This window comes from Lissotriton helveticus, chromosome 4_1, assembly GCF_964261635.1.
Source record: "Lissotriton helveticus chromosome 4_1, aLisHel1.1, whole genome shotgun sequence".
NCBI lineage: Eukaryota > Metazoa > Chordata > Amphibia > Caudata > Salamandridae > Lissotriton > Lissotriton helveticus.
In genome coordinates, this window is record NC_136063.1 from 1,818,978,835 (window position 1) to 1,819,267,192 (window position 288,358).

The 288,358-nt window shown below is 45.7% G+C and overlaps 2 protein-coding genes across 2 annotated transcripts in view; one reads left to right on the forward strand and one right to left on the reverse strand.

Moving 5' to 3' along the window:
• Positions 1–15,203: 15,203 nt before the first annotated feature.
• Positions 15,204–210,289, forward strand: SASH3 (SAM and SH3 domain containing 3). Its single transcript, XM_078688444.1, has 8 exons — positions 15,204–15,612; positions 74,110–74,205; positions 135,548–135,697; positions 155,132–155,279; positions 162,729–162,886; positions 167,260–167,466; positions 187,921–188,071; positions 208,131–210,289. The coding sequence occupies exons 1-8, from the start codon at positions 15,556–15,558 to the stop codon at positions 208,319–208,321; spliced, it is 1,158 nt and encodes a 385-aa protein (XP_078544570.1). The 5' UTR covers positions 15,204–15,555; the 3' UTR covers positions 208,322–210,289.
• Positions 210,290–277,178: 66,889 nt separating this feature from the next.
• The window catches only part of ZDHHC9 (zDHHC palmitoyltransferase 9), a 301,663-nt gene continuing 290,483 nt past the window's right edge, over positions 277,179–288,358 (reverse strand). The window contains exon 10 of the mRNA XM_078688445.1: positions 277,179–279,541. Within this exon, the coding sequence (XP_078544571.1) occupies positions 279,407–279,541 (135 nt within the window). The 3' untranslated portion in view covers positions 277,179–279,406. The remainder of the gene's footprint in view (positions 279,542–288,358) is intronic.

The following is a 288,358-nucleotide window of genomic DNA, read 5'->3' on the forward strand; positions in this document are numbered from 1 at the left end:
TATGAAGTCAAAAATTCCTTCCACTTTCTTTGTCCTGAATGCCCTGCTATTGGAGTCTTGTGGTACCCAGTCAATGCCTGCTGTTTGTGATCCTCTGCTGGAGCATACAAAGCATTGCCTGTGTTTCCTTTGCATCTGAGAACGCATCTTCTTTTAGCCATGATTCATCTCCTGATAGCTTTCTGTGATCTTAGTGAGGAAAGTATTGAGACTTTGGTCTGATGATCTGGAGATAGCCAAAATACTAGGAGGAGTTTCTACTGTGATATGATCTCCCACAGTTCGAGTTAAAGCATCTGCCTTGCTATGGCGGTTTCCTAGTTGATGTGTGATCTGGTAATGAGATAATGCCACCAATTGGAGAATGCTATTCTACATTTGTTTTTTTAGGTAGAGCCTGGGCAGTGCGTGCGCTGCTCTACGCGGTGTGCTGTAGTCAGTATATAGGCTTTCGACACGCCCAACACTTTCTGTTGTTTGGTTTGCCTGCCTTTCAAAATTCCTTTACTTTGGTTGATGAGTAGTGTTCATCTGTCCCACCTTTGGGTGCTTGGTTCCCTCCCAGCGGACACCAACAATTGATTCTTTTGGTTGGCAAGCTCTGCCTATCGGTTGCCTCCTTGCTCACACACCCTCCCCGCCGTCATTGCTGCCATCAGTTAATCTCCCCAGTGCCGTCCCCACTCCACCACCTCCCATCGCAACTGCTTTAGCCTCTTTTTAGTGCACAATGTAAAACGAGACAAGATGATATGCTTCATGGAGGTTTCATTTGGAGAAGATTGTGACTGTCTTAATCTCGTCCAACAAGACAGAAAGATAACGGGGAGGGCAGCGAATTCTGATTATGACTTCACTCAACTTGTGATAATCAATACAACGATGATATTCATGTGAGATCATTGGTATGAAGAAGATAGGGGCTCCTGCAGGGAGCTGGAGTGCTCCATATATCACTTTTCTAAGTTCTCTTGTACATTTTGTCCGAGTTCCTCACCTCGCTTATTGTCAATAGATAGAATCAGCCATGGGGAATGGTGACTATACAAACTATATCTTTAGCAGATTCGTACTGCTTCTTAGGAAGCAGCGTATTGGCTCCTTTCTTGCAAAACACATCAGTGAAGTCTCTGTATGATGCAAGAATATCTAATAGTTCACTGGTCTTCTCCTATCTGGGGACGATCTGAATCCTCTCTGCTTAGTTTCAAGAAAAAGCTATAACCGTAGTTATTTTCTCTAAGAAGCAATGACTTTATGACCTTATGATCCCACATTAGAAGAGATAACTGTGCCAGGAAAGAAATGAGCATTAATAAAGAGTTTAATGTTATCTGAATTGAGGCTTTAGAAGGAGCAGCTCATCCAATATTAAAATAAGTTCACATGACAGTAGAGTAGAGATTTGGCCACCTTTAGTGGAGCTCTGTGTCATCTGTGTAGTTATGGAGAGAGCTTGCATGCTAGCATCATAAACTCTTGCAATTATTTGTCCATTTTCAATAATGTATTTGATAGCATGGAATCTTCAATTATTCCAAAGGGCAGGAAAGAAAGCAAAATGTCTTGAAAAACTGCAATTTGCCCAATTGGAAGGATGAGAGCTATTTTAGAACCAGGACATGGATATCAATACTCGGGGACGTATCTGGAAATCATCAGTCTGTCATAATCCACCTGACATTCCTGCCACTCGCTCGCCTTCTGCTGGTCACAAGCTCCATGTGCTGCCCTCACTGGAAAGCAGTGCCATCCTTCGTCACACTCTGATGGAACTCGGTGGCCCAGGGTGCAAAGCTGCTAACTCACCTCAGCTGCTGAGGGGGAGGCGTGTCCATCGCGCTTTAAAGCGCAGCCTCGACCCCCGTGGCGTGGGACGCTTTGTAATACTGTGCGCGGTTGGGAAAGGCCCTGTGCATGCGTGCGCGCAGCTTATAGGGAACAATGGCTATGACAATCTTAATGAAATTCATAATCTTAGGCCACCAAACATATGAAGTCAAAAATTCCTGCCTCTTTCTTTGTACTGAATGCCCTGCTATTGGAGTCTTGTGGCACCCAGTCAATGCCTGCTGTTTGTGATCCTCTGCTGGAGCATACAAAGCATTGCCTGTGTTTCCTTTGCATCTGAGAACGCATCTTCTTTTAGCCATGATTCATCTCCTGATAGCTTTCTGTGATCTTAGTGAGGAAAGTATTGAGCCTTTGGTCTGATGATCTGGAGATAGCCAAAATACTAGATGGGGGTTTCTACTGTGATATGATCTCCCACAGCTCTAGTTAAAGCATCTGCCTTGCTATGGCGGTTTCCTAGTTGATATGTGATCTGGTAATGAGATAATGCCACCAATTGGAGAATGCTATTCTACATTTGTTTTTTTAGGTCGAGCCTGGGAAGTGCGTGCGCTGCTCTACGAGGTGTGCTGTAGTCAGTATATAGGCTTTCGACACGCCCAGCGCTTTTGGTTGTTTGGTTTGCCTGCCTTTCAAAATTCCTTTACTTTGGTTGATGAGTAGTGTTCATCTGTCCCACCTTTGGGTGCTTGGTTCCCTCCCAGCGGACACCAACAACTGATTCTTTTGGTTGGCAAGCTCTGCCCATCGGTTGCCTCCTTGCTCGCACCCCCTCCCCACCGTCATTGCTGCCATCAGTTAATCTCCCCAGTGCCGTCCCCACTCCACCACCTCCCATCGCAACTGCTTTAGCCTCTTTTTAGTGCACAATGTAAAACGAGACAGGATTATATGCTTCATGGAGGTTTCATTTGGAGAAGATTGTGACTGTCTTAATCTCGTCCAACAAGACAGAAAGGTAACGGGGAGGGCAGCGAATTCTGATTATGACTTCATTCAACTTGTGATAATCAATACAACGATGATATTCATGTGAGTTCATTGGTATGAAGAAGATAGGGGCTCCTGCAGGGAGCTGGAGTGCTTCATATATCACTTTTCTAAGTTCTCTTGTACATTTTGTCCGAGTTCCTCACCTCGCTTATTGTCAATAGATAGAATCAGCCATGGGGAATGGTGACTATACAAACTATATCTTTAGCAGATTCGTACTGCTTCTTAGGAAGCAGCGTATTGGCTCCTTTCTTGCAAAACACATCAGTGAAGTCTCTGTATGCTGCAAGAGTATCTAATAGTTCACTGGTCTTCTCCTATCTGGGGACGATCTGAATCCTCTCTGCTTAGTTTCAAGAAAAAGCTATAACCGTAGTTATTTTCTCTAAGAAGCAATGACTTTATGACCTTATGATCCCACATTAGAAGAGATAACTGTGCCAGGAAAGAAATGAGCATTAATAAAGAGTTTAATGTTATCTGAATTGAGGCTGTAGAAGGAGCAGCTCATCCATTAATAAAACAAGTTCACATGACAGTAGAGTAGAGATTTGGCCACCAATAGTGGAGCTCTGTGTCATCTGTGTAGTTATGGAGAGAGCTTGCATGCCAGCATCATAAACTCTTGCAATTACTTGTCCATTTTCAATAATGTATTTGGTAGCATGGAATCTTCAATTATTCCAAAGGGCAGGAAAGAAAGCAAAATGTCTTGAAAAACTGCAATTTGCCCAATTGGAATGATGAGAGCTATTTTAGAACCAGGACATGGATATCAATACTCGGGGACGTATCTGGAAATCATCAGTCTGTCATAATCCACCTGACATTCCTGCCACTCGCTCGCCTTCTGCTGGTCACAAGCTCCATGTGCTGCCCTCACTGGAAAGCAGTGCCATCATTCGTCACACTCTGATGGAACTCGGTGGCCTAGGGTGCAACGCTGCTAACTCACCTCAGCTGCTGAGGGGGAGGCGTGTCCATCGCGCTTTAAAGCGCAGCCTTGACCCCCGTGGCACGGGACGCGCCTGGAAATCATCAGTCTACCATAATCCACCTGACATTCCTGCCACTCGCTCGCCTTCTGCTGGTCACAAGTTCCTTGTGCTGCCCTTGTACTCTGCTCACCGGAAAGCAGTTCCATCCTTCGTCACACTCTGGTGGGACTCGGTGTCCCAGGGTACAACGCTGCTAACTCACGTCAGCTGCTGAGGGGGAGGCATGTCCATTGCACTTTAAAGGGCAACCTTAACCCCCGCAGCGCAGGATGCGCGCGGGCCGCGCCCAGGCGAAACCCGGGCCAAGGGTGGGCCCATCCTTGCCCGTCATCAGCAGGAAGAGGCAGGGCAGGGCCACGCCTCTAACATCCAACATCTGAGCTGCGAGGTAACCTCACCAGCAACTGGATAAGGTACTGTGCTATGAACTTGGATTGGAGTGCACTGGGGACCCTGTGTCCCCACATTAGCAGGACTTTAACATCAGAAACTTTATGCGGGCCTCTGAACTTAGAAATCAACATCCCAATCTTAATATTCAAGCTCAAGCCCCAGGGGGACAGACACCTCAGAGGCTATCGTAAGCATTGTGCCACACAGACGGTTCAAGGGCTCAAAGATGGGCAAAAGGAAAACTATAGAGAAAGTGGGGGCAGGATGTGGCACTAATGGGGGAGCGGGGAAGGGGAAGAATGCAAAAAAGGCTCACAAGCTTGCTGCCCTGAACTACGTGATGGATAGGATTGATACCCTTATTCAGGAATGCGAAGATATCTTAGAGGCAGATCCTTTACTTAATACCCAACTGCCCCCCAAAAGCACCAGTCCCTCCCGTCCAACTGCCATCCCCACAATGCTTCGGAAATCCTCCCAAAAGCGAGCATTAACACACAGCATAGATGTTCCATTGGTATCTGGTGTAGCACAGGCGAAATACTCTTCCTCCTAAGACTCCCCCTCTCAACGCACTAACTCTCTCATTAGTGTTTGTGAGTGTCAACATGGCCCCTCCATCACTTGCTCGAATAGGTTTGCACTCTTTGCAGACGCACCCGAAGCCCCTGGGGTTGAGATGTTGGAGTCCCTGCCCACAACCCTGACTGAGATTAGTGAAGAGGTAATCCTATCGCCTCAGCTAGTTAACTCCCTAAAGTCAGAGCTGGGATCTATGAGAAAGATGATTGAAGAGCTTATCACCACAGTTAAACATCTAACCCTAAAGGTTATAGCCCAGAAGCAAAAGCAGCCCGCATACCTCCCGTGTGACCAACGTCCACAGGCCAATCGAGCCTGTTTATCCCCCTATAAAGGAGGAGGCCCAAAGGAAAACGGGCCCTCTCCAACTCCCTTAGTAACATCTAAGCAGGTTCCGATATCTCCAAAATCCAAACGGGCTGATAATTTTGAAGATAACCATCAGAACCAAGCCCCTTTTCAGGCCCCCAAAAACTGCAGTACATCAGCTAGTTTGACATCAGCTACATGTCCTAACACTAAATATCAGAGGAGTTTTCCAGTAATTTCTCCCCTCTTGCAGGCGCAAAAGGTCTAGATGGTCAATGTTCCCAAGTTAGACAACATAGGCGGCTCTGAAAACTAAGACTCCTTAATTAATAAATCCATACATTGGATTTGTCATGTTAGGGGCTGTCGCTCAGTCATAAGAGAGGACGTTATCAGGGCTCGGAGATGCACGTCCTCTGCCCAACCTTTGGGCTGCATCGAGCTTACCCTGATTAAGGCTGAGTTGGCTGAAAGCCTCCTCTCATTGGAGTACTGCACTTGCCCCCCAGGCTCCTCAGCTATACAGTTCAGACGATTCCATAACACATCAGTAGCTAGGCCATACAACAAGCATCCATCACGGGTTTTAGATGGGGAGACTCCACTAGATAATGATTGACTGCAAAGCGAACCACAGCCACATTACAAATTACATGTCACCCCCTCAAAAACCAAACACAGACCCCATAATAATGCAACACCTAGCATTGGACCAGAGCCACTTACAACTAGCGTAGAACTTATTGTCCAAAATCACCAGCATACGAACATCACAAGGGCCCATGCTGCTAATCCCCCAACCCCCGCTGCTCTCCCTGTTCAACCACTAGCTTCTGTCACTCCACGCCGAAGCAATCCTAGCAAAGAACCAACTCATGACCCAGTTTTCCATCACAGTTAAAGATCATTTCTTGAAATATTGCTGGGCTTAGCAAGAAATTGTCACTCACACACTGGAATGATTTGATAGAGGGCTTTGACATTTGTTTATTCCAAGAAACTTGGAGTTTGGTTCCTGTATACAAATCGGGTTATAGCGGTTTCCATTCACCAGCCATCACTTTAGGGAAAGGGCGTCCATCAGGAGGACTGATAGTATGGGTCAATATTGCCTTGGGTTGTAGGATCATTGTACAACAAAGTGGGAGTCCTGACATTATGAGGCTCACTATCAAGGGCCCAAAGGGGGGTGAAATGCTTGACTTATTTAATGTTTATATAAGGGGTCTCCAGTGGGCAAACTTTCCCCAACTTCTGCTCTACTAGAGCAAGGCTTATCTTGCTGTTCGCCACACTCCAGAGTTGTGGTTGCAGGAGATTTTAACTGTACCTTCAAGCCTCTAACCACAAACGACATGCTTGGGGTCAAGGAGGACGACAGAAGATGGTCTGTCCCTCCATTAAGCCTACCCCCCATCAAAAGATGGTCACAGATAGCCATTCAGCTCAATGAACTCTCTCTGGAATTTGGTTTAAGGGCAGCAAATGGTAGAACCACATCAGATGCCCAGGGGAAAATACCTTTAACAGACCTAGTTCCCCCTCTCGCATTGACTATATACTTTTAGGTGGAAGGCTATTGGGAAATGGTATAGATATGGTGGTGGGCAATACAACGAATAGCAACAACAACCCGCTGTGCGTGACTATGAAGATTCAATGGGTCCCCCCTGCCCTCCTTTGAGTACCCACCCGCTACTAATAACTAAAGGGGTGGGCCCCTCAAATTGCAGAAGGTTCCTTAAATGGCCCAAGGTAGTGGCACAGGACTTAAAAATAGACGGAATTAAACAAGTACTGAGTAAGAATATTGTAGAGTTACTGGAGGCAATGGCAACCGTAGACGGGCTCGCAAATGTCCCTGTCATCCACTCGAGCACAATCGAACAAATTGGCGCGTTCTTTCAAGTACCCAATAAGCATAATAGACTTGGTGGGCAACCAAAGGGCAAGCAGACATGGTACTGTAAGGACTGCAGACTTCAGAGAATGGCATTGGCTGCCACAATTAGAAGTAAGAACTGCCAAGAGATCAAAATCGCAAGGAAAGATTATAGAGTGGCCTTGCTTCACCCAAAATTGAAATGGGATGAGACCCGCTGGCAGAATTTAAAGGACTCTAGTACAGCCAGGGATACCAACCTTTTCTGGAATCTGACGGATAGGTAAGGGGGATTCAGATCATATCCCCAACCATATCTCATCCCAGGATTGATATGATCATTTTTGGAAACTTTACCGGGGGCCCGATGATACTTGTTTGGAATGGCCATGTGTCTATTCCCATACTTCATTTGATGGCACCAATAGTGAACCCTTCTCACTGGCCGAAGTCGAATCAGCCATAAGCAATATAATACCCTCTAAAGCCCTGGGACCAGATGGACTCCCTGGAGACCTGTTACTCGCAGACCCCGAAACTGGGCATATTACATTTCACTTTTAATTAATTCAATTTCTAATGGTTCCTCAATACCAGAATCTTGGAAGGGGCAGAGGTGGTCCCTATTTGGATCACTGAAAGAATATCGACGGACAGAATATCGACCATCAAAAATATCGTTGAGAAAATATCGACAGTCAAAATATCGAGTTTCTATCTACAAACAGGTAAGTACAAAAATATCGAGTTAAAAATATCGTTTACAAAAATATAGTTGTAAAAAATATCGTATTTACTAAAAACAGTGTTAAATTAAATTAATATTAATAATTAATTACTAAAATATACTTAAAATTACTTCAATTAACTTATAATAATTAAATAATTAATGAAAGTTAAATAAATATTTTTTTATTTCATATTTATTAAACATATATATATAGTAATAAAATATAATAAAATAATACCCAAAAACTGAAAACTGACCCTGAACCCTAAAAATACCCCTTTACCCAAAAACTGAAAACTGACCCTGAACCCTAAAAATACCCCTTTACCCAAAAACTGAAAACTGACCCTGAACCCTAAAAATACCCCTTTGCCCAAAAACTGAAAACTGACCCTGAACCCTAAAAATACCCCTTTACCCAAAAACCCAAAACTGACCCTGAACCCTAAAAATACCCCTTTACCCAAAAACCCAAAACTGACCCTGAACCCTAAAAATACCCCTTTACCCAAAAACCCAAAACTGACCCTGAACCCTAAAAATACCCCTTTACCCAAAAACCCAAAACTGACCCTGAACCCTAAAAATACCCCTTTACCCAAAAACCCAACACTGACCCTGAACCCTAAAAATAAAAACGATATTACTTCACTTACCTTAAAAACAATATTACTTCACTTACCTTAAAAACGATATTTTGGCTGTCGATATTCTGTCCTGTCGATATTTTCTCCAAACGATATTTTGGAGTCGATATTATGTCCAAACGATATTTTGGAGTCGATATTATGTCTGTGTACCCCCTATTTACAAGAAGGGAGCTAGAGCGGACCCTGCCAATCAGTCTGATTGATGCAATCCAGAAGGTGGTTGGCAGGGTCCTGTTGTAGAGGATCCAATCTTGGGCTGAGGATGAAGATATCCTCTCCCAATATCAGGTGGGATTTAGGGCCAACACAGGAACGGTGGGTCAGGTTTTCAGGCTTCTCCTGATATATTGGAAAGTAGTTGTGATTGGCAGAGGCAGTCTTTATCTTGCCTTTATAGACCTAAGGACTGCTTCTGACCTGGTCTCAGGGAAAAAGTTGTGGCAAATACTGGGAGATCTTGGCCTCCCTCCCCTAATTCTCAACTTATTGATCCGGCTCCTTGAGGGCAACTATGCACAGGTCAGATGGGGGTCCCAAGGCCGGCTGATGGAAAGGATTCCAGTAAACAGGGGAGTACTTCAGAGCTGTGTGTTGGCGCCCACCCTGTTCTTACTATATGTGAATGGGGTGGTTAGTGTTTTGCGGGAAGATCCAGCTGACGCCCGGCCCTGGCGGGTGACAAGGTACCTACTCTCCTATTTGCTGATGACACACTGTTTATCTCTAAGACCCCAGCTGGGTTACAGAAACTTTTGAATAGATTTCAATCCTTTTGTAACTCTAGAGGGCTGGGCATAAACACTACAAAGACTAAGTTTATGACATTTAACCCCCACAAAGCATTTAGAAACAACCTTACCCTAGATGGGACGCATCTCGAGAGAGTCAGCACATTCGATTATCTCAGTATCCACCTATCGGAAAAAATGCTATGGAGACCCCATCTTGATAAAATGTTATAGATCCACAAACGTGCTGTCGGGACACTAAGCAAAGAGCATCGCTCTTCACAAAGCAGACCAGTTGCCCTGGCCCTTACGGTTTATGGTGCAAAGGTGGTTAGCTTGGCACTCTATGGAGCTGAGTTATGGGGATTTGATAACACTGATGAGATCTGCAGGTCAGAACACAAGTTCTTGAGGGATTTGGTTATGCTACCCCGGAATGTCCCTTTAGCTCCCCTGTTGAATGACATGGGCAGAGGCTCATTCAGCGACATTGCTAAGCGATGCCCGTTGCTTTTTTGGGCTTGTCTCAGGTGGACCAATGAACTCTCGAACTATGCCACAGCACTCACAGAAGTAATGAGTTTAGATGACAACCACAGGGCAGGTGGATAGCTAATGTCAAGAAACTAATGACAACTCTTAGACTCAAGGACTCGTGGGAGAACCAAAACCTCCTGAGTAAGGCTGAGTTAAAACGTATCTATTGGGCCTGGATTGACACTAGGGATCTAAGTAATCCGAATATTGGAAGTCTAATAGAGGAATTCTTCCAGTATAAACAACATAGAAACATTGAACCATATTTGGATACAATCCAGAATCCAAGAGATAGGGCGCTCGATAGCTAATTTAGATTTGGGTCGCTTCCCGTCCTCGAACTGACCGCTAAATGGCGGCCCCCAAAGCAGACAACAGAAGATTGTCCTTGCTGTAAGGCATCGAAGGAGAGTATCGCACACCTGATGTTTGCCTGTCCAGCATACGCAAGGGCAAGGTCCAAATGGTTAACTCCGATCTGCAAGCAACTGGGCACTCTGGATCACCGTATTGCTCTACCTATTTTAAGATCTGACGCGAGAAGCCTCTTTGCTTGCGGAGTGGCTAAGTTCTTGAGCTGCGGCTGGATAGTCAGACATAAAGCACTGCACAGCGCGATCTAATTTCACACTATAAGACGTAGGAAGAACACACTAGAGCATAAGATGAATGAACCAATATGTTTACATTGCCACCCACACAAGGTACATTGGGTTTTTATTTTTTTTAACAAAATCATATTATCTGAAATCTTGTTTTTATCATAATTAAATATTTATAACACAATAAAATTATGTGTTGCCAGGTTTTGATGCTCGGAAATTATGTACCTATCACGTCTTTTTATGATACATTTTTTTACTTGTATATAGCCCACTTTTATAATGGATTGTCTAACTCTTTTATGATACTTGCTATCGTATTGAAGCAATTTTGACTTGACAATACTCGTCTCCAGTGTGCAGACAAGGGATGCATAGTGCTGGAGACAGCTTTCATAAAACCAGGATACAGTCATTGCCACCATTTGTCACAAGCATGACATCAACATCTCCCTGAAGTGCAGCCATCTCCATGCCGCATTTTGGTCTAAACCCTGATTGGTAAGAACCCAGAAGGCTGAAAGTTGGAATGTCTGATAATAGTTGGGATGCCACTGGTTTTACAAGGAACTTTCCAAGTAAAGGAAGTGTGAAGATTGGTTGGAAGTTTAGAGTCGGTCATATCAGTCTACAGTGTGTTAATTTGATTATTAATGTTTTATTGAAGAGGTTTCTAGAGCACCACCTTCTCAATGGCTACTTCAGAGCCAACTCTGATCTTCGTTCAAACCAACAGGAGTGATCGAAGTGGTGAAGATCAGAAACAAAACTCACTCTGCCAACTGTGAGTCAGATGTTCGGAGATCACCATCACTAAGTGTCATGCCGCAATTCCATCTGTTAATAATGGTGTAAAGTTCAGGTCTTCATTCTCTATTAAGGGCTTAGTAGCTCTGTTATCTCCAGGTCTGCACCAAGAGCGCCCTAGAGAGGGAATTTACTAAATAAATAAATCAAAAGGAAATCATCCAGCTTTTAAAATAACCTAGCACAATATTATGATTGACCTACAGAGGCAATCACCTTACAGAAATAAAAAGTGACTGCAACAAGACATTTGAGAAACATGAACTCCGTCAGCTCTTAAATTCGTTCTTCAATCAGTTATTAACATACTGATGTATGTTTACCTCAGAGTCACAGAACACGTGACCAGGCTTTTGTGAATACTCCTGAAGGGACTTGGGGGCACAAGCATCATTGCGTTTTGCGGTCGTAAAGGGGCTTGTGTCTGTTTTCCTTTTTTTACCCAGCTCCTCACCTGCTTCCTCTCCATCGAGGTCCCAGCGTGCCCTGCTTTAGCGGCCGGGGATTCTCTGTCTTTCTTGACGGCGTGGAGCGTCCTTTCGGGATTCCTGCGTCCTGGTTTTTTTTTGGGACTGTCTCTCGCTCCTTTATGCATCCATCCCCTTGCCTGGTAAAGTCAGAGGTCGGGTGCATCTGGACATCGTTTCTTTCAAAACGGATCTGTTTTCTTTTGGTGCACCTTACACTTCGCTTGCGCTGCCATGGATGCTCCTGATGCCACTCCTACTCTGGGTGCTCTTCGCCTCCTGATTAATGAGGCAGTTGCTAGTGCTTTCTGCGCTCAGGAAGCGTCTGGCCCTCCTGATAAGGTGCCTCGTAAGTCTCTTGCTCAGTCTGACCCTTCTGCTGAGGAGGTAGGAACAGAGGAGGATGATTGTGTGCGTGGTCGCTTTATGCAGGGTGTGGAGCTCTCTGACTTGTTTGTCCATTTGCGTGAGAATTTGGGTTTCGCTCCTCCAGTGCCTGATGTCCTGGAGGATGACTTCTTCACTCAATATTGCCAGCCAGATCCTGAGTCCTTGCCCTTGCATGGGGCTGTGCGCCAGGTGCTTGCTCATGAGTGGAAAGATGTGGATAAACCCGTCTTCCCTCGCTTTTTGGGTAAGCAATATCCTTTGGAGGGGTTTGCTGCTGAGTTCCCTCAGTCTGTTAAGGTGGAATATTTGATGGCTGGTCTTTCCATGCAGGCTCTGGTTCTATCTGATGATGCCCTTCCTTCTGATGCTTTGGATAAACGGGTGGAAGGGGCGGTGAAGCGTTCCTACGCTGCTTCCAACTTTGCGGTCAAGGCTACGACCTACTCAAACCATGTGGTCCAGTCCCTGCTGAAGGATTTCCAGGCCCTGGCGCTTCTTTTGCAGGACGGGCAGGATGCCTCCTCTCTCTTGGCCCTCATGGAGCTCCAGGTGCGCTATTTGTTGGACATTTCTTTTGACAATTTGTGTGCCACTACGGCTACTTCGGGGGCTTCGTTTGGTGCTAGGCATCTTATCTGGATGCGTTATTCGAAGGCTAGGTCCTCTAAGACGCCAATCCTGCTTAAATTGCCCTGTGTGGGTTCCCGGGTGTTCGGGCCCCAAGCTGGAGGATATGGTCAAGCAGTTGGCAGAAAACCGCAAACTTGTGGCTCCTGTTCACCCTCTTTCTCGGGGGTGGGTGTTTGGCTACCACCGTGCCTTTGGTTCTTCTTATTCTTCACAGGGTGCTCCACAGCCCTTTCATGGCAGGGGTCGTGGCCGGGAGGCATCTGGTGGTGCCAAGTGCCCCCGCCCCTTCTCCTGCGCAATGACTGTCTGCCTTTTCCGGTTGGGGGTCGCCTTCGCTTTTTTCTGCGTCAGTGGTTGACTCTTCCGTATGCCTGGGCAGTGCAGACTGTGTCGGAGGGTTATCGGATCGAGTTCTCCTCTCCTCCCCCACCAGTCTTTCGGGAGACTCCCCTGCCCCATCACCCAGGGAGGCTGGCAGCCTAGCTGGAGAGTGTGCACCTTCTATTGCAGAAGGCGGCTATTGTGGAGGTTCCTCCTCTGGAGTGTTTAAAGAACATGCAATGTTTATCATCATGCTGTCGAAATGTTATAAACCGTGAATAGGTAAACAACTAGAGTTGCATTACAATACTGCGAATTAAGGAAGGGTGTTCATCATGTAAACAATCGAAAGTGAAGGGCGAAAAAGAGACTGGTGCTTTTGTTTAGATAGATTTTTTTAAACAGCATGTAAAAGTTTAACACTAAATAGTTGGCTTATAACAATGTTTTACGTGCATTAGGTGAAATACTGATTGGGAGGAAAACTATATACACTGTCCTGAGGAAGGAGGCTAAAACCACTACGAGCTTCCGAAACGCGTCGACGCATTGTACAATGGTTTAATTTGGAGTTGTCAACTAAGAATTGGGTATAAGGAAAATATTTCTCCCCCAGGTTGTCAAAAGAACTTCCAAATTAACATACATCAAAGACTAAGTACATGGTCTTGTTCCACACTTCTCCCTTTTCATGTTAGGTGATTTTAAATGTATTGTGTTAGGTTTTATTTGATACTGTAAATGGATTCATGTATTTTTATTGAAAATAAAGGTGTATATATTTTTATAAATTAGGTTTTTTCTTTTGTTGAGCATTTCCCAAAACAAACAGTTGATACGTTCTCTATTGAGAGTGAGTATTTGACTGTATGAGGTGACTGCCTGAATTCGAGATCATTTGATCTCCCAAATGGGAAAAAAACCTGTTTAACTTAACAGTGTGCTGAGGGCTCTCCACATTTATTTAGACAGGACCTGTGGTTTTCGGAAGGTTGATTCTTTATTTGTCACCTACAGCCTCTCTGGGAAGGGTCTCGTTGGCTTATGGGTGCTGTTGTGTCGGCTTACGAGTCAGCTCACTGTCCTCTCCCTTCTTCGATCCAGGGTAGGTCCATCCGGGAGTGTGTCCTCCTCCTGGGTCTTGTTTAAGGGTGCCTCCTTGTGTGAAATCTGTAATGCTGCCACGTGGGCTTCTTCACATACTTTTGTTTCTCATTATCATCTTCAGTTGGGGATGGCAGCCTCGACTGCTTTTGGCGTTCATGTTTTGTCTGCTGTACATGGGTTATGATTTGTACTGCTTTCTTTTGATTAAATTGACCTGTCTGTCGCATTTCTGGTCTTTTTTTGCTTACAATCACTGTGTGCTTGGGTATGGGCTCACTGTTAAGGAATGGGATGGGAAGACAGGACGAGGAGGTAATGACTGGTTACTCACCGGTAATATTCATTACTCCGAGTCCTGGTCTTCCCGTCCCCCTCCTGTGCCCTTCCCTCCCTCCCTGTGATTTTGTTTATGGTGATTGTTTTTTTGTTTTCTGGGTTTCTTTGGTATTCTCAGGATGTAATGTTGAGCACTCCCCCCTTTATGATAACCGGATTGGTGGCTCCATATTGGGGGAAGTGCTTAAAGCTCTGCTAGGTTTCAGGTTTCTGGGGAGCAGACTAGCTGCTCACTGTTAAGGAATGAAACGGGAAGACCTGACTCAGAGTAATGAATATTACCGGTGAGTAACCGGGCATTATTAATGATGCTATGCCAGCATCTCGTTGGGCCTGGGAGGCCTGAAAGTGCTAATAGTTCTGTAGATGGCTTGGCTGCACTCTTAGTTTACAACCCCCTTCCATTATATTTAGGGCTTGTTCCTAACAAGTCTTCACACCACTCCAAAATTAATACTCAATAGAAGTGCCTTTGTATCATCATGTCTCGCTACGCCTCTAACCCCGCCCACTAGCTACACCCCTAGCTCAGTTTAATGAATACCTGCATTTATATTTTCCGATTTAAAGCACTGGACAGCTCCCAATCAATAACACAAATTCAGGGATTGCACACATCTCTGAGCCACAGAGTACCACTTGCCGATGAGCTTTAAGGGGCGAGGTACGGTTTCGTGACCTCTTGTTACAGGCGACACCCAACAGCAAATTTTAGGAAATTGAGAAATGTTCTACCCACTCAGAGCCCAAGAAACAAACACCCCCAGATACAGGAAGTGATTGACACCATAAGGTCACGCACCGGTTCCTCGTAAACCGAGTGACACGTGTCGCGTCCCCCTCAGGAAACGGAATTTGCTAACTTACGACGAGACTTCCCCTTTTCTGTCACAATCGTGTTAGCATCTGTGCACTTAAGCGTATCAAGGATTATTTTACTGATTTGAGTGGCATTTCGTTTGCTAAACTCAATTTGCTGTCTGTGCCCCGCTTGCTTCCTTTCTCTGAGGATGTAGACTTCTAGGTGTCCCTGAAGCGGTAACTTCCTTCCTGAGTCGCAGGTCCCCTCATCTTCTCTCACTGCGGAACACACCAGCAAGCGCTGTGAGGCAGGTCACGTGACCGGCTTCCTGTAACGCGCTTAAAGATCCTGAGCAGGCCGGCGCCTTGCAATGATACCTAGCCGGAGCGTGCAAGCGTAAACATCCTTTCTTCTATTTCTTCCTGTGAAAAAGTGACATGTTACGAAGGAAACCATCCAATGCCTCGGACAAAGAAGGCACGCAGAAAAAGAAGGTAAGGAACTTGAAAAAGGCACATTTGAATTCCTATGGTCTATGTGCACGTTGGACCCTGGGGAACAGAATTGTGGATGGGCACACGCGTGTCAAGACCAGGGGATGCGAAAGAAGCGAATGGACGAGTTTTTTACCCACATATATTGAAAGATTTAAAGTTCTGAAGTTACTAAATTACACCGTGTGTCTATTGCCGGCTGTTCTATTCTTCTCAACACAATGAAATTGGTCGTAAATATAGAAAAGAGCAAGCTCCGATCGACACGTGCTCTCGTTAATATCTCTTAATGTGTAACCAAAATCTCTCTCTTTCACGAATCATCCTTTTAGTGTTGCTCATTCATTTGCCTCACCAAATGAACAAATTCTGCCGTGGCGTCTTTGGTGAAAAAGAAAAGAATGCTTTCGGAACAATTTGGAAGACAGCATAGATATGTGATGCAGAGATATGCATTTTGTAGGTTGATTGTAAAAAACACAAAAACACGCTGTACTTTCAAATTCGTTTGCAAAGCTTGCACTACAGCAGAGTGAGTGTGTGTGTGTGTGTGTGGGAGGGGGGGGGGGAGCCTCACATTTGTACACCTGTCCCCAAAGTAATGTTTTGTTGTGGTTTAAATGTACCGTGCAGTTTTCCATCATATAAGTTGCCGTTTGGTAGCTCTGTAAAGTGTGAATAACAGACGTTTTAGGGACCCAATTTAATGTTAGCTATTTTGTCAACTTTAGAGGGATACATGTTAGCGCTGTCATTAGGAGTGCTTTAGGAGTAGCTATGTTATACCCTCATTTATCCAGCGGACGTGTATCATTTTACGGTTCTCTACTGTTTTTTTAGCCTGGGTGCCCTTTAGGGCTCTGTGATTCTCATTGAGCGGAGTCAGGGCGGCCTGGTGTCACTGTGTGGTTGGTTACAGAAGGCCTGTATGTCCAGTGTATTGCTTGGCAATGGCTCTTTTTTTGGATACGGGGCATATTAAGATGTTTGATCCTTTCAGAATTCAGGGGCATATCGTCAGAGTGGGGTGCTTGGTGTTGAACACCACCAAATAATTTTTGAGTCGGTCCATGGCTAACAAAGAGAGTCGTACAAAAGGGGGTGGTAAGAGAGTCGGATATGATCTAGGGTTGCTACATTTCCAATAGAAAAACAAGCATTGGCATAGCCAATAGGTCTCACATATGCCAGTGCAATAGGATCTTTGGCGAATGTGTTTTAGCAATGATGTACACTGGTGTGGCTACTGTTCAGCATGGCTAAAGGTTAGTGGTGTGGAGTGGAGTGGGAAGGAGAAGAGTAGAGTAGAGTGCCATAGAATGAAGTAGGGGAGTAGAGTGTCGTAGAGGAAGTAGGGGAGTAGAGTGTCAAAGAGTGGAGTATAGTGTCGTAGAATGGAATTGTTGGAGTAGGGTCACATAGTGAAGTAGGGGGAGTAGAGTTCAGTGGATCAGTGTTTGAGAGTGTTGTAAAGTGGAGTGGCTTACAAAGTCGCAGAGTGGGGTGGAATCGGGTGAAGTGGTTTGGATTGAGGTAGAATGGGGTGGATTGGGGTAGAGTGGGTGGATTGGAGTGGGGTCGGGTGGGGTGGAGTGGATTTCATTGAGGTTGGGTGGAATGGGTTGAGTGGAGTGGTTTGGGGTGGGTGGATTGAATTGGAGTGGGGTGGGTGGATTAAATTGCTCTGGGGTGCATTGGATTGGGGTGGGGTGAATTGGAGTGGGGTAAATTGGATTGGAGTCGGGTGGATTGTTTTGGGGTGAGGTGAATTGGAATGAATTAAAGTGGGAGTTTGAATGAGGTACACTGGGGCAGGGCAGAATGGAGTGGGGTGGGGTGGATTGGAGTTGTGTGGACTGGACTGGAGTGAGGTGGAGGTTTTGAACTGGAGTGGGGTGGATTGGAGTGGGGTGTCGAGTATTGTGGTGAATTGGATTGGATTGGAGTGGGATGGATTAGACTGGAGTGGGTTGGAGTGGAGTGATTTGGATTGGAGTGGGTTAGATTGGATTGGAGTGGGCTGGATTGGATTGGAGTGGGGTGGATTGGGGTGGGGTGGATTGGATTGGGCTGGATTGGAATCAGTTGTATTGAAATTCAGTGGATTGGACTGGAGTGGGATGGATTGTATTGGGGTGTCCTGCATGATTGTGTGTTAAAGCACTTTTTCATAAATTACACAAAAGAAAGAAACAATGTTACTTTGTAATATTTAGAACAAGAGAATTGTCCTTTTTTCAGTAGAGCGCCCACAAGCAAAAACAAAACAAGTGTTTGCAAAGTGAGAAAAGACAACTTGGCAAAATGAAAGAAGTTTATCTATAGAAAATAAAACTTTGTTATTTTGTTTATCCTGCTGGACACATTTTTGCCAGTCACACTGATCTAAAATATTTTGTGGACCAACCTTGAAAATGCTGATTCATCTCAGTGGCTTGCCAATAACGCTGGCTTGCAGCTAAAGGAAAGTTCACTTTTCCTGAACTCTGGGTTAATTACATGGGTTCACGCTTCAGAGTCAGATGCCTGATTTTTGCAGGGCACAAGAAGTGAAAAGGAACAAAATAGTACCTCATTCACATTGGAAGCAGCGAACGGGCACTGATTAAGTTGAATCAATCAGTGTTTGGTCCCTGCTCCACAGAAAGGAACGGTTATGATGCTTGGTCTGCAGTGACCAATTACCGGGCTGTGAAGAAGAATGCAATGCAAGCCAACAAATGGTAAGCAGCAGCTTGCAGGCTCCACGCCCTTTTTGCATACAATAGTGTCTCACAAGTGAGACAGATGCGCTAACTCATGCTCTCGCTGGCTCAACGCTAATAAAAGCCACCTGTGCATGTTTAAACATTATGCAAAGGTACGGACATGGCTCTTAAGTAGAACTTTATATGAAATAATCTGTATTAATTTTTAACATTTTCTGTCTTTGTTTCCTCTAATTATAAGCCGGGGTCTTTAGGGCAGCCCAGTGGTTAATGTGGAAAAAAATAAGTGCTGGGGCTCTAGTCAGGAGGTAGCGTGCACAAGCCCATTTCTCTTGTTAACGCAGCCTACAATTCAACCAACTACTGAACATGAAATTGGGGAGAGGATGTGGTCTAAATGCCAGAGCTGCCGACTTTGGAGTTTGGGAACCAGGTTTGTGTCTCAGCATGGGCTCAACATCCTGTGATTCTGGTGCTTATGAAAAGCGCCGGTGTTGATGATTAAGTGCCAGTGCACAGCACCTAAAACCACCGGCTCAAGTTAAGCACTGGGGCAGCTTTGTAACACATTTTGAAGTGTTTCTTTCTTATATTTACTGTTTGAAATATGTACTGATTAGGGGCAAAAAATACCAGCTTTTGGTGGTTTTCTTAATTTTTTTTACCAGCAGGGGCATTAAAGTACCAGTCATGTCAATACAAAACCAGACCAAATGGCAACCCTAGTCTGATCATGACTGTCATGTCACTGACTGGAGGGTGAGACTGTTTACCTTAAAGCACATGCTCATTGTGCAGGCTGGTTCCAGAACGTGGATGTGATTTAAAATTTTGTGTCAGCACAGAAGGCCCCTAACTCGTGCACACTGCATACTGTGTTGGATGACCACAATAACCTGACATGTATGGTGGGCGTACGCCAGAGGTGCTCATAACACTGTCGGAAGCCGGCTCTTCATATGGTATACCACAAGGAGGTATACCATGCAACGAGTTAAGGTATTCCCTTAGTAGCATACAGGGGCTTGCTCTAGCAATCCAAAGGTGCTCTTTTAGGGGGTAGTTTGGTCGAGCAGCCTTAGGCCTACCAGAGAGGAGTGTTAGACAGCTGCAAATACACACAATAGTCAGTAAATTATGCACACAACTCACTAAGGAGATCCACACCAATTTATAAAAATACCACAAATCTCTAGGTACTAGGATCATCAACATCCGGTAAGTACTTTTTAAAATAGCAGGTTTTAGAAACAAGTTTTTTGATACTTTAAATCGGAATTGAAGCACTTTGGGGCAGTGTTCACCTAGGGAAAAAACAGACGCTGCATACAGTCACTAAACAATGACTTATAGAAGCAGCCTTCTGGACTTAAGGTGTGCATAGGGCAGCATCAGGAGGTCACCCCGGGCAGCACTGGAGAGGCCAGATACAGAGGTGCAATTCAGCGTTGGGTGCCCAATGTTTTCCTATGGGTGCATTCAGGCACTTCACCAAATGGTCACCTCAGGCGGCACTAGGGTGGGTGGGTGTAGAGGTGTTTTTCAGCATTGGGGGCTCAATATTATCCCATTGGGATCACTCTGGTCGAAAAGAGGCTGCAGGTTTGATCTGAGAAACCAGCCAGGCTGAACCAGCAAGTGGGTTCAGCTCTCACAATACTAGGCGATGTGGGAACACCGTTGGTCCTCTTCTCCACAGGCCAGGGCGATGGGTGCAGAGGTATCTTTAGGTGTAGGATTTTTGTCACTGGGAGCAGTCGCAGTACAGGGGGTCCGCAAACAGGGGCGGCAGGCGGTGTTGGGAAGTCCAAGGTGGGCTTTGTCTCTGGAGGGCTGGGGGACCATGCTGACACTATTGGCCGACTTCCACGCGGGCTTGGTGGGACAGGTGCAGTGGTCCCTGCCGGTGTCAGGTTTTCATGGTCTTGGAGTTCTTTCGGGTCGCCTTGCATGCCCACAGGATTTAGTGGAGCAGTTCCGCTGCTCCACAGGAGTTCCTGAGTCTTGGCAGACGTGCTGGCATTCCACCCAGGCTTTTGGAGGCACATCAGCTTGCAGGATAATCCGACTTTGGCACAATTGTTGGGAACAGCAGACAGCACGGCAGTGTTGGCGTCAAGTCTTTCTTTTCTATTGTTCTTTCCTTTCATAGCTCTTCAGTCCTTCTTCTTCTTTTGGTCAGCAGGATTTGATTTCCTGGTTCCAGGGCCCCTATAAATAATGAATTTAGGAGTATTAGGGGAGTATAGGGTAGTAGCCAAGGGGCTACTTACCCCTAGGGTCACTAAGCCCCTACATGACCACTTCTGGAGGAAGTGGACATAACACTGTCCCAGAGATCCTAAATCTGCTACCACAATGATGGTCACTTCTGAAAAGTCGCATCCATTTAAGGTAGCCCAGTTCAGGGGTAGTGCTCACTTAAGAGTGGACATGCCTGTCTTGCCTTGGTACTTTTCCCACCTGTTCTGGTGCCAAGGACGCTGGACAAGTGGGTCATTTTTCTCTCCTGTGAGAGAAACCAGATTTGCATACCAAAGGCAGTGGGCCTCTTCGGAATGCTCACAGGCCATCCTGCGGGTCAGGGTGCAAGGCTTCCCTGCTTGAGCAGGCTTGGTTTATGGCTGCAGGAGAGCAGAGGCCCTCACCCTTGGGGGCCAGGCACTCGTCTCTGGTGGCAGGCTGATGAAAGCTAGTCATTCAGCAAGAGAGGCTGGGAGGTTTTCAGGGGCACCTCTAAGGTGCCTTCTGTGTGCATGTATTACTAAATCCGATACTGGCATGAGTGTGGGTTTATTAATATGAGATGTTTGATACCAAACATTCCTCTAGTCAGTGAAGCCATCATGTAGCTGGGGAACTCATTTTCACCAGTGCTCAGCGCATGTTTTCTTGTACTGGCAGTAATGGAACTGACCCGCACATGGGCATAGTTGCTCATGCAGACATGTCCTCACATGTAATATAAGGCACCCTGCCAGTGGTCTGTAAGGCCTGCTGTAGGCGTGACTTGCAAATATTACATGCAGTGTTAGGGAACATGGCACACAGGGATGTGTAGCATGTCGTATTTTCCCTTTTGTCTGCATCAAGACATGCAGCCTGCAGTGGCAGTTTGCAATAGCTTGAGGAGGGTTTCTTTTGGGTGGCACACTTCGTGCTGAAGCCCTTAGGAACCTACTTTAGTGCCTCAGGCCCTAGATAAGTGTGGAACCATTTACTAGGGATTTACAGATGGTTATCATGGTATTGCCAATTGTGAAAAACAAGGACACAGTTTTGGGAAAGAGATCTGGCACTGGGGACGTGGTTAGCAGGCACCTAGTGCACTTCCATGGGCTGGGACGAAAATTAATCCTTTAGAAAGTTTAAGTCGGTTGTTGGACATTCTTCTTGCTAAGACTCAATATTCTGACTTACTGAAGCACCACACTGCCCAGCTTTCCTCAGGATCTCCCTCGGTACGCCAGTGTCATCCATGCACCTTGGAACAGAGATCCCTAGTTCCAGCGTGGTGCCAGGCTGATGATAAATTCAGTGCAGCTCGAAATGTAAATGCTACTAGAGGGCCTGCAGCACTAATTGTGCCACCCACACAAGTAGCCTTAAAAAGAGAACTCAGGCCTGCCATTGCAGTGCCAGCGCGCAGTTTGTTAAACTGCCATGTTGTTCTGACGAGTGCACCCACTTGCCAGACCTCACCCTTCCCTTTCTATGCACATCAGAAACCCCTACGGTAGGTCCAGGGTACCCCCTGGTCAGGGTGCAGTACATGGGAAAGGTAGGACATTTACTAAGGTGTGTACCATGTCCTGACAGTGAAATAATCTCCATTTCGTTTTTCACTGTTGAAAGGCCATCTTACTCATAGGATAGAATGGGGAGGCTGTGTAATATGTTTTCCAGCCTATCTTACCAAATGCTTAAGCTGGAGAGGTGAAGTTTAGTGTGCCTGAACTCCCAATGTAATAACACATCTTTATATGAAGTTGTTTTTTGCATTGTGTGTTTAGAAGCCACTCTTTTAGAAGTGGCTGGATCTTTGTGCTCTAACATTTCTGTGTGTCTTTGCCTGGTTGTGGATTGACTCTCTGGATTTGAAAGCGATAGGATCTGGGGAATGTCTTGACCCAGGGGAGGAGGTGAGACAGCAACATGCTGACCTGCATCTGGAGTGTAGGGGGAGGAGTCGCACCTAGAGGTGAGAGGCCTGGGTTGCTGCTATAAAACAATTGTCCCATCTCCTGCTGAGTGATTGAGAATCCAGAACCCCACTAATCAAGGGATCACTCTCATGGAGGCACCCAGAACTGGGTTGAACAGGGGTCAATGCCCCCCTGAACACAAAGACTTCAAAGCCATTGAAGGGTAGAACTAGGAGAGCTGAAGCCCCTGAACTTTGGAGTATGGTTTGATCAAGATTGAACAAGACTGGAGCTACTTCGTGGTCAAGAGAAACCTTTGCCAAGGTAGAAACATCTGAAAAGACTGAAGGAAAGGACTGATCCTTTCTGTGTGTTCTGGGGCTGGCCTGTAGTTTGCTATTTTAACCAAGGAAAGGCTAAAGGGACTTTACGGTGTGATGTGTCCCCCTGCTTTAAAGGAATTTGCTGTGCTGTGTCCTGAAGTAACTTATCCTCAAGGGCCAGAGGTGAGCTGGCTCCCTTTTGCAGAAACTCAGGAACACAAAAGTTTCCAGGAGAGTCTCAGCGGCACTGTGTGCTTGTGCTTATTGCAGCCTGAGACCCTCGTAATCAGTGTCCTGTGATCGTGGGCACCTGGAGTCCAAGCAAGGATCAGCGACACTGTGTGTGTGTGCTTTGTGCAGCGTGAGACCTTCAGGAGGATTTCCTTGTTAATGTGCACCCTGAGTTAAAGTGAATCTCATGCTGTGTACATGTTCTTCGTGCAGCCTGAGACCTTTGTGTGGAGTGCCCGGTAATCGTGCACCTGAAGCTCAAGGTAGTCTCAGCGACACTGTGTGTGTGTGTGCCCTGTGGCAACCTGAGATCTTCGTAGCAGTAGTGGCTCGGCAGTCCCAGAGGAGCAAAGCCGCCGGCCTGAGCCCGCCGTTGCCAATTCACAAAGATTGCATCGGAGGCCCAAGTCGCTGGACGAGGAAAGGAGAGTCAGTTCGCGCCCCCCAGGTAACGTGTGTTGATTCCTGGGGCGGGGTGCAGGCGAGGAGGGAAACGCTGTCGGTCTCTCTCTCATTCCGGCAGTGGGAGCCTCCTCTTTGGCTCGTATCGCGGCCTGTATTGCCAAGGGAGTGGCAGTACCGGAGTGTGGAGCTGAACTTTCTGTTACACCATACCCGTGTTCGGGGCAGCTGTTGACAGAGGCTGACTGTGAGTCAGAAGGAGTGGCGGAGAGACCACCTAGGGCACCATGATCGGTGCCGGAGTGTATTACGCATTACTTTATTTTTGCATAACGGAGTACCTGATTGTCGTACTACACATTGCATCATTTCTGCATAACGGAGTACCTGATTAGTGTATTATGCATTGCATTATTCCTGCATAATGACCCCCCCAAGAAGCATAGGGGGTCAGGGTGGTCTGGGTGTTTCTACACTCCCCACTTTTCTTTTTTTAAAATGTTTTTTCTGCGGCTTGCCTTCACTCTGAGTCACAAGATAGCTGCAAACACTTCCTGGTTTGTAGTGTTGGCAGCCAATCAGATCTCTGCTCAAAATCTGAAGGGGTCGGGCATTCACCGCGTCCCTAGATGTACAGCTGGAAATTAGTTCAAATTACTCAGAAACTACTGAATGGATTTACTTCATTTAACAAAAAGGACTTTTTCTGGACCAAGAATTATCTTTCAGCCAATAGATAGATAGATCGATTTATAGAAAGATAGATAGATAGATAGATAGATAGATAGATAGATAGATAGATAGATAGATAGATAGATAGATTTAAGTTGCCTAATAGGCTTGGGAGGCGCCCAGTTGGATCCACACTCTGACTGCAGTCAATAGAGAAAATATCATACTCCCCACTGCTTGAGTTACACACTTGTCGTATTTAGTTACAAACTACAACATTAAAACCAAACATTTTTCACCCACCAAAGAATAGCAGATTATATACAATAAGTACACAATTGGTTGAATGGTGCAAATTAAGCAGACACAATTCTAACTAACCTGCAAAATTAAGCAAACTGCGCAACAACAGAAACAATTATATAGGCTTGGCATCTTAGAACTGAAACCAATCTCCACACTTCAAATTCATCAAACTTTCACATGGGCGAAACTACCCCATCCATGGGAGGGGATCCCAGAACAAACATCCCAAAAGTGGCACTAGTCTTCATGACACCAACCACAACAACCAGATTGAGGGGTCTCACCCCAGCAGTAAGAGCAAGTGTAGAAGTACCTGTGTGCTCTACCGCGACACACTATCTGACTCCCCGCCTCTGTGAGCAAGGGTGACACAGGATTAAAAATGTGCAAACATGCTCAAGTGTTGCTCAGGACTTATTCCCTTCATTGCAAGGGATAAACTAATTCTCTCCAGCTAATAAAAAAAACTTGACATCCCTCCGAACACCCCTTTGTTTGAAATTGGGGATGGAAGGATGGGTATTTGCTGGTGATGGCGTGAGTTTTCCTAGATGCACCACTTCTAGATGGAACAAAATTCAGTCACTTAGTTTAAAAATGTACCTACTACGACGATCGCGCCTAGACCTGACATTATCATGTCCGGTGCATTTCTCCCCGAGCCGGCAGTGGAAGAGGCACCCAACCAGGAGGGAGCCAGACACCCAGGACGGATATCCATGTACATGCTGCTCCTGGTGCGGCCAAAGCATTGGGGCAGCTGGGGGAGGAGGATCACGAGTACCCCAGCCTACACTCCTTTCCCCAAAGACGAGATTCACTCACCTACTGGTCCCAATAACTCCAAACTAATGCCCCTCCCCTGGCAATTATCCCCTACCACCACCTAAAGCCCCCACTCCCTGACTTTCCTAGCTCACCCCTGTCTTATTTATTTGGCTACATAGTTACCTGTTGGGAAATTCCAGACTCACCCCCCTGACATTACTGACTAAACTCTGCCCCTGTCAGGATCCTCTGTAGTGCTTCATGTGTATGGATGTGGGTGCTGAAGGACTGTCACATATAATTCCTTCCTCTGGGGTGCAAGGTTGTCCATTGCTCTCTGACTAGGCTGTTCTGCCTGTGCTCATATTAAGCGTCCCTGATGACATTTATGCATTGTTATCCGCGTGAAATGCTACGCCTAAACTTGTGTTGCAAATCATATTGACTGCTTTGCAATAGCTGTGATTTACTCAGTCAGATTTATGGGCTTTTAAATTTAGCATGCCTTTAGCTCTTGTTTGTTTTAATAGCCAGTAGCTCTTGTTGACTAAAGCTCATAAACACGTGTGACCTTGGGCTTTCAAAAACGGTGGTTTAAAAACGTACTTTATGCAACGGGTGGGTTCAAAGGTCACGTTATTTTCCTTTGTTTAATGTAATTTATGGTTAACGAGTGCATTATGCCTCGTCTGCAGGTACCAATGTCAGTGAAATGCCACTGATGCGAGACCCTCTTCGGACGGTCATCAATGCCTCGTGGGAGACAAAGAAGGACACACACACACACACACACACACACACACACACACACACGCACACACACATACATACACACACACACACACGCACACACGCATACACAGACTCTGTGCCTTCATAATTGAATATCACTTATTGATCTGTTTGAAAGAGCACTGATTCAAGTATTTATTGCACGTACACTTCAACACAAGGGAAGCATGTTGTTTTGAAAGAACACCAGGCAGACACTGCCAAAGGGCAAAACTAATAATCCCAGAAAAAAACACGATGTGGGGTAAGAGTTCAGTAGTAAACTCGCTCGCCCTTTGTAATGTGAAATAGGACGGAAACAGGAACATTTGCAGAAAGACAGCACAGCAGGCTGTTATTAGGCGGTGCTTCTTCGGCAGATTGTTTCATATACTGTGTGCAAAACACATTATAGCGTGTTGTCTTTTCTTTCTCTATCTAAGGGACAGTCAGAGCCAAGATAGAAGTGGCCCCTGTTTCCTCGATCTTCCTCTGTTTGCTAGGTTTTCTTTTGAGTTGTCTGGTTGTTTCTATGTTTGACCTGGTAGGCAGTCTAACATGCCTTGAGGCACTGCAGAGGGCAAGAGTAGGGTTAGCGAATCGGTCTTCTATTGGGAGTCAATGCAAATGAGCAAAGATTGGGGGCATAAGGTCACCCTCTTTTGGATGTCAAGTACAGAATCAATATGAGAAGGGCAGGGTGGAAGGCAGGTAGGCCTGCCAGAACTGAAGTATGTTTGGCGGAGGAAGCCTTTGAATTTATGAAGGGGATGTATTTGGTAAAGTGCAGTCTTATCAATCCGGTCCCTCTTTCGAAGCTGTGATAACAGAATGAATCCCAGGGCAAGAATCATGTATATGTGATAAGGGTCCGGTGGATCCCAAGTCAAGTCAGTTGACTGTGCAGGAGTGAACTGACCACGAAGAAATAATTCCGTTTTATCTGGGTTTAATTTGCCGAAGCAGCTGCTCGTCCATTCTCTTTCATTTTGTGTGATGGGAGGGTTGAGATGTACCTACCTTTAAATGGAACTGTGTGTCATCTGCTTATCTACGGTTAGAGATCTTGCCACCAAGCACCACAGACTCTTGCAATTCTATGTCCTTTATCAATTATGTAAGAGATAGCATGAAATCCGTGGCTATTCCAAAGGGCAAGAAAGAAAACGACCTGAGTGATCCAGGCTTGGCGAACTGCAATCTGCCCTGTAGGAAGGATGTGAACTGTTTTAAAATCTGCCCAAGTATGCCTATCCTCTTTTCCAGGACTGATGGAAGGGCTGCACAGGGATGGGGACAGCTTTAATCAAGGCAGGTATGCTGGGCACATACAGGGACAGTAACATCTCACAAACATTTCCTAAAGTATCAACAAAGGTTAGGAATGCTACAAGGTTTGGAGCACAATATTGTGCTCAAGAGTAATGCTATTTCTAAAGTACATAAATTAAGGATGGTACCGGTGATGGCATGGGAGAAGGTCTTGAAAGAACTGGACAAGCTAGTGAAGCCGGATGTGATCGATTCGATAAAGAGTTCGGATTGGATTTCTCCAGTAGGGTGGCATACCGTGGCAATGGTAAAATCCGCCTCTGTGTGAATTTGAAACACCTAAACAATAACATCATCATTGATCGCTTTCCCCTGCCTAAAATCACAGAGATGGTGTTGTGAAGGGGGCTCATTGGTTCTCAGCTAAAGACCTCTCGGCTGCGCATCATCAGATTGCTCTCATGCAGATGTCCAGGAAGGTCACAGCATTTCTTACACCCTTTCAGTGTTTTCAATTGAAACGAATGCCGTTTGGCAGTGGCTGTTTTCCAGCGCCTAAAGCACAAGGTGCTTGGGAAAGAGAGGCGAGTGATGCTCTTTCACTGCGATATTTTAGAGTTTGCAGATAACAGAACAAAGCATGATGAGAGATTGTAGAAAGTGTTAAGAACACTTGAGAGTAAGGAACTGTCTGTTGAATTAAACGAGTGCAAGTTTGCAGAGAGGAGTGTGACTTACTTGGGGCATGTGATTAGTGAGGAGGGAGTCAAACCAAAGCCCTCGTTGATCAATGCTATTACTGGGGTCCCAGCCCCTATGAGCAAGGATTAGATGAGGTTGTTCTTTGGGATGGCTGTGTATTGTGCAAAATTCATCCATAAATCTGCGGACAAAGTGTATAACATTAGGCAATTACTCAAAAAACATGTGCAATTTTTGTGGGACTCGCAATGTTATGCAGAGTTTTGTAGAATCAAGTATGGCATAGAAAGAGTACCTACTTTGAGTAGTTTTGGCCCTGGTCTGGATTGTTTCCTAACAATGGACATGAGTAACAAAGGGTAAGGGGCAGCTTTAGCACAGAGGGATGCCAAGGGTAACAAGAGCATTATCCTGTTTGCATCCAGCTCATTTTTACCAGCTGAAGAGAAATATTCCATTACTGAGAAGGAGGCGCTAACATGTACATGGGCCCTGGAACATTTTTGCAGGCCTGGGCGTAGTTCACAGAGTTTCGCTATGCGGAACTCCGCGAAGTGGCAAAAAACTCTGCGGAGTTCCACAAGTGGTAAAGTGCAGTGCGAACTGCTGGTCACACTGATCTTCCTACCGCTCAGGTAGCGGCAGCTCGTGCTCGCCAACTTACTGTTCGTGAGCGGGGAAAAATCTCTGCTGCACTACCCAGAGCTGAGTTTTCTGCCCTCCGCGAGCGGCCTACAGTTTGTGCATTTGTATGGGGTAGACCAGTTGACATTCAGTGCAACTACATACCCTTATTTAAATTACTCAATACGACGAGGAGTGTTACTGCTTCTGTCAGGATTGCGAAGTTGTCAATGAGGATGAAGAATTACATTTATCTCATAGTTTAAGTTCCTGGTAAGGACAATTAGGTGGCAAATAGTCTATCCAGGATGCCTTGCTCTGTAGAGAAGTGTGAAGACGATCCATGGAACGACATTACGATTGCATTGGTACATAACTCTGGCATACCAGCAATTAAAAAGGAAGATTGGGAGAAGGGGGATAATATATTGCAGATTATTATGCAGTATATGATTGAGGGTTGGTCCAAAAAGGAGCAATCAACTGAAGGGTGTAGACCTTTTTGGAAAGTTAGATCGGAGCTGTCTGCAGACAAAGAGCTGGACCTTCGAGGAAGTAAGATTATTCCTCAGTGTGTATTGCATCAAGTTTTTTAAAGTCTTCGTCATGAGGGATATTTTGGTATTGTGAGAACCAAAGAGATTGTCAAGGATTTATTTTGGTGGGCGGGAGTGGATAGGTTTGTCAGAACCTGTGGAATTTGTTCTTCTGCTAACAAATCCTTGTGTACTATAAAACCACCCATGAGTGAATGTCTTTTTCTGAAACAACTTGGAAGTGAGTGGCAGTAGACGTGTTAGGTCCATTTAGGGATTTGCAGGTGTATGTGATCATGTTGATGGATCTCTTCTCTACATGGCCTGTAGTGGAAATAGTGAAAAGAGTTGGTACAGCCACAGTTTTAAAGTTTTTGTATGGTACATTTTGGTTGGAAGGGATTCCCACTGTATTGTTGACCGATAATGGTGCAAATCATCTCGAATGTGGCAAAAACATATTTTGAGAGAGTAAGTGTGAGACACAAGGCAACATCCTTTTATAATCCCGGTAGGAATGGCACAGTTTAAAGATTTAACCAGGTGATCATAGGGGTTATTTAGAGTGCTGCGGGGAAGTAATGTGATTGGCGGATTGCTGTGCAGAGAGCTATATGGGCATATAGGGTGACGATGAATGATTCTACAGGTTTGTCCATGTTTGTGGTTATGAGAGGAAGGATACCCTGATGTAAGTTAACTCTGGCATGGTTGGGTGACAATGTAGTGGAGCAATGGTCATCAAACAAGTTAAAAAAAAAGATTGGAAGAGACACACATGAGGAGCAAGCCTTACTATTATACTTCACATGCAGTTAAACCAGTTCATGTACAAGATGGTGACTGGGTACATGGGAGGACACCTAATAAGGTGTCAAAGGGGGAAAGCCATTTCTTTGTTCCAGAACAGGTGGTGGAAACTTTGCATAATGCGGTCAGACTTAAGAGAGGTAAAGTGTGGCACCTCAAGCATGTGACATTAGGTTAGAAGAATCAATGGAAGGACTGTGATGGTGAGGTTGGGAGTGGATATGAGGATTCCCTTTGATTGGCAAACATGCTTGAGTTTGCAGAAGAACCATTAACGGCACTGGTTTGTGTGATGGAGGTGGCCCCATGCACGTCCAGTGCAGATTTGATGGGGTAAACTATGGGTGGTGATGTAGGATCTAAAGAGGGTGAGCATGAATCATAAACTGTTGAATCAGAGTGTGATGGTGTCACGAAACCTACAGCTGTTGTGTCAGAGCGTGAGAAAAGTAAGAGGGAAATACCTGAATGGCTGAAGGAGTATGTTGTGGATTAAAATACTTAAGTATTCCACATGTGTTAATGTAGTAGTCATAGTTTATTGTTTTCTTTTCGCTCTCATATTTGTCTGTCTCTCTTCAGCTCCTTTCTAGGTGTTCTATTTCTTGAAGTATTGTAATGATGTTTTATTTTGTTTTGTTAAAAGGGGGATCTGTTATGGTTGTATAGTTATGGCATGTTATGACATAGACAAGTGACATAGTCATGTTCCACTGTTGAGCATTCTGTGGTGACAGCTGGTGTGGCAGAGGAGTTTTTCGGACCTGTTTCCTGTATGCCCTGAGCTTATCTATTAAAGAAGCGTATTACACAATACTGCTGCCTGCTTCATATTTGTGTGTGCATTGGTAAAGTAATACACAACACCTACCCTGCTGTCTGAAAAGGATTATTGCATCTGCACCCTTCATCCCAGGCTACCTGAGTGACTCCAAGAGCTAGTTAGCTGTCCATCTGTTCTGAGGTACAGTGACCCAACAAGCTCCAGAGGTCTCCCTGCAACTGCTCTGCCGACCTGCTAAACTGGACCTGCCTGTACTTGCAATTGGACCTTCCTGAGCCCTACTGGCCTCTACTGGAGTGAGTTTCCGATCCCCTAGAGGTTCCTCCCAGGTCCTGGACCTTTGGTGTGGCATCCGTTGACCAATTTCTTGAAGAAAAAGAGAAATACTGAAGGTTTGGGCTCTTTCGAGACCACAAACGGGCATGTTCACGCCATGATCTTGCTAACCTCTAATGCAAACCACAGTGAACCTGATTCTTCACGCTACAGCGACCATCAGCGACATCCACCAATGCAAGATCTGGACTTCATGCTACAGGATCAACAGCCAGTTGTAGCAGCCAATGCGAAGCTCCTGCAACAACCGCCCGTGATGCTCAACAGTACCTTCATGCTACAGCGATGACCGTCCGCAGCGCCCGGCCTGTTCTTCACAGGACAGCAACGACTATCCATTACGCTCTCTTTGCTTCTTGCGGCCTCCTACATCACAAACAGAACTTTTTGCGTTGGACTTTAGAAGGTAACTTTTTCAGCAGGATTAACCTGGTATCTGTATCCGGTCCATGCTTCATCATGGTTAGGCCTAATCCCGTGACTTTTACTTAGCCTCGCATGATCGGATAACCACGAGTTGCTTTTAGGCAGTATCTTTACCTTGTGTCATTGAAATTGCATATCTCCAGTTCTACTGATTGGATTTTCATTGTGTTGGTGTCAAATACGTGGTTACATTTTACTCTATTTTCCTAAATTGGTTTGGGATTTTTCTTTTGTTCACTTTATTGCTCTTTGTGTGCTGCATACATATGTTAATCATTGCCACTAAGTTAAGCCTGACTGCTTTTGTGCCAAGCTACCAGAGGGTTAAGCACTGGTTGATTTAGTGTCTTTGTGGTTCACCCTGACAAAGATTGTGATTGTGGCTTGAGAAGGGCTCACACTTCCTCTCCCCACCCCAACCAACAACCCAATTTCTCACACCAACTGAAATAAAGAGATTGGAAGACTGTTGTTAATACAACTCAGGTGATTGACTTTCTTACACTTTTATACCCTGTAAGTTTTTCCTGGGTTATTAGTTTTGTGGTTGGCTGCTAATTATGTTCGGGGAGGGATGTTATATTTAGATATGGTACTAGGTTGAGGGGGTCCTAAGAGCAAATAAACCGGCAGTTGTGCAAACACTACACAGCATGGCGAGTGGAATGGATAACCACAAGCTTTCTGTAACCAAGCGAAGACTTTATCAGGGCCACATGTGTGCTTCATTACATCAGTGGCCATGCTTCTAAAATCCCCGTTAATGGGTTTCACTGTGAGCTCTCTACATCATGGTCCAATCCATCATCTAATTGTTCTCACATGATTCTAAGGACCAAAGTGCCATAAGTGTCCAAAATACACCATGTTAAGTGGTATCAGGAAACACTAGCACAATAATTAAATACATCATTCTACTGGAAGTTCATCCACGAGATTGACTCCGATTGCTGCTAAGCGCGAATATATTTTATTAAAGGTGTATTTTGTATAAAGGTAAAATCAAAGGATCAAACTTAGGATGCAGTTTTACTGAATAGTTAAAGTGATGTACCAGGAAATGCTGTAAAAAGAAAAAAGCTGCACCCGCACAAAGATACAAATCTCCTTTTTGGCTGGTTCCTTGTTGAACTAAATACAGTACCACAGACAGAGGTCTGAGGTGTTGGTTTGTGACACTATCAGTTGCAGAGTGCGACTTGTCACGTTCCACCCCTCACTCACCACTTCCTGCACCTGCTCTGCAGAACACTTCCTGTACATAAAGGTCCATTTTGAGCTAGAATGGAAATATCTCAGCAGCCAAGTGTGTTAGACAAAAACTTTTAAAGATTAAAATATATATATTCGTGTTGCTTGTTGCAACTAGATTTCCTGCTCAACCTCAAGTTAAATCGATAAAAACTACAATTGCCATGAAACCACAAGATTTCAAAGTTCCATGATGAATAAAAGGTCCTTACTTATATACCTGTCGACACAGTATTACGTCTGCATTAAGGGACAGATGTATTATTGTATTGTGTTGCCCTTGCGGCACGCATGGTGTTGAAAAGGCACCGCAAAACGTAAGTAAGATTTACCAAGCACCGCAAAGCCACCGTGCGTGGTCGGCCTGCGTTGCTTTGTAAATCAGGAGAAATGCAAGGCAGCGCGAGTTGCTGCCTTGAGTTACTCTGTCCAGGGAAGGCGTTCCATTGGTGCAGCTTGGGTGTTCCTACGCAACCACCCAATGATTTTGGTGCATTCTCAGATTTACGAGACTGGCAAACCTGGGAATGCGTCAAAATGCTACATCTTACCAGGGGAGGCGGAACGAGGAGCAATATCTTTATTTCTTCTCATATTTTTCCTATTTCTACATGTACTGCCTTCTGCAGCACACCTTTAAAGAGGAAAAAGCCTCGAAGGATTGTTTTTGTGCAGGAAGGTGTTCCTTCCGGAATAAAAACAATCCTGACTGTGTTGGCGCTGGGCAGCAGATTGTGCACCTGCTGGCAGAGAGCAGGAAGGCACCATATATTAGTAAATATGGTGCATTCCTGTGCTCTCCATTTAGTGCAGCCCAGCAAGGTGTGTTTCTGCGTTGTGTTGCGTGAAATATTGATTAATGTGGCCTTTAGTGTTTTGTGTAAAGAGAAATAACTTGCAGTAATTGTATTTGTAACGAAACTCCAAATTGAACATTAACAAGAAAACGTATGTTTGGTCTTTTCAAGCAAATATTACGACAATGGAGGATACCTTAGTAAGATTCGGTGGGCAGTGACACCCATACAAAAAAGTGCAGAATTGCAACAGACAGAACTGATTCTCAAAAACAAAGAATACATATACATCAGACATTTATGACCTCGCATGGTGTAGATTTATTCATTTTTGTAATTAACTTTTTTCTCAAGTCCCTGCTGGGAGCCTACAACAGTATGTTTTAAGTAGTACTGGAAAACGTTTCTGGATTTGCAATTGCGATATGCAATAGTTAATATTGCGCAATGGGACTTGGGCGAATGCCATCGCATTTGTTCAACATCATTTATTTTCACTTGAAGAGAAGCTTGATACTACTCACAAATGTGTACCTTTGAAGGTACACACACATGTTCAGGGCATTCCGGCTCTGCACCGCCCATTTCTTGAGGATTGATTTAAGAATGGTAAAGATGTGGCAGTTCAGAATGAAAGAAGCGATTATGGAAAGAAGGAGAGACAGTGAGAAAAATTAAGGAACGAATAGAGGAAGGCAGTCGCAAGGGAAAGGAGGGAAGAAGAGCTAGGAAGGTAGGTGAGGGGGTTGGGTGAAGAGGGCGTTCAGAAGTAAGGGAGGAAAAGAGACAATAATGCCCTGGCAGGGAAGAGCATTACATTTCTCTTTGCTAAAAAAAAACCTCTGGCAGAGATGGAAACAGAGACTTGACTTCTGTTGCAGCCAAAGCCTCAAGTGATTATACCAGCTGGAATTACTGCAGTGCTTAATTTGAGCCAGTGGTTTCCTATGCTCGGCACCTGCACTTAATTGTGAACACCGACACTTATGACATTCTGCCACATGGTGGAGCTATTTGTCCAAGTTAGAATCTAGCACAACAACAGTTGTTTATAAATTCAATATACATTAAAATGCCTAATACCTGCCATTCTTATGGCTTTGAAGATCTTAAATAGTCGGGATTGTCACACTTGTAAGAGTGTGATGGTTAGTAGTTGTGTTGGTACTAGCAGTGCTGGAATGGGCAATGGGTGGTGCAAGCTGCAGTGGCCTCCTGATGCGGGCCCTGGCACTTGTTGTTTTTTTTTAGGAGGAGCACTCTGTTTACATGACTCCTTCTTTCCTCTCACAGTGCAGGGCAGAGACATCAGACGCACCACAGGAGGTAGAGTCAGCATTGTGGAGGGAAGGCACAGCCCTATTCTGGTCCCAGGTGCAACTCCTCCCACCCATCTATATGTAGATCTCTCTATTCAGCCCTGTGCTGACTCACCCTGTCTCCTGGAATCCCCCAGCCCCTGTCACTCAAACTCCAGACAAGGAATACACAACCTAGCAGAGGCAGGCTTGGGTGGTTAGACAAGAAAATATCTACTTTCTAAAAGTGGTATTTTCAAACACAGAATGTTAAAAACAACTTTACTGAAAAATGTATTTTATCATTCTGAGTGTAGGCATTCTAAAGTCGAATTTCTACCTAGTTCCCTGAGTAAGTTAGGATTATAAAATGTAATAATCAAACTGCCCATTCTGGCCTAGAAGGAACAGGTAGCCTTGCAATAGTGAAATACGAAAATGTCTGTAATTCACTATTAGGACATGCCACACACTTCAGGGCTTGTCCTACCTTATACTTACAATGCACCCTGCCCTTGGGCCTACCATAGGGGTGTCTGATATGAAGAAAATGGAAGGTTTAGGGACTGGCAAGTTTGTGCACTTGCCCAGTCAGCAGGGCAGTACCAGATTGCACACAGGCTGTGCAATGGCAGACCTGAGACACATTTTACAAGGATGCTTCTGTGGGTGGCACAACCAGTGCTGCAAGCCCACCAGCAGCATTTGGATTACCAGCCCTGGGCACTCCTGGTGCACTGTACTAGGGTCTGACAGGTAAACAAACCAGCCAATCATGGAGTCACTAATCCATACATCAATTTACAATAGGGAGAGCATATGCACTTTAGCACTGATCAGCAGTGAAAAAAGTGCCCAGAGTCATAAAACCAACAAAAACAGGTCAGAGAAAGTACAGGAGGAAGGAACAAAGTTCAGGGATGACCCTGCAAAAAGGGCCAAGTCCAACAGGTATGTTAGCACATGAGTGATGCTCATCAGTGTACTGCTGTGAGACGAGAGTGTCGTGATGGGATTGAAGTTGTGGTGGTAATAGTGTCATATGGGAAGTAGAAGTGTGATACTGTGATGTGTTAGATCAGTGATGGAGCAGTAGTATGGGGCTGAGAGGATGTTGTTGTTGCAGTGCTGTGCTAAAACTAGCGTAGGTATGATAATAATATGATGAGGGTGGTAGTTTGCTGCTCTGGAGTTAGAGCATTACCGGAGATGGAAGAGTGTGGTTGAGGGTTATACTGCTGGGGTGCAGGAATCAGTGTTGATTGGCACCATGGTAATCAGTTAGAGATGTACTAGTAAGAAGTACAACAATTGTGAGTTGGTAGAGCAGTGATTAGCTGTGGAAGTACTGAGCTGGTAGTAGCTGTTGGGGTACCGTGCATTTCAAAGTGATGCTGGGGAACTGCAGTGAAGAACTGCGAAGCAGTTGTATGGTGGAGTGGGTGGTAGTGATCTGATGGGTTTTGTAGTGTGATGGTAGGAGGTTGAGGCAGAGCTCTGAGATCCTAGTGGAGTTGTCTGAAGGTAGTGTAGTAGTGTAAGGCAATCGGGTAAATTGGGTGGAATGAAGAAAAATAGTAATGTGATCAAGAGGCCATAGTATGGTTGTTTAGCATGATAGTACTGCAGTGTGGAAGCATCAGTGTGATGGTGTGCTGTGGCAGTGTTCTGATAGACATGGCTGAAGAATTCTGGGGGATGCTAGTGAAGCGGGGTGACAGTAGAGGTAATGCAATACTGGGATCAGAGTGCAGTGCTGAGATTGTTGTCATTGGTGGAGAATGGCAGGGTGTTGTTCTAAGGGTGACAGTGTATAAGCCTGGATGCATGTCATAATATTGAGTGCAAAATATCGTCCGGCCTTAATGTCATATCCATAATATATCCATCTCCAAATATATTGTAGGTAAATATATATAGATATATAAAGATAATTACAGATTTATGATTCATAACTCCTTCATGATATTGTGGTGGTCAATCTTAAGGACATGGAATTTTGGTATTGATGTTATTTAAAACTCTGATTTGTAGTAGAACAGCTATTAGGGTTGAGTGGTAATGGGGTGGAAATGTGATGTTGTGAGTGGTATTGCGGTGGTGGTGGACATATAGATGTCTGTTCATAGTCTTGTGTTGAGGTTGGAAGACTAATGCTGTTAGTTGGTTATTCGGTGTTGGGCAATGGTGATGCTATGGAGATGGGATAGTGTGCTGTGTGGGGATGGATCAGTACTGGGGATACTACTGCAGAGTGAGGGTGGTAGTGCAGTCTAATATACATTGCAACATTGCTCAGCATGATACATTTCAGCTGCGGCTATCTGGTGTGAACTGAATGTCATAAAATTGAATCCAAGCAAGGCCAATTCAGTCTTTCCTACTTTCAATGTTGATGCATAGAACACCATTTAGCTTTATTTTTTAGACTTTTCTCCGAGGCATATTGTACAAATATATTTGAGAATCCTTGTAAGACATTTCCCATTATTGGTATGTTTACAGCATAATCTGAGAAAAGCAGTATTGATAATCCAACAAACCCATTATTTTGACCACAGCCTGATTTTCAACTAAGATTCAACATATGGGCTTTTTAAATAAAATAATCTGTAGAGAGGCTAATTAGAACCTAGACCTATCCTCTGCCAAATTCAAGGGTTTCAGATTGTTCACCATAGTTCCCCACCCTCACCTGTGTGCTGTAATCACTGTAAAAGAGCATTAGGGCATTCAAAAGCCTTAATGTATGTACAACCATGTAAAGTACACAAACACATATTTTGGTTTTATTTATAGTCTTGAAAGCAGTTTGAATATCTGTAAATGGTCATTAGATCTTTTCTCACTCTCCACCTACTACTCATGATTAAAGTTTGTGTGAGAAATTCATGGATCACACAGAATTTGGGCATGTTAAACAAAATTACACGTAATTATGTGAAATGTAAATCCATCATTTAGTGCTGCTTTATAACTCAAAATGCATCTTCACATCAATTTTTGACACGAAGATACATTTTGCCCTAAAACAGAGCAAAAAGCTCTAGTACCACAACTAACAACTTGATCACTGTCTGGTTGTTGTAGTGGTTCCTGTGCTCCAATGCTATAATTATGCCGCAAACATTTAATTTTCACACAGGCCTACTCCTCAGTCCGAGCAGCTCTTTCTACATCTCTCTGCCACCTCTCACTCAGTTATCCTTTATTCTCCCTTTATCCCTTTCCTTAGCTGCCCTCTCCTTGCTAGTACACTACAAGTACTTCACAACTTGTAGGTGATTAAAGCATAGATGCTGCGGCATTATCACCATCATTTACACCACCAGCATTACCATCATCATTACCATTACATCTCTATCACTGCCAATAACACCACTATTACCACCAACATTACCACTGCCACTACCACCAGTATTACCACTGCCACTATCCCACCATTATCTCCATTACCATCACCACCATTTCCTCATATTGACCATCACCAATAGATCACCATTACCACTAATATTACACCACCATCACCACTGCACCATTACCACACCATCATTATAATCTTAACTGACATTACTACCACTATCACCACTATTAACATCAACACTGCCTCCACTGCCATCATTACCATCGCAAACAGCCATTACCACCACCACCATTATCACCAACATTACTTCTACTCCCACCATTATCACCATCATCTCCACCTTTACCGCTACCACTGTCACCCCCAACACAGCATTATTACCATATATATTACCATCACTATCATTGCCACGACCACCATAACTACAAGTGCCATTAACCACCACCACAGCACCATTTCCATCTCCTTTTCAACATTTCACTACCTCTACAAACACCATTAACATCACAGCCCTGACCATTATTATCTCCACTCGGTCACCTATACCCCCATCATTATTAGCAAAATCACTACTACCACCACCTCCACTACAAACACCACCATTACAACACCATTATCAGCATCATTACGACCAGGGCAATCATTAATACCATCATTATCAATAACACAGTTGTTACCACCACATTACCTCCATCACCATTAACATTACCATTGTTACCATTACCACCATTACACCACCATTACCACTACCTACGTATGTGGCTTACAACTGAAAATGCACGTCAGGTATTTTGGTTTTGCCAATGCTTGTTAGATCTGTTGATATTAGAGCTGAGACATGATGTGAGGTGGACATACAATGTGAACACCCTTTCTGAGTGATGATGACAACTGCCCCTCAAATCGGAGCTATGCTGTGACTGGTGGCAGTGGCATCTTGAATATTGTGCAGGGGCATAGGCCCCTTTGTATCACTGCTGGAAGATTGCCTACTGGTTCTCTTTGATTAAAGGTCCATCTAGATACAATAACTGACGTCCCTTGACTTCATCATTACCCGGGTGTGTTGTGATTTTGGTAGGGAGTAAAGTATGATGTTTTTGTTCGGTGATATGTGGGCTAGCAAGATATGGTACTTGTTGAATAGTATGCTGTGGTGTGTTATCACATGATCTATTATACGCTGGTGTGATTTGGTGTTGGTTGATGTGATGTGGCGTGGTACAGTGTGATGTGGTATGATGTAATGTGAAGTAGTAGGACATGATGTGGTACTGAATGGTGTGATGTGATTTTGGATGGTGAGATATTGAGAAGTAAGGTATGTCATGTATTATACATAGCACAAAGGTCATGTATTATACATAGCACAAAGGTCATGTATTATACATAGCACAAAGGCCACCATTCCCAACCACTGCTTCAAAGAGATAATACAGATGTCAATTTCCTAGAAAGGCACAGTGACCTTTAATTGACAAAACATATCCAGACTATAAAACTGAAGTAATGTATCATCCCAGGAGTATCATTTTATATTTTCAGGGTTTTGCACAGTATGATGTGGTGCATTGACGGATGGGGTGATGTGGTGTGCTATGTAAATTTGTGGTGTCTTATTGTGTGGTACAGATTATATTGTGTAAAGATACTTTACTAAGATTCCCAAAAATATGGGAGACTGTGTGTGTGTGTTCCTCTCTGAGAGGATATAAGTCATTCTGTATTTACATTATGAAGTGTGAGAAATTGGGTTACTGGTTGAGGAGGGTGAACCCCTTCTCAAGCAGCAACCATAATTCTTCTCAGAGTGAACTCGCAAGCCAACTCTAAATTAACCCGTGCTTAGCCCTCAGGTAGCCTTGGCACAGAGCAGTCAGGCTAAACTCAAAGGCAATGCGTAAAGTATTTGTGCAAGACTTTAATTGGTAAAACAGTGAAAAAAACACACAAAAAGAACAAAAATTGGAGCTTAGTTTAATAAATAAAACAAGACCAAAATGACAAAAATTCAATTAGCAGAACCGGATACATTGAATTTTAATGTTTTTAGAGAAAATAGCGACAAGAGGCATAAACTGCCAACTGTGGATATCTGGTTGTGCTGGACAGAGACACACGTCCAGGTCAAATGCGATGAAGTGCAGGCCAGCTACAGCGACTCAATTAGGACCACTGAACAAGGTACCTTCATTCTTGATTTGCAGAGCATCCCATGGACCTGCGTCAAAGATGCATTGGTTCCGAGTTGCGGCGAGGCTGAAATGTAAGGGCCTGTGCTGCCATTGAGGATCCTGTCGATGGGGCTTGCGATGCTAAGGCGTTGAGGATGCAGCACGCATTGTTGTGAAGGCTGCTGTCGACCAGGGATGCGAGGATCTTCATCGAGGATGCATTGCTCAGTTGTGGTTCCAAAGGTGTTGTGGCGGCAACGCGAGTCTATACGACGGGTCCATTCTACACAGCAGCAATGTGTCAGTTCTGCTCAGGGTTGCATCGTGCATTAAAGGAGATGCACCTTTTGCATCATTTCTGAAACCCAAAGCGTGTGAAAGTGCAGACATGGCCTCACAACAGCTTTGCGACAGCATCTCCTGCTTCTTCACAGACAAAATCGATGCCATCTACAATAAAATAGAGGCATATAGTTCTGGCATAAGTAGCCAGGATAACCCTACTCTGGTACAGACTGCATCTACTAACATCTATTCTTTCAATGATTTCCCTGAGATATCGTTAGCAGAGGTTGAGAGACTGTTTACGGACATCAAAAGTGGAAGTCCCGCGGACCTGCTTCCAGCCAGACTTATGGGCCCTCTAGGGAGTACACTAGGCCCTGATGTTCAGAAACTGGTGAACCTCTCACTTACATCTGGAGTTGTCCCACAGTGCTGGAAAAAAGCCCTAGTTAGACCCATCAGGAAGAATTCATCTGTTCCTTGGACCAACATGTCTAACCTGAGGCCTATCTCCCTCCTACCATTCTTAGGGAAAATTATTGAAAAACATACCAATAAGTACCTATCCACCTACTTGGAACAGTCGGGTAGCCTCGACCGATCTCAGTCAGGCTTTAGGCCAAAATTCAGTACAGAAACGGCCTTGCTGTCGGTAACGGACGATCTGCGGCTGTACCAGGACAGGGGCTATTCTGTTGTCCTGGTGCTGCTAGATTTATCGGCAGCGTTCGATACGATTTCCCACACCATTCTGATCGAACGACTGTCCAGGAGTGGAATCGGCGGCAGGGCACTGGATTGGATCAGGAGCTTCCTCTCCAACCGCACCCAATCTGTCAGCATGGGTGAGTTTAGGTCGGAAGAGGTTAACATCACCAAGGGAGTACCACAGGGCTCTTGCTTGAGCCCGACTTTATTTAACACCTATGTGGCTCCCCTGGCAGATGTTACCAGAGCTTTTGGGTTCTATCCAGTGTCCTACGCTGACGACACGCAGCTGCTCTTCCCTTTTAAACACCTTTCCCCGGAAATAATACAATCTTTTTCCGATGGGATGAAGGCAGTTGCTAGGTGGATGTCCTCCAACCTCCTTCAATGTAACGTTGGAAAGACGGAGGTGATGCTCTTCGGGGAAGCTAGGATTCAATGGTCCCCCGACTGGTGGCCTTCAGACTTGGGCCCAGTTCCTGAGCCCAAAACAGTAATCAAGAATTTGGGAGTCACATTGGAGCCGGAGCTGACCATGAAGCATAATGTTAACATCACTGTGGGATCCTGTTTCCATGCGATTGGTCTGCTCCGTAGGATTTTTCCTTTTCTACCGGACTCCCATAGGAAAACCTTAGTTCAAGCTCTGGTCATAAGCAGACTTGATTATTGTAACGGTCTTCTGGCAGGTGCAAATGAGGAGGTTCTAGACCGCCTACAGGTGGTACAAAATACCGCAGCTAGGCTGGTGTTAAATGTACCTCCTAGATCCCCCTCCAAACCACTACTTCAAAAACTACATTGGCTACCAATACGCCAACGTGTGAAGTTCAAGACCTGCTGCGTTATCCATAAGGGACTTAATCAATTGGGACCAGAGTATCTAGCCAGCAAGTTTGTTCCTTATGCCCCTACTCGATCCCTCAGATCCAGTGACCAGCTGTTACTGAATGTTCCTAGAATAACTAAATCCAGACTAGGTGGTAGGGCCTTGTCTGTAGTAGGTCCTAATCTTTGGAACTCCCTCCCACTTTCACTAAGACAGTGTCATAACCACCTCCAATTCAGAAAATGTCTGAAAACCTTTCTGTTTGGCTCAGTTTAGTTGTTTATTCTCTGGACTCGGAACCTCACAATACTCTCTTTTTAATTGAAATGCTCCTTTGTCAGTTGTGTTACTGGTTGCCAACAGCGCGGAGATACTCCTTCGGGAGTCTATTCACAGCGCTATAAAAACTCGCAAATAAATAAAATAAAACTCGCAAATAAATGTGTTGCTTCCGCTTGGTCCACAGGGGCTAATGAAGCATCATAAGCCTGCTTCCAAGGGTCCTGGACTGCGGTAGTACCACTTAGCAGGGTAGACTCACAGTTGTCAGAGTCCACGTGCAGTATTAAGGTTGCTAGAAGCCTGTTATGTCTCTGAGGTTTCGGATCAGGAGGCCAGCCAACCCGCCCTTGGAGTCGCTCTGGTTTGAAGAGATACATGTCCAGTCCTTGTGGCCCAGGCAAGAGGGCAGCAGGTCAACACTAAAAAGCTGGAGTCCAGCAGAGTGCAGTCCAATAGAGTGGCAGTGCTTCAGCAGCACAGCAGTGCTTTTTCCTTGCAAAGTATTCACAGGTCCAGAGGTATAATTAGGTGCTGGTGTCTGAGGTCTAATATTTATACCCAGTTGTGCCTTTGAAGTGGGGGAGAAGCTTCTAAAGGTTTTTCCCTTGAAGTCCCCAGGCATCCTGCCTTCCCTGCCCTGGATTCAGACCTACAACAAGCTGTATGCTGTCCAGTGTGTGGAGGGAGGACACATCCTATTCAGGTTTAAGTGGGGCTGTGCCCAGCTCCTCCCTCCCATCCTGACTCTGCTGAAGGAAAGCTGGACTCTGCCTTCCCTCCAACTGATCTCCAAGGGCTTGTCGGTTTGCCTTTTGTTGCTTGAGATTCAGGGATATGAAAGTCTTTAGGCCTCCTCATGTGCCTGACTCACTGGAAGTGGCCCAGATACCTGTAACATGGATTACGATGCATCTCCTGCCTGTGTGTAACAGAACTGGCGCATCGACCTAGTTGCAGTAGTAAAAATCGGCTTATCGCATGGGAACCAACGCTTTGCCCCCAGAAATCGATTCATCAGACAGCATATTGCCACCACTGCAGCTTGGTGAGATCAACGCATCCCCTCAACTGTGTGACAGAATCCAGTGCATCGCTCGACAGCTCTCCACTCTGGCTCCCATTTTCGGAACTGACGAATCACCTTCACTGTGTGTAGAAGTGACGGATCTCGCTGTTTACAACCAGGAAAGGTTCTGTTGTAATGTCCTTTCTCTTATGATTTCATAGTAGTTGTACTTGTGTGCTGTCCCATCTTACTGCTTTCCCCCTTCTTCCTTTCTCTATGGATTCTCCCTGCTCACACACTCTGCTCCGACCACGTGTGCTGGCCAAAATTATATGTGCCAGTTAGCTGTGACAGTTTCTAGGCTGCCTTCGGTACACCCGTGGTGTGGAGGCTGATGTGATAAAGGCTAAGTTGAACTCACCTTGTCCGGAGTCTTACTTCAACATTTGGCGACGAGGGTGGGAAGAGATGTGTGAGTTCCTGAAGAATTGGTCCATATGTAATTTCAAGACAGCATTATATTGCCCCAGGGCAATTGGGCTAGTTGGAAGAGTCAATCCAATGCAGTCGTCCCTTGCATCTGACAACCCTGCATACAGGGCTCTTCAATGCATGCTATGGTCCTATCATACGACACCTAATTTAGTTACCAATGTCTCTCCATTCCTGCCATCAAAAGGGATATTGCCAGGAACAAAGATGTCACCTAACTGGTTGGGTGGAGGTGAGCCCAAGTGGGAGAGAAGGGATGAGATGAATCGGCTTAGGGCACTTCACCAAGATGGTTACAAAAGGAGATATGATACCAGGCTAGGTACCAAAGAGGGCAGATGGAAGGTGGGAGACGCCGTTCTTGTCAAATTACCGGTACCATGTCAGGGAGTAAGGAACACGTTTTCCAAGCCTATGAGTGGTCCAAGAGAGTAAGAATGTGGTTACTCTGGATGATGGAAGAACATGAGGCATGGATAGGTTGTCTGTGTGCCATCACTCCCTGGTTAAGGATAAACACGTGGAGTTTCCAGAGGGTGGCTCTAGGAAAAATTATGATTGTAGACCACACAGAGCACCAGGGTGACACAGAGATTATATCCTGCATTCATCAGCATGTTTCTGTTGTGTAAGAGTACCCCTTGTTAAAATTCTAGTATATTCCCTCATAGCCTGCACATCCATTTGTTCTACTAATCGTTGTACTCAAGTGAATAACAGGTTCATGTTATCGCACTTTGAGACTGCCAAATTGTATTGCATGTACCACAGTAATGACTTTGTGATTGTGGCTATTCCAGTATCTCTATATCATCATCTTATTTTGTTAGGAGGGAGATTTGTTGTAATGTCCTTTCTCTTATGATTTACATAATACGTGTGCGATGTCCCATCCTACGGCTTTCCCCCTTTGTCCTTTCTCTATGGACTCTCCCTGCTCACCTGTTCTGCCCCGGCCGCACGTGCTGGCCAACATTCTATGTGCTGGTTAGCGGTGACAGTTTCTAGGCTGCCTTCGGAGCGACCGTGGTGTGGAGGCTGATGTTGAAATAAAGGCTCAGTTGAACGTACTTGGTCCGGTGTCTTACTTTAACAGGTACCCAGTTCACCGGGTCCTGCATGGGTCTGGTAGCCAGCCTGCTGTTCCATGAGGTCAGCCCGAACTTTTTTTGCTCCGGTCGACAGCGATCTAAAGTAACTTTTTAAGCGCTAATTGCTTCTAAGCGCTTTAATGCATTTATTCCTTTAAAATTCAATATCTCAAATTCTATACATTGGATTTTGGTAGTTTTAGTCTTATTTTGTTCAGAATACAATAACCTAGTGTTCCAAATCTGTTTGGAGTCTTTTTGTGGTGTTTAAATTGTACTATTGTGTATGTTGCACAAATACATTACACATTGCCTCTTTAGATAAACCTGACTGCTTAATGCCAAGCTACCAGAGGGTGAGAACTGGTTATCTTTTAGTGGGTATCTAGCATTACCCTTTATTTATTTATTTTGAAAGTTTTATATAGCGTGAACAAGATCTTTGCAGATAACAGAGCGCTTTACAAAGGCAAGGGGTAAGTGAGTGGTAGGGTGGGTACACGAGGGAGCATAGTAGGAAGGTAGGTCATCAATGCAAGTAGTACAAATAAGAGGGAGCATGAACAATCAGGTAGTTCAATAATACAAGTAAAACACATGTGGATAGGAATCAAACAAGTAGTACAGATCGACGCAGAGTCTTAAAAGATCAAAAGTAGTAGTTCAAGTGTATTTAGCCATGAGGATAGCTTTAACTTCTTTCTTAAAAAGAAGAGTGGAGGAGATGAGTCTGGTTTCAGGAGGGAGTGAGTTCCAGATCCTGGGCGCCATTCCTGAGAAGGAGCGTTTGTAAGTTTTTTCCTTCCGGAATCTTCGAGACTTCAGCAGAAGATTATTTGTACTTCTGGTGGTTCTGGACCCGCCGGAAATTGTCAACTTCTGAGTGAGGTAGCCGGGTGATTTCAGGTGTATAGCCTTGTGCGTCATGCAGGCAATTTTCAGCTGTATTCTGGCTTCAAAAGGCAGCCAGTTCAAGGATTTAAAGTCAGGGGAGATATGCGAGTGTTTTTCAGATCCAGTGATGAGTCTTGCTGCCGCGTTTAGTGAAGCTCTTAGGGGTGCAGTTGTAGTTAGGGGGAGAACGCAGAGGGCCACGCTGCCGTAGTCTATGCGAGGGATGACTAGTGCTTGTACTGCAGTTTGGAAGTCTTTGGCTGGGAGGAAGGGTTTAAGTTTCCTCAAGGTATTTATTTGGAAGTTCGCCCCCTTAGTTGCCTTGCTGATATGCTGCTGCATGTTGAGATTGGCGTTGTGATGTATTCCTATAGGTTCTGTATCGATCCCCCTATTCCTGACCCTGGTTTGGTTAATAATTAACTAGCAGCCATCCCACGGTGCAAAAACCGTTATCTGATTAAGCCACACCACGGCACAGAAACGTGTTATCTGATTAGGTCATAACGCATGCCATCTAATTAGGCAAGCACTATTCCTCCAGCCCCTGATAAGGCATACGGAGTTCTCAAAACAAATCAAACCTATGACAACCTGGGAAAATCCCGACAGCCATTGTTTTGATTTTACCGAGAACTTCAGTAAAAGAATGTGCTAACGACCAGTTCGTATGACATCCTTATTGACGTATATATGTCCATCCTTACGTCAATCTCGGCACCTTACAGGTATAAATATTACCGACATTGCCTTAAGCAAACACACGCGGTGGTGACGAGATCGGAGCAGCGAGACTTGCCGAAGAGCCCAGCACAGAGCGAAGCCCACTGGCGCTGCCCCGCCTTCCTGACGCGCTGAGAACGAGACGCTGCCTTTCTCCTGCCGAGAAATCCAGCTCCGGCGCTTCCAAGCAGCCCTTGCAGGCAGCTGGAATATCAAGACCAAAGACGAGAGATACCAGCCCTCAACCATTCTAGATCTCAGGTACAGAACTGAATAACCCCTTGCAGAGAATTCTTGAGTCAGTCACTTGGCAAAACAAACTTAACTTAAACTGCTACTTATCTACTCCCGCCCACGTATTAGGCTTAGGTCAGGTACACCGGGGTAGGCGTGGTTAGAAGCACCAGTTGAGGACGATTAGTCAAATGTATATATGTATGTATCTATTTTATCCATTTTAAATATCTTATGGCTTAGAAACCATATCAATGCTTTTACAGTATTATTTTATAATTCTGCTTTTACTGTATGCACTTTACTTAACCATAAGTATTGCAATAATATCGATTCATTTCTCTTGTAAGAGAAAAGAGACTGATCAATAAATAACATCTTTTATTGAACACGCCCGTCTCTTCCTTTTCTCTACAATCTGGTGAAACTAAGAATGCACTGAACTGACTGAGTAAAATAAGTTGTCTTTTGTTTTCACACGACTCTAGAGATACACTCTTGATTAGGGGAGAGCAAAGTTGTCATGTTCTATGGTTGTCAGAAACTAAATCCCTTCTTGACTATCCAGGGAGGTTAAACTCCTCTTTGCCTATTCGAGAAAGTTTCTAGTGAACTCTGAGCTAGCTGGCAAACCCAAAACTTTAAGTCTAATATCGTCAGTAGAAGACCTAGTTAACCTCGGCCCTAGGTCTATACTATTGAAGGTATTATTCCAATGCGCAGAGCCTATTGGGATAATACGAACTACACTACATGGCGCCCAACGTTTGGATAGGCGATAAAACTAACGCAAGACATTAGAGTAACTCAGTCGTGCTTTTTCACACAGAACCCTTTTTTTCCCATAATACTCCAAAGACGTCTGGAGTGGGTGAAAGGTCATATCCGCCAAACCTCGCAGGCGGAGACTCCTATGTATGGTTCTTGGTTTAGTCAACGTTGAAAGATACACTGTTCCAAAATATTGTGCATCTAATCTTTGTTTCCATAAGAAACCTGATCTGCAAACAAACGGAATAACCTTCCTGGCGGTAAAATGGTAGACAGTGAAGAAGAAAGAGAGACAGCTAGAATAACAGCTGAACTCATAGCAGCTGATACTACTCTGCAGGAAAATGGCCCGGATATAATACTCATCCCGGTCAACATAAGAAAATCTATAACTTTAAAACTTATAGAAAATGGACTGACACCGAGAGGTGGCACAGTCATATTCGTAATTGAGGCACACGAATATCGGCAGACAGAGGTATTCTATTCATGGATAAACTTTCCAGCAGCAAACGCTGTAACAAAGGACTTCCACTATTACAAAACAGAGGAACCTCCTAATGAGTACACTCCTTTCGAGGAGGTGGAAGTACCACTCAAATTCCAAGAGCACCTGCTCTTGTTTAATGGCGCCCTAAAACATAATAATCACATCACCAGGCTCGGTCCACTAGGTAGACCAGGAGCAACGTGGCCGGTCCTAGCCGGATACACACCACATCCAGACATTGAAGAAATGCCTGCACCAGAACTTTTAATACAGCTAAAACAACTAATCAAAATACATAGACAATTAGTCCAATATGTAATGCGGACTTCAACAGTCCAACCAGCAATTAAAATTGCACAGCTGACCCCTCATCAGGGGAACACAAATAAAATTACACCACAGAACATACAGTCCTGCCTAGGTAAAGTACCAGCTAAACGGGAACAAATTCCATTCTGGTTAGCACAAAAAATCACTCAAATAGAGGCGGTATTTCCAGACACCACTCCTCTTGAGAAACACAGGATTCTGACTATCTGTCTTCCAATGGGAATCGCACCACACGTGGAGGACTGTGACACTTGGGGTACAGTCTTTGCTTCCATTTACACAAAAACACATGGTGTACCATCCATGTCTGGTAATACCAGATGTGCTAAAACAAATTCAAGATGAATACGGTCCAGAACCCGCTTTAACTCTTGGTATGAAATTACTGAAAGACTTCAAGCAGGTCTCGGCAATATTACTAGCCAACATAAAGGGAGAAGCAGCGAATGTGGCGATCCGCCAGAGGTTAAAAGAGACAAATATAGCAGACCAACCAGCTGAAATTGCCAGAATCATAGAAAAATCCTATGAGGAACTAGGTAGAGATAGTTTGGGTGGAATACCGGTAAAACCCCAACTAATTGAAAGTCCAAAAAAAGTATTTATTAAAAATAATTTAAACACTCAAAAAAAGAGCTGGGATGGAAACAAACAATCCAATCCTAAAGAAAAAAGATTCCAGTCCAGAGGAAGGTCTCCTCGGCGGAGAGAAAGATCTCCGAACCAAGGACGCAGGTCTCCCCAAAGTGAGCCCTCTGGCAAAAAAGACAACCTTAGAAATAGGGATAATATAAAGAAACCTGATAGATATCAAGATAATGATACACGTCCCTCTCAATCTTTTCAGACTTCCTCGCAGAAATCGGAAAGAAGAGGACGATCAGAACACAGGGAAGAGCATGTCAAGTCCATAGACAAGGAACCTGCTCATCCAAATAAAAAGTTACAATTTCCAAAAAAGAAGGTAGCCAGTATTAAAGTAATCAAAGATGCAGAGAATACTGAGGACACAGCTGAACAACGGAGAATGGGCTCAGACAATGCTAGACAGCGCAGCAGAAGTGAGCATAGCTCGCAAAGTCCTTATGAATCATCTGGAGACAGTGGACACGAATGAATATATTCAAGTGGAAACTGCAGACACCAGAGTTAGCAAACCTCACAAAATATATGAAATAACATTACGTATAGAGGGGGATAAGACTAGAAAAATAAGGGGTTTATTTTGGGATAATCTCTCCAAGGGCTGTGACATCCTTCTAGCTGAGAAAGACTGGCCACCCGAGTTTGTCAGGGAGTGCCCTCATGGCGAAGAAATAATTATGCCTGCCTTCTCAAATCATATTCCAATTCATAAAAAATATACACTTGCTAGAAAGTGGGCAGTGGCTCAAGCTCCTGCTTTATATAAAAATCATGTAGGATGGGATGAGGACTCTCCTCCTCACAAAATCCAGTTAAAATCACAACCTACTGAACAGAGGCAGTATCCAATTAAGCAAGAAGCTAAAAAACAGGTAAAAGAGATCCTAGATCAACTTGAATACCAGGGGGTGATTGAAACTTGCACCTCACAAATGAACAATCCTTTGTTTCCTGTCTCCAAACCAGACAATTCATATTGTCTTGTTTTGGACTACAGACACCTTAACTCATGTTGCAAAACTTTTGCAGTGCAAAACTCGCATAGTGCTGCACTAATGAATAACATAGTGCGCAAAAAATACAAAACAACATTAGACATCTCTAATGGATTCTTTTGTCAAAATATAGCACCAGAGAGCAGATATTTGACCGCGTTCTCAATAAATGGCGCTCAAAAAAACTTCTGTCGGTTACCCCAGGGGTTCAAGAACAGCCCAGGATTATTCTCAGCGAGAGTAACAGAGTTACTACAAACCTATGATGACGAGGCATTATATTATGTCGACGACATTTACCTAACAGATGATGACTTGGATACTCACTTGAAAAGAGTGAACACCATAATACTTGGGTTCGCAGCAGAGGGTTACAAATTCAACTTTAAAAAGTCTAGAATTGCCCATCTAAGAGTCCTGTTTTTAGGATATGAATTATCAAGTGAAGGCAAAAGCCTGGCTGACAATTTCCTAGAGAAATGTGCTGTACTCCAAGCACCTAGAACACTAAAAAACCTACAATCAATTCTAGGCTTCCTAAACTTCGGAAGAACGTACATTGCAAATTACGCAGAAAGGGTCAAACCCCTTTATGATCTAATTAAACCAGATTTTAAAAGAATCAATTGGACTCAAAAACATACAGAAATTCTGAGATCCTTACAAACAGACATGTTAATTAATACAAAATTAGAAACACGTGATAGCACACGCAATCTTGGGATTCGAGTCATCCCAGGAAGATGCGGATTCACATACCTGACCTCTAATGAGGGAGAAAAGGTACCAATTGCATACAAATCACACTTGTACACAGAAGCTGAAAAGAAGTTCAGTATTAAAGAAAACATTGTTCATGCAGTTCAAACGGCTATAGCAAGAGAAAAAGACAAAGCTGACGGTAGACGTATCACAGTCAGAACAGCAGAATCAGCCTTTGAGGCATTAACAACCCCATGTAATTTACCAACAACAGCGTTGAATCCAGAATGGATACAATGGGTGAATTCTATTACAACGGACAAAGTAAAATACTACTTTGATCCAGAATTAAAGGAATTAAAATATCTAGAATATGGAATGACATACCCTATGCCAATCGACATTCTGCCCTTACGCCTGTGTAATCTATACAGACGGCCATGCTCAACCACCAGGGTGGGGAGAACAAGCGTACAACCCCACATGTGAAATTACAAAAGAAGTGTGGCACGGAGGGAAACTGAGACCTCTGCTAATAAAAACACACTCAGTAGAAACTAATTCAGAAGAACAAACTGAAATAATAGCATTGAAAATGGCGCTAGATAATGCAGATCGCGAATTCCCGACACTTATAGTGTCCGATTCATATTACTGCGTCAAATCATATAACAACGATTTGCAGAAATGGATTCAAAACGGTTACAAAGATGACACAGGTGCAACAATAAAGCAAAAAGTGCTTTGGAAACAAATAGTTCTTTTGCAGAAAGAACTACCAAAGACTCACGTGATACACTCACTGAGTCATCAGCGTGATGGCGTTGACGTTGCAGGGAATTCATTGGCTGAGAAAGCCACAACGGTAGCAACTGAATCGGCTTCCGTAGTTAGAAAAAAGCGTGCAGTAAAATACATTGACGGTGAAACAGTGCTGGCAGTGAAAACGTCATCAAAAGACGACTGCTCAGCGCTACCGATCAACTATCCACTCAATTATACATACATAATCGATGCAAACTCCGTCCCTTTTGCTCGAATCCCTGGAGTGGGGGATAGAGTAATTCCAAACACGGACAGGAGAGGCTTGTTAATAGCAGACGCACATATGGGTGAGGGTCTCAGACACCTCAAACTAAAAGATTCCCTGGAAGAATTACAATCAGTGTACTGGTGGCCAGGCATGAGCCTGCATCATCACATCTTTGTAAAGAACTGCCCAGACTGCAATAGAGATCGCAGTAGCGAGAGAAACGGTATATTACCATGGCGTTTCACTCCAGAATGGATCAACAATAAAAAAGAATGCGTCCAATTAACATATAAAGACTAGTTTCCACTTGTAATGTAGACCCCAGCACTCGGCTGACGTCTGGACTGTTATAAAAAGATTTGCGAGTCTATAATGGCATATACGCTAGAAGCATGCTACGTTTGGCTAATGATTTTTCCTCTTGCCCTAAAGCGTGTGGAAAAACATGGCCAAATGAGCATAGCATAGCGGGACTCTTCTCACTTCCTACCTGAGGGATACGGGATGGTGTAAAGAAAAAACCAAAGGCATAGAGCAATCTATAACAGCGAAGGTATTAGGTTCGGGAGCTGGGTGGGTCAAACATCTAATAAGTGTCCAACGTAGTCTAAACAACCTGCCAAGAAATTCTCTGAGGGCATTCAGTCCGTACAAATTATTGTTTGGGACTAGAATGATGATCTTAGATCTTGACAGTCAGACTTCAGTGGTTAAAGAAAAAAGCTTTGACATCAAAGATCGTTTGGCTATTTTACAGGACTTAAACGAAACAAGGAAAGACCTGAGCAACATAAAGTTGAAACAACAGCCAACAACCACTGAAGAAAAACCACCTGTCCCAGCAAGACCTGTCTGGATTCCAAAAGTCGGGGATCTAGTCAGAGAAAAGATCGCGGTAAAGAAGGAATTTGGGCCTTCTTACAGTAAAGCAGTTCCTGTCTTGTCTATCAACGGGACAAGATCAGTAGTACTACCGCCTCTTGCTGGTAAAAAGGAGAACAGAGTTGTATCCATCGACCTGGTAAAACCACAATCATGTGGCCGATAACAAACAGTAGGCCAAGTGGACTCCCGATAAGTAGTAGAACACCAAGGTTTGCTACAAATACAGAGGTACAAACTAAGAGGCTAATCACATTCGAAATGCCTACAGAACATCAAGAAAGACTATGCAACAAAGCAATTGAACTTAAACCTCTAAAAACCCAAATAAAAACATTTAGTCGAGACACACCAACCTACAATGAAGTAACATATGACTATGCTGATGAAACAAAGGAAACTTCTAGAACAAAAAATAATCCAGAAGCAATTGGAACAATAGACAGAACAGCATCCGGCTACTTCATCAACTTCAATGATTCATCTGAAGATCTGAGTGAATCAAAGAAACAGACATCAACAAAAACTTTTAAAGATAAAGCTAAGGAACTTTTTCAACATCTGAAAGAAACCTATCTAATTTCTCCATGGATTGAATTTTGGGTGGCCTTAGGTGCATTTATCCTCATACTTTGGCTCATCATGGTACTATGTTTGGGACATTTCATTGAGGGAAAATATGCTAAAATGGACACAGCAAGCCAGAAAATCAACTTGGTCCTCAAACCACACACATCTTCACACGTCGAGAAAAGAGAACTTTCTTCAGTCAACTTCACAGCCAATCCTATACCCGGTGGGGTAGCATGGGACAATACTGATTATGAAATCTATGGTCCGGTTGAAATCCTGAAGTATCCACATCAAATTAAGATCTCATTGAGTGACTTTGTAAAACCAAGCTCATTTGCTGATGATTGGGACTTTGAAAGTATTAATGATATGATGTCTGACCTAGTGATGTCTGCTAAATTTACAAAACATGATTATTTGCAAGGTTCGTCTAATTATGATAAGATGTTCTGCTATAATCACTTTGGTAACCATTATCTGCATAAATCTGCACAACCTAGAAATGTTTTAAATTATAATCAATGGGAACACTGTGCAACCCCTCCAAAAGGTAGCTCAAGAACTTTTTATGACAAATATTCATATTTTTCAGGGTTCAACACAAGTAATGCAGAAACATTTTATTTCAAATTGTCAAACAGGACAGGTACGAAGACCATGCTTACAAACACTAAATTGATATATTCAGACTCATTTTTTGAACAAATGAATACATTTGGTTTTGATTACTGGGACAAAAATGTTGAAGTAAAAAGTGTTTGGGGTACAAAAGAATGGCAAGTACAAGGTATGGAATCATTGTTTAGAGCCTGCATGATCCCAGAACAAATTATATTTTTGAATGACACTATTCAACAAACTACCTGTCTTGGGCTAGCCAAAATCAAAGATTTAAACAAACCGTCTATTCCAAAGCCAACAATGAACAGTAATAGCTCTATAGATGAGGAGATAGACGTAAACCATGTATTAAGCCAAAACAGAACACATCCTGATTGGAAACAATGGTTGATCTGGCCCACAGATACTAATAACTGTCAAAACAGATTCCTGAACAAAATACAGGGGTTCACATTGACCAGGCCAGACCCTAGATATTCCCAAAGACAACACCCAGGGATAATTACCACGTACAGTGTGGGCAAGCTCTGCCTTCAATGGCTACAAACATCCACACTGGCAGAAATTAAGCAACACCTAACTTTACTTACTGATGGTGCTGACTTGCGTGATTTCATTATGGGACCGCGCAAACAGCGTCAAAAACGCTTCATAGCAGCCTCTATATATGCAGCTTATAACGAAGCCTGGAAAATAACTCAAATTGAGACAGCAGAGAGAATACGGGAAATTGACCGTATTAATTTGGAAAAATCTTTTTCTGTAGTGGACAATGGGTTAATGACTCTGTCCTCCAGAATTTTTTCATTGGACAGCATTGTGTCTTCAGCAATCGACATAATATCGCAAGACTTACTGTTGTTACAACACGGTCAGTCCCAATTGCGTTCTATTATACAGCTTGGCTGGACGTTACAAAGTCTGCGTTCAGGCTATGTGCCTTGGCGTTTAATCAACACAACGTCACTATTCAATATCTTTAACCTTACTGATAAACAAATCAGTATGGCACAGAAGGGTGCTGATTATACAATCCTGAGCATTGAGGAACTCGAGAGATTACCATTGACAATGTCAGAACGACCTGTCATTGAATGGATAATACATGGGATAATTAATATTCCAATATCTACTTTCAGGTTTCAATACTGCCAAAAATATATACAGGCTGGCATGTACGAAAAATTGGGAAAAGGGTACATTAAGTCAACATGGAACTTGCCCTATTCACATGCATGTGTCAGTAATAAAGGCCAGAAAGTGTTTCTTAGTGGCAATAATTGTGCGATGTCACTAAGCGGTACACTTCTGTGTAATGGTATTAGTTTACATGGAGCCTGTGAAGGGTCTTCAAATAACCTTTCATGTCACCAGCTAGGCACACCTGCAACGCAAATAGAACCATTCTTTAGGAGACTATCGAACGGGAGTTACATTCTAATAGTAGACCGCAGATGTTGTAGTTTGCTGCCCGGAATACCTTATGTCATAACTACGACTGCGAAGGTCATGTGCTGTGAACGGGTATTGTTCCCCAGCACCACGCCAGACAGGGAGGCAAGGTTATGGCCCAAATTGAAAATTACTTCTATTCGAATTGATACTTTAAGCAGAATGAAGACAGTGCTCCTTCAGACGCCGACCAGGCTCACGTCATCAAAAGAGACGTATGATCTCCAAGTTGCAAGGACAACGGCAGAGATTCATTCATTGTTATCAACTAATTCCCCCATACATTTCGCAGAAATCCTGAACGAAATCTTAAATATTTCTGATACCAGTGGAGTCTCAAATTTATTTAAGACAGTGTTTTCGGGGGCTTTAACACCATTCAAAGCCATTCTGGGTATTTTTCCAGACTTCGTCCATTCCATCTTTGGCGGACTTCCTCTCCTTTTGGGACTAGTGGCAGGAATCCTATTTTTGATCCTGTTATTTGGTTATGGCAAACCGTGTCACAGACAAAACACCTGCGACAAGGGAAGAAACAATCCTAGCCATTGGATACCGGGAACGGATATCTAAAATACTGGGACTATCCCGGCTTAGAGACCTAAACATGACTTGGTTTCTTTCATTTCGACCAATGTGGCAACGATGTGTTTTACCTGTATTAAGGTGCATGCTGTGCGGAGAAGAATGGGGTTGGACACCTGTCTGACACTACAATCGGATATGCCAATGGACGCAGAAACCTTGTTGGGTCCGGTAACGGCTCATGCATTGTGCTGTCCCCAGCGGCTACCAATCCTGATGACGGCATTCGTGGAGACTTCACCACTACGATTGAGGGGTAGTGAAGTTCAAGATGAAAGCAACATCGATCAGGTACGACCTTCTGTCAGCAATGCTAATCAAAACATCAATGAAGGCAATCATGCTCATGAATGCATGATGACATCCTTTTCCGAGTTAGTGGAACTTTCACAGGAAGCTGTTGACAGCTTTTTCGACAGTCTAAATGATATGATGTTCTCACCAGAGCAGAAATAATTACTTTTGAGCAAGCTAGCACACGGCGTTCCCAACACCCTGAATTTGGCCTTCAACTTTGATAATAAAGTATCATGAACAAATTTTCTCCAGTTTATGGACAGCGGAACACAATTTTTTCAGCGGCCCCAAAATATTTTTGCAATTTTTCGGGACACTTATCTTCTGCTTAAGGTTGAAACTATTCTTAGAGAACTAAATTTCTATTTTTAGGAACTTTAGAGACATTAGCTGCCCTCTGGCATGTTCATAAATATTTTATCCTGTGATGAAATGGTCTCGCGCGTTTTCTTCTGTATTAAGAGCCATTTCATGTGTAATTCTCATATTTGATTAATAATAATGTGTGGATATGCGTGATTAATTTAGCATTATTCTACTGCTTGAGTACATATAGTACATATGATTATTTTTTTCTCGTATATTACATAATTTCAAAATGCATCTGAATGTATTTTGGGGTGGTACGGTATACACATACACTACTGTATATTTACTATGCCTAGATTTGTAAATATGGACATAGTCTGCGTGGAGTGGGTGTGATGTATTCCTATAGGTTCTGTATCGATCCCCCTATTCCTGACCCTGGTTTGGTTAATAATTAACTAGCAGCCATCCCACGGTGCAAAAACCGTTATCTGATTAAGCCACACCACTGCACAGAAACGTGTTATCTGATTAGGTCATAACGCATGCCATCTAATTAGGCAAGCACTATTCCTCCAGCCCCTGATAAGGCATACGGAGTTCTCAAAACAAATCAAACCTATGACAACCTGGGAAAATCCCGACAGCCATTGTTTTGATTTTACCGAGAACTTCAGTAAAAGAATGTGCTAACGACCAGTTCGTATGACATCCTTATTGACGTATATATGTCCATCCTTACGTCAATCTCGGCACCTTACAGGTATAAATATTACCGACATTGCCTTAAGCAAACACACACGGTGGTGACGAGATCGGAGCAGCGAGACTTGCCGAAGAGCCCAGCCCAGAGCGAAGCCCACTGGCGCTGCCCCGCCTTCCTGACGCGCTGAGAACGAGACGCTGCCTTTCTCCTGCCGAGAAATCCAGCTCCGGCGCTTCCAAGCAGCCCTTGCAGGCAGCTGGAATATCAAGACCAAAGACGAGAGATACCAGCCCTCAACCATTCTAGATCTCAGGTACAGAACTGAATAACCCCTTGCAGAGAATTCTTGAGTCAGTCACTTGGCAAAACAAACTTAACTTAAACTGCTACTTATCTACTCCCGCCCACGTATTAGGCTTAGGTCAGGTACACCGGGGTAGGCGTGGTTAGAAGCACCAGTTGAGGACGATTAGTCAAATGTATATATGTATGTATCTATTTTATCCATTTTAAATATCTTATGGCTTAGAAACCATATCAATGCTTTTACAGTATTATTTTATAATTCTGCTTTTACTGTATGCACTTTACTTAACCATAAGTATTGCAATAATATCGATTCATTTCTCTTGTACGAGAAAAGAGACTGATCAATAAATAACATCTTTTATTGAACACGCCCGTCTCTTCCTTTTCTCTACAATCTGGTGAAACTAAGAATGCACTGAACTGACTGAGTAAAATAAGTTGTGTTTTGTTTTCACACGACTCTAGAGATACACTCTTGATTAGGGGAGAGCAAAGTTGTCATGTTCTATGGTTGTCAGAAACTAAATCCCTTCTTGTCTATCCAGGGAGGTTAAACTCCTCTTTGCCTATTCAAGAAAGTTTCTAGTGAACTCTGAGCTAGCTGGCAAACCCAAAACTTTAAGTCTAATATCGTCAGTAGAAGACCTAGTTAACCTCGGCCCTCGGTCTATACTATTGAAGGTATTATTCCAATGCGCAGAGCCTATTGGGATAATAGGAACTACACTACAGCGTCAAGTGTTATGCCTAAAGATTTTGCTGAATCCACAATGGTCGGTTGGACATTGAGTGCAGTTAGGTGCTTAAGCCAGGTTTGTGTGGTAGAGATTTTCGCGGGAGGTGAGATCAGAAGGAACTCAGTTTTCATAGCATTGAGTTTGAGGTGGTTATCGGCCAGCCAGGATTGGGTGCTTCTGATCGTTGAGTTCAGACGCATAATGTCTTTGGGGGATTGTAGTTTGAGATATAGTTGAGTGTCATCGGCGTACATGTGAAAGTGTACATTGGATGCTTGTAGCAGGGTGGTGAGAGGTTCCATAACTAGGTTGAACAAAGTAGGGGATAGGCATGATCCTTGGGGGACACCTAACGATACAGGTACTGGAGAGGACATCAAGTTGTTGCTCTTGAATTTTTGAGACCGGTTGTGTAGAAAGGAAGTGAACCACTGAAGAACAGTCCCAGAGAGAGCCATTCTTGTGTTTAAGACTGACTAGGCTTGTGTCTTCTGCATGGACAGGGTGCATACCTTTGCCAACTAGAAACCTAATTCCTAACATACAGTCCCTGGGTACATGTAGTTCCACTTTGTTGGGGTCTAATAAGTAAATTAAATATGTCAATTGGTGATAAGCTATTATCACCATGTTTAGAGGAGGCATCACAAGCACTTTAGCACTGCTTAGCAGTGGCAAAGTGCACATAGTTCCACGGCCAGCAGAATCAAGGTTGGTAAAAAGGGAGGAAAAAGGCAAAAGGTTGGGGAGAAGACCACCCTAAGGCTGACAGGTGTAACAGGAAGGCATGGAATAATTGTATGATGGTGTTTTCTCGATCCTCAAGACCAGGACCAGGCATAGTGCTTCAGAGCCACCCCCAGTGCAGATGTCATCAGCTTAACCTGAGAATAGCTGAAAGAGAACTACTCTCAGAACCTGATCTAGGAAAGAGATCATGCCCAAGGTCATAGGATCACCTGCCTGGTTCCACAGAGGCAAAAATCAAGAACACTAACCATCAGGTGAGATGAAATTATAGGAGCCTAGTGGAAAATGGCTGCTTGGAGTACAGGCTCTCTTGTCCTTTCTCTGTCAGCTTATACTCCCACTTCTTGCATTCCAGCATTTGGCGATGTGAGGTTTTGTATTTGTGATGTGCGGGTGTGGATTGGTTTACATGTGATTTCTTCCTAGGCCTCAACCTCATCTCATCCGGTTGTGTAGACTCTCTTAGACATCCATAGAACCACACACCTCTTGTCCATCTGCCCAAGAGGAACACTAGTGTAAAGCCTCTTGCATCTGAGAGTTTTGTGATACTGACAATTTTGAGATACAGACCACAGGAACGTCTGAACCTTGTAAAAGGCTACAGTTTGATCTAACCATTGACTTGAGAACACTTCTCTACCAAAACCAAATATGCCTTTGACAACCATAATGGAATTTGTTTCATTGATTCCTTTTGAGTGCTTGCTTGGTAGGATCTGGGGTGCTTGCAAAGAACATACTCTATTGCATTTACCTAGCTGCTGAGTTGTCAAGCCACAACTTTTCCAGTGAGCTGGCAGAGACACTGTTGTTGTATTTGCCCTTTGAATATATGTTGTTTTTTTAAATCTGATATCTGTCTCATGTGTAACCTACAGACATTTGAGGCATTCCCTTGTTCTGCTGCTGCAATTTAAAGACACAGTAGTGCCTAGAGGCCTTGTATCCTCAATTAGGTTCATATCTCACCAACAAAAGGTGCTAGGACCTTCTGTATTTCTTTTTTGATCATCCATTTACTCTGCTGTATATATATATATATATATATATATATATATATATATATATATATATATATATATATATATGTGTGTGTATATATATATATATATATACATATATATATATATATATATATTTGGTCCAATGTATTGCTATTGACTCGTAATTTGGATTAAATAAACCCTGATGCTTGGACTTTCATCTGTCTAGGCGGTTCCGCACACCCCTCTCCGTTCCTTGAGTGCCAGGCCACAGTGACCTTGTAAACTTAAAAGTCCACCCTCCCCACTTCCACAATAAATGGAGCAGTGGGTCTCTGATGCTGGCAGCACAGGTCTGCCTCTGCAGTGCCATGCATCGATTCTAGGAATTCGTTCTCTCTTTGACCTTCACATGGGAAGCTATTAATAGGCCCACAATCCAGCTGCTGCACGGAGAATCTGACAAAAAGGCACTGACAGGGTTACCTGAGCCCTTGAAGAAAAAAAACACAGTGGATCAAGACTAGATGTCAAAGCAGAAAGCCATTGTGTGAGGAGAGAATTTTCCAATTACAGCCGATGTGTGCGTTGTGACTGACTCCATCCATGGGAGAAAGAACCAGGGATAAAAATACAAAAAGATGTAGGAACGCTCGGCCTTTGATGTCCGTGTTGTGCTCTCTCGCTGGCTCTAACGGCAGTACTTCACGACCGCCGAGGCGCAGGTTTTATTAGACACAAAATGGATGTTCTAGCGTCGCGCTCCCTGCCTGCCGCGCTGATAAAGCGTTTCACGAGCGCTGCCGTAACGGCGCCGCGCGGGCCCCGGGCCAGCCTCGTGCAGCTGTCACCCGCGCAATTAAACACATCCACACGCGCGCGTGATATCCGAACTAATGGAGATATAACTGTGTCCTCGATGCATGACTCAGTCTCCGCGGCAATAAACGGAACAAAAATAGGAGGCATCTAAAACAAACGAATGAAGGTAGTAAAAGCCCACATGGCTATTAAACAGTCAGCAGGTAGCCACGCGACGCTCTTCCTGCTTACCATCTCCATGCAGTGGTTGGTTTCAGTGCAGCATGTTAGGAAGATGGTGGTGTGGGGTGTTGTGATGCATGCTTCAGGTAAGTCAGATTAGTGGCAGCAGGTGTTTGGACTGAAGCACTCTGATGCTTGTTTCCCCATACTTTAAGATCCTTCGGGGAAAAAATCGACTATTTCACCTAAAGAAACGAATGGGCTGACTAATATTGGATTATTGTCGTCATTGAGGGTTAGCCTAATGCAGGTCACAGTAGGGGTGTAGCTGCCATTGGTGTAGAAGATGCAGTGGCAGGGTTGGATTGAAACTAAATATTGGCCCGGGGACCCTAAAAAAGGGGCCCATTTTGTGGATTGCGTTTTTTTGCAAAACACTGCTTCAGTGTTTTAAGTATTATCAAAGAGGGGGAGGGTGTCTCTAAAAGAGGCTTGTTTTCTTAACTTCGCTGAGATAAATAAAAAAAAATCAATTGTTGCCAGGACTTTTTGTGCACGGATCCGTTCACAGTTGTGAACCACACCTGAATATAAGTGAGACCACTTCTGGCCAGGCCCCCTGCTCAATCTACATACATCCATGGGCCGGCCCAGCGGTAGGTACTAGAGGCCTATCTGCCTCAGGAGAGGCCACTCAGGCCCCCACTGGGCCTCTGACGATGCCGGAACAGCAGAGACACGGCCCAAATCAGCCAGCACTCTGGCTAAAAAAGCAACCCACAGCTGCAACTTGGATACCAGCTCATCGCCCATTGCCCGAGTCCCCACCTTACCAATCCATCCCTGGGCAGGGCCAAGAGCCACAAGGGGCTAATTGACCCTGACAATGGCGTATTTCACTACCCGAACAGCAGTCAAAGGAGGCATTTTTTAGGCCGAGCCTGGACAGCACATGCACTGCGAGCCATGCTGTATTGGAATATGGAATAGAAGCCCCACCCATATTTATCATTAGTTTGTGTCACCGTCCTTCTTAAAGGCTGGCTTCTCATTCGTTACTAGGCTTGTTAGCCCCTCCTTGGTACCGCCTTGTTTTCATTTGTAACCTCCCACGAGGAGTGGCCCTTTTACTTCGGTTCTTACATGGTGAAGCTTTTTTAGTCTGTAAGCACTATTTTCTTTAATTAGTTTCTCCTACTGCAGGCACAAAATGCTTTCCTGCAATAGTCAGTGGACCATGCGCTCTTTCACTTTATAAGCAGCCCAGGACAATGGTGGCCTCTACTCTGCATAGGTCTCGCATTTACAAGAGTTTGAGCTATTGGCATTGTACATGACAATGCCTTTTATTTTTGTGTCAATTATTAAAACATATAAAGAAAAGGTATGGTCATTTACAATACCAATAGCTTAAACTCTTGAAATGCGAGACCTATTGCATTGCAAATGCTTGTTCCCTAATGCATCGTGGTCCATGGCTACTGGACCACAGGTGTGCCCGGGTTTGCCCTCAGTGGCGACACAGCAGTCTGGAGAAGTGAGCTCTCACTGTGTGATTGAGCAGTCAGCATTCGAAGTAGTAGTACCATGATGGTGCAAGAACCGGCGTATCTTCTAGTTGAACCTCACACCACCCTTGCTCCCGGCCATTAAAACAGAGATGCAGCAGGGTTAATAAACCTGACATGACAACAGAGGTGAGGAAGATTAATGGCGCCTAATAAAAGGAAGATAGCCCCATCTGGCCATCACCTTCTGTTTTCAGCCTCAGGGCAGATGAGTGCTTTTCTGGAGACAGACAGGTCAATTGCATCTTTTTGTGGGGAGGGGGTAGCTGTGTATGATGCCCTCCTGCAGGATTTGCCCACTTGTCCTGTGATTTACTCCTTAGCGGGTCCTCCGCTTCCCGCGCGTTGACAAAACAATTTGCTGTAGCTTTTGACTTGTAGTAATAGAGATTTCGCTGGTCAGAGACAAATAGGCTCTGGAGTGAAGGGCGGGTGAAGAAGAGGGCAGCCAAAGACGAGGAGAGGGTCAGTGTCACAGCAGCACAGTGTGCTTCTTTTATTCGTGATGCACAAAACCTTGCTGTTGAGCAGTTTTCCTTCATGCAAGCTTCAGATTGATCCCCAAGTTCTGTATTTATTTGGTTATTAACTGGTGTGATAGCTTAGTGGAGAAGTGTGGCTCAATGGTTAGAGTGGCAGACCCTGATGCAGAGGTCTAGCCCTTGTTGGTTCAATTCCCTGCCTCGGCGGGTCTTGGGCTCAAAAATTCCACGGACCTGATAATTCTCGCCTTGGTGCCTATTGCAATCATGGAGTCCCACTCTGCAACTCTGGGCAATAGCTTGCTTGATCTCCACAACGGCCCCCACAATGCTAAGGATGCCTGGCCTCCACCTTGGGGGTGCCCAGGAGTGGACACCTCACAGGGAAAGCCAGGATGGGTTCCACAGTGGTATTCGTACAAGCGCCTTGAGACCCTTGCGGGTGAGTAGTGCGCTATACAAGTATACATTTTTACCCGGAGAATGTATCTGCTACAAATATTTGTGTTCAATCCGGAAGTCATAGATTAGAATCCTGTCAAACGCAGGCAGCTTTCTATGCATCAAAGTTTGGTGTAATGAAAGCCAATGAGTTAGGATTAAAGTAACAGTTTCTATTGATTGTGCTTCAGAGCTGCGTTCCTGTGACACTAGCCATACAGATACAGTGGTCTTGCTATTATGCTCAAATGCTGTACTAACAGTGCAGTTGCCTCCAAATTTCCTCCTGTTTCTATGTGTTCTTCATTCTGAAAGAAAGAGGAATATGCCACCCAGGATGGTTTTTGTGCAGGAAGGTGGCACCTGGAAGAAAGAACACTGAGGAGGGGAGGCAGGGAGTAGAGGACCGAGCACCAATGCGCGGGAGGGATAGCGCTATCCTTGTGTAGAGGTCGGACCAAATATTTTCCTCAGAGCCGACCAAACTCAGTGATAGCATTGATCTTCATTGGCAGTTATATGGGTTTCCTTACCAAAAACTCAAGGTGGTAGCATCTTAAGAAGCAGTGATACCAACAGACACCACCTAACAGTTACTGAAACTATCAAACACTAAACACCTACTTACCTTTTAAATGTCCAGGAAACCACATGGGTTGAAATGCATTCCAGAGACACAAAACATCCTTAAATGACCACATTGTGCACTCTGTGAGCACTTACAACAAGTACACATTGTGAGTACTCAGAGCAGGTATTTCCTCACATCAAAGTAGAAATTAGAATACAACATAATATTGTATTTGCAATGTACGCCTCAAGTAGCTGGCTTTAGTATGAGATGAAGTCATTGAAAAGGTGCAAGCTAACAAAACGTATATAACTTGTTAGAATGGATTAAGATGTGTTATGTAGTACGTTGTCCGCCTGTCATTTGGTGTTTTTAAATCAAGTAAAGGGTTGTGCAGACTGGAGGGCACTCCTGTGGAGAATCTGATTTCTACATGCACAGCCCAACCTGTGTTTGTATGTTCATACACCAAGTTTGATGGCTCTGTCTGATCCTGAGAATATTTGTTCGTCAATTGCGTATTTATTTCCTTCCACATTTGTTCATGGTGTGCAATTTCATGCTCGGTATCCAAGTGTATCCACTGCTTGCCATCTTCTGGGTTACATTGACTTGATATGGTCTTCTGACATGACTCCAGGCCATGTGAGTATCCAGAGTTAAGGGACACATGTTTTTGCATCTGCATATTCAGGGCACAAGCTGCTTTCTGTCTCAACATTTATAACAAGAGCCTCAGCTGTACATGCTAGCCTTGTAGTCATTGTCACACACACACACAGTCTTGGTGGACAACAAACTCATCTTTGAAGGCTCTCATACTCCTCTATTTCTAGACAGACATTGAAGGACAATGGTGCTTATTTTTGGACTGAAAGTAGTCAGGGGAATTTCAGTGTGACATGGGTCAGTTGTGTTGGTAAATTGAAGCATGATCCACCATGTGCCTATCATTGCGAAAACCTCAGCTTGTGAAATTCTAGAAATTACAGAAACACGATGAATAAACCAAAATTATGCTATGTACATTCAAATATTGTTATTACATCACTGAACTCAAATATAGTCTCTCCAACAATTACAATCTCAGATCCACCTTTGGCCCTCTTGTGTGTGTTCAATTTTAATCTATCTGTCTGCAACAGGGGTAACTAATATTTAGTTACCACAGACCCTGAAGGGTAGTCGGGAGGCACCTTGACTACTGGGCTGTGGGATGGCTGCCTTTCCTACACGTGATGATGTATGTTAATTCATAGATAAACAAAGGAATAGAAACCCATTTCTGAGAAACAAAATCGTGGAAAACTAATTTGGTGGGGGGAAACAAATCAACATACATAAAGTTTGGTTGAAAAAAAACAATAGTTTTAAAATAGTTTAAAAAAGACTATTTTTCATGAAAAACAAGGACGAAACGTTTTTATCTTAAAGGAAAATGAATTATGGACCCTATGGGATATTCTATCCTGATTTTGGAACATAGTATTAAAGTTATAGCTGAAGAAGAAAAGAGAGACAATGAGGTAACAGTAGAGCGAAGCAGAGAAGGGCAATAATCACTGGGATGAATTAAAGTATTGATGGTGGCCCCCACAAAAACGTAGAAAAAAGGAGGAGCATTGGGAAGAGGGTGGCGAATAAAACAATGATTAAAATTGATGGAAATAGGAAGGTTGGGTTGATCGCCCCCAAAAAAATAGAGGGAGAGAGGAACTAGATGGAAAAGAACCATAGGAATGAAAAAGAAAACAGAGGATTAAAGGAACATGGGCTCATAGGTAACTACTTAGCACAGCAATTTATTTTAAATAGTGAAATGTTACTCAATGACAGGATGTGGGAAGGGAAGATGGTGAATGCAAAATTGATTTATACAGCCCTTGAAGAAAAAACACGGTGAATAAAAACCATTTTCAAGATAACTGGCATTGACACCTCCAAAAAGTGATATGTAAAAATAATACAATTAAAATAAAATATATAAGTTGGTTTCCACCCAGTGATAAATGCTGTTCATCTTAAAAGTGTCAATTATAGAGTTTAGTTAAAAGCTTTCTCAGCATTGGTAATCTATGAAATCACGTACAACCCATATTTCCTAGAGATCCGGGGCGGCTGGGAGCAGCACTGAAGCACATTCAGAGATGAAATCCACCAAGAAAAGGACTGAAGTAATCATACAGAGATGTAGTCTTCACGGAACATGAAGGAGGCAACATAGTGCCCCCCATGTAGGATATCAGATAATGTCACTCCGAGCTTTGATGATCAGGAAGTAGTCTTGGCATACTAAAGTAGGGGAACTGGAACATACAGGTGGAAGAAAGAAACACATTGCTAAACTGGCATAAGGTACCCAGCACAGGTCTGTACAGGAGTCTGTCAGGCATTCGGGACAGACTGCAACATCTTCTTCCTGATAGGGAGACATTTGTCTACCCCATAGTCAATCACACCAGATAAATCCGATGCTGCTATATGACAGCTCCTCTTAGCTCCAGTAGCGGAGAAGCCAGCAGTTGTCATATTTATCAACACTTTGTTATAGGGAAATCAAGAAGTAGCTAGCAGCTGGGGTCCAAGTAACCACTCAAGGACAAATCAAAAGTGCACCACTTTCTCCCAGAGATTGCTTACAAAGAGGAATTCTGTCCCTATGTGAAGTGGCCTTCCGATGAAGAAGGAAGAGATATGATGATTTAAGGTGGTAGAAGGCCATCCTGGACTCTATAGAGCACATGCAGGGCAAATGCTGGAAAGAAGATAATAGTGATGTTTGAAACAAAAATGGAGTAAATGGAAACTAGATTGCAATACGTTGAAAAGAAGTGGATAGGATAGAAAGAAAAATAATGAGATTGGAGAAAGCTATAAAACGACTGGGAGGAGAAATAAAAAGTGTGCAACATTTTAGAGGTACACAGTGCCTTCCACGGTATGCCTTGAAAAACAAGTAGAGTGCTACGAGAATACCAGGTGCTCACACAACCTAAGGATCCTTGGCTGGCCAATGATGAACGATATCTTGAACTACGGATATTAAGAGGGAGGTAAGGATACTTTCAAAGAACTCCATATCTGGAGGTAACGGACTGGGGAACCTGCAGTAAGAAGTATTAAAGGACACAGGCATTAAAAACAAGGCATTTTACCAGGGCTATTGAATTCCGTTCCTCCTGGACCTTAACCCAGAGTCAATAGGAGGGAGAAAACAGAAGATGGAATTGAAGAATTCTCCAATCTATGGGGTCCCAAGCCAGGAGCCTCAATCTGTCCCATTTGCTAATGTTACTTGAGGATTAGTTCAGACAGATGGAGCAGCCAGTTTCTTGGAGAGATTGAAAACCAGCAAGGCAGGAGTGGCTGTTAAGGTGTCCTAGTGGGGGGAAAAAGGTACACAGTTATTTTGAGGCAGCTACTAAACTGCTCCACCCTGAACTAGTCATTGATTACTAACTGATAATAGACAAAGTGGCCCTCATGTTCGGTTTTCATTGGTTCAGATAACGGGCTATTTTTTCATGATATGAAGCACACGCTTACCATCTCCAGTTGAGAGCTATGCAGGTATTATTGCTTCTTATTGATTCTTTGATGCCAACATGGGTGACTTGAGGGTTCAAGTATGCAACTGTTTATTAAGTTTTCGGGTATGTGTAACATGTTAATACGTTGTTTAGATTGCATTTAAAAACGGCAATAATATAATTTAGAAAGAAACCTGTCATAAACCTTGGTAACAAACTTTATGTGAGATACAAACCTGGAATTTCATCCTATAGGAAAATCCCTACCATAGGTAGATATGTCATGATCTAAACTGGGTGTGCAGCGCCACTGCTTCAGAGCATGAGGGCATTTGCCTCATTTACACATTAGGAATTGCACTGCAGTCAGGAGAGTTAAAAAGAAGGATTGATGGGGTGGTTAAATGATCCAGAGACGTTTTAAGGCATAGCTAATTTGTGCAATTGCCCAGGACCTCACCTTCCAAGGGCTGCCCTGGGAAACTGAACTTTCTCTGTCTATGACCTCTGGCTATTCTACTCCTCTCTAGATCCATTTCCCTCTCTGCCTACTGTTACCTCCATCTCTGTTTTTCAAAACCAGTGTCATATTAAGGATTTTCGGGTTTCCAGGCAAGACATTTTTCAACTGGTTTTGTAAGACTTTGTTCAAAAGTAGCATATCATTTAGTTTCGTTCAGCATCATTTGGGCTTGAAAAGGTTACTAAAATTCGGATTTGTTCCATACAGGGGCCTCAAAATTTGTTTTGCCCGGTGTGCCCAAAATCCTTAAAATAACACTGAAATGATCATTGGTTTTCAGTATCTAACAAACAAACAAAGCATTTTCCCATGACCAATAATAATGAAGATGTTGTCTTTTTGAATTATCTTTTATATTAAGAAGCATTTGGCTCTGCTCGTCAAATAGTTTACACAGTTTGAAAGTTAAAACTAGGACACAGTGTGACGACCAAACTTGCAATGTTAACTAGGCCGTAAAACAATTCCAAAGAGGCCACTAAAAGCCTACTCCTTTCATTGTGCATGGTTCTTAGAGTGTGGGCTTATGGAGTTAACTATATGGAAAGAACTTTGCTGACCTGGTAGAGGTTTGGTGGTGGTCACCATCAAATTATACCTGTGCTTAAAAGCATGGAGAAAAGCAGAGAGACACAGTCACATTTGGACATGCTTATAATCAAGCATGAGGTTGCTTCCTTCATTGTCTTTGGTTGGTAGAGTGTGTTTTTTCATAGTAGCCATGGGAAGTGTTTTATTGCCGTGGCTGAGGTTTAGCATAGTCTTTTAATCATGTTGTGGCAAATTTGGAGCTGTGCTGAAGTACAGATTGAAGAATGTATGTTTACGAGATATAGAATCATGCTTGAGTATGCTTGCCAACTTTCCTTGTATTGTAAATGTTTATCCTGATATAGTTGTTTGGTAGGTAGGTTGTAGAAATGTAGGTCTGCAGGTAATGGGAAGAACGAAGGGCTATGTGTCCTCAAGATGTGGTTTAAGAATGGCAGTTGCAATACTCGAACAACTTTTTGCAGTTTGCATGCATCTTTTTATGACTACCAAATTACTTTGGGAACCAGCTTATGTACTAATAGGTCAGTTTGTAAAAATTATGATTTGGAGAAAGGGAGAGGGAAGCAGGGACATCTTAAGGATTTTGTGGGCCCTGGGTCAAACATAATTTGCGGCCCCCTGAGCAGAACAACTCTGAATTTATTAACCATTTTCAACCCATTCACTGCCTCAGGAACTATGGTCTAATCACTGACAACCCTTTTTGTTGGGACCCCAGTCCTTCAAGGAGTTCCCTAATGTTGAGGGGAAAAACAATTACATGTTTTTTTTTTTTTTTAACTCTGACCCCACCGTATAGTGAGGCAGTTAAGAGGCAGAGATGTGTTAGAGGGAACAGTTTAACCTTATAGTCCCTTATGTTTGCACCTCTTAACGTGTTTATATTTGATGTTTGTTTCTTCAGCTTAAAATAGAATCGAACAAACGTGATAAAAACACCAGCCCTGAAACTGCATAATTCTGACCCCTGAAAATGTTTTCCTTCATTGCTTCATTAGCACATGGACCGGGTCAATCGCTGTTATGAGCGGTGACCGGTAACTTTACTTGGGTAAAAGTGAAACCTGTGGTCGGATGTTTGTGAATGAATACTACAGTAAAATAGCCATATTCCTTCTCAAGCAGGCTTTGGGCAGAGAGAAGAAGCCCTCTGTCATCATATTCCTGCTCTAGTCAAGTCATTGCTTCAAGAGCAGTATTACTTCCTGGAAAAGCTTAGCAATAGGTTGCCAAAGCACGATGAGACAGTGAAAACAGTACAGCAAACCTGTCTTCAAATGAGTTTCAAATGTCTTCTCGAATGATCATATGAGAATTAACTATCCATTTTCATTTTATTCCCTCTCTATTGTTATTTTGTGTATCATATTAAATCACCCATTAGTTGCTTAGCTACTTTAATGAACCACTATAAAATATGTAATTTCTACTAAAATCTTTTATTTGAACAGCTGGTCCCTTTGCGTAAAGGTAAAAGAGAATCCTTGCAATTTGGTGTTTTTATTTTTATATTTCCTCAGGTACCTACTCTCAGGCTGTCACCAAAGGGTGTTCTAACAGCATATTGTGTATTGCTAAGCCTAAATCTTCCTTTTCTAATGCATATGTCACCCTTAGGGTAGGCACTACACAGTGCAGAGGGCAAGGTGAAGTGTATTTAAAAGTTGTACATGTACTTTTAAGTTTTACATGTTCTGTTAATAAAAAACGCCAATTAGTTTTTCACTACTGTGAGGCCTACTTCTCCTGTAGGATAATTTTGTGTTACCTTGATGCATTCAATGAGTAATAACTTTCAATTAGGAGCAGGTGGACAGGTCATGTTTGGTGTATAAACAATTGTAATTAAAAGCCCTCTTTAAAGTTAAAGACACATTTTTATTCACAATTCTGAAAATGCCACTATTGGAAAGTTGGCATTTACTTTTCCTACCCATTAGATGATGCCTGCAGGCTGTTACTGGGTCACATGACTAGGTAAAGCTGGCAGTTGGTCTTTGTATATTACTCACAGACAGTGAGACAAAGGGAAGATAGGAGTTGGCAGGATGGGTCACTCTGAGTTGGTGAGGGGGAAAAGCAGCCACCTAAGGCACTTGTACATCACAAAGGCTCTGCCTGAGCACTCTCACAAAGGGTTTGACACTTGTCTTTTGTGACTCCAGACAAGCTGGGGTCGGTGCTGGAAGGAAGGGGGATGTCTGACACCTCATCGGGCTGAAAACCTCTAGGAGCTTCCTCTACATCAAACATGGGCAGCAGGGATACATTTTGGACCATAGACCCAACTTTTCACTACACTTCTGGACATGTGGACTCTGCCAGGAAGAAAGACTGCTGTGCTGCTGAAAAGACTGCCACTCTGCTGGACTGCTGGCCGGAAAGGACTCCTGCCTTGCTGTGCTGCCCTGCTGCCCTCTTGCTTGGGTAAAATGGATTAGACCTGCATCTCGAAACCACGGACACCAGAGTGAGTCCAAGGACTAGTTGGCTAGCCTCCTGATCAGAAGCCTCAGGAAGAGAGCAGGCTCCCAACAGCCTTGAACCCAGCACATGTACTCTGTCAACTCCCAAGTGGTGCCAGCCCAGCCCTGGACCCTTGGTAGTGGGCCTGAATGTGCTCTGCCACCCCATCTGTGTATTCAGCAGAACTGCAAAAGGGTCTAATTCTTACACCAACAATTATCATTATGTTTTGCTGTAGTGTAGCTTCTTTGGGCCTGAGTCACATAAAAAGTAGTACATCTGCACTTACACCTAACTGTGAGAGTAGATTTAATACTTTGAGGGATTCACAAACATTCCCAGGAACATGCATGGAAAGCTGCACTGGGGGCAGATTAACATACATATTCCTGGGAGTTCCATGTGAAATTCCAAGCAATATCCTAATCCCGCTGTGCAGGGGAAACATCCACATGGAGATTATATCCCCTGTGCAAATGCACAATATGTTCCCCCAGAGTCCTCCTTCCCATATACCCTACCAAATCTAGGGTGATCCCACCCCTGGAAATGGATGGATGCCGGCACTTGGAAAGAGTAATGATGCACCCCTTTATCAGTTGGGAGGGGTGAAAGAGAGGAGTTTGCCAATGCTAACAAAAGTCTGGGTGTTCACAAACCTCCAAAGCTAGTCACAACTTGGAACAACCACTTTCCATCCCTTGGGTGAGATTTACAAGTGCAGAAAACCCCTTACTGTGGCGGAGATCTCTGCAAAGCAAATGGGCTTACCCAGCCCAGAATCCCTTTGGGAATTTCAAGCAGGAGTAAGTAAGGTATATTCAGTTGTAAATATATTTTTAAGATCACATTTATCACTGTGAATAGGCCCCTCTGTGTGGGGAAAATGTAAGACAAATTCTATATTTGGTAAATCATTCTGAGTTTTTTGTCGTGTTGTGTTGTGTTATGTAATGTTATGTTCTTAAAGCCCAGCATTCACCAATTACCCGTCTTCCTGGAACTTTGTGTGGATATCAATCAGTTGGGCTTGTGATTCATTTTCATGGGTTCTCCACCCAGGCATTTTGTAGCCAATCTACACTGGTGTTTGTTTGGTTTGGACAGTGTGGGTTCTTCATATGGAGGTATTCCATAAAAGGCAATGTGCCTTGCACCTTTCCAATCTAACCCTTGCGAATGTCAAATATGTAGTGGATTGCCTGTGCATGGTGGGTCACGGTGGGTTGTCAGGACTTTAAGCTCACTGCCTAAACCACTGTAGCAATGGTAAAGTTGTAGCATAGGAGCAAGACCCATTGCTCTTGTGCCCATCCAAATGGCATAGGTGTGTGGCAGTCTTTCTAGGGCAATGTGTGTGGATCTTCATCAGACATCGCCAGCCATATTAGGATGGGTTTTTTGAAATGCAAGGCATACGGAATCTGCAGTCTTAAACTGATCCTCCTGTGACAGTCCCTGGGTCAGCAATACATTGCCACTTCTTTTAGCATGTACATGCAACTGCATTATTTACACTATCTGTTCGAGTAAAGGTTCACTTGGATAACAGAGTAGGCCCTTGGAGCAGTGGAAGCCACTAGGTTCTATTTGGAAGCAAGATTAAGTGAAACACAACAGTGAGGAACGACTTCCTGGAACAGTGAATGCTAATGCACATGGTTGACCTCAACTAACTGTGCTACTTTGTTGCAGTAGCCGTTCTTGTGTGTCTTAAATAAATACTGATTTTGATAAATACAACCTCTGAAACCTCCCCGGGCCTCCCCCCTGCTATGTTTGCCTCCATGTCCTACCATTACCATTGCTGAAATTTCTCTATCACCATTTTTGTGGAACGCCTTGCACCTGGAGTAATTATATATTTCTTCAATATTTTATATATTTCCTGATATTTGTTTTTGATGACCGCTACCTGCTGTAAATTTTCAGCTAATTAAATATTTGACACTGCATGACTTCTTTTTTATTGTTGCCGTAATTTACCATCGCTAGATACTCTATTGAGTTCATCAGTGATCTTCTCTCTTTACTCCTCTCTCTCTCTCTTTATGTAGTTTACTTGCTCATACTTGTTATTACTGCTTCTGTAAAATGCTCTGACGCAATTAGGCCTTGTACGTGCTGTAAACAACCGCAAATAAATAAACAGGGTTGACATTCAATGAGATGTCCTCCTGTATGTCCTTACTAACCTAGCAATTTCACTTTGATTGCTTATCCAATATACGTCAATTGGATAGTGACCATGTTGTTAGCTGTTATTGTGATTTGCCACGAAGTAGACCCCTTTAGCCCCATAAATGGGTGCCAGAGCTGTCAAAAGCAGAAAGTGACATGTGGGTGTGGTGCTGTGGGGGGAAGGATCACCACTGAGGCACTGTACTTGCTGTCAGTCTGCTCTTAGTGGTGCTTCTAGGAAAGCGATTGCCCTTCACCCAAAATCTGTAGTGAAGGTTTATCATCCAGGTCAGATGGGCCGCCAACTGATATTGATCTTTTGTTTAGATGTCAAGTGTTCTAAAGGAAAAACTACGTGTTCATGCTCAGTCTGTCAGTCAGCACCTTCTGAGCAAGGTATTCTACTACAATGTAAGGGCCTGATTCACAAAGCGTCTCCGCACTCATCGTGGAGGCCTGGCAGTCGTGGGGGAGTCTTCCCCGCACTCGGGGAAGAATCTCCACAATGAGAATTCTGATAGAGATTCTGCCCAAGTGTAAAGACTACCCCGTGACTGTGGGGCCTCCGCCGTGAGTGCGGAGGCCCTTTGTGAATCAGGCCCAAAGTCTTTCTATACAGATCCTCAAATGCATGCTGTTCCTTAAGGTTAGAATAGGAAATCAGTAATTCGTCAATAACACACAGAACTCCTGTGAGACCTGTACTTATGGTGCCAGGATCATGAAGTAAGGTAATGTACTAATTGTGTTTTTCAATTTCTTTCTTTGCTTTCCTTCAGCTGTCTCTGCAACGGTCAAGTAGTTTTAAGGATTTTGCTAAATCAAAGCCCAACTCCCCAGTGGTGACAGATAAAGAGTTCAACTTAGAAACTGAAGTAAGTATTTACTCTTAAATAAAGTTTGATATTAATTATATTGATAGCACTATGCTTATCTCTACAGTGAGTGAACCTTATGTCAAGATCACAGACAGAGCTGCATAAGGTGGCGCAGTAGGCATGGGCACCTATTATAGAACCTGAGTGATGTTACCTGTTGAAACCTTAGCAAAAACGTCTCTCCCTTTCATTCTCTTTTAGTCTGATCTAGTGGTTGACATTCCCATCACACCTATTTTATTATTTGTGACATCTTTGGAAAGAAAACAACTTTTGGAAAGTGCTTTTACCCAGCAATGGTTGCTTCAGAGCTCTTTGGGGTGGGTTCATATAAAAATATCCGGGTCGACTGAGAATGTTATACGCAACCAAGTATCGGGAACAAGGAGCTCAAGGACCAGCTAGTTCATCTGGTAAGAGAAGGGGGTCTTACATGGAACACCCACAATCCATTATATGGGGGATGCCTGTTTACACATTCTCACAATAACCCTATTCAGACGGGACCATGGCATAAATTAGTAGAATTTTCTCGGAGCAACAGCAGGACCTATTTTATCGTGTATCATTATTTCCACTCAAAAAAATCCATCCAAACACCTTGAAACTTCAGTTAGTGGGACTGCTGCTTAATAAGCATCAAATTAAATCAAAATATAATGCTTCATCTTATCTGCTACCAAAGAGCATCCTCACATGAGAAACTAGGATATGACATAAGAGTTTTCTGGCAGTGCTAAGCTCTCCGAAACTCTTGGTAGAACAGTAAGGCCTTCAGTATGACATTTTTGGAGATCTTGGTTGGTATGCAAAATTTCTCCTTGAATCGAGATTCCTAGCTGTGAGGGACCAAAGGACTCTGTGGAACCGCAAGGCCTTTACCAGGAGAATTTCGGAGATCCTGATTGGATGGAACCTTTCTCCTCGAAAGGGGATTCTGCAATATATAGGAATACTGCACACTTATGATTTTCTGCAGACTCACTTCACCAGGTAAAATCACTGAATTACATGCATAAATTGGCGCACAAACATTGAATACTATAGTAAATGCCTATCTCTCAAGGTAAAAGTTGTAAAAGTATGGCAATTCCCATCCTGTAGATACTGAAGCACATGATATCAATAATTATTTTTTTTGTTTAAATATTTTTTTTGACATTTTTTCGATTGCAAGATAACAACAATGGTTATCAGTAAGATATGTGAACATGTTCAACTAGATGGCAGCAGCGTATCCAATCAGCAGTAAAGGAGAGTCAAACAATATTATGCACCAGAGCATTGTTGTGGGCCCCATCTTCACCTCCCAACTATTCACCCAGTCATCTACAATCATTGACAATCAGAGAGCGAGAGTCCATAGTGTGCAAGCCATGGCTTTCATATTTTCCAAAACTTTTAAGGGCAGCCCTGTGCTTTATATGTTGTCTTCTCTCCAAGCATATACATGTCCATGCTCTTTCTCCATTCAACAAGAGACGGACCTGCCGCTGCCTCCCATGCTCTAGCTATGTCTCATTTCACGACCACCAGCTCTAGCGATATTAATAATTCTTGTCATGAAAATTACAGAAGTATTAAGTAAAAGTAAATTTTTTTTATTGTTTTTTGAATAATTAAAACCGTTACAAAAATACATTCTAATAAAACATTTTGGTAAATTGACTTTTCGGTCGATACTTTATGTGTCAATACATGCATGAGTAAATTAAAAAGTACGGAGTGTACAAACTTCATTTTGCTCAGAGCCTCTGGGGACTATACGTTGGTTGCAGTATTGAGCGTCCCTTGCTTGGATGCTACTAGGAGCAGGAACTTAACAAGCTTCCCATTTAGTTGTGGGTCCCTTGAGTTGAAGCATGTAAGTATTAAGTATTGCTTGTCTCCGGGTACGTATCCCTCCTTCATTAAAGTGAATTTTTAGCATGCCAGTCCTTTCCTCATTTAGCTTAATGCAAGAGCATATTATATGTTCAATGTCCTCATTTCCAACTCCGCATAGCCGGCATGAGTTCCTGTAGTTCTTTCTCAGCCATGGTGGAAGATGGGGTATGGTGGTCAGGATTCCTAACCTATGTTTTAGAAAGGCTTCTTTAGACTTCCTTGAGTACCCCAGTTCAAAGTATGCCTGTGACCCAAATGATGTGTAGCTGCACAGAGTCATCCATGCATGGCTCCTGTGTGCAAAACCGGCTTTATCTTCTGTGAGAGAAAGTTTCTTGATAACTTTATTTGGAATGTGCTTAAAGTGCAAGTGCGTTGTTGGGATTTTCCATAGGCTGGCTAGTCCCGTTATTGCAAAGTGATTCCTCGAAGTAGGCTTTAGCTGGCGAGGTAGATGTGCTGCACAGTTCCTGCCAGAGCTGGTGGTTCAATGTATTCCTGGCGGAGTTCTTTTTTTTTCTTTTCTTTTTTTTTATCCTCATTTGCCTCTTCAAGAGAAAAAGAAAACCCATTCCATTTGCACCAGTGTAAATGGAGAAAATCATGCCCTTTTGTATATTTGTGCTGGAAGCAGGGGGAGAGGAGAGAGGAGACACCAGCTTCGAAGTTGTATCCGCCCTGATTAAAAGAACCTTAGTCTTACAGCCTCGACTCCCCTGCTATCACTCCTCTGCACTCCTCCCTCATGAGCCGAAGCACAGATTGGGAAAAACAGGAAAGGAGACCCAACGTACCAGCCGTACTAGGCAGATAGGGCATAATCATTGGATATCAACGTTCATTTGTTGCTCACACCACTTGAAAACCGGGGACCAAAAATTATGCTTTTTAGAAACCTTCATACACAGACTGGCCACATGTTCAACAGAAGACAGCCAATCAGAAAATCTGGGAGGGGGAGACCGATATTCACTGCTTACAAATTTCTCTACGTGCTAGTAGCATTGATTAAAAAAACAGCCTTGACTTGTCTTCTGTGTACCCTGCAAGTGAGTCTTCACAGCCAAAAATGATCCACAGAACGCTTACCTTAATGTCAGACCCCAACATAGAGGACAGCACCTTACTCACGTCAGACGAGAAGGGTTGGATCTCAGGGCAATCTACAAACATATGCACATCATCTTCTTTCAAACTACTGCACTTTGGGCAAGCCACGTCGCCTCCTCTCCCGAACTTTGACAGCCTCTGTGGTGACCAGTACGCTCTGTAAATGGAGAAAAAGTGATTTCTCGTTAGGTGCGCAGGTTTTACAATTTTAAAAAGCGTAGACATTGATACTTGCTACTTATTTTCCAGCGAAGACTCCGGCAAGCATCTTCCCCATAATTCCGTAGGTAATGTGAAATCTCTGTCTTCCAACTCAACCACAGCCAGTAAATCATCGCCAACTCTTTTTTATTAGGTGACTCATCCAGAAGTCTGTCCTCTAATTCATTTGTATCTCCTATCCTCAAAAGTGAGTCATGGAACCCGCTCTGCATTTGTAAGAATTTAGATCTGAATATTTGTTGACGGATAGAAGATTGCATGTCTCCCAGCTAATTAGTTGGGTATCAATTGTAATGTGGTTCCGTTCGTTAGACCTGCCTCTCTCAAAGGTTTAGCCAAAGCGTCTTTAGCCCATTCCGGTGAGCCTGGTGAGTCCCAGATAGGGGCCATAGAACTATAATATGTTATTTTAAGCACTTTTCTGACCCTATACCAGGTTTCAGCTAGGCCCCTCAAGATCTTCAGCCTTACTTTCTTGAAATATTTGGGGTCTGCGTACTTGAACATAAAGCCTTGGCTGCCTCCTAACTCCTGTCCTGTCATGACTCCCAACAGTCTCCCAATTTCAGATAGGGTAGGTGTATTTAATAGCATTTTCCCGTTCTTAAATAGAAAAGCCCAAGAATAGAAAATCAGGTCCGGCAAAGCTAAGCCATCTTTCACCACCCTCCTTAATTTCTTCCAGGCTATTCTTGGGCCTTGGCTTGACCAAATAAAGCTGGTAATCTGGCCTTGAATTGTTTAAGCAGTTCACTTTCAAAGGGAAGTGGGATGGTGTTGAACAAGAATGTTAGCTTGGGGAGGATCATCATTTTTATTAAATTGGCTCGACCTAGCAGAGTGAGTTGGAGATGTTCCCAAATTTTTAAAAGCCCACTAATCTCTTTTTTTGCCATTTCCAAATTTATTTTTTTAAGTTTGGAAATATCCTGTGGGATCATAACCCCCAAATATCTCATTACTTTTTTTTAAAAAACTCCCCCTGGCACTTAGATCTAAGACATAATTTCGGTCTTGCTTTTATTTATATCATATCCCGATACTTTTCCAAAATCAGCTGTTAATATCATGGTCCGACTTAAGGTGTCTTGGAGATTAGTTGTATAAATAAGAATGTTGTCAGCGTATAAACCCAATTTCCTACTCCATCCCTGAAATTGGAACGGTATAATCTCTGGGTCCTCCATTATTTTACTGACCAGGGGTCCTATGTATAGATTAAATAAAAGTGGTGATAAAGGGCACTCCTGCCTAGTGCCTCTACCAATAAAGACCGGTGCCGTCAAGGAGCCATTAATCAATAATCTGGCTTTTGGTGCACTATATATTGCTTCCAGTACTCTACAGAAATTCCGACAGTCCTGGCTGAGTTCTTAATTTCATGCCAGCACTTGATGTACGAGCCCCACCTTGCCAGGAGTAGCTTCGTTAGACCAAGCTCGAGCCAAATCTTTGCTGATGAGGTATAAGGTGGGAGGTTTAGCATTACTCTGTATGCTTTTGACAAGGTGGTTTCCAGCAATGAAGCATCCCTGCCTCTCAATACCTCGCTACCGTATGTAACTGATGATGGAATTTTTGCTTGCGCAACACAGAGAAGTGGGCGAAATGTCGGTCCTGTCAATTTTGTTTTGAGTTGCCTTAGCGTTGTCGCAATTGCCATTCCTTTCCTCTTGATGGCAAGCTCTGCAATGGCCCCCCTTGTCGATCATGACACCTAGGTACTTATACACATTGCAGTTGGTAATTGTAGTTTTTCCAAGTGACCAACAATGGGACATTTTTTTTCCATTTATTGTCAAAGTTTTAGTTTAGTCGATTTTAACTTCTAGATAGTTCTCATCAGCGTACCCATGCAGTGTGTTGAGTAGCCGTTGTAGACCCACTTGAGTGTGGCTAGTTAGAATGACATTGTCCACATAAGACATGCTGGAAATGTTTTTTCCTCCTATTCGAGGGGCGTGGGCATTACAAGCAGTGAGGGCTGTGAGGGCTGTTGTCAACTCTGCTGTGTAAAGGTTAAAGAGAAAGGGTGTGAGAACGCACCCCTGCTTGAGGCCTTTAGTTGTTTGTATACGCCTCGACAGGTGGGAGCCATTGCAGAGCTTGACCTGTATCCACGTGTAGGAATGTAATTCTATTAGAAGATTCATGAAAGGTGGAGGAACCCCCCAGTGAGCCAGCTTTTTCCAGAGGTTAGCTCGGTTAACATTGTCGAATGCCGCCTTAAAATCCACAAAGCAAAAATGGAGAGTTTGTTTGGTTAAAATTGCTTTTATCAATAAGTAGTGACATTGCTAAAAGGTTGGTTGTTGTTCCAGTCTCTGTACAGAACCCTGTTTGGCTAGGGGGAATTATATTTTGCTCTGTTGCCCATTCCTGTAGCTCACTAAGTAGGTTCCCAGCAAAGTATGTTGCCTCTACATCAAGTAGTGCAATTAAACAGTAGTTTTTTGGTAGGGTTTTGTCCCCCGCTTTATAAATTGGTGATATGATGGAACCCTTCCATGATGCGGCCAAACACCCAGTTTGCCTAGCTGAGCTAAAGATTTCTTCCAGTATTCTGGGTCTTGCTTAAAAAGAGCAGTCAGAATCCCATTTGGCCTGGGTGCACCATCCTTCCTCCCTTTGCATATTTGTTCCCTGATCATGGCGGCATCGATCTCAATTTCCTCGACCTCATCAGTCATCGTAGTTTGAAATTGAGACACAGGCTGTTCATCCTTGCTGAAGTTTAATCCAAAAACCTGTTGGTTGAAATGACGTTCTAAATAGGATGTCCAGTTGTTTTCTGTTATATGTGTTGTGAGACCACCATGTGCGGGTTGTAGGAAATTATTTATCATTTACCAAAAACGTGCACTGTTATTTCCTTTAGAATCATGATGAAGTTTAGCCCAGAGTTCGTTTTCTTGTGATTTTCTTATATCCCGTTTAAGTTTCCTAAGTTCGGCCTTGTTCTTACGGAGCCGTTGTTACAAGTCCTTGTCCCCCAGGCGTAACCTTAATGTCCTTAGTGATTTGTTTATAGCTTTTCAAGGTCGCCCTTTGCGTGCTCGTGGCCTTCCCAGCTAGTGTTGGATCGTTGGGCAGGAAGTGTCGAACTACCAATGAGTAGGAATTTGAAAATGTGGCTGTGAAGTTTTCCCATATGTATATGTGGTTTCCCGTAGTTTGGTTAGGCTCATTTAATTGTTGTTTTGCTGCCTGGAGCACGTCCCTGGAATTTGCTGTAGATGACTTGATTCTTATTAGGTGTATTGTATGGAATGCATGCATTCTGACTTGATTTACAGTAGCAGTATTCCCACGTTAGCTAGAATGGAGGCCTAAGTCAGCTCACAATGGCATTTGAGCTTGTAGCAATTTCAGGTAGACAAAGCATTTACTGAGCTGCATTTGGGCCTGATTATACATGCAGCAGTGGAATAGAAGCGACAAACATTGCACCATTTATAATTGCAATCCCTGGGAAAGTAAGTGTTTGCACGGGGATCTCAACTCATCAGGCTAGTTGTAACTAGGCTCTTTAAGTATGGATGCAACTTTGTAATTTGGACAACACAACACTAAGGTTCCCGATTACAAGTTTGGCGTGCTGAAGCGGTACTGCCCCACCGCATCCCTGCCAAACCCGTTTGAGAACACCCCGTGTATTGTGACTTTTTAGTCACTGGCAGGCGGTTCCTTTGGTGTTCCCACAGCGGTGCCTATAAAATATGCACCGCAATGGGAATATCAAAGGAAGTTCCAGCCCGGTATGGAGTGTGAAGTCCATGCCAGGCTGGAACTGGGGGTGCATGCACATAGGGAGGTACATGTTGTGCCCCACTGTGTGTATCCACATGGAGTGAGTCCCAAGGGGGCCCTGTAGGGCCCCCTTTGTAATCCTCACAACCACTGTTTTCATGGAGGAAAGACCTCCATTAAATCAGTGGTGGTGAGGAAAGTTGTAATATGCTTGGTGGTACCTCAATTGTCCTGCCAAGCATGTTACTGCTTCAAGACCACCGCTTCAAGACCACCGCCACTGCCAGGGAACAGCTGTTCCATGGCATACTCGGCGGTCTCAGAAGACTGATGCCGCCGCCCCACCACTGCCAGACTCGTAATTAGACCACAATTAACTAAGATTAAAAGATACAAGGATTGTTTTATTGTAGTGCTGCAAAAGCAAAATCCTTCAAATAAACTAACCATGAGTCTATGAATACATGATGAGCAGGATGCAGGCAAAGTAGCCCATACCTTAATAATATCTTAGTGACAACAAGGAACCATTGAGAGGCCATAAATAGCAGAGACAAAAATGTTATGTGACTTAGTCAGTCAATATATCTTTAGTTGGCAAAAAGTTATAAAAGTACATATCAATAAATAAAAACAATAATTAAAAAGTATAAAAACAGGACACATACTATTATTGCACATTTCACTTAAAATGAATTACAAAAATGGTATGTCACATAATCAGATTTAAGTAACACATGTGCATTCTAAGCAAAACTGAAAGCCTGTCCTTCTCATCCAAGCACATAAAAAGTATATATTGTAGATATTTACAAATTCATTTAAAATTCATATTTATTTTTATTGCAAAGGCGCTTTGTATAAAATGCATTATTGATTAGCTAGTAGCTTGTGACTCTAACCGGGGTAAGAATATCAAGCCTGCTTTTTGGCTTCAAATATCTTCGGACCTCTAGATTGAACGCAAAAATCGGACACGTAATGTTCTATGTAAGGTACAAAAAAGCATAAAGTGCACAGTGGTCTATGTGGCTATAATATCACAATGAAAGTGGCCTGATCCCAAATTGGTGACCAGGGCTCCAACACGCTACAACGAATGTTAAAGGGTACTCATATTCAGCAATTTATTGAATATTAAATCATATGAGATAAATCAATGTTCTTAAACATGAAACAATACATTTATGATTTTGTATAATCACTTCAAACAGCACAATTATATAATACAAAAAAATCATCAATTTGTAAGAGTACTACATTTTCTATTTAGAACCCAATGCATTTCGTGACTTGTAGTCCCTTCATCAGGGGTTTCTGTAGGGAAAAAGAAGAAGAAGAAAGGAAGCATATTCAAAAGATGCACTTCATCATTGATAAGCATGGTAATCAAAAAGATCACATAGATGTATAGTTCATACATAAGCCATTGCAGCGTGACTTCAATCTCTATTACACACACCTATTACACTGTCGTAAAATTTTGACACATTTTGTATTTAAGATACTTTCTTGTTGAGTACTATATAAAATCATGTTTAGAATGCCACTTATGTCACCTATTTTAACAAGAAAACATCGCAAGTGACTGAATCACTAACCTTGTTGAAAACGTAGAAGACAAGCATGGACAACCTCAAGTGACCAATCTTTATGGGCGTGGACTCCTAAGGAACAAAATACTATTCTAAGATGAAGTTCTACTATAGCCTATCTCAAACACACGACACCTTAGATCTACATGCAAATGCTCACCTCTATTGCTCACCTCTGGGACCAGTCCATGGCTGGACTGGTCCCAGGGCAGTGTGTCCCACCCAGAACCTCAAGGGCAGATGCCTTGTCAGGCAGACCTGAGCTCTGTGTTGCGGGTACTGAGTCGTGGCCCCATTGAGACGACAGTATGTGGTGGCAGGCTTGGGCCAAGATCGAAGGGGACAACTCGGCTCCCTGGGAGCAGCTGGCGTGCTGTGGGGGGCCCTGGGCCTGGTGCTGGGGGAACCATCCAGTGTCCTTCAGGATCTGGCGTTACCCGAACAGTGTGAATAATCTGGGTCTACATGAGCTGCAGGTGTTCTGGACTCGAACCCTGTTTCATAGATATCGACATGGATTCCAAAAACTGCGATGGCCTGGGGTCCTGGGTGGATGATGCCATTCAGGAATCCAATCCTTGGCATGTATAACACAACTGACCTGGGCTTTGTGCTGGTGCGCCTGCCCAGGACTTTGTGAGTGGGGTGCTACCAGGGGCCCAGGCTTTGAGCTGGAGGGGCCGCCTTGGGCACGGACGCTGTGGAGACACGCTCTGGCGAGATTCGGAGCCTTTTTGAGGAGGCCCCCCCAATCCCCCAGATATGGCAGCATACTGCGGTGGACTCGGGCCTCAGGATGGAGGAGCCCCCTTGGGACTCAATTGAACAGTGCTGTGCCCTTGTTGGGGTCACGCACAGGTATGTTCAGTCGGCACTGTGAAGCAGGCCCCGCCCCAGGCCGCTGGGCCTACCCTGGCACGTCATACTATAAGACAGTATACTGTGTGGGGGACTCTGGTTCTATGCTTGTGTGGCGGGGCGACACATGTCACGCTCCCTACATTAGCTGTCTGGGAGGGAGTGGTAAATTCAGACTGGGTTAGTAGACTGGAGGCCCCTGGATATGACTAATAAAGCTACATAATACGCTCCGTGTCCCATGGTCTGAAGCGGTGAATGGGCACAGTTGTTTCTCCTCGCCTCTCTGGAGCAATAAGTCTCCCCTTTGTCGGCATAATAAGAATCTGCCCTCCTTCAATTCTCCCACCCCACCTGACAACTAAAATGGGCAGAACCAAGCCGCATAAGTCTCAGGTACAGGTAGGGAGTGCACCTTACTCAGTGAGTTAACCATCCAAGCCTGCCACTGTGATGGAGCAGCGCCCAGAAACCTCGTATGCTCATGCGGACCACTTTGATGCAATCATGGCAACCATATTGGACATCAAAACCACTCTGGGCCCCAAAATAGATTCACTTTGTATAGAGGTTGGTCTTCTTTGGGAAGATCAAAAATGCCTAAAAGAGCAAGTTGAGAACTCGGAATCAACCTTGGCATCCCTGAAACCGAAGGTACAGAGGACAGAGGAACAACTTGAGACACTGCAAAAGGAATTGGCAAATCTACGAGATTGAGTAAAGGATCAGAAAGGTAGATTGCGGAGAAATAACATCTGCATAGTGGGCCTCCCAGAACCGGCAGAAGGCCATAGCATGGAACTGTGCCTAGAGAAAAAGTTTGCTGACACAATCCTGCAAAGCAAACAGTCCAAGTTTTTTTCAGTGGAAAGGGCTCACAGAGTGACCAGGGATCCTCCTCGCCTGGGGGCCCCACCGCATCCTGTGGCGGCCCGACTCTTTATTTAAAGCGACAGGGATCACATCCTTCAGGCCACAAGAGCACGTGGACCCTGGATGATCGAAAAGTCCGCTATCCACATTTACCCAGATTACACCCTGGCGGTACAGCAACGCAGATCCTTCTTCCTTGCAATAAAGCAGAGCCTACGTGAACACAATGTAAAGTACGCATTGCAATTCCCGGCCCTCCTGAGGATTCAATACGGTGACAAGACCAACTTTTTTACTACACCAGAGGCCGCATGGGAATGGATGGAACAAAATGGCTTGGCGAACACTAAAGATTCGACCTCCATACTCCAAAATCAATGGCAGACACAGAAACGCAGAGTGTAGCGTCTCAGCCATTGCCCGCAGGGACCCACCAAAGTGCAGGCAGAGAAAAAAGGGCACAAGTAGGGAAGGGTGCTGAACAGTACACCGCACTCCAATCTGTCACATCTTCTGGGTCCGAACCTGATAACCCAGCGGAGGATACACCCTCCTTAACAGACTCTCAAAGGGCAGTCGTGAACGTGGGTAGCTCGGAAATCACGCCCCAGATGGCAGATGACTTCATGTAACAGGACTTGAACAGGTTTGCTATGGCAGTCTTAGGTTGCGTGAGCTTCCTAGGTGGGTATCTTGACCCCTCCTTTCCCCCCCGCTTGAGCGCATTCTTATAGGCCATGTCGGAATTCAGTTTGGGAACTTATACAGGCGGGCATCAAGAGAATGTCTAGTAGTCTTTGCCCTCCCCAATCATCCCTCACATTGTGTGACTGTAATAGACTTGGTGGTGCTCGTTGCTTTCTATTATACTGCATTTTAGGATATTGTTTTTTTTTTTAAAGTTATATTTCTGTAGGTTTACAAAGTATTGTACTGCAGCTTAGTGCGGATGGCTGACTGCCAGTTGGCACAAAGGCCTGGGTGCAGGAGTTGGGGAATGTTAATATTCATAATGTTTAGCCATTGTTCAAACTTGAAGGATTTCATTATAAACGGAGTCTATCACTCTTATGTTCAGCAGTACATATGCACCTACATCGGATTGGTGGATGCACCATTACAGAGGAGGGGCATTTATCCTCACATCATAATTTTTTAAGACAAATGGCTACACGACCAGATAATATTACACTCATAACTTGGAATGCATGTGGGCTTGCGGGCTGCGCCAAACACCATTGGGTGTATCAATACTTAAGGAGGAGAGGGGTTACTATTGAGCTTTTACAGGAAAAACATCTGACTACACAGACAATTACATCCATGTGCAAGAGATGAAAAGGCACAGTGGTGGGAACCACATACTCGGGCTATGCCAGAGGCACCTTGATATGGGTGGCACCGGGGACACCAATCAGAGTAAATATCTGCCAAACAATATAAGTAAAGAAGGCTCACTCTGGGTCCATAAAATACATTAAGCAAAATTGAGCTCACTAGATTAAGAGACCAAAACACAGATTCAGCCGTGCAGCAGTCATATAGTATAACATCTTTTATTTGTTATTTTATTTATTTTTTATATTTAAACTTTGGATAAATATTTACATCTCATATCTTTAGGAGATTACAATTAATAAAAGAGAACACATAATACACACTAGAATTTCATAAGGTCTCTAAAACAGCCCCTGATACCCCACACTATAAACATTCAAAATTCACTCATTCAATCTACACATACGTAAATCCACACACTTCATTTTCATCCACCATCCTCTATATGGTTCCAGAGTAACAAATGGACTTGATCCTGTTGAGTCTTCTCAGCAGAGCACTGAAGACCCCAGTTGGTTGAGACAGGACAAGGAATAACAACGCCAACGCGTGTTTCGGTGACCGGCCAGATCTACTGCTGCACCTTCATCGGGGCATTCATACGAGGACAATGGGGAGGGGCAGGTCAATGATATACAATGCCCAATCTGTGATGGACAAAAACACAACACATTACAACATGGACTACATAGGAACAAGATACATTTATGAATCATATTAGTGCGAGATTTCATTACACAATCAGATATTCGTTTCTTTTTCTCACATCTAAGCTTTAAATGACATTTTCGTCCATTTCAGACATAAGATATATAGAAGAGTTACTTATTCTTTACATAGATATAACAATTCCTATATGTCCATTTGTTCCTATATAGAGTGAGCTCAAAGTTTGCAAAGAATGATAAAAGTCAATAGATTTGTAAAAAAACAGCCCGTAGAACCCAATCATTACCACACAACTCATATCCACGGCAATATTTATAGTTTCTTTTTCCAAGGCCCATTTCAGCTATCTTCCACATAAACTAGAGGGGTAGGAGGGCCACCAGAGAGTCACCGCTATGTTTAAGTGGTCTCATCCTCAAAGATCTGTCCTACATTGCTCATTCGTGCTCATCAAGCGTTTCACATCATGTTTTACCTTATTTGATAAAGCAGCCAGATGAACCTTCTCAGTAATGGATGATTTCCTTCTGCGATCAATCACCACATCCAAGGAAAGAAGGGGGAAAGTACTAAGACTGTAGTTTCTTCAGCTTATCTCAATCCATGCAGGCAAAGGGCCTATACGTAACCAAGGATTTACAACAGTTTAGTCTCATTCAACCAAGAGGATAAAAACACAGCTTAAGCCAATTTAGTTAGGCTATTTCAAATTAGGCTCAGAACTACCTTGGATATCCAGATAGGAAAAGATGAACAACAGAGTAAGCTTGCATGCGAGATGGCTCCGGACGGGCGAGGGTCCTGATTATAAAAATGCGTTTCTCCAGTAATCTGTAGAGACGAGTAAAGTGCACATATTTATAAACAAAGTTCCTAACGCCCCTAGGTGCTAAAATAAAGCATCCACGAGCGGTAACCCTTATTCCTCTTCATAGCTTATAGCAACTTTGTCGTTTTAAGAAAAAGTATGATTCAAACCCTCTAGTTATAGTCAATCACGAACAGGTCCCAAACCCAGATATAACACACTACTATTCGAAAAAAGGTCGTAACTGGAAGCGCTACCTGTGCGCAGCGTATGTACACAGCGTCACAAACATCATGGTACGGTGTAACATAATAACGCACTTACCAAGAGTGTTTAAAAATACATGTTTCATCTCTCGGTGTCTCAGTTAATTTCTCCGGGACGCCTTCATTATATGACCCGGAAGATAGGGTCAGGGGTCCACAAGTTTCCCGATTCTTCCTAAGAAAACGAAAAGGAACATGAATATGGGCTAAGGCTTAAAGTTTTTCTTCGCCCAAGATAGTATTGAAGAGCGTCTTCGCCAGGCCTCCTTTGCCCGCGAAGAGAAGTTTTTAAAACAAACTACGAGCCCTACACGCGAGCCCAGAGAGTCGAGCTGACTGACTCGGGAGGGAGAGGGAGGGGCCAGGGGATGCTCATGTAACTAACACGGTTTAATCTCGTGGGCGTTTGGGCTTTTACAGAAGAATAGCGGAAACTCAAACAAAATTTAAACAAGGGAGTCAGAAAATAAAATAAACACAAGGAAAAATAATTCCTTAAAGACAACATAAACCTTCAGAGAAACAGTGATAGCATAGACCCCTGCTGGACATCTTAGAGTTCGCGTCTTCAGAATTCCTCAGTTTTAGGCTTACCTTGGAGTATGAACGAATCTCTACGAATACAACTGATGCGGGTTCACGCCTCAGCACCGTTTCTCGCACAGAGATACGCGGGTAGTGAACAGCCGATTTTAAAGGAGGGTTGGCCACACCTTCTCGGGCGGTGCACCTATCCGTAAAAGGTCACATGGGCTGTAGCCATGCAGATCAGCAATAAGCTCTGGGCCAGATCAGTAAAATGTAAGGAGTCCGCTTTATATTTCTCTAGCGTGGCATACTTTAGTCGCAATCGACCTAAACCGCTCGTAGGTAAAGAGCAGGAATCAAAAGGTCAGCGGAAATTCATACTACAGGGGACACTACAGGTGATACAGTCCATTCGCACTGATCCGAATGGATGATACACAACTTAAGAAGAGATACTTAATGGCCGCCCAATAGCGCTGATATCACTATATGCCCCAAACTCAGGCCGAGCCCACTTTCTAAAAACACTCACTCCGATGTTATTACAAAACCTCACATCGCCCACATACTGGGACGGAGACTTTAATTGCACCCCCAACATAGCAATAGATCGCTCACGCCCACCATTGCAAGGTTCCCAATCCATCACTCTTTCACAACATCTACGGGCCTGGTCCACTAGAATGCACGTATATGATGCATGGCGCAAATTAAACCCAACGCTTAACGAATATTCTCATTACTCTGGACTTCATGACCTGCACACTAGAATAGATTTGATATATTGCTCATCAGAAGCCATACCATTGACATAACACGCCGAATATCTTCCTGCACGCTTTTCGACCACAACCCCCCTCAAAATAGAGATATCGTGTGGTCCAATCAGATCCAGTGTCCCAACTTGGCGTCTACCCCGGAAGCTCTCAAAGATACACCACTCCGACAATCACTAACGCAATCCATCACAACATATTTCCTAGATAATGAAGGCACGACCTCTAACGTTGGTGTGGAATGGGATTTATTCAAGGTGGTCCTACAAGGACACATGATAAAATCAGTATATGGGGCACGTATTACACTCACTTAGGAACTAGAGGGACCGGATGCAGAAATCCGAACCCACAAATGGCAGCTACTTAAGAACAGACAAGCAGCACCTAAATTAGCCCGAGCTCATGTATCTTACAAAGAGACGTTAGGTTATTCGGATTGAATTATAAAAGATACCTGGCAAGGAAACGTGCGGAGGGTGACAAGGCCGGCAGGACACTGGCTTGGTTACTGAAAACGGACACGACCCACACACCAGTCACTACCATACACACTCCAGGGGATCACCTGGTTAATACACAAGCTGAGATTGATGCAGCTTTCCAACAATACTATGCATCCCTCTATAAAGCCCCCCAGTGGACAGGGAGAAAAAAATACAGGAAATTTTAGAACAAATAGAGCTACACCAAATCCCCCCTAATTATTATGTGACAATGGAAGCCGCCATCACAGCTACCAAAATAATGGAGGCTATACAGCAGCTGGTGAGAGAGAACAGCCCGGGTGCAGATGGCTGGCCCCTAGAATTTTACACTACTTTGAGCACGCAAAAAATCCCGCATCGCCACTGTGTATACCTAGACGCTTACGACCGGGGTGCACTACTGTCCTCGATGCAGGAAGCAACACTGGTGGTACTCCTGAAACCCAGAAGGGATTCACAACAAATGGGATCCTACCACCCACTGTCACTACTAAATACAGATTGCAAGATATTGGGCAGGGTTCTAGCCAATAGACTGATGGAGGTAACACAATTACTAGTACACATGGATCAAAACGGATTCTTACCAGACAGAAACACTGGCCTCAACTTGCGGCCCCTTTTCTGATTACTAGACTGGGCACGCACATCGGGGGAGTCGGAGTGGATAGCCTCCTTAGATACTCAGAAGGCATTTGACACACTGGGTTGAGAATACCTGGACATGTGGCTTGCAGGATATTGCATCGGCCACAAATTCTTGAAATGCATTTGACTGTAATATAGTGCACCGCAGGCCGGGGTAAAAACTGGCCGCTTTATCTCAGACCAGTTCCACATCGGATGCGGCACCAGACAGGGCTGTCCCCTCTCGCCTATTATCTTCGCCTTGACAATGGAGCCTGTAGCATGCGCACTGTGGAGTCAAGTAATGGATTGGGGTATTGAAGAACATAACCAATGGCATATAATTTCATTGTATGTAAACGACGCACTGATATATATTCCAGAACATCCTGCAGTGCTGGAGGGTCTGATGAAAATGCTAGATCACTTTGGGCGTGCCTCTGGCCTCAAAGTGAATTGGGGAAAGTCCCTCCTGTTCCCAGTGGCCCCTCTATCCTTGCAGGCAGCTCTCTCACAAGCACCTCTTACCAGGACATCTGACTCTTTTAAATACTTAGGGGTGCAAATATATCATCCCAAAGCGGACATCATAGAAGGCAACCTGGGGAGGGCAATCTCTATGGCCCGCTCCTCCATGGCATTCAGGACGGACCTACCTCTTTCCAAAATGGAGCACATAGCCCTATACAAAATGCTGTTGCTCCCTCGCCAATTATACTATTTTGCGACACTACCATTCCCAATACTGAGTAAATTGTTCCAGGAACTGAAATCAATACTAACCTCCTTGATCTGGGGAAAGTCCAGAGCTCGTGTGTCCCTCATGAAACTCTATGCCCTATTTCAGAATGGGGATAAGGGGCACCTGATTATGAGAAATACTATGCTGCCACACAACCACAATGGCTGATACGATGGCTAGCAAACCATAAGATTACGGAACTGGGCAATGGTCTCCACATTGCTACCAGACGACATTATTAGAGTGGCTGGTTGGTACGAACACGGCAATCCTGAAAAACCCCAACAATGTCTTAATGTCCATGGCACGTAGCTGTTGGAACCATTACGTATGTTCTGTGCGCTCAACCCAGCCCTGTGCTCCAGACCTACCCATAGGGGTCATTCCCAATTCACAAACAGGTGTCCACTGGCCAGAAATGACGGAGTGGTGTACTGCAGGACTCACGTCTTGGAGACATCTATTTGTTGAGTCTGCACTCTGCAAATTTGCAACACTGGTAGACGGATATGGAATATCCCCCCCCCCCCCCGGTTTATTCCTACTATATGCATCACTGACTCAATAACTATCCCAGACATGGGGCACTAGGCAAACCGAACCAAAAACCTCTGACATACTCCAAGCGCTCTTGACACTTGGAACAGGCAGGAAAGCAATTACTATGCTATAATATAGCTCGCTTAAGCCAGATTTCGCCAATTTTTATGGCTCCCATGAGGGAATATTGGGCTGCCGCACTTGGAACTGCTTTAACAGATAAACAATGGGCACAAGCACTGTCATACCCAAAAATAATATCAACCAACACCCGGATTAAATTCACACAATTTAACTTTGTACACCATACCTATTTAACCCCACACAGACTAGCTAGGATGTATGAGGGCTCCCCTGACATTAATCCCCGCTGTCGTGGCAACAACGCCACGTTCCTACACATGCTGTTGGACTGCCCGCACATAAGTGCATATTGGTCGGCGGTGGAAACCATTCTATCAGAAGCCACCGAGACATCGGTGCCAGCACTGGAGCTGCACTTCCTACTGGGAGATACCAAACGCACCACTGGGAGGAAAAATATCAATACGTTCTTGGACTTGACGCTTGGACTGCAAATCAAGCCTACTCCATGCATACGCACATGTCTTGTAGACCTAAAAAAGGCGCTGACTGTAGAATATACACAGTCACAGGACATCACGCGTGTGAGTGCCACGGGCTCTGGTCCCGCAGATTGGCAGAAGTACTTAATGTTCGCAGAATTGAAACAACATCATCATGCTCACAATGATAATCTCACACAGCACTGCTCCCCACGATAATGCCCTGCTTCGGATCTCTCCGTCAACCGGTCTCCACTGGGCACATGTGTCTTGTTGTCCCATCACCCTCGGCCTCACATATCCTCCCTCCTACCCACCCATAGAAACAACAGAGCGAAAAATGTTATACCCCCCAGCACAGATAGGTTGTAGCGTAGTTTCACCTTTCGCATCAATACTTAGATATCTGTTAGACAAATCTATTACACAATACATTTCCGCGATCCAGGTAGGTACGAGTAACTTACATAAAGAGTCCGCAAAACAAATTTTAAGGGCATGGAGTGTTAATATGTTAAGTAGTTTTCTTATGTCTGTTTTTCTTGTTTTCTGATTAGCATTGCTTCCTGTATGCAGCAATGTAACAGCAGACCCCTGGCACTTTCTCAACATTTGCGTATATACAATATATGTATAACTTTATAACTTCGTACTTCAAGGCATACTCAAAGTCGTATATAATCTCATCTGCTCTGCTGTTTCAGTATGTTAAATCAAAATTTAATAAACATTATTGGAAAAATAGAACACTATATATTTTTCCCGCCAAAATATATTCATCATTTAGCGAATAATTTTGACATCCAAAAGGAACACTAAACATTTTGTTAGGTTATTGTAATTTAGCATTAGCTACTGATGTAGGTGCTCATACCAAACGCCTTAGTGTGTTTATAAACAAAAAGATGATATCATCTGAAAGAAGCCAAATAGTATGAAATATTACACATATAACTCGGAGCAATCATCTCAGTGCTTTCAATGCTTGATACGGAAGATCCATCGGCTGGACACATAGAATGTTTTTGTTTCTGTAGCATATTGGATCTTAGCTAAGAATACTAGCTAAGTGGCCTGGAGCAGTATCTTCTGCGGGTAGAAGATACCTCTGATTATCGCTGTGATTTTATACCCAGAACTACTAAATCTGCACATACCAGACTCAGATATCACAAATCCCAAAAGAAAACTGTTTTCAAATTACAGAATCGTTCAATGATTTCCCCAAAGGATAAAGGCATAATTAACTTTTATATAAAATACTGTATTCAAAAGGTTTTGCGACCACCAGTTTTTTTGAAGTCTGGTAAGTTTCGATCCATATTAGTGAGCCATGGTGAAGGTCACAGGGATGTTGTGTTACTGAGTTTGTTCTAGATGTAAATATGTAAGATCCTTTTTATGACACTCTTAGGCAGTGGCAGTAGATGATGAATTGCCTGTCTACTGTATGCTCCTTATTCAGTAAACCAAACTCTAGTCTTAGTTGTGTAACTGGACTAGACTTGAGCAATGAAAAATTGTGCAAGAGCTTTATCATTAATATTTCTAGGCCTTATTTTTTTCTATTTTCAAACATAATAGCTCCATAGGTCACTACGGGGATGAATTTTGTTGATAAAACAATGACTTAATCCTTGTTAAGTCTTCTTCTGAGTGGTTGTACATTGCTTTGCCAGTTGTAATTTTGTAAACATTTGTAATTTTGTTATGGTGACCAGCCAGTGATAATACTTGTAGGTCTGATTGACGTGCAGGGGAAAGTTATGTCAGATGCCTTAGGTCTGGTTGTTTTTTTTAATGAAAAGATACGATAAAGGCAGCAGGCCTCGCTCATTAATTGTGGCCAACGTTTTTTTTAAAGCACATAGACCTCTAACATTGGATCATTATCACAATATGTTACAGACTGTGGGAAAGTATTCTGTTATTTGTGATCTCACAGATTAACATAGCAGACAAACGTTATGGCATTGGTCACCCACTCTGATAAACCATGAAAATAGAAGATTTTCACTGTGATGATTCCTGTTAGGCCCTGTTGGGAGGGATTGTATATAGTTTTACCAATTGTAAATCTGTACATATTTGTATCTATAACTGTATAATTTTTTTTTAAATATCTTTATTGGTTTTTTCTCGAATGTCCTTCTTTCACTTTTCCTTACACTTTGCATGACAATACATAATGTACGAAAATAACATAACGGTCTGCGTAATACAACTCCAATAGATCACTATATAGGTCAGCAATATACGGTACTGGAGTGTAATCCGGGTATGCCATTGTGTACATAAAGAACAATAACTAACAATTAACTATATCACGATATGATTGCCTGCCCACATTTCCGGACCATTGTCGCCCACTCACTAAAAAATAAACACTAATCTTATATGACAATAAGATACATTCTAAACATTGCGTTGGGACACAATACACACACCAACTATATATATAATTGAGGTCGGAATATTATTGCTTCAATACTCTAGCAGAGGGGTTTTCCAGAGGAAAAAGAAAAGGGGGACCTGGAAATATACCAATAAGACATGTATGAATTATTAAACATTCATCAACAAACCACTAAAAATAAAGCTGCCATTGATGAATAAACATGATGATCTTTGCTGGACTGTGTGATGTTCAGTCGATCTCTACATTTACTGTAAAGGAGGGGGTTTACAAGAAAACTAAGGGGCAGCTGTGCGCCTGTTAACAGTCCAGTAGGGCTCTTCTATTGCAGGTTGCACCTGCGTAGCAGGTTCCAGCATTTAATGATTCTCATCTCCTGATACCGTGTCCCCCGTGACTCAAGGTCACTACTGCGTCACCCGGATGGGTGTCGCCTTCATCCCCATCACCCACATTGTTGAGGGCCGCAAGCATAGCGTACCAGTGCTGCACAGTGGGAAACTTATGAAGTCCCTCAGTTTCCTCCCTGTGCAGCGCTGTACTTTCCGCCTGAGCCCAGTTTGCAAGTGATCTCTTCCAGCTAATCAATTCAAGGGGGGTCTGCATGTTTCCACCTCTTCGTGATTAAACGTTTCGTAACTATCAATCCTAACTCCCTAAACCATGACGAGACTCTGTTCTTCTTGGTCCTCACATAAACCCCCAATATGCAAACCACCCATGTTTCCGACAAGGATACATCAGTGCAGAGCACTAGGGACTCGGTGATTCTGCACCAGTAGCTTTGGCATGCAAAACAGAACCATAGCATGTGCAGAAGGTCCTCATCGAGATGCTTACAGCGCGGGCACTCGGAGGTAGTAATTTTGAAATACCTATTAATTATATTGGGAGATAGATACGCTATGTGTAATATGTAGGTTTGTATTCATTTAAATTTGGAGCTTCTTGGTATTTGAGTGGAGCTGACCAAAATATTGTCCCATTCTTTGTCAGCCCAGGGTTGGCCACGATCCGCCACTGGTTTCAGTGTGTGTTCAAGCACGGCCGTCACCTGCCAGTGTACCATATGCGACCCCGCCCCCTTAATATGTAGATACTGTATCAATAAATGTATAAGGGGTTCAGTCACTAGATTTCCCCAATGAGCCGATAGAGCTCTTGTGAGAGAGGTGTGTAATAAAGACTGCCCTACTGGTAAGCCAGTGTCATCCGCCAGATCCTCGAATGGTGATAACATACCGTCTCTATAGAGATCGCCCAGAGTTTCCACGCCCACCGCGCGCCAGTGTGTAAGGGCCTTCTCAGAAGTGCCAGCCCTCCCTCTTGGTGTCCCCAAAAGTGGTAACGCCGGGGCATATGGAATGGCTGAGGAGGTGAGATACAAGCTTCTCCTATAACTTCTGTACGTTAACCCTAAATGTAGCTAGGCCAGGCGCGGTGTTTTGGCCTTGGGATGAAACAGGTGACAGGCTTGGGTATGAGTCCACGCCTGCTGCAAGGTGACTGTGTCCTCTAGCTTGTTGCTACCTAGCCTTTTCGTTACCCATTGCAGCTGGGCAGCCATAATGCAGTTCCATGTTGGGAACAGCTACCCCCCCCTGGCTGGTAGGTGCATACACCTTCCACAATGCAATACAGGGCCTGCCTTTATTTCATATGAGGTCTCAGAACATACTCTCCAGGTCGCGGAAGATTTTGGTTGGGACATAGACCGGGAGGTTTGAGAAATAATATAGCAGCTTGGAAGGACTATCATCTTTAGAAGGGTGATACGGCTCATAACATTCAGTGGGAGCGTTTTCCAAAAGTGCACCTGGGCCCGCACCGCCGATATTGCCCTCATTAAATTTCCTTCTAGCAAATCTTCCGGCGTCCGATAAAATAATAATCCTAGATAGCGGAAGGTGTTGGAGTACCACGGGAGTCGTGAGCTGTTGATGAGCACATCAGTTTCCTCCAAGTGCGCATCAAAGGGGTACACTCCGGACTTGGCCCAGTTAACACGGAGACCCAAAACCACCTCAAAGGTCTTCAACACGTCCGCTATGGACGTGGGGATATCAGCGATATCACGAACATAAACAATAAATCATCGGCATATAGGGACAAAGTATGAGTTCCGTCACCTAGCGGCATGCCCCATTCCTCGCCACTACCAGGGAGCAGCATCGCCAATGGTTCCATGGTCACAGAGAAAAGTAGCGGGAATTGCGGGCAACCCTGGTGTGTCCCTGTCTCACTCTGATAGAGTCTGATATGAGCCTACCAATGCGGACCCAGACAGTAGGGCGTTGATATAGCAACTGGACCATACTCAGGTAGTGATCTCCAAGTTCATATTTATTAAGCACTGCCGCCAGATAGGGCCAGTCCAAAGAATCGAAGGCTTTTACCAGCTCTAGTACCAGGCAACCAGAGCGATGCCACCTATGTAGCGTGTATTGTTGTACCTGAAAAAAACGGCAGAGATTCATGGAGGTATTCCTGGCGGGAACAAAGCCATTTTGGTCAGGATGCACCAACGTTTTAACAAGTGGTGATAGCCTCCTTGCAAGCAGTGATGCAAAGATTTTGTAATCATTATTGAGAAGCGCCAGCAGACGATAGGACCCTGGTGATTTCAGGTTTTTGTCAGGCTTCAGGAGAGACACCAACAGAGCCTCATTTTGCGTATCAGTGAGTGTGGACATATCTAGAGCAGTCTTAAACACCTTCAGCAGCTGCAGTCCTAATATGTATGCATAGACTTTATAGAATTCGGTCAGCATACCGTCCGTCCGGCCCTGGTGATTTCCCATTAGATAACGAGAATATGGCCTCATGTATTTCCTCCCCAGAGAGTGGAGCATTTAAGTCTCCCGTCTGTACGCGCGTGGGCTGTGGTAAGTCTATCTGCTCCAGGTAAAGCTGTAATTTCAGTGGTGTGGCCGGTGCCAGAGAGTTGTATTGACCCTGATAATGAGTCACGAATACAGTATGAATCTCGCGCTGCGTGTATGCTATGTTACCTGATGCCATCTGCATGGACGTGATAGGGTACGATGACTCTTCCTGATGGATGAGCCATGTTAACAGCTTTCCAGCGTTGTCCCCCATGTGGTGCGTCCGTGCTGAGTGTGCAGCATAGTTAAGGCATCGCAGTCTCTCCAGTAATCACGCATGCTCGCCTCTACAGTGATTTAGCTGCCTCTGGGATCCCTCTATCGCTTCTTTCTCCCGAGCTGTCAATTGCTTCTCCAAGGCGGTAAGGTGCTCTAATGCTCGCATGTGTATCCATGTAATGGCCCCTAACTACCACCTTTGGAGCATCCCATTCTACCAGTTGTGATGATGCAATGCCCGCATTGTTGTCAAATTACTGAGCCACGCTGGCAGCCAGGGAGTCCTGAAATGGTGCATCCAGGAGGGCGTCTGGCTGAAGACGCAACATGGGTATTGGCGGCGTCACGTCCTCCCAACCCAACTCTATTATATGCGGATTAGCATTAGAGTGCATCCGTCCCATGTAGGAGGACCCTAAAACGCCCGATATAAGGTCATTGGATACCATAAAGCTGTCTAAGCGTACATGGAGCCCGTGCGCCCCCGAATAGTAAGAATTCTATAACTGTATACACGATGGTTGCCAGTTTTTTACACACTTCAATAAGGCTGATTTAGTTATAGTGTTAAGGCAATGGTAAAGGCTAGAGGCCTTATTGGTTCACTGGAAAACTTTAATGTCGGATTCCTTAGGAGTGATCTGTTTATAATGAAAGGTTATGACAAAACAAGTATGCCTGTTTTACGTATTGTGAAAAGCATGTGTTAAAGGCAATATGCTTTTAGGGAGTAGATTGGTATTACACTGTGCTAAATCCTATAGACAGGTAATTTGATACACTGAATATCTTAGATTACCATTGTAGGAGAGGGTTGTTGATGACCCACCCAAACAAACTACAAGGATAGAAGATATTCACAATGGTAATTCTTATTAGCCTTTATTAGAAGGGAAGGAAAAGTTATGCCAGATGCCATTGGTCTGGGTCTATTTATTATTTAGAAAATCTGACAAAGGCAGTAGGTCTGACGTATTTATTATGAAAAGCATTTTTTAAAAGCCAATACCCTTCTAAGCAAAGGATTGTTATCGCACTGTGTTACAGAAAGTAAACATGTATTTGGTTACATGTAATTTCACGGATTACCATATAATCCAAGAATTTTGGAGTTGATCACCCACTCTGACAAATCCTGAGCAGAAGACTTTCATTGTGATGATTATTGTTAGGCCGTGTTGCGAGGGCTTGTATATGGTTTTGCCATCTTTAATTCTGTAAATTTGTGTAATTTTATACTCGTATGCATGATGGTTGCCAGTTTATGCCAGTTTATGCACACCCCGGTAGGCCTTAGTAAAGGTTATACCCCTCATCCGTTCACTGGGAAAAGTTATATCAGATTCCTTAGGAGTGATCTGTTTATAATGAAAAGTTATGGCCAAGCAGGTAGGGCTAACTTACTTTTTGTAAAAGGCGATAGGCTTTTAAAGGTGGATTGTTATTACACTGTGCTAAAGCCTGTAGACAAGTAGTCTGCAGGGGTGTGGGAAAAATACATAAATTACTTTTGCGTGACTACACAGAATTTCAGAAAAAGCATGCAAAGTTCAAATCCATCATTTAACAGCATATTTTGGCACAGAATGTCTTTTTACATACATTTTTTATGCCAAGCACATTTTGTGCTTAAAAAACGGCATGAAAAATACACATGCGATGAACAACACCCGTCTGCATTCTTGTTGTTCACGTTGCTCCCACTCAATAATTTTTCCACCAAAGGCAGTATGAATACGCAATGTGGCACAATGTGATTTTGGGAATTTTGCATAACAAGAATAATGCTAAATACCCAAAATTACGCTTGTGTTATTTAAATTCTGCGCAGCCTAGTTAGACGGAATCTCGCAGATTTATAGTAGCAGGAAGGGTTTTGGTGACTCACCCAAACAAACCAATGGAAAGAAATGTTGCACTATGGTAACCTTTATTGTGCTCTATTAGGAGGTATTGTATATTAATTTTGCAACTTGAATTTTGTACATATCTGGACTTTTCACACTGTATATCTGATGGATACCTTGTGGGAATATTTATGATCAACACAGTAGGTCTGAGTTGGTTATGATGACAAGCCATTGATAAAGTTTATAGGTCTGATTGTTTATGATGAAAATTTACGATGAAGGCAGTAGGCCTGCCATATTGATTGTGTAACGCATTAAAGTCAGTAGGCATTTAAGTTGAATGATTTAAGATTCTCGTTAGATTCTCTATAGAACGCTTGACAGGCTTAGCTGTCTGCTAGAAACTTACAATATAAAAATAATTGAAAAATACATACATACATACATATGTGTAGATAGATAGAAGGAAAGATAGATAGATAGATAGATAGATAGATAGATAGATAGATAGATAGATAGATAGATAGATAGATAGATAGATAGATAGATAGATAGATAGATAGATAGATAGATAGATAGATAGATAGATAGATAGATAGATAGATAGATAGATAGATATTCACTGAAGAAACCAAAGGGTAAAGTCATGTAATTGTTAGGTATGGTAAGAATATCTTACTTTACGTTAAAAAAAAAACCTTTAAAAATTCACTCAAAGAAACAAAGGTTAAAGGAATGTTAAAGTTAGGTGAACATTTCAGTGACAAATTAATGTTTTAAACTAAAAAAACTTCTGAAACTCACTAGTTATAGTTATCTCAAGTAACTATAACTTGTGCCCTAAAGTAACCATAACTCGCACTCCCACCATGCACAGTGTTGTCATTAATTATGTCATTTCAGATGATGCAGTGATGTTATCAGTGATGTCATAGAACATGTCATGAGTGATGTATTGTGGGAAGTAATTAGCAGTGCATTGCCAGGGCGTGAGTTATAGTTACTTTAGGGTAAACATTATAATTACTTGAGATAACTATAACTTGTGAAATTCTGTGTTTTTTTTAGAGGAAAATATTATGTTGTCAATGAAATTTTCACGTATAAGTTTACTTTAACCTTTGTTTTTTTCTAAGATTTAAAAAAAATGTAAAATAAAATAAAATAATATTTTATTGCCATACATAAAGCCAACGCTAGCAGTGTGCAAACTTTGGCCGTGCACTGCATGGGGTTGGCTGCTGTCCAAACCTTGTGCCCAACCTCGCTGGTGCCCAACTCTCCCCTCTGCACCTGAGCCATGGGGCTGCGCTGAAGGGGGGTGTTGAGCATAGGGCCTGGGTGTAATTTTGAGTATGGCAGACATGCTAACTTTGTCAAAGGATCAGAACTCCAAAATATTAAAAGGTGGTCTATTGGATTTATGAAGAAACCAGAATCTAAATATAAATAAAGCACATGTATTGATTGACTGTTGCTGTAGACCTATTGTGGACAAAGCAGGACTTACAATGGGCTTTGGTCCAGCCCATTGCGTCCTATTGGTTGGCTTTCTTGTCAGTCTCATTTGCTCGCTTCATATTATATTGCTTTGCTTCCTCCTTTTGTGTTTGTCTCTCTCCCTTCTTTACCATTCTTTTGAGTAGATGTGTATCCTCCCACTGGTTATATTCAGTGATCTGCCATCTACGTCCATGTCTTTCATGGCCTCTCCCTCTTGTACTACTTCCCCACTCAAGTCCCCACTTATGCTTCTGTGTTCTTCCCGTGTCAACCGGCAGCTACTCTGTTCCTTCTGCTGCCACTCCCCATTGTCTATCTTGTTTTTTTATTTTTGCACCTCGCTACCCAGTTCCTCCAAATGCAGTCACCCCAGCGTGCTTATGTCACCCCTCCTCCTTGCGCACTACCCTGTTGCTCTGTCATCCCCAACTCTTTTTTTTTTGTTTTACCTTATTCATTTAGATTTTTTAGGTTGTACCGACAGCTGCATTTTGTGGCCAGGTTGTAAATTGGTTGCCACATCATGAAGTATGCACACATACGCACCCTAACACCTTTTTTGCTGGGTGATGAGCATCATCTGCAAAAAGCATGTTTTACTTTATGTCAATAATAAATTGCAACGTTAAAATGCATTGGCAAAAAAATAGGTATTCACTGGAAAATCAAAAGGTGAGGTCGATTGGCTTTGCCAATGATCTGGTTGATTTAAACAGCTGCAGTGCGTGACATTTAGGAAAGAACAAACTGCTCGCGTCCTCTGCATCTGTATGAACTTTCTTTGGCTAGAAATGTTTATAGAACACAGTTAAAGATCTGTGTGCTGGCATTTGAAACATTTAAATATTTAGAGGCAGAAAATCTGCAGCCTCTGGTGACGTTTTAAGGACCACTGGACTTTTGGATATCTTCATCGTTTGTAATTTTTAGGCATCTAAACACAATAAATCCACAACAGACAGCAGAGATTTCTTCCCTGCTGTTCAACATTTGTTAGCCCAAAATATTCCTTTTCTGAGAAGGCTATTTTAAGCTGGCTCTTCTTATTATATCTTGCTCTTTTTACCTAAAGCTCGTACTTTAAAGTGTTGTGCAGTGCCAAGCTGACAGCTTCACATTCTTTGCTTAAGGACTATTTATTCGATGAGTGATAAGAAAACTTCTGGATCACCTAAAGGTGGTTTGAGTGATTGACTGAAGCTAATCTATGACATCGACAAAATAAAAACTCACTTTCAATACTGAGTGCCCTTGAGCTGGTGCGCCTTAGTAAATCTGGGTGAAGCACCTTAGATGCAGGTATCTCAAAAATTCAAAGGAAAACAAACATTAGCAAAGCCATTGAGTCTGGCCTTGCAAACATGGCTCCTATAAACTTGCAATATGCAGTATTCAAAACTAGCCAATCAAAAAAATGAATGTCATTTTATTATGACATTACATATACTTCCTATAAGGCAGGTGCGTTTAGAATATGCATAGAAACCTTTTCGGTTTTAATGCACGCCACAGGAAAAGATGATTCCTATTGGAGCAAAAAACTGTATTGTATTGGTGTTTCGTTACTGTAACATGAAGGCATAGTTTAAACGCCTAAGGATAACTAAAACAATAAACAAGCATTTGCAGTGCAATAGGTCCTGCATTACTGAAAGTTTGAGCTATTGCATTGCACATGCTTGTTTTTTACTGTTGTTTTAAGCCATCGACATTACCCATTGCCCCCACCCTTCCCCGAGCGCAGCCAATGACAAAAGCAGACAGTGTAATTAAAAACCGATAGGCACACAGCTGGCAACATGAGCAGGGAACATGAGCATGAAACTAAAAAAACTGGAATTAAAGAGAATAAATACAGAACAGGAGGCCAGCAGTATCCAGCAAAGAACACTGATAGACCTAATGGTTATGAGACTGGCTCAGGAATAAGGGAGTGTTTCTTTCACAGAAAGCATTGTGAATGTACCGAACTATCCTCCGGAGAAATGGAGGAGTCAAAATTAGTAAACGAAAACAAAACAGCTGAGGAATTAACAGTGCTAAGTCTGGAAACCTATGAGTGATACAACAATATGGTGGTAAAAGAAAGAGGGTGGCACATTACCAATCTTCAACTTCTTTATATGCATCTTCAGAGGATTCGAGTACCTGGTGATAATGGAGGTTAGGAGCAGGGGGGTTGGACACTTACCATCACATGCCAGATTTCTATCCCACGCTACGGCAGCGACAGCCCCATCGATGCCCACAGATCTCACACGCCGTGGTGACACACAATAAAACAAGTAGTCCCTAAACGTAACAGATGAACACTTAAAGCGTTATAAAACTGTAGTTGGTCGGTGCTCCTTCTAATAAAATGGAAGTGATGTATTGGGTGCACCAACCAATAAGGAGCCAGGCAATAAGAGTAACGCAGGAGTTAACCAGTGGCAAGCAGCAGGCGGGATTACACTCGCTATACTGCTTACAGCAGGTCTTGCAGACAGCGCTTGTGCAATGCCACGGCTCGACCTAAAGGGGTTAAGAAATGCAAAGAAAAAGCATTAGCAAAGTAAAGTATTATCTCCACCAGCCCTAACACTGGAAAACAGTTTATTTTAAGTGCATGGTCACATGAGATCAAGAAATGGGCCTAACTCGTAGTGGAGGAGAGCCAATCGCTGAAGTGTGCTAACCAATTGCTACATGCTGCATGCTGTGTTGGGAAGCAAAAGGTGAATGATAGATGAACAGATCGATGGAATGTGCTAAGTCTTTCTATTCAAGTACATTTGTATGTTTTTTTAATTTCTGAATTGTTCTGACTTCATGAGGTTCACTAGACAACAAAGGCTGTCTCTAGGGCAGACCTAAAGATGCACCATTACAGCACTGGCTGCATCAGCTTAGCATACCTTGTCCTGCCACAGAAGCACACTGTATATTAGGAGGATGTGCACAATTGTCAGAAAAAAGGCCATAAATCAAAGTGCTTACAGCAGGGGGCTTCAGCGGACTGACCCTTTGCCCCATGCTTTATTAGGGGTGGAGTTAACTTTATTTTTACAGATTTTTTTTTAGTATAAAGCACAGCACAGAGTTCAATAGTGGTACATAGCAGATACATCCCGATAATGACAGTTCAATACATTCTCCACTGCATAAAATGTCAACGCAAACGCGGCATAACATATCATCTGACATTAAACATAAACAGTTTGTAATCAAAGGCAGTCCCACCGAATTCTCCAGAATACCATTAATTGTCAAATAAACGCATAACCGTCTGTAGTAAAGTATCCCATATGTGCAGAAATATGATTAAGAATGTGCTGTCCCACTCAGCTCTCATCTCGATTCTTTACTTACACTACTACTAAAGCACATCCTAGCTAGGGTTGGGAACTACAATTATCAAGCAACTTTCAGAAAAAACAAGGAATGTGAGACCTCCAACATACCAGAGAGACACAATGTGTGGGCACTGATAACATACCTCCACTTTGGGGGAGAATATCCGGAGCCCACAAAAAAGGTGGATATTCCACTGTCAAAAGTGAGGTATTGGTTGTTCCCCTATGACGGCTCTATTTGACAGCCTTTACCTGGAAGATTTACTGTCTTGCTGTGACCCTGCTGTGTAACATCTTCTCACATGCTAGAGGGCAGCACACCTTGAGCCAGCAATACCAGCATCATGGTTGTTCACAGGTAAAGCATATATTGAGTGCAGCCCTTGTTTCTTTCCCCGTTGGATGGGTGCTGCCTTCCTGCACTCTTCCACCCTCCTCCCTTCAGCTCCCAACACCTCAAGGGTCCTATTAGACAAATTTGAGACACTAAAGAAAAAACAGATCAGCACTGATCTCCATGCCCGGATGCTAACAGAATACTTGAAGTCTGATGTAATTCCTCTTGGAGTTCAGATACGCAATATCCCAGCAATATACACACAAGACCCCAAGTTCCGAACTGGCTTTAGTTAGCTCGCAACTACCTGTTCCAGACATTGGATGGTCCTAGGCATTGACACAGCCATAGAGCACACCCGTAAGAAACTTGAAGAAATCGCTGAGATAGAAAAACGTATTCCTGCCGATTCCACCACCACTGATGCCAAAAATTTACTTGAAAAAATCAACAGTACCATTGCTACATTCAACTCATTCCAGCAAAACAAAATACAAAAAGATATCAAAAATACAAGAGGGCGACTACAAACCCTTACTTACGTGAGACTTTTTGCAACACCCCCTACCAATCCCGTAGAAATAAGAATATGGGCAAATACAGGAATAATCAGATCATCACCTTTTCAGACTCCTCAAACACTTCCATTGAAGACTAAGACCCTGGTGAGGGCCCCAGTACAGAACGTAACCAGAATAGACCTCACCCACAACCACTCCTACCTACCGTTTTTTTAGGTGTGAACCGCAGACACGGCAGAGAGGGAACCAGACCAAATTACCAATACCAATACGCAGGCGAACGCCAGACTCACTGCAAATTTTACCAATGGGGGCCCCAGCAATAAATACACAAATAAGTGAAGTGAACCCTTCTAATACTACTCCTGACCTGGCCAGCCTGTCCAATACCACCTCCATTCCAATATTCAATCTATCAACGCACATTCTCTCCTCAGATGAAATCTCACTTCTCAGCAAGGGTTTGTATTTCGTCCCTGCTGATCATAGCAATTTTTTCAAACTCCAGGAAGACCTATTACGTTTCTTCCGACGCATCTTGCTCAAGCATTTCTTCTCTGACAAACCACCAAGAGACAATTCTAGAGAGGGGGCGTGGCTTGGCAGCCGATGGAAGGAGACGCGTGAGCGCCGAGCTCCGCAGCAGCCTCCCCATTAATCCTGGTATTTCTTGTCCTGTACACCCTTGAGCCCTGATTTCGCCCGCGCCTCCTCCCGCACACCTGGGGGCCCGAACGGAGAAGGTGGGAGCGGATCCCCGGCTGCGCGGTACCAGCGCCGCGCCAGGAATCTGGTGAGCGGCGCCAGCCATCTTGCGGCCTGGGTGGTGGGCCGCATCCCCGGCCTCGAGTAGCTGGAGGGCCGAGCAGCGGTGCTGCCTGGCCGGCCGCCGGCTGCTGTGGGGGCCGGTGCCCTGAACTTTCGCGCTCGCCGCGGCGGCGGAGCCCGAACCACCTTGCCAAGGTGTGCCCACAGAGGCGCGGCGGGGACGCCTGCAGCGGGACGGACCAGTGGAGACCCTCGGCCCTGGGGGACCGGCGGCGCGCCAGACCAGGAACGCGAGATTGGGGTAGGGCTTGCCCCTGCGCGGCCTGCCGGAATTGCGACTGACTGGCGCTGACCCCTGGCCACTAGTTATTGGGAGACCCCGCCGTGTGCCAGCTGCGGAGTGCAGGCTTGAGGTGAGGCCTAGCCCTGCGCCACTTACCGGCGTGAGAACGGACCGGCGCTGGCCCTGGCTGCGTGTCGGCGGGGGGCCTGGTTGGGCGCCATCTGCGGATCCTGGGATCGAGGTCAGGCCAGACCCTGTGCAGCCTGCCAAGGGGTGGACGGACCGGCGCTGACCCCGGGCCGCTTGCCACCGTGGGACCCCGCAAACGCAGGAAGGCCTGGGAACTGGACACTGGGGACGCCCAAGGGGCCCTGATTCCTCACGTGCCTGGTACTTTGAGGGGCCGCCCCTGACGCCATTCTGAACTGTTACCGCTGGGCATCGCGTCTGCACTTGGGGGAGCGACGCACTCCGGGGGGCTCATTGTGATTGGTGGACAGTAAAGCGAAGAGCGAGGCCCAGGTGCCGCTGGGGAGCTGTTGGTTTTGTGGGCCAGCGGAACCGGAGGAAGGGCGGCACGGAGAGGGACCCCGGGGCTCCTGACCTGAGGAGCTGGACTTGGTAGAGGACGCCGACCCTGTTGCTGCGGAGGAGAGACCTGGCCGCCTCCATGGGGAAACGCCCGAAACCACCCCCGGATGCGGCTGGGGGGCGACAGATGACCGGGGCCCCACCCTGGATGACGACCCGGCGACGGGTCTGCCGCAGAGCCAGCTTGAGCAGATCCTGAAGGCCATCGCTGACACCAGGGAGGCCCTGCACCACGACATCGGGCAGGTGTCCACGAACCTGGGCCTATTGCGTGCAGACCACAGCAAGTTGGCAGATCGGGTCAAGCAGACCGAGTGCCGGATAGATGCGCTGGAACCCACATCAAAGGCGGCGGACACTCTCCTGGGAGAGCTACAGCACAGGGTACAACTGCTGGAGCAGAGGGCGGAGGATGCCGAAGGGCGCAACCGCCGCAACAACATTCGCGTGGTGGGCCTCCCGGAGAAGATTGAGGGGACTGACATGTTGGGCTATCTGGAGACCTGGCTGCGCGATGTGGTTGTTCCGGAAGGGCTATCACCGTTCTATACCCTGGAGCGGGCTCACCGAGTGCCGGCTCGTCCCCCACCCGAGGGCCGGCCTCCCCGCCCGGTGGTGGCGCGGCTGTTGCACTACAGAGATCGAGACCTCATCCTGCAAAAGGCGCGAGCACTGGGGCCCTACAAGGTGGACAACGCCCAGGTCTCCATTTATCCGGACTACTCCTTGGAAGTCCAGAGACAGCGGTCGACTTTCCTGGCGGTCAAGAAGGCACTTCGGGAGGAGGGTGTCCGCTACTCTCTCCTGTTTCCAGCCCGCCTGCGGATCATGCTGGATGGCAAGTCTTCCTTCTACGACACTCCCGACGACGTCTGGAACTGGCTGGAGTTATACAAGACCGGCGCGGATGCACTTCATGTGCCCGAGGAACGACGGAAGGCACCGCCGAGACCTAGACGGAGGAGGAGACACAGGAAACGGCCGCCGAACGCTCAGACACCTTCGGTCTCACAGACCGCGCTGGAGTGCAGGGACGCCCTCCGGGCGGTCTCTACCATCTCTCAGGCAAAGGGCTCCGCATCAGCAGTGGAGTCGGGCTCCCGAGAGGGCACTGACGAGGGGGCTTCGGAAGACTCGGCGGCTGGAGGCCCCGCTCCACCACATGTCACACCTGGGACTGCTGATGGTTTGTTGGACGAATAAGGCAGATGCTCCCCTGCAGTGGTATTGTATGACCTGATGTGCGCCTGATCTGGGTTTGGGTAGGAGGCAGCATTGACTGATTGGGCCTGGAACTAGTGTTTGGTGGCTAGCCGCTGGGGTGGTGGCTGCCTTGATTGAGGAGGCGACGAGGGGCACTTGGGGCACGTTGGGGAGGTCTGACTGGGAGGAGTGTGCTGTTCGCGGTCTATCGGAAGAGGCGACAGGCCACCCCCTCTCTTCCCACACCTATTGTGGGACTCTGGTAGTTGCCAGAGACTGTTCCTTTTGGGATTAATCATTTGGATGGGTTTCTGCTGTTGGGGGCCTATTCTGGGGAGGGGTGGGGCGAGGGATTGTTGGGGAATGTTGGGGTTTTGGTCTAGGGGTGCAGCCAGTGTGTGCGCGATACTTGCTTTTTTTGGGACTGTGATTGCTACCAGGAATGGGGACCCTCCTTGACCTGAAGTGTGTGACCTGGAATGTGCGGGGTCTGAATTCCATGCTGAAGCGCCACAGGGTTCATGCTCACCTTGTCCGCAGGGGGGTTCAGGTCGCCTTCCTACAGGAAACTCACATTGATCAAACAGAGGGGCGGGCTCTGCAGCGCAGGTGGCGGGGGCATATGTTTTACACAACCTACTCGGCCTTTGCTAGGGGGGCTCTGATATGGGTGCGAGCAGGGATTCCCTTCCAGCCATTAGTGACGATAGTTGACCCCGAGGGGAGGTTTGTGGCAGTACAGGGCCGTTTGGACGGGAGGGACGTGACGCTCTGCAGCGTGTACGCCCCGAACGTGGACCAACCTGCCTTCTTTGCGCGACTGTCTGGGAAGCTGGCGACTGTCCTGGCTGGCACGGTCCTGCTTGGGGGGGATTTTAACTCTGTACTGGACGTAGACTGGGACCGTTCTCACCCACCACTGGCGCAAGCGGCAGCTCACAAGCTAGCGAAGAGTAGGAGGGAGTGGCAGAGTAGCTGGGGCCTGGTCGATGCGTGGCGGACCCAACACCCCATGGACAGGGACTTTTCCTTTTACTCATCCCCGCACGATCTGCATGTTCGCCTGGACAGCATTCTGTGTTCATTAGACATCCAGAGCCTGGTCCGCCACAGTGAGTACCTGACCAGGACGGTATCTGATCATAACCCCTGCCTGGTGACGGTGCAGTGGATGAGGCGACGCCAAGCTATCCCGACGTGGCGGTTGAATCCACTGACGCTGGAGGACCCACCGTTTAAAGCCGGGGTGCGCAGCGGGGTGGAGGAGTACTTTGGTGCTAATGAGGGCACGGCCTCCAGCAGGGCACTGGAGTGGGACGCCTTTAAGGCGGTAATCCGGGGTGTCTGCATCTCGGCTACTGCGGGAGTCCGTAAGACCCTCCTGCAGGATGTAGAGCGCAGCGAGGACCGATTGCGCACTGAGGAAAGACGCAGCCACACGGACCCTGCGGCTCACGGAGCGGTCTCGGCAGCGCGGGAGATGGTGGCGACGGCCATGGAAAAGCTGCGCTGCTTTGATTATAAGGAGTTTCTGGTCCGGGCTCACGCCGAGCGTGATAAAGTGGGCTCGCTACTGGCGTGGTTGGCCAACCCTGGGACCCGTGGATCCCCGATAGTGGCGTTCACCACTCCAGACGGGCGCATGGTTTATACGCAGTCGGACATCAACGACCAGTTCCTTCAGTATTATGAGCGCCTTTATCGGAGCAGGATGCCGGATCCTCCCGAGGAACTGGAGGAGTTCCTGGAGGCGGCGCAGTTGCCCAGGCTCGACCCGGACCATGCGAAACAGTTGGGCAGAGATATCTCCAAAGGAGAGATCAGGGTGGCCATCAAACATATGGCCCGCCGCAAGACGCCGGGTACGGATGGGCTCCCGATCGAATTCTATGCGGCCTATGCGGATGTGCTGGTCCCGAGATTGAGGGCGGTTTACCAAGAGGCCTGGGAATCGGGGTGCTTGCTGGCATCTGCACGCGAGGCTTTGGTGATACCCTTATTAAAGCGAGAGGGAGACGCGAGCTGCCGCTCGGCGTATCGCCCGCTCTCCATGCTCACCACGGACTACAAGATCCTGAGCAGGGTCCTTGCGACGAGGCTACTGACCCACATGCGCTCCTTGGTACATAGTGACCAGGCGGGCTTTATTCCTCAGCGCACCACTGCCACCTGTGTGCGCCGGTTGCTCAGGGTCATGGGGGGGGAGGCCGCCGCTCGTCCGGGTGCTGCGGTCCTCTCTATTGACATCGAGAAGGCGTTTGATAGCGTCGAGTGGCCATACCTGCTTCGCGTGTTAGAGGCCTTTGGCCTGGGCGACCGCTTCGTGAAATGGACCGCCTTGCTTTATGCCGCGGCCACGGCCCGCGTCAAGACTGGAACCACCATCTCGGCTCCTTACGCGGTGGGCCGGGGGACCCGACAGGGGTGCTCTCTCTCTCCCCTGTTGTTTGCACTGGCTATTGAGCCACTGGCCGCACATGCCCGGCTGGGCCAAGCGTACGCGGGACTGCCACTGAGAGACGACACCCACTACATCTCTCTCTACGCGGATGACTGTTTGTTGTTTCTGGCGGACGTGAATGATTCCCTGCGGGGAGCCGAGCGGCTCCTGGCAAAGTTTGGCCAGCTCTCGGGACTGAGAGTCAATTGGGGGAAGTCTTGCCTCTTCCCGCTGACCCCGGGGGCTGATGATTCCCAGCCGGGGGGCGCCTTGCGGTGGGAGCACCATTGCCTCCCCTATCTGGGCACCCTCATATACCACTCACCAGCGACCCTCTTAGACGGCAACATCAACAGGGCAATTCGGAGTCTGCAGGGTTGCATGGGTTTCTGGCGGACACTACCGCTGTCGGTCGCGGGACGAGTCGCATTATTGAAAATGGTGGCGCTTCCCCGGTTGTTGTACCTATTTCGCACCCTGCCGATCTGGATTCCTGCGTCAGTCTTCAGCAGACTCCGCTCCCTCACATCCGGGTTCATCTGGGGATCGGGTAGGCGACGGGTGGCGCTGGCCACGCTGATGCGCCCCAGAGCGGACGGGGGTCTCACGGCACCGGATTTTGAGTGGTACTACCTGGCGGCGCAGCTGCAGTGGCTCACCCAGGCGGTGGCCTTGGAGTTCCGAGGCCCGGAGGGAGTGGCGGGCAAAATGTTCCCGAGACACATCCTTTCCTTTATAATCATGGGCCAGAAATTGGACCTCGCTCAGCTCATTTTGGAGGAACGAACGATTCGCAGCTGCTGGCTTCGGTGCCACAGGCGCTCGGGTGTCGTTCGCCCCTACGCCCCTGAAATTCCGCTCGGGATGTGCACGGCCTTTCCACACGGTGGCGACTGGTCAGCACTGGCGACCTGGGAGGAGCTTGGCCTGCAGATGGTCGGCGATCTTTATAAGGATGGCTCGCTGCTCCCGTTTCAGGAGCTGCAGGACTCTTACGGTCTGCCGAGAGGTGGATATCTGCTACACGCTTCGTTGGTGGCTGGTATTCGCCTTTACTGGAGGAGTGGGCTCACCGAACCGCCGACCTCGGAGTGCTGTCAGTACGTGGTAATGGCCGCTGGCACTCACAAGGCCGTCACATGCCTTTACCGACGATTGTCGACTGCCACCCTGCGACCCCTGGATGCGCTGCGAGCCAAATGGGAGGGGGACATTGGGCGGTCTATTCCTGAAACGACCTGGCCACAGCTGCTGCACCGAGCGTGGAAGGGCACCAGGTTCCAATTGATCCAGTTTTTTACCCTGCACCGCGCATACCTAACACCGACGAAAATCTCGCAATACTTCGAAGGTGCGTCCTCACTCTGTCCTAGATGTGGGACAGCGGACGCGGACTTCGCCCACATGTTTTGGACCTGCCACAAGCTGGCCGGTTACTGGGAGGCGGTGATGTCCTGCCTGAATGCTGTCACGGACCGGCAGATCGATATTGACATGGGCACCTGCCTATTATTGTGGTTCCCTCACACCCCCCGTAATCGGGTTACCAGTAAATTTTGCGACCTGGGTTTGGTGTTGGCCAAACGTGAAATCTCCATGCACTGGAAATCAACCCAAGGCCCCAGCTACTTGCGTTGGAAGACCACTCTGGAGCGCTGGGCGAAAGCAGAGAGTACCTTGCGGCTGCGGCAGGCTAGGAGCCTAGATAATGACAAAGCGCTGGAGGCGGCTAGGGCGTGGGAGGCCTTAGTGGTGGCGCTCCAGCAGCCAGAGGATGATCAGAGCGAAGATGAGGGAGGGACACCAGGTTGAGGGTGCTGAATACGGGGATACCTAGCGCGCACCAGGGCACACACACCACTTACACCTATCGATGGCGGACCAGGAGGTCCTAACATCCCGTTGAAAGACGTGACTTACCTTTGCTGAGGGCCGGTCCGGGACAAGAAAGTGATACCTTGTTAATGTCTGGGAGGGAGGATTGTGACACACTGGCTGAGGGGGTGGGGTACAGGGTGGGATTGGTCTGTTGGGGGATGTTATCAATAAAAGGTGTCCTGTTGGAACTGTACTGATATACTGCATTATCGGCTGCTGCCTAGATTGCTATTTTCCTGTACTATACTTTCTAACCTGGAATGCCAATAAAAAATGTTTTTACAAAAAAAAAAAAGAGACAATTCTAGAGAGCACCAGTTCAACCCCACGTCCACCTTCCTCCCTCCGGCAGCCACCATGCCTCCAGAGATACTCACCTTTGAGCAACTGGTACTCCATGACATCAGGAATGTACAACAACATTCTGAATTTGCACCATACAATCTCCCTTTGACCAAAAAACGTGCCCTTAATAATCTGCATGACAACCAAAACATAATTATAAAACCAGCAGACAAGGGCAGGGGCATAGTTATCATGGGCACTGACAAATATGACGCCGAAATCATGAGACAACTTGCCAACAAAACACACTACCGGACCCTTCCAATTGATCCCTTTCCCAACATTCGTAGACAAAAACAAGAATTTTCCAATCAGGCTTTACTCTCAGACATTATATCCAAAAAGTAACACACTTTTCTCAACAATCCTCACCCCCGGACCGCAGTCATCTATGTCCTTCCTAAAATCCATAAGAATACCACCGATCTTCCTGGCCTCCCAATAGTCTCTGTTTGTGGCTCCATCTTGGAACCCCTTGGCAAATACATTGATGTCATCCTTAAGGAATTTGTTCCCCTCACAGACACCTTTAGCCGCAACAGCACCAACCTAATCAACATCATTGAGGACAGACCATTCAATATGCAAACCGACCTCATGGTCGGCTATGACATTGTTCTGCATTCTGTCCATCAATTGTTCTTTTTGCATTTGTCACCCCAAGTGGGATGGGTATGCTCAGATGTGAGTCCCGTGCTCTCCATGCCACTGGAATCAAGCTAACCGGTCCTAGGATGCTTGTTTCCAGTCCAGGGGGGACCTGGTCCGGCAGTTTAGGCTGGACTATTCCCATTGGGTGCAGGGTCAAGACTGATTTGCATATGGGTGGGTCCAAACTGGGATGGCATGGTGAGCAAAAAAACAATGGATTTAGTCCCAGTGGGGTGAATGTATGACATTGTTCTGCATTCTGTCCATCAATGGTTCTTTTTGTATTAGAAAAATATCCATTCAAATAGTTCCCAATACATCATTTGGTAAAAATTAATGATCCGGTATAATTTCACTGCAAATGAATGATTTATAGCAAAGCCAACACATGTTTCACCCTCCTGTTTGGCATGCACGCTTGGGGCTTTTTCAAGGCTGAAAACTGGAGAAGTTACTATTTACTGTTAACATGTTTTTTGTAGTTGGTTTGTAATATCTGTAAAGGTGACACGCTATACACATTTGGATTGCACCCTTATGCGAACACTGCACATGTGATTAATCCAGTCAAGTGGTGTACCTTACATTTGATCCTATGTCTAAAATGTGCAGTTGGTGAGAGGTGAAACAAAAAGAATAAAGAAAGAGATTAAGATAAAATATTGGTCTATGATAGTCATATGAGTTGATTAATTACTGCTTGATTTAGCGAAAAGTAATAACATGCACTGGCATGAGAGTGGTGTTATCTTGAAAATGCCAATAACAATAACCACTGCTGCTCTCCCATTATGATGAAATTGTAGATTCTTATTAAGGTTTGATTTATTCATTTAATTATATGGCTCTGGAAACGACATTAAGGACAATAGGGTTTAAATTAATAGTAATACAAGTATCAAGTGATACTTGGCTCCTAAGGTTACCTTTGAAACATATTATTTCGAACTGGTTTGGTAACGACAAGTTTATGGCGATTTATTTGCTCTGCGCAAGCTGGGAAATAACAAAGGACTACCAGTAAAAAGAAGTTTACAGGACCTAACCGATAATCGTAGATTTACTTGTTAGTTTAAGTTTAATTTTTAACACAAGTCACAGCAAAATATTCCTTAGGCCCTTAATGTATCTGCATGTCGATTCTGTCTGGTGTAGGTAACCTAAAAGTTATGGTAACTAATTAAAACAGGCATTCTACTGCTGATAGCGCGCTGCTGCTGGCGCCTTGCAATTTTTAACCTTCCCTGTTTTAATATTTTGTTTGCTTTAATTTGTTTGTTTCCCTTGTTTTTAGCGGACCGGGCTGGGCTGTTTCTCCCCCCTCCACTCACCGCATATAAATAGAGTTTACACCACCGCTTTGGTGGGTCCTGGGTCCCTTGGGAGGTTCGGGGTCCGCATTCGAGCGCCATCTTGCTTTGGGCTCTGGCAAGACCGGCAGGCGCCATCTTGGAGCGTTCTTACGCTCGTCTTCTTCCGGGGAGCGCCTACTCAAGGCGGACCCTTAGATGCCTGCGTTCTCAAACAGGCATTCTACTGCTGATAGCGTGCTGCTGCTGGCGCCTTGCAATTTTTAACCTTCCCTGTTTTAATATTTTGTTTGCTTTAATTTGTTTGTTTCCCTTGTTTTTAGCGGACCGGGCTGGGCTGTTTCTCCCCCCTCCACTCACCGCATATAAATAGAGTTTACACCACCGCTTTGGTGGGTCCTGGGTCCCTTGGGAGGTTCGGGGTCCGCATTCGAGCGCCATCTTGCTTTGGGCTCTGGCAAGACCGGCGGGCGCCATCTTGGAGTGTTCTTACGCTCATCTTCTTCCGGGGAGCGCCTACTTAAGGCGGACCCTTAGATGCCTGCGTTCTCAAACAGGCATTCTACTGCTGATAGCGCGCTGCTGCTGGCGCCTTGCAATTTTTAACCTTCCCTGTTTTAATATTTTGTTTGCTTTAATTTGTTTGTTTCCCTTGTTTTTAGCGGACCGGGCTGGGCTGTTTCTCCCCCCTCCACTCACCGCATATAAATAGAGTTTACACCACCGCTTTGGTGGGTCCTGGGTCCCTTGGGAGGTTCGGGGTCCACATTCGAGCGCCATCTTGCTTTGGGCTCTGGCAAGACCGGCGGGCGCCATCTTGGAGCGTTCTTACGCTCGTCTTCTTCCGGGGGGCGCCTACTTAAAGTCGTCCCCTCCCGCGCAGCGGGACGCGCAGTTGGGATGCCTTCGCTGTGCCGGAGTCGTGCCAGAGTCCTGCCCGTCTGCGCTCGTCCGCGCAAGGGAGACGCAGGACGCGGCGGGACTCTATCGTGCCGCAAGTATGATCCATCAGTATTCCAGTCAGGCTCTTCATGTGATCAGACGATGTTTGCCCTCTTGTTCGCACTCGGCTCAACATCCTCTGTGCGGCCCTCATACTTGTCCATGTGGATGGTGGGAACTATCGGCACCGACGATGGCCCCTAGCCAGGCACTACCGCATTGTAGGAAGGAACCTCCACCCCCTAGTGCCGTTAAACTGTGGCATCTCAATATCAGATCTCTGTCGAAACACCATCGAGATATTTATGAACTTATCTCCTCAGAAAGCCCTGATGTTTTCTTCATGACGGAGACCTGGTTAGGTGATGAGGATACGGCCATTATCAATCTGGCCCTCCCTCCGGGCTACGCAATCCATACATTAAATCGCAAGGGGAGAGGCGGAGGCATAGCCGTGGCTTTTAAAACTTGCTTCACTTGCACCTGGAAGCCTATGAACTTGGCTGGCGCTGAGTGTGCCCATTTTTCCATCGGCTTCAGTCAGCATCAAACATTGCCAGGTCTTTTAATCTACCGCCCTCCAGGGAGTGACGGTGCTTTCAGGAAAGCTCTTCCTGAGCTGGTAAGCTCTCTCTCTCTGTTCTCCTCCAATATTACCATCATCGGCGATCTTAATATACACTTCGATGCCATGGAGATACCATCGGTTAGAGGTCTGCTGGACGATCTTGAAGCAGTACAGCTACTCCAACTGGTCCGTCATCCGACCCATGAGGGAGGTCATATCATCGATCCGGTTTTTACAAACCTTCAACTGGTCGAGGTCTCACCCCCTAGACCCATGGGATGGAGTGATCATTACCTCATTGAGCTTTCTGTCACGATGGTGACACAATCTACTGGGAAGCCTGGTAAAACATCTTTCAGGCGGCCCTGGAAAAAGCTCAAATTAGAGGATTTCCATCGTCTCCTGATCACTACACCTCTGGCCCACACAGATGACGTTGCAACCGGCTATACCATCTTTTGCGCTTGGATTGTTAAAGTCCTTGACGTATTAATCCCAGCCGGCTGGAGTAGGAATCGTCATTCTCAGCCTAATCCCTGGTACACGGAGGCACTCAGGTGTATTAAAGCTACCTGCCGACAAGCCGAAAGAGCATGGAGGAAGAATTATGATAAAGACCTGAAAATATGCTATCTGGCCAAGGTAAAGTTATACCATAGAGCTGTCTGCCGGGCCCGTGCTCATTACTATGCACGGGAGTTCCAGGCGAGTTCTAACCCGTCCAAATTGGTTTTTAAAGTCTTGAAGGAGCTCACAGTGAACAGACTTCCTATTACGGAGATTTGTTCCCTTGCCCACTGTGAGTCGTTAGCCAGCTTCTTTGTGGAAAAAGTAAATGCCATCTACCGCTCTTTTCCTAAAGTTGACCCTGACAGTACGACCTTGACATTGCGTACTTCTCAGTGTTTGGCCTCTCTCTCTATACCATCGGAGCAGGAGTTTAATCTCCTAGCGGCCAAGGTCAAGTCTGGCTCTCCGGATGACCCTTTGAGACCTGCCCAGTTTATGGACTCGGCGTCCTTTTTCCTTCCTCCTATCCGCCATCTGGTGGAGCAATCCCTTACCATCGGTTCAGTTCCACCTAGCTGGAAGGCTGCCTGTGTTATGCCCATCATAAAAAAGCCTAGATTGAATCCGTTGAAGCCGGAGAGTTATCGACCCATCTCCCTTCTTCCTTGGGTGGCAAAGATCACAGAGGCCCATGTAAATAACATCTTAACAAACCATCTGGCATCTGCACATCTATTAGATCCGACACAGAATGGTTTTAGACCTGGACATAGTACAGAGACGGCACTTTTATTCATGGTTGAACACCTCCGCTCTGTACTAGATGCAGGTCAAACGGCGGCATTGGTCCTTTTTGCTCCTTGGTGGAGAAGTGTGGCTCACTGGTTAGAGGAGGCAGACCTGGAAGCAGAAGTCAGCCCGGGACCAGGGTTCAATTCCCGGCTCGGCGGGGTCTTGAGTCCTAAAATGTCCATGACAATTGTCGCTCCGGTGCCTACTCGATTCACGGGTTCACACTCTGCGACTCTGGGCAATAGCTTGCTTAATCTCCACAACGGCCCCTCGCGGCGGGATGCCTGGCTTTCACCTTGCGGATACCCTGCCGGGGTTATCTCACAGGGGAATACCAGGACGGGTTCCCTAAGCAAGCGCTTAGAAACCGCTCGGTGATTTGCGCTATATAAATTCCTGTACATTTACATTTACATTTACATTTTACTTAGTGCCGCCTTTGACACTGTATCTCACACCATTCTTATTCGAAGGCTTAGTGAGGCAGGTATCTCAGGCAGGGTGTTGGATTGGTTCCAATCGTTCCTTTCGGAACGATCCTTTCAGGTTGTGGTGCCACCGTTCAGATCCAAGCCCCACGCTACCACTCAAGGAGTCCCGCAAGGCTCGGCGTTGAGCCCCACACTCTTTAACCTTTATGTTCAACCTTTGGCGGAGGTTGCGAAGAGTTGGGGTCTCACTATGGTATCATACGCCGATGATACCCAGTTGGCGGTAGCTCTTAATGGGGACTCTGACCAACTGGCATCGAACTTTGCGGATGGTCTGAGGGCTGTTGCTAGTTGGCTTACGGCCAACTGTTTACAACTCAACGCCCTCAAAACTGAGGTGATGGTGCTGGGGAAACATCCTGATCTGTGGGGTGCCAGCTGGTGGCCTAAGGAGCTGGGACCCCCCCCAATACCTGTCCCCGAACTCAAAAATCTTGGCGTCTGGTTGGATTCCAAACTAACCTTCTCGTTCCACACTAAGAAGGTGGCATCCATGTGCTTCGGCATTTTACGAGGTTTGAGGCCTATCCTCAAATTTTTTGATGCCCCCACCCGCCAGATGGTGATCCAAGCTAGCGTACTATCGAGGCTCGACTATGCGAGCTCACTGTTCTTGGGCGCCAACCAGGCGGAAGTCCTGCGACTTCAACGGGTGCAGAATGCGGCAGCTAGGGCCCTAGTGGGCCTGCCGCGTTTCTGCTCAGCCCGTAGTACAATTTTCAACTTGCACTGGCTGCCAGTAACCAGACGGATAGAATTCAAGGCCCTCTGCTTCGCATTCACAATTCTTAAATTTGACACCCCCATCATACTTCAGCACCTTCTGTCCTTGTACACTCCTCTGCGCAGCCTTCGTTCTGCCGGCCAAAATTTGGCACTTGTCCCCCGTTTCCAAAAATGTAGATTGGGTGGCAGATCGTTTACGGTCTTAGCCTCCAAATTATGGAACGCACTCCCTGCCCACATTCGCTCTCTGGATGACCTTTTTGCTTTTAGAAAAGCTGTTAAAACTCATCTCTTTCCTTTGTCCTATTAATCACTCCCTACTTTTTCTGTGCTATTAGTTATGTTACCTGTTCTAGATATAGCGCCGGGACGCCCCTTGGCTGGGGCAGCTGTGCGCTTAAAAAATCCAAATAACATAACATAACATAAAAAGCTTCTTAGTAGAGATGCAGGAACAGATAGCATGGGTCTGCCAATTAATGGAGTCTAATAGGAGCTTACCCCATTTATGTCAGTCTGCTAATAGCTCCGGTGCAGTCTCTGCGGCCCATGAGTGTGTGCTACTAGCATTATCCTTGGACGCCATTTTTAAATCTAGAGGCGTGTCTAAAATCGTTGTGTATATGCCTAGTCCTTTGCTAGTGTTTATGTCAGCACACGGCCTCAGGACTAACTGTGGGTGTCATTGTGATATGTAATGTTATGTTATTATTGTATCTCTCGAAACAAAGGAAACGTTTTAGTACTGTCTGCAAAATAATGTATAGTATATTATAGAGTAATCTTATTAATAGAGGTAAAGTTGTTTGTGACTTGTTTAAAATTCAGTTAACATTTGTGGGCATATGTATCAAGCTAAATTGCGTTCGCAAACGCTGAATTGCGCGGTCACAATTTAGCTTTGTGCTATGTAGGTAAGTTCAAACCTACTCGCAAAAAAAGGAATCACAAAAATTCAGATTCCTTATTTTGCGCAAGCATTTAGAGAATCACAATTTGCAATTCTCTAAATGCAATGCTAGAAGGCATCGCGAATTGCAATATTGCCTTAATGAATCGCAAATTACCACCAACTTCAAATTGGTGGTAATTTGTGATTTCCTTTAAAAAAGCACTTGTTTTGCTTTTTTGAAGTGCCATGTGGCACAGATACATGCCCTTAGGGCATGTATGTGTGCCACATGTGCACACATGCACATTTTAGGGGTTTAACAGGGTGTCATTTTGGAACTCTTGCACGCAATTCCCATTCATTCCAATGGGCCTCTTTGTAAGTCACAATTAATGAATGCGAGGGAATCGCCCAAAAAAATCACATTTTTAAATACATATTGCTGTGCGATTCTCAAATAGCAATTCTCTAAAAATCTCTATTTGAAAATCGCAAATGTATCCTTTGACTAATATTTTGCACTGGTATTATCATAAGTGGTCTTTTTTTCAGCCATATCATTTTCAACTAGGGATTCTTAGTTCAGAATATAAATTATTCTTTGTAAGTTCCAGGGTTCACCATTTGAATATGATGCAATAATAACTATAGACTCCATCTTATAATCCTGTTTTTTGATTGTGTATGTATATTTATATTCACTGGAAAAACCATAGGTTTCACACCAGTTATAGTTAGGTGGAAATTTTACTCGCATAAAACCATTGAAATTCCCACGTTATAGTTAGTTGGACTCACTATAACTTGCGCGTGCAATGCACTGCTGATGACGTCACATATTACATCACTCATGACATGGTCAGTGACATCACTCATGACATCACTGATGACATCTCAAATGACATCACTGATGACAACATCCTTGTGACAAAGTGGCAGACCTCCTATCAGCATAAAATAACCTTTGACACACACATTCAAAAATAGAAACTAACATTTTCTTAAAAAAGGAGAAACCAATACCAATTACAATAACTTATTAGGTAATTCCAACATCTACATACACATCCACTCATTCACCAACAGTTCTATATAGTCACTCATGCATGTACTTACTCATCATATGTACTCATACACCTATACATCCTGTTACACACTAATACTCATCCATATAGTTACTCACACACAAATTCACACATGCAAATAAACTATCAAAAAAACATTTATTTGATTATACTGCTATATACACACCACTACACATACTTCTACAGAAACGGAAACATATTTACTCTCTTAAACAATCAATTATAAAAACACATACTCACTAACCCACCCATACACACAATCATCCACCCATAAAGTCTTGCACACATGCTGTCTTCAAAATACATACAAATAGTGAGTCACTCATTCATGCATCTGTGCTCTAAGTAATATCCCCCACCGAACCATACAGACACTGATACTGATACTCAAAAACCAACTAATAACCCATATACACACTCATGTAGCTACTCACCAACCCATGCAGCCACTTATACACAAAGTGAGACACAGATACAGATATTTAAATATTTAAACATTACTCGCTAATATATGTATTCACTAAGATACATTTAATAAGTCAGTTAACCAATCAATTTTACACAAAAAAAACATCCATTTAGACATTTATTTACCCATTTATTCTTCCATCAACCTTTAGATATACATATATAAAAAATATTTATTTTTCAGAAAGATACACATTCACTGGATGATGTCATCAGTGATGTCATTTGAGATGTCATCAGTGATGTCATGAGTGATGTCACTGACCATGTCATGAGTGATGTAATATGTGACGTCATCAGCAGTGCATTGCACGCGCAAGTTATAGTGAGTCCAACTAACTATAACGTGGGAATTTCAATGGTTTTATGCGAGTAAAATTTCCACCTAACTATAACTGGTGTGAAACCTATGGTTTTTTCAGTGAATTTAATAGGTTTTTTAAATGCTAATTCCTAACTATAACTGGTGTGAAACCTATGGTTTTTTCAGTGAAAAATATATATATATATATATATATATATATATATATATATATATATATATATATATATATATATATATATAATTTCTATGGCAAAATGAAGCCCCTCATTTTGTTCATTTTCAAATTAAATGTATTAAGTGTTACCACTTTATTCCAATCAAGATGACTTCAGGTGTGCCATACTTTTGTCATAAGTAAGACTGTTAGCGTTCTAGTTGTTCTTTAGAACATTCTGGGACATTCTGTCATTGGGCTATAGTTGGGCTACATCTGGCTGATATTTGGGCTACATTTGGGCTCTTTTGTCTCTGGTGGCCATCTTGGGAGACTGCGTATCAGAATTTTTTTAATGAAATATAAGATGATTTGAGAAGTCACTCAAAATGTGCCCTACATTTTCTTTCTTCAGTACTAATCATAATTTCTATGGCAAAATGAACCCCCTCATTTTGTTCCTTTGCAAATTAAATGTTTTAAGTGTTAATACTTTATTCCAATCAAGATGACTTCAGGTGTGCCATACTTTTGTCATAAGTAAGACTGTTAGCGCTCTAGTTGTTCTTTAGAACACTCTGGGACATTCTGTCATTGGGCTATAGTTGGGCTACATCTGGCTGATATTTTGGCTACATTTGTTTTTTTTTGTCTCTGGTGGCCATCTTTGGGCTACATTGGGCTACATTGGGCTACATTGGGCTACATTTGGGCTCTAACATATATATAGCCCAATGTAGTCCAATATATATTTTTTCAAAGTTAATTTTCGTAAAAACCACTGGAGCATATATCTTGAGACATAGCAAAGGCACATCGGGGTACCAGTCCCTACAATTTTGCCAAGTTTGGTGGAAATCCATTCAGCCGTTCGGGCTAAAAGTGAGTCCAACCGCCCTATGGAAATTAACATGGGAAAACACGTTTTGGGACCCCCCTTTTATCTCGGCCCCCGCTTGACAGATCCGCACAAAACTTTCAGGGAAGGAGCTGAGCGCAGCAAGGCAAAGGTAAGGAACATTACAGGCAGATCCCTCATTCGGCGCCAAAGTTATTCCCAATAGAATGTTGCGGATTTCCTATGGAAAACGATCCTAACTATAACTACCTACTGGCGACCGCCAGTAGGTAATATATATATATATATATATATATATGTATATATATATATATATATATATTCATATATATATAGATATATATATATATATATATATATATATATATATATATATATATTCACTGAAAAAACCATAGGTTATAGACCATATATAGTTAGGAATTAGCATTTACAAAACCTTGAAAATTCACTGAAAAAACCATAGGTTATAGACCATATATAGTTAGGAATTAGCATTTAAAAAACCTTATTTTACTCACACAAAACCATTGAAATTCCATATATAGTTAGTTGCACTAACTATATATCGCGCACCCGCAATCCACTGCTGATGATGTCACATATTACATCATTCATGACATGGTCAGTGACATCACTGATGACAACATCCAGTGATTATGTGTTTCTGTAAAGTTTAAATATGTTTTACATATTGAAGAATGAGTGGATGTATAAGTGTCTGAATGAAGGTTTTAGTAGGTGCGTGATTGACTGTATGAGTGAGTGATTAAATGCGTCTTACTAAATGCACGGGTTAGTGACTAAACTGTCTGAAAGTGTGCATCAGTATGTCTGTTGTTGTCCAAGCTGCTGCATGTGTTGATCAGTAGCTATATAAGTAGCTATATGGGTTATTGATTGGTTGCACAAGTATTTGTATGGGAGACTGAGTGTGTGTATGGCTGGCTGGGAGGTGTGTGACTCTGTGCAGATCAATGTGTACTTGTATCAGTGATTCTATAAGAGAGTAAGTATGTGTTAGTATATGTTTGAAAATGTAAGGTACTCTATGTTTAACTGTGTAGATTAGAAAATGGAAGTGTGATTGATTCTTTACAGGACTGACTAGGTGTGTGAGTAACTCCATGTATGAGTGGCAGAGTGTGAGTGTCTGTATAGGTGTATGAGTGCATATGATAGTGTTGTAAAGATGAGTGATTGTATGTATGAATGATTGTATGGGTGAATGAGTGAATGTGTGTGTAGACGTAGGAATCAGTGAGTGCGTATGTAGTAACTAGTATTGGTGTGTCAATGGTTTCAAAAATTATACTCTGCATTTAACACTGGGTGTAACAGAGGTTATATTAAAGTGTGAGGAGATGCATTGTATTGTCACATGAATGATATCATCAGTGATGTGGTCATTGATGTCAAATGAGATGTCATCAGTGATGTCATCAGTGATGTCATTTGAGATGTCATCAGTGATGTCACTGACCATGTCATGAATGATGTAATATGTGACATCATCAGCAGTGGATTGCGGGTGCGCGATATATAGTTAGTGCAACTAACTATATATGGAATTTCAATGGTTTTGTGTGAGTAAAATAAGGTTTTTTAAATGCTAATTCCTAACTATATATGGTCTATAACCTATGGTTTTTTCAGTGAATTTTCAAGGTTTTGTAAATGCTAATTCCTAACTATATATGGTCTATCACCTATGGTTTTTTCAGTGAATTTCAATGGTTTTTTAATAGCAAATATCATAAGCTGTCGAATGTCAAGTACGTGGTAAGTGAAAATTTTTCGTGTTTATGCACACTGATCTGCTTTGAATGGTGCCCCCCCCCCCTCATTTCTATTAGGAGTACTCTCTCTTTGCACATAGTGAAGGGTAGTTAACGCAGGCCTTTGCCCCCGTTGTAATACGTCGTGCCTGCTTCTCTCTCCATTTGATTGATTGTTATCCAAGTATTTACTGTTTTAGAATTGGTTCTCTTTGGTTCATTCTCTATTTACAAACAAACACAGAGTCGCAATACTCTGTTTAGTCTTTGCAGATAACGAAAAATCGTGTAAAAAAAAAGAAAAGGAATCGAGCAAAATCAGCAGGCCACTAATGGGATCTCTTTTTGACCTCGCTAAAATAGAAACATTAGGAACAACCCCTCATGACAAATACAAAACTAGTGAAATGAACTGAACTCCACACAATGATGGCTGCAAAACAGCTCGGCTCCGCCACCCACCCCGCCCAAAATAACGATAAAAAGCGGCTGCCATGATTGGTTGCGGAATGGCCACGACGGAGCTACGAAATGGTGCTGCTCTCATGCTAACCCCAGCTTCAGTCTGAAACATCCAGAAACACTGTAGACTACCAATTCGATCAGTTCTGGTAGCGCCCCAATGTAACCCGGTAGAGAAGAGCTAGCCCTCCCCTCTTTGACTAATGGTTCTTGTTGCCTGTCCCTTCTGTTGTCATTTAACAGAACTATTTAGCCTGCTGAAAGGGGTTGTGTTCCGACCGCTGGTTGGTGGACACATTTTGACTATATTCTGGACCTGCGTTGTCGCGTAATGCGTCATATGACGCGCCGCGTTAGCGCATCCGGAAGTCATCCGGGGCGCGCAGCGCGTAACGTAAGCATAACAAGTCATGTGACTTGTTAATAAAACTTTTCATTGGTTCATTTTACTTTTCTTATTCTAATGATGAAAGGCTTGGTCATATGACCTAAAAATTACGCTTTTTATTACTTCCGAACATTATTTTTTCTTAAATATATGTTATAATGTTCCAGGCTAATGTACTTTCCCGGAAAATTTACAACTGTCCTGCAAGTAAAATATATTCTTTTTTCGAGAAAAAGAGCGTTTCTTCGTCCCATGACGGAGCCGTTGAGCAAAAGAGGGTCGACCTGCTGTCTTAGTCGCCGATACGCCTGAATATGAGATTCTTATCGATCACTTTATGTTGCAGGAATAGAAAACACAACAGCCCTTGACCATTTATCTTTACTACGTTCCTTCGTATTATACCTTTTACCCTTCATGTAATTGGTCTGCTTTATTTCACTTGCCTTTTAATGATTCTAAAACAGTGACTATTATTAAAAACTTTACCAATGTATATACTACTACCATGTTTTCTTTTAAAAACCTTTATTGTGAAAATTTCATTATACAAATACGAGCCTATAACCACGTGGGCCTGCCACAGAGCAAACTGTAATCGTATATGATGAATAGACATTTACACTGTAGAAGAACGTAACGGGCGGGCCATTAGGTTGCAAGAACTAAGGTGTCTAACAGTTACGGAATCGGTGGACGTACATTTTATAATTAAAATACGACAGGGCCAGTTACAATAAAATTATCTAGATATACATTTGCGGGCAAGTACCATGGGTGACGTTAATTCGAACTTTCAACAGTACAGTAATCAATAACACATCAGAACTTAATATCAATAGGGATGTCGAAATATTCAATCAATTCTCGTCCCCGCCCGCCATGTGCTTCAAAACTGCATACGTATCTCGTGATTTCAAGGTTCTGCAACCAGTACACAACAAGGAGTTACGAGTCCCATTTATTCCGGCGCCATTTTGGGCGAGGACGGGCAGGTCCAGGATATAGTCAAAATGTCTCTACCAACCATCGACTATGATGACGTTCATATGCTGTATTTATTAGAGTAACACTCATCTGTCCACATGAAATTAATTTGCCACAATCTAAACATGTCATTTTAATCTTTCCAAAGTTCTTCTAAATATTTGGGACCGTTTCCCTTGCCTCTGAAGCTCTCAGTGCCACTTCTTTGATGAATGTACTAGCAGGTCAGGGGTTCTCCTCCAAATCTCTCTTTTATGCAGCACTATAATTAATTGGTGCCACCTCTCCATATGACGATGCATGGTATAGTTACCACAACTATATTTTTTTTCGGTTCCTCTGGAGAGTTCATCGTGGCAGATGAAGCGTGTAACGTACCGGGCATTTACCTTTTTTTGCATGTACAGGAAAGGAAAAAAAATCGAGCGTCCGAGTTCTAAGGTGTCCCAGGGCCATTTTAGTGGACCAGGCCCAAATCCAAAGAACAGCCATCTCACAGGCTAATGGGGCGACCCACGCCGAGTTTCAGCATTGTAGGATGACCACACCAGTACAGCAACTTGCTAGACATCACCTCGGTGCCATCCGGATCTCGGCGCCCCACTGCAGATGAAGTGCCTCTCAACTATGAAACCACCACGGTGACATCCGGATCTTGGCGCGTTGTGCTGCCTTCGGCCTATTCGCACATCGGTCCGCTACTGACGCCATCTCACAGGCTAATGGGGCGACCCACGCCGAGTTTCAGCATTGTAGGATGACCACACCAGTACAGCAACTTGCTGGACATCACCTCGGTGCCATCCGAATCTTGGCATCTCAACGCCTAGTGGTATCTTCCATACAGAAAATCTTGTTACGCTGCCTTTGGCCCCATTCGCACATCAGTCCGCAACTTAGACATCACCTCGGTGCCATCCGGATCTTGGCATCTCAGCGCCTTGTGGTGTCAGTCAGAAAATATTGTTGCGCTGCCTTTGGCCCCATTCGCACATCGGTCCGCTACTGACGCCATCTCACAGGCCAACGGGGCGCCCCACGCCGACTTTCAACATTGTAGGATGGCCACAGAAGTGCGACAACTTACTAGACACCACCTCGGTGCCATCCGGATCTTGGCGCGTTGTGCTGCCTTCGGCCTATTCGCACATCGGTCCGCTACTGACACCATCTCACAGGCCAACAGGGCGCCCCACGCCGACTTTTACCATTGTACGATGGCCACACCAGTGGCACAACTTGCTAGACATCACCTCGGTGCCATCCGAATCTTGGCATCTCAACGCCTAGTGGTATCTTCCATACAGAAAATATTGTTACGCTGCCTTTGGCCCCATTCGCACATCGGTCCGCAACTTAGACATCACCTCGGTGCCATCCGGATCTTGGCATCTCAGCGCCTTGTGGTGTATTCTCTTCAGAAAATATTGTTGTGCTGCCTTTGGCCCCATTCGCACATCGGTCCGCAACTTAGACATCACCTCGGTGCCATCCGGATCTTGGCATCTCAGCGCCTTGTGGTGTCTTCTACTCCGAAAATATTGTAGAAAATATTGTTGCGCTGCCTTTCGCCCCATTCGCACATCAGTCCGCTACTGACACCATCTCACAGGCCAACAGGGCGCCCCACGCCGACTTTTACCATTGTACGATGGCCACACCAGTGCCACAACTTGCTAGACACCACCTCGGTGCCATCCGGATCTTGGCATCTCAGCGCCTTGTGGTGTCTTCAAATCAGAAAATATTTTTGCGCTGCCTTTGGCCCCATTCGCACATCGGTCCGCTACTGACGCCATCTCACAGGCCAACGGGGCGCCCCACGCCGACTTTCAACATTATAGGATGGCCACAGAAGTGCGACAACTTACTAGACACCACCTCGGTGCCATCCGGATCTTGGCGCGTTGTGCTGCCTTCGGCCTATTCGCACATCGGTCCGCTACTGACGCAAACTCACAGGCCAACGGGGGCCCCACGCCGACTATCAGCATTGTAGGATAGCCACACCAGTACAGCAACTTGCTAGACATCACCTCGGTGCCATCCGGATCTCGGCGCCCCACTGCAGATGAAGTGCCTCTCAACTATGAAACCACCACGGTGACATCCGGATCTTGGCGCGTTGTGCTGCCTTCGGCATATTCGCACATCGGTCCGCTACTGACGCCATCTCACAGGCCAACGGGGCGCCCCACGCCGACTTTCAGCATTGTAGGATGGCCACACCAGTGCGGCAACTTACTAGACACCACCTCGGTGCCATCCGGATCTTGGCGCGTTGTGCTGCCTTCGGCCTATTCGCACATCGGTCCGCTACTGACGCAAACTCACAGGCCAACGGGGCGCCCCACGCCGACTTTCAGCATTGTAGGATGGCCACACCAGTGCTGCAACTTGCTGGACACCACCTCGGTGCCATCCGGATCTTGGCGCGTTGTGTTGCCTTCGGCCTATTCGCACATCGGTCCGCTACTGACGCCGCCTCACGTGCCAACGTATTTTCTCCGCATTTTATACCCTATGCCGCATAACAGGTCATGTGACTTGTTTATAAAACTTTTCATTGGTTCATTTTACTTTTGGTTTCCTAATGATGGAAGGCTTGATCATATGACCTAAAAACAACACTTTTCATTGGATGAAAACTTTTTTTTTTCCCCAAACGATGAAAGCCCCACCTTGTTTCTGGATGTTTCAGACTGAAGCTGGCGTCAGCATGAGAGCACCACCATCTCGTAGCTCCGTCGTGGTCATTCCGCGAGCAATCATGGCAGCCGCTCCCCACCAGAAGCCTGCAGGAGTCGGGGCCCCCAAAACTTTTGATGAATTCTCAATGCGGAGGGGACGCTTTCGAGAATGGGGTCCAAGACCTAGCAGACAAGCGTCCGATTTCCAAGGTGTCCCAGGGCCATTTCAGTGGACCAGGCCCAAAAAGGAAAGAGCCTGCCGCCATTTTGAGAGTCCTGTGACAGCCGCCTATCGCTGCACCGCAAGAGTGGGCGCAACTCAGCTGAATTGCGGCTTTTGACACAGTGGACCAAAAACGGACGGAATGGCAACTGAAACGGTAAAGGGGCGCCCCACTACAACAGATGACACTCCACCTGGAGAGGCCCGTTCACACCGCCTCCCCCGGGGCGCCCCACGCCGTTATTCGGAGCAGCATTGTAGGATACCAAAACCAGTGCGGCAACTTACTGGACATCACCTTGGTGCCATCGTTCTGCTGCCTTGGAACTATTCGCACAACAGTTTGCTACTGATGACCCACCCCCCGCGACGCCCCACGCCGTTATTTGCTGGGTGGCAACTTACTAGACATCACTTTCGTGTCATCTAGATTTCGGCGCGTTCTGCTGCCTTGGAACTATTCGCACAACAGTTTGCTACTGATGACCCACCCCCCGCGACGCCCCACGCCGGAAATCTGGACGTTGTGCTGCGTTGGGACTATTCGCACAGCCGACCGCTACTTCGTTGTTTTTCCCTAAAAATGTTTATATGTTATTACTATTTTTGTTTTCTTGTATATATTTATAAATTATTAAAGTTTTATAATCTTACTACTTTGTCGGAGTGCTATATATTTTTAATGTGACACATAATTGTAAAAACTTTGATGTACAAAGAGTCATCCCTGGAATCTACCGCTTCACGCTCGGTCCCCTCCCCAATCACAATACAGGATGGTTTTCAGATAATAGCAACGCTTCTGCTGTGACGGATCTCATCGAGTGTGGGCCTTGATCTACTATAACTCCTTTGAAGAGGGGTGATTCTTTACAGCTGTGGCCATAAACTACATCTGCAGGGCTAGCTGATAGCCTAGGACCGGCCTGGACAATCGGACACAGAGGAAAAGGAGTGTCAGAGGGTGCGGTAGTGAATAGGGCGAAAGGGAGGTGTCGGGCGGGCACAGGGTGTGATTCTCAGGGAAGAGCAGCGCAGATGGGGGGAGGTTTATTACCCATGCATAAGACAGAGAGCGGGGGTGACCACTGCCTGGGTGAGATGCTTGCGAGGGTGGGGAGCCATGCTAAGGATCGACAGCGTGCACAGAGTGGGTCTGGTCAAGGCATCTAAAATGGCTGCCGTGCACGACAAAAGTGTGGCATTTGAAAAAAGACAAGATGGCGCAGACAATGTTTTTCAACACTTCCTGATTTCCTTCGAATCGAACGTTAACAGACGTTGGGGCATATTACCAAAGTTAAGCGATATTTATCCCTAACGATGCATTGCAAAGATTTTTTTACCGTCAGAAATTATCGCACATAAACCTTGCTATTATCAAGGTTTATCGCAAATACGATAAAAACCGACCGCAATGCATTAATATCGCTGAAAACTCAGCGATATTCATACATTACCGAGCTAATGCTCTTAGCCATGTTATCCACCTCCCATTGGATAACATGGCTAAGAACTGCTCAGGGCAGCTGTTACTTTTTGGAGATATTCGCGCTTATCTCGAATATTTCCAAAAGTTGATAATAGGAGATAGCGATGTTAGCGACTGTTTCCAGTCGCTAACATCTTGGCATGCCCACTTTGCATGTCATTAGTGATAAATATCACTCACATGCAAAGTGGGGCCCAAGATGGTCGCTATCTCCTACTAGCCGTCGCTAACTGGTGTTAGCAACAGCTAGGTAATACAGATATAATTTTATCTCCGCGAAGCGGAGCGCTGTTACAGATATATATCTTGTTTTTGAACGTTAATTTCTCAAAATGCACTGAAGCACATATATTGAGACCTAGCAAAGGCACATCGGGCTACCAGTCCCTAATATTTTACCAAGTTTCGTGCAAATCCATTCAGCCGTTCGATTATTATTATTATTATTTTTTTTTGCCCCGCGGGGCCCTTTTAAAACCTCCACATCAAACCTAGGGGGTCAGCGAGGATCTACTATGCCCCCTTATGGTCATTTGCCCCTTCGCTTTGGCCTCCTCTTGTCTCTCGATCCTACCGAGAGACAAGATGGCGGCCGCTACGTACTGTTTGGAATGTTTACAGACACCGGAGAGCCAATCAGCTTCGCTTCGCAAAGCTCCATAACGCGAAAAGTACGCGAAGCGGTGCGCTGTTACAGATATATATCTTTTTTTGAACGTTAATTTCTCAAAATCCACTGAAGCACATATATTGAGACCTAGCAAAGGCACATCGGGCTACCAGTCCCTACAATTTTGCCAAGTTTCGTGCAAATCCATTCAGCCGTTCGATTATTATTATTATTTTTTTTTATTGCCCCGCGGGGCCCTTTTAAAACCTCCACATCAAACCTAGGGGGTCAGCGAGGATCTACTATTCCCCCTTATGGTCATTTGCCCCTTCGCTTTGGCCTCCTCTTGTCTCTCGATCCTACCGAGAGACAAGATGGCGGCCGCTACGGACTGTTTGGAATGTTGACAGACGCCGGAGAACCAATCAGCTTCGCTTCACAAAGCTCCGTTGCGCGAAAAGTACGCGTAGCGGAGCGCTGCCCGGTCCGCTGTTACAGATATATATCTTTTTTTGAACGTTAATTTCTCAAAATCCACTGAAGCACATATATTGAGACCTACAAAAGGCACATCGGGCTACCAGTCCCTACAATTTTGCCAAGTTTCGTGCAAATCCATTCAGCCGTTCGGGCTAAAAGTGAGGCCAACCGCCCTATGGAAAACTCAATGTTAAAAACACGTTTTGGGACCCCCCTTTTTTCTCGACCCCCCCTGGACGAACCCCCCCCCCCCCAATTTTCAGGGGCTGCTCAGAAACAAAATGTGCCATTTTCCTGAAAATTTCAGCCAATTCCGTCCACAAACGCCAAAGTTATTAGACATAGAATTTTCAAAAAACCCATAGAGAAAAAATCCTAACTATATATACCTACTGGCGACCGCCAGTAGGTAATATATATATATCAGCGACTTATAGAGTTATTTGGAGTTTACTAAAAAATCTCTCGAATGCTACTTAAGTCATCTGAGACGAGACACCATGAATGGGAGTTTTTTAAGCATATCAGTATCAAATAAGATTCCCTAGTTCAATGTATATATGGTCCCATATTAGTTTCTAGGTCCCCACGTGACCATGGGACAATCTAAACTATGGGTACCATCTTTTAATGTTGTGTTCTCATAATATTTATATCATGGGAAACTTATAGAGTTATTTAAAGTTTAGCTGGGTGGTCTCCAGAATATCTCAAAGTAAAACTATTTTAAGGCTTATGATTTGGGTTCAGTTTTAGTCCTGCTTTGGTACTTGCATAACACCCTGTTATCCTATTGCATGTCCATGAACCAAATTAAAACATTATCATAGTTGAAGCAAAATGGGATAAAAAAAGCTGATACAAACATACTTGCAGAATCTTGAGTTCCTCATGTTTATGTTATACACATTGTTACAATATTAGATCCCGTACATATTTTAAGTACTGCAATAAAGATTGTTTCAGATGGGTTGAAAGTCTGTCCATTTGTCCTTTTGTTTAACCCAGATCAATGAGTTTTGATTGAGATGATGAATCAAAGTAACCCCGTCTGTAATTTAGCATCTTTGTTCAGTCCCAGTCTTAATGTATAAAATGTAAGTATTAGTGCCCTTTCCCGTCTACGCAGAATCAGTTCTTGATTGCCTCCTCAAGGGTTTTGTTTTAATTTTTTCAATTCCATGGAACGTGAAAGTATGTTGATGCTTATCCTCTTAATGTTCAACCAACGGTAATGTTTAATCCAACTTTTTGTATGTTCCTGTAATGTTCCTGAATCCTGTTTTTAAGTGGCCTGATGGTACTCCCAATATAGGTTTTATTGCAGAGACATGTAATGTATATGACAAATGTTCTGTCGCAGTTGATCCGACTTTAATTTGGTATCTTTGTCCACTAATTATTGATTCTGTTGTTTAGTTTTTTCCAGATTTCAAATAGAACAATTTTTATACATGTAAAACCCTTTGGGCTTGTCTAGAAATTCAGGGGCATATTATCAAGGAACGGTGTTAAAGTTATCGCCGCTTTAGCAGCAGGAAACTGCCGCTAAAACGGTGATAACGGGCTTGATAACATGCCATAGAGAATTCTGATAGAAGCCCGTGTTAATACCAGAACATGGGCTTGTATTGGAATTCTCAAAGCTAAAGCAGCGATAACTTTAACGCCGTTCCTTGATAATATTCCCCATACCTCCTTTATTTCTCTCATCTGAGAAAAGTGATTGACAAAGTTCTTGTTGCAGGTCGGGTGCTATAAGGCTATTAGAACATTCCACCCACTAAGTGTAGAATGTTCTCCATTAAAATTGGAGAAACATGAATACTAACATTGGAATGTTGGAGCTCAGGGCTTAAACCAGCCATCATAAGCCCAGAGCTACTCCATTGTCTTCAATGGAGCTCCAAATATTCCATTGTACTAATTCAGACATGTGTACTGTTAGGTCCTACTGAAATAGTAGCAACACTACTTTATTATAATAGCCGTAGCTGACAGTAGTCTGCCTATAAGTGCGCCAAATCTCCAAACCCCCCGCCCCCCCAAAACAAGACAAGTAGAGGGACCGCCTGAAAAAATCTTACTGCGCACATTGCCTGATATCAACTTGTAGCACATAGAAAGCCATAAAAAGGGATCTTCCTACTGTACGGGAAAGTTATACTGCCAGTAATTGTATACTAATGCTTATTCAGATGAGAACCTTGCAAGCACTATGTCAAGTGGAATGTCACCTTGAGGCTAAACTCTGGCTGCAAGCATTTCGACTTAGCCTGTACACAGTCAAGCACCCAATATATTCCCATATGTACAATAACTGGATTTACTGCACATAGTGGATTTACTAGCTGGAATAAGAGTTAGATTGCAGATTTGGATCACCACAGAAGTAATTATATATGGTAATACTTAACACACTACTAAAGACAGGGGGAACTACAGAGCTCATACATTCCTCACAATAGGACCTGTAGAGTGCACACATTTTGTCTTCTGTTATGGGAGATACCCCCCTGGAGCATAATGCAAATGAAATTTTGAATATCCAGTCTCAGGAAGGACTTAACAGCTGTTTGGACAAGAAAGAGGAACATGCAGTCAGTGTTTTCCTTTTCAACATACAGTTTCTTTTTCCCAATCCATTATCATTGCTCACTTGTCATTAGCTGTGGTAGAAAATATAGCTATCATGTTAGATTAATTAAGTGTGTATCTATAGCCACCCTTAAGTGAGTAAGGTCTTTCTTAATTAGTGATGTCATGAAGACAGTGTTTTATGATGAGTGATTAAAGGCCTGAAGGCCCTGTTGAAAATACCAATTAAAACGTGTTTGTACTGGAGGCAGTTCCGGCAAGTGGGTTTGTGAACATTGGACTACATTAGGCATGAGCGAAATTCAGATCTGCCGGCGCAGTACACAGAGTTTTGGCCACTCCACGTTACGCTTGTATGCGGAGTTCTGGACAAACGCCAACAACTGCTGTATGGCAGATCTTTTCTTGCACGCGTCTCACCAACAGTTAGTTGGCAAGCGAGAATTGGCATCCCCTAGTGCCATTTTCTGGTGCTAGGAAGGCACCTAGCGAGATTTATTCAGATTTGTGCAGTCAGTTGCAAGCATTCGTGACCGTTCACAGTGAGAAAGTTGCTCCTCAAGTATAAAATTTACTGGAGTGGCAGCAAAGAACCAGTTCCCTCTGATGCACCACGTGGTGCAGTTCGTGCTGATTTTGCAGCACGCAACTAGATCCTGGTGCTAAAAATCAGCGCAAGCAGTGCGACGTGCCGACTTCTGCCCACTTTGTAATCTCGCAGAGTTTTTTGTAACTCAGCGGAACTCTGCGGAGTGAAACTCCTTGAGTTCCGCCTACCCCTAGCCTACATGCGACAAGATGAAAAAACAAGGAAAATCCTCTAGTTAAAGAAATACTAGCTAGAAGTTGCAGTTTTAGGTGGACAAGTTGTGAAAAATGTCAGGGATATGCACTGAATATGTTTTAACATTGTTTGGTGTGATTTCTTCCCATGCATACAGTTCTATGGATGGGGTCACACTGTAGGGTGGATTGGAAAAACCGTCCACATACATCACTCATGCCATGGAGGGGGCACAGCTTTGTTTTACAAAAAGCACTTAAAGCCCATTTCTGTAAATGGTAAATGTGTAGACATTCTCCTGTTGTCTTATTTGCATCCAGCTGTGCCTAGAATCAATTGAGGAAATTCCTTTTGTCATTGTGCGCGCTCCTATTTTGGAGTACAATGAAGCATGAATGCAACAATATGCTGAATGTATGCCACAAATTAAGAGGAAGACACTTAGTAAGTGTTTTGGAGACCTTTGGTAGCATCAAGGAGGGCCTGATCAATGTTCCATCGTCCCCATAAGATCTTCTGTGTCTTTCCAAAAAGTGTCTTGGGATGCATTGACCGTAAAATATCAATGGACCCCAGGCTGACCCTTGGCTTGCAGCACACACAAGCGGCGTCAAGCCTGAGGTCACCCTTCTACAATTGTGTGGTGCAGGTTTTCCACTGTTGCGCGAACAATGTCCATGTGCCCCTGCCTTGGAGACTGTAATGTTGTGTACATGCGACTGTGAACTAACGGGAACTAGTGAGGCGTACCAACGTCATGCACATGTTTTTGTAATCAGGCCTCTGGTGCATGTAGCATTATGGCAGTTTGCATGATTCCTAAGTATTCTGCTTATTCGCATTTTGTTTCTTCATAGATCCCTGAGGATGAAGTTGGCTGTCCGGCACTTGATGATTCTGGAAAGGGCAGTGGAGGCAAACTTGGTAAAAAATGGAGGGCAGTCATTTCTCGCACGATGAACAGAAAGATGGGGAAGATGGTAGCAAAGGCCCTGACTGATGAAATGGTAAGGAACACTTCTCAAGCAGTCTTTCCTCATTTGAACTCTTGTATACTCTTTTCATTCTGACTGGAATCACTAAATTGAAATACACCTCTCAATATTATTAAACAACTGTTTAATAACTTTTTGAAAGTTTCACCCAGGGTATTTTTGCATTTGTCACTCGGGGTGACAAATGCAAAAAGAACAATTGATGCACAGAATGCAGAACATTCACCCCAGTACAGAGATCTGGGCCTAAATCCATCGTTTGTTTGCTCACCATGCCATTCCAGGTTGGACAAAGCCATATGCAAAATCAGTCTTGACCCTGCGCCCAATGGGAACAGTGCAGCCCGAACTGCCAGGCGAGGTCTTCCCTGGACTGGAAACAAGCATCCTAGGACCGGTTTCGGGCTTTCAGCCCTCATCAGCCAGGATAGCTGGACTCCAGTGGCATGGAGAGCACAGGACCTATGTCTGGGCATACCCGTCCTACTCGGGGTGACAAATGCAAAAAGAACAATTGATGGACAGAATGCAGAACAATGTCATACATTCACCCCAGTACAGAGATCTGGGCCAAAATCAATTCGTGTTGTAAAAAGTGACGTTCCTGTGGCAGTAGGGGCTTCTAAATATGCCCCAATATTTCTCCAGAGATTGCCTTCATTTCTTTGTTCGTTTGTATTCAAAGATTTCTGTTGATCTTTGTTTCTCTTCTTGAGCCGTCTGAGAATGATGTAATCACTCCCTAGCAGTTTAAAAAGTTGAAAAGGCATTTCCTGTGCAGTAAGCCAGTCTTTCACTGTCTCTTGGTGTCTCTTCTGTTATTTAAAATCATTTTTCATTCACTGTTTAATCTGAACAGTTAGCGCTCTATTTATCAAGGGGTTGCATCGCTTTTGCACCATGCAAAGTGGTGCATGTGCGACGCAACCCCAAAAAGCGATTTATCAAGCCTTGCAAGGCCACTTTGAATGGTTCTGAATAGCTTGATAAATCCAGAGTAACGCAACGCAGCACAAATCACTGTGTTGCATTACTCTGTACCAGGGAGGCATTCCATGGGATTGTGTGGGTGTTCCCACACAACACCCATTGGTTTCAACACATTCCCAGATTTACCATTACTGGTAGACCTGGAAATGCATCAAAATGCTACGCCTTTCCAGGTGAGGCGTAACAAGGAGATTTCTCCTCATTACTTCCTCTTTCTATGTGTGCCACATTCTGCAGCTCACATAGATAGAGGAAAATGCCTCGGGGATTGTTTTAGACAGGAAAGGGCCCCTTTCTGCACAAAAAACAATCCAGCATGCAACGCAGGCACCCTTGCACCATAGTGCAAGTGTGTCTGCGTTGGTGTGGCGTTGCTGCTCTCAACAAAAACATATCTCATTGTGCAGGAGTCAGGATCGTCCCCCCCATGGGCATGCGGACAGCCTGAAAGGGAACATATCATTCATATACACTATACTAACTCCATTCTTCTGACAACATCCTGTTTCCCTTGCCCAGGTTGAAAACAAGGTAACACCACTGGAAACTGTGCAATGTACAACATGAAGCATCATAGCTTCTGAGCCTCCTAAGGCATTAAAAAAGTTTGTGATTAATACAATGCAATGGAAAACTTCAAGCAGATAGAAAACAATATTCATCTGTGATTAATGGTGAATGCATTCATGGTTACATGCATGGATATTATTTCTCTTCAGGAATGTACATGAACATAACACAAACCCATATTAAGTATGCTTTTACAGCCCCGTCATTATTCAGAGGAAAAACTTCAGTTTACAACAATTCAATATAATACAGTTTCACCATCTCTTTATTAATTTCATCATGATCACTTCCCTCATCATCCTGAGAAGTAGCAAGCATACATTTTTTGACAATGATCTACCTTTCGAAAGAGCACTGGATGATGCATCAAACCAGTCTATTTGTTACATAAATGACCACCACAGTTAGCATAATGCCAGTGAGGAATTCAAATATGTTTATGAGTCATGGACCGAAACGTCCCCCCCCACCACTCTTCTTAATACTGTCTATTTGCTTTTGTAAGGTAAAGGAAGTGTTAGGAAGGTGTGTGCAGCATTCAGTCCCTACCATTGTGCAGCCTCCCCACACCCCCGTGACTGCTAGAAAGCCATTCTATTTTAAATTAGCATTTAGGGAACATGAGTATTTAACAGATAAGTTTCTATTCCTATAGAGAATGCAGTGGAATCTTCTATTTCTTCTAAAATCTCTGCATTTCTTCTTATTTCGTAAAGCTAGAGTCAAGCCATACATGAGAATTCATGCCGAATAAAACCTAGATATAGTTGAAATGGTGCAACTACCCCTGTTTCTTTCAAAAGGATGATCATCAAAATGTTTTATGCTGTGAATGAAATATACATGACCTTCCTAGAGGTGATGTTTGGAGAGCAATAGTCCATGGGGAAGACAGTAGTGAAAGAGAGGTGATACAAAAGGAAGATACTGAAGACGTTTGCTAACCCGTGCGTGCAAATAAATCCTTGCTTAGTCATTGCGAGATAAGTCACGTTTGGCATGTTGCGATTAAATGGATTTGTGTTTCACAATTCTTTATTGGAAATCAGAACAAAACAGTAGGAAGGAAAAGGGACAGGGAACATAAAGTACAATTTGCAAAACAATAATACAACACGATAGAATACAGTGCAAAATGAGAGAGAATATCGGCTAACAGGCAAGCAGAATACGTACAAAACAGGCACTCTCAATGGGCAAGGAGGGGCAGGCTCAAGGAGGGTTCGCAGGTCCACATTTGCATGCAAATGGATTGTTAAACTTTTCGGGGCTTGCGAAAGAAGAGATCTATCCCAAGATGGAAAAGCTGCAGAAAACTGTCATTACAACTGCTTGGCTCCCAATCAAAGGGCAGCTGAGAAGCAGTTTTGTTCCACAAGAGTTCTAGCATGGTTCCTCTAGGAATAACTCCCACCACAAGGATGTACTCCACCATCAGTAGTTGCTAAGGGTAACAATAAAGACAGATGGACAGACCCACAGAGGGATCCAGTATCCAGAAGGGGGAGGCTGTTTACTGTGGAAGGAGGCAGTAACAATGAGAGGATGTCAGCACACCATCATGTGGTGGGGCAGCAGGCAGGAGAGGTGAGCACAAAACCCACCAACAGGTGAGGAGGCTGAAGCAGAGGTAGTGTCAGCCAGTGATTTGGAAATAGTCCCAGCACCATTATCTATAGGAGGGCCAACTCACTTGCAGTTGGAAGACTAGATCTCGGTCCACAGGCCTCAGCACTTAACCTTTTCATGATTAGCAGGATTTGGTAAGCTTCTCGCCAACGAGGCCCTAAATCTGTCTTCCTTTCGTATACACAAACAAACACCAGGGCTCAAGGGAATGTCAGGCCTTAGTCAAACACTCAGCTATGGTATCTTGGACCTGAGTCAGTTGAGTAGTACAGTCGTAGACTATAAGGCATCAGGCCATTTTAACTGTGTCTCCGAACAAAGCTTAACTGTCTTAATCTTCAGGGTCCCATTTTTCCTTCCAACTTTATGAGCTGACTTGGGTGATAGACACAATGGAAGTGCTGATTTATTCCTAGCACCTGACAAACTACCTGTACCACTGCAGACATGTGTGCCCTTGGTCACTGTTATCCTACTTGGTATTCTGAACCTAGGGATTAAGCCTCTGCGTAATCATTTAGCAAAAGTGAAGGCATCTGTGCGGGCACAGGGGTATGCATCTGCCCATCTGAGAATATGCATGCTGTATCAAGTACATAAGAGTAATTTGCACATTTAGGTGATTGTATAAATCAACCTGGATGTGGACAAAGTGGTCCCAAGGAGGAGGATGAGCAGTGGGGCTAGCCTTAACCCAATTTCGAGCATTGAATTACAGTCAGGAAGCACAGGATTGGCAATAACTTTGCACTATGGAAGACAAGAAGGGATCAAGAGTTGCAGCGGCCTAAATCATGCAGTCCCCACCAACATGGGTTGCTCTATGATACAATCGGAAAGGTTGAGGAGTAAACAGTGAGTGCGAACATATGCCCAGTGTTGCCCCTGAACACCCTCTCAAGGTTCTTTTACATCGCTGCTTGATCCATGATTGCTTTTTATTTTATTTTTATCTTGCAATTATGACAAATCCATTAGTGTTGGAAAAGGAAATAGATCAGTTTTCACAACATACATGGCAACATCAGCAGTATTAGACTAGGCTGCATTCTTACCAGCTGAATTGGCTACGGCATTGCCACTTCGAACATCATAATGAGAGTGTTTGTGGGCTGCACAATTTACAACAGCCACATTCTCTGGTAATTGCAAAACATTTCAAAGATTTTGAACACACTGCCCATTTTTATGGGAGTCTCTGCAGATGTAAGGAGTCCCCTTTGTATGCTCACAGGCAAGTCGCTCCCCACGCTGCTGCCTTTGCCTAATCTTGTATTTTTCCCCTGTGCCTGTACTTGCTTTCTTGCCCAGACTTGTTTTTATTCCTCTGTGCCTGTACTTGCTTTCTTGCCCAGACTTGTTTTTATTCCTCTGTGCCTGCACTTGCTTTCTTGCCCAGACTTGTTTTTATTCCTTTGTGCCTGTACTTGTCTTCTTGCTAAAACTTGTTTTTCATTCCTGTTCTCCAGTGGCTCTCGCCTGTTTTTCCCGCCGCTGCGTCCCTGCGGCCCCGCACCCCTGCAATCCCATTCGCCGCTCCGGTCCTGCCTCCCAGCTGCTCCTCCATCCCACATCCCCCCATATGGAGGCTGCGCAGCGGGTTCGGCGCGCCTAATGCAAGCCCGTCTGCACCCCTCCGCGTCTGGACCGCGCCCAGCGCCTGGACCCAGCGAACGCCACGATGCCCAACACCGCTACGATGACAGAACCCTCCACACACTCAACACCAGATGATCACACGCCTGCTTCCTGGCTGCCCCGAAGCGCACCCACGGAGCTTTCACCTACCGGAACTGCCGCTTCATAAGTATCCGCCCCACCATGCTGCCGACCAGGAAAGAACCCAACCACCTAAGATGCATCCTCAAGCACCGAGACTGCCCTCATCGCTGCCACTGATGACATCAAGTACCTGCTGGACAACGGAGAAACGGCAGCCCTCATCCTCCTGGACCTGTCAGCCACCTTCGACACGGTCTGCCACCACACACTACGAACACGCCTCCACAATGCTGGGATCCAAGAGAAGGCCCTGGACTGGACCACCTTCTTCCTCTCCGGCAGAACACAGAGTGTACGCCTTCCCCCCTCCGCTCCGAAGCCACCGAGATCATCAGCAGTGTACCTCAGGGCTCATCCCTTAGCCCAACTCTGTTTAACATCTACATGGCACCGCTCGCCCACGTCACCCGTCAGCACAACCTCAACATCATCTCCTATGCCAATGACACTTAGCTGATTCTCTTCCTCATCAAGGACCCCCACACCGCCAAAACCAACCTTCACAAAGGAATGAAGGCCGTCGCTGAATGGATGAGGAACAGCCGACTGAAGCTGAACTCGGACAAGACAGAGGTCCTCATCCTCGGATCCACCTCTTCGGCCTGGGACGACTCCTGGTGCCGACCGTACTGGGAACCACCCCAACACCCACCGACCACGCACGCAACCTAGGGGTCATCCTCAACTCCACCCTCTCCATTACTAAACAGGTCAACGCAGTCTCCTGCTTTAACACCCTCCGCATGCTCCGCAGGATCTACAAGTGGATCCCCACTGAAACTAGAAGAACGGTCACCCAGGGCCTCGTCAGCAGTAGGTTGGACTACGGAAACGCCCTCTACGCAGGAGCCTCGGCCAAACTCCTGAGACGGCTCCAACGCATCCAGAACGTCTCTGCACGCCTGACCCTCAACATCCCTCGCCGCAGCCACATCACACCCCACCTTGTTGTGTGGCGTTTAGAGCTCCGAGTGAATTTTCCTGATTCATGCCCTTATATAGGTACAATTCACAATGCCCTTATATAGGCAAATAAATCAATCCCTTATTTAGGCATAGTCCATGCTACCCAAATACAGGCATGTCTTCTTCCACCCGTACCAAACGTCACAGCGATTTCTTGGAAAATTGGCTTAGGAGTTAGGGACCTTACCCTTGCTTGAATATTGATTTCTCCAAGAACTCATGTACTTTGCAAAGAACAACTATTCCCTAGGGGTTCTTTCCTGATGTTCATATGCCCGACTTTACGCCAAACTATGGCATTCCTAAACACCATCGAGGTATAAATATACCTTCACTTGCGCTAGTAAGATACGGTGGTTCGGAGCAGTTCGAATGTCTACTTGCCCGATGTAGCTCGCTACAGCAAGTGCCGAAGGAAGCCGACTCTCCAGCTAACACACTGATCAAGAGGCTGCCCTTCTCCTGCTGAGAATCCAGCTCCAGTGTTTCCAAGCTCCCCTTGCTAAATCGAGTCCCGCGACAGAGATACCAGACCTCCTTTATTCTAACTAAGGTATGGAGCTGAATAGAACTTAGAGAAACCTTTGGTAGATTCTTGGCAAAAATAACTAAACCTATGCTACACAATACTTACTTCTTCCTGCCTACTTGACTTAGGTTAGGTACATTGGGGCAGGCGTATTTTAGAAGCAAGAGTTGAGTATTTTAGCCTGTATATTTATGTATGTATTTTTATATGGCTTAGAAACCATACAATGCTTTTACAGTATTATTTTATAATACTATTCTCGCTGTACGCATTATACTTTGCAGTCTGCATAACGATTGTAGCAGTTCACTTCTCTTGTATGAGAAAGAAGACTGTTCAATAAACCTTTTTATTGAAAACGCCTATCTCTCTATTTCCCTACAACTCTGTTTAAACGAAGCATGCACGATTGACTAAGTGAAATACTTATCTATTGTTTCTACGACACTGAGAGATATATTTCTTATTCTTGGGGAACAAAGTTGTCATGTTTATCTGGTTGTCAGAAACTAATCCCTTCTTGTGAATTCAAGAAAGTTTCTAGTGACCTCTGAGCTAGCTGGCACTCACTATGAAGTTTAGTATATTCGATAGAGACCTAGTCGACCTCAGTCCTACATCAAATCTATAGGATATATTATTCCAATGCGCAGAGCCTATTGGGAATATAGGAACTACACTACAACCTGAGAGACCTGCACTGGCTCCCGGTCAACAAGAGGACAACCTTCAAGCACCTCACCCACGCACACAAGGAACTCCACAACACCAGACCAACATACCTCAACAGACGACTCAGCTTCTACACCCCCACCCGCCAGCTCCGCTCCGCCGACCTCGCCCTCACCACAGTCCCCCACACCCTCCCCATCCACCTACGGCAGACCCAAGACCTGCTGACCGTCCGAAAACTCCTCCAGACCTGGCTTTTTGAGCAGTAGCAGCATTCCCCACCCCATCGCCTTGAGACCCTCATGGGTGAGTAGTGCGCTTTACAAATGATATGATTGATTGATTGATTGAAAGGAGCACAAAGTCGTGCATCACTCCGAACATGCACTTTGTGTCTCTATATGCAATAACAATATTTTCTTTTGCTAGAATGCAAGCCCTTGGTAGTCACATTGAACTTCAGAAACTGGGACCATTTTACTATGAGCAAGTTACAACTCTCCATCAGATTGTTTAACAGTGAAAACAGCATAACCAGGACCTTCTTTATTTCGGAGACAGGAACCATCCACAAGATAAGCTAATTCACATTCATTTAGAGGCACATTATTTAGATCAATATGTGGCTTAGTCACCTGCACTGTATTCAAAATACGCTCATGATTCTCCACCTTTACTGCTAGGCATCAAATTAGGAGGGTTCACAGAGGGACAGAGAACCAAAGTAATATGAGAGGCAGATAACAGTACTATTTCATATTGAGACATCCTTGCTGTGTACAGATGTTGAGTTCTTGTAGTGAGAAGTGCAGCCAGAGAGTTGGACAAAGTAATAATTAGTGGGAACTTAGCACAATATTTACTGAGGTTTTAATAAGAAATGAGACGGACGCAACACACTGTAAATATGGTGTGAGCCCAGCTGCTACTCGGTCCAGCACTGAGGAATAATAGACTGTGTGGGTCGTTTGCTGTCTCCATGGCTTTGTTCCCAAACCCCAAGTGCAAATCAGTTTGGGTCATTACAATGCAAATTAGAAGGTTTCTCTTAATCAGGTAGTCCTAAAGCGGCTGCTGAAGTCAACACCTGCTTTATCTTTACACATGCATTTTTGGCTTCACTAAACCACTACATGTGTTCAGGGGTGTCTTTCCTGACAAATTCTTCTAAAGGCTTTGCCGTTTCACCATAGCCCGAAATCTATTATCAACAGTACCCTGCCATTCCTAATAAGGCTTCAACTCTTTCGGCAGATGCTTACAGGCAAAATCACATGTCTAAGATTTGTCACTTGCAGAAGACAAAACTGCAATTTTTATTTCAAGTCTTATGCCCTTTGTTGGTCAATTCGGTGAGGAGATAAACCGAGTCTTCCTTGAATTGATTTGGAGTAACAGATGTCAGCAGTAAATCATCAACATATTGAATCAGAGTAGACCCCCAAGGGAAAATAAATGTGTCCAAATCCTTTTAGAGCTTGGTAATAGACTTAGGAGACTGCAAATCCTTGTGGTAATCAGGTGCATTGACAGCGACACCTTCACAATGTGAGCTAGAAGAGATAGTGACTCTCCTCATGTAGGTAAATGGAAAAAATGCAAAACAAAGATCAACAATGATGAACCATTCAAACTGGCATGGATGCAGTAAAGAATGGCATTAGGGTTGGGTATCACAGAGAAGCTTAAGAAAATCACATTATTGATAGCCTTAAGCTGTTGTACGAACTTGAACATTTTGGCCTTTTCTGATATTCCTACTGAGAAAATCAGGATGTTACATCTACTGAAAAAAGGTACTGGACTTCCCTTGCTTAATCAAATCAACTATTACAAGATGGATAAATTCCTTCACTTCATATTTTAGTGGTATTCTGGGTAACTTCTATTGTCCGTCGATTTTCACCTTTTTGGGCTCCATCGTGGAAATTAACTCTACAATGTGGACGGTACCTGTGAAAGCAATTCAGTTAAATCAGGAGACATGATAACAGGGCCTGATGCCTCAGTAATTTAAACTTTCACATAATAGGGTTAGTACCTAACTCTCTTTTCTCTGAGGTATATTCAAGAACATTCCAACAGTTGGTTCACATCCACCCAGTTGGATCTATACACTTCAAACACTCTCTGCAATACTTTACGAAACTAACTTTCCTTGATTACTAGATAATGATTTACTTATGTTCATTAAGTCAGAGGGTTTCCAGGGTACGTCAACCTCAACTCTACCACTGGCTTCTAGAAAGTCCCTCAGAGAGAGAAGAGCTTAGTGGGAGGATCCTCATCATCAGCATCACTTGAGTGAGAAGACAATCACCCTGCGGTCTGTCTCAATCTTTTGAGAGTGATTTCAGGAATTTGCTCTTGCTGGTGCCTATTCCCTGTTGCAGAATGCATGTGTGCTTTAGCCCAATCCACAGTAGTAGAACAGTCTTCAAAATGGTCATTAGCCCCATCAGCTGTTATAGGAAATATGCCCAACAAATCTTCCTCCCTTGAATAACCGTTCTCTTTCTTCTCTTGCGGTTCAGTAAGCTGGGGGAGATAAATAAGGCGAAAGTCTAGCAATTGGAGCATAAGTCCTAACCAAGTCCTTAAGGTGGCTAATTTGCTATTCCTGCTTCTTATGAGTAGCTTTCATACACCGGATGTTGGCTGCATACGTTCACTTATGCACTACTTCATACCTTTGTTTGAAGAGCGCCCACTGCTCAGTGACTATTTCATTCTTGAGGTATGTATGTATGTATGTATGTATAGGCGTACTTATAAAGCGCAAATCACTGTCACCCGCCGGGCATCCTGGCGCTATAACTGTTTCTGATACAAAGCAAGATCTTACCGACTGCTGCTCTACTGCGTTATGCTAGGGAAAAGGTACGTTTTTAACTCCTTTTTAAAGATGGAAAGAGCTTCCTGGCTCCTGAGGCTCAGTGGTAAGGAGTTCCACAATCGTGCCGCAGCCGTCCTAAAGGAACGGCCGCCCATCCGAGTCCTCCGAAACTTAGGTACCACCACCAGAAAAGCCGATGACGACCGAAGAGTTCTTATAGGGGTATACCAGGAGAATAGATCTTGTAATGGGACCGGGCCTTGGTGGTGCAGAGCCTTAAAGACGATACACAGAGCCTTAAAGGTCACCCGTTGAGAGATTGGGAGCCAGTGAAGGTCCCTGAGTGCCTTGGTGGAGGAGTCCGAGCGGCGCCGTGAAAGCGCCAACTTAGCGGCACAGTTCTGAATCCGCTGGAGTTTCCCCAGCACGGTGGTTGGAGCCCCCAGAAGCAGTGCGTTGCAATAGTCCAAACGACTAAGGACTATGCTCCGCACTACCTCTGGTCTTACCGATGCTGGGAGTAGCGGTAGAATCTTTCTCAGGGATCCAAGTAGGCCCATGCACGTGGCCACAGTCTTGTTGACTGAGGTGTCCAGTTGTAAGTCGGAGCTGAACATCACCCCTAGATTCCGAACTGAAACAGCCGGCAGATTTGAGCCCATAAAATCGGGAGGCCAAAAACCCTGAGGAAGGGCCCTGGGAATCCGATCCGAGGAGCAGTGTAAAACCTCTGTTTTTGAGCTGTTGAATTGGAGGGAATTTTTCCCTAGCCAGTCTGCCGTGGCCCTCATGCATTGGTGGAACACCTCCTGTGACACCCCACCCTTACCCTCAAACGAGAAGATAAGCTGAGTGTCGTCAGCATAATTGGTGACCGTAATGCCAAAGGACCTGATCAGTGTGATTAGGGGCCGGAGGTACAGATTGAAAAGGATGGGGCTGATGGCCGAGCCCTGGGGGACTCCCTGTCCTACCCTCTTGATGTTAGATTGGTAGGGCGGTAGTGCAACTACCTGATGTCTTTGCTCTAAATAAGACACCAACCATTCCAGGGCCGGCCCCGACACCCCCCCCTCCGACAATCTCCTGATCAAGGTCACATGGTTGACCGTATCGAACGCGGCCGACATGTCAAGCAGCACAAGAAAGGCTGCCTGACCCATGTCGGCCCGCGTCCGAAGATCATCGAGAACGGACACCAAAGCTGACTCTGTCCCGTGTGCCTGTCGAAACCCAAACTGAGCCACATCCAAATGATCGTTCTTCTCCAGAAAGTTGGATAGATGTTTAGTGGCCAGTTTCTCTAGGATCTTGATGGGAAATGGCAGGAGGGAGATGGGCCTGAAATTCGCTGGACATGTGGGATCCAGATTTTCCTTTTTGAGCAGTGGAGAGACCACCGCCAGTTTCCAGCAATCTGGTACCCGTGCCGAGGTGAGGGACTGGCAACATGTGAGAAACAGAGGTGGAAACAGCTCATCACGATAGAGTTTCCAAAATCTAGGTGGTAAAGGATCTAGCGGTGAGCCAGAGGATACCCCATCGGCCAAAGAACAGAAATCCTCAAAAGATGGTAACGGGAACGTACGTAGCTCCACCAATTTAGTGCGCTCCCCATCCTTTTCAGGCAGGATGAAATCATCTGCAGTACTCCCAGTTGGAGAAGGGAGGTTGTTTAGGATGTTGGTGATTTTCTCCTCGAAGGCTAGTGCTAGCTGATCGCACAAGGCCTGTGAGGCCGGAATGGCATTCTCAGTGCATCCAGGGTGGGCCAGGTCCTTCACGATCTTAAATAAGGCCTGAGATTTATTGGCCGCCGCCACCAAAGCGCTTTCTAGAAAACTGGCTTTAGCCTGTTTGATCTTGATCTTATAAAGTGCCAGTGCTTGCCTAAAAAGAACCCTGTGCGGTTCCAGGTACTGTTTCCTCCAGGTTCGCTCAGCCCGTTTACATTGTAGCTTGAGCTGCCGGAGATCTTCCGAGTACCATGGCATGGCAAGATTGGGCCTATCTTTGATTTTTCTTTTCGGGGCCACGGAGTCCAGAGCTGTGGAGATTTTCTGGCAGAGAGTCTCGTAGCTCTCGTCCACACTCTCTCCCAGCACAAAGCCGCCCGGCAACAGAGAGGGCGGGGTGGATTGTCTAAGGAGCCTGGACCACAGTCTCCCCGTTCTCGTACCCATCTTACTCTCTCTCGTCGAAGGGGTGCTGGTACACACATGGGAAAACTGAACAAGGGCGTGATCCGTCCAACACTGCGGCAAAACATCCCGAATAGAAGTATTGCCGGGGTCCGCGAAAAGAAGGTCAAGTATATGACCCTTTACATGGGTTGTAGATAGCACTAGTTGTTGTAACTCGATGTTAGTACAGGCTTGTACCAGGTCTTCATAGGCCGACTTAGTAGAACCCTCTGAGTACAGGTCTTTCAGCCTCTTCTCCAGATTTGCAAACGTCTCTATGTCAAAGGTGCCATGCTCTGGAAAGGACTTATTTTGATCCTCATTAGTGAGGCCCACCTACATCTTTAGGTATTTGCATAGTTCTGCCAGGGGCACCTTTATGTGTTGGCTCACTACATTTAGGCAGTCCAGCCCCTTCTCAATTCATTAACGTACAATCACACTGAATTCGAAGACGAAAGGGTCTTGAATTCTTGTGCTCACAGCTCATCCCATGGAGGAAGGCAGAGGGGTGGGAACGGAAAGTAGGATAGGGTTCTCTTCAGTTATTATTTCTTCTAATTGATCTAATTGAGGGAAAGGGAAAATATTGTACAAGCACATCAAATGATCTCCTAGATTTTGATGACCTTCAGTCTACACGGGAAAAAGATCTGGAAGGTGTTAGGGCTGCTAGATCATAGGGTCTGTTTCTGTCACCCATTCACCTTTCAAGTTCCTGTGATTTGGGTCCTGGCACTCCTTTCTATCTTCCCCATAAAAACACTATATCTAGGTCCCTCTGCCATGGAATCACAGTCATGCTCATTTTTCCTTCTAGGCTCCTCCCATTCCTACCTGGCCAACCATTTTCCTCTTATTTTTCTCTTTGTTGCCTACCCTGACGACAATTGTGCACAATGTTTCGCCACAGACAATGCAAGCCATGAAAGCAAGCAACAAACCAATGGTAAACACTGATAAACGCAAACCTACAATTTTAGGTCGATCTGTGTTCTTGTCTCTGTCTGCTAGCTATTAAGCTCAGCACTGGGCCATTCTACTCTCCAGTTCCCTTGGAGACACTTCTCTTTTATCTCTGGTGCTTGTGGAGTCTGGTCCAGTACTCCCCTGTTTTTCTTCACGGATGCAGTTCCCGCTGCCACAATGGATCATCTGTTAAAACTTAACATGTTGGGAAGCTAAAAGACTGGCTAGGCTTTAATGCAAAATAGCAGGCAGCAAAGTGAAACCTCAAAAGACAATTGTCGTTTCAACTGACCAGGGCTCCCACTGAAATATGGTCTGTTGAAGCTAGGAGCTAAAACATGTCAAATTGGCCTATATATACAATACAAGTCAATGTAATATGACCATGTGACAGAACTGTGTTGGTCTTACCAAAAGTATCTAATTTTGCAGATATCAGGATGTTCCCCTCAAGGTAGCACAGGATGGCCCTGAAGGGAAGATTACATTCATACACTCAAAACTAAACTCCATTCTTATTACAAAATCCCACTTCTCTTGCCAGGTTTGAAAACGCGGTTACACTACTGGAAAATGAGCAATGTACAACATAGAGCATTATGGGTCCGAGGCCTGCTAAAGCAATGAAAGACGTGAAATTAATACAATGCACTTGAAAGCTTTAAGCAAATAGTAAAAACATTCCTATTTCATTAACAGTGAATAAATTTATGATTAAATGTATGGTTATTATCATTTTTCTTCATCAGTGATTATGAACATAATCAAAACACATTTCAAGTATGTTTTTGTAAGGCCTTGCAAGGCCGAGACTGGTCTGGGGTTACTGTGTTCATTCTGGAGGGAGGTCTCGCCTTGCAATTCAGGATGCACTGATCCCATGAAGAGCAGGGTCAGTATTGATTTGCATAATGCGGCCATCTGTGCATCATGGCAGAGTTGGTGAAAAACAATGGATTGGAATGCTACCCAGAGAGATTGCAAGTGGTTTAAACTATTTACATCCGTCCACAATTGTGGGTGGGAACAGATCGTGGTGAACCTAAAATGGATTGACTTTGTGAGCGGTTAGAGGATCATCTGTTTTGATGTACTGAACTTTCTTAGAAAAGTATGCTTCAAACCAGTATAGCCCTTTGCCTTCCATGCCCATTCTGCAGTAGGATGTAGGAGAATGTTGTGATTGGTGGTAATGAAAGCTGCAATAGGTTAAAGAGGGGAAGCATGCAGTTTGTTCCTTCCTCAATTGTCCATAAGGAGTCATCTATGATCTTGAGCATGGGCATTTCTATGCTATGAGGATATCTTATTCCAGACTGAAGCCGCTCCAGCAACTCGTTTTCCAATGTATATTTTTCCAACTGGGCATCTATAAATTTCTCTATGACGATATCCAGGAAGGGTAGCCATGTGATGGGTCTGTGGTTTTGTAAGTTATCGAGGTCAGTGTTATATATAATTTTTAAGAGGGTGAATGCGGCCCACTGTTAGAGCATCTGGTATAGTAACTTGTGCAAGAGTCAAATTTATGATTTCCAGCTATAGTGCTGAGAGAGCATAAGCATGTTCCTTAGCAAGGAAAGATGGCAGTGGATTAGGAGGTAGGGAGAAGGGTTGGTGCTTACAATGGCTATTTAAGTCATAGCACCCTATATTATTTACAATTATCTCAGTATGAGTTTGTTTCTAAAATGACAGGAATAGGTGTTCCATTCATAATGTGTTTCTTTGCGCCTTAAAGCTAATATGAGCATTCATTAACAAAAAAGTTCTTCTGCACAGCCATACTGCTCTTAATAAAAATGTAATTCACATTTAGTGCTTGTTTAAAATACTCTGTTAACACATTGAAATCGAACCAGGCCTTGCACCCCAGAAAATAGTTGTATTTTTTCAAGTGATTTTAGCTGGGAAAGGATGTACTAGAAAGGAGACGAATGGCAATAAATGTGAATTATTAAACTTCCCTAAACACGTCATGCACTTTTCAGTTCAGTTCAGTTCAACTTTATTCGGATACAGTAGTAGCCATAAAAGCACAGAATATAAAAAATACATCACAATAGTTAAAAAGATAAAATTCCAAGTACATGTGTCCAAAATAGCTAGTACAAAATATTTAAATACATCATAATGATTAAAATGCAAAGTTCCGTGTACATGTATCCTAATTGGCTAGTGCAGGAACAATCATCATATCAACATATACAACTAATTAATTAAAACATTTAGCAGATTGCGTAAATATCAACAAACCATCATAGACCTGCGCGCCCTTATTGTAGTTTTAAGAAAAGTGCCAGTGCGGACAATAAGTTCAACAGTGTCTAGGTCTAGCATGCGGCGATATGCTACATCCAAGGTGATTGGTCTTTGCTTATTAAAATATGGGTAAAGCAGCTGTTTATAATATTTAAGATAATATTTACAGAAAAATATAAAGTGCATAATGGTTTGCTCACTCCTATCATCACAAGGGCACAAAGTTTGATTAACATTTTTGCTATAGCTCAGTGGGAAACAGAGTGCAAATCGGATTGTACCTGCTCTTAATCGTAACAGGATACTCCTTTCCCAATGGCTCATTTGTAAAGTCAAGTACATGCGAAGCGGATAACAGTACTGTTCTCTGGCCATATAGATTCGCACAAAGGTTTTCCTGGACTCCACCACTACCCACTCGTTGTTGTATAGTGCATACAGAGCGTTCCGAAGTTGTTTTTTGGGACTGATTCAACTAAAGTGGGATCCAGGAAAATACTTTCTTTATTTATACTGCGCAAACTGACAAAAACACCGCTTAGCCATGGGATTTCAAGGCCTTTATCACACTGTAGACAATCCTTTATAATCTGTTGTGTCAGAAGGGCCGCTTCGTTCTTCCATACTGATACCCACATAAGTGCTGCCCGTACTCGAATAAAATCAGTTATACAATTAATATTAAGCTCCTTGTGACATATATATTGGGAGGTTGAGATTGGGGGGCTCAGTAATTTCCTACAAAACCTATTCTCTTCTTGCTGAATTACTGAGCAATTAACAGTTCCCCAAATCTCTGCGCCGTATGTTGCCACCGGGGCACATTGTAGTTTATATATTTTCTGTACTGCTAAAAGTGCACCCGTGGTCTTAGGGTGGGGTAAGCGTAAAATTGAGTTGGTGGCCTTCGAGAACTTGCACCTGGCGTGAGCTAAATGCTTACACCAGGAGCCGTTCGCAGCAAAGGCCAACCCTAAATAAACAAATGATTTCACAGAGGTCAGTTTTTGACCATCTATCGTGATCGTTCCTAATTCGCGCTTCCCTGGGCCACTACTCATAAGAAAAGATTTTTTTTAATTTACCCGAAGGTCTAGCTCTTTCATGTAATTATTATAATTTTGGACAAGAAAACGCAAAGAATTTGGGGTACGGCCTATGAGAAACGCATCATCTGCGTAAAGGAGTACTGGGATGGGCTCTTTGTTAACATATTGAACATCTTTAGTAGCCATTTTCATAGAGGTGTTCAGCCCATTGATATATATATAATAAAAAGCAGGGGTGCCAACACGCATCCTTGTCTGACACCCCTGCTAATGTCAATGGTCCCCGAAACCTCTCCTCCCATCCCTATCCTTACTTGAGCTTGAAGGTCTCTGTGTAAGTATGCAAGGAAGTTAACCAATGTTTCATCCAGCCCACCTGCTAAAAGGATAGCCCACAGCTTTGACATATTAACTAGATCAAAGGCTGTGGACAAATCCATAAAGGCCATATAGATGGGGGTCCTCCTGGCAATAGTGTATTTAACAAAAAACACAACGTGAAGGAGGGTCTAAAGGGGAAAATAATTTAGAGACCTAAGTGCACCCTGTCCCCTAATCTTACTCACAACAAACACAAAAGGGGGTGCTACTGGTCTGAATTGGCTAGAAAGTGTCTGCTTTCTCATGAGGAGTGTGTGTGCACACTAAAGAGTGAGAAGTGAGAAAGAGGAAAGAAAACCCATCAGCCCACCCAATGGCGGAGCTGGGGTTTAAAAGTGCGAACTGGTATCAACTAGGTCACTCACTCTTAGTATCGTGAGTGAACCTTAGAATCGGATCCACCAGTGATGAAAAGCCAAAGAGTAGTGGTAATAAGAGCTGTGGGAAGAAAAGTTGCAGTGCTCAAAAAGTATGTGCTGGTAGAATAAGTGGTGTATTAAAATTGACTAGCATGGTGCCTAAGAGTAAATTTTATTATGACGGTCACCATGATGACAAGGTTAAAAACAGAGTGTAGATAGTGTTTCAACAAATACTACTATCCTGTTGGTAAAGTTAACTGGACGACATGTTTCAGCCTCAAATGGCTTTCTTCAGGACCTATGATAAAAACACTACTGCAACTCTGACCAAAGTGTAATGAGGACTACATACCATGCATGAATGACCTACCATCTGGCAATGTAGTGAGTGGTAGGTTCGGAAGTCATGATTGTGAAAACTCCTCTCCTAAAAAGAAAACAGTGTATACAGACACATAGTGTAACAGATGAAAGCAACATATTATGATACAAACATATAACAGCCAAAGAGACATTGCTCATTCATTGTTTATTGAATAATCACTCACCCAAAATTTACTTGGGAGTGCCTCACCTCGCCTGGCACTCGCTCAGGTGATGAGGCCCCGCTCTAAAGAAATGGAAACAAAAAATACCTTTTGAATCACTGTCATGGTATAGATCCACTTCATAAGGATATCCCCTGGTGTCAAAAGTGGGCGTAAAAAAAGGACCGCAGTTCTCAGCTAGCCTAGCCGGCTGATGATTGATGATGTTAAATATAGAAAGTTAATAAAAAAGTTAATGAAACCGAGAGCATATGCCAAGTTGCTGCTTAGCCGCTAGGCTACTACAAATATCTAGTTAGAGTCAGGGTAACACCCGAATAGGCACTTTTCACTCAGTGTCACACCATGGTTTAACACCTCTTAGTATCAGTTGGTTGAGTTAGATACTTAGTTGGAAGTGTATAACCAAGGTGTGGAGCGAAAAATGGAAAGAAAGCGCTAGCGAGACAGATCTTCAATGGAGGATCCGTGGAGAGTGACAAGGACAAAATATCCCAAACACAACTACAAGTAAATGGACCTCCAAAGGCCTATTCTAAAGGTGCCATAAGCCGCTGCACTCACCTGTCCGTCGGTACCTCAAACCCCTTCTGAGCTGAGGGGAAGGTAACATGACGGACAGGACGGGACGCTTAAATGCGACATTTGCGGACCGCAAAGGAAGCGTAAGGTTAATAGTTACCGCCTCCCAAGGAGTGCCTCAAATCCGTGCTGTTCTGATGCCGGCGATAAAGGGCGGACCAGAGAGAAAGTTGTATTCACCCGCAGTGAAGCACTAAATGGAGATATGTATGTAAGCAAACACCTAGTAGGTCTATTTCATCAAAGGGGTGTTACCAATCTAGCTGTTGGTTTGGGGAATAGCCAATCAGTGGCTTGCTTTCGCAAAATGGCCCAATAGAAAACCGGCAAAGTCGTCCCGAGCCTGCCTCGCTCCTCTGCGCATAGGCAACTCAAATGTTTTTTATACTTGCCCTGTCTGAAACAAAACACACCAGTGATGAAAAGCCAAAGAGTAGTGGTAATAAGAGCTGTGGGAAGAAAAGTTGCAGTGCTCAAAAAATATGTGCTGGTAGAATAAGTGGTGTATTAAAATTGACTAGCATGGTGCCTAAGAGCAAATTTTATTATGACGGTCACCATGATGACAAGGTTAAAAACAGAGTGTAGATAGTGTTTCCCGCGGGACAGAAGTGACGTTCTACTTTTAACACGCTGTGGGCAGGAAGGGAGGGCTGCTGCTGGCGCTGGCGCTCGTTTCTCCCGCTGGCTCCTGGGGCAGGTAGTCCAATGAGCCCCCAACACACCGCCAAACACTCCACGAAGCGTCTCCCGCGGAGCGGGAGGCGCAAGCTGTTTTGTAGTGCTGCGGGCGGGAAGGGAGGACTGCTGCTGGCGCTGGCGCTCGTTTCCCCCGCTGGCTCCTGGGGCAGGTAATCCAATGAGCCCCCAACACACCGCCAAACACTCCATCATGCACTTTTCTTCACATGTTGGTGACAAGATCAGGTGACCACATCTCCCCATATACATTATTAAACTACTTTCTTCATTTACAAAATCCCCGAAAAATGAACTACTCTGTCTAACTAATGCAAGCTTATTTGTTTTTTGGACATGCCCATACCTAGTTGGTGGGCTGTTTTGTGATGTTTCAAAATATCCATTAAATCATAACTTGTTAAAATATGTTTTGCAACTTTCTGTTCTTTCTGCAGGGTCAGATGGAGCATTCAGAGCAGGGATCCGCCTCGCAGATATCGCTGAATGACAGTCTGGATGGGCACTCACATGAGAAGATGGCACTATGTTTTGTTGACTCAGACGACAACCCTCATACTCCTGTGAGCCGGCAGACATCCAGTGGTGAGTCATAGAGAAAATGCTTGCTTTGCATAAATTGATGACTGTTTTATTAGAAGTGCACCTCAGCTGGATATTGTTCTAGTTACATTGATTTACTGGATCTTAACAATGTCTAGGGCTCCATAATGTATGTGTTCAGGAGGTTGCCTCTAAATCAGATAATTCGTCAAACACAGGACCACACACATGCGCATCTCTTCCAATAAAAAAGAAATTGGGCAGAAGTACATAATTGATTCATTGTCCCAACTTGTGGCATGTCATACCCTTAACTGGGTGCCCCCAGCACAGATCGGGACAGTTTGCCAAATTACAGATAAAAATTGCGGTCCGCAGTGCAGGGGTAAACTTCAATAGTTTGAAACTGCTCCTCCCGCTTTCACTGGAAGCAGACTCACCCTCAATTGTAAGAGGGAACAGGTAATCCCCAGAGACATGTGTATGGTGTGAATTTACCTGCCCACTTGGGAAAGCCTGGAGTTTTCCTGAGACCACTGTACCCGCCTCCTAAGAAGCGCCATCGTAGGGGGTACACTAAGCACCAAAGTACATGTCTACATCTAAAGGTAGGAGCAGAACTACGGATGCAAACTTATCTCTGTAAATAGGACCCATGGTGTTTACCCAGTCTGCACTTATACCCAGTGGCGGCTCCTCCGCGTCATCCCACAAGAAAAATAAAATGATAATAACACCATGTTATTATCATATTATTTTTCCTTAGTGGCTCTGTAGGGGCGGGGCAGGTGGGGCTGGGCTGCACACAGGAGTGGGCGGCACCAAACAGTCATGCGCACTCTGCATGTTCTACGGTGCTCAGACCAATCAGCAGCATCGTAATTGGCTAAGGGAGATTGGGACCCTGTGTGCATCCTGTTTCCTGCGCCTTGGCAAGAAGGACGGTGGAGAGGCAGCCGCCGGGAAGGTAAGTTTAAAAATGTTCTTTTTTTTTAACCCCACCTCCCTGTCCCACTACTGCTACCCCATAGCTGCCGCTACTGCTTATACCCACCCCATAATCCCCAATAAGTTCAAGGCAGTAGATCCAGTTGACTAAGATGTGCAAGGAGGGATCATAATTGTCTTTTTCTGACATCATATTTACTTTTTGTGGTGAAAGCTGAAGTCTGCCAATTTATAAATGTACCCTTTGATATATGAATTGTTGTTTCCTTGATATGCTGTGTACAACTCTGCTTATTGTTTAATCCAAATAAAGAATATGTAAACCTAAAGCATATTAAAATTAATAAAATGCAATGGATGCCAATGGAAGGGCTGGGGTAGGCTTTAGTCTAGGGAAAATAATTTCCTTTTTTATTTCATTTGTTTAAATTAAAAAATTTGAATTAATATAAAAATATTCATGGAAATTTTAAATATTGTAATGTATTAATTAGAAGTAATTCAATTATATTACACAGTATCTATCAATATTTGGATCAAGGGGAAAGTTTAAGGTCCGTACTAAAGTTCCTAAAAGAGTGATCATAAGATTTCCATGTTTTTAAAAACATTAATAGAATTAAATGTAATTACATTTAATACATTAAAATAAGCATTACAAATTGGCAAGTGCTAGGATAAACATTAGGGTTGTGCTAAGGGTACAATATTTAAATAAAAAAAGTAAGTTGAACATATCTTAAATTAAATGTATTATATACTTAACAATTGTCAGAGTTTGGATAGATATCATTGTTAGTGTAAGTGCTCCTTACTTAAATTAATGTATTTAATTTCAAATAATTTCTTTAGTATAAAAATAATTAAATATTCTAACAAACTCACTAAATCCGGTTGCTCCCGTTCCCTGAGAAGTACTAACACCCTCCTTCTTATCCCCCCTTCTAAAAAAGAAAAACACCCAGTCACGTTCCTTTTACGGCAACGCTCCTTGCATTTGGAATGCCCTTCCAACTGACCTTCACTGCAACCCTTCCTACTCTAGCTTCAAAAAAGAACTCAAACTACATCTCCTCAATAAATACTGGGGACCCTAATCCCTATCTGTTCTCTTCCACTGGCCACTCCTGTCCTACCCTATTTGTACCCGCCCTCTCTCTATCATCCTTACTCACCCTTCCTTCTCGTCACTTCCCCTCAAACCCCCCCCTACTTCTCCCCCTCCCTCTCTCTTCCTTACCAACCTAACTGATCACTAACCTCCCTATCCTGACTCTGCAATTTCCGGCTCTTTTTTTCAATTTGTGCCTTATCATATTTTTGATTATCACTTCTTCCACATTCTGATATGCTTACTTCCCATATTTATCGTTTTGTAATCTTTTAGGCTGAGACTTATATGTTATATATATACATTGATGCTTTGTATATTCCCTGTCCCTGTCTCTTGTCTCAAAAATGTAACGCGCTCTGATACCCCTGGGTTCAGCCAGCACGATATAAAACCTCTAAAATAAATAAATAAGGGATAATGTAAACACTAGGGACAAAAAATGTAACTTGAATTATTTTAATTTACTTTAGATACCAAATATGCTACATTCAGTTACATATAGATAATTAGATATTTGTCAAAGCTTAAGATTACAGTTAGGAGTAACAAAGTTCTCAAAAAAAGGTGTTTTCAAGAGTATTTTGCTTTTTCTTCAAGAAAAAATTGGCATAGATTCAGTTATGATTTTAGTCAAAGTTACCTCCTCTCTTAAGACGTTATCTTCCAAAGACTATTGGCAAGAACTTTCATGATATGAAATCCATCCTTCATAGGAATTTTAAACCAGTATCAAAAATGTTCAATGATAATTAGTTAATGCAGATGTTTTCTATGGCCCACCTAGAAACAAACTTTTTTTCACATTAGTGACAAGCGGCTGAACATTGGGATTACTGCTTTGCCTCTTTCTTAGAGACTCTGAGAAAAAGATGACCCCTTCTAGAAGCCACAATGTGGGTCTGATACATGAAGGTAACTTACACTTGTGTGCAAATATACGATTATTGGTTGTTCACAAAGGTATTTTACGAGTTGTCTCTTAATGACTGCAGAGTCTCAGCACATGAAAGGTTGGACTGTCCTATCTTTTATATGTGTGGAGACTCCACAGTCGTAAATATACTACTCGTAACATACCTTTGTGAATAGCAAACAATCGTAAACGTACACAAAAGTGTATGTTCACCTTAGTGAATCAGGCCCTGTATGTATGTATACATGTAGTATTAGTGTAGTGTGAAGCTAGTCAAAGGGTAGTGGAGAGCTGTACAGGGTGAATAGCAAAGATAGAGTCAAAGAGTGATTATAGGGAGCTGTGTTCTGAGATTTGAAGTGATCTATTATAGCCTTAGAGCCCAACATAGCAGTCTCTACTGGCCATTAAAGGTCCTCTTAGGGTTAAAGGCCGAAGGTGAGGGCTTTAAACAAGAGAGCGGGCCGTTAATGGCCGGTAGAGTCCGCTACGCTGGGCTCGAAGACTATTAGAACATTACGCCCTTACAGGGCAGAATGTTCTAATTTGTAAAACAAATACCTCACTGAGCCAGAGGAGGATGAAATTCACTCAGGCTCCGGGAGGCCTTTCTTCACAGCTGTTGCTGTGAACAAACATTGAAATGTTGATGCTCTGATCTTCAACTGACCATTCGAAGTCCGGACCAGTCCATTGTTTTTGAGCATTCCAGTGTTCTAATATTGCATAGCGATGCAGTGTTCTCTAAAAAAGTGTATCTTTAGCTCTTCCCTAAACTGGAGCAGAGTTGGGGCAGTTCTGATGGATATGCCACTGTTGTTCAAGATTCTGGGTGCATAGACGTACAAGACCTGTTGCCTTGTCATTCCCTTTTTGCACTTTTTTGTCTTAAATCTGTGCATATCAAGAGCAACTGGAGATGGTAAACTTGTCAAAGAGAAAGATGGGTAAGTATTGATGTCTTTGTAGATGATTTAGCTAGTTTTGAAGATGGTGCAGCTGTGTGCCAGAAAAGAAGGTGCGCCAGTGGAGTTCTATCATGGTCGGGAGATATAGTAATATTTCTTCAGGCCATTGAAGCAGCGCATTGCAGAATGAAGGACACAGTCTGTCCCTAGAGTTACAGAGAAGATGTCCTTTGGAAAGTAGAGCCTGAAAACACCAGGAGGATAAAATCCAAATGTACAAAACGCATGCAAGGTGCTGGGTCACAGTTACAGGACAGTTCTTGCAAGGCTGAATCGTCAGATCTGCATAAGACAAATATCAGAGCAGATGTAAATGTAGTTGAGCTTATATAGCGCACAGCTACCCGCAGTGGGTTTCCCGGCGCTTGCTTAGGGAACCCTTCCTGGTATTCCCCTGTGAGATAGCAGGGTATCCACAAGGTGAAAGTCAGGCATCCCGCCGCGAGGGGCCGTTGTGGAGATTAAGCAAGCTATTGCCCATAGTCGCAGAGTGTGAACCCGTGAGTCGAGGAGGCACCGGGGCGAGAATTATCGAGTCCGTGGAATTTTTTAGCCCAAGACCCGCCGAGGCGGGGAATTGAACCCTGGTCCAGGACCGATCTCAGCTTCCGGGTCTGCTGCCTCTAACCCCTGAGCCACACTTCTCCAGATGTAGAGTTGGGAAAACCGAAGCAGGTCTGGAGCTGACAGGATTGAAACAGCTGTTATTACTGGAGCAGAACTGAAGCTGGCAGGATAGAAGCAAGGGTGTGAGTGGCAGGACTGAAAAGGAGCAGGAACAGGCAGCAGCAAAGAATCAAACAGCAGGAGCCAGCCAGAGCATTTGATTGCAAGCGTATACACTGCTCTGAGACCATTATGCACTGCTAGATTAATAACAGGAAGGGCTGGTCTTAGAACAGGCACCACTAAAGAGGAAGAGTCTGTTCTCAGAAAAGGAATCACATGACCGGAAGGCGATGCCCATGTTGAAATGGTTCAGATGTCTAATGGCTATCTAGGAACCGAGTTTGGGTTTGGCGGTCATCATAGATTGGAGTTTACTAAAGGGAAGTTGAACCGAAGCTTCCTGCTCTGAACTATAATACAAATACTTGTAGGACTTGTTTGTGAATACTTTGAGTAGGTTTTTGGCTTCTTACAAGTAATTACTGTTATTGAATTTAGAACGTGATTATCTATATTAAATGAAATGTTATATTGTTATGTTTATGTTAATTCTCCCCCTTCTGAATTTCCTCAAGCATGTTTTCTCTAGATTTGCTCAAGCGTGATTGTGTATATTTGTCTTCTGTGTTAATTATATTGTGTTAAACTAAGTATTATGTTTTTGCCTTTGGTCTTCATGTCTCTAAAAAGATTTATTTTTGACTAAAACAATTGTAAGGTTAGGAAAAGGGCAGATTGTTTTATTTTACTATGTAATTAAATGAATGTTAATCAATGTTTAAATAACTGAATATTCCTTAAAGGACACGATTAGAGGTATGGTTACTCATTACAGGCTAGGCAAAGGTCAAAAGGAGGTGACCGTTTTAGGGTAACGGTAGTTTGAATGTTAAACCAAGACTGATGAGGTATAGATTATAAAGTAAAGCGTCACGCAATTGGATAGAGTAGATAGACTAACCTCATGATTGCATAAGGTATTGCCATATTGTAGAGTGACCTGTAAGGTCAGTCAATTAATCAGGACTTCCACACCTGCAAATTGAGTCTAGGTTTAGGAGCAGCATAAACACATTCTTATTGATAATAACTTGTTGTATATTGTGCTTAGTAGTGCACTTCAATTGTTATCAAGTTCACTGGTTACAGGTGTTTTACCATTACCAACTGTAATGGTTTTCAATGTAATGCCCTCAGAAGGATTGATTAGTCCTCACCAGTATTTGAATCCACAACATCCTGATCACATTACTTGGTGGTGAGTAATTTAACTCACTGAATTATTGTGTCAACAGGTATGTGGTGGATCAGTACTCGCAGACTACAGCAATTAATTAACCCCTTCCATGCTGGTGACGAACCCCAGCCGTCACGCTCTGCGGCACTCGTGTGCTGATGACGGCTGGGGTTCGTCACAGCCCCGCCCTGTTCTTTTGTTTACCGCACAGCGGCGGAAACAGGCCAGCATGGAAGGGGTTAACGCTGTGATGGAGCTAATAGTTGTTCCAGACCATATTGGATAGCCAATAGTTTATGAGTGGGTAAAGCTTATGTTATGCAAGTGTTTCTCAGACATGCAAGCAAAATGAGTAATACACAGGGCATTCCCGAAGGCTTAGGGGAGACCTACATAGAAAATATACACAATGTCAATAACCTTTCCGTTAGGTATGGCACCTGTAGAAGTCGAAACCCTCCCAATAGCCACAACATCCATGAAAGGTTCTTTGGTAATCCCGCTTGCAAATTACTTTGTCCAAGCTGCTTTTGCTATTGATCTACAAAGTATCCACTACCCGGAGCAGGCTCTACAAGGCTTACCCTAGTGTCATCAATCAATCAGCATTTGTAGAGCGCGGCACTATCATCCCTGCGGGTATTTGGTGCTGGGGTGTGAGGTCTCCGTAGTGGTCTGAAGGTTGCACCACAACTATGTTTAATCACAGCTGAGAGTGTTTGTGAAGAGCGAACAAGAATCCGTCACTTGTGTCACCCCGTCCTGCCGCATGCAGTCTTTAGTCGATCCTCCCCGTACTCTTTGGAGACCTACAGACTGCTGGAGACACCTGGGGTACTGTTATCCCACAGCCTGCCAGTCGTTTTCTGTCCAAGGGCACGAAAGATAGAACACCTCGGGTAGGTGTTGCCCCTATGGATCCTCTCTTGAGTCGAAGAAGGAAGGCCCTTGGTTAATCTACAATGAGGAAATCCTGGACTGCTATTTCATGGCCCCGGGTGAACAAATGACAGGAGCAAATCTCAGTTTGGCTACGCCTGTCCATCTGCAGCGTTCATCTCTCTATTTCTCATCTGTCACCATTTAGCCTTCTACTGAGACATCACAGGCATAGAGCTAATGAAACACACTTAAGTCAATGCACACTTACCTCTCTTGTGATCAACCCTACTAACATAAAGACCCTAAGAAGCACCCTGTCAGCCCTCCACCTTAATCTGCACTTTGGCTAAGGACCATAGGGACCAGGCTATATGTAGTGATCCAGCACCATCTAACAACCTTACATCATAAAAGCACTCAGAATCCTGTAGGGGCAAGGGGTGGCTTTTGTCGTTTATTTACACATCCACCTTTTCTGATGGCAGATTGCTGCATGCATACCCTGTCTGAACCCTTGACCTTCTCCGCTCTCTTTATATCATCATACTTTGACACCAAGGGATACAAATCATGCTGTGCTGGATACAGGGCTGCAGGTAGGGTGTGAGGTTTGTAGCTGGTCATATGAAATTCTTGTCTTGTACAGGGCAAAAGAACACAAAATAATAACAATTTTACATACGTTTCTGTGTCTCATTCAGACCTATTATAGTATAATTGTATGCAGCAGAGCAATTAAAATGTGTCCCTTCCTATGCAGGCAGTGAAGTGTTCAGCCCAACATACATGACGAGCAACAGAGACAGCCTGAGGATGGAAGACGCGGCGCCTCCATACACAGGGCCATTCTGTGGCAAAGCTCGTGTCCACACAGACTTCACGCCTAGTCCTTACGACAAGGACTCCCTCAAACTCAGTGTAAGTATTTTATGTTTTTTATTTGGAAACCGATTTTAGGGCGTAAATGTCCCATTAGATTTGGCAAAATAGAGGCAATATGGGAAAAGCGCCTAAATAAATGTATACGCTTGACTAATTCATCTACGATTGCACCTTAGACAAATATGCAAATCAGCTGAAGTTTGTTGAATTGTTGAATGTTTGTGACTCTATAGATGCTATGCAGAGGGCGCGTAGGAGATGTAATGCCCCCACTATTGTGCCATAGCTCTGAGGCTTCCTAGGTCCACGCGTGAGTAGTTCAGGAAGTCCAGGTCTTATGCTTAGTGATGATCTTGTGCTGGCTATTCCCGGTTTACCCCGTTTTAAAACCAGGAGTAGAAGTCCCAGAATTCAAAGCAAAAATGGGGCAAGGAATCTTGGGACCTCTGCTGCGAGTCTGATTTATAAACGGGTACTAGGCATAAAAGAGCAAATATACCAAAAGATTGTATTAGCGAGAATTGTAAACACCACCCCTCTTCTACACACTAAACTTATTTTAAGATTTCTAAAAAAATAATTTCCTGAATTTTTCCGAACGAGCTCCGGCGATGCCCTTATTTCCATTGCCAGTTACCATTGCTTATAACACATTGTGCCACAAAACCTCCCATTGGAAAAGACCAAGGTACCCTTTCTGAATTTGATTACTCATGGGCATTTCGTAAAAGTTTAATAGCATGCCCAAAGAGCGTTTAGGGCCTCCTTTAGAGTTTGGTGGATGGCACCACCCCTCCCCTTCTGCTTTATTACAGGTGCATCAGGCCCTTAGCGTTTACGCATAATTGCACAGATCTTCAAATATGTGAACAATTAACTATTATGTAAAGTACTGCGCACATCAAATAGTTAAACAGTGGCGGCTCCTCCGCCTTAACGGAGGTGTGTCGGCCCATTGCCTTGAAGCAGTAAAAAAAGTAAAAAAGTAAATGATAATAATGTAATATTATAATTTTATTTTGCCCTCCTGCTGTGGCAGCTTTGCGTGATGGGGCGAGGCTGCAGAGCAGGGGAGGAGTGGTAGAACGCCCCCCCCACCCCCCCCTAGGAGCACAATGACTGTTTGCCCGTCCCTCTTGGGCCGCCTAAAACCGTCAAGCCCACTTTCTCTGTTCTCCATACAGGCTGCATTACAGCTTTCATGGAGAAAATACCCAGGCCCCCATACCCTGGCTGAGCGTCAAACCAGGACTCTCAGACCAACCACAACGTTGCATTGCAGCATTCTAATTGGTCATGGGAGCCTGGGCGCCTCCTGGAGTCTGAGAAGAGACACGGGACCCGGCAGCAAGGTAAGTGTATTTTTTTTGTTTATTCTTATTGAAGTGTATTTTTTGTTTTATTTTACATTCAGCCCCGTGCCCCCCTCCCCATGCGGCACCCCCTCTGCCTTTTCTCCACCCGCGAGCTGTGCCAGCCTCCACTTTACTTAAAAGTCTTAAAAGCCGTATTATACAGATTGCTTATTTATCCAATTAACAACACTAAAACAAGAAGGTGTTTGTTGCACTGGGTGGACCTGAAATAGTCTTTACCTCAAGGCACCGATGAGCTGTCTGAGGACTGCCCAGGGTGAGATGTGAGGCATTCCATTTAAGACTATCACTGTGACATAGGTGGTTGCTTTCAGGGTTGCCCAACTTGGCGATCTAACCTTGAAAGAGCCTCATGCAGCAAACTCTGACCACTGTCAAGGGCCGAGTTGGAAGCCAGTATCAACTCTGGCAAATTGTTAAAATCAGCTCCACGTTGCAGAAGGGCGTAGCTATTGTTGCCTCTCACCTCTCTTTGATTCAGTTGCAGCATGTAGTACTCTACATCTGCAGGTACAGTGCCAGGTCATCCTCCAGCAACGTGGATCATCTTGGAAACTAGGAAGGGCGGTGCAGAGATAGACTGGATGGAGAAGGGGGTAACAGTGGCAGGCAGTGTGTTGGCAACTGTTCTCTCTACCCTGAGAGACAGACCAGGAATTGCCTGGTTTGAACCTCGTGATTTACAAGTTGTGAAAAAATGCGCAAACTGGTACAGTTTCTACATTTCCTTCGATGTGGAATACTCAGCTACTAAACCAGGATACACATCCTGCCCCAATACGTATGGTACCATTGGTAAGTTTAACGGCTCTAACAGTGGTGTTCATATATTGAGTCAATATGTGTAAACTGATTTAGCAACGATACATTACATATTGGATGAAGGGTGGAACTGGTTGAGCAATGGTGCATTAAACACTGGAGGAAAATAAGGGAACAGACATCGCAGTAGTGTTTCCACACCCCTCCAGTGTGGCTGCCACAAAACTCCAGTGGGGGAGCACGTGGTGGTTGGGGGAGAAGTGGTAAGGGAGATGTAATTTTTTTTAAACATACCTTTTCCTGCCGCCCAAGTGTCGGTGCTTCTCTTCACTCCTGATGGTGTCACAACACTCCCTTGGACACCAGCACAGGCTCCCCACCCAATCCAGACACTGCTTTCATAGCATGAGAGCAGCCCCAGGATTAGTTTGAGCAGCCATGTTTGCTGCTCAGACAATGTTATGTTTTGTTATGTTAACAGTAATTTGTAGAGCTCACGTTCACCAGGCGGTTTCTTGGTGCTGAGAAAGGACGGCAGTTGTATAAGAGTGAACGACTCTTCAGTTATTCGCTTGGGTAAATAGCCAGGTCTTAAGTAACTTTCTAAACTCAGTGTAAGAGCCAGTGGTGCGCAAATTGCCTTAGTGCCTGTGGCGTGTATCCAACCCGGCTGTGCAAAACAGCTGGGTTGAAGACAACTAAGTGCTCAGTTTGGCCGGCCTAAGATGTGCCAAACCGACATTCGCACTTTATATTGCACACTATCCCCTCCTCCCTGCCATGCCCGGCCTGCCTCACCCAAGACTCTCTGGCTCAGTCAGTGGGGAAAAAAAGTGATAATATTGTTATATTATCATTTTATTTTCCGCTGACTGACTCAGTGGGCCAACGCTCCTCTGCCATTACAGACGAGCCGCCTCTGCACCCCTGCGAATATTTAGTTCACCACTACTAAGCTAGTATACTAATGTCACCCTAATATGTAAAGCACAAATGGTAAGGCAATTTCCATGTTTCCCAATATGAAAAGTGTCTGCACTATGCCAGCATAACTGGCCTAGCAAACTCAATTTGAATTCAGAGGTACTGAAACCAGTTTCACTGGCACAACAATGGTGCTTCAAGGACAAAGGAGGAAATGTGGATACTGAGTTAGCAACAGAGCATTAGATATATCTTGGGAAAATAGGAAAAGTGGCCTAGCAATATTGCTTTACATATCGGGAGAACGTGGAAACTTAGTTAGCAATGGTGCTTTAAATGTGGATGTAATGTGGAAAATGGCATGACAAATGTGTGTGCTATAACCCAGGGAACTGAAGACACTGATATCATGTTAGAATCTGTAACCTGACAGGTAAGTCTAAGCAGTAGCGGCTGCTATCGAACGTGGGTGAGAGGGTGAATGAAAAAAAAACACTTACCTGGGTACAGGCGGCCGATGCCTCTTCTCCTCTGGCTACTGGCAGCAGGAAGCACCCGGGCTCCCAGACTCCCCAGGCCAATTATGACGCTGCTGTCACCAGCATTACAGCAGCGTTGTGTTTGGTCTGAGTGGAATTGTTCGGTGCTCAGACAGGGACATGTTCTCTAACCAGGCTGTAGAATACAGCCAGGTGGAGAACATGCTAAGTGTGCCTTAACTGTTTGGTCGGCCCAAGATGACAAGCCAAACTATCATGCGCACTTAGGGAGTGCCCTCCACTCTTCTTCCCCCTGCTCTGGCCAGTCCAGCACGCCCCTCCCCGTTTGAAACAATCAAACTGAGCCACAGTAGTATGGAAAAATAAAATGATAATAACATTGCGTTATTATCATTTTATTTTTCCTTTATGAACTGCTCAGAAATCAGTGGGGTGCTGCTCCGCCACCTTAGTGGAGCAGCCGCTGCAGGTCTAGAGTCTGACAGCTGGTTTGTGATTGATATCTGTAGCGATGGGTAAGAGAAGCTGACGAACCCTTCAAGTTTGAGCAGAGCCTTTATTTTAGACTACTTAATTAATTCATCGAAGTAACTTCTAAAACCTATGACTTTTTGGCTAATATAGTAAAAAAAATTGTGATGTAAATTGCAGTGCTAAGCCTCATATGCACTTACTCTCCTCGAACCTACATCTACCCTGTACCCTATACGTACCTTCGGTATGTACTCGCTATATAAAGGTTAACAGAGTGTAAACCAGTTTCCATGCAACACAGACATCTTATCAATGGCATATGAAGAAATAAGGTAAAATTATTGAAGTGTCAGATCATGTTTTTGCTTTGCAGAAAGGAGACCTCATAGATATCATTGAAAAAACACCAGTTGGCACATGGACAGGTTTGCTGAACAGCAAGGTGGGATCCTTCAAATTCATCTATGTGGATATTGTGCCCGAAGAGCAGGAGCAGCCCAAAAGGATACGAGTGCACGGAAAAAACAGACGATCAAAGCCCAAGACCTTAGAAGAGCTCCTGGAACGCATAAACTTGCAGGTGGGTGGTAAGAGCGGAGAACATGGTGTGCTGGTAGGCAAATAAATACTTTCTTTTTTTATTTCAAAGTATTTTATTGAAGATTTGTATATATATACAGTACAGTAGTAGTGCGTGAGGGTGAATACAGACGCTGGCTCGTCCCTAACCAGAAGTACACACCAATTTGGCTAGCACTGGAGAGGGCGACCCTAGGCGGACTAGACCCCATAGCCATGCTCACAGCTAACAAACACCCAGAGATCAGGACACAGTCCTCAGGTACACAAAGGCCGCCCTCCTAAAAGTAGACAAAAAGATGGAACAGACAATCAGGAATACTAGTTGGGAATCCATCTGGTTTAACTCTAAGGGAAAGGGAAGATTCTAGACAACAACGCCTGGTACGGGAAAGGAATCTCCACCCTAAAACATACAATAGCGTGCATACAAAACCTAAAGAAACTATGGGGCTTATTAGCAAGAACCTTGTTAAAATTATTGCTGTTTTAGCGGCAGGAAACTGCCGCTAAAACGGCGATAATGGGCTTGCTAATATGTGTTATAGAATTCAATAGAAGCCCAGGTTAGATGTGCAGGACATCTAACCTGGGCTTCTATTGGAATTCTATAACGCATCTTAGCAAGCCCATTATCGCCGTTTTAGCAGCAGTTTTCTGCCGATAAAACAACGATAATATTAATGAGGTTCTTGCTAATATGCCCCTATGGTCTAGATTTACATAGCCCTTAGATTGCCACTGCGTCACGCAAGGCGAGGCTTCGGCTTCAGTGAGATCAGTAAACCTGGAGTAACGCAAGATTTCTGCCTCGCATTACTCTGCCTTGGGAAGACGTTGCATGGATGGAGTGTGGGTGTTCCTTTCTGCACAAAAACAATCTTGGCTGCAATGCAGGACCGTGGTGCAAGAGTCCCTGCATTGGCGCTAGGCTGCAATGAGTGTGCCATTGCAGGGAGAGCGCAGGAATGCACCATATCTCAGTAGATATGGTGCTTTCCTGCCCTCTCCCTGCCACGCAGCGCAGCAAATTGACATGCTCAATTGCGTTGCATGACTTGTTAGTAAATCTGCCCCCCTTCCATTTACATGTTTTTATCTAATAAAGTCAGGTCCTCTGCCCAAACTAATGGTTGATTCAGAATCTAGGACTCAAAATCACATCCAGATACATAACATTTGATACCAGAAGGGAAAATATTGGTACAAAGGCAAAAACCAACAAAGGAAATGGATAGATATTTTCATATCGAATAAAACGCTGTCGTTTGAAACAAAACAAAGAAAGTCATATTAAACGTTGAGCTGAAGCTTGGATAGAACACCTCATAAAACTATATTAAGAGTTCCCATGGAATATAGAAAGCACAGCCCACCCTGTTACACAAAAAAAAAACAGACCGTTTTTACTTGGAGGTAGGTCTCTGGTCACCCTGAAGAAGTAAAACAAAGCCTCATGCTCAGACCAGTTACCGATTATTATTTATATAATTATTCCAATGAATCAGGCTCAATTTTTGTTGAAAATCATTATTTAATGATAGAGTCAGACATCAAGACCTGTAGGTGTTAACATAATGACAAGATTAGGTTTGGGTCTTTTTCGGGAATACGTCATTCTATATACCGCAGGATGAGATCAGATGTTCCCTATCGAAAAGTGAGATTTCTGGTCTGAAGTCTGAGTCATCACACAGGGCCAGAATCACAAAGCTGTATGTGCACCTAATATCAACCTAGGCGCACAAATAAATGCATTTGTAAGGGCAAAATGTCATTGCTGACTCACAGAAACAGAATCGACTTTGGGAGTGTATTTTTACCATTGGAGATCGGATGTGTTCACACAGAAATGCAGCAAGTATTGTGGAATGCTGTATTGTGAGCTCATCTGCTAAAACGGAGGGCTTGTGGGTCCTTCCTGGGTGTGTCCAGTAGCAAAGATTGGTGAAAACAAACACATTTGTAAGTCTGTGAACTTTCATCCAACATATGCAAGTAGTAGATGAGAACTATATGTTTATGAAGGTGCGAATGAGAGGGGCATGCCTAAAGAAATCGATCTAGGTAAGTAAAGGATATTTGACATGGAAGTAATACTTTTATTTAAAAAAAGGTTTCAAGTGCACATTCAATGTGTGTCACATTTTCCGTTTACAGACATTTCCACACTATATTACCTTATGTAAGTAAGCATAGTTATGCATGTGAGTACCTCTGGCAACCTGAGTCTGTTCTTAACAATTAAAAAACTGTCCTCCAGACGTAGGAGTAACAAATAAGCAACTTATTTACTGTGGGTTTAGAGAATTGTTCCCTGAATGCTAAATGGTATTCCTGTTTTCTACAGTCCAAGGAACAAGGTGGCAATAGAAGTGTCTCCCAATATGGATCCTCTCTGTACCTACAGCACACAGAGCAGGAGCTGATTCTCCAACCGCATGAATTGGCCAGGATTGTATGTTTGTATGACAGGTGCCTGTTCTGAATTTTCCTGCCAGTGTAGACCATGTGAGTCCGTTAGAGAGATTTGAACTGCACTCTATTGGACTCTCTGAGTGGCAAAAATGTGGCTAGACCATTGGAATGTTGAGTGTTCCATTAGAAACAATGGAGTGCTCCTGGCTTCTAATGGCCAGTAGAAGCCCGGAGCATCAATATTCCAATGTTTGTCCACAGCTGTTGCTCTTAACAAAGGCCTCACAGAGGGCGAGGGGATTTTGACCCCCTCGGGCTCCGTGAGGTCTTTATTTTACAAACTACAACATTCTACACCCTAGGGGCGGAATGTTCTAATAGCCCTGGAACCCTCGGTAGCGGGATCTACCAGCCTTTAAAGACCAGCTCCCGTGCCTTTAATGGCCGTTAGAGCCTGCTACGGGGGACTCTAAGGCTATATTAAATTCACAGAAGTTGCATACAATTCACACCACGAAATTCTGAATACACTACAGCGCCAATAGGAGGTGAGCAGGAGGTCTAAGTGAAAGCTGTTACTATAATATAATCTGTATAATATACAGGTCTTTTCAACAACTAAGTGCTTATCTTTGAGGAGGTGAGGAGAGAGCAGTCCACTGGACATATGTCATGAGTGCATAGAGGAAAATATGGGATTGGGCTGATTGATTGTGTGTGCTATGGCTCATTTGCTATGCTTAGTCTTTTGTGGAGAACAAGGGTCGGGGGATCTACAGTTAGAATTCCTCATTGAATTATTTCCCAAGGTCTGAGATTTTTCTATTTCTTTCCTGAATCGCCGGTAGTCCTGTGCCTCCATTCCCTGTATGTCTGAGCTGCTGTCTGGAATGCTACTTGCTGTTGCTGTATACTGTGGGCCCAACATCCAAGAAAGAACTTATCTTCTTCTTCAATGTCTCAAGACTGTTGCATGGAGACTCTGCCCTCATACTTCAACAGGTTTTGTGGACTTTTCTTGGGTAATGCACTTTGTTCCAGAGCTGTGGCTGACATGCGTTTACTGTGCTTCAGTCATGGTTCCACCTCGCCGTCTGCAGGAGGATCTTGGCAAAGTGCCTGTGCATGAGTGTCACACACAGGAAAAAGTGCTGCACCCCTTTTTAGGTCTCGGACTAGCGAAGGCTGCGCTTGCGCAGTCTCGCTCCGAGACTTTATGTCTACAGTTTGGGGGCTTAAACCCGCCCCTCTTCTCCATTGGCTGGCCTCGTAAATGCTGGCCAGCCATTGTGGGAGAGGGGCGTCACTGCGTTTAAGCCCTGTCTTTTTCGGATTCGGGCGTGTTTTTTCGCCTCTTTCTGTTTTCTTTCTCTCCTCTTCCCATTGGCTGGAATTTTACATTCCAGCCAATGGGAAGAGGAGAGATAGTGTGGGTGGCTCTCTGTGTGTGTGTGGGTGGCTCTGTGTGTGTGTGTGGGTGGCTCTGTGTGTGTGTAGGTGGCTCTGTGTGGGTGGCTCTTTGTGTGGGGGGTGGCTCTGTGTGGGTGGCTCTGTGTGGGTGGCTCTATGTGAATGACTGTGTGGGTGGCTCTGTATGTGTGTGTGGGTGGCTTTGTGTGTGTGGCTCTGTGTGGGTGCAAATGCAATAGGTCTCGCATTTGCGAGCGATTAAGCTATTGGTATTGTAAATGACAATGCCATTTATTTATGTTTTAAAAACAAAAACATAAATAAAAATAATGTCATGAGCAATGCCAAAAGCTCTAACTTTAAGAATGCCAAGACCATTGCATTGTAAATGCTTGTTTAACCCCTTCAGTGCTAATGACAAGGGTAACTCGTCATGGAGTTTCCATTGATTTCAATGGAAAGTCAATGGAAGCTCATCATGTGCCTTAGCAGCCAAGTGGTTAATGTACTTGGGGGTGCCCACAGGCCTTTCGCATGTTGCAAAGGACATTGAAGTCAATCAGTGTCCCTTAGCTAGAGTCAAAAGACAGCTTTCAGAGGTTGAAGCGCAGCTTAGTTCCTTTATTTTGCATCCTCTGGTGTTTCATGATCTGTTTTTTTTTCATAAGATCGGTATAAAATGTCTTACAGGAGTCCGAGATCAGGGCTGTAACTAGATCAAAATGATGGCTTAGCAGGAGTAGTGGGAGAATTGTCTAGAGGCAGTGCACCTAGTAGTTTGTGCCTTGTATCCTTAAGTTGACCTTGTGGACACATGGGGTACATTTGTGAACTATGTTCTAAGGCCCTGTGCTAAGAGGGTCTGTGTGCTACGAAAAACAGAGGAGAGATTAAGGAGCATTAAAGTCCCCTGCATTAAACTATCTGATGGCTTTCGTCATTCCTTTTTCCAAAGCTCTGGCTGTTTTGTAGCTATAGAGGTCTTCCCATAAGAGGCAGTACTGTACTGCTCAACACCCGCTCCGTCCACAGACCTGCTCAACACCCGCTCCGTCCACAGACACGCCGTCGAGCTCTGGAACCTGCTCGACACCACAGCCCCAGACGTCGCTTTCCTCACGGAAACCTGGATGAACGCCTCCTCAGCGCCCGACATCGCCATCGCCATCCCAGACGGCTACAAGATCATCCGGAGGGACCGCATCAACCAGACTGGAGGAGGCATCGCCATCATCCACAGGAACACCATCCGCATCACGACCAACACCGACGACACCCTCACACCCGCTGAGCACCTGCACTTCCAGATTCACACCGACCCCAAGACCACCCTCAGAGGCACCCTAATCCACAGACCCCCGGGACCACGCACACAATTCAGCGAGGACATCGCCGACTTCGTCAGCCCGCACGCCCTCTCCTCCGCTGACTACATCCTCCTCGGGGACCTCAACTTCCACCTGGAGAACAACAACGACCGCAACACCACCACCCTGCTGGACAACCTCGCCAACCTCGGACTCAAGCAACTGGTGACCACCCCCACCCACTACGCCGGACACACACTCGACCCGGTCTTCTCATCCAGCAAGGACATCGCCTTCAGCCACGCCACCGGACTCCACTGGACGGACCACAGCTGCGTCCACTTCAGCTTCAGAAGGACCACGACTCACCATCACCAGCAACAGGCTGCACGCAGAAGCTGGAACAAGGTCACTGCCGACCAGCTCGCTACTTCCCTGAGCAAGAACCCTCCCACCAGCACAACGAACCCCAGCCAAGCGGCCACCAACCTCACGAAATGGATCAGCGACTGTGCAGACTACCTCGCCCCTCTGAAGGCCCCGCCGAGCCGACCCGGCAGCAAGAAAGCCCCATGGTTTAACGACGAACTCAAGAGCTCCAAGAAGAACTGCAGAGCACTCGAGAAAACCTGGCGCAGAGACCCAACACCGGACAACATGACTGCCCTCAAGCTCGCCACCCGAAAACACCACCAACTGATCCACGCCACCAAGAAAACCGCATTCAAGGAACGACTGGACAACAACGCACACAATATCAAGGAGCTCTTCAACATCGTTAAAGAGCTCTCCAACCCCAACGCCGGAAACAACGACATCACCCCTTCGCAAGACCTCTGCAACTCCCTCGCCTCCTACTTCCACAACAAGATCGCGGACATACACAACAGCTTCTGCACTCAACCGACGCACGCCACAATCGAACCACCGCCCCCCACCACCACCCTCCACGCCTGGACCCCGATCAGCACCGAAGAGACCGTCCGCACGATGAACTCCATCCACTCCGGATCTCCGACCGACCCCTGCCCTCACCACGTCTTCAACAAGGCCGACGCTGTCATCGCACCCCACCTACGGGACATCATCAACACCTCCTTCGACACCGCCACCTTCCCGGAGAGCTGGAAGCACGCCGAACTCAGCGCTCTACTAAAGAAGCCATCAGCCGACCCCACCGACCTCAAGAATTACCGCCCCATCTCGCTGCTCCCGTTTCCAGCTAAAGTCATCGAGAAGACCGTCAACAAGCAGCTGGCCGCCTTCCTCGAGATGAACGGATCCCTCGACTCCTCGCAGTCTGGCTTCCGGGCCAACCACAGCACCGAGACCGCCCTGATCGCAGTGACCGATGACATCCGAGCCCTGCTCGATAACGGAGAAACAGCGGCCCTCATCCTCCTAGACCTCTCCGCGGCCTTCGACACTGTCTGCCACCGCACCCTAGTGCAGCGCCTCAGCCACGTCGGAATCCAGGAGAAGGCACTGGAGTGGATCATCTCCTTCCTCGCCGGAAGGACACAGAGAGTCCGCCTCCCCCCGTTCAGATCAGAAGCCACCGAAGTCATCTGCGGCGTCCCTCAAGGCTCCTCGCTCAGCCCAACCCTCTTCAACGTCTACATGAGTCCCCTTGCAGCCATCGCACGCCAGCACAACCTCAACATCATCTCCTACGCCGACGACACCCAGCTGATCCTCTCCCTCACCAACGACCCCGCCACCGCCAGAGCCAACCTTCACGAAGGGATGAAAGAGGTAGCAGAATGGATGAAGAACAGCCGCCTGAAACTGAACTCGGACAAGACGGAAGTCCTCATCCTGGGATCTTCACCCTCCGCCTGGGACGACTCCTGGTGGCCCTCCGCCCTAGGCAACGCACCCAAACCAACAGACCACGCACGCAACCTGGGCTTCATCCTGGACTCCTCCCTCTCCATGACCGGACAAGTCAGCGCCGTCTCCTCGTCGTGCTTCAACATCCTGCGTATGCTACGTAAGATCTTCCGGTGGATCCCCACCGAGACAAGGAAGATGGTCACCCAGGCCCTCGTCACCAGCCGTCTGGACTACGGCAACGCCCTCTACGCCGGAACCACTGCCAAACTCCAGAAGAGACTCCAGCGGATCCAGAACGCCTCAGCCCGACTCATCCTGGAAAATCCCCCGTCGCAACCACATCTCCAGACACCGGAAAGACCTGCACTGGCTCCCGGTCAACAAGAGAATCACCTTCCGCCTCCTCACCCACACACACAAAGCCCTACACAACGAAGGCCCAGGATACCTCAACAACCGCCTCAACTTCTACGCTCCCAAACGCCAGCTTCGATCGACCGGCCACGCTCTCGCCACAGTCCCCCGCATCCGAAGAGCCACCACAGGGGGAAGGTCCTTCTCCTACCTCGCCGCCAAGACCTGGAACTCCCTCCCGACCTACCTCCGCCTGACCCAGGACCACCTCGCCTTCAGGAAGCAGCTCAAGACCTGGCTGTTCGAGCAGTAGCGGACCCCCCCCCCTAGCGCCTTGAGACCCCCCGGGTGAGTAGTGCGCTATATAAATGCTCTGATTGATTGATTGACTATGACTCAATGTGCTTCATAGCAACCAGACATCCAGGTAGGCGGCTCAGGTCCATGGCATGTTCTTCCACTGCGGGTGCCTCTTTGGTGAGCAGATTTCAAATATTTGCAAGTTTCTTATTCTGATTGTTGGAGATCTAAACTCTGGTATTTTTCTAAGTTACCACTATAACACCTCAGTCTTCCCTTATTGGTTTCAACGTCCATCAATTTGGTATCAGATGACATGAACCCAAGCAATTGGGAATTTTCCCTCCACAGCTTGCTTCACGCTGGGGGAATTACTCTGTACACTATTGAGCGTAAGTTATTTAGATAAATATAAAGTAAGAGAGGCTTCAGCATTTCATATGGTTCTGACTACGCAACATTACAACTTTAAAAGAGGTAAGAGGTTCAAATCAAACAATTTGCAAACGTTTGCCATGTCAAGGCTTACAAACATGGACACAAACTTTTAATTATGCTTGTGAAAAAATGTATAAGACTTTGCAAAGGCATTAGTGGAAGGTGAAGAAACACATGGAAAAGTCACGATGGAGCTCAAACAGTAATAGGAAGCAGAGTATTGCTGAATTGTAGACACTGATAGAGAGTTGCAGATAAAAACACAGTGTGGTAGGAAGGGTCATGGGAAATTAATATCTGAGTATTGGTAGGAGATGTGAGACTGGGAAACCACAGCAGCCCAGGCAAATATGCTCAAACAAGCCTTGCTCTCTTCATCTCCTCGTGCAAATTCTCTTTATCCATCCATCCATCCATCCATCCATCCATTAATCCATACATCTATCCATCCATCCATCCACCCATCCATCCTTCCATCCTTCCTCTCTCACCTTCTCTCCTCCTCTGATTTCTTTCTCTCAATCTTCCCCCCCTCTCTTCCAGCCTCCCTTTGCTTGCTACAGTTAGGCTGGGGAAAGTGAGTCAGACCGCCAGCCAAACGGGGAAATGCCTGGTGGAATAAATGGCCTGTCTGAACTTAATGGGAATGTTCACTTGTCAAGTATCAATAAGTAGAAAAGGCACTAGACGTGGATCTTGGAGATGAGCACAACATAAACCAGGACAGGGTTGTAGTATGATCCTGCAAGGTAAGATTACTAGATATGTTGTTGCAATATAATAGGGTGGCGAAACAAAACATAAGTGGAAGCACATTGCAGAACTGTACTGTTGCTGAAAATGGTTGACCATGAATGAGATCAAAGAGGTTGGAGGATCATGGCAGAGTGACAGCACCAAGAAGGTCACAGAAGTATGGGGTTCTGACCACCGCAAGTGAAAACAGCCAGAGGCAGAGGTAGCAAGACCATGGTGCAAGGAGGGGGAAAACAAAGATAGGCGGAGCATGGGACAGGGAAGAGGTAGCAAAGAGACTGCAGGTGCATGGGAAAAGTAGTGCAGAGCAGAGAAGAGTAGATCACAGCTGCACATGGTCCAAAGTAGTGCTTAATTTGAGCGTGTGCTTTCTGGTGCTCAGCACCAGCACTTTATTGCCATCACCGGCTCTTATGACAGTCTGCCACATGGTGGCGCTGTTTGTCTTATTTTTTGAGGAGCACAACAGCTGTTGTTTAATAATTAAATATACGTTAAAATCACTAATACCTGCCACACAAAGCAATAAGAATAGCTTGGGTGGCATGTATTAGTCATTAATGTATTGTCACACTTGATGAGTGTGATACTAGTAGTGATAGTACTGAAATTGGCAGCGCTGGTGGGAGCAATGGGCGGTGAGAGCTGCAGTGGCCTCCTGACAAGGGCCCTGACACTTTTTTTTTTACAAACTAAGCACTAGTACAGAGTGCAGATTAGTGTTTGCATGGAGCAAAGAAGGCAAATACTCAGAAGGTAGACAAGGTCATATATCATCAGGCGGAGAGTCAAAGTAGGGAATGTGAAGGTCAAAGGATAGTGGAGAGGAAAGCAAAGCACTGGCCAGTGCACAGAGCATAGAAGAAATTTCAGAGTGAGAGCACTTTAAAAATCCCAGCTACACCATGGAAGGTAATGAGGGCAGCTACTCCTTCACCATTGCACAAAATGAACGACGAGATAGAAAATATTAAAAGAACACAGAATATTACATTTGGCATGTAGAAGGACGTAAGAAATTATTGGAAACTAATGGAAGGAAGGAGTTAATGCAGCAACACTACTGGTTATTTCGTTGCAACACAGCACGAGCTAAATCGCGTATAGGCACTTCCCTAAAGCAGCCATGATAGCAGAATAAGTAAGAGAAAGGTTAGAGGTGCTTTCTGGAAGGACATGTAGAAGGAAGTGCTTAAATGCTAAGATGAAGCTTCCAGAACTGCTTGGCAGCTGTAGAGATCCTTTCATGGTCACAGAAAACACCTGGAGGTAAGATTTAAACTAAGGTGGTCATTTGTGGACCTTAAGCTCCTACTAATAGTTTAGGTGAACGATGGTGCTGAAGAAACTGAGGACGTTCCCCATGGGCATTTGTAGGTCCAGGCTAAAGATGAGGGACGCTCGTTCGCGCTGCTAGCACCTTCCTTATGGAACTCCATGCCTCAACCCCTGCGATCCGAAATCTTTTATCTTAAATTCCGCAGGGGAATTAAGACCTGGCTTTTTAATTCTTAAAATGTGTGCCCAATCCGTCTCAGCTTACCTTACCTTTTGTTTGCTCACTAGCGCCGGGAAACCTCCGGGTAGCTGCGCGCTCAATAAATGCAATTATAATAATAATAATACACAAACAGAAGGACTATCAACAGAGCATGACCAAAAGTTGGTTAGGTGGAAGATTTGGGGGAATTCATAACAATTTTGCAGAAGCGTATATATCAAGTGGTCTTTTTGAGCCTTAAGGAGAGCATGTTGGTGACAAGAGAGGTTTTCTGCCAGTAAGCCCGGCTTTGACATTTTGAATAATACATAGACTTTTTGATGAGTCAGTGCTTTTCTGTTTCTGCTTCCAGGCAACAAAAAACGTTACTGGCAAAGCAAATCTTGACAGTATTGACAAATTCTTCCGTTTTTTCTTAAGTGCTTATATGTATGAGGAATAAAGAAGTCTATGTGTTTTTTGTTTTACTGTGTGTGAAGAATATTGACAATTGTTGGTAGTATTAGCAGATGTGGCAAAGTTTGAATGGCCAAGAGATCTCAATTCCTCTTTCTGATTGACTGGTGGTAAGTGTAAGAACGTACCAGCAATTTTTAGAAGGGCTTCTATACCTTTAATTGAATAATACCGCCACTGCTCAGCAGAGCTCCTGTATTTTTAATGAAACAGTTCCACGTCTCAGCAAAACCGCTATGCTGTTGGTGGGACAGCACCAGCAGCTCTCAAAAAAGTGTGTTTACTTGCTGCCATCACACGCAACACAGGTGCAAACTTCACTCACACAGAGTAAAACTTAAACACAGACAATAGCCGAGAAAGCATTGCCTTTTCTTACATTCACACAGAAAGTATAACACACAGCATCGGGGCAAACTTCACTCACACAGAGGTTAAACACAGCCAGCAACAGTTCATACTTCATAGTACGTGCACACCGTGCCACTCGTGCCTCTCACGTACACTCTTTCGGTTTGCTGCAATGCTCAAGAAAAGATTAGATTCATGTTATGATTGTCTAAGGAGTAGCTTTTTATTTACAACTCACAAGGCTATTCAAACCCAAGACGAGAAAGAGAAGTATTGTTATTATTCTTTTACAAAACAAACATTAATAGGCATCAAATGCAATTGGATAAATGAGCATCACCTTCATATTCTAGGCACATGCAGCCCATCTTGTTGTGACATCCGCTGCCTGCATTGTGTCAGAAGGCCCAAATGTGCAACAGCCCTCTCCCTGTTCCATCCATCCAGGACACCCGTCCACGACACTGCTGCAATCTTCAATAAGGCCTTGACAAGAAGATCATTGCATCACTTGAAATCCAGTTGCAGCCGGCATGACTCGTGGGGGGAGGAGGGGTTGGGAGGGGACGGCGGGTGAGGGTGTCGTGCTGGGTGGATCTAATTAAAATATATATATATATAGACTTATCTTCCCGGGTCCTGTACCGTCTCAACTCGTGACCGGGTTCCATGGAACAGGAAGCAGGCAGCCTCCCTCCCCTTCCTTAAGCCAATCACAACGCTGCAATGGTAGCACTGTGATTGGTGGTGATAGCACCCAGCCAGGCGCCAATGAGGAGGCTATTTTCTCCATTTAGGCTGCATGCAGCCTACACGGAGAAAAGGGAGAGTGCGCCTGACTGGTTTGGTTTGCCCCTGAGGGCCGACCAAACAGTCAGGGCCTGAAACATTGAGCTAGCTACTCCTCCCCTGCCCTCCAGCAGACCAGCCCACGTGCCTGCCCCCAACAAAACCCTTCTGCTTTCGCGCAGTTCAAGAAGCAGAAACATAAAAATGGTAGTTTTACCATTTTATGTTTTTGCTTCTCGTACTGCGAGAAAGCAGTGGGGCGATGCTCCTCCACCCTAATGGAGGAGCCGCCCCTGTTGCAATCTAGGGCACCACATAGCGCATCAGCCCACCGGAATACCTGAACACAAGCAGCCTCCCCAAAATTCCAGTCATTCCAAACATCGCATGTTAGGGCCGGAGAGTTCAGAACCAGCCGAAGGTCAGTTCACCCCACCCCTGCCGGGTGTACGCACAAATCCCCTCCTGGGGTCAGACCTGTCTCAGAATCTCCATTCTTTTGTCTCACCATATATTATTGTCCTCCAGGGACCCGCCAGTTTCTCAGGATGGGTGGGTGGTTGACGAAGTGGTTGCTGTTCCAGCTCTGCTTCCAGGCAGGATCAGAAGGGATAAAGAGGCCAAAGACCCTGGCGTGCCGCCTTAAATGGCTCCCAAGGTCCATGCTGCACCTCCTGATGATGCGACTGCCCATCCCCCAACATCTGCACTTCCTGTGCAGGGTAGTGTTTCGGCCCATCGCGCAACTAAGGGCGCCCCTCCTCTAGCCGCGGGGGGCACCTGCTCATTCACACACACAGAAAAAATGTATGTGCAATCGGAAAGAAGGTAGCCAGCAGCAGTTCTGACATCATTCATAAACACTGGAATGTCCAAAGTGGGAACATCAGGTTAGGAATATCCCTAGCTCCTATCCAGAAACCTAAGATCTATCAACCACAACTTACTGTTAATTCGGCCACACCGATAGATGTTTGCCAGCAAAACACTTCACACGTAAGTATCATCCCTACCCCTTTCACTATCCCTGTCCTTATCTCTATAAATCCTTATCCCTGTCCTATCTCTATTCATAGCTACCCTTATCCCTATCCTATGCCTCCCTCTCACATCATCTAAGAGTTGAACCTGATGCTGCAGATTCAATCAGTCGTTAGTTTCATCCCCTACGATGCCGCCACATGCTCCTGACCCAGACTGGTTAGAAATCTAAAACCAGCCTCCCAACCATGCTGGGTCAACCACTGAATTCCTTCTCTGAGGCTTTGCCATCCACTTATGAGATCAAGGCTCAGAAATATCATCCACTTATTTAAACCAGTAGTGCACTAAGCAGTTGTGGCTTGCAGCTCTACCTAAAACCCCAACTAAATCAAACAACAAACATCCCGTTAGTGGTAGAAAGAAGAAAGAAATACGTTATGTGGCGGGGTAAATTGGAATTATGTACAACACATAGAGGGCAAGGAGCTGGCCGATCCACCTTGTTGGGCCTGGGTGCAAGGTTCAGCAGGCTTGGAGGTCTTGCTTCAACTTCACACAAGAAAAATAATGTCACCCGTCTTAAACAGAATGGCAGATACATACCAGCAGGGTAGGTCTTAGATAAAAATGAAACCATTGTTTTTGATCATGGGCAGGCCCTGGTGGCGTCACCTGGTGACAGCAGAATTTTTGAGGAATGATGAGTCATGCCTGGCCTGGAATGACTCAGCCTGTAGGCACTTGGTAATAATACATCGACCGTGCTTGCTTTCATGTTGATACTTTATAAGCGTGTCCTAAATTTCCCATATTAGTGGCTGACGTTCTGGTACTTCGATTGATTGCTTAGAGCCGCCCTACTGACCTGATCATCGTTTTTTTCTACAGTGATCCTGGTAATTGCTTTTTGCTGATGACGGACCTTTGGGCTTCGGTGCCAAGCAGTGACTGTTTGTAACTTCTATCGTTTGTTAGTTGTGTGGTCTGCTGTCGGATGGAAACCAGACGGTTTGCACTTTGTGTTTCACAATAATGTGCCGATTGGCTGGACAGAGTCGGGATCGCCTGAAAAGGCACCTTTCCCACGAATATTAAAAGGACGATGATTACACAGATTAGTTTTTAAGAAAAACAACATATGTGTTTTTTCAAATTTTGGGGCGTATTTCTGTCCATCGAATAAAGAACAACAGGAAACTGCCTGTTCTCTGTGGTTTGTACCTTGTGTTTTTAATACCAGGGAAACTCACGGTTCTTGAAACCACGGCTTCCTCTAAAGTGAGACACCCCAGTGGCAGTGGCTTGAAATTCACAATCGAGGAGAAAATTAGCAAAGTCAGCAAGAATGTCCAGCATGGGCTCCTGGAGTGTGGACACTGCAGGCAGGTCAAGGTGTCACTAACTCCCGTGAATTCCTGTGATTGGCTAGCAGTAACAGTATTTGCCCACTCTTCTCATTTAATGGATGCAATCGCACCATATCTCTGTAGGCTGCACCAGCTCCACCAAACCGCGCCTCTCACTAGGGTAGAAATGGCGCACGATTGACAGAGCAGGTTGAATATGCTCTCTCTATTGGCTGTCCTATCATTTGATTCACAAACTTACGGGCAAGGGTATAGAAAATACTGTAATGACCAACAATAGCTAAAATGGCAATAACCAACAGGCAATACTGCAACAGAACTTGATAGCCCCAAAGAAGTCAAAACATCCAACCAAGATGGCGTAACCTACGCGATGTACTATGAAACTCCCTCCGGCAACGTTTCAGACTTTCCTGTGACTTTTGGCCTCCCACTAGTCCTAATTGGTGCAGCCTTTCAAGAAACCGCACCACCCGAACACGTTTCTGACTTAAAGTTGAGGGCTGAATCTAATCATCCTTAGGGAACTAACAGCTGCAGAAGTTACAAGCAGCAGGAATTTTCCCATGCCGCAGTTAGATACTTCTGTTTTTGCCAACTACCTCTAGTTATTGCATGCCTAAATTATGGCTCTTCATATGTATACATTTCAGGTCTAAAGAAAAAACTTTTGAGTCTTGCGATCTTTCTTTTGTGGATGCAAAAAAACTCTAATTGGGAAAATTCATGCAGGCTTCAGTTTAACCCAATGTGTTTTTTTGCACACCATTCCCAAGTGTGAATGGGCATTAAAAGCTGCAGTGGTTTTCCTGCATGATCAAACCTCCGTTCGCTCTATTTTTCACCCCGATTCTCCTGTGAACATTTCCTCTGGTTATTCCAGGAGGAATTAGCAAGGGGAAATACCACAAGTCTGAGAGTCAGTTTTACTCAATCTGGGTTCCAGATTTGGCACACAGACTCTTACTGCCCTATCTTGGATGGAGACTGTGCAGGACGCTGAGTATAGCCATAGATGATTCAAGGCTCTCCACTTCCAGAAGAAGGGACTATTTAAAGGTAGAAGTAAGCTGACAACACAATTGAGATAGGCAAAAAAAAGCTTTCACCAGAAGGCATGGTGTGCTGTTTGAATTGGACACGTGGATGGGTGTTTCTTACGTGTGAAGTGGTGTCCCAAGTATATATATGAGAAGCCCCTTATTCCCCCTTCTTGAGTATGGATTGAACCTTGAGACTGATTACGAGTGGTAGTTCATGGTGTTTGATACATAAAGTTTTGAAAGACTTAATTTTTCTGAGAAGGTGCAATTGAAAGATTAATGATTTGGAGATCTCATTATTCAATCGAATTTGAGGTTCAGGAATGAAGCAAAATGATTTGACCAAATTTGCCACTTTGGAAACTGTTTTATCTCACAAGTTTGGTTGTCCTAGTTTTATGATTGTGACTGAGTGCTGCAGTCACTGTCTGGCGGCTGTATGAGTGATGGGTTCATAAGTGGCTTTGTGGGAGTGTAACTGGGTCTGTAAGTGCATGTCTCATTGTGTTAGCATGTACTGATTACATACTATTACATTACATGCTATAAGCAAGCATCCACATCTAATTTTAAACACATTCATTCATACTGGCATATTACCATTAATATACATTCAGTATACCAATTCCTCTTTCTCCTTTCCTGCTCACTGTATTTTTTGTTAATATTATTATCTAAGCACCCTTCTATTTTCCCTTCTATTATAAGGTCTGGAAGGTACACATTTCTTTCAGCTTACATGCACTCACTATCTGTTATCAAAATGTACTTTTATATACTACAACCTAATCAACATACCTATAAGACCTCTTTATTGTTCTCTCATTTTTATTTCTATGTTTGGTAACATCTGTTTTCATTCCAAAGCTCCAGTCAGAACTCCTGCAAACCACCTCCTCTCTCAGTAGAAAAGCAGACAAAGTGGCTACCCTTTACCATACTTATGCTGCTCTAATTAACAAATCACAGGCTTCCTTTTATCTTTAATTTTTGTTATACCGCTCCTAAATGGTCAGTATGTCTTTAACCCTTTCCATGTTCCCTGCGTAGAAGCACAGTTTGGCTGTTTTTTCCATGAAGCAGCGAATCCTCCGCAAAGCTCATAACGTTTCTGTGGATTTGCGGGTCCAAAGGGGATCTATGACTCTGACTGTCAGTGTCTGAGTGGGTCTGTGAGTGGGTGTGTGAGTCAATCAATCAGGCATTGTGAAGTGCAGCTGCTTCTCCGAAAGGGTCTCAATGCACTGGGTGCTCAAGGGGGGTGCGCAGCTCCCGGATGTTCACGGTGATTCGTTGAGGCCCTTCAAGAACTTGGAGAGTGTTGGTGTCTGTCAGAGGTGGAGAGGGAGGGAGGGAGTTCCATGCCTTGGCCATGAGGAGGGAGAAGGAGCATCCTCCTGTTCGGGTCTTCTTGATGCGTGGTACTGTCGCAAGGGAGAGCTAGGCTGAGCGGAGGGATCTTTGAAGTGCATGGAATGAAAGGCGGCAGTTCATGTAGGCGGGTCCGGTGTTGTCAAAGGCCATGTGGGCGTGGGTGAGTAGCTTTACAGTGATTTTCTTTTCAGCAGGGAGCCAGTGTAGTGTCCGTAGGTGCTGCCTGATGTGGCAGTGGCACAGTAGGTTGAGGACTAGTCTGGTGGCGGCATTCTGGACATTCTGGAGTTTGCAGGTGAGGTTTTTGTTGATCCTACCAAGGAATGTGTTGCCGTAGTCCAGGCTGCTGCTGATGATAGCATAGGTGGCAGTTTTTCTGTGTTCGAGGGGGATCCACTTGAAGGTCTTTCAGAGTAGTCGGAAGGTGTGGTAGCAGGAAGAGGCAACAGCGTTGATCTTGCGGTCCATTTTGAGTTCGGAGTCCAGGATGATTCCGAGGTTGCATGCGTGGTCCATGGAGGAGGGAGCGTTCCAAAGAGCGGGGCCACCAGATGGCGGTCCAGATGTCAGGTGTTGGCCCATGATGAGTACTTTGGTTGTGTACGTGTTGAGTTGAAGGCAGCTGTTCTTCACCCACCTGGTGACTGCTTCCATCCCTTCTTGAAAGTTGTGTTTGGAGATGTTGGATTAGTTGGATAGGGAGAGGATGAGCTGAGTGTCATCTGCGTACGATACGATGTTGAGTCGGTGGGATCTGACGATGGATGTGAGTGGGCCACGTAGATGTTGAACAGGGTGGGGCTGCTTGAGGATCCTTGGGGGACTCCGCAGGTGGTCGGTGTAGGTTCTGAGAGGAAAGGGGGGAGTCTGACCCACTGCGTTCTGACAGAGAGGAATGAGTGGATCCATTCGAGTGCCTTGTTCTGGATTCCTGCAACTTGGAGTCTGCGGGCTAGGGTATGATGTGAGACTGTGTCGAAGGCAGCCGAGAGGTCCAAGAGGAGGAAGGCCACAGTCTCTCCTCTGTTGAGTCGGGTGTGGATGTCGTCTGTCGCAGCAAGAATGGCGGTTTTGGTGCTGTGATTCTTCCTTAGCCTGATTGGAAGGAGTCGAGGATGTTGTTTTCTTCTATGAGGAGGCGAGTTAACTGTTGACAGATACAGGAGTAGGGATATCGGTCTGAAGATCTTGAGGACGGTGGGTTCGAGAGGGTTGATCTCGGTGAGTGTCTGTGTGGGTGTGAGAGCACCTGCGTGGGTCTGTGTGTGGGTTTGGAAGTGTCTGAGTAGGTTTGTGAGAGGGTGTGAGAACACCTGCATGGATCTATGAGTGTCTGTGTGGGACTGGGTGTTTTGGTGTGTGAGTGGGTGTGTGAGAGGATATGAGTAGGTCTTTGAGTGGGTGTGAGAGTGTATATGGGTCTATGAGTAGGTGTGAGAGTGCCTGTGTAGGTGTGAGAGTACCTGTGTAGGTGTGAGAGTGCCTGTGTGGGTCTGTGAGTGAGTATGTGAGTGTCTGTGTGGAACTGTGACTGGGTGTATGAGTGTCTGTGAGCTGGTGAGTTTTTTTTTTAATTCACTGCGGGATCCATCGCAGATTTACATGAGGGGCCGCACTGAGCTCCATGGTGGATCTGCAGATCTTGCATGTGGCAAAAGAAATGTTTGAAGGCAATTTCTTGCCCATCATACCCTCTTTTGACACCTATGTAACTCAAAATTGGGTCAGGGAACCTCTACCCTGACCCATTCATGTAAATTGCAGTCTACATTTCATCCCCAGGAAGCATTTCCAGATACATAAATGGGCTAGCCGCAACTTCTCTCTAATCAGGGCTTTGCTGGTGGTGCGTGACTTTGCCGATTACCCGTAGGAGATCCGCGGAGGGTCCACGTTCCTAGAAATACAAATTTGTTTTGCATTTAATATCTCAAAAACTACTGAACAGATTTACACCAAATAACAAAAAGGGCTCTTTCTGGACCAAGAGCTACTTGCTGCCAAACTTGGTGTAATTCCGTCCAGCCGTTCGGGCTGCAGTTGTGTTCAAAATCCCTATGGGAAATTGCATGGGGTAAAAGGCATTTTGGGACCCCCACTTTTTCTCAGCCCCCGCTTCATGAATCACTCAAAACGTTCAACACAGCTGTGGAACTGAGGGTTGTATTAAATCGTCAAACAGCGCCAAAGTTATTGGCAAAACAAAAAATGCTTTCCCTATGGGAACTAGGTCCTAACTATAACTACCTACTAGTGACAGACAGTAGGTTATAAATATAGCTAGATAGCTAGATAGAAAGATAGATAGATAGATATTTATTTTATTTATATGTGTAACTAATTTAATTAATTTAACTTTACTTCATATAGGGTGCTAGTTTATTACCCTATCTCTATTATTTTCTATGGGAGTGTGTTGCAGTATTTGTGAATGGCCATGTGTGGACTGTGACTTGTTCCAAGGCTGGGCTGAAGTAGATTTACACCTGTTTGGCACCCTTAGGACTGTAATAACTTTAGACGTTTACAAATATCAATGCTTTTACTCTTTTGTGGATGTCGGTTTATAATTTCCCCTCCCTCCCATTTAGTAGCAAGTATTTCTCTTTTTTTCAGGCACTGCCCTTTACACATTTACTAAAACATGTACCTAAGCGTGAGGAGATTTCCACCATTGTGGTGGAGCTCTCTACACAGAAAAGATAGGAAAAGAGAGAGGCGGAGGCATTTTGAACTATGTCAGTTCTTCGACTCTGATACTTCTTTATATACTATAAAATGCTGTTTCAGAATAGGCTTGTTACTTTACAAAAGAGGATGTAATTGAGCAAAGTGAAAGTACTTCACAGAATGAATTCTCTCAGCTTTCAAAAAGGGTCACTAAATGTTTCAAACATAATTGCTTGTAACATCTCAAGGTGTTTGGCACTTGGGCAATGTACATCTTTGATGGAGAGGGGGGTATGCAGTGAGGTTACATGTTATTCAGATGGGAAATAAAGATGCTGTATCATGGCCTTATGTGTGATCTGAGAGACTCACTGGGCACACATAGTATGAGGGTTCTCATAGAAATCAAGGGATGTAAACTTTGGAGAAGAGGACAGTTCCTGCTTTAGTTCTAAAGGGGAGTAACAAGATTTAGGTTCTGATGTGCAGGGTCAAGATTTTCTAAACTTTCAAGGCATGTGGGCACAGTGCCTGGCATACCTTGTACACAGTGGGAATTGGAGCTAGATGAGGCAGGTTTGAAGACCACAGATGTAATATTTGTGAATAGAGAGATGTGTTGAAGTCTGAGTCAGTACGGTGCTTGAGTTTAGGTCTTAGGGTCTTGAATTTGATACTGACTTTTATGCTTATACATTAGTGTTTGTGAAGGGGTGAGGTCAAACATACTCTCTCTTTTTATTCTTTTGACTGGTGAAAATGTAACCTTTTGGATCTTGTCAGCTGATCCTCTGGAAGGATGTAGTTAGCGCTTTTGCATCAGTTCAAGTTTGCTTTGATGATAGTGCCCACCAGTGCAGCTTGGAACCTATGCACGAGACATAGGCATGTCGCACATTATCAATAAAGCTGAAACAGAAATATGACACATAAACACGTTGAACGTCTGCTACTGCCATGCCATAACAACCTGAAGGAATGGGTCTGGTCAGCCCATATTTTATCTGTAGCCAAGTGTATAGATTTTTAGTAGTATTTGAATACCACCAACCATGTTACCCTGTCTCCATGATCCTTTCTTATTTTCCATTTTCCCCCCAGGAGCACATTCCTACTCTTTTACTGAACGGTTATCAAACTTTGGAAGATTTCAAGGACCTGAGTGAAACCCACCTGAAGGAGTTAAACATCACCGACCCGCAGCACAGTGCCAAGCTCCTCACTGCAGCAGAACTACTGCAGGATTATGACAGTAAGTGTGAACCCACAACATTTGCTTGATCCTTTTACTATTCCTGGCACAGTTATTAGAAGATGAACAGTATAAGGGTAATATTCATGCAACATCAGCAACCCTACTTTCATTACTGCATATATTAATCAGAGAGGGTTCCTTATGAGAATATTAGGTAAAAAGCTGTGCAGTGTAGTGGAATGAACAACAGGCGGCGCTACAGGTGTGTTCTGCTTAACAAAGGACACATAGCATTGACAGATGAGATGAGGAAATTCAATAGCTATTCGGACCACAAGAAGAATTAAATGTCAGCTGGAATGAATGTGTAGCACTGATATGAGTTCTAAAATCACCAGCACTCATCTAAAGCTCTAGGAATTACAAGGAAAGCAAGAGGCTCGAACGCTGAAACACAGTGAAACATAGGGTGCCACTGCATTTGGGTTTACAATCTAATCGAATTATTTCTCTTCCAAATTATTTGCTCATGCAAACTTTATGGAATATACTCGATTCATCCAGGTGCAGTGGAAGTGACGTCTTCCACATTTTGTCTCCAGATGGCATGCTATGGATGGCGCTCATTCCAACATTAGCCCCTCAGTAGCCTCTTCTTGGCTACCAAGTTAGGGGGAGGGCAAGTACTAGAAATGACTCTTTAATTACTATTTACTTTCCATTACAAATGCTGTTTTCCTGACTCCTGAAACCACAGGTAGCAAAGACTGTGCCTGATGTACCAAAGATCACAAATAAATATCAAGAGTGTGATTATTTATTGAAATACATGGCTTATCCTTTACAAACCCTAGAATAAATACTGGGTTTACTAATCGTAGAGTAAATACTGGGTCAAAAAGGGAAAGCGAATACTCTTATTTTCTTCTATGTTGGTATGATTGGTAGTTTTAAAGAGTTAGTAATGAGTATTATTTTGAGCACTCCAATGGGAGACTACGAAGTTTCCTAGTGTCCAGCACCACCCACAAAACTTTCAGAGTCATCAGTTTCTTCTATTTCATTCTGACTATTATCCCTCTAAATAAAAAAGTTGAAAAGACTCTGTGGAGTATATATTATAATATTTTAGCATCGTTATGCAATTTAATGCAGTGCCTTCTCCCTCTTTCCCTCAAATCCTACATGAGCTGTATGATCTTATCTTCATTGTTAGACCTGGCATCTTTGGCTTAGTTTCCACTGCATTTTTACCTTCTGGCCTCCTGTTTTGCTGACTTTATTTTTGCTGGCTTTAGGATTCTGGTCATTTTACCACTGCTAACCAGTTCTAAAGTGCATATGCCTTGTACTCTAAAACCTGGTAACATTGGCTTATCCACAATTGGCAAATTTAATGTATTTATAAGTCCCTAGTATGGTGCACTATTTGCGCCCAGGGCCTGTATATTAAATGCTACTAGTGGGCCTGCAGCACTGATTGTGCCACCCACTCAGTCGCCATTTAATCCTGGCTCAGGCTCTAAACTGTCATTTAGACCTGGCAAGTAAACCTACTTGCCATGCCCAAATCTTCCTTTATATTAAATGTAAGTCAACACTAAGGTATGCCCTAGGTAGGCCCATGGGCAGAGTGCAGTGTATTTAAAAAGTAGAAAAAAAGATTTAAAACATATTTTATTGAGTTATTCATAGTACAGCTTATAGACATCATCCCTCAAAATGCCAGTACGTTTTTCAGACATCTGAGGACTTTATCTGCAATTTAAAAAGTAGAATATATACTTTTGAGTTTTACATGCCCTGGTAGTGAACACCTGCTAAATTAGTTTTTCACTGCTGCAAGGCCTACCTCTTCCTTAGGTTAACATTGGGATTGCCTTAAGCACATTTTAATTGTAATTTCCAATTGGGAGCAGATGGAAATTTGGAGTTTGGTGTCTCTGGGCTCACAATTTAAAATTAAAACTTATGGTGAAGTTGGATTTAAATTGTAATTTTGAAAGTACAACTTTTAAAAAGTTGCCATTTTCTGACTTTAACCATTCTGTGCCTCTGGCTGTCTTTGAATACACATCTGGGTTGGGTGGCAGCTGGACTTTGTGCATTCCCTCTAGACAGGCACACAAAGGGAGAAGGGGTGTGACATTTGCATCCTGATGGCCCATCATCAGGCTGATGGGCATTTCTGAGGTAGAAAGGGAGGGAAGAGCTGACACTTGCACCTGAATAGGCCTATGCCTATCCCCACATAAAGAGCTGCATACCCCCTCTAGTGTGTCTGAAGGCATGGCAAAAAATGCAGGGACCTTGTGCTCTTCAAAGGCCTCTTTGATGTTTCTCCCACTTAAAGGGACATTTGGGTATAAGTACTGGACCACTGACACCACCAAATCAGAACTTTGCTGGAACTAAGGGCATTCTGCCTGGAAGAAGAGCTGCTATGCTGTAGGCGCGCCTGATATTTTGCTAACTGCATCGCTGTGTGGGCCTGGTGATTGCTGTGCTGTAGGAGGGGCTGCCACTTTGCTACCTGCTCTGCTGTGTTGGCCTGATGCGTCTTCCCTGGGAGTGAAAGGGACTGGACCTGCACTATACATCCTTGAACCCAAGTTTCTCCAAGGGCTTGCTGACTTGCCTCCTGTTTTCTGAGGTCTCAGGGACACAAAAGACTTCTTGCAACTCTCCTGGTGCTGCTAGACTCTGCACTATGTGAGTCCTACCCTTGCCTGAGGTGCCCCCTCCAGTTCTGGGCCTCAGAAATGGGATTCTGCAGCTTTTTCATCTTCAATGTTGACGCAACAGCTGCTTTGCACTGATCGAATTTGACACATCGCCCGTTGATGCTGACGCAGCGGCTGCTTGATGATTGGGGCTCTACATCCGGTGTGGCTCGATGACAACAGATGGTGAGGATTGACAATGAAGCAGTGCCTGCATCATACAGGGGTTCAGCAACAAAGTTTCCATTGACAGCACGGATTGACGCCAATGCTCACTTCCATCCACTGATCGATTACAGCGTGGCAACTCCTCGACTCCTCGACTCCTCAGCGCTTTTCTCCATCCAAGGTAGTTTGTTAGTAGGACCTGTGTCCTGTATCCGGTCTACCGTCAATCGCGGTCGGCCTGAACTTTGGATTTACCCCAGGTCTTCGTGACCTCAAGTAACCTGTGGACCGCTAGTGACTTCTAAGCACTGTTTTCACATTTAATCTTTAAAAACATTATATCTCAAATTCTACCTATTGGATTTTTGTTGTTTTGGTCTGTTTCACTCATTTAAACATTCTCTATTTTTCTAAACTGGTGTGGAATCTTTTTGTAATGTTTTCACTGTGTTGCATAAATACTTTGCACATTGCCTTTTAAGTATGACTGCTCAGTGCCAAGCTACCAGAGGGTGTGCACAGGTTAATTTAGGTTAAGCATATGATTTACTCTGTCTAGAATTTAAGCTCCTGCTAGGATAGGGTATATACTCTGCTAACCAGAAACCTCCATTTCCAACACTAATCATCAGAGAATTACAGGGAGCAAAAGATGAAGGACATCCTTGCCTACTTGCTGTGGCTATGGTAAATTTACTGAAGAGTAAGCGTTTGATCAAGTTGTTCATATTGTCTTTAACTCCCTCTCATCCCAACACAATCTTATAACATGTCAATGGCATTATTAGACAGCTGAAATATGTTCTCAATTCATAACATAAGAGAAGAAAAAAACACTTTGGGTTACAACATGACACAAACAATAGAACATGTTTAAATGGTGAGATCAAAAGAGAACAAACGAGGCTAAACAATGTCTTTTAACTCATGTGTGCTGAGGATATGTCCAATCCTCCCATGCGTACTATTTATGCCCCCCCCCCCACCCCCGAAGTCACAATGGTTTTTTCTTTGTCTACTAAGCGGATTCCTGAAATAAAAAAATATTATGTAGTGATGCACCTTGTGAGCATCACACTGCCCTGGACACATTGTTTCTGTATTAGAACTCTGTCTTTCGAATGTTCCCAAAAGCTTCTTCAATAGCCAGGACTTAAATTTGCCCTAGTTTACATTTCATTTTGTGTACCTAGAAGGTGCCTTACTGGCTTAATGCTCATATGCAAGAAGCCCCCAGAAGTAAATATCAAGGTAATTCTGGATCCTGGAACATAATGGTGCACCAAGGCGTATAAGAAGTGATTAAGCTGATTGAACTACTCTATAGGAATTGTAAAGATCTACAGAACCATATCACAACAAGAGATGATAGCCTTAATTGAGGCAATTCAGATGCCTCATGACAAAGACAGACCTCTACCGCGAGACTATCTTTTCCTGTTCTTTCTTGGTGATACATAATATAGTGCTGATAGTAATCCTCCTAATAGCCTCAGGAAAGCCATATTATTAACACTGCAATACCATAAAATACAGAAAAGTTCAGAGGCAGCATCTCAATGCAGCTTCGTAAGTAATCATCATCTAAGATCCCTCCAGGCTGAATCCTTCAAAATACTGTCCAAAAGTTTTACAGACTCTTAAAATGGTGCTGCAACTGGATGCCAATTTGTAGTTTGGAAGGCACTTGTTGTGGGCATCCCTTTCAAATTGTGATCAATGGTTTGCAACTAGATTTCCAGCCACAAACCTTTGAAAAGTTACAGACTCCTAAGTTGGGATGGTTACTTAATCGCAAAAGAGACAAGGTCCCTGTTGAACCCCTTTCCCGTATGAAATTTGTGGGACAAGTTTCAGGGGGGCTGGGCAGCGATCCAGGGGAACACTACCAACTCTCACTGAAACACTTAAGAAATTAATACTTTTTTTCAAACAGCAGCCCACCTTCCTTTGAGGAAATTGGCTTCAAACTCAGTCTCAAGGTTGGCGATCGCCTGACCCTTGAAGACCACCTTCCCTGTGATTGTGATAATCAGAGTGAGTTGTAATTTGCGAACAACCTAATCAATATTAATTAGATGGGGCAGACAGTGACCCACTCCGTTTCCTTATTTAGCAAACAAACCTATTATTACAAAATACATTTCTGGTCCAAAAAAAAATTGTTGCAAATTGCTCGAGCTCTTAGTGACCAGAACAATAGTACATCTAGCGCCTACTTCTCCAAGCAGATCTAAGACAGACCCATTCCCGTATGCCATCACCTATTTGCCCCGGTCATAACCGTTTAGTTACTGGTTACTGCCACAGTTTCCCAAGTCAGTGTTTTTACTTTATAGACTCTCTTGACCCATTTCAAATGCATTATTACTTTCAGCCAGAAAGGAGGGGCTGCATCAGCTGGTCATACTCTCTTGTTGGCTGCCTTTCTGTTAACCTGTTCAAGACTAGGGTCCATTGCTCTTTTGTATAGGTTCCCACGTGCTCTGGAGCCACTGCCAATGGTTTGATTTTACCAGTTAACTTTTCCCTTTGCCCCTTTTCCTTCATCAGTGACCCGTGACTGCTACAGTGTGGTGAAGTCTGTTTTTCCCATACCAGGAGAATGTTCTTGTGCTTTATTGTGTTGTTCATGTCAATCTTGATTCAGAACATAGGAGTTAAACATTGAGCAACCCTGGTGTAGAGCATGGGGGCTGATTGCAACCCCTGCCCTAGGACTGTGGGTTATAAAGTAGAGTGGAAAAACACACAGTTAAAACATTAAAGGTAAAAAAAAAGCCATGGTTAGCATGAATGCCTATGGAAAATACAAACATGGAGTGTGTTAAGTGGAACTGTGGGATTTCCGATTGGAGCAGCATGAGAAGAATTCAAGCAGAATGCATGAGAAATTGAGTTTAGCTGCTGCAGCATTGTATTGTTGCTTCTGCTGTTTTCATTAGTGAAACCGTCCAACCTTCAACGAATCTACTTTGAATTGGCAGATTGCTGTATATACGCAAGGAACTTCTTTCTGGGTTTGGGTTTTCAATTAATATTTCACTTCATTGTGTAAATCATACTCTTCATGTGCTTTTGTTAAACCAATTCAACTAACAGCCCGGATGTGATGAAAAAGACCACTTGTAGAAGAAAATCGCATGCCTGGACCTGTAGCGTCTGGCATAGGCGGAGCAACCTGTAAACCCTAAATGTGACCTATCCTATGTTCTTCCTAAATACAGGCAGTGTCTAATTTGTAAAAATACGTAAGTGCCAGGGACCGTCTCAGGAGACCAATGCGGCTTGCACCACCCAGTGCCCCTGCCATCTATGCCGATGCCAGGACCAACAGGACTACTAACCATCACACACCTACAAGTGTGAAAATTCGGATTATTCCTGGCCAAACAAAGCTTTAAGAATCGGCTAAATGGCTGGTATTATTCTTTTTTGTGTATATTACATTATTAAACATCACTGTTCACTTCAAACATAGACAAACATTTCTACTATGTGGTGGACATTGATAAGTGCTGGTGTTACGAATTAAGTGCTGTTGGGGAGTATCAGCTAACACCAGCTCAAATTAAGCACCTGATACAGGTACTGTGATATATAAATGAGTATATATATGTGTATATCCCAACAAAACCTCCCTTAACTCCAGAGAAGCACCAACGCCAGCTGAAAGTGATTCAAAAGTGCTTTAATTCACGTGGAAGGTTAAATGCAGGTAAGAAAAACCAACGCGTTTCTCCTCTTTGCGAGGCTTGATCAGGGGTAACGAGTCTATGCCTTTTGACTGTCACGTGTTTTATCACTGTGGTTTAGTCGTCACACAGAGGCCGTTATCAAATATATAATGACAGCTTTGTTTCTGAAAGTGAACCGATATGGTTTTTAAACGCTGCTGTCTTTTTAAGGGACACACCTTTTTTTGGCTGTATTCTGCACTTGGAATACTGGTGTGACTCTCATGTCTGGGGGGCCCAAGACGAAGGCTGGTGCAGGCGGCACTCTGGTGAAAGGAAGAATGGCGAAACAACTGGAATAGGATCAGACTGCCTCCAAGCTAGACACGATGTTAGCAGCTATGGAGAGGCTGGAAGAGTCGCTGCAGCAGACCCGAGAGTCCGTAGAGACTAAAATCGACAAAGTAGCGATTGATCTGACCCACCTCCGTGCTGACCATAAGAAGCTATCGGATCGGACGACGGAACTTGAACATACCATGGCGGACATGACACCCAAAGTTACACAGATGGATAACCATGTTCAAGATCTTCTAAACAGAGTGGAATTTCTGGAGGACAGGGCGGAGGACGCAGAAGGACGTACACGAAGGAACAACGTTCGCATAGTGGGTCTGCCGGAGCGAGGGGAGGGCACCGGCGGAACACATGGAACAATGGCTCAAGCACCTACTCCCGGAGGGTACCCTCTCACAACACTTTGTGGTGGAACGGGCCCACCGTGTACCAACGCGCCCTCCCCCTGAAGGCTCCAATCCAAGACCTATGCTAATCCGCATTTTGAACTACAGGGACCGCGATATCATACTGCGTGAGACTCGGAAACTATCTGACGTCAGTGTGGAGAACGCCAGGATCATGTTCTTTCCTGATTACACTGTGCAGGTGCAGCGCCAGCGCCACTCTTTCTTAGCGGTAAAACAACGCCTCCGGAGCCGGGCTCTGAAGTATTCTCTACTCTTCCCAGCTCGCCTGCGAGTGGTGGCGCAAGAAAAGACGCACTTCTTCAGCACTCCGGAAGCAGTCGAGGCTTGGCTTGACTCCGGTGTTGACTCGGAACCTAGAGACATGCCGCCGAAAATACGACGCGAGCGTGGCTCCCGACGACGACGTCGCAGACGACCCTCCCCAACACATTCACCACACCCGGAATCTGAGGTGGGTCCCACGCCCACGTGCATGCAGAGCGAGCAACGGGAGGCCCTCCGCTTGGCGGTGGAAATCAGTGGCTCACACACAGCGGACCCCGTTTTGGAGACCAGTCCTGAGGCCCTTGCGAGCGACGATGAATACATCTACGGATTACCGGACTCCCAAGTATCGCTGGATCTTCCAGATGTCACAACGCAAACTGCAGACATGATCCACTGATTGCATCTGGGGACACTCGCTTCATTACTCGATCGCTGAGAAGGCTGCAGCAGGAGTGTTTCCAAAGTGACCGGACACTGGGGTGAATCTTGCTTACTGGTTTCGATACTCTGGAGATGCCCACCCTTGCTTGCCTTGGACACTTATGCTGCACTCTGCACTCCTACTGCGCCTCAGAAGAGATCGCTGTAGGTGAATCATGAGTCTAAGCCAAAGGGGTGGACGACTCCCCTGGAGGTGAGTGCCTCGAAGTGAACTGAGCCACGGTGCCTTTGAGCAGCGGGTCCTTAGACACGCTAGAACACCTTCCACTGACTTTGAGACGCTTTACCGGAGCTGGCCTAGCGACCACTAACTGCCTGTGGTGGGGGACAGCACTTTTGTCTCCCTCGCATGTACACTCTGTGAGATACAAGATCACGACTCAGTGACCCCCCTTGAACCTACGTACTTTTAATGCTCGTTAGAGCGTTTGGACGACAACATGTTCTGCTGTCGACCTTGTGGTATTATGTTAATGTTTTCCTTGTTTGCTAAACAGGTGGTTTTCTTTCCCTATTTCCTACATGTGTGTTCATGGGACGTCAGCCAGCGGCAACTGATATGGCAGGGTTGTTGTGGATTTCTGAAACGCAGCATATCTATACTGTGTGCTGGGGGGAGGTGGCCGAGGGGAGCTATGGGGAATTGGACACACGATGACTATGGTTAAATTCTGTACTTGGAACGTGCGTGGTATGCACACACCTTCACGCCGTTACCAGGTCTATTCCTATCTTAAGCGACACCAAATACACATTGCATTGTTGCTGGAGACCCATTTGACAGACCTGGAGGTAGGCACACTACGCCGCAGGTGGAGGGGACAACTTTACGCCACAGGATTCTCGGCATTCGCGCGAGGAGCTTTAATTTGGATTCGCCCTGGGGTCCCCTTTGCACTAACTCACAGCATGATAGATATCGAGGGTAGATATGTGCTTATACAGGGCAAGTTGGATGGACAGCAGGTGACCGTAGTTTCCATTTATGCACCTAACTCTGAGCACAGGAAGTTTTTTTCACGACTGACGTCGGTGTTGGCACCATGGCCAGGTGTCCCACTTTTAACTGTGTGCTAGATGTAGCGCTTGATCGCTCGTCCCCCCCTTAGCCACTGCACCGACGAGTGAAGCACAGAGGGCACTCACAAGTTGGGCAACACAGTGGGACTTGCATGATGTTTGCCGTACCCGAAACCCCAAGGTGAGACTTTATTCGTACTACTTGGGTGCCCATGCCTTACATGTTAGGCTAACAGATTTATGCTTATGAGCGACTTGCTCCCCCATGTTGCTGACACCGAATATTTGGGACGCACTCACTCTGATCACAACCCGCATGCACTAGACTTTGCCTGGGAGCGCCCTCATCCACCGGCGCCCACATGGCGACTTCAACCAGACGTTTTACTAGATGCCGCATATAGGGAGGCGCTCTCACATTGCATTCTGCGATACTTCGAGGACAATACTGGCACTGCAACTACCCCGCAAATAGAGTGGGATGCTTTCAAGGTAGTTAGGAGGGGTGCCTGTTTGGGCATGCAAGCGGGCATGCGACGACAGGTGGAAAGAGACTTGACATGTGTAGAATCTGAAAAAAAAAAAAAAAGTCAAGCCAGAACAGGGGATTAAGGCTATTATGCCCGCACTGGTGACAAAATCCCTAGTGTGTGTGTGTGTGTTTAGGTGCAGGTAGTCTGGGATACAATCCCCTAGATCCCAATTTTCGAAAAACAAGAAATTGTTTTACAAATCAAAGGTTAGCACAAATTGACTCCGCACACTTAAATAATAAATATCACAAAATCATTAATGTTATCCACAGCGGTCCAATATCTCTTCAGTCATTCTCAATAGGCTATTGATCTTAAAAGTGTTTGTGAAAATAAAGAATTTTTCTACTGAAGATAACCTGACTTTGGAATTCTTGGGAGAATGACTGAAGAGATATTGGACCGCTGTGGATAACATTAATGATTTTGTGATATTTATTATTTAAGTGTGCGGAGTCAATTTGTGCTAACCTTTGATGTGTAGAATCTGCCCTACTAGATGGTGAACGAGAAGCACTTGCGGGAGACGACACGAGATTAATGGCGGCCCGAGAACAACACGCTCGCCTTTTGGACAGGTTAAAAAACCTGAATTATGCTGCCCATTCGGCGCGCACACACCATACTGGGGACAAACCGGGCAAACTCCTGTCTTGGTTGATACGGCGAGAGGCTCAAACGGCGCCAGTCTTAGCGATTCGTACCACTCATGACTCCACAGTCTATACACAGAGAGCCATACACGGGGCCTTCTCGAATCACTATGTGGGCCTTTACCGCTCCCGGTTGCAGGTTACTGAAGATGAAATCTTGGAATACCTGTCACAACTTCCCCTGCCACTCACCACTAACACGCAGAAGGAGGAACTGGGTGCACCACTTGCAGCGGAAGAGCTCAGGACGGTCATCTTCTCCCTTTCCAATGGTAAGACCCCAGGCCCAGACGGGTTGCCTGTGGAGTTTTATAAGGCCTACTCCACTATTCTTATACCTGAACTATTACGGATGTATAGGGCAGCGGTAGACAACTCTGCTCTCCCCCCAACTCTGAATGAGGCGCACGTAATATCCCTCTTAAAGCCTGGCAGGGATGGACTCAATCTGGGGTCATACAGACCACTTGCACTCCTTAACACGGATTACAGGATCCTAGCGTCTACACTCGCTCAGAGGTTGGCTCCCTTGGTACCTAGCCTGGTACACCCTGACCAAAATGGTTTCGTGCCCTTCCCGGAGTACATCCTATAACATCAGACGCCTCTTTCGCATACAAAGCTTAGCCATGTCTAAGTGGCCTCGCTCGGGATGTTTGGTTCTCGATCTGGAGAAAGCGTTTGACTCCGTGGAGTGGACGTACCTGATGCACGTGCTCAAGAAATTTGATTTGGGAGAGGACTACCTACAGATGGTGAAAATCCTCTACCAAGGTCCAGTGGTACGGGTGCGCACAGGCAAGCTTCTATCAGACCTGGTCCAAATACATAGAGGCACTAGACAGGGGTGCCCTCTCTCCCCATTAATTTTTGCCCTAATGATGGAGCCTTTGGTGACACTACTTCGCGACTCTGGTGCGGACTGGGGCATTCCTTTGGCCGATGGGATACACTTGGTGTCGCTATATGCGGATGATCTACTGATCTATATCAGAGACCTGGCTTGCTTTCCAGGGTGCTCACCTCCATATTCCGCGATTTTGGAGATATGTCAAGCCTCAGGGTTAATTGGGCAAAATCAGGAGTGTACTCTTTTGCAGCGGACACGCCGGAACATGACATTATAGTGATGGGTGAAAAACGTGTCTGGTACCCAACCGTCTTCCGTTATCTGGGGATACGTATCTATCGAGACCCAGTTGACTTACTAGAGGGTAACCTCACGCGAGCCATTTCGTCACTCACGGCGCAGGTGGCTTTTTGGAACACCCTTCCACTAACTGTTCCGGGTAGGATTACCCTTACCAAGATGATTATGCTGCCGAAACTCCTGTATTTTTATGCCAACTTGCCAGTGTATGTTCCGACCAAAACTTTCCGTGAACTGGAAACACTGACTCGGCGGCTGATCTGGAATGCAGGGCGCCCCAGAGTGGCGCTAAAAACGCTATATGCGGCAACGGAGACAGGGGGATTATCTGTCCCCAACCAGGAGCTTTACTATCTGGCAGCACAGTTGCAGTGGGTTGCCTACTGGCTGAGCGGTAGGAACCTCTGCGACACGACTTCGGTCGATACCGTCATGACGGTGGCTCAGATACATGCGCTATTTCACCCCCTGACTAAGAAACGTTGTCCAGATCAGTTGCATCTCGCGGTGGCGAGAAGGTGTTTTGTGAGGAGCCTTAAGCTTACGTACTCGGTCGCACCTTATGCCCCCAATTTACCGCTGTTGGGAACACGTTGGGAGGGCGGCATGCTCACGGAGACAGCACTGGACAGTTGGACAAATGTCGACTTGGAAACATTGGGGGACCTCTTTGAGGACGGCACTTTGCTTTCATTTGAGCCCTGACAGCTAACACAGGACTATCACCTGGACAATTTCTAACACACGCGGCATTGCTTCGTCTACTGAGACGGGCTTACTGATTCAGTACCTACATGTGATGGGAAACGGCTCTCACATAATACACTGGCTTGCCCAAGCACTACACACTCACACACAACTTTCGCCGCAACGCCTGCGAGACAAATGGGCTGTAGACAGAGGCCGCGCCTGGACCGATAAGGAATGGGCGGTGGTACTGGCTGGGGTGACAAATATTCCGCGCAACTCACGATTCAAAATCATACAGTATTACATAGTGCATCACGCGTACTTGTCTCCGGACAAAATCAATCGATACTTCGGCCTAAACTCATCAGCGGGCCCCAGATGCAGACTTATAGATGCGCATCTACTCCACATGCTCTGGCAGTGCCCTCTCCTGAATAATTACTGGCCGCTAATTTCGGATTCTTTGGCGGCAGCGGCAGGAGGCGACTTGCCGCACACCTGGGAGACATGCTTGCTGGGCCTGTTTAGGAGACCGAAGCAGACCAAAGTACAGGCTAGATTCTGGGACCTGGGGTTGATAATAGCAAAACGCCTCATCACCAAGCGCTGGAAGAATAGTGCACCCCCGCAACCCGCACATTGGCGCACCTCATTTGATAACTGGGCGAGGGCGGAGAGTGGAGCACTACATAGGGAGGAAATGGCTGGACTGCGCAAGTTCCCTATAGCGCAAGACTGGGACAACACCTTGGCCACTTATCACCGAGTGTGCCTGCAGAAAGGCATTCTCTAGACCCGGGAATGCGGCGGCCGCCTCATCCTGCTACTCCCACCTTTTTTCTCCCACCCCACCCCTCCCCTCTACCTCCACCCTCCCTCCTCCTCCACCTCCCCCTCCTCCCCCCCCTCTCCCACTACCCTTTCCCTCCTCCCCCCCCCCTCCCACCCCTGGCTACATACCGATCTCGCACCCCCGCACGCTCCAGACTGGACCTCGTGGTCAGTCCTCCTGCCTTCTCCCCCCCCCCCACATCTCATTTCAGTGTGGAGCCCACTGCGTTTCGCATCCATCAACCTTCCTTACAGCCATGACACCACACACGTCCATTCCTGGCTGACCTGATCGAACCACACATTCCTAGTTCACCTTTACCTAGTTTTTTTTTTTCAACCCCACACTCCCGGGTAGTTGTTCATGGTTTCCCGTGTCAAGCAAAAGATTTGAATACCTGCTACATGTATGCCACAATTACTATTACACCATACCACAGGAATTATATAATGGATACCCCTGCCTACCCATTCCTTAGTCTGTGGTTGGAAATTGTTTGGCGTTTTCAGCAAACTGCTGTTGTTAATTTGCGTTTTCACATCTGTTCAGTGCACGATAGGAACTAATGGCCTAGTCATGATGTAAACATAACATTGCTTTGCTCTTATTATGTCATCTTTTACCTGTTACCAATATTGTGTCTCAATGATTGGCAAGATATGTACTGATGATTCTGTGCCACAATTATGTCACCGTTTCATATATGTGTACGAATTGAACGTAACTTAACAAAATAACTAATAAAAGATATTCAAACAAAAAAAATACGTGAACACGGCAATAAAGTTTGAGCCATTTCTAGACTTTTAAATGAATGGATTGTTGGAAAAAATCATGATGTAGCACTAAAAAAGTCATTTTTCACAAACATAGGGTGCAGTTAAATAGTCAGTGCTAGTAAGCACCGACAGGTTGTCTACCTTGTGGAAAATGTGCTTGACTGTGTGAAGAGACCCAAGACCACACTAGGTCTAAATATTTCCTGTTGAGGCTGGGGTAGCTCGTCAAGATGACGTAGAGTAGGATGTGCAGTGCTCCTCTCCGCCCTGGCCCACCCATTTAGCACAGCCAACAGCACAGAGGCACGCCTGGTCTGACCTTTGGATTAATGTGGCTGAATCCTCAGGTTCAAGAAGCAAAATATTACTAACAACAACAATATCATTAAGGCAAAGATCCTAAGCAGCAGGGCGAGCGCTGTGCACAAGATGGTAACAGACATGCAGATGATGGACGGAATGCAGAGCAAATCAAACATTCACCCCCAGTCAAGAGATTTGCGTTAAATCCATTGTTCTTTTGCTCACCATGCCACCCTAGTTTAGACCAAGCCACATGCAAATCTGTCTTGACCCTGTGCCTCATGGGAACAGTCTAGACTAAACTGCCAAACGAGGGCCTCCCTGGACCAGAAACAAGCATCCAGGAAACGGTTTTGGGGCACCCCCCCCCACCTCATCAGCCAAGCTAGCTTGAATCCAGGGGCACAGTGAGCACGGCACCCACGTCTAGGCATACCCGGTGCACTTAGAGAGAGAAAGCAAAAGACACACAGGCGATTGACAGAATGCAGAGCAAATTAAACATTTACCCCCAGTCAAGAGATCTGAGTTAAATCCATTGTTCTGTTGCACACCATGCCACCTCAGTTTATTCCCAGCCATATGCAAATCAGTCTTGACCCTGTGCCCCTTGGGAACAGTCCAGACCGAACTGCCCAGCCAGGACCTCCCTGGACCGGAAACAAGCATCCTGGGACCAGTTTCAGGGCATCACCCCTCATCAGCCAGGCTAACTTGAATCCAGTAACAAGGAAAATGCCAGTGCTGAAAACATTTATTCTATGCAAATATTAATCAACCACAAACAGAAGATTAATTCCAGAGAGGGTATTGCTGTTTTAGTTGCAATTTTATTTTATACAAAAAATCACCAATTTTAATGCAAATTTTACTATACATCAGAGAAGAAAAAAGGAAGGAAATCCAAAATGGACGGACACAATATATTACATTCAAGTGAGAAAATCACACATTCAAACATCCAATCATGTCACATTCACCACACATTCAGACGTGACTCTAGTACTCTAAGTAAAAGAACAAAAGAAGGAAAGCGGTCTGCTGGAATTAAATAACAGGTGAAAAGCAATTTTTTGAAAGGAAGTACAAGACCTATAGATTTACGTTTTCAAAACATTCATTTTAGCTTGAAACACATGGTTAATGTACTAGAAAATGGTATGGGGTTAACAAATCAACTCCTATACTGGAGAGCAGACCACGGAGATGTTAGGCCTACGCGTTTCGAATCTCCTTTAATTCAGCGGAGATTCTCATCAGGGCCTCAGGCGGCTAAAAGGATAAAAACAAAAACCATACAAATACCGGATTTAGTGAACATAAATAATAGCAGTCAGGGTAAAACACTTACAAACATGACAAATACCTGTTGTTATTATACAAGAGGCATACTCAGAGTCTCAAAACTTAGTGACCCACACTGGCAGAGGACATAGACACAATATAGATCCATTGTCCCGCAAAGCTGAGCTAAACTGGATTATATACATGGCCGTGCCGGCTGACCTAGTACACTTACCACAAATAGTGCTGTCCAATGGCCTAAATTGGGACCCAAGGGCCAGGGGGGCTTCTCTAATGAAGGACCACCTGTGAATTTAAAGAAACAGCGTCTAAGGGGTTGGTGGCGCCGAGTGTATTAAACCTAGTATCTGGCAAATCACGGTTGCATTGACTTACCGTGCTAGAGAAATCATAAAGCACCGGTGGTCATGGCAGGAAGGGTTTCCAGGAGAAACAATCTGGAATCAAATGAGCATAACTCAACATTGACCACCATCTAAACGAGGCTTATTAATGTCGAAAAAGAGCCCTTTACACAAAAAAGGGGGGGAGGGGGGAGGGGAAAACCAGTTACCTTTTAGTGAGGAGAAAAGCTGGACCATATGTCGTCAGCCTTAAGGACCCGTGAAATTTGCAGAGATAGGGGGACGTAGATGCTTAATCCTCCAACTCACGGACCTAGGAGGTTAAGGAAAACATTATTAATTCCAAAGGGACTAAAGTGCGGGGTCTAGTAGTCGTTCAGGACTAGACATCAGTCACCTGTAATTAGAGGTGCCGTCACATCAGTTAGCTGGTGGTAGAGTCAGGAACACAAATGGTGTTTGGCGTGTCCTGGAAAGAATAAGAATACCAGAAGGTGATTCATGGTCAAGGGCCAGAACCAGTATTAGGGCACTAAAAGGTTCTAACGACGGCACTTACCACTTGAGATTAAATCCGGATCCAAATGAATTCGACGAGTCCCAGCGGCGTCCAAGCGAGTGCTAATCACTTGCGCAGGCGTGTTAGCCCGCATGGATGCGGTGTTCTCGTTTTATACCCTGTAAGAACAAGGTAGCCCGGCGTATTCGGCAACAGTGCATGCGCGGTAGTGGAACACTATCCGCGGGGAGGTAGACACTACCTCATCGAGCTAGAGCGAGCATACAGTCACCGCTCGGGGGTGGATCCTTTTGTTACAGGAGACAACTTCCATAGCCACCCACTCTCTACAGCGAGCAGGCTTCACCAGATACTAAGCCTGAATATTAAAAGGGGAAAGTTATTTAAAGCATGCAAGGAAAAAATGGAAAAAATGAGGCATTTAGTTGTAGTAAACCTCAATGCTACCTCACAACGTGATATATTGAAATTCCACGAGCAAGGATAAAGCATTTGGTTAAGGTGTACCTAAATGCTGGCTCAAAACGCTGTATCATAGATACAGTGGACTCGACAATTAGCCTCAAAAGTCACAGGTTTGCTTAGATACAAGCTGGAAAGACTCGTACTAGGATAGGGTGTCTACCACATTCAGTATAATTACAGATCATAGTTTAAACTTTAAAGTTTAAAACTTTTTAAAGTTTAAAGATTTCGGAGAGCTCATTAAGACCTGACACGGCCGTGTCAAATTTTACGATTAGCATTGCTTCCCTTTTGGAAAGCTGAAGACTCAGATCACCTCCTCGGGGGTCTTTCTCGATCCTGGAAATCACTGTCCATTGGAACTCATTGAGTCCATGTTGCATTCTGGTCCAGTGGTTGACCAGCGGAGCATTTTCAACTTGTCTCTTCAGTCTCGACTTATGCTGTGAGATGCGTTGACGCACCTCCTGTTCTGTTTTGCCGATGTATAGGCAGTCACAGGGGCATTTTATCCCGTACACGACGAATTTAGACTTGCAATTGCTAAAAACGTCGTGCTTCCAGGATACTCCCCTATGTTGAAAAACTGAACCCTGTGTAGTGGTGGCGCAACATAGGCAGGTGCCACATTTATGGTGGCCTACTATGGGTGCTAACCCCATCATTTGGCGGAGAGATGGTTGGCACAGTGAGCCCGGGACCCACGTCTGGGCATACCCGGCTGACTTAGGGTGAGAAAGCAAAAGACACACAGATTATGGACGGAATATAGAGCAAATCAAACATTCAGCCCCAGTACAGAGATCTGCGTTAAATCCATCGTTCTTTTGATCACCATGCTATCCCAGTTTAGACCCAGTTATATACAATTCAGTCTTGACCCTGTGCTTCATGGGAACTGTCCAGACAGAACTGCCAAGCCAGGTCCTCCCTAGACCAGAAACAAGCATCCTAGGACCGGATTTGGGGTTTGTTTCCTGTAGAAAGGGGGAACTGAAAACCAATGAGCAGGCCGCATAGAAGAGACATATGGCGCCCAGAGAACATCCAGTCATCCAGCGTCAATCTTTCTTTTATAATCATTGGCCAACTGAAGGCCTTCAGAATCATTCCTCAAGTGCAAGTCCTGCCACAACGGCATTAATGAAAAGTGTTTTGTGCTGGACATCTGTCAGGCTGTCACATTGGTGTCAATCTACTCCTTCCCCAGACACTTATGTGTCAAGTCCCACGCTGTTTAATGTACATGTTAGCCACCTCATCAAGCTCATTCAAAGTCAAGGGCTAGCTGTGTTCTCCTATGCTGATGATACACAGATAGTTGTTTCTATCTCATCGGACTTGGATAAAGAAGCCAGAAATTTCAGTAACTGCATGTCCCAAGTGGCACTGTGGATGCAGGATGCAGAATAATTGTCTGAAACTAAATACAGACAAAATGGAAGTGCTGCTTTTTGGAAACAAAACCTCTTTCTGGAGAGACTCATGGTGGCCACTGAACCTAGGCACGTTACCTACTCCTGTCCAGAAAGTTCTAAATTTGGAGTCATATTTGACACTGAACTATCTTTTTCGAAACAAATAAACTCTGAATTACCTTCTCTGGTTTTTTGGTGTTGAAGATTCTCAAAAAAATCTTCCCATTTATCCTCCTTGACCTTCAAAAGACCATTATATCAGCTCTTTTTTCCCTAAGCTGGATTACTACAATGCTTTGTACCTGGGTGCTCAGAAGTGTGTAATACGGAAGCTGCTGGCTTTGCAAAACGCAGCAGCAAGAGTACTTCTAAAAATTCCTAAATTTGTCTCTGTGTCCGAATCACTACAAAATCTTTACTGGCTCCCAGTACAAAAGAGGATTATTTGCAAGGCCATGTGCATGGTTTACAAGGCTCTTCATCTGACTGGCTCAAAGTACCTACATGAGCGTTTCTCTTGGTATATGCCAAGTAGAAACCTTAGATCTAGCTCTTTATGCTTTTTTTTAACACTTCCAGATTTAACAAAGCTAGATAGGAGGTAGAGCTTTATCCATATGTGCAGGTAAATGGTGGAACCTACTCCCTCTCTCGTTGCGAGGTCAGGCCTCCCTGATGCAATTTAGGAAGCAGTGGAAAACATGGCTGCTCACGAAAGTAGTAGAATAGGCTGCTGTGTGTACCAGGTTCAATCCTACTGACTCTACAGTGTTCTATTTTCTGCCCTCTCTTTGGTTTCTTTATCTCTTTTCCTTAGAGCTACGACACCTTCTAGTATGTGTGCGCTTTATACAATTATTTTCATTCATTCATTTATTCAGTCAACAATCAAGTCTGCAAAAAGGGCCTTTTCGCCTGCTCAGTACTACAGGACGTCCTTGTGTAAGTGCACTCATACAGGGGATACTGCTTTGATATTCAAAAGGCAAGGACTCTCCAGATAGAGTACCCACCAGAAAGAGCATTACCAAAGGTACATAATTGGTTATTTTGATGGATACTTCTAACTGCAGATTCCTCACCGCCCTCACTCTTTCTTGTTCTGAGGAGTGAACTCTATGGTTCTAAGAAGGTCTCAAGTTAGGTTTTGCATACTGTCATGCGACCATGTGACGATCTGTTATGATTGATTTATCTGAGGGTGTGAGAGATTTCCAAAAGAAAACTGGCATTGGGTGACACCTATATGCAGCTCTGTGGTGTCACTTACTGAGATGATGTGAAGCCACCATGGAGTCTAAGAGTACCACATACCAGTGTGCAGGACGAATTTCTGAAAAGGTTCCAGATCCAGTATGGCACCTGGGGTGAATTCAAAAGGTGAGTAATCTGCAGGTAAAGGAATTCATGAAACAGGAACATCACTTTCTTCGAACCGACAGAGTCCTAATGCAGCCTTTGGTCTTACTGGTAGTGGTGGTGGGAATAAATAGCTCTAAAACCCACCAGGGCACAGTTTTGGTGCCAACAAATATAACTTTCAGTTAGAAACATGAGTTCACATCTGGTGGGTGTATATATTGTGTTGTATTGCAAAATTCCTATAGTTCTTCATAAAGTGCCAAAGTACTTTCCCAGGTACGTAGTGCGCTACGCCATACAGGCGTATGCCGTAGGTAGGGGCACAAACATCAGGGAAGAGCCTTTGAATTAGGCTTATCTGTGACTTATATCTCTATTGGGGAAGTGCCCTATGATGAAGTGGGCTAGATAGTGCGGCTGAGTTCATTACGTCCTTTTAAATGTACACATGGAAGGAAAATTCTTATCCTGACCCAATTTGACATAGTGTGTTCTTTTCCCATAATATATCCCTGGGTTTTCAATCTATTTGCTGGCTGTGTGCATGCATACCTGGATGCTTCAACAAATCCATAGCAAATTGTTAAATTCCAAACAGCCTTTAGATATAATGTGAGTACTGATAACGTGATTGAAATATGTCAGTTAATAGAGACAGAGCACTGATCAATGAGTCTGTTTTGCTATTGTGTCTTACAGCTGGGAGTGAAACTGAAGACGGAAGCAACGGCTCCGAGACCCGCCCCCTGACCTCAGACTACAAGGACGATGTTCCTCGAGATTCTGGTTGCTATGAAGGCTCTGACAACATGGAGAACAGCAGGGAAGAGCCGGATTTGAGCAGTGTGGAGGAAAAACTTCTCAGCTTGTCTCTAGAAGCATCCAACTGAATGAGTAGCTCAAGATCAGAGCTTGCGGATAAAGGAATGCCAAAGTGTGCCTTACAGCGATCTGGAAACAAATTTCTGTCTGAGAAGAGAACTGCGGGGCCAGAGAATTTGGATGGTCCTTTTTTAGTCTCTGGTGGATGCTGCTAGGAGTGCAGATCTCACCCATAGGATAAAGAAGTGGCCTAGATTTCTTGGACAACAAATGTCAACTTTAATGTAGCATGAATCGCTTAGGGACAATTGGACTTATTGCATTTGCCAAGCGCGTGTGTACCTTGCTGAGATTCAAGCCTCACTTTGAGCTTCTGCATAAAAACTTACTTTCCAGAAGCTGGTCCGGCAACTAGGCGTGCAAAAAGCAAACTGTGCTTTCTTTTAGAACTGTTTTTAAAGAAGCAGCTTTGTTTTATTTTACGAATGAGTACATTTATATTGTGCAACAAGCTTACCAGATAGAAGTTCTAGCCATTTGCATACCCAGAGGACAGTGCTATGCTGAATAAGCCATACATGCAAAATGTCTGTGAGGTGCTTTACACAAAGCAACTCAACTGCTAGAAATTTTGGAAATTGAATATAGACCACAATATTTGACTCACAGAATAAAGGCCAGACCATTGTTTCAAGGGTCCCAGCAGTGTATTTTAATTTCCAGCATTCTTAGAGAGGACAGTCATGAATAGTTGAGGATGTTATAATGCAAAAGTGATATTATCAATCTATGGATCTGCCGTGGTATTCCTCAAGCTTACACTTGTCCAAGACAACCTTGGAAGCAAACGCTTAGATCATTGGGCTCGAACTTGGGATGGAGACCTGTAGGATGTTTGCATCAGGTGACAATTAGACATTCCAATATAATTTGTGTCAGTCACTGTACTTTTGCCAACTGGAATTAGAGATTATTATATTAAGACATAAGCCTATGATAAATGTATCTTCTGGATATGTGTATGGATTGTTTGCATGCACTGAAGGTGCCCAAGTCATTCTGGGATACTTGAACATCTACATGTGTAATTTAAAAAAAGCTTTATCACAAGGACCAGGGACTGTGCAAAGGGGACAGAGCTGTGTCCGCAAAATTAAAGCACCCTATGTACTGAAGATTGTTTGAACAGAGGCCTATCCCTCTTGGTTGGAGCCGCTGCTTAACTTGATGGTTAGAAGGTCCTTAACATTCTTTTGCTTAGGGATTCTCTATCGATTAGATACTGCAGGAGCTTGGTACAGGATGTCCAAGGTAGACACGTCCTGTAGCTATGATGGCAGCTAGAAAGTGCTGAACACGTTTTGGTTTAGGATTTCTCTATGTATTTGATGTTGTGGGATCTTGGTACAGGATCTCCACAAGGTAGACAAGCTTCGAAGAATGTGCATAAAGGAATGAGAATCTATTACACATCTTTCTCTCCTCTGTACAATCCTGAGAGGGTCGATAATCCATGGTTAAAAAAAGGGAGAGCATCTTGAAGGTGACTATATAGGAAACATTTGGTTAATGAATTTAAATAATGTGGGTTCTTATCTAGTTCAGAACAAATGTATTGAGCAGTGAATAGTTAAGTTGAGAGAACATCATTGCAGTAATACTTCGGAATAGTGAATCATATATATCTCTGCATTTCACCATGATGCTTTTAGGACACCATTGCACTGACAATTTTATCTTGTTTTTTGAATATCAAATAGTGTACGTTTTATTGTAAAAGTGTGAATGGTTTGTGTAAGCAGATATAAAACAAGAACAAAAAAAGTGCTGTAAAATTACGTGAAAACTGCACTAAGCAGCATGTTACAAAGTACTGTAGACGTTCACAGCCTGCTGGGAGGTACAATACAACCTCCTACCAGAAAAGATTTATCTTAGAGACATGACTGTGAAGCTCAAGTTCAGGCCATTCCCAGCAGTGGCACACCAATGTTAAATGGAATATCTTAGACCTCAATAAAGATACTTTTAGCTTTGTCTAGATTATTTTCCCTTTCCTTCCCTTTCACGCTCTCTTTGACTCACTTTGCAACACATCTCACGTATTTGTTCCTACCAAAGTCATGGTCAAGATATGCCTGTAACATCTTGGCAACAACGTGTACATTCTTATTGATACATGATCTTATAAGAGATAGTGAAAGCGATGATGAAGTATGGGCGGGGCAACAAGAATGTAAAAGTTAACATTTCAGAATAAATATTCCAACATGTTGTCTAACTAATTATAGGTTTTATTCAAATTTCTACCCCAGTGGGCTTTACCGAATATCTCCCCAAAACATGTGGTCATTTAATTATATGTTGCCATATTTTTGTCATGTAGTACATGTTCTATGGTAAAAGGGTAAGAAAAGTCCTAGGCAAAACTACTTGGTATTCACCAGATGATGTGATGGGAGTCCTACAGTCTAGAAGTAAAACAATATGCACCATCTAGGAGTGGAGTGCTATATTTTGTTGTAGTCATTTTGCTGATTAATCTGCACCTTTGAGCTCCTAAGATTGTGTAGGAACTTAACAAGTTTAAGTCACCCTCAGCACAAATAGGACTTTGCGTCAAGAGGGCATTACTGGGCGAATCAGCACATACACCCATATGTTATGATGCAAAGCTAGAAATACTAAGACAGCCAGAAAGGGTTTAGCATCAAAAACTACTGCTTACTACTCGGGTGTACAGCACACATTTAATGCAGGGGATTCCGTGTTTCTCCAGACATAGAATTTTTTACTGGAATGGAATGCTTCCAGTAGAAATCCAAAACTAAACAGCACACTCACCTCTCCACCATGGTGTGAGGTTGTGCCTTGTGTAAAGCAAACTTGTATTAACACCAGCACAGGGGATGGCAGCAGCTGGCCAAACTTAGCAGCATATTTACAAATCCTTATCCCCACAGCAACTTCACTTTTAATGACGTTCCTGTGGCGATAGGAGCTTTGCTTTATTTGCGAGGTGGGCGTTAAGCCATTTAACATCGCTTAACGCTGCCTTGTATATAAGGCCCTCTTTCATGCTACACTTAGCGTGAAAGGGATGGGGAATGGGTGTTGCGGTGGGCATTCCGCCGCAACCCCCATTGAGTTTGACGCTGCCCCCTATTTACAAGGGTAGTGTAAATAGGAGGTAGCGCCAAAATAAAGACCAGGGAAAACCTGGTCTTAACATGCCAACAAAGTAGAAATGCTTTATTTCTCCTCGTTTTTGTTGTTTCTATGTGTGCTGCATTGCGCAGCACACATAGAAACAGCAAAACGCCATGAATGATTGTTTATGTGCAGGAAGGTGTCCCTTCCTGCACATATACAATCATTTAAAAAAAATTACGATTTGCAACTTTTAAGTGTGCTTCACAATGCAGCATGTATAGAAGTTTCAAATCGCCATTTATGATTGTTTATGTGCAGGAAGGGATCCCTTCCTGCATATACACAATCATTCCCTCGACGCAGGCACCAGGCAGCTTAATTTAGCACCATCGCTAGGGAAAACACAGGGGTAAGCCATATATGTACAAATATGGCTCATCCCTGCATTTTTGGAATGGCAGAGCGTGTCGTTAGCATTTTGTGCTTAACATCACGCTTCAAAGTTCCCTTGTAAATATGCCCCTTAGTGCGCTGTGTTTTGCCATTTGTGCAATGCATTGCAGCAAATTTGGATGCTACACTGTTATGAGAAAAATTTGTAAAATATGGCTACAGTGTTTCTAAAATGTAAGTAACTTTAATAATTTAAAATGTATGTAATTTAACGTATTTGTAATTATATATGTATATTTATAAATACATCTAATTTAATTATTTTAATGTAATACATTCCAATTTATAATTTCATTTTGCAATTCCTTTCAAATTTTAAAGTAATACACATTAAACTATTACATAAAATCCTTCACCCCTCTCAATCCGGCTTTAGAACCAGAATTTCCCCTGAAACCACACTGCTGGGGGTCATGGAGAAGCTGCGACACTACCTTGATAGAGGAGACAAAGCTGCGCTTATACTGCTCGACCTCAGCGCGGCATTCGACACGATCTCCCATGCCATACTCATAAACACACTAAGCTCGATAGGCATTTTCTAGCCAACCGCACCTTTCAAATCTTTTCTGCCACGGCCAATTCTAATTTTCACTCTTCACCTTATGGGGTACCCCAAGGATCTATTCTTAGTCCTCTGCTTTTTAATTTATAGGCCTCTAGTACACATTGCCGAACAAGCCGGCCTGACCCTATTTACTTACGCCGATGACTCCCAGATCACCTTTTCCCTCTCGAGCACTAACCCCGGCTCGACATCTCTCCTTCAGTCAGGCTTAGGGAAAATTGCTAAATGGATGAACTGCAACCTTGTTAAATTGAATGGCGAAAAGACTGAAGTCCTGATGCTCGGTAAAAAGAAAGACCTGTGGGGCCCGTCACACTGGCCTGCCGAGATGGGCGCCCTCCCGCTGCCATCCAGACACGTCTGCAACCTGGGAGTTACTGTCAACGATTCCCTAACCATGCACCAACAGGCAGTCAAGGTCTCAGCCATCTGTTTCACCATCTTGAAATGGCTTAGGAGAATAATCTGGATGCTGCCAGGCGACACCCAGAGATCAGTGGTCCATGCCCTTATTACATCTCGGCTGGATTAGGGTAATGTCCTCTATCTGGGCTCTAACAAGGCAGTGGTCAGACGACTGCAGATGGCACAGAACTCTGCCGCAAGACGCCGATTCTTTATATAGACTTATAACAAGACCACAAATGACAAAAATCCACAATACTGTACTTAAAATGGTAGTTTTAGCTTAGTTCTCTTTAGTTCTTAAAATGCAACACTTGGAGTCAATGTACCTTAAGATGCGACTGGCAGGGCAACGAAAGTGTTGCAAAGATGGAAATGCGTCAAGATCCAGTGCAAAGAAATAAAGACATCAAGTTCTTCCTGATGCGGCAAGATTCTCCTATGTTGCGAGAAGTTACGACTCGATGCGTCAGCTGCAGCGGCGACACCCTTGTTCAGAGATGCGACGACAGCGGCTTTGGTGGCGACACTCTTCTCCCTCGATGCAAGATGCTTCCACTCGATGTGACAGGCTTCTCCGTGGATGCGAGGCGCTTCTCTTGATGCGGTGCAATGCTTCAGCTACAGTGGCGACACCCTTGTTCAGAGATGCGATGGCAGCGGCTGCGACGGTGACACACTTCTTCTTCATTGCGAGAAACTTCTTTCGATGCGGTGCAATGCGTCAGCTACAGCTGTGACGCCCTTGTTCAGAGATGCGACGGCAGCGGCTGCGACGGCGACACACTTCTTCCTCTTGAGTCTCGCTTCCAGCTCCTTGCGACGCGCAGTCCCTCAGAAGGCCCAAAACAGCAGCAGGCACTTCCAAAGAACTCTTGGGGAGCTGGGGGTTGAAGTATGTTGTCCCTGAGATTTCAGCAGGATGCAAGCTCTTCTCTCATGCCCTTGGAAATCCTTCACAAGTTGAATAAAGTGCACACAAAGTCCTTTCTCCTTTCTTTGGCAGTCAGGCAACCACTGCAGGCCAATCCCCTAAGCAGCACTTCAGCATAGGGATAGTCTCTCCTCAGTTTCTTCAGGTTCCTTTCCTCAGCAAAGGTTTCTTCTTGTTTGTCCAAAAGTGATCACATTTTTGGGATCAGCGTCCCAATACTTATACCCCAAAATCGTGTGTCCTCTGAGGGAAGAGGGGCATTTGCTCAGTCCAAACCAGTTCTGGAGCAACTGTGTTGACATGACTCCTGCTCTCCTTTCAGAGTGCAGGGCAGAGATATCAGACGCACCACAGGGGGTGGAGCCAGCATTGTGGACGGAATGCACAGCCCTATTCAAGTCCCAGGTGCAACTCCTCCCTCCCATCTAGATGCAGATCTCTCTATTCACCACGGAGCTGACTCATCTGTCTCCTGGAATCCCCCAGCCCGTCACTCAAACTCCAGACAAGGAATGCACAACCTAGCAGAGGCAGGCTTGGCTGCTACTTTCTAAAAGTGGTATTTTCCAACACAGAATGTTAAAATCAACTTCACTAAAAGATGGCTTATCATTCTGAGTTCAGGGGAGCGTTGTTGTGGAGAGAGACATACCCACTGCCGTGAGGGGAACGGCCCATCTTTGTTGCTCTGGGGCTGACACTTCTTTGCCGTGATGGGAACGGCTCGCAGCGCCAGCACCATCGCCGCCGCGAGGGCAGGGACTTCAACTCCCAGGTGCCCCGGCGGTTGTGGTGCGTGAGTGACGCCAGCAGAGCGCCCGGAGGCGCGTTAAAAGAGCGGAGCGCCGAGCGCTCACTGGGAGCGTTGTTGTGGAGAGAGACATACCCACTGCTGTGAGGGGAACGGCCCATCTTTGTTGCTCTGGGGCTGACACTTCTTTGCCGTGAGGGGAACGGCTCGCAGCGCCAGCACCATCGCCGCCGCGAGGGCAGGGACTTCAACTCCAAGGTGCCCCGGCGGTTGTGGCGCGCAAGTGACGCCAGCAGAGCGCCCGGAGACGCATTAAAAGAGCGGAGCGCCGAGCGCTCACTGGGAGCGTTGTTGTGCAGAGAGACATACCCACTGCCGTGAGGGGAACGGCCCATCTTTGTTGCTCTGGGGCTGACACTTCTTTGCCGTGAGGGGAACGGCTCGCAGCGCCAGCACCATCGCCGCCGCGAGGGCAGGGACTTCAACTCCCAGGTGCCCCGGCGGTTGTGGCGCACGAGTGATGCCAGCAGAGCGCCCGGAGGCGCGTTAAAAGAGCGGAACGCCTCTCGCCCTGCGAGTCGCGCCCGGGCAAAGCCCGGGCCAAGGGCGGGCCCGTTTAAGCCCGTTCAGGACCGGACAAGGACGGGACGGCCCACCCCTCTGAGTGCTGTCGCAGCACCCAAAAGGTCAGTGTCGTTATACAATAAATTGTTGTGACATCCACTTTTCATTATCCGCTAACTGCACTGAGTAGCATCCAGGACTTAGAAAGGATGGCTACTCCACCATATGTTGGCCGAAGCAGCAGGAAATCTACGGGTGGATCATTATTGGGAACCCTAGATAACTTTCTCATTAGGGTATCTACCGCACTTGCTAAGGACATTGAACTAACTGAGAAAAGACTATCCTTGGATACATCTTTTAACAAAAGGTCTTCGCTGGGCCCTCTGGCAGAAGCTAGATCTCCGATACATTTACATACCGACTCACAGGGCACGCTTCCTCCGTCGGGAGTGGTAACTACCCTCTCGCCTCAGTCAGTAACCATCCTGAACATAAGTGAAAATTCGTTAGGAGACGGAGTACCTGCAAGTGACGCAGAGAGAGCACCATCCTCTAACATTAAAACTAGATCAGCTGGGCAAGTAAAACCAATCATGGTCCAGCCGAAGGGGAGGGTGCAAGCAAAAAGGAAGCGTCCTGGGCCGCAAATTAATGCTGGAGGAAAAAAAGCAAGGTCATGTAAAAATACTGTTCCTGTTGACGACCCAGCAGTGACTACACCAAATAGCCCGGTACAACATGGCATGGCCGACAAAAATGGGCAGGAAAGCCTTTTGGACACCAGGGGGGAGGAGTCACATTTGGACTTGGGACCTTTATTTTGGAAAAGACTGGAGGGCACTTTCAAGAAAATGTGCCCCCCATTGCATGAGCGGTTGGACTCTATTGAAAGTAGATTAGTGTGCCTTGAACTTAATTTGGTAACAGCTCAGAAACAGGCAGGACCAAGGCACAGTGGTCACATTGTCCGGGGGCGAAAACACCTGCAGCCCATGGCTCAACTGGTCCCGATAGTGGTGCCGGCTCGGGACAGGGGGTTGGGCCACCCCTGGCTACCGACAAGGCGCATACTACTAACTGTCAACCCCCTGCCTCGACAGGGGCGGGAAATGCACGCAAGGATAGTGGGGCGCCCCAAACTTCTTTGGCTCGGAAAGATGTCCCCCCAGGTGCCCAACCATACAGGGGTGGGAGTGACACCATTGAGTAAAGAGAGAAATCAGGATGTTATTACCAGGTCGGACGTTAGACAGCAAAATTTGCCTGTCTTACCCAGGACTCACATTGAGCCTTCTTTACCCTACATTGACCTCCCTCCCCAATCAGCCCCCTTTGTGGTAGTCTTGGTAGGGGTTCCACCAGTAATTCAGGGGAAACGAGAATCATACCTAGACCTAAAGCATAAATGTATTTTCTGGCTTAACAAGAACCGCCCTTTGCCAGTTAATACGCGAGCTGATATAATAGGAGTTAGGAGAGTTAATTGGATAGGCAGGGGTTGTAAGACGGTGGCAGGAGACTGCATCGTTATTAATTTTAGAGACCAAAAATGTGTAAACTACATCTGTAATTGGCCCCATAATGATCAGCCAAATGGGATACACGTTCTACCCTTAGCTTATTTTTATGGACCCCCGATTCCGGTTTCCTTTGAGAGGGATACGTTCCCACATGGAGTTTTATTAAATCCTTGTCCACTAGGGAACGTAAGGTTGTTTAACAGATTCCAGGCCTTGTCGGGGCTAGGGGACTGTGATTGACAGTATGAACCGCAAAGGTCTACCCTGGGTAGTAGAGCAGGGGATATAAGGGAGGGGACAGAGACCAGGATAGGGCAAGTGTCTACTTTAAAAATTAGGGAAGTAGGGGAGGCTGAGGTTGGCCAGAGTAATACATGTGATATTATTATTGAGGTGCCAAATGTAGATCTGCTCTTGGGCATGGACAATAATGTACATCTTGACTCAGGGGGCTGCCACATAAGGGGCGAATTGGACGCAACACCTGATGGACCTCTATGTCACACATCGTTGGTCTCATGGAACGTTGCGGGACTGGGGTCAAAACTAAATTCCCAGGCTTGGGCAGAATTCATTGACCGCTTTGACAATTGTTTGTTTCAAGAGATGTGGACGGCTGAACCAATGTTTAGAGTAGGATATTTGAATTTCTTTGTACCTGCTATTAAGAAAAGTCATGGTCGTCCTATGGGGGGGGGGGTTTAGTGATGTGGGTTAGGCAGTCTCTAAAATGTCAAACCCAGCTGCTCCCAGTTGTAAGTAATGATATTCTTGGTGTTAGGTTTAGTTTCCCTGCTAACTTAGCAATCAATATTTATAATGTTTATGCAAGGGGGCTCAAGGGTGAAAAGAAATCTGAAGTTGTAGTGGAACTGGATAAATTACTTCAAGTGTCCCCCCCCAATATACTGCCACTAATTGCCGGTGACTTTAACACTACTTTTGAACCCCTAGGCTTGGGTGACATACATTTAACAGAGGATGAGGATGCCAGGTGGGGAGTTCCTCAGCTTGACACTAAACCCATAAGAAAATGGACTGAGGCCGCAATACAGTTAAAGGGCCTCTGCATTGAAAACGAGCTCCGAGCTGCCAATGGGCGCACATTGTCGGATAAAATGGGAAAGGAAACTTTCGACAATGGCGTCAGGGCAAGCAATATTGACTATTTACTTGTCCCCTTGAAGATGTGGTCTACTCTCCTTGATATGGAGGAGAGCGACCACAATCCCCTGACCGCAATATTTAATCTGGGCACACATAAAGTGGACGATCCCTATGAGGGTAATACCCCTCCAGATTTAGTCCTGGCAAACGATGAGCGCCACCTTAAATGGTGCCAAGTTGCAGATCTACAGGATATTATTGACAATCTTGAGGAAGATCTGGCAGGGGCCCTATAGGCTAAGGAGGTAGCCACCCTGAATGGATCTCCCCCTAATCTTCTGTTGGGGGTACATAATAGGCTTTTCACCAAACTAAAAACATATTTCTGTAAACCTAGCTCAGGAAAAAGAAGGACACAAACTAAAAAACCTGAGAGATGGTACGGCAAATCTTGCCGTCAAGCCAGGGTTGAGCTGGGCCAAGCCTTAAAATCCAAAGATATGGGTATAATAAAACTGGCCAGAGCAAACTATAGGTTTAAGCAATACAAAGCTAAAAGGGAATGGGAAGAGGGCATGTGGCAGGATCTAAAAGTGGCGTGTAACGCAAAGAATCCCAAACTTTTTTGGGACATTTTTAAATGGGACAGGGGAGGGCACCGTGAGAACCCCCAAAATAATGTCGACCGAAAGTCATGGGTTGACTACTTTAAGCCCCAATACGCCAATAGTGCTTCTGAAAATAGAGAAGGTTCTTTTGATTATACCTTCTATGAGGAGCCTGTTTTTAATTTAGGGGAAGTGGATAGGGCTTTGGACCTAGTCACAGAGGGTCGTGCTACCGGCATGGATTGTGTTCCCGCAGATTTATTTCTAAACAACAGAGGGCGATGGCGGGTCTACATTTTGTATGTGGCTAACGCCGTAGCCCAAGGTATGGATGTACCTAAATCTTGGAAAAGGGCAGAAATAGTGCCAGTGTATAAGAAGGGGGACAAGTCGCTCGCAGCCAACTATAGACCAATAAGTCTAATTGACTGCATACAAAAAATCATGGGACGGCTGGTTTTGGGCAGAATCCAGACCTGGATGGATAATGACAATATTTTGAGTCACCTCCAGGCTGGTTTCCGCCCAAAAACAAGTACCATAGACCAGGTCTTCCGGTTTATAATGTTATACTGGCGTACCGTGGTCCTGGAAAAGGGTACTTTGTTTGGCGTCTTTGTTGATTTAAAGGCGGCTTTCGACCTTGTCCAACGAAACACATTATGGGAAGTTCTTGCGGGGCAGGGGATGTCACCTGAACTGTTGAGCCTGATCGTCTGCTTACATGAGGGTACGTTCGCTCGGGTCCGGTGGGGTCGCCAGGGGGGAGGTCACGGAACCCTTCCCTGTTGAGCGGGGAGTGAGGCAGGGTTGCGTCATGGCACCGACCCTGTTCTCACTCTTCGTGAACGGGGTTGTGGACTTCCTCTCCCTGGTCCCGACCGACGCCCCTGCGCTGTCTGGTGAGCGGGTCCCGATCCTCATGTTTGCGGACGATACCCTAATCATTTCAAAAACACCTAGTGGGCTCCAGCAAGCGCTGCGGCACTATGAAGACTTTTGTCTCGATAGGGGCTTAGAAATAAACACGGCAAAAACTAAATTTATGGTCCTTACTGGCCGTAAAGCTCATGGGACTGCCAGGCCTTTTAGAGGGACGATACATATGAATGGCTCCCCGCTGGAGCGGGTAGACGCCTTTAATTACTTGGGGGTTACCCTCCAGAGAGATTTGGGGTGGTCTAGACAATTAGACATTGTAGTTTTAAAACACCGCCAGCAGGCAGGCATTCTCTTGAAAAAATTTACCTCTTCATTGACAAAGCCCATTAGCCCATTATTAGAAGTATATGGGATGAAGGTCTTAAGTTCGGCCCTTTATGGAGCCGAACTTTGGGGTTTTGAAGATCTAGGGAAATTGACGCCAGCAGAAAACGAATTTCTGCGAAAAGCTACTAGCGTTCCCGTAAGTACCCCGTTAACACCACCAATGTGGGACCTTGGAAAAAAGGCGGTGCAGGATCTCGCCCTTTTGCGGACACTACTTTACTGGCGCCGTCTATGGACTACAGAAGAACTAAGCCACTACGCTCAGGGCCTGGTAGATAATGACTAAGGATTCCTCCCAAAAAATATACTGGTTGAATGCCATTCGGTCTTTACTTTTTAAATTGGGAATGAGGGAACTGTGGGAAGACCCGGAAAACGCTCTTTTCCCCTCCAAAACCTTTTTAGAAAAAAAGTACTGGGAGATGGTGATTACAGAAGAGAGGTCAGAGGGTCTCTCCCGGCACCTGACAGGTTGTTTCATGGATGTTAAGGCCCATCCGATTCTGGAGCCTTATTGGGACATTGTTGGGAAACAGCTGGATCGTAAGCTCTATTTTCAGCTCAGAGTGGGTACCCTCCCAGTAAGGTCTTTTACAGCAAATTGGGCAGGAAAAATTGGTAACGACAGATGTCCAAAGTGTGGGGAGGAACAAGAGTCTATAAGCCATTTCCTCTTCTTATGCCCCATGATACTGCCCCCAGAACGATGTGGATCAAGCCTATATGCAAATTGCTTGGAATACATAGGCATGAAGAGGCTCTTAGAATCTTATGTACAGACCCAACCCCTACAATTGCTGTGGCTAAGTTTTTAAAATGGGCTTGGGTAATCCGTTCAAAACAATTAGTGACAGACGCATGAAGATTTAGCTCTGAGCTCCTGTGCAATATACCTCTGGAAGAACTGTATATTGATGAGATTGATTTTAAGCCATATTTGAAATAATGTAAGTTGATATTCGGCAATAGTCTATTGTAGTTTAATTCCTTTTTAATATTTATTGTATGAATTTTAATGCATTTTACATTACTAATTCTTTTTTATGTATACTTTTATGACTTAATTGTCGAATAAAGTTTATGAATGAATGAGTTCAGGCATACTAAACTCGAATTTCTACCATGTTCCCTGAGTCAGTTAGGATTATAAAATGGAATAATCAAACTGCCCATTCTGGCCTTTGGAGAACAGGTAGCCTTGCAATAGTGAAAAATGAACATGCCACACACATCATGGCTACCTTATACTTACAATGCACCCTGCCCATGGGCCTCCCATAGGGGTGTCTAATATGAAGAAAATAGAAGGTTTAGGGACTGGTAAGTGGGTGCACCTGCCCAGTCAGCATGGCAGTACCAGACTGCACACAGGCTCTGCAATGGCAGACCTGAGACCCATTTTACAAGGCTGCTTCTGTGGGTGGCACAACCAGTGCTGCAAGCCCACCAGCAGCATTTGGATTTACAAGCCCTGGGCACACTCGGTGCACTGTACTACGGTCTGACAAGTAAACCAAGCAAGCCAATCATGGAATCACTAATCCATACATGAATTTATAATAGGGAGAGCATATGCACTTTAGCACTGATCAGCAGTGGTAAAGTGACCAGAGTCATAAAACTAACAAAAACAGGTCAGACAAAATACAGGAAGAAGGCAAAAAGTTCAAATATGACCCTGCAAAAAGGGCCAAGTCCAACAGTATACATTTCTGAAAAGTAGATACAATTGTGAATTTAGCAAACGGTCAAACAATCAAATAAGCTTTATTTGGCCAAAGGCCATAAAAGACAAGTAATATACAAACCGAAAGAAAACAGTTTTGAGGCAAATCATAAAAATATAATTACATAGTATTAAAAACAATATTCCGATATCAGACAGACTATGGAAATGTCAAAGTGTTGTGTGCATGGAACAAAGAAAGGTGTCAACATGTCACATTGATAGATAATCAACGAAAGGACAGTAAAAATTCGACACAAATTCAGGAAATATGAACATGAAGAAGATACTTCGTATCTGCATAAAACATGATAGTTACTTCAAATTTCCTATGCTTCAGAACGTGCTGAATATAGCTCACAATGGTCAGGCAGACCTTTAAAGATGGAATAGATAGCGGTCTTCTAATCACTAATATTGATATCCTTTAAAAGTGGAAATAAAATAGTTTTCCTAAAAGTACAATCAAATTATAAAACAGCATTAAGTCCAAAGCAGATTGTACAGACAAGTTATCACAGACACAGTACAAAGTCATAGGGTATCTGACAGGATCAGGAAAGGCCACCTTATAATGCAAAGTACTAAATCTCAGCCTGGTTAACAAAACCCTCTAATAATTATTACCTATCCATGTAAGATATGGTTCCATAATGGGTCTGGAATCCAAAGGGCTTTACACGCACACTGACCTTTTAACCGAATCAGTGCGATCTCTGTTACACCTGATCCGAACTCCAAAAGTGATCTTTAATGGTCTGGCATAAAGCCATAGAAAGGGCCTCTGGACTACTATAAAAGTCTGGAAAACCCAGAATATAGCTCATTTTTTTAATATACATTAGCTTGGGTATGGAGGCAGCTTTAATTGCATGAAATCCTGAAATCCCTGATCACACTATGGCTAAAGTTAGCTCCAGGCTTTGTCCAGATTGCTATCCACAATAGGTGAGGATGAATTCTAATGAGATCAGTGACAAAGTCAAGGCCAACTTCTGCATGGCTTATTTAGATGGCTGTACTGCATGGACCCCATTAGCCTTTTCAGGCAACTATTGTGGTTCTGAAATTCTCAAACCTGTCTGCATTTTAATCTTGCCCTCACGTAGGCCAGTGCTGTGGGCCCAACGAACAAGTGGCTTTTCGTGTATATATTAATTTGGGTTTCTCTGACTCTGAATGAACTGCAGAGAGAGTAACCCTGTTCACCTGAAACTGACCTTTTGCAAAACCTGTTTCACTAGCTGATCGTTGTCTGACTTTTTCAATCACTGTTCAGGACCTCGTTAAACTTTTAGTTTTCCTTGCGCATATCTTATCTTAAACAAATATCTAAATGGTTTCTTTCCTTAAAGACTTTCTTTCCTGAAACATGGGTTTTTGCCATGTGTCCTGACTGCCCTCTGGTGTTACTTTTTATATAGGCCTCAGAAGTTAGCCTGTGAGCAAAGCAGTCTGACCTGTTGTGAATCACATATACACATTAACCAAGGATTTCTTCGTGCACTGGAGTTAATTTCAGAAGCTGGCCTTTCACCTAGGAATTGACCCTGCCAAGCCAATTTCCCTGCAAGATCGTTATTTGCTTTTCCAATCACTATTCAAGACATTTGTTAACTTTTAAGTTTCTTTACGTCTCTGTTAATCTTGCACATTATCTGAAACTACTTTTCTTTATTGTTCCTTCATTTCATGGGTTACGCTTTCAATTAAGGGTTTGTGCGGGCCTTCCAGATTATTATTTTAGATATGCCTAAATATTAACTTGTGGGTTGGGACACTGTAAAATGAGCTTTACTGTATGATGCTGTGTGATGTCATGTATTTTCTATTGGTTGAATTTTGGTGCAGGGGCGTGCATTTTAAATGTACCTTTTTGTGTATAAATAGGGATGTCTCGCCTTAGTAAAATTGAGCAGTTTCTTGAGTTGTACACCGTGTTGTGTTACTGGGATTTCTGCTACTAGCTGCAGCTAATAAATTTGATCTCTGACGCCACCTAGAAGTATTCTGTGTCTCTGTATACCAAGGCAAGGGAACCTAGAGGACTTTGGGCGTGTCCCTGACGCCGCTGGGTACTTGAAAACCCGGTTCTTCAGTTGGCGCGACCAACGCGGGCCGACTTTAGTGGTACCGGTCCAAGCCCGAAGATTGCGAGGAGCCACGTGAGGAAATTCTGGAGGAGGGCCCCCACTTCATCGACCCCTGCATGTCGACGTGGACCAAAGGACTCTTCTGCGAGGCTTCCCGCTTTCCAATGGCTGCGAAGGACTGCTGCCCTGACTGTCGCCTTGTCTTGGACCCTCCGATTGATGTTCGTAAAGCGTGACGGTAGACGGTCTTCTGGTGGCGTGACAGATATTTAGTTAAGTATAAGTGGGTCGCTCCCACGACTTTGTCTGGTTCCTTGGTTTTGATTTGTTTGGTTTTGATTTGGTTGCTGCAGTACCCAAAGCCGAAGGGCTTGTATATTTACGAGTGTATCATTTTTTTTTTATTCCCTTTGAAGTTTGAAACCAGACTAGTGAGCACGATGCCTGGTCTTGGTAAAATTGGTAATTGGTTTGTTTGTGGTAGTAACAGGGATTCCCGATTGGAGGATTCATGTCCGATACCTCCGGTTGGAACTCCGACTTATGAACTTTACTCAAAACACGGAGTAGGCCCTATTACTTATAATAAAGTATGGGTCCGCTACACTAAAAAAGATGGTGTTTTGCAATGGCCCCCACATGGTAGTTTTGAAACAGAGATTTTAGACAATCTAGAAGTTAAGCTATTTAAGAAGAAAGCCCGGCCGGCAATGTTTGACTCTTTCCGCCTTTGGCGTAAGGAAGCCAGACAGAGAGAAATTAAGCAAGCAAAGAGAGATAGGAAAGATAAAAATATGTCAGTACTACAAGCTGCTAGACAGTTTAAGCAAGATGGAGAAGAGCGTGCGAGTGAAGTTTTAGATAGACAGCGTTGCATGGCCATAGATAAATGTTATCTGGCCTTGCCGTCTTCTCCTCCGAAAGTGATGGAAGACCCTGAAAAAGATCCTTTGATCTCTCATTTACTGAGATTGCCTCCTCATGTGCAGGGTGCTACTGCGCCTCTATTACCCCCGGTTGTTCCACCCTTTGTTGTTCAACCTCCTACTGTTGTTCAGCCACCCGGTGCTCCACAGATGGTTTTGCCTCCTCCTGCGCAACCCATTCTAGGGTCGCCAGCCTTGCTATCAGCTTTGCCTCAAACTCCTTTGCCTTCTGCTTCTGCATCTTCGATTTCTACTGTTCTTGTTCCTACACCTTCCTTGCCTCAGAATACTTATTCTCCTGTTCTTATGTCTGCTTCTTCTCCTTCTGTTCGAAAACGAATGACAGAAGCTGATTCTAATTTATTGTCACCATTGTTTGGGTCACTAAATATGACCCCTGTTTCGGAACGTAAGCAGAGTCGTAGTCAGCTTCCTAGTTCTGAAGAACGGACAGTGTTGGATTTGTTGGCTCGTAGGTGGATTTTAAATGCTCCAAGGTATAATTTGCCAGCAGTTATGGATGTTTTCTTTCAGTGGGAACCGCCTAAGCAAAGGTATGTTTTTGATGTAATGTGTACTTTTCTGCATCAGGAATGGGAAGATAATGAGTTGGGTCCGATTCCGCAGGATGTGCTCGATGTTCAGTCAGATTTTGCCAAAGGGATGATAGTGGAATCGGATGTTACAGATGCCGTAGAGACAATACTTGCTTTCAGATCTAGACTTCCGCCTCAGACATTGTATGAACCTGATTCCTCTGTTAGGAGGAAAGTGAAACAGTACCCTATGAGAGAAGTTCCTCCGGTATGGAAAGAAGCAGTTCAGGCTAATGTAAATTTGGGTATTCAGGCCGCTCCAGCTCATTTTCAGCGAGTATGGGTACATATCCCTTGGAAAAGAGCAGAGGTCTTGGCTCTTAAGCAGACCTTACCTGACCCTCGTAAGAATCCTGCCGGTTATTACAAGGAGTTGTCCCAGACAGTTGAAGCGTGTATTATGAATTTAGCTGACATCGATATGTTGATGGGTAATGTAGTCCCTCAACCCTTGTGGGCGAAGATTCGTCATGAGAATCATGCGCAAGAATTAGGTGATACCTGGGCGAATATTGTTGCTGCACATGGTAGACAGGAGGGAGGTGCTAAACCTGAACCTCTAGTTTCAGAATTACCAGGTAGAATTATTAATCTGATGAAAACGATGATACCCGCTTTACGAGTGAATTGGGATAAGTTAGCAGCATGTAAGCAGAAGAAAGACGAGAGTGTATCTGATTTCTTCACTAGGTTTGAAGAGACGTTTATTGATCATAGTGGTCAGGATATGAGTACGGAGGGTGGTCAAAGGTTGTTTGTGGATACATTTGTCTTTAATTTGCTTCCCGAACTTTCAAATAAGTTAAAGGACTCTGAGAGTTCATGGGCTGTCTCTTCATCGGCCCAGATATTGGCTACTGCACAATATTACGAGAATAGGGATAAAGATGAGAAGGATAAAGTGGAGAAGAAAACTAAAGAGTTAAAGACGAAAGTTCTTTTGCAGCAAGCTTATCCGCCTCGTCAGAATCAGCCTCAGTTTCAGCAACCTCCACAATTTCAGAGATTGTTACAGAAGCCGGAGCCTTATGTTCATCGATTCTTTCCTGGCCCTAATCATTGTGCTTATTGCAGAGAGGAAGGTCATTACAAGAATAGTTGCCCGGCTTTGTTACAGCGTGCGAATGGTGTATCTGGTCAGAGAGGTCGTGGTAGTTTTCAGCAAGCTCCTAGGGGTAGGGGACATGGTGTGTTTCTCCAGAATGAGCGTTCCTCTTCCCTACAGAATTCTGCGAATTATTTTGACAGACAGAATGTTCCGAGTGGTCAGTCTGCCCAGTATTATGTTGAGGATTACTATGTCGAAGGTGAGAGTTCTGGTTATAATGATAACTAGGACAGCCAAGGACAAAGTGAGGGAGTAGTGTCAGTTCCAGTAGACCAGAGTGGACCTTATGTTGAAGTGGTTACATCAGGTGTGGTAGAACCTTTTCTTTTGGATACTGGTGCGATGAAGAGTTCTATTATGCACTCTAAACTTCCTGGCGCACCTTTGTCTGGCTTGACCAATGTTTCAGTAGGATTTTCAGGCGCCCCAGTTCGTAATCCGGTTTCTAGTCCTTTGTCCCTTTCGATTGGCCCTTGTGAATTGGAAGCTCCACTTATTTTAACGACTGGTTGTGGTGAGAATCTGTTGGGTTTGGACTTGCTGAAAAGATTATATGCGACATTACATTGTTCTCCTTCAGGAGTACAACTTACCCTCTGTAAGAAAGTGATTTCTCCAATGTATTTGTCTAAGGATTGTTTGCCACTGGAATTGCGTTCGCTTCCTGATACACTTTGGGCTACAGGTCCAAATGATGTTGGTCTTTTGCGGATTCCACCTTATGTTGTCACGCTTAAGTCAAATGCTAAGCTACCTCGTATTCCCCAATACAAGATCTCGAGTGATGGTGAGAGAGCTCTTTTAGCGATTGTTGATGATCTGGTTGAGAAGGGTGTAGTTGAGGAAACGAGAGGTAATGTTTGTAACAGTCCTGTTTTGCCTATCCTTAAACGTACTGATGCTTCTCAGTCACCTGTGTACCGGTTTGTGATTGACCTTCGAGAGGTAAACAAGATAGTCGTGCCACAGTTTCCTGTGGTACCTGATATCACTGCTTTGTTGACTTTGATTCCTGCTTCGGCAGCTTGGTTTTCCGTCATGGATTTGAAGAATGCTTTCTTCAGTATTCCTATTGCTGAGGAGAGTAGGGATATTTTTGGCTTCTCATTAGGAGGCCGAAGCTTCCGGTTTAAGAGAGCTCCCCAAGGTTATTGTGAAAGTCCCTCCATCTATAGTCAGGCGTTGAAAACTCAGCTTGACGGTTTTGTGTTACCTGTTGGTGCTGCTCTTATTCAGTACGTCGATGATTTGTTGATTACTGCTGATGATGAAAAGATTTGTAAAGAGGCTACTCTTTCTTTGTTGTGGTATTTGTCTGACCTTCATCATAAAGTGTCACCTTCAAAGCTGCAATATTGTCGCCAAGAAGTGACCTACTTAGGTCATCTCTTGTCGAAGGAGGGAAGGAGATTGACCCCAGAACGAATTCAAGCAATTGTGCAAATGAATGTACCATCCACACAGAGAGAAGTGCGTGCCTTTTTAGGTATTACATCGTATTGTAGACAGTGGATCCCCAATTTTTCACTGTTGGCGAAACCTCTGTTAGCATTGACTCTGAAAGATACTCCGCATCCTCTTCCTTGGTCTGACGAATGTCAGAAAAGTTTTTCTGAACTACGTGATGCATTGTGTTCGGCTCCTGTGTTGGGTACTCCAGACTATAGTAAGCCTTTCACGTTGTACGTGGACGAGAGAGAAGGTTGTGCGTTGTCAGTGTTGACACAGACGTTTGGGGACAAGCAACGTCCATGTGCGTATTTCTCCTCTACGTTAGACCCAGTTGCTAAGGCGTTGCCGAGTTGTTTGAGAGCTACAGCTGCAGCGGCTGTTTCTATCCGACAGTCTGCTGGTTTGGTATTGGACAATACGTTGATTGTAATGGTCCCACATGCAGTGGATACCTTATTAAACAGGACTAAGACACAGCACCTTACTATTGCACGTCTTTCAGGTTACGAGTTGACACTGTTGGCTAGCCATGTTCACATCAAACGATGTAATGTGCTGAATCCAGCTACGTTGTTACCGATCTCTACAGAGACGGATCCTCAAGAACAGCATGATTGTTTTCTTCGTACAGAGGAAGAAACGAAAGCTAGAGTTGACCTAAGGGATACTCCCCTTACGAATGTTGATGGTACCCTATGGGTAGATGGTTCGTGTTTTAAGCTTCCGAATGGTGAAACGACTGCAGCGTATGCTATTACAACTTTACATACAGTTGTTGAGACAGCACGCATACCACAGAATTCTGCGCAAGAAGCAGAATTGATTGCATTGACTAGAGCGTGCGTGTTGTCAGAAGGAAAGCGAGTGAATGTTTACACCGACAGCCAGTACGCGTATGGAGTTGCCCATAGTTTTGGGCGTTTGTGGAGAGAGCGTGGGTTCCTTACTTCGCACGGAACCAAAATACAGCATGGGCAGTTGGTGAATGAACTTTTGGAATCTCTCACTCTCCCAAAGCAGATTGCAATTATGAAGTGTAGTGCGCATAAGAAAGTTGTGGACGATGTTGGTCGAGGGAATGCGTTTGCGGATGAAGTTGCGAAGGAAACGGCGAAAGACATGATGAGCCGTATGTATGTTGCAGGCCCAGCTAATTGGGTTATGGCTGGTGGAATGTGTGAAGACACAATAGAAAGTGTGAAAATGATTCAGGCTGAAGCGACTGAGAAAGAAGTGAGTGTTTGGAGAGAAACTACGGGTATGTTGGATTCAACAGGTTGTTGGGTTGAGTTGTCAGAACACCAGCGATGGCTGTTGCCAGATGCGTATGTGCTCCCAGTGGTTACAATGGCTCATGGAATGGCTCACATTAGTTCGAAGGGAATATGCAAGTTGTTGGCTCCAGTTTGGCAGAATGCTGGAATTCCGAAATGTGCAGAGAATGTGGTGAAACATTGTATGATTTGTCTGAAGTATAATCCTGATAGGGGAACTCCAACTCCAGCTGGTCATTTTGCTCCTCCGACGTATCCGTTTGAGGTGATACAGCTAGATTATATACATATGGAGAGATGCAACAATTTGAAGTATGTCCTTGTGGTTGTTTGTGCCTTTTCCAGGTGGATAGAGGCCTACCCCCTAAAGGATAATACTGCCTTGTCTACAGCCAAGGTTTTGCTGAGAGAATACTTCCCTAGGTATGGTTTGCCGAGAATTGTATGGTCGGACAATGGGAGTGAATTTGTGGGTCAAATCATGAAGAAAGTGTGTGCTGGATTGGGAATAAATCAGAAGTTCCATGCAGCGAATCACCCCCAGTCTGCTGGACTTGTTGAATGTTACAATGGTACCTTGAAGCTGAAATTAGCTAAGGTACAAGCGAGCACTGGTCTTACATGGCCGGATGCCTTGCCGTTGGCTCTTTTGTCAACAAGGACGACTGTGCATTCTCGAGTGGGACTTAGTCCGTATGAAATCGTGTTTGGTCATCCTGCAAATGTTTGGGGTGTGCCTCGTCCTAAAGAATACAGCAGTATTGAGTACCCTATGTTGGTGGATTACTTACATGACTTGACTGCTAAATTACGTGTTCTCCTACAACAGGTCTATGACAGTTTGCCGACAGCTACTACAGATCCAGGGCACACGATCCAACCTGGTCAATACGTCCTCATCAAGAACTTTCAGCGTACCAAGAATTTGGAGCCTAGATGGACTGGTCCCTACTTAGTTCTTCTGGTCACTAGAACTGCTGTTAGAGTAGCTGGCAAGAAAAACTGGGTGCATGCCACCCATACGAAAAAAGTCCCTTTGCCTTTACCGTATGATCAGTGGGTGAGGGATGGTATAGCTGATACAGATTGCGAGCGAGCCCCCACATTCGTGCCTTTTAGTGATGCTCATTTGACATGGACACGGTCAGAACGCGAGGATGACAATGTGCTGCAAGAAGCTGTTCCTCCACGTTTGAGATTGGACACTACCGAACCTGAACTTTTGTTTACGGACCAAACAGTGTCGAATAAATCACGTTACAACCTCCGATCTCGGAATAAATAAAGGGACTTTGAACATTGTTTTTTTTCCCACACTGAGACCAAAAAGAGACAATTTCTTCAAGTATTTTGCATTTGACTTTTGTTTTTCTTTTTCTCTTGCTTTTTCTGAAATTGTATTATGGTTTTCTGTTAAATTTTTTGATTGGTTACCATTTGCCAGTTGCAGGGTCTCGTAGGAGTACCAACGGTTCAGTTTGTGACCTGAGTAGTGGCAGTAGGTCTGCAGGACTTGCAGTGTCCCTATGACCTGCTAATAGTCACAGCTGAAGTACTCTGTCAAGATTGCGTGAGCGACATTAGAAAATGGAGATTGTATTGAGGAATGACGATAAAAAGCAAGAGATGAAAAAACGATATTATAGAATGTTGTTCTCTAAGTGTGGTATAGCTTTATCTATTTTAATACTTTTATGTATTCTATTAGCTATTATATTCTGGTTTGTTTCTTCTACACAATTGACATCAGCACCAACTTCTCAACCTACTCTTTCTTTTTCTACTGTTTCTCCACATGAGTTTCATACGTTACCTGAACATGAACAGACACGAAGATCAGAATTTGTGAACAATTCGTTTATACAGATGTTGCATCAGCATCAGCTAGTCATAAATACCACGAATTGTTGGGTGTGTGGTCTTATGCCGCATACTACAGATAAGGGAATGCCATATTTGGTTTTGCCTTTTTCGCCTAATGGGTCAGTTTGGGCCCTCCAATCTATGTTTATCTATGGGAATGAAGCCTCTCCTGTACGTTCCGTCAAAGACAATGCAAGTAATAATGCCTTGATACGGGGAATAGTTGATATGATTAGAGATATCGATGCGTATAACGCTATCCCTAGAGATGAGGTACGAGCATATGTCGGTTGGAATAAGACGACATATAGTGCTAGCTTGACGGAGAAAGAAAGGCAGCGAAGGTCTCCTCCTATTTGGATTGTACCCCACCGAGGTCATCTTTGTCTGCAAGGTAATGGTCAGAATCCGAGGGCTCAGCTTGGTAAGAGTGTGTGTGTTCACACATACGTTTATACGTCCCAGAAATCTCCTCCGTTCGTGCCAGCTAAAGGCACGTATTTTATTTGTCACGATAGAGCATACACATGGTTGCCATCTGATTTTTCTGGCACATGTTATGTGGCATTTTTGCTTCCCCCTACATACACTGCTGTTTTCGATTACCATAAGACAAGATATGGTAGAGGTGTAATCGATGTGAAAGATACTGTCGCACAAGAAGCTGGATACTTCTTTAAGGGTTTCCTACCCTTTTGGGGTCCTATGGCTAATAGTAGGAATATTCGTCAGCTTACGAGAGTGGTTGAGGCCACTATAAATGAGACTGCAGGTGCCCTTAGCAATATTACAGCTGAGCTTCAAGCGGATCGCCTTATGACATTACAGAACCGTTTTGTTTTAGATATTATACTTGCGGATAGAGGTGGGGTATGCAAATTGATTAGATCTAGTTGCTGTGTTTTCATACCAGATAATGCCCCGACAGGGTACCAAGCCATCTCTAGACTACATAAGATCTCTGAGTCTATTCATGTGGACGAAGGAGACTGGTCGTTGATGGGATGGTTATGGGAGTCGTTGTCCAAATGGGGATGGAAGATTCTGATGTTCCTTGGTATGGCGTTAGCTATCCTTTTCTCGTGTTGTTTATGCATCCAGTGTGGTCCCGCCATTTGTAGTCTTTGTGCTATGATCTGTGTGAGAAGACCAGCCCCGAGAGAAGTGAAGGATAATAAGATGATGTTACAGCAACACCTTGATGACATGATGAGAATAGATATAGACGTAGATTCAGATTGACATGAGTTTAGGTTATTGCCTACGTAATGGCAAAAGGAGGGTCTGTGGTTCTGAAATGCTCAAACCTGTCTGCATTTTAATCTTGCCCTCACGTAGGCCAGTGCTGTGGGCCCAACGAACAAGTGGCTTTTCGTGCATATATTAATTTGGGTTTCTCTGACTCTGAATGAACTGCAGAGAGAGTAACCCTTTTCACCTGAAACTGACCTTTTGCAAAACCTGTTTCACTAGCTGATCGTTGTCTGAGTTTTTCAATCACTGTTCAGGACCTCGTTAACCTTTTAGTTTTCCTTGCGCATATCTTATCTTAAACAAATATCTAAATGGTTTCTTTCCTTAAAGACTTTCTTTCCTGAAACATGGGTTTTTGCCATGTGTCCTGACTGCCCTCTGGTGTTACTTTTTATGTAGGCCTCAGAAGTTAGCCTGTGAGCAAAGCAGTCTGACCTGTTGTGAATCACATATACACATTAACCAAGGATTTCTTCGTGCACTGGAGTTAATTTCAGAAGCTGGCCTTTCACCTAGGAATTGACCCTGCCAAGCCAATTTCCCTGCAAGATCGTTATTTGCTTTTCCAATCACTATTCAAGACATTTGTTAACTTTTAAGTTTCTTTCCGTCTCTGTTAATCTTGCACATTATCTGAAACTACTTTTCTTTATTGTTCCTTCATTTCATGGGTTACGCTTTCAATTAAGGGTTTGTGCGGGCCTTCCAGATTATTATTTTAGATATGCCTAAATATTAACTTGTGGGTTGGGACACTGTAAAATGAGCTTTACTGTATGATGCTGTGTGATGTCATGTATTTTCTATTGGTTGAATTGTGGTGCAGGGGCGTGCATTTTAAATGTACCTTTTTGTGTATAAATAGGGATGTCTCGCCTTAGTAAAATTGAGCGGTTTCTTGAGTTGTACACCGTGTTGTGTTACTGGGATTTCTGCTACTAGCTGCAGCTAATAAATTTGATCTCTGACGCCACCTAGAAGTATTCTGTGTCTCTGTATACCAAGGCAAGGGAACCTAGAGGACTTTGGGCGTGTCCCTGACGCCGCTGGGTACTTGAAAACCCGGTTCTTCACTATTCTCAACTCTCTGGATGGCCATAATATCTTTTGTCTCCCATACTCCAGGGCCATAAGTAGCAACTGGCAGACATTTGGTTTTGTTGACCGTCAGGAACTTATTAAGGGTTTAAAACTTTAAAACTTAAGTTTTTAGGTAAAATTAAACAGGCCTTCACAGTGCCAGCAAACTTGGCTGCAGTGACTGTGCCTAATGAATACCAAGTGCTTTGATCATCAAAAAGTATGTCCAAATAAGGAAATGATGAAGTAGTATAAGGACCAAATGGGTACCTACATGTGGCACGTCGGCGTTTAAATTAACCAGGGGCTGTTCTAGACCCTTGGTGTAAAGTGTAAATAAAAAGGGTACCAGCAAACATACCTGTCAGATACCCCAAGAAGATAAGAAACTATCAGTAGATTCCCCCGTAGGGCCAAACCTTATAGAAGCAGATACTTCACTATGTAGCTCTCCAAGAAAATTAGCAATATTGTCCTCAACTCCCAGTACCAACATAAGACTCCAAAGTTTGGTACAATTCACATATTAAAAAGCAGACTTTAAGTCCTTTAAGGCTAAATAAACTTGCCCTGGCTTAGCCAAAGTATATTTATTAATTATTAACTGTAGGTTTAGGCATTGTTCCACAGTACCTAATCCTGCACTGAATCCCAATTGTAGATCAGATACAATTGTATTGTCCTGAGCCCAGACTTCTAACCAATCTAAAATGCTTCTACCCTTGATAATCATTGTATAGTTGTTCAGGAAATGAGCTGGTAGCATTTTGGACTGCCGCTATCCCCTTTCTTGAATATCGGTACTATGACCAAGTGTGACCAAGATTTCGGTGGGCCAACCTCAGATATACCATTCAGGAGCCCAAAATCAACTTTGACTTAAGGAGATTAACGGGAAACCCATAAGGGCCAGGTGCCTTGCCTACAAGACATCTGTTAATGGCCGTTATTACTTGATCCAAATCAAAAGACATTCCTAAGTCTGAGGCCACTGGATCACTCGTCAAAGTACCCTTGAATTGAAGGGATGGATGAGAAGAGCCATAGACTTATTTAAAAAGCGCAACCAAACTATTGGGACTAACAACCAGGGTAGTCTCTGCTTCAGGGGCATCTTTGAAAAGGAGTTATTCATCACTTTCCAAAACTGATGAGAGTCCTTTCTATTACTGGGACTCATAGGCCTCTAATCTGATCTAATTTGTCCTTGTTTCTAGTGCCAGCTTGTAGGACCTACGACGTCATCTTATAAGATCAACGTCTCGAGCACCCATTGTTGTTGTTTTTAGTAGGGCTGTATGCTGTTTGGAGCAATTAAAGTTGAACCCCCTAGATGGTTTTTAGGGCAATTCATGACCTGGATAGTAAGCAACAACTTGACCGAATTACAAAATGCCTCAAAGAATGCACCAATATCAGAATGGGGCCCGTACCAAGATCCACGCATAAAAACAATGCATCCCTGTTATTTTTCACAAGGTTAGTAAACACCTGAACCTTATCAGTCTGGCCCATTTTTAAAGGACCCTTTTATTCCTAGTGGCAACTGAGAAAATTACTACATTGTGATCATTCGTGGGGCGAGTGTAGCCCAAAAGATACACAGCTAGTGGGTTATGATCGCTGAACACGTTATCCTCAACATCATAACCAGTAAGAAGATCCAACAAATCATCACTAAACAGTATAAAGTCAATAATACTATGGCAATCTCTGCCAGTGAAGGTTACTACTAGAATAGGGCACTCGATAGTTAATCATAGGAAAAATAAATTGATATTTGACAATGAGCTCATTGAGTACCTTCCTGTAGGGGTTATGGGAAAAAATGCATTAATGGTTCACTGTGGGTGTTGCTTAAACCACAGGCCACTGTGTTGCCATGATTACATCAACAGATGTTAAAATCACCCATCCATATAATGGAAGGGCAAACCCCAGATCCTGATAAAAAAAATACCTCCAGCTCACTCCTCAAGGTGTTAATAATTATGTAATTGTTTGTATCAAAGCAGTTGGTGTAATAATCAATAATCAAAAGCTTCATGGTTTGATATTCCAGCCCTATAAAATGAAAATTGTTATCACTCAGAACCGTTCTGCTAAAACGCACAGGAAAGGCGGTCGATATAAGAGTTAACAAATTACCCTTGGTTGTTCCAGAGGATCCAGGGATTGCTAGTGTAAAATAAGACACATAACGTTGAATGTGGGATGGGTTAATGTTAGAAATGGGGGTCTCTAGTTGGCAGAGGGAGGTACCATTGTCCAAATAGGGGCCCTTCTTCCTATCAGGATAAGGGAGTTACACTCCTAAAATAACCCCTGTTCACCCCCTTGGTAGTTTGGCACGAGCAGTTAGGCTTATCTTAGAGGCAGTGTGTAAAGCATTTGAACATAACCAACAGTAATACAGTGTAATCACTACAAAAGGACACCACACCAGTTTAGAAAATATCCAATATTTTTATAGACTCAAGACAAGACCAAAAACGATAAAAATCCACAATACAGTACTGAGAAATCGTCAGTTATTAAAAAAACCTTGAAAAACAGTTCCTTGAAGTCGATATCTCCCTCAGGGGCTACAACGGCGTAGTGAACAAATAAATCCCAACAGTTCTGGCTGACTGCGGCATCACGGCCAACTAGGGTGCCGGGAAGACCTGCAAACAGTACCTTTTAGAAATGCAGGGCGTCGACAACCTATCGTTTAGCTTACGAAAGCATGGCGTCCGCATGCGTTATCGGAGATTGGTGCAGGCGTCGTTGAGGCCCTCGAAGTCACACGCATTGCAGATCGAACTCTCCTCTGTTGAAGTCAGGAGCACTGGCGTCGGGTGCTGTGGTGCGAGGTGCATCGGTGCGGCGTGCGGTTCCCTCAGGTCGCGGTGCGAGCAGCGGCTCAGTGGCGGCATCAGATGGCATCGTCGGTGAGACCAGGGTCGGGGTGCGAAGTGAATGCGGTGCTCGTCGTGGTGCTGGCAGGTCACGGTGCAAGCAGCGTCGTCGTTGTTGCTGAAGCGATGTCGTCGGCTGACGAACTGGAGTCAATGGCACTGGCGTCAGTAGGCCCAGGCTGAGGTGCGGAATGAGGGCTGTGTGTTGTGTAACTTTACAAGCAGTACCCTCGAACCACGGTGCAAACAGTGGCGTTGATTTTGGTGTGGCACGGCGTCGTCAGGGAGGCCAAGGCATCATCGTGATGTGAGGCGGTGCAGAGTGCGGTGCCCACAGGTCACGGTGCAAGCAGCGGCTCGGTGGCAGAGTCAGCAGGTGGCGTCGGTGAGACCAGGTTCGCGGTGCGGCATTGCGGCGGTGTACTCTTCAGTGCCCTCAGGACATATGGGTCGGCAGAAGCGTCATAGACGGCGTTGGGTTGCTTTTTCTTCTGTTGCAGCACAAGACTCACAGTCCCCAGTGCTTAGGGCAGAAGAACTTGAAGTCTTTGCTTTTCCTAAGACTTCTTGAACAGGCGGCAAGCCCTTGGAGAAACTCACAAAAAATAGATTGCAGAAAGTTCAGTCCAGTCCTTTTACTGCCCAAGACAGAAGCAGCCACTGCAGGCCAACACAGCAAAGCACACAGCAAAGTGGTAGTCCCTCCTCACAGCTTCTCCAGCTCTTCTTCTTGGCAGTCTTCTTGGTCCAAAAGAACTCTAAAGTTCAGGCGTTTGGGCCCCAATATTTATACCACAAAATGCTTTGTCCTCTTAGGCAGAGGGTGTCTGTGCCCAGCTAGAATCAGTTCTGCCCTCTCTAGTGTGGCTTCCTGGAAGGAGGTGGAGACGGCATTGACAGAGGCAGACTAGGCCCATTCAGGTGCAAGGAAATCTCCACCCCTACTCTCAGCACAGGTCTATTCTGCCCTTTCCTGACCCACCTAGACTTTCAAGAGCCACTCCTGCGTCCCAGCCCCTGTAATCCAAAACCCAGTCAATCCCCAAACCCAGCAGAGGCACACTGGATGGTTAGGCAAGAAAATACCTACTTTCTAAAAGTGGTATTTTCAAAAACAAATGTAAAAATCACCTTCCCTAAAAGATGCATCTTTAGATTCTGAGTCCAGCCATAGTAAACTTTATTTTCCTACCTAATTCCCAGAGCCAGTCATGTTTATTAGATGTTATAAACAAACTCCCCATTCTATCCTATAGGGAACAGGTAGCCTTGCAATAGTGAAAAACGAAATGGCGGTAATTCACTATCAGGACATGCCACACACGCCAGGGTATATCCCACCTTTCACATACACTGTACACTGCACCCTGCCCATAGGGGTACCTTGGGCCTACCTTAGGGGTGACCGACATGTAAGAAAAGGGAATGTTAGGGCCTGGCAACTGGGTGAACTTGCCAAGTCGACATGGCAGTACCAGACTGCACACAGGCTTTGCAATGGCAGGCCGGAGTTACATTTATGGGCTGTTTGTGTGGGTGGCACAATCCAGTGCTGCATCCCACTAACAACATTTGATTTATAGGCCCTGGAACACACAGTGCACTTTACTAGGAACTGAAACTAAAATAAAATAGGCCAATCATGGAAACCCCAATCCAGAACACATTTTACCACAGGAGCACTTGCACTTTACCACTGATCAGCAGTGAGAAAAGTGCGCAGAAACACCAAGCCAGCAAAAACAGTCTCAAAACTGGGAGGTCAGAAAGCAAGAACTCAGGGGAAACACGCCAAAAGATGTCAAGTCTAACAGTTAATTATCCAGGTCCCTTGCAGTGCAATAATGCCATAGCCAAGAATAGTGTCTACGCAACCTGCACATTTCTGAAAACTAGACACTCGGGAAAGTCCAGTGTGGAATGACGAGCGTGGCTCTAAGCAGATAATTTTATCCAGAAGCCCTTGCAAACCTCAAACACATTTCCTCGCATTTCTATGACAGAAAGTTATGCCATTTGTGGAGGAGCACACATTTCTTATCACCAAGAATTCCCCTATGTTTCTCAATAAAATCACTACCTCACTTGTTTTATGTGGGACAAGAGACTGCTACACGAAAGTCCCTGAAGCACTAAGTGGAGAGATCAGCTAGAGGGGTAGCTGCAGTATTAGTGGCAGTGCTAGGCCTCCGCCCATGGAAACCTGCCAACAACAGAAAGTTTTGAAAACTAGACACCCAGGAGATTGCAGGGTGGTTTGATTTTCAGGGATCCCACTACATTTCATTACCCTCAATTTGCCGCAACCTCAAACGTTGTATAAAATCACACAAGTTTCCGTCACAGAAATGTAAGGAAAGTTTGAGGTCTGCAAGAATTGTGAGTGGGAAACGGCCTGAGATCCATGCAAAGCATATCACCCTGGACTCCCCCAGGTGTCCGCTTTTCCGAGATGTGTGGGTATGGTAGGTTTCCCTGCGAGGCCCCCCGAGTACGGGCCCAAATACAGTAGCTACCCCCATTGGCAATGACTACACTCTGCCCTTTAAGACACTTAAGTACAGATATACTGCAGTGCAGGGCAGCAGCTGAAAACGCTGTGCTGGGCTGCGTGAGGAGAGAGCAGGAAAGCACTACATTTACTCAAATATGGCACTCTCCTCCCCGACCCCTAACGCCAGCGCAGAAATGTGCTGCCATGCACCACGTACACACCTTTGCTCCATAGTGAAAGGGTCTCTATGTGAGATTAGTATAGGTTTTGAACTGGAAGGATCTCCAGTGTCACAGGCGCTAGGCCAAGCAACACAAGGGGGTTAGCAGTTTTATATGAAAACACTCACTAGTAGGAATTTTGTAGACAGACAGATTCTGAAAGTGTCCATCAAAGAAACGTGAGTGATTTGTAATATTGGACATTTGGAGGGCATTGTGGATAAGTGAATGGGGTCCATGCACCAAGACACCTCTCGATGTTCAGGTTACCAAAACGGGGGGATGTAAATGTTCCTTCCTAGTCTATTCACAACTCAGGAACAAATTCATACCAGTTGGTTTTGGAACTACCGGTAGTAATAGGGTAAAGCGTCAATACTAATAACAGTATCAGGATTTTGAAACCATTACCTAGTGTTAGTGAGCTATAAAGATACATCAAGGCATCAAAGACTTTATCGCCCATCCAAATGCATTTCATGCTTGCTAAACAAGCCATGCATACTGTCTGTCATGGACTCAACTCACACAACACTCACAACAAACCGCAGCTATTCAAGGGCATATCATCTTTATATACCAACTGGACTGAAACATTAATCACACAGCCACTGAATTACTCATCAGTCAGTTTATTATAAAGCACCTGTAGCAAACCAATACACATATTCCACCAGCCAACAGCCATACAATCACCACTGCATATATACCATCAGCTATGATTGGGTTAGTGCCTTTATCGCAGTTTCACTTCGACCATGAACATCTGCTTCTACCTGCACAAGACACCTATGAAAACAAACCTAGATTAAGGTTTGACTACAGGTTCATGTCCAGCTCTAATAACACAAGAGTGCCTTGTTCACCTTTCCTAACACCTATCCATGGCAACCTGCTTAGGTTCAGGGGGACTTGTCTTTCATGCACTTTCAGCCTATCCATAGCACTAAATCCCACTGCTTCCACTATGTGGATGTACATTGAGAGTGTCTGAGGATGTATTTGTGGCCCATTCCTCAGACAGTGTCAGCAAATCTACTTTTAAATATGGGGCCCAACCCCCACTTACCTGGGAGTGGCCCGTTTTCAGACAGGCTCCTTTGCCTCGAAGCTTCTGCCTCGCTCCTTCTGACGTCTCTCTTCTGTTGTGTTCTCTTGACCAACTCCTTTTATCCTTTCTCTCTTTTCACCCGATCCTTGGGCGCTGCCAAGCTCTGTTCCTACGTCTGCATCTTTTTGTCAATCTTCCATTTGCTCTTCTACTTGCTCTCACCTATTGCACCTTAGTGCTCCTTTTACTCTCTTGTGTCACAGCTTTTTTGCTTGCTCTCCTTTTCAGCCCTTCTGCATCTGTGTTTTTTTTACACGCTTTTCCCATTCTTTTCAACACTTTCTTGCCTGCTCCCTTTTTCACCCCTTGTGCCTCTGTGCTCTTTTCATTCATGTTTGTCACTCTTTTCACCTTTCCTCTCACTCTTTTCACCTTTTCTTCTGCTTGCTTTCTTGTGCTTTTTTGTTTTTTACCTTTCGACTCATTTTTTGGGCCTCCTCCATCCTTTTCAGGGCTTCTGCCCCCTCAGAAAAGCTCCTCCAGCACCCTTGCCCCCTCCCATGCCTTTTCCCACCTCCTGCCGCTCCTTACCCGCTCTTCCTTCCTCATCTCCACCCTGCCCCTTCTTCTTATGCCTCTGCAGACTCACCCACTGCCCCATACTTAATACTAGCTGCTGTGTGACCACACTGCAGATGTGTCAAAGGTAAGCCCATCTGCGCCTCGACTGAGCACAGTGCCAGGAACCCTGGTTTGATCACCTGCAGTGATACTCTGCAGCGTTCCTGTGGTCGCTTGACCCAGGACGCCACTACCCCCACTACTGGTGCACTGCACCTCACACCGTGGTAGGAGCCTTCACCAGCACCCACTGCTAGTTCACCTATAGAAACTTACCCACGCAAGCACCAACACAACCCAACACCACATGCCTCTGCATACCCACACCGCAACACTCGCTTACATGCATGCCAATAAACATATGATCTCCCAGCAATCCCACAAGCAAAATCGGGAACCTGCCGAGCAGGGACATACCAGACCCCCTCGTCAAATAACCTGGCTCAATCCCACATCAGCACCTAACATCACCATGATCGCACAAGATGCACAACAAGACTGCCGTTCCAAGCCAGGAGGAGGATTTACAGTCATCTACAAAGTCTCTATCAAGTGCTCAATGGCCACAAAAAGTATTACCCCATTTATGGAACACCTGCATTTTAAACTGCAAATCTTTGATAAATTGACCCTAAACAGAACTCTCATCCACTGACCACCTGGACCACAAGCTTCCTTCACCAACCTCATCACAGACTTCTTTGCTCCCCCTTACCATTGATTCTAGAGCCTTCATACTCTTTGGCAATATTAACTTCCACCTAGAAGACAGTAACAACCCCTGCTCCACAGCCCTACTCGAAAGCCTCAACAACATTTGACTAAACCAGCTTGTCAAAGAACCAACACCCATCACGGGACAGATACTGAACACCACCTTCACCAATAATGAGAGTATCAAGTACAACCCCATGTCACTGCTCACATGGACTTACCACTCTATCATCCATATTCAAATCAACACACTGCAAGTCAACACACTCACCAGTGCCAGCCTACCCAGCTGCAGCTGGGGCAAAATCTCACAAGCAGACTGGCAAAACATCCTCAGCACTGATCAATAAAACCCTATGGACAATCTCAACATAGAGATCACCAACTTCATCAATAGAATCAGGAACTGTGCAACTCCCTCTCACCCATCAAACTTAACAAGAAAAAAAGAACCCAACAAGCAAGCCAACTGGTAAACAGAGGGCCTTCAGGACTCCAAACGGCACAGCAAACAAAGTGGAGAGCCAGTCACAAAACCAACAACAGACCCACCTACAAGGGTGAACTCAGGCACTACCAGCATCAAGAGATAGACACCAAGAAAAGAGTGATAGCTGAACGGAGTGAAGGGAGTGCCAACAGCTGCAAGGAAATCCTCTAGAAAATCAACAACTTCAGCAAACCACCAGCCTCTGTCAACAGTGTGACCCCCCTCCCAAGAACTCTGCAAAGACCGATCAAATTTCTTCCACAACAAAACAGCAAGCAACTGTGCATAGCAAGCAAGCCTTAACGATCTCATCACCAGCCTGCCAATCACGAACCAAAACAACCACTTAACCGAATGGGAAACTGACCAGAGACAGCAACAATCATGAAGTCTATCCATTCACGGGCCCCTAAAGATCTATGCCCCCACCACATATACAAAGTGAGAGCAGCACCAATCAGCACCACCCTCAACCACATCATCAACACCTCTATCACATCCGCCACATTCCCTGAAGACTGGAAGCATTCTGTGGTCAACGCCCTCCTCAAGAAACCATCAAGCGACCAAAACCAACTGAGTAACTTCAGCCTGATAGCGCTGCTCCCCTACCCAGCCAAAGTGATAGGGAAAGCCAAGTCCGAAACTTGGGGATCACCCTAGACAACAAGCACAAAATGACAGCACAAGTCAACACAGAGAGCACTGGCTATTTCCACATCCTACGCATGCTCTGAAAGATCTTTATATTGCTGCCACAGAACACCAGACGAATCATCATGCAATCGCTCATCACTAGCAGACTCTACTACGGCAATGCACTCTATGCCAGAAACTCCAAGCAGCTCACACAGACTCAAGACCATCCAGAACGCCACCACAATACTCATCCTCGACCTCCCACACCATAACCACATCTGACCTCACCTCAGAGAGCTCCACAGGCTCCCCATCCACAAATGCAGCCAATTCAAACTCCTCACTGACACATAAAAAGCCTCGCACAACTCTGGATCAGCATACCTGAAGAGCCAAATACACTTCCACGAGCCAACTAGACATCTATGCTCAGTCTAACTCTCACACAGCCCCTCCATTCACAATAGCACAGCAGTAGGGGGCTTGTTCTCCTAAATTGCACCCAAAACTAAGAATGAGCTTCCTCAGCACATCAGACCCTCCTCCTCATTTCTTGAGTTCCACAAGACACTGAAGACCTGGTTATTCCAATAACTATGCAGGGACTTCTCGCCTTTACTCCTGCTCAAATGCCTGAATACCCTAAGGGGTGATTAACGCACTCTGCCCATATTGTTATGTTATGTCAATTTGTAGAGTCTACTAAATTACCTAAAGGGCACTTCTGGAAAGACTAAGGGCCTTAGGGTTTGGTCAACTGGGTATTCAGTCAAAACATGTTGCATGCCTTGTTGACAGTTTTGTGCAGTGGACTCACTGAAATGTACTTGTAATACAGTGGACAGAATGTCCCCTATATTTTGGATAGGGATGAAAGTGGAAAGAAGCCAAAAGCAAGACCAACGTTTTCCTCTTTACTGGAGTCTGTAGATAAGTGGTGGCTCAAATCAAATTTAGAAAGAGAAAAAATCTTGGATTATAGTTCTTCTTTCAAAATTAGATGGATGAATTGCCAAGGTTACACAGCTACTTAAGTATTTGCCCATGGAATATTAAATATCCGGAATCCTGAACAGTCCCCAACTGTACCCAAACTGTGAGGGGAGACATGCTCTTATTGTGTAGTGAGCAGAAATACGTCTCACCTATCTGAGAATATGAAAGCGAGCAGTTCATTACAACACAACATACTGCTCTGTGCTTTTTGGTGCTTCTTGAAAACAAGCTCCTAAGGGGATCTTTTGCAGTGCTTTCTAATAGTACTGCAAGCCACAGTGCCAGTTCTGTACAGTGAACTCATTTAACTTATGTAGTAGCTTACTATATATGTTTAACACTCATAAACCTTTATAAAACACTCGGTCATTGGATGATGTCATCAGTGATGTTCTTTGAGTTGTCACTGACCATGTCATGAGTGATGTAATATGTGAGGTCATGAGCAGTGCATTTCGGGGGCGTAAGTTATAGTTAGCTGAGATAACTTTAACTGCTGCATTTCTATGGTTGTGTGCATGTAAAGTGTGAACCTAACAATAACATTCCTGTAACTTTTGTTTTTTTAGTATATTTATACGTTTTTCACTCTATTTCCCAACTATATCGTCCCTGCAACCCTTGGTTATTTCAGGGAATTTCTACAGTTTATTAGTGTCATTTCTCAACTATAAAGTCCATGTAACCTTTGGTTTTGTTAGTAAATTTAAAAGATTTTTTAAACTTTATTTCCTAACTGGAACCTATAACCTTTGCGAGTGGGTGTGTGATTGGATGTATAGGTCAGGGAGTGTGAGTGGTTGTATGGGTCTGTGAGCAGTTGTGTAAGTGGTGGTACAGGTCGGTGAGTGGTTTTATGGGTAAGTGGGTGTGTGAGTGGCTGTATAGGTGTGTGAGTTGTATGGGTGTGTGAGTGGCTGTATGGGTCTGTGAGTGGGTGCCTATCAGTTTGCTCAAGATAAGATCCCGGCAATCATATAGGGATGTATAGTAAGATGTGAACACCTAGGCTACTGTGTCGGGGGTAATGCATAGGACTCCCTCCACATCTTGCAGCAGCACTTCTGGGGCGGGGGACAGCGTAGCTTGACAAAGGCGGTGTAGCATTTTACTCGACTTGTCCCTCCCCACGGATAAATTCAGTGTTGGGATGCTAACCATATATCCCTGCCTTTGTTAGTAAGGTGTTGGTGTAGTTGCTATTGGGCGTGGAGGAGGCAATAACGCGACTCTGGGTGTGCAGTCTCCCTTACCTCCACCTCAAGCTCTAGTTGGTGATTTTCAAGGGCGATCGCCTGGACGAGGTGGCAATGCTTTGTCCCAGCATGATAGCTGATGTCTAGCCCACGGATCATGGGCTTGAGGGCTTACCACAATGTGATACTAGAAGGAATAGTTGGGGCATTGGTTGTCAAATAATCTGATATCGCCTGCCGAATGACAGTTTGATAAGCAGGGTCGCGGAGGTGCCAAGGTGACATGCGCCATCTGAAGGGAGGTTTTCTATGCCCAATATTTAGTTTACGGGTGACCAGGGAGTGATACGAAAAACTTCTGGGGAGAATAGAGGCCTGTGAATGTAGTCGCGGGGGAGAAAGAAATAGTCTAGCCTGGATAGAGACCCATGCACCACGGAGAGGAAGGTGAAGCCACGCTCAGCCGGGTGGTATGCCCGCCACGCAATCGTCCACCCCAGGGCAGCCACCAGGTGGTGCAATTTTGACTCTCCCCCCTGGGGGTCGCAGCCCGTCTCATGCCCACGATCCAGGGGCTCCATGATGTCATTCCAATCACCGCCCATCACTGCCAGGCAGTCTGGAAGTTCCCCCCCAGAGACGTGTATTACTATCTACATAAGTGTGCCTCAGTGGGGTGGGGGGGCGTAAAATCTGACTATTATAGATGCTAGTAGCATTTTTTAATGGGGAGAGGCACAAGGCCCCTCTCAATGGACCGATTTCAGCCCCGGGACCCCATCCCCCAGGGCCAGCCATTTTATAAGACCAGGCATGGGGCTCCTTCCTGGGCTGATTTTGGGCATGGGGTCCTGAAATAATTGTAGAGGGAGGATAACACTGCCCCCTCCCTGGACTGATTTTGGCCCCAGAAAACCCATCCCCCAGGGCCAGCCACGCCTTTTATTCGGAGAGGGCACTGAGCTGCCCTCCCCAGGCTGCCTTTAACCCTGGGAAGCCCATCCCCTAGGGCCCAGCAACATTTGTAGGGGAAGAGGGGCATGTGCCCCCCCCTCCCCCAGGAATCCCATCTTCCAGGGTCAGCCACACTTTCTGTTGGGAGAGGGCACAGAGCCCCCCCCCCTCCCCAGGCTGCTTTTGGCCCTGTGTACCCCATCCCCTGGAGCCCAGCAATATTTGGAGGAGAGGGGCATGTGGCCCCCCTCCACTGGATGATTTTGGCCCCAGGGATCCATTTCCCAGGGCCAGCCACACTTTTTATGGGAAGGGGGCTGCTTTTGGCCCTGGCGACACCATCTCCTGGGGGCCAGCAATATTTATAGAAGAGGGGCATGTGCCCCTCTCACCGGGATGATTTTGGCCTGGGGGACCCCATCCCCCAGGGCCAGCCACACTTGTTATGGGGAGAGGAGCATTTGGCCCCCACCTCCCTGGGCCAGCCACACTGTATGGGGGTTAGAGGGGGAACCGAGCTCCCCCACCCCCACCCCCGGATGATTTTTGGCCCCAGGGACCCCATCTCCCAGGACGTGGTGCAAATTTTATGGGGGGCATGTGGACCCCCATGGAACAGGCCAATCTTGGCTCCAAGGACCCCATCCCCAAGGCAAGCACCATTTTAAAGGGGGAGTGGGGCACGCAGCCCCTTCGGCCCGGGGAACCCCAGCTTAACAAAAGGTGGGTCCCCAGGCGCCCACCCAGGGCACCCACCATACTGTCATTGGGCGCTAAGGGGGGGAAGCCCCAAGTCCCCCGTATCCAGCGAGAGCAGCATTATAAGCTGCTCCCTGTAGGCAGGAGCAATATTTAGATCCGTTTGATCGAAAGTCTGCTCCCAGCGGGCAGGAGCATTTTTTAAGCTGTTGCCAGCTGGGAGCAGACTTGGTGACTCTCTGGGTTCCATCCCCCCTATGGGGCCCACTAAGTCGCAGAGTCCTGTGATGGCTGTCAGCAACATGTTTCTCATGTGTTCGCTCTCACTTTAGCTTGACTCCCAGTGGAGCAAGATGGTCCTAGGGAAATAAAGCTCACTGAACGCTCCATTTTTAACTTGGTGCAATTATTTTTTACTGGGTTACCACCTTCTTGACGTAGGTAGTAAAATGCGAATGTTTTGCAACCACACTTCAGCCCCGGGAGGGGGGAATAGGCCTCACCCCACAGCAGGACAGTGGTTAGATTCACTTTCCGCGCTGCCTACATTAAAAGAAAAAGAAAAAAATGCAAAAAAAGAAAAGACCAGTGCAGTATGGGTGCCCTGCGCTGCCTTAAAAATAAACAAATAAAGGGAATAGCAGTATAGAAGTGAATAGGAAATAAGCAGTGTAGCCGCTCATTTCAGATTCACTGTTTCTGCAGGGGGATGTTGGAGCGCCCCATCATGCACTGCAAGAGATTTATATAATTATTTTCAGTGTTTTCTAAATATTGTGGGGTATTGCAGGAAGTGCAGCAGCACCCCAGCAACATAAAAAAAAAGAAACAGGTCTCCTGGGTCTTTAAATTCATGACCCAAGGTCAACTGGAGTGTAAGGTCCTCTGGTGGTTGTTTTTATTATGGAGTGGAGTGGTGTAGCTCACTAGTTAGAGGCGGCAGACCCGGAAGCAGAGAACGGCCCGGGACCAGGGTTCAATTCCCGACGCGGCAGGGTCGTGGACCAGGGTCAGCGGACTCGATAATTCTCGCCTCGGTGCCTACTCTAACCAGGGATCACACTCGGCAACTCTGGGCATTAGCTTGCCTCATCTCTACAACGGCCCCCCCACATTCGCCAGGGATGCCTGGTTTCACCTTGGAGATACCCAGTAGGGACCATCTCACAGGGATAGCCAGGACGGGTTCCCAAGCAGTCTACAGCGCCACGACGCCTCAGGGCAGCAGTGCGCTTTACAAGACACATACATTTACATTTACATTATTGCATTTTCTGGGTTGAAAAATGTTAAAAGAAAAACTCAAACATTTAGTTCTTAAAAAGATATGACTGAGTCTTTGTTCAGTCCACAAAATGCAATAATAAAAAGTTAAGAAAAATTTACAGCTGTCTTTTTTATTGAAACTTGATTAAATGTTTTTTTAACAATTACTATTATTAAACATTACATTGGGTGAATTACTGAAATATACATTATATAAAAAATACTGGTTGTTTTTGGAGATAGATGAAATATGTGCTTTATATAGATTGATATGCTTACTCTCTGATAACACCAATAGGCCCACATGTTATATTTTGATGTTGTGACTAGTTGTAACTACTTGAGAAAGCCAGTAAGTCTGCCTCTGTGTGCCCAGGACTTGCAAGACCAGCCGAACGCTACACATGCTAGTAGGCAGTGTGCTGCAGGAGGTAGGATGCAAGGTCTCGCCGCAGACCAGGCCTTGCGTCCAGCCCCAACCTTTGAACAGGCGTTGGATGTAAGGCCTGGCCAGATGGCAGGCCTTGCAGCCACCCCACAGCGCACATGGCTGACAGCCATACATGGAGGGGTTGCCTGCCCGATGCCAGCCCCTCCGCATGGCCAGCAGCATGCACACCAGGCGGTTGGCTTTACATATGGTAATAAAATGTAACCTTATAAAAAAATTTTTTTAAAAACCCTAGAAATTCACAAAAAAATAAAAAGTTTGAAGTGATGTTCTAGTTAGATCCAACTTTCAGATACAACATAACGTATTAAACAAGCATTGGCATAGCCGTAGGTCTCGCTTTTGGGACCTTGTAAGTAAGTATAAGACTTCTCGTTTACATTTACTTCATATTTAGGATGCAGTAAATGTAAACGTGAAATCTTACACTTCAGTTTTTTTTTTTACTTACACGGTCCCAAAGGCGAGACCTACTGGCTATGCCAATGCTTGTTTCATTTGTTTGGAGAGGTAGGAGGGAAGGGGTTAATTATTAGGGGTGTTTGCTAGTACTGTATACCTGGGCTGGGAGGAGCTTCTTGCGAGCAGGAATGCAAAATATATTTGTAGTCTGTTGGAAGGTTTTATATAGCGCCCTTGGGGGAAGCTGCAAAGAACGAAAGTAATCCATGTTACCCTCCCCGGGAACATGGGCTGCATAAACCCATGTCATTTATTTTTTTGTTTGTTTGATTTTATGATTTAACTTTTTGCAAACTCAATGTAAAATGATCTACAAACATTCGGACCGGCAGAAGCTCGGTACACACAAGTAAAATTATTGGGTAAGAGGAAATGAGGAGACTGTCTGAATGAACGTGATGAGAGAACGGCCTAAAAGAAAAAAGTTAACATCGAGGTGACTTGGTTCGCGCACCCAGTTTGACAGAAGGCGGTGACACCATTCACTTGAGCAGACGGGAGATTCCCACACTTACCAGGACAACTGGATACCTAGAGGAAAGCCATCTGCAACAGTGCTGATGAGCTGGGAAGACGCCATCCTGGAAACAAAACCTTTTGCATTGCAATTGAGGGAGCGAAAAGAGCTGCGTTACGCCCCGCCTACCTCCTCACATATAAAGGAGCAGGTGCTGCCTCTGCTTCTTGTGGCTGGACTGGAAAAAAGCGAGCCAAGCAGAAAGAAAGGTGCATTCCCGCCATTGTGAATGTGTGCATGGCACGCTGAAAATAAAAACAAGCGCAGCACGGATGCTGGGCTGCGTAAAAAAAAATTATATTTAAAATCCAAAGGGGAGGGTGGACGCCACGCTAAAGCGCTGCTTTAAAGAGGCAGTGCCTCATCGGGCTGGATATAAAAGCGGCCATCATTGCTATGCACTCATACAGCATGCGCAAAAGTGGAAGTGATCACCCGTGACAGAGGAAAGACAGATGGTGGCTGATGGCAGCTGTGCAATTGCACGCGATCGTGAACGCAAGCTTTAGGCCAGAAAATGCCTGTGGGTAGCACTGTGATAACCCACTTACTAAATGCCTCGCAGAGCAGCGCATGCGCTGCCTCAGGAGAGACCTAAAAGCCCACTAAAATTCACTAGTTATAGTTCTCTATTAAATATAATTCACACCCCTGCTATGCACAGCTAATTACCCCACATATTACATCACTCATGACATGTTCCATAACATCATTGATGAAATTACTGGAATATTTGAAATAACATCATTGATGAGAAGACTGCTTGGCAGGGGTGCAAGTTTGTTACTGTAGGGCATGAGTTATAGTTACTAGAAACAACTATGGCTGGTGAATGTCATGTTATTAAACGTTAGGTTAACACTGAAATTTTCACCTAACAATGCCGTCACTTTAACCTTTGCTTAAGCTACAGAGAGTAAAATAGGAAATTTGGGAGTGGAAGGAGACATGAGAAGTACTTATTTTGAGGCAGTGCTTGCAGGTAGGGGCACACTGCCACTTGTTTTTGGGGAATGCCACTTATTTTCTTCCTAACAAACCACTACGTGCATTATTGGTAAGTTTTATATATCATCCTTTTTTGCTGCCCCCTGGTTGGGGGGGGGGCCATATCTTACTGAGTGGCCCGGCGCTAAATAACAAGTTACTTGCCTTCGGTAACAATATATCCGTAAGAGACATAGATTTGTTATTGATTCCTCACCTTAGATTCCTCACTGTTAGACCTGGCACCATTGGCGTTGGTCTCCCTTTCATTTTTGCTGTTGCCTCATGTGTTTTGCTGGTGTTAGATGCTTTGGGCACTGTGCCACTGTTGTCCAGTGCCACAGTGCAAGTGCTCTCTACTGTAAATGAATGTATTGATCAGTGATTCCATGATTGGCTTGTTTGGTTTACTTGTCAGACCCTAGTATAGTGCACTGAGTGTGCACAGGGCTGGTAAATCAAAATGCTGCTGGTGAGCTTGCAGCACTGGTTGTGCCACCCACAGAAGCAGCCTTGCAAAATGTTTCTAAGGTCTGCCATTGCAGAGCCTGCGTGCAGTCTGGTACTTTTATGCTGACTGGCAAGTGGGTGCACTTGCCAGTCCCCTAGGTATAAATATTGGGACCCTGATCCCATGAAATTAGATCACTTTTGAACAAACAAGTAGAAACCTTTACTGATGAGAGGAACTTGAAGAAACTGAGGAGAGACTATTCCTAAGCTGAAGTGCTACTTGGGGGATTGGCCTGCAGTGGTTGCCTAACTGCCAAAGGAAGGAGAAAGGAACACTGTGTACTTTATTTTCAACTTGTAAGGATCTCCAAGGGTTTGGAACAGAGCTTGCCTCCTGCTGAAGTCTCAGGGACAACAGACTTCAACCCCCAGCTCTCCAGAGTTCTTTGGAAGTGCCTGCTGCAGTTTTGGGGCCTTCTGAGGGACTGGATGTCGCAAGGAGCTGGAAGCACGACTCAAGAGGAAGAAGCGTGTCGCCGTCAAGACTCCGGAGGAGGGTGTTGCCGCTGTAGCTGTCGTATTGCACCGCATCGAGAGAAGCATCTCACAATGAAGAGGAGGCATTTCGCCGTCGCTGCTGCTGTCACAGCTCCGAAGGAGGGTGTCGCCGCTGTAGCGGTCATATTGCACCGCATCGAGAGAAGTGTCTCGCAACGAGGAAGAAGCGTGTCGCCGTTGCTGCCGTCGCATCGTGAATGTCACCGCTGTAGCCATCTTATTGCACCGCATCAAGAAAAGCGCCTCGCATCCACGGAGAAGCGAGCCGCCGTCGCATCTTGGATGTCGCCGGTGTAGTTGTCGCATTGTGCGGAAGCCTCTCGCAACGTCGGAGAAGAGTGCCGCAGCCGAGGTTGTTGCCGTCGCATCACTGAACAAGAGTGTCGCCGCTGCAGTTGATGCATCGAACCGAGACCTTCTTGCATCATCGGAGAAGCGTGCCGCATCTGGAAGATCTTCACTTCTTTATTGTTTTGCACCGGAACTTTGCCCCATTGCCATCGCTGCAACATTGATTGTTGTAGAAGCATCCCGCATCGAAAGGACATTGACTTAAAGTGTCGCATCTTAAGAACTGAACTAAGCTAAAACTACCATCTTAAGTATAGTATTGTGGATTTTTGTTGTTTATAGTCTTGTGTTAAGTCTATATAAAGAATACTTATTTTTAATATACAACTGTGTGGTGTTCATCTGTAGTGTTGTCACTGGGTTACTGCATGTGGTCACAAATGCTTTACACACTGCCTCTGAGATTAGCCTGTCTGCTCGTGCCAAGCTACCAAGGGGGCGCGCAGGGGTTATTTTGGGAGTGCACCCCCATACCCTGACTAGAGGCAAGGGTCCCTATTTGTCACAAGTATCTACCTGTGCCAACTAGAGACCCTCAAATCTAACACTCACCTTAGAAATACCCCCAGGCACCAGACTGAATGTGGGGAATTTTTTCCTCAGAAGTAAATCTGCGCATCGTTAGGTGGCGTCGGTCGACTCCACGTTTGTCGTTGGCATTGTGGTCCCTGGAATGACATCACTGTATCTACTAACACGACGCCCTCGCGCGCAGACATCAGTTCTTTACACAACATTCCACGCTAGAAGCGCAGAGCCATGCAAGACACTGACAAATGGTGCACGAAAACTAGGGCCCTGAAAGGGAGTTCCTGACCCTAGAAGTCAGTTCGCAGAACAGGGAGGATGGATGGAGCGGTGAGGAATCCATAACTAATCCAGGTCTCTTACAGATATATCATTACCGAAGGTAAGTAACTTGTTCATCTGAAAGAAACAATTAGTTATGGATTCCTCACCTTAGAATAGATTCCCCAGCAATACCAACCCCGGTGGTGGGTCTGCGAACCAAGTTCACACCAGAAAGACCTGTAGAACCGAACGGCCGAAGAAGCAGTCCTTTCGGACTTGGCTGGCCAGGCAGTAGTGTTTGGTAAATGTGTGCAATGAAGCCCACGTAGCTGTCTGGCAAATGTCAAGAAGGGGGACTCCACGTCCCAAAGCAGTAGTGGCCGCCGTCGCCCTGGTGGAATGGGCAAAACCGATCTGTAATGGTTCTTTTTTTCGCAAAGGAATAGCATATTTTGATGCAAAGAATCACCCATCTGGAGATGGTTTGTGTTTGCACTGCCTGACCCTTCTTGGCACCCATATAACCGACAAAGAGCTGGTCATCCATCGGGAATTGTTTTGTGCGATCCACATAGAATGAAAGTGCACGTTTTGGATCCAGACGTTGGAGCCTCTCTTCCTCTTTAGAAGGATGCAGAGGCAGAAAGAAAGTGGGCAAAGTGATGGTCTGTCCTATATGGAAAGAGGTAACCACTTTGGGAAGGAAAGAAGGCCTAGTGTGGAGGACAACCTTGTCTGGATGAACAGCTACGAAAGGAGGCTTAGAAGAAAGGGTTTGTAGCTCACTCACCCTGCAAGCAGATGTGAGGGCAACCGGAAAGGCAGTTTTAAGGGTTAAGAGTCTGAAAGGACAGTTATTTAGCAGCTCAAAAGAAGCACACATCAGATAAGTAAGAACCAGGTTTAAGTCCCACTGGAGCATCACAAAAGGAGTTGGAAACAAATGAGTAATGCCCTTAAGGAAGCGAGTTACAATAGGGGACTTAAAAAGAGATGGATGATCAGGCAGCCAAAGGAAGGCCAAAAGATAGCCTTTGAGGGCGCCCACAGCAGAGAGCTGCTGGGCTGAAGAAAGAATAAAGAGGAGAACCTCCGACAGGGGTGCAGAAAGGGGATCCACAGCCTTTGCTGTGCACCATGCCACAGTTTTGATGGAGGGATGCCTGACTGCCAAGATAACATTGCAGATTTCAGGAGAAAGGTTGTAAGCTGTCAACTGTCTCCGCTCAATCTCCACGCAAGAAGGTGGAGATTGGACAGGTTTGGGTGGTGGACCGTCCCCTGCTGCTGCGAGAGAAGATCCCCCCCCCCCGAAGAGGCAGTCTGATCAGAGGATAGATGGCCATGTGCTAAGGCTCGGGTTACCAGACTCTTCGTGCCCAATCCGGAGCCACAAGGATGACTTGGGCCCAGTCACGCTTGATCTTCAGCACTCTGGGCGGAAGTGTTATAGGTGGAAAGGCGTATAGAGGACCGCAACTCCAGTCACACCGAAAAGCGTTGCCTAGCTCGTGCCGCCTTGGAAATTCCAACGCGCAGAACTGCTGACATTGCGCTTTCTCTTCGGTGGCAAATAGATCTAACCAAGGATCTCGCCACTGCTGAAAGAGACCTGTCACCACCTCTGAGTGAAGACTCCATTCGTGACCCATCATGCACCTGTGGCTGAGTTCATCCACCCTGATGTTCAGAGAACCTGTGAGGTGTTGAACAACTTGGAATATGCCCTGATGTTCCAGCCATGTCCAAAGGCGGAGAGCCTCTTGACATATGGTCCACAACCCCACCCCGTCCGGTTTGTTGTAGTACCACATTGCGGTGGTGTTGTCCGTGAACACCTGCATTCTTCTTCCCCAAACTGAAGGAAGGAATGCCTTTAGTGCAAGACGGATCACCCGAAGCTCCAGAAGGATGATGTGGAGCCCAGACTCCGCCAGAGACCAGAGACCCCTGATCTCCGCCTCTCCCATGTAGCCGCCCCACCACTGCAGTGAGGCATCCGTCACCACTGAACTCTGGTTGTGGAAGGGCGGGGGCTCTGTAATTGACCCAATCCTGGTTTGTTAGCCACCACTGCAATTGGCGTGCAGTGCCCTCCGAGATCTGAACGCAATCAGAAAGATTCCCCTGATGCTGTGCCCACTGAAACTTCAGGTCACACTGTAGAGCCCGCATATGCCACCTGGCATAGTACAAGAGCAGGATGCAGAAGGCAGTGAGGCCCAGTAGCCTCACGGTCATTCTGACCAAAACCCGGGCTAGAGGCTGAAAGAACGGACACATAGCCTGATTATCTCGGACTCCCTGCTCGGGAGGATTAGACCAAAACTGCGCTGTGTCCAACCGCTCCAAAGAAACAGAGCTTCCGAGAGGGAATCAAGTGTGACTTTGGCACATTGATGGTGAACCCCAGCAAATGCAGGAGGTCGGCCGTAGTCTAGAGGTGTGAGATGACAGCCTGGGGTGAGCCTGTCTTCAACAGCCAGTCAGTCATCGAGATAGGAGAAGACTGGAACGCCTGATCTGCGCAGATAAGCTGCAACCACCACCATCACTTTCATAAACACCCGAGGGGCGCTGGAAGAGCCAAAGAGGAGCACGGTAAAATGAAAGTGCTTGTGGCCTATAGTGAACCGCAGATAATGCCGGTGGACCAGCATGAGGGGGATGTGAAAATATGCGTCCTGCAAGTCCAACGCTACTATCCAGTCTCCAGGGTCGGGGGCAGCCAGGACCTGAGCCAGAGTCAGCATCTTGAATTTCTCCTTCCAGAGGAAGCGACTGACGTTCCGAAGGTCCAAGATGGGCGTAGGCCCCCCTTGTCCTTCTTGGGGACCAGAAAGTAGTGGGAACAACAACCACTCCCTACTTCCGACCCAGGAACGCACTCGACCGCTCCCTTGGCCAAGAGGGCCTTGACTTCCTGCTGGAGGAGCACCAAGTGATCCCCCGACATGTGGTGGTACTGAGGTGGCATGGCTGGAGGGAAGGACTGAAAGGGAAGGGAATAACCCTCGCGGATGATCTGTAACACCCACTTGTCTGATGTAATATCGCGCCAGTGGGGGAGGTGGTAGATCCTGCTACCCACTGGCGTGGGGTGCTCCACAAAGTTTGGACTAGGAAGGTTTGGCGATAGAAGCAGCGGGGACGGAAGTAAACTGACCCCCACGCAGATTCCCAGACCTGCCCCTGCGGAAGCCACGTCCTTGGCCACGCTAAGGCTGGTTCAGCACAGGCTTGCTGAAGAAACGTGACTGAGCGCCCCTGCCGTATCCCCGAAAGGAGCGAAAACCAGGAGTGGCCGGGCTCTTCGTAGACAGGCCCAAGGACTTGCCCGTGGCCCACGAGACCTTAAAACACTCCAATGCACTGTCGGCCTTATCGCCAAACAGGCGAGTGCCATCAAAGGGCATGTCCATGAGCTAACTATGGACATCGGGCGAGAACCAAGTAGAACGAAACCAGGCGTGGTGACGCAGCACCACAGTTGTAGAAATCGCCCTGCCCAACGAGTCAGCCGTTTCCAAACCACACCAAATGGCAAACTTAGCCGCATCCTTACCCTCAGCAACCGCTTGGGAAAGAACAGCCTGAACATCCTCAGGACACTGAGGCAAGACTTGAGCCATGGTATCTCACACCGCATAGGAATAGCGGCCTAAAAGGCAGGTGGTGTTCACCAACTGCAGGCCCAAGCTGACCGAGGAGAACAACCGTTTACCGAACTGTTCCAGCTTTTTAGAGTCCTTATCCGGCGGAGCCGTGGGAAAAGCACTCTGCAACTTTGAGGCTTGGATAACCAAACTCTCAGGCGTCAGATGGATGGTGAGGAAGGCAGGGTCATCAGGCGCCGGGCGGCATTCTTATCCACAGGGGCCCCTGTGGCCAGCCGCGTCCAAGTACCCAACAGGACATCGGTGAGGGCATCATTGAAGGGAAGCAGCTGCTCCGACGAGGTAGACGCTGTCTGGAGCACCTCGGTAAGGAGGTTAGTCTTAAGGGTCACCGTGGGGAGGTCTAGGTTGAGGACCTCAGCAGCCAGACGGAGCACCATCGTGTAGGAAGCACCCTCCTCCATCGTGGGCAGAGTAGCGGTAAACCCCGGGTCAGAAGAGACAGAGGTCGCCCGCGTCCTCCAGGTCATCCACCCAGTCCTGCTCGGAGTCACACTGACGGGCAAGAGGGTCCTCAGACCCCTCCCAATCATTCTCCACCTCTGTTGCCGGAGGAGCCGGCCACAGGGGCTGAGCCAGAGGAGAGACGAACGGCATCGGAAATGGCGCTGAGAACGGCGCCGGCCGGGGCCAGGCCAGCGCTGACTCCAAATATGGATCCCAGGCAGGAATTAAATGGTCCTGGAACCAGGGCAAGGGCAGAACGAACAGCACCCACTGAGGCGGTGGAGCAGAGTGCGGCGCTTGGGCCGGAGCCGGCAGTGCCGGACAGTGTGGCGCCAGGGCCGGAGTCAACGGCATAGGATCCTGTGGCACCAGGGGTGGATCCATCGGCAGGCCAACAGGATCTGGACACAGGACCACAGGGCCCAAAGGCGCATGTGCAAGAGCCAGAGGCCTAAAAAGCCGATCCATGGTGGCAAGAAATTCTTGCACCTGTTCGGGAGTCGCTAACGGACCCGGGAAAGGTGGGTAGACCATGGAACTCCCAGGCTCCAAGGGAGCCGCAGGGGCAGAATCTCCGTCCCCCTCGTCCACATCCGAAGACCGACGGGGGGACATCAGAGAGCGAGCCCGCTTCTTCCAATTCTTTTTATGCTGTCGCTTACCGGAATCCGAGGGCGAAGACTTTGAGCCCGAGGAGTGACAACTGCGGCCCCACGAGCGGTCCCGGGAACGGTCCCTGGACCCAGAGCGGCGTCAGGACGAGTACCGGACCTCCAGTAGCTTCCTGCACTGCTCCCTCAAGCCCTTCGGGGCCATCGTCAGACAGGCCCGGGAATCGTGGTCGGTCTCCAGGCAGTAGAGGCAAACATCATGGGGGTCCGCCACCGACCTATTGTAATGACAGGCCCCACAGGACTTAAAGCCAGGCAACCATACGTGCACCAGGAGAAAAAAGGGAGACAAAAGTCTCAAAAGGGTAGTCAAAAAGTGACTAATGTAGTGCTCTATCCGGATCTGCACTTGCTGGCGCAGAAAAAGAAAGAACTGACGTCCGCGCACATGGGTGGCGCCCAAGTAGTCTCCATTACGTCATCTCGGCACTTACGACGCCAGCGACGGACGCGGACCCGCAGGACGCCACCTACTGACACACAGGGGTACTGCTAGCAAAACGGATCCAGTCTGACGCCTGGGGATATTCTAAAGTAAGGAATCTATCACTAATGGGTCTCTTTCAGATTGCCTATCTTGTTGGTATTGCCAGCTCTTCTGCTGTCCCTGCTGCTGACCCCAGCTTGTCCCTTGTTACGTTTGCTGGTAACTTTGAAGCGAGATAGCAGGTTGGTATGTACCTCTCCCCACTGGTCTCCTTGATGGTGTGCCTCTACGCATGCCTCTGAATTGTAGAGCCCCCATGGATCTAGCTGTCTCGTTGTCCTTTTTTAATTGATTGAGTTTTTCATCAACCACACTTCCAAACAGTTGTTCCCCATTGAATGGTGAGTTAACGATGTTACTTTGCACTTCTGGCTTGAAGCCTGATATTCTCAGCCATGCGTGCCTCCTTTCTGTGATACCAATCATCATTTCCCTGCTTGATGTTTCTACAGCATCTAGGGATGATTTAAAACGTATTCGCAATGTTTTTACCCTCTTCTACCAGGTGGCTAGCTCTTCTTTGGAATTGTTCAGGTAGATTCTTTAACAAATGCATTGGAATTAGCTATTCAACATTGATTTGCTGCACTTCTTTCGACCTTCCTACCTACAAGGTCCATCCTTTTGCTTTCTTTGTCTGGAGGTGGTCCCACTGTTGGTACATTTGCTCTTTTGCTTGCTCTGGAAGCAATAATAGAGTCAGCTGGTACAGACCCCCTGATGTACATAGGGTCCTTAGAGAAGTGCTTATATTCCTTTTCTGCTCTTGGTGTGATAGCCTTGCATGTTGCAAGCTCCTTGAATACCTCTTTTACCTGGTCCAATACACTTGGCAGCATTGGAAGGAATGGATTTCTTGATTGTTTTTGCATCAAAGTCTCTAATAAAAAACATGATTGCGGTTTTCTTCCTCCAGCTGAACTCCATACGTTTCTGCTGCTTTTTCACCTGGTTATACATGCAAATGACATCTGGGGGCGATGGCCTCGAAGGACATGTTTCCACAGCATCCTTAGGTGATTCAGCGTCGAATCTTGCCATTGCAGGTCTTGTTTCTCCGAGATCGCTGATTGGTCATATGTCTGTTCGTCATCTTTGACGACTTCTCCGAAGAAGAATGATTCTTACTCATCGATCGGCTCAGGTGTTGTCGGCGGTATTAGTTCCTCGACGACCTTCAGTACTTGTTGTTTTCGGCGGTATCTTGAATTGTTTCCAACTTTCGTCGAAGTCTTTTTTACATTGTAAAATATTAGCCATTGCGGCTTCGAGCCTCTTCCTTTTCTTCTCCATCTCGGCCGTATGTGTTTCGGCGTCGAGACTTTCGGCTTTCTGCTTCTCGCTGGTTGACGCCGATCCGGTCATCGCCGCTTGCTTAGACCTCTCTTTTTTCGACGCCGAGGTGTCCTTTTCCAGACTGTCTTTCTTGTCTTTTCGAGGGTCTTTGCCGTTACGGAGCCCTTATCCAAGGATCCTATGGTGTGTTTGTTTGGATCGGTCACTGAATGCTTCGACGTCGAGGCTCCCTTTAAAAGTCTAGAGTCCGATTTTCGAGACTACTAGTTTTTTCGAGGTCGAAGACTCTTACCTCCTTCGAATTCTTCTTCTCGACCTCCATGACCAAAACATCTGTCCTAGTTGCCTTCGGCAAAGGTATCTTACTCCTCACTGGACAGGCCCAGGTTTCTCAGCAATGGTGGTGATCCTTGGCCTTGCATGTTGTAGTTGGCTCGTCGCTGCCTTTCTCTCCCCGTCTTCGGGGTGAAAACTGAGCATGTGTTACAGTCCTCGCTTCGATGATCCTGGGGTAGGCAAAGGTTGCAGACCGGATGCTGATCCATCTGAGGGTACTTGTGGTGACAGTTCTTGTAAAGCTTGAACGGTGTCTTATCCATTACTAGGCACAGGGAGTCCCCTGCATGCGCATTATCTAATAGTCATAGATTTGGTTTTTCACCTTTTGTCGCTCTCTGGTCGTTTTGGATTGAAAACTTGAGTCGAAACGTCCAACTGGTGGTTTTCCTGAGTTTTTCCTTATGTTGGCCGATTCTTCTGTCCAATCTTGGGAGCTCCTTCGTTATCGATCCAGACCCAACAGTTGGAAAAAAAGAATCTTAAGATGGCGACCAAAGGTGGGAGCTTCCAGAGGAAGCCCGTCGACGTCACAGGACAACAAATGGTGGTACGCGATACCCACCAAAAAAAAAAATAAAACTACAATTCCAGACCCATTCACTAGATGGCGGAATAATGCACAGCATGTGAATCCAGAAAAGATTCACTCTGCTAAACGTACTTTTACCTCCATCTGTATACCTTGCTTCTCTCCCCTTTCTACCTCAGGCTTGTCTACTTAATCTTGCTCTACCACTCGATTTAACCAATCACAAAAACCATGCCTTCTCTGTACCTCACTTATCTAGCTACACGCCATCACTCCTCTACCACGCTTCCTCAGCTTCACTTATGTTTATATCTAATGGATGTCTCCTCTCTACATCTCCATGCAGCGATCGTCTTCCTTCTCTTTACCTCCTCTAACCTCTTCTACCTCACTAATGAACAAGTTACTTACCTTCGGTAACGATATATCTGTAAGAAACAGTAGTTAGTATTAGATTCCTTACCTTAGAATATCCCCAGGCGTCAGTCTGGATCCGGAAACTTTTGCGTAGCAGTACCCCTGCGCATCGGTAGGCGTCGTCTGCAGGCGTCCCCTGCGGCTCCGCGTCGTCGGCGTCGTGCGCCGTGATGACGTCGCTGGAGTATATAGACGCCGCCTCCGCGCGCTGACGTCAGTTCTTTGCACACAGCTTTTCCGCGCCAGAACACGCAGAGCCATGTGAGAACTAACACTGGTGCCATTTGAAACTAGGGCCCTGAAAGGGATGTCCTTAACCCTAGGTATCAGTTCGCAGAACGGGGAGGATGGGTGGGGCGGTAAGGAATCTAATACTAACTACTGTTTCTTACAGATATATCGTTACCGAAGGTAAGTAACTTGTTCATCTGAAAGAAACAGGTTAGTATTAGATTCCTTACCTTAGAATAGATACCCCAGCAATACCAACCCCGGTGGTGGGTCTGCGAACCAATACAACCTACACCAGAAAGTCCTGGAGGACCGAACGGCCAAAGAAGCCATCCCTCCGGACTTGACTGTCCAGGCAGTAGTGCCTCGCAAAGGTGTGCAGCGAGGCCCACGTAGCCGCCTGGCAAATGTCCTGCAAAGGGACTCCCCAGCCCAGGGCAGTAGTAGCCGCCGTAGCCCGAGTGGAATGGGCCCTCAGCCCAACAGGAGGCTCCTTCCGAGCCAAAGAGTAGCATGCTTTGATGCACAGGACGACCCACCGAGAGATGGTTCGTTTCTGTACCGCCCTTCCCTTCTTCTCACCCACGTAGCCAACAAACAGTTGGTCATCCACCCGGAACTGGCGTGTGCGATCCATGTAAAATGAAAGCGCACGTTTTGGGTCCAGACGATGGAGCCGCTCTTCATCCTTTGAAGGATGCGGAGGCGGGAAGAAGGAGGGCAAGGTGATGGACTGCCCAATGTGAAAAGCAGAGACTACCTTGGGCAGGAAAGAAGGTCTAGTCCTAAGAACCACCTTGTCAGGATGAACAGACAAGAAAGGAGGTTTAACAGAAAGGGCCTGGAGCTCACTCACTCTCCTGGCAGAGGTGATGGCAACCAGGAAGGCCGTCTTTAAAGTGAGAAGACGGAGAGGACAGGAATGAAGAGGCTCAAAGGGAGCACACATCAGGAAAGTCAGAACCAGGTTCAAGTCCCACTGAGGCATCACGAACGGAGCAGGTGGATACATGTGCGTGATGCCTTTTAAGAATCGTAATACAATAGGGGACTTGAATAAAGATGGCTGATCAGGTAGCCTTAAGAAGGCGGAAAGGGCAGAAAGATAGCCCTTGATAGTGCCCAGAGCAGAGCCCTGCTGGGCAAGGGAAAGAAGGAAGAGGAGAACCTCAGACAGAGGGGCAGAAAGGGGGTCCACAGCCTTTGCTGTGCACCATGCCACAAATCTGTTCCACCGGCAGGCGTATACCGACTTTGTGGAGGGACGCCTGGCTGCCAGAATAACATCACAGACTTCAGGAGGCAAGTCAAATGGCCTCAACTGTCGCCGCTCAATCTCCAAGCATGGAGGTGGAGACTGGACAGGTTCGGGTGGAGGACCATCCCCTGCTGCTGCGACAGAAGGTCCTCCTGAAGGGGCAGGCGGATCGAGGGACCGACTGTCATGCTGAGTAGCTCGGGATACCAGTACCTTCGAGCCCAGTCCGGAGCCACAAGGATAACTTGGGCCCGGTCGCGCCTGATCTTCTTCAGCACTCTGGGCAGAAGTGGTATAGGCGGAAAGGCGTACAACAGACCGCAACTCCACTCGCGCCGAAAGGCGTCGCCGAGCGAGTGCCGTCTTGGAAACTCCAACGCGCAGAACTGATGACATTGCGCGTTCTCTTCTGTGGCGAATAGATCTAACCAAGGCTCTCCCCATTGCTGAAAGAGGCCTCTCGCCACGTCCGAGTTCAGACGCCATTCGTGATCCACCGAGCACCGACGGCTGAGTTCGTCCGCCCTGGCGTTCAGAGAACCTGCCAGGTGTTGAACCGTCAGAGTCACGCCCTGACGTTCCAGCCATTGCCAGAGACGCAGAGCCTCCTGGCAAAGGGTCCACGACCCCACACCGCCCTGTTTGTTGCAGTACCACATGGCGGTGGTGTTGTCCGTGAACACCTGCACTACACTCCCGTTGACAAAGGGGAGGAATGCCTTCAGTGCTAGGCGAATCGCCCGTAGCTCCAACATGTTGATATGGAGCCGGGACTCCGCCGGAGACCAGATGCCTCTGATCTCCGCCTCTCCCAAGTGGCCACCCCAGCCCTGGAGGGACGCGTCCGTCACAACCACGTGCTCCGGTTGGGGAAGGGAGAGGGATCTGCCTCTGACCCAATCGCGGTCCGTAAGCCACCACTGCAACTGTCTCGCAGTGCCCTCCGAGATCAGGACCTGGTCGGAAAGGTTGCCCTGATGCTGGGCCCACTGAAACTTCAGGTCCCACTGCAGAGCCCGCATCCGCCACCTGGCGTGATGCACCAGTAGGATGCAGGAGGCCATCAGCCCCAGAAGCCGCAGCGTCAACCTGACCGAAACCCGGGATAACGGCTGAAAGATGGGAATCAGAGCCTGAATATCCCGGACCCGCCGTTCCGGGGGATAAACCCGAAACTGCGCCGAGTCGAGAACCGCCCCGATGAAAAGGAGCTTTTGAGAGGGACACAGGTGTGATTTCGGCACATTGATGGAAAACCCCAGCTCGTGCAGGAGGTCTGCCGTCGTCTGGAGGTGGTGGACGACTGTCTGGGGGCGAGCCCGCCTTCAACAACCAGTCGTCGAGGTAGGGGGAAGACTGAAACCCCTAACCGGCGCAGATGAGCTGCGACCACCGCCATCACTTTCGTGAACACCCCTGGGGCGCTGGTAAGGCCGAATGGGAGCACGATAAACTGAAAGTGCTCGTGGCCTACCGTGAACCGCAGGTAACGCCGGTGGGCCGGCAGGACGGGGATGTGAAAATACGCATCCTGCAAGTCCAACGCTACCATCCAGTCTTGTGGGTCTAGAGCAGCCAAGACCTGAGCCAAAGTCAACATCTTGAACTTCTCCTTCCGGAGGAAGCCGTTGACGTTCCGCAGGTCCAAGATAGGACGCAGGCCTCCCTTGTCCTTCTTGGGTACCAGAAAGTAGTGGGAGTAGCAACCACACCCTACTTCTGGCCCAGGAACGCGCTCGATGGCCCCCTTGGCCAAGAGGGCCGTAACTTCCTCCTGCAGAAGTGTCAAGTGGTCCCCCGACACACGGTGGTTCTGCGGTGGCATGGCTGGAGGAGTGGACTCGAAGGGGAGGGCATAGCCCCTTCGAACGAGCTGCAGCACCCACCTGTCCGATGTTATCGCGCGCCAGCGGGAGTGGTGATGGCGAACCCTGCCACCCACTGGCGTCACGTGAGCCCGAAAGCTCGGACTAGGAAGGCTTGGATGCAGCAGCGGAGGGAGGCGTGGACTGACCACGCCGCTGGCCTCTACCGCCACCACGGCGGAAACCACGGCCGCCACCGCGCTGGGGAGCGTTCTGCGGCGCATGGCTGGCAGCACGTGTGGGACCGCCCCTCCCTTGGCCACGAAAGGGGCGAAACGAACCCGTCTGCTGGCGCTGGGTCGAAAGACCCAAGGACTTGGCCGTAACCCTGGAGTCCTTGAAGCGCTCCAGCGCGTGGTCCGCTTTGTCACCAAACAGGCGACTGCCATCAAATGGCATGTCCATGAGTGTATTTTGGACGTCTGGCGAAAAGTTGGCAGATCTCAGCCAAGCATGGCGACGAATCGCCACCGTCGTGGACATGGCCCGTCCCAGGGAGTCGGTCGTGTCCAGACCACAACGGATCGAGTACCGCGCCGCATCCCGGCCTTCAACCAAGGCCCGGGTGAGCTTGTCCCGCACTTCCTGGGGGCATTGCGGCAAACACTCTTCGACCGTATCCCACAGGGAGTGGGTGTAGCGGCCCAAGAGGCACGCGGTATTACAAGACCGCAGTCCAGCGCTCAAAGAGGAAAAGACCTTTTTACCAAACTGGTCATACCGCTTTGATTCCCGATCGGGCGGAGCCGACGGAAATGCGGACTGCGAAGTGGAGGCCTGGATCACCAGACTCTCCGGGGAGGGATGGGTGGATAAAAAGGCAGGGTCGTCCGAGTATGGACGGTGACGCCTTGCCACATTCCGGTCAACCGGTGCACCGGAAGCGGGCCTGGACCAGGTGCCCAAAAGGACATCCGTCAGGGCCTCATTAAACGGCAGCAGAGGCTCCTGGGGGCATGACTGCGGTTTAAACACTTCGGTCAGAATGTTCGGTTTGACCTTCGCGACGGGGAGCTCAAGGTGTAAGGCCTTGGCAGCCCTCATCAGGACCACTGAATAGGCAGCACCTGCCTCAGACGCCACAGGGGACGGGGAGACAAACCCAGGGTTGGGCGACTCGTCCAGGCCACTGGCATCACCCAGATCACCTACCCAGTCCACATCATACTGGCAGGCACGGGATAAAGGGTCCTCAGACCCCTCCCAACCCTCACCATACTCATCCTCATCATACCCATATTCTGGGTCGACGATATAGACATCGGGGTCAACGGGCCCCATCGGCGTCGGCCGACGCCGGTCCGACTCCGTGTCCGGAGTCGGGGAGGGAATGGGGGTGGCGCCGCGCGGCGTCGGTGCCGGGGACCAGACGCCGGCCGGAGCCGACGGCGGAGTCGCTGCACCACGCGGAGGCGGTACCACGGGTTGGCCCAAAGGAACCGACGCCGGAGAGGCCGGGAGACCAGCCGGCGACGAACCTGAGGGACCCAGCGGCGCCGGGACCGGAGCCACCGGCGGCGTCGGGGCAGAAGCACCCGAACCGCTCGGGCCCCCAGACGGGACCGACGGCCCCGCCGGAGGAGACCTCGCCCTCATAGCAATGAGGAAGGCCTCGATCTCCTCACGCGACGCGCCTTCCCCAGGGACCGACGGGTATGGGGTAGACGGCGTCGGTGACCCACGCGGGCCCGCGGGGGTGGGGCCACCCGAGCCCCCGGCCGCATCACGCGGGCGTCGGGGGGAGTCGGGGGTGCGATGGCGACGCCCCGACTTCTTGTGCTTACCTGACGAACCGGAGGAATGGTGGCGACTCCCGGAGCGCCCATGGCGGCTCCGCGATCGTTCCCTCGACCGCTCCCTCGACCTCCGACCGGACATGGGACCGCTCTCGACGCGGGGCCGACACTCTGAGCTCGAGAAGCTTGCGGGACCGCTCCCGCCTAGCTTTTCCAGTCAAGGCCCGACAGTCGACGCAGGACTCCACGTCGTGGTCCGCGCCCAGACACCGGAGGCAGAGTCGATGGTGGTCGGTGACCGACATCATGCGGTCGCACTCGTCGCAGCTCTTAAACCCAGGCATCCTACCGGCACCGTAGAAAGATTAAGTTTTACAAACACTTGGTCAAAAGACCGGAGTACTGCTCTTCGGATCTGCGCTAACTGGCGCGGAAAAAAGAAGAACTGACGTCAGCGCGCGGAGGCGGCGTCTATATACTCCAGCGACGTCATCACGGCGCACGACGCCGACGACGCGGAGCCGCAGGGGACGCCTGCAGACGACGCCTACCGACGCGCAGGGGTACTGCTACGCAAAAGTTTCCGGATCCAGACTGACGCCTGGGGATATTCTAAGGTAAGGAATCTAATACTAACCTGTTTCTTTCAGATTGTTTGATACACCTTAATCTAGCCCACCTGTCTCAGTCTCATGTTCTCTCAACAACTTGTCTCTGACTTTCCATCTATACTACCTCTATCTACCACACCACTCTCTGCACCTCATTGCTGTTTCCATCCCATCTGCCGGGACATCTCAGCGTTCCTCTATGTATTCCAGCTCTCTGCTCATCTCAATTTAACGTCTAATATTGCTCTCTTCATCCCTAAATACCTTACCTATATCTATCTCTCACTCCTCTGTTGCTACCTTAGCACTCTTTACCCCACACCCTTCTCTACCTCTTTTGCCTCAACCTCAGTTCTCGCACTACATAATTGCTCACATCACCACCTTCCTTACTTTAACCTCTCAATTCACGTTATGTTAGGTGGGATTTGTAAAGCGCGCTGACACCATGGGTTTCCTGGCGCTGTAGGACAGGGGTGAGGCTGAGGACGGGAGAGGCGGGGGATTTAGCAAGATGGGGGAAACAGGAAGGTTTTAAGTAGTTTACTGAAGTGAAAGAGGGAGCTGCTGGATTTGATGGTTAGGGGAAGGGAATTCCAGAATTTAGGGGCCAGCAGGGCGAAGCGACGGCCACCGAATTTGTTGGCTTTTGGAACAGCAAGCAGGTGGAGGTGAGCTGAGCGGAGGTTGCGAGTGGGGCGGTGTTGGTTGATGAGAGAGGTCAGGAAAGCGGGGCTGGTGCAGTGGAGGGTTTTTGAACGTGAGGCAGCCTAGCTTGAAGGCCGCCCTTTGTTCAATAGGCAGCCAATGCAGCTTATGCAGTAGGGGTTTAGCCGACTGCCATTTGGGGGTTTTATAGAGGAGACGGGCTGCTTGGTTCTGCACAACCTGGAGGCGGTGTAGTAGTGATTTTGGGAGTCCGTAATACAAGGAGTTGGAAAAGTCCAGGCGAGATAACACTAGGGAGTTGATCACCTGAATCAGAGCGGCTGGTGGGAGTAGATGACTGATTTTGCGAATTTTTCGAAGCTGGAACGTGCAAGCTGAGATGACAGTGCCAACTTGGGGTCTGAGGGAGAGTTCGGCATCAATGGTCACACCGAGACTCTTCACCGATTTCGCAGGAGTTGGGGAGGGCCTAGTTTGTTAGGCCAGAACTGCGGGCCCCAGTGAGAGGGGCTAGATCCGGGAAGAAGGAGCTCGGTTTTTCCCGGATTTAGTTTTAGTTGATTGCAGTTCATCCACTCCTGAATGTGTATCATGGTGGAATGAAAGTTGGCCACAGCATTTGGAGAGTGGAGTGGGAAAATGATCTGCAGATCATCAGCGTAGTTGTACACTGTAATGTCCCATTTTTGAAGTGAGTGGATCAGGGGTCGAAGATAGAGGTTAAACAGTAGGGGTGACAGGGAGGAGCCTTGAGGGACTCCACAGTTAGTGGAAGTTTAGGGAGCTGTATAAGGGCCCAAGCGGACGGCTTGCGTTCTGCCGGTCAAGAAGGATTGAGTCCATTTGAGGGCAGAATCCTGGATGCCGGCCTGCTCGACACGGTGAAGAAGGATGTTGTGATCAACCGTGTCGAACGCGGCCGACAAATCCAGGAGTACGAGGGCCTGGGGGATGCCAGTGTCAGCGTTCCTCCTAAGCGTGTCAAGGACTGCCAGGATGACGGCCTCGGTGGAATGGGCTGGCCTGAAACCGGCCTGGTTAGGTTCCAGGTGGCAGGAGGTCTCGATAAAGTTGGAGAGACACCGGGTGACATGGGCCTCCATTAGTTTAGAGAAGTATGACAGTAGAGAGATGGGGCGGTAGTTGGCGAGTTCCGCCGGGTCGGCGCCGGGTTGGTTACCTCTTATTTGCTACCTCACCACACGTCTGCTAAACCAGTTTCCTCTTTCAGCTCCTACTAGTTCACTCCTTTCTCGCTACATTTCTTTCTCTTGTTGTACCCTTTTCTACACACTTTACTTCCTCATCTTTAACTCATCCTGCAATACAACTCATCTTCCACCTCACTGCTCTGCATCTCATCGTATCTGCCACTGCATCAACCTTCTCTTTATTGTACATCTGCACTTCATCTGTTTTAACCTTTCACCCCGCTAGCTCTCTTCCTTGCATAGGTTTCTAGATCCCTAGTTCACTTCTATATCAGTCTAATTCTACCCATCTCTGCTTCTACCGCAAACTCACCTTTCTCTTCCTGGCTTGCCTCTTTAAACTTCATCCCCTGGTGTAGCCGAATGTTTTTAATCTCTTTGCATTTCCTTCTATCTCCAGCTCTCAAGCATCTCCATCTCACTCTTTAACCTTACTGGTCTTTCTACCTCTTTCCCTAGAGAGGTCTTCCTCTTTCTACCTTTATGTATCTTTCTTTCGGGTTACCAGGCCTTTCTCTCTCTACTTTATGACACTCCCTGCCTCACATATCGCTCTACCTCATCTCTAACCCTACCTTCTTTCTAGGTTTCAGGTTGATGGACACCAGGCAGGTTGGGCTTTTGGCAATGTTAGCATGCTCCTGTTTGTGAACGTGATGTTATGAGATTTTGTAGAGTGCAGCTAATAACCTGGGAGGGTATCCAGGCACTGACTAGGGGAGGTATGAGGGGGAGGAGATCATTCCTGTTTCGACTGGAAGAGACATGTCTTGAGGTTCCTACAGTAGTCCACGAGGGAGAGAGACGTTCTGAGATGTTTAGGGAGGTTTTTCCAGGTCTTGGATGTGAGGTATGAGAAGGAACATCCTTAGCTTCTGGTCTTAATCTGCCTGGTACGCAGATCTAAGGCATCTGGTGGGTTGGCAGAAGTTGAGGCAGTAGTTGAGGTAAGCTGGACTGGTATTGTGGAGAGCTTTAGAGGCTTAGGTGAGTAGCTTGAACTCACATCTTTCCTGGACTAGGAGCCAGTGGCGATTGTGGAGGATGGAGAAATGTGGTTATTTTGCACGATGTTCAGGATGTTTGGCGGCTTCGTTCTAGGTGGTTTGGATTCGGTGTAGTACATTGGCTGGGATTCAAACGTAGAGGGCATTTCCATAATTAAGTCTACTTGTGATAAGGGTGTGGGTAACTGTTCATCTGGTGTTAAATGGATTCCACTTGAAAATCTTGCATAGCATTCACAGGATGTGGAGGCATGATGAGACGACATTGATCTGTCTATACATGGAGAGGTTGGTGTCCAGGATGATCTAGAGGTTCTCAGAATGTTCTTCTGGGGTGAGTGTGTGGGGAGGGGGCGTGGGAGGGGGAGGCCAAGTTCAGAGGAACACCAAGAGGCATTCAAGGGGGAGTGGTTGTTGCCAAAGATTAGGACTTCGGTTTTGTCTGTGCTGAGCTGGAGGGTCTCACCCAGCAGCGAATTTGCTCATACAGTTGTCGAAGTTTGCTTTGGCTGTACTGTTTACGTCGGTAAGGGAGAGGTTGAGCAGAGTCATCGGTGTAGGATACTAGGCTGATGTTGTAGGATACTACGCGGATGCCGAGCCAGAGTGGGGAGAATTATGTAGACGTTGAAGACTGTTGGGCTGAGTGACGATCCTTGAGGGACTCCACAAATTAGTTTTTTGGGTTATTAGTTGTGGGGGCAGGGAGTCTAACTTGTTGAGTTCTATCCTTGAGGACATCCACTTGAGGACCGGCCCGTAGATACCCAAGTACTGAAGCTTTCTGATGAGTGACTTGTGGAAGACTGTATTGAATGCTGCAGAGGTGTTGAGGAGGATGAGTGGAACACTTTCTCCTCTGTCAAAGATGCTTCTGATATCATTGATGGCCACAATGAGGGCTGTCTATGTGCTGCAGCTGGTACAAAAGCCTGATTACAATGTCTGGGAGTTGGAGTTCTAGGAGGTCTGCAAGTCGGTTTTTGATGGCTCTCTCAATAACTTATAGACAAGAGCAAGATGAGTCTGTAGCTGCTGAGGGTGTTGGGGGTCCGCTGGTTTCTTTAAAAGGCCATTGACTTTTGCATTTTTCCAGCAAGACAGGAAGGTGGTAGTGGTTATGGAGGTGCTGATAGCGTGAGAGAGATGATAGCTCTTTCAAGGTTGTATATGAAATGGGGGCATAAGTCTGAGGGGGCTCCCGAGTGGATGACATTTATCTGGGCGGTGGTTTCTTTGTTTGAGAGGGCCATCCAGTTGCTGATCTGCCGTTTGACAATAAAAGAGGTGTCTGGCTTGTCAGGGGAGTTCTCATCAGTATCCTGTGGGTCGACACTTGGTAATCTGTTTGCAGAAGTTTGACAGGTCATTGCAGAGTGCTTAAAATGGGATGATGTTGCCAGCTGCAGGATTGGAGAACTCTTTGAAGATGGTAAATAGTTATTTTCCGTTGTTACAAAAGGCTTCGAGTTGGAGAGCTAGGGTCTTTTTCTTTGCGTCTTGTAGTAGTTAGTGGTAGAGGAAGAGGGAAGCTTTGTGGATCTTGCGGTGGTGTTTTTGTGGAGTCTCCATTTTCTCTCAAGTTCTTTGCAATGACGCTTGGTCTCCTTGAGGTTGTTCGTGTACCAACTGGGATATTTGTTGTTTTTGTAGATCTCGTGTCTGGTGGGAGCTGTGCAGTTGGCAAGTCATTTATTGAAGACCTTGGTGTAGACATTGAGGTTCCAGTGTGGTTGGAAGAGTGATCCTTTAGGGTCTTGGTCTAGTTTTCTTCAGATATTTTGCCCCAATGTCTTGATGGTGCTTTGAGTTTTTCTGGTGGGGTGGCTTGTTGGGCAAGTATCTTGAAATGTATGATTTAGTGGTCGGACCATGTGAGTGGGGTCGTCTGAGTGGTGGTGATCCTGTTGGAGGAAAAAATAGGTTGTCTGCTGTGTGGGTTGGTCCTTGGATGAGTCGCAGGTTGCTGAGGGTGTTGAAGAAGGCTGTGCAGTTGAGGTCTGTGGTGTCTTCAGGTGTAAATGAACGTCCACAGAGGACGATGTAGTTGGTTGATCTGATGGATGGGATTGATGAAGTCTGCAATGTGGTTCAGAATTCTGCTCGGGGCCCAGGAGAAGGTAGGCAAGGGTTTCCTTAAGGAGGATGTTGTAGTCAGTTTGGAATTTGTAGTGGAGGTGTTCCATGAAGTTGGTGTCCGAGACCACGGAGGTGGTGATCAATTGTGTTTTTGTAGACAATTGCAAGTCCTCCACCTGGTTTGTGGGTTCAGTCCTGGCGTATGATTTTGTAGGAAGGCGGGATGACTGGCAATGTGTCTATCCCAATTATTGATTACCATTATTTGTTATTTGGTTCTGTGAAGTCTAATTTTCCGTGTCAGAATCATGCCCACCTTGTTGCATCATCGTAGAATCATTTCAGGGAGTGGTGCGAGTGTTCAGCTACGTGTTCCTAATTGCCCTCAGTATCATTGTCTCTGAGTTTCGAGGGTGCTTGCTTATCCATAAGGTCAAGGCCTTGAATTTCAGTAGTTACTTCTGCTCTAATAGGCAGACCTGCCTTGCTCTGGCTCTTTCAATAGTGATAATGGTTCCCCTAGTTGAAGCTTTGAAATAGTCCCATAGAGTGTGTAGCGAAGTGTCAAGGAGTGCTTGAAGGGGAAGGTATTTCTTGCTTGCATCATGGATGGTGGCTCTATTTCATGAATCTCTAGAGATTTAGCAAGTTCAACTGCAATCTGCAAGGTTTCTATGATCATGGGAGTCTACACCTCCAGTGCAGTTCTATGAGGTCTGGGATAGAAGTACCGGACATTAGGCTCAATTCAAGCAATCCTAGGAGGGAATGTGTAAGAAAGATGATCAATGCGGGAGTAGGAGGCGTGGCCATGCGAGTAATATAAAGTCTTGGAGTTCTGGATGCATATAGCACCAGGCATCTACTAAGCCTAGTTTGGTAATAGTTCAAAATGTCCCAATAGTTAAAATTGCCACAACAAGAGGGAGAAGCACTCTAATAATCACGTGAGACTAAATAAAACCTTAACATGGAGTCTAATATCCCAGAAAGAGTCAAAGTACAGTTATATGGAGTTTCAGTTAGAGTCCAAACATCACGAAACATCTATTCTGAATGTTCGTTCTTTATTTCATTACATCCACTTTGAAATAAGCACAAGGACACAGCCAACATTTTGCATCCTGAAAAACTGACTTCTTCATGGAACAAAATTCAAAGGCTTATCTTCAGCCCAAAGGACATTTCTTCGTGCAGATTTCTTTCCCATTTAAATTGAGCGTGCGTTTCATCGTACGTATTTTACAGCCTGAATAATACCAGACGTAAAGCCATAAAGTTTCAGAGAGTGGGAGTACACTTCTGAATCCAGATGTGTATTTCAATTGTGAGCACTTGATTTATTTAGAGTCTACACCATGAAAAAAGACTCTGGAATGCAGGGTTTCACAGGTTTTCCCACACCCACCGCTTCCCCTATCCAAAACAAACAAAGGAAGGAAGGAAAACTGTTACCCTATTCATTGTAAGTAGGAGATACAGTTATTTATCCCACCTCGAGGAGCAACCCCCAGTTGTTAAGGATACAAAGTAAAGTTGAGGTCAGACCTAGATGTAGTGAAGTGGAGGGTTGTCCACGTTTCAATGGCACAAATTATCATAACAGTCTCAGACACTAGACCACTGACCTGGTACGTGCGATTGCAGTCCCCCACGCGCAGCTCCACCACTAAGTGCTGCCTTCTGAGCTCGGTTACAAGGTGTTCTAGGCCCTCCTCCACCCACAGGCTTCAGCCAACACCTCATCCCTGGTGAGCCAGTGAGCGAGAAATTTGCTCTTCTGCCTCCACTTTTTTCTGTGCCCTCTTTTCGCTCTGTTCTCTTCTCACTCCCCGCGTTCTCCACGCCACTGATTCCCCCGCGGCCCCTCCAGTGTGCTTCCCGCTCCCAGATGACAGCCCTCCCTGTCCCTTCCTTGATGGCAGCCGCGCCAAAGGCAAGCCCAGCTGCGTTGGTCCACGACGCAACCAGTGCCAGGGACCTTGGCCCTCCGACCTGCCTCCCCTACGAGTGCAACACCCTCCACGCTCTCAACCCCAGACGCAGCAACAACTGTCAGTTTTCGATGCCAAGCAATACCAAAGGCCTGATCGCCTGTCGACACTTTCACCCACACCAGGACCTCAGCAGAAGCCCCATGCCTACCAGACATCACCGCTCACAAAACACTCTACTGCCGCCTCCCCAATGTGGGCTCCCTACACAAGCAAGTCATAGAAATCTGGGACCTCCTCAAAACCCACGAGCCAGACATTGCCTTCCTCACAGAAACCTGGACCAACGCCAACTCCACACCCAACTTACCCACCGCCATTCCTGACTGATACATGAACCTGCAGAAAGACCACCCACCTGCCCAGTAGGAGGCATCATCATCCGCACAAGCACCCTCCGCAAAACAACCACCGGCCCGGATAACACTACGATCCTCAAGGAGCATCTCCACTTCCAGATCCAGACAAACCCTAAAACGACTCCACAGAACCCTCGTCTACTGGCCGCCCAGCCCCCACGCTCCTTTCACCAACACCATCACCAACCTCGTCTCGCCACGCACCCTCGCCTCCACAGACTACATCCCACTCTGAGACCTAAACTTCCACCTCGACAACCACGGCGACCCAAACACCACCACCCTCCTACAAAATCTCGCCACCACAGCACACCACCAACTCAACAAATCCATAAAGAAGAAATTTCGCCAAGACAGAATCCTCACCAATGCCCACAACTCCAAAGAGCTCTTCTACATCATCGAGGAAACCCAGCAGCGAAACTGACGTCCCACCCTCCCAAGACCTCTGCAACAGACTCCGCACCTTTTTTCATCTCAAGATGATCTACAACAACTTAGACAACCAAGACCTCTGCACCGCTCCAGCTCCCACCCCCAGCGATGCCACCCAACAGACCCTGCTCACTTTGACCTCACTCACAACAGAAGACACCTAAAAGGCCACGAAGAGCATTCACTCCTGAGCACCCTCAGACCCCTGCCCACCCAACATCTTCCACAGAGCCGCCATGACCATCACACCGAACTGAGCCAGACGATCAACTGCTCCCTCGAAACAGCTGCATTCCCCAATGACTGGAAATATGCTGAAGTCAACCCACTCTTGAAGAAACCCTTTGCTGACCCAATGAACCTCAGGAATGTCAGGCCCATCTCCCCGCTTCCACTCCTGCCAAGGTCATCGAAAAGGCAGTCAACCCCAGCTAGCAAACGTCATCGAAGCCAACAACGTCCTGGACATCTCCCAATCCGGATTCCGCAGCAACCACCACTCAGAGACCGCCCTACTTGCTGCTACCAACAACATCCGTTCCCTCCTCGACCAGGGCCAAACAGCAGCCCTCATCCTCCTGGACATCTCAGCGGCCTTAGACAGTCTCCCAACACACACTAGCCGCCAGACTCCACGACGCTGGTATCCACAGAAAGGTCCTTGACTGGATATGCTCATTTCTCACAGGCAGAACTCAGCGAGTTAGACTCCCGCCCTACCTCTCGGAAACAACAAAGACCAGATGTGAGACAACTTTGAGAATGAGATTGAGAGGTATAGTTTTGTCCCTGCGCCTTCTCAAGGGAGTGTGAGTGGTGAGAAGGGGCAGAGTCCCAGTTTGCTTTCTTGTGAGTTTTCCTTCGACTTACCAGAAGATATGGATTGAGAGGAAGACCGACCCCAAGGAATGGCTCCTGACACTTCTGGATCTCAAACCGGATTGAACTTTCAGCTTGGACCGATCTCGTCGAGGAGTCTTTCGGTGTTTGGCCATGTAGAGTTTTGCCTAGCGGTCTCGTGTAGCTTTCAGGTTTGTCAACGTACATTCAGTGCAGACCTTAGGTTTGTGTCTCCACAGACAAATTTGGTGAAGATCTCTAACGGACATTTGTTTGTGACAGTTCTTACTGGGCTTAAAACTGGTAGTTTGCATGGGGGCAGGATGGGGGCATGTCCCTTGCACACAGTAAAACCATGCTTTGCTCGATGTAAGGGTCTTAAAGAGACGAGGTAGCTCCGGATTCGGAGGCTTGGAAACAAACAAACAGATATCAGTGCACATAAGGGCCCCTATATGGACTCCGCACATTTACAGAAAGGAGCGGCATCAGTACAGAGCCGCAGAGCCCCACCTACTGGAACACAGAGACAGGAATGTACCTACTCCCTCTTGTACCCAGGTCAAAGAACTGGGCTCCAAGGGTCCCAAGGCTGACCTCTTGTTCAAGCCACATGGATTATAACAAGTTGCAAGAGAGGCCTTCTCCCGGAAGTACCCAGCTGCCCATAACAACTGGACCTGTACTGGATCCTGCTGTTGGCCTTTGCCTGACATCCTCGTGGTCTCTAAATGCATTCCCTGAGGTCCTGGGGCCTTAGAAGAGTTGGATTTGGACTTCGAGAACATGCTCAAAAGGTAAAATATTTGACAAGGAAGAACTTGGTTTGTGTATGACCCACACTCCATCACGGTCAGCCTCAAATTGTGCCACGGTCCCAGTCTACTGCAACCCTTTCCACTTTGTGCTTTTTGGAGCCGTATCGGAGTAAAACCTTAAACGTTCATCTCTTTGGTTGCCCTTATTTGATTTTTGTCATTTTGTTGATTAGTTTTACTCTATTTCCCTAATTCAGTTTGGAATTTTTATTGTTCTATAACATGACTATTAATTTTTGGTAGAGCATAAAAAGTTTACACATTGCTCTAAGTTCAGACTTTCTGCTCTGAGCCATAACTGCCAGGTGTGGAGCCCAGATTAATTTAGTGTTTTTTAAGGTTCACCCGGACCAGGGTTGAGAAACCCTTGAGGTGGGCAAAAGAAGATCCAATTTTTTGTGATTCCTCCCCCCTCCAAAAACAAAAAATCCTTTGCCTTCAAATGTTGGACTCATTTGAAAATGAAAAAAACATCACACACTAGTGGCTGTTTTGAAAAGCCCAAAGACAACATACTACTGGATTCAATACATCAGGGAGTGTTTTCAATACAAGGAAGTTCTTTTGAGCTTCTCTCCTAATTACTATATCAGATTTGCCTAATTTTGCATAATTCTGATCGCAGCTATATACTTAATTATTTAATTGTTTTTGAATGTTATCCGGTTTACTTCTCAATTTTAAAGATGTATCTGGTACTGTTCTTTATATGCAACATGCAATTTGTCTAGGGGAAGGCAGTCGCTTAAGGCTTAGTTTAAGGTAAACCAAAAGATCCCTCTCAGAACCTTGTTTTTTTACGCATTAGATTATTTTAGTTTGTAGGAGCTGTAGTGCAGCTCACACAAGACTGAGGCCACCCTCCTCCCTAGTTATCAATTGGGTTCAATATAGTCACTGCAAAGAGGCATGCTTGCCTTACTTCAGTAGCAGAAGATGAGGGCTTGGCCCGTTGAAATCTCTCAGCTCCATGATGCTTGGTGCGTATTCCTTAGACCTCAACAACTGGATCCAGGTAGGCAGAGAAGAAAGTGATCACTATTCCCGGTGCTACTCAGCATCTTTCCTTGGCTATGTACATAATGTATTTAAGACCTGTGGAAGTGACTTACATACTAGAGGAAGGGGTTTCAGGACAGGGTCATATCAGATTAAAAGGGGAAAAATGTCTTCTGTTAGGGACACCAGGGTCTCCGGTTAGAGACGCCTTGCACACCAGTTTGCACGGAGGTTAGCATAGGCATGAACCAGATGGGTGTTACCCTGACAGAAAACACAGGAGTAGAAGGGCCAGGTGCTGCCACTGGCACAATGCACATGGCTTAAAACTAGAATGGTTCAGAAAGAAACCTGAAGGAAGAGACCAGAGAGTGAAAACAACCAATGATTCTGGAGAAACACCCATCCAGTGCCCCATAGGGGAAGTACCAGAGCAAGAGAAAAATTGGTTTTAATCTATAAAGCTAGCTGGAGAATATAGGAATAGTGTGAGAAATCATGTGGCAGGGCAATGGGCGTCAAAGCGGGCATACAAGAACAAAATGACCAGTGATAGAAGGATTATGCTGTACTCCGGGGCTAGACCCAGGGTCTTCAAACTACGGGGTTCTGGCCAAAAGCAGCATTACGCTGATAAGTGTTTTGTTTTAAGTTGAAAAAAAAATGAGGGGCAGTAAGCCGCTCTTTAATGGGACATCACTAGCATGTTTTGTAATTTATACTCCTGCTGGGAGTGTGTGTCAAAAGGGAAGGGACTCCAAAAATTCTTCCAAACTCTCACCCCTACTTCTAATAATCACAGTGTGGATAATTGTACGCATTAGAAAGCCTGCCTGACCAGAATAGTATTTTGGTAAACATGCATTTGATTGCATCTTTAAAACAGTGACAGAACTTAACTGCAACATTTAAATAAGTCTAGACATATTTAAACAATTGAATATAATAATGGTGAAGAATTCTGAAGGGGCCAGATTTATTTTCCACTGGGGTATAGGGCATTAACAAATGTGAAGACCACAGGGCTAGACTAACACTTTAATACCCAATAAAATAAATAGAAAAGGGCGAGTTAGGACATAAAAGTGCATAAAAATCTGAAACTAGTGATCAAAATATCTGTCATTTGTGCGAAAAGGGAGGGGGAGCGTTCATAAACAAAATGAGCAATCTCTGCGTAGAACTGCTTGTTCAACATTCCACACCATGAGCAGATGAGCAAACAGCACTTGAAGTTTCCACCATTCTTACTGTTGTGCACTAACACAACTAAACACTGAATGTGGAAACGTCTGAGTAATGGGACAGCTCCAAATCACGGCACCACCCAAATATTTTGCAAACAAAGCCATTTCTAGGGCTTCAGACTTAGAGGTATATGCGGTCTGTAGAACAAGTCAAATGCAATGGAAAAAAGTACAAGACACCACATTTCTTATACAGATCGACTGCTTCATTATGAAACTAAAAATACCAGTTAAAGATCCAAAATAATATAATAAAAATATTAGTCATTGGTGTGTTTTCACCTAAAAAGTGCAGATTTATACACAGGTTTAAAATAAATAATACATGTGTTTGAAAGTTACAGAGATTTGGTCAATAGCAGGTTGAATGACTAGACACAGGGTAGAAGCTATGATTCAGAAATAACATGCCACAAAGTAGGATCGCAGACTTCTGGTGCACAAGTTCTGTAAGGAAAGGCTTCAAGTAATATTATGGCAATAAGTGATTGGCATACATAAAAAAAAATCTCCAAGGAAAAGCTCTGACACTTGAAAGGTTTGAATACTTCAGGCAGAGAGAAATAAACTAGGAAAATGTACACTCCTTTTCCATTTAAATAAACATTGAATTTGACTCTGCATAAAGACCACAAAGCAAATGCAGCTTCCACATGCCTTATTTTATATAACAGACACTGCTTAATACACTTTGACCTTAGACATTGTACCAAAGTGTATATAGACTTTACGGACCTCTGACATCTTGCAGACTGATTTTTTCCCACTCTAGCCACAAGGGATGAGGAAGTCCCAAACTATCAATAGCGGGGTGCATACTTCGATTACACTTTCCGATCAAGATATCCTTTAATTAAAACCCGCTTCAATCAATCTAGGGAACACTGTGAATATGCTGCTAATGAGAAACTGTTTGACATAACCCAAGAAGATGACTTTTATAGGTAATATTGTAGAAAACATTTTTTCCAGAGGCTCACTGGCGCAAAAATCTTTTTTTGGGCGGTGTAGACCTTTTGCTAAAGTGATCTTTCACTGCTGCTTTGGGTACATAAATATATCAAAAGTCTTTCTGCAAGGATGCGAGTTCTTCCCTTTACACAGTAAGCACGCCTTTGTTTGTGTCATGATCCTACTCAGAGGAGTGTTCTGTGTCACGCCATGATTCAAACTAAGTATCTTGGAAATCATTCTTTACAACACAGAAAACAGAGCTGCTTTGCACTTCAGTTAAACCAATATCATCCAATTACAAATTTGTCTGATCTGTACTAAACATAACACGAATAGGGGTATAGTTTCAAAGGAGTAAAAGCTACAAACAGTGATACAGTCATCCAGCATTCAACAGTGTAGCTGTTTCACCAGAAGTAGCCATGGCTCACTCGACCACAGCTTTCAGGTTTCAATGATACCTACTGGGGCTGGAGAAGGCAGGGGTTGGGGGTGTATTGTCCTAGATGATATGGATGAAAGGATGTTACAAATTAATACAATTACACAAAGTATCATGGCAAACGGCATTCGATTCACTCAACACGGATCTCACTAGTCTTTTAAAAGCTACGATATGACTGAAAAATAAGGGTATGTGGTATTTTCATGGTACTGAGATGAGTCAAATTAAATTATATGCAAAAAGGTTTTGCAGTAGACCCATTTTCATTGTTTATTGGCTTTTCCTGCACAGCACAGAGCAAGACAGTATGTGCCCTTTGCCATTCCCAAGGGAACCTGCATCTCACTCCGTCATATTCCTTGATATAGAGCTCTACTTATTGTTATAGGTGCTAGGAAAGCGATTGCAGGCAATTTTACTATGCTGTTCAAATTCTTAGATCACCTGCACCACAGGGGATGGTCGGCATGAAGATAAAACCAATATCTATGCAGTGTTCCATTGCAGTCTTCATACCACAACGCAAGTCTTGTTGGAGGCAAAGGCATTGTTCCATAAGAGTTGCCCATTTCCAGCAGTGAGTGTCCCAGTCTAGTCTTGAGCCAGAAAAGCAGAGCTATGTCCATACCAATGCAAAGCTGCGCTCTTCTTCATTTCGCAGTGGCACACCCGAGAGAGGAATGTACTGAAGACTGGGCAATTCCCCACCTTCTAAATGCATGGAAATTTACTTTTGATCAGGCCAGCAATCGGGATAAGAAATAGATCATTCTTGGATTTATTGTTTCTTACGTATATGACTGGCACATTCCACTAGAGCAACTGGTCTGCCTTGATGCAACTATAGGCATCCTGCATCCAAGTGGATCATCAAAGTTCATAAGCAATACAAGTAAATACTGAAGTAAGAGGACAATCGCCAATTCTTCATCTTCCTGCTCTTTGTCCACTTTCTTTTAAATGATTTTCGTTTTCAATTTAAAACAAAAGAAAATGTCCGTTTTAAATACATGCTATTTTTTTTCCTGCTCTTCAGCCCTTCCAGGGTTGGCTGGTGGTTGCAATGGTGTCTCTAGAGGATCATGCGTTTCCTCGGGTGTGGCAAGTTTCACAGGAGACTCGCCAGAGATCAGTGGTGCTGTAGCAACCTAGGAAAACAAAGGAAAACCATAAATTGGATAATTTATCATTACAATATGGTAAGCCTTGTTATTAGAAAAACCGCAATGAACGATTTCTCCTCTAAGCTGCACAAAAAGAAATCCATTAAATTGTAGCATCCGGGCACTGAATGGTAACATCCAAGGCCCTAGCCACTACACAAACCAACAGATTAATCTTAGTTACATTTAAGGACAAGGACAAGTTTTACATTAAAAAAAACAGTTGTAGAGGCTTATGCAAGAAAAGAAGCACTGAATCGGGGGCACTAAAACCTTAGGGACTACCAAGACACCCTTTTGAAATGGAGTCCAGGGAGGGGAGGTGCAAAACGTTTACTGTTGGCAATGCACCGTTAAGGGAAATTGCTTGGGTACAAGGGCCAAAGAAGAGAATGCGACTTTACTCGCAAGCAGTTAAAATGACCAGCAGGAGAAAAAGGTGCAATGAGAGCTCTCTGACCAGAAACAAAGAATGACCACCAAAACAGAGACCCCAAAGTTCAGAAATAAACTATGATGAAGCCCAACATTTGATAATTCAAGGGTTAAAGTAAAACCATAACACACCACAAGAATAGCTTTTGATTATGTGTACCCAGAAGAACAATCAATATGAAGTGACGAGCACGAAATTCTGGAATACAACTCAGTCTTATGAAGGATAAAAGATGTTTGAAAATGGACCGGAGGAGTGAAGGAAATGTCTAGGGCTACTTGTAAATCAAGAATGTGCCTGAAGTCATAGAAAACCAGCTGAGCACCATCCCAAGCTCGTGTCACTTCATGAAACCTTTTCTTCACCCCATTGAGGGATGCAGAGAGAAATCCAGACTAGGCACCTTCGTCTGTATTGTTTTAGAGTGTACTTATTTAATCTATCCCAGTTTTCTGCTATGCGCCTACGCACTGCTCGCTCCTCCATGTGTACTATGGGATGGGATGGGTCTGGTCGGGCCCCCGCGTGCACAGTAGCCAATACAGCCTCCTCCCTGCTCAATTCCACCTGCAGCTGTTGACACACCCGATGAGGCATAATGGCTAGAACGGTGGACCTCGAAGCTGGGGAGCAGGGTTAGAGTCTCGGCAGGGACACTCAACATCCTGCGATTTTGGGCAAATCACTTAATTTCCCTTTGCGTAACAATAATTAATGTGTCCGTCTGTAACGCAACTGGTGCTCATATAAAGCGCTCTGATACCTTCAGGTTGAGTCTTACTATATAAAACTCCCACAAAAAAAACAAGCATTTCCAATGCAACGGTCTCGGCATTGCAAAAGTTAGAGCTATTAGCATTGTAAATGAACGCAAGTTTAAGGTCTTGACATTGTAAATGACAAGGTCTTTTATTTATGTTTTAAAAACCAAAACATAAATAAAAGTCATTGTCATTTACAATGCCAATAGCTCAAAGTCGCGTAATGTGTATGCCAAACTACAGTAGCCTCCTGACGAGTGCCCTTTCACCTAATTTTTTACAAATGAAAGCCCTGGCATTTTTTTTTTTTACAAATATGGGAGTGGTGGTGTCCGTGTGTGCACGGCAGTGGTGGTGTCCGTGTGTGCACGGCAGTGGTGGTGTCCGTGTGTGCACGGCAGTGGTGGTGTCCGTGTGTGCACGGCAGTGGTGGTGTCCGTGTGTGCACGGCAGTGGTGGTGTCCGTGTGTGCACGGCAGTGGTGGTGTCCGTGTGTGCACGGCAGTGGTGGTGTCCGTGTGTGCACGGCAGTGGTGGCGTGCGTGTGTGCACGGCAGTGGTGGCGTGCGTGTGTGCACGGCAGTGGTGGCGTGCGTGTGTGCACGGCAGTGGTGGCGTGCGTGTGTGCACGGCAGTGGTGGCGTCCGTGTGTGCACGGCAGTGGTGGCGTCCGTGTGTGCACGGCAGTGGTGGCGTCTGTGTGTGCACGGCAGTGGTGGTGTCCGTGTGTGCATGGCAGTGGTGGTGTCCGTGTGTGCATGGCAGTGGTGGTGTCCGTGTCCGTCTCCATTGTACGGTGCCAAACCCACGAATGAACATTTTAATTCACCACTCCTAAAAGTTAAACTCCTGCGCCACTTTGCTTGAGCCCAAACAAGGATCTGTGTAAATGTTACTTCTGCGCGAGAATATTTGCCTTCCTTCCTTTTATGGACGCCTTAGCTGGCTCTGAAAATTGCCGGCATCTGGCTTGCAAATGGCGCCCCTGCCCAAACGCGCTCGTGTGGAGCATTTCATGGGCGGGCTGCTCGTGGCTGGGGCGCGCGCGCACGACCAAATCCACATCACTGACGCGCACTCACCATCTGTTTTCCCCGCAGCTGGGCCTTGAATAATTGTCCAGGAGATGATGGACTGAGGGGGGCACACCATCTCCGAGGGCTTTCTGATTCATTTAACCAGCCTGGCTGCCCCCCAGAGGAACCGCAGCACTGGTTTATTGATGATGGCTTTAGAAAAAACACTGTACATTTTTGTCAGACAAATGGTATCATTGTATAGAAAGAAAAGCTCTCAATGCTGTATTGCTGGGTTTGGCAGGCGGTGGACGCATTCACCTCTAGGGGGCAGTGTTGTGCTCAGAGGAACGGGGGCTGAGCGAATGAGAGAGGTGGAAAAGCACGTGCTGGTTGTATTATGGCATTTACACATAATTTAGAGTGACATACAGACCTTTGTGAACAGGGGATTCAGGCCAAATGGGCATCAGTGCCAATAGTGCCGGTTTATATATTAAAATTGTGCATTAGTCAATTGCCATTGGTGAAACTTGGTGAATTTGCAATGTTACACAAATGTGTACAGCTCGTGAAGTAGCAAACCCTAATTTTTCTGCCGAAAAGTAAGATGGTATACAAATAAAAAATAAAAGATAAAAAACCCGGTAGAAGGACACGCTACACTTTTGAGCAATCTCAAAAATAAACAAATGTGATCACATGGGAAACGTGCCACTCGGCAGATCAAAGTAAAACAGCTGCCACCTGAGGGGCGTGGCTAGCAGCCGGTGATGGCGGCAGCAACTTAGAGAGGCTCCCACAGTAAGGCGGCATCCCGCATAAATCCGGAGATAATATCCGACACATTAATCATCCAGACGGGTCGGACTGGGTCTGGTGACCGTGCGGCGACCTGAGGCGAACTTTCGAGGCAGCGGAGGCCCGGCATTCGACGGAACGGCAAAGTGAGGCGAGGGGCCTACTATCCGTCTTGAGGCGGCGGTGTGGACTGCTGACAGCACCCGGGCCGGAAGTGAACCTTCGGCGGGTGTCTACCGCCGGAAGTGACGGACCATCGACGACAACTTTGGCGAAGCCCGGGAGACCTCCGGAACCATCAGAGGGGCCTGCGGTGAGTCTGGCGGTCGGGCGCTGCCTCGGGGGACAGCGGCAGGCATCGGCAACGCAGGTACGGGCCCGCCATTTTGGGAGGGCAGCGCTACCCCAGCCATGACCGCCCAGACGAACCTGCACTAGACTCTGGAGCCTGAAACCTTGAGAAGCCGCAGCAAGGAGGACAGCGCCGGGGGGCAGGAAGAGCCGTCCGCACCCCCGCGTTAACACCAGCGGGAAGCGGTGAGCTCCGTGCTGCCCACACACAGGCGCTCCCCCCCCTCTCCCACTACTGGCACTGAGGCGGCGCCTGGCCGCAGGACAGTTGACACAGCAAAACCGGCAGGCACGCTCCGGGCGTGCAAATCACCGACCCACTGAGCGGCCGGCTGGTACCGGTGCCGGGTGCACGCATCGGCGCATAGCTATAACGGCGGGGTCACACAGGCTATGCCTTCGCTTCTGTCCTACAGGCCTACTACCCCAGAACAATACTGAACAGCAACGGAAGGGACACGAAGAACAAGTTACTTACCTTCGGTAACGATATATCTGTAAGAAACAGTAGTTAGTATTAGATTCCTTACCTTAGAATATCCCCAGGCGTCAGTCTGGATCCGGAAACTTTTGCGTAGCAGTACCCCTGCGCGTCGGTAGGCGTCGTCTGCAGGCGTCCCCTGCGGCTCCGCGTCGTCGGGCGCCGTGATGACGTCGCTGGAGTATATAGACGCCGCCTCCGCGCGCTGACGTCAGTTCTTTGCACACAGCTTTTCCGCGCCAGAACACGCAGAGCCATGTGAGAACTAACACTGGTGCCATTTGAAACTAGGGCCCTGAAAGGGATGTCCTTAACCCTAGGTATCAGTTCGCAGAACGGGGAGGACGGGTGGGGCGGTAAGGAATCTAATACTAACTACTGTTTCTTACAGATATATCGTTACCGAAGGTAAGTAACTTGTTCATCTGAAAGAAACAGGTTAGTATTAGATTCCTTACCTTAGAATAGATACCCCAGCAATACCAACCCCGGTGGTGGGTCTGCGAACCAATACAAACCTACACCAGAAAGTCCTGGAGGACCGAACGGCCAAAGAAGCCATCCCTCCGGACTTGACTGTCCAGGCAGTAGTGCCTCGCAAAGGAGTGCAGCGAGGCCCACGTAGCCGCCTGGCAAATGTCCTGCAAAGGGACTCCCCGGCCCAGGGCAGTAGTAGCCGCCGTGGCCCGAGTGGAATGGGCCCTCAGCCCAACAGGAGGCTCCTTCCGAGCCAAAGAATAGCATGCTTTGATGCACAGGACGACCCACCGAGAGATGGTTCGTTTCTGTACCGCCCTTCCCTTCTCACCCACGTAGCCAACAAACAGTTGGTCATCCACCCGGAACTGGCGTGTGCGATCCATATAAAATGAAAGCGCACGTTTTGGGTCCAGACGATGGAGCCGCTCTTCATCCTTTGAAGGATGCGGAGGCGGGAAGAAGGAGGGTAAGGTGATGGACTGCCCGATGTGAAAAGCAGAAACTACTTTGGGCAGGAAAGAAGGCCTAGTCCTAAGAACCACCTTGTCAGGATGGACGGACAAGAAAGGAGGTTTAACAGAAAGAGCCTGGAGCTCACTCACTCTCCTGGCAGAGGTGATGGCAACCAGGAAGGCCGTCTTTAAAGTGAGAAGACGGAGAGGACAGGAATGAAGCGGCTCAAAGGGAGCGCACATCAAGAATGTCAGAACCAGGTTCAAGTCCCACTGAGGCATCACGAACGGAACAGGAGGATACATGTGCGTGATGCCTTTCAAGAATCTCAGTACAATAGAGGACTTGAATAAGGATGGCTGATCAGGTAGCCTTAAGAAGGCGGAAAGGGCAGAAAGGTAGCCCTTGATAGTGCCCAGAGCAGAGCCCTGCTGGGCAAGAGAAAGAAGGAAGAGGAGAACCTCGGAAAGAGGGGCAGAAAGGGGATCCACAGCCTTTGCTGTGCACCATGCCACAAATCTGTTCCACCGGCAGGCGTATACCGACTTTGTGGAGGGACGCCTGGCTGCCAGAATCACATCACAGACTTCAGGAGGCAAGTCGAATGGCCTCAACTGTCGCCGCTCAATCTCCACGCATGGAGGTGGAGGCTGGACAGGTTCGGGTGGAGGACCGTCCCCTGCTGCTGCGACAGAAGGTCCTCCTGAAGGGGCAGGCGGATCGAGGGACCGACTGACATGCTGAGTAGCTCGGGATACCAGTATCTTCGAGCCCAGTCCGGAGCCACAAGGATAACTTGGGCCCGGTCGCGCCTGATCTTCTTCAGCACTCTGGGCAGAAGTGGTATAGGCGGAAAGGCGTACAACAGACCGCAGCTCCACTCGCCCCGAAAGGCGTCGCCGAGCGAGTGCCGTCTTGGAAACTCCAATGCGCAGAACTGATGACATTGCGCGTTCTCTTCTGTGGCGAATAGATCTAACCAAGGCTCTCCCCATTGCTGAAAGAGGCCGTTCGCCACGTCCGAGTTCAGACGCCATTCGTGATCCACCGAGCACCGACGGCTGAGTTCGTCCGCCCTGGCGTTCAGAGAACCTGCCAGGTGTTGAACCGTCAGAGTCACGCCCTGACGTTCCAGCCATTGCCAGAGGCGCAGAGCCTCCTGGCAAAGGGTCCACGACCCCACACCGCCCTGTTTGTTGCAGTACCACATGGCGGTGGTGTTGTCCGTGAACACCTGCACTACACTCCCGTTGACAAAGGGGAGGAATGCCTTCAGTGCTAGGCGAATCGCCCGCAGCTCCAACATGTTGATATGGAGCCGGGACTCCGCCGGAGACCAGATGCCTCTGATCTCCGCCTCTCCCAAGTGGCCTCCCCAGCCCTGGAGGGACGCGTCCGCCACAACTACGTGCTCCGGTTGGGGAAGGGAGAGGGATCTGCCTCTGACCCAATCGCTGTCCGTAAGCCACCACTGCAACTGTCTCGCAGTGCCCTCCGAGATCAGGACATGGTCGGATAGGTTGCCCTGATGCTGGGCCCACTGAAACTTCAGGTCCCACTGCAGAGTCCGCATCCGCCACCTGGCGTGATGCACCAGTAGGATGCAGGAGGCCATCAGCCCCAGAAGCCGCAGCGTCAACCTGACCGAAACCCGGGATAACGGCTGAAAGATGGGAATCAGGGCCTGAATATCCCGGACCCGCCGTTCCGGAGGATAAACCCGAAACTGCGCCGAGTCGAGAACCGCTCCGATGAAAAGGAGCTTTTGAGAGGGACACAGGTGTGATTTCGGCACATTGATGGAAAACCCCAGCTCGTGCAGGAGGTCTGCCATCATCTGAAGGTGGTGGACGACTGTTTGGGGCGAGCCCGCCTTCAACAACCAGTCGTCGAGGTAGGGGAAGACTGAAACCCCTAACCGGCGCAGATGAGCTGCGACCACCACCATCACTTTCGTGAACACCCGTGGGGCGCTGGTAAGGCCGAACGGGAGCACGATAAACTGAAAGTGCTCCTGGCCTACCGTGAACCGCAGGTAACGCCGGTGGGCCGGCAGGACGGGGATGTGAAAATACGCATCCTGCAAGTCCAACGCTACCATCCAGTCTTGTGGGTCTAGAGCAGCCAAGCCCTGAGCCAAAGTCAACATCTTGAACTTCTCCTTCCGGAGGAAGCCGTTGACGTTCCGTAGGTCCAAGATAGGACGGAGGCCTCCTTTGTCCTTCTTGGGCACCAGAAAGTAGTGGAAGTAGCAACCACACCCTACTTCTGGCCCAGGAACGCGCTCGATGGCCCCCTTGGCCAAGAGGGCCGTAACTTCCTCCCGCAGAAGTGTCAAGTGGTCCCCCGACACACGGTGGTTCTGCGGTGGCATGGCTGGAGGAGTGGACTCGAAGGGGAGGGAGTAGCCCCTTCGGACGAGCTGCAGCACCCACCTGTCCGATGTAATCGCGCGCCAGCGGGAGTGGTGATGGCGAACCCTGCCACCCACTGGCGTCACGTGAGCCCGAAAGCTCGGACTAGGAAGATTTGGAGGCTGCTGCGGGGGGAGGTGTGGACTGACCTCGCCGCTGCCCCCTACCGCCACCACGGCGGAAACCACGGCCACCACCGCGCTGGGGAGCGCTCTGCGGCGCGTGGCTGGCAGCACGTGTGGGACCGCCCCTTCCTTGGCCACGAAAGGGGTGAAACGAACCAGTTTGCTGGCGCTGGGTCGAAAGACCCAAGGACTTGGCCGTGACCCTGGAGTCCTTGAAGCGCTCAAGCGCGTTGTCCGCCTTGTCGCCGAACAGGCGAGTGCCATCAAATGGCATGTCCATGAGGGCATTCTGGACATCCGGCGAGAAGTTGGCGGATCGCAGCCAAGCATGGCGACGAATCGCCACCGTCGTGGACATAGCCCGTCCCAGCGAGTCGGTCGTGTCAAGACCACACCTGATCGAATACCTCGCCGCGTCCCGGCCTTCAACCAAGGCCTGGTTGAGCTTGTCCCGCACCTCCTGCGGGCATTGCGGCAGACACTCCGCGACCGTATCCCACAGAGAGTGGGTGTAGCGGCCCAAGAGGCACGCGGTATTGCAAGACCGCAGTCCAGCGCTCAAAGACGAAAAGACCTTCTTGCCAAATTGGTCATATCGCTTCGATTCCCGATCGGGCGGGGCCGACGGGAATGCAGACTGGGAAGTGGAGGCCTGGATCACCAGACTCTCCGGGGAGGGATGGGTGGAGAGGAAGGCAGGGTCGTCCGAACACGGACGGTGACGCCTGGCAATGTTCCGGTCAACCGGTGCACCGGAAGAGGGCCTGGACCAGGTGCCCAAAAGGACATCCGTCAGGGCCTCATTAAACGGCAGCAGAGGCTCCTGAGGGCATGACTGCGGTTTAAACACTTCGGTGAGAATGTTAGGTTTCACCTTAGCGACGGGGAGCTCAAGGCGCAAGGCCTTGGCAGCCCTCATCAGGACCACCGAATAGGCAGCCCCCGCCTCCGACGCCACAGGGGAAGGCGAGACAAACCCAGGGTTGGGCGACTCGTCCAGACCACTGGCATCACCTAAGTCACCTACCCAGTCCACGTCATACTGGCAGGCCCGTGACAAAGGGTCCTCAGACCCCCTCCCAACCCTCACCATACTCGTCCTCATCGCCGTAGTCCGGGTCGACGATATAGACCGGCTCCTCGGAGCCAATGGGCCCCAACGGCGCCGGACTCGGCGTCGGACGATGCCGGTCCGACTCCACGTCAGGAGTCAGAGAGGGAATGGGGGTGGCGCCGCGCGGCGCCGGGGACCCTACGCCGGCCGGAACCGACGGCGGAGTCACGGCGCCGCGCGGAGGCGGCACCACGGGTTGGCCCAATGGAATCGGCGCCGGAGAGGCCGGTGGACCAGCCGGCGACGACCCTGAAGGGCCCAGCGGCGCCGGAGCCGCCGGCGGCGTCGGGTCAGGAGCACCCGAACCGCTCGGGCCCCCAGACGGAGTCGACGGGCCCGCAGGCGCCGTAGGCCCCGCCGGAGGAGACAC

What these genes read in the sequence shown, in the direction of transcription:
- SASH3 (XM_078688444.1), top strand. Translation starts at nt 15,556, where the DNA reads ATGTTACGAAGGAAACCATCCAATGCCTCGGACAAAGAAGGCACGCAG. An exon ending in AGTTCAACTTAGAAACTGAA is followed by an intron (nt 74,206 to 135,547) that starts GTAAGTATTTAC and finishes GTTTCTTCATAG; the next exon opens with ATCCCTGAGGATGAAGTTGG. An exon ending in ACTACTGCAGGATTATGACA is followed by an intron (nt 188,072 to 208,130) that starts GTAAGTGTGAAC and finishes TGTGTCTTACAG; the next exon opens with CTGGGAGTGAAACTGAAGAC.